This window comes from Leptosomus discolor, chromosome 15, assembly GCF_034619465.1.
Source record: "Leptosomus discolor isolate bLepDis1 chromosome 15, bLepDis1.hap2, whole genome shotgun sequence".
Taxonomy (NCBI): domain Eukaryota; kingdom Metazoa; phylum Chordata; class Aves; order Leptosomiformes; family Leptosomidae; genus Leptosomus; species Leptosomus discolor.
In genome coordinates this window covers 2036089-2255371 of record NC_141405.1, presented here as the reverse complement: position 1 = coordinate 2255371, position 219283 = coordinate 2036089, and the positions used below count along the sequence as shown (strand labels likewise).

Below are 219283 nucleotides of genomic sequence, written 5' to 3'. Positions count from 1 at the left end.
GTGTGTGTGTGGGGGGGGTGACAGGAGCCGGTGTGTGTGTAGGGAACCGGGGGGTATGAGGGGAGCCGGTGTGTGTGTGTGAGAGGAGCCGGTGTGCGCGGGGAGAGCCGGTGCGCGAGTGTGTGAGGGGCGGAGGCCGCTGACGAGAGGCAGCAGGTGCTGACGCCCCCCCCTTGCCCCTGGAGCCCGCCCCCCCCCCCTCCCCGCGGTGCGCCAGCTCCCCCCCGGCAGGGGGCGGCCCCGCGCCGGGCCTGCCCCGCCCCGCCCCGCCCCTCCCGCCCGCGGCCGGGGGCTCGCTCACCCCGCGGGCGGAGCAGCCGGCGCGGGCCCGGGTTCGGGATCCTCCTCCCGCTCCCTACGCGCCGCTCCGACGTCAGGCGCGGGAGCGGGAGGCAGCGCCCAGCGCCGCCGCTCCCAGAGACTCGGCGGCTGCCGGACGGGGCGGACGTCGGGGCGGTGACTCCCGGCGCGGCCCGGCTGCCGGCAGGGGGGTGGAGAGGAGGGCGCTATGGCCGACGTGTTCCCGGGCTCCGAGCCCGGCGCGGCCCCGGACGCGGCGCGGCGCTTCGCTCGCAAGGGAGCCCTGAGGCAGAAGAACGTGCACGAGGTGAAGGAGCACAAATTCATCGCGCGCTTCTTCAAGCAGCCCACCTTCTGCAGCCACTGCACCGACTTCATCTGGTGAGAGACCCCGGCAGCGCCTTCCCCCCCCCCCCCCCCCCAACACCTACCGGCGGCCCCTCACCGCCGCCCGGGCCCGCTCAGCTATAGGGGATTCCCCCCTCCGAGGGCGGCCCCCGCCGTCGTGCCCGGGCTCCGCTCAGCGGCCGCCCCTCCCCTCCCAGCCTCCGGTGCCGCCGTTCCCGCGGTGGGGGGGTGGGGGGCTCTCCCGGCCTATTCCCCCAGGGTAGGGCAGGTGAGCCCCGGTGGGGCAGAGCCGTGTCGCCTCGCTCTGTCGCATCCTCCTCCTCCAGGCGGGTTGTTTGCGGCCGCCGGTGCTCCGAAGGGCCCCTTGCCCGGGTTCGGGCGCACCCCGGTCTCGGGGCGAGGGAAGCCCCATAACTTGCTGGGGGGGGCAGCGCTGGCAAGTGCCGCAGAGATCAGCTGGGTCTGGGGGTATCGCTTGACAAATCATCCAGATTGTGTTTCTTTGCCTCTTGTCCCCCCCACCCCCGACCCGGGTTCTGCGTGGCTCGGCTGACTTCACCCGCGGAGCCCCCTTCTCCGCGCCCGCCTGCCCGCGGCGGAGGGGAGCTCAGCCAGCGCTACAGCTGCTGCGGGAGAACCGGAGGGTTTTCTGTTTCAGGCTGTGGGGGTTGCTGTGTGATACAACTTCTGCAGCCCTGCCTTTAACTTTGCGATCGGTGCCTGCTCGATTTCCTCCCGGTGCGGAGGGGAGGGCAGGGAGATGGGGAGCGCGCAGTGGCACTGCTGCTACGCGGGAGGGAAAGGCAGGGTTTTTTTAAGAGAGGGGAGGAAGGGAGGAAAACTTCCTACCAACACCCTTATTACTAAGCTGGTAGGGAAAAAATACACCTCTCGGTTCCTGCCATGCCCTCTTCTGGGCAGGATCGGGGCTCGCTGCAGGCCGAGCCGCTCTCCGCATCTGCCGGGTTCGGCGCTGCCCTGCGCCCTCCGCAGCCTCGCAGCGCCGGGGGGCGGGCGGCTGCTGCTGCCCTCGGCCAGGTGAGGCCGGAGGAGCGGGCGTGTACCCCTGCCTTGGGGGGGATGTTGTGTACGCTCAGCCGGCGTGCGACAGCAGCGACTTGGGCTTCCCCTCCTCTGCCCGAGATGTGGCTGAGCTCTAGCCTTGCTCTGCTGCTGAAGTTTTCGCTGCGGGTTTGATTGCTGAAAATGAGAGCTGGGGTTTGTGTTAGCCAAAGTTGGGAAAGGTCTAGAGAGGTCTGCACCCAGCTGGCTCTGTGTCTATGGCAGGTGTCTTCCTCTTTTCGTGTGTGTTTGTGTGTCTGGGCACAGACCTTTGCCTGCCTTCTTGAGTTTTCCTCGGTTTGCATGCTGAAGAAAAGACTGTAATTGCTCCAGAAACGATTGAAATATATTTGCAGCATAAGGAAGGGGAGGAAAGGAGTGAAAACTGAGATGGCAGACTGCAGAGGAAACAAGGAGAAACAAGTCAACTTTTTCAGTGTGGTTTTCTTTCTTTATTTGAATCATCTTTTCCTATTTGAAAAAAAAAAAAGTGAAGTTTGGTATTGTAAAAGCTAGAGACCTTCAGAAGCTGCTTCAAAGTTAATCTAAAACAGAATGAATTGGGAGGTGTGAAAAAAATGCTACAGGGTTATTGTCAGCCTGTGTTTGTGCAGATAAGTAGCAAAATTAAAACCCAAAGTGCAATACTGTCGTGAGATGACAGGATGGATTTGAAAGTGAAAGGGTATCCTGTAGCTGACAGGTGGCGAGAGTGGCTGTGCTCTTGTGTCTTGTCTTGCTAGTGATTCTAAGGAAGCTCTTAACGCTCATCAGATGAGCATCTGACAACTGGAAAACTTTTGTTTCAGTTCCTCATTCAAAAATGGGCAACTCTTGAATAAGCATCATACACCGTAAAAAGTGCTTCATCTATTTCCAAAATGACATGTGGCAATTAACGTGTTTTAAGGTATAAAGAATAGTTTTCATAGCTTTCAATGAGCTATGCAAATAGATTTTTTTTCTTAGATTACGTTCGACCAGGTAATTTTTACTGAAATAGCTTAGTGCCTCCTTATCTTCTTAAACAACTTCCACCTATCTGCTTTGTTTCTGAAGTGCTGATATATTTTAAAGACCTTTTACTTAAAATACTTTCTAAGTGATCAGGGAGGGGACTGCAGCTGATTAGTGTGCGAATTAGTCTCAAACACCGAGGAATGGCAATGCTTTTAGGGTAGATAATACAGGAATGTTCTTCACAAATAAGCCTGTTTAAAATGATGAAAAATTACCTCAAGTCTGGTTCATGTTCTTAATCCTGCTGTCAGCTCTTCTGCAGTTGCATCTGCACGCTTCCCGTGTGTGCCTTTTACCTTTGTGAGGACAAGAGGGAACAGCTGCAGAATGACAGTGTGGTGTAGGCAGTATGCTGCCAAGTAAACAAACAATTTTGTGTTTCTTCTGGTTTTCTTAGTTCAGGCCTACTTAGAACAATAACACGTAGGGACTTTTGTGTCGAAATTTACCAAAATGCTCAAAGCTATGCAATTTCAGTTTCCACCTGAAGTAACAGTGTACTAAAGGTTTTGTCTCTTCTCCAAAGAAAGAAATAAAAAAGTGGGAAAATGGTTGATAAAGAATTTTTTTAAAAAACCTTTCCACAGAGTTGATACTTAAACTTCATATTGTTAATTGCGTAGAGCCTACTGGCTTCTGCAGTTCGTGGCTTTTGTTCGTCTGGCTTTGAGTGTAAGCGGCTCCAGCTCTCCAGCTGAAAAACATTCTGCAAAAGGGAAAATGCAGAGAAATGTTGATAGGGAGGATACTCAAAACATTTATTTTTGTGGAAAGAGAACGTTGAATGTTTAAAGATAAACAAATAAATAAACCCAACAACAGTGCGATTGCCAGATATACAAGATATCTTGGAACTCTGGATACCAGGGGCAGCACCTGTGTGGCACTGCACCCACGTTTGTATTTGGATATGGCACTGCAGCATGGGTGGGTGGAGGAGTAGTCAGGATGAAACCGGTGGGGCTGCCTTCTTGTTTCTAGTGGAACAAGCACAACCTTTGACCTGCCTCCTTCCCAGACAACCAACAGCTCCAGCGGAGGTGCCTGGCAGCGTCGGTGTGCAATCCTAAAATCTGGATGAAAAACTAAGTCTGTTTTTTTTTATACACCTATGCTAGAACCTGGAGTATTTTACATTGCTGTTAAGTATACATGTGCCATTAAATGAGTTGAAATATTATGCTGTAATCACAGATGATGATAATTGTAGATCCAAAATAGCTTGTAAAATAATAATAATAATAAAAATTGTTGCCAGCAGCTGGAATTACAAAGCTGGTGAGAGCTATTGTTCTCTGCTTTGAAATGGGTGGGCTGATCTGTGTTGTATATTTTAAAATCTGTTGCTGTCCTAGCAAAATCTGAAGTAATTTAATAGGAAGCTGGGTTTATGTTGGTTTATATATCTAAATATATTTAGAAGAAATTATAACTAAACATACTAAGACAATTTTTTTTTTCTTTTTTATGCAGGGGGTTTGGGAAACAAGGATTTCAGTGCCAAGGTAAGCCACGAATGCTTTGTTGGCCAGTGCGCGTTGTTGCACTGATTTTGAAGGTAGACAAAACTTGCCTGCAGCAAGAGGGAGACAAGTGTGGAAAAACTAAGCAAGCGTCTCTGCCTGCTTAATTCTCAAGGAAGACAATTACTCAGTTAAATATCTGCTGGTGTTTATATCATATACATTGAACGATCAAGTAATTGTTCATACTGTAACAACACAAAAAGTTGTGGTTTTTTTAAAATCTGGTCACAGCAAATGTCATATAATCTGCATGTAGTGCAGCTTCTAACTTTTCATGAAAATAATCTGTGCAATTTAGCTTTTGCAGAGACCATTTTTCACATCACAAGCTCTCGTCTGTGTGGGCGTTTTGGAAAATGGATTCACTTTTTAGTCATATGGCTTCTTTTCATAACCCAAACTCCCTGGTTTTAATTTTCTTACACTGTATGTTTAGGAGGACCCTTGGTTTGAACTACATTTTAGGACAAGCAGCATTTTTCTGTCTTACGTAATATTTAATTACAAAAAAATCCACCCCTACAAAATCACTGATTTAATAAATTCTACTGACCTTGAGAAATTGAAAGCTGCTATAGTGGAAGATGACTATGTACGTGAAAGCCAGAGCATGGAATGCTGTATTCTGTATTTCTACCAAATTCTTATTGTTATTTAGCATTTAACTGTAAAGTAAACACAACTGACTATTATTTTTTTTCTATGTAATATGTTTACCTAATTAGGGTGAGGCTTTTTGTTGTCCCTTTCCCTTCCCCTACCTTCTTCCCTTTCATTTCACCTGCAGATGTACTGTGTGTACTCATTAGCTAGCCTTTTGGCTGCTGCTTTCATTACACCAAACGGTTCTATGATTTTTTAATGCTTTAGAGCATATTTGACTGTCCTGAATGTTGCTTTTACTTAGTAGTTAGTGAAATTATGGATTCTGTGGTATTTTTGTGAAAGTTGATGTTAGTCGATACTTCTTGAAATTAAAGAAACTCTGAGAAACTGAATGTAAAAGAATGATTCCTTTTAAAGATGTTGCAATAAGTGCTATTCTTTCTGCAAGTAGAAACTTGCAGACACACACATACATAGTGAAAACGTTGCATGCCTTATTCAGGTGAGCACGCAATTGTGATTTTTGCCATGAATCTTGTGTACAACTTCCTCTCTGTCCCAAGATGTTGATAATAAATAGGTGTTCTCCAGCTTTTTGCTACTCATTGCATCCAAGGCAGTGCTATAGACCAGTCTGTAGTCCTCAGTTGGTAATGAAATGGCATTTCCATTGGAAATAATGCAGAAGATAATTGGGGCTGTGTTTTAAATTATACAGTTATCTAAAGTTTTGCGGTTTGCACAATGTTGACTTTCTCCTGTCTTCCCATCAGGCAGCCAGTGGCTCAAATTGGATGTGATCCACTGATCTGCGCCACAGATCGGATTTGGCATGGCAGTTCATTCCAGAAACTGCAATTATTCTATGAAATTTGCATTAGTAATTCTTTAATTCAAGTCCTAACTTAGTGTTTATGCAGTATTAAACATTGCCACTAACACAGTATGTTCTTACGTACTTTTAAAACTTCCTTTAAAAAAGCGTCACAGAAATTGCAGTGTTAGTTTTGTTTTTAAGAGACGCACTCAAAGGATTTTTATTTTATGTTTAAATTTTAATTAAATTAAAACTGCTATATGGTAATCTTTTTTTTTTTTTGACCATTAATACCTTTTTTCATCAGGATTGCTTTGAGCCTTGGAGCGTGTTTTCAATCGTATGTAATCATTTTTGTTTTCTCATTTCAATTGTACATTTCTGCTGTAGTGTTCAGCATTACATAAGGACATTTAAATGAGTTCTTTGGAATCGAAGAGAAATATTTTCATTTATTTTGTTAAAAGCTTTGCAAAATTCTTTCTATTTTCTTCTTCCCCCACCCTCCCCCCCTTATTTTTGTGGGATTGCTGTGAATTTGCAGAAGATAATAAATTCAATTTTGATATGGCTTTTAATGCCCTTAGTGCGGCAGAGGTTCAGGGTGCCATAGCATTATTACCACGCAAATGCTTAGCAAGAGAGAGTCCACATGCCATGTAGGTTGTTGTAGTGCGTGTGTTCCAGCACGGCTGGCTGTTGTAGGTGCTAGCAAATAGATACTTGGAATGACTGCTGGGGTTTACAACTAGGAGTTGTGACACGTTATTTCATGGAGAGGCTGCTGAATTCTGCAGTATTGGAAATAAGTTTTTCAGAGAGGCTTCTGGGTCAAAAAGTAGCAGTGGAAAAAGTCCGGGCCTGTCTTTGGTAATGTGTGAATTTGAAAATGAACTTGAAAGAGTTCAGCTGGATTAACTTTCTCCTGAGGAATATATTTTTACAGCCTCCTGTTATTAGGAAGCGTTTTGCTGTTTGATATTTGTGTTTTAGTGTTGATTTATACAAACGTGAACTACTCCAAAATACTCTGCTTTGAAACAGGAGCTCTTGTTCTACTGTTTTGTTTTTTTCTTTTTTCTGTTGATTGTGGTAATGAAAACATGATGGTAAGATCGTTTAAGGGAGTTATGGCTTTGATTTGTTTTCTTACACTGTCAAGCAGGACAGCGGGCTGTCTGTAATGCTGAAAGCTTTTCTCTGACGCGCACCTGGAAATACTGCAGGAGGAATGTGAAAAACAGAATAATTTAAAACGTTTTTGAATCTGTCACAGTATGAGAATTCCTCTTTGAAGAAAGCAGGCTTTAAATTAAGCAAGCTTCATGATTCTTCTGATACTGACCATTATACTCTGTAACCTGTATTTGTTTCTTTCTGTTTGATTTGTAAGGAAAGTTTTTCTGGTGAACAGAGCACAACACATAGTGACTCACTAAGATGTGAAGAATGTACATTGAAGAATGTGTGTTTATGTATGTTTAGAGGTTGGTTTATGTTCAGCACTGAAAGCTCCCCTCCAGGTGAAAATGTTTTTAGTTACAGTAACAGAAATCAACTCATGTTCTTGATTAAGGGCCTGTTGTTGATTCTCTCCTCAATGGTCAAAATTTGTAGTTATTAACTGCAAGTTTTCCCTCTTTTACATGATTTCTCAAGGGTCTACTGAAGTGCAATGTTCTGCTGTAGTCAGCTTGGAAATACATTTGGCTTAAGGATAGCAACTAGCTAAGGAAGAGTTTCACATTTGTTTTCTAATTTACATAAGTAAAAATTAAAGAAATCAATTAAAGCAGCTAATCTGTGCAACTATTGCTCTTTGCACTTTTTCTTCCTGTCTTCCCTCAATTTATTTTCAGAATATTTTTTTTCTGAATGTGGTATTTTATCTTCAGTCGATGTGGTAAGCTGTTTGGAATAGCCTGTGTCATGCTAGGTACACTTCCTCACACGGCTGGGTCTGGGCTGGTTAGACATCTACAGTAACTCCTTCACTAAAAATGGAAATGGTTGGATTTTATTCTTTTTTTTACTGTCCTTGCAAATATCACAACATTGGCACATTAAGCCAGCACTTCATTTCCTCTGCATTGTTTATCTTTCGTCCACTGGTTGTTGACCTCTCTTCTACAATGAAAAGACCAAAGAACCCACTGATGCCGCCTCCTTTTTGAGTCATGTATTTTCATTAAAAATGTTATATTAAAGGTCTCTGTAGAGAGGTGGTTGAGAAACTAATTTTTAGTGCTATGTATGTGATCTGAAGCTGTGAACCAATTAAACCTCCGAACACCTGTGACCTGGTTGACAAGTACAGTTTTTGTTAATCCTCAGTTCTTCTATAACATGCTTATAGAGGAACCAGCACAATTAATTCTTTCTTGTGCCTGGATCAAGGCTTAGTTCTTGTGTTGCCATCGTGTTAGTTGTGCTTCCCCTACTAACAGTTTCTTACTCAGTTTATTGTCTTCATTTTCCTTTGTAACAAAAAAAACCCCAACTAATAAAGACAAATGTATTACATTTCTGTGTTGCTTCTCATAAAAAATATTTTCTGTCTTTCTTACTTGGAAATATTCTTGCCAAAGAGTGGGCAAAATACAAAGCAAGTTCCCCTCTGTGTGCCAGAATTGTATCTCTTTTATCATTATCATTTTTGTGGGAAGATAGGCTGTTATAGACCACTGAACAATGAGTGTGTTTTTCTTTGTGCTCTTTATATTACTTAATAGTCGTGTGCTATAGGCCTGAGATTGAAAAATTAATTCCATGGAAGTCACTCAGAGTCTGTGACTGTTGATGCTTTCTATGTAACTTAACCGTCAGCATGAAATCTTCTGAAAGGGAAACTTAGTATAGATATACCTAAAGCCATTGACTCATTATTGATTTTCATGCATATAACTTGGGGGTATCTGTTCAAAAATGGAACCCCCAGAGCAAAATCCGAACAGATACACCCCCCAACAACAACAACAACAAAGAACAAAAAAACCCACCTGGGAGCATGAATTGTATCTACTCACAGGCAGTTTCCATGATTCCTGTAGCCAGCTTTGTAGTTTCCATTGGCCTTTTGCCCTCAGCCTGATTTGCGGACTGTGTATCTGTGGATGCCTTCTCAAAGGACAGTAATTTTAGTGATCTGCGGATAATCTGACATGCAGATTATAAGCGTGCAGATAAGATGCTTGTGCATTTGACTTGTCAGCTTTTATTTATTTATTCTTCCTCTCCTTGGGCTGTCCCTTTCCTTCCCTTTGCAGTATGTCCCATATTATGAGGGAATGCAGTCCTGCTAATTGCCTGATACCAGTGTGAGTTGAGATTCTGTTTCTGTCCCCACTGCTGAACTCTGAGACATCTTTGAAAAATTACCAGGTTCCAGGATTTTACTGAGAGCCACCTGAGCATGCAGATGAAACTCCCGAGTCTTAAGGAGAGCAAATACATCAGTGTTGGTTCAGATTTGGAAATGTGTATGCCAGTCATCCCTGCTTTCCCAGTGCTTTGGTTTGCATTGCTGGGTGGTCTTGGAGCATGCAAAGTGGGTTTCCTTTGGGTGATGCCGAGCAGAGAGCTGCATTACAGCAGCACATTTAACGTCCTCCAGGTGCTAAAGGGTGTTTGGTTCGCGGATCACACTGCAGCTCATCCCACATAAAACCCCTGAGACGTGGGCTGTATGGCTGTCAAGTTCTTAGCACTGTTTTCCTCTACAAATCTGTTCCTGTTGGAGCATTACTTGACGCTGTAGACATATAGGTTATGCTTTCAGCAGTTGCCTTCTGTGCAGGGAAGGGGATGCGTTGTCTCTGAGCATCGTTGCTCTCCCTATAGGAAGGACAATAGGGCATCCTTGTCAGAAGAGGGAAGATACATGTGCACATGTTAGTGAGGATTCTCTGTTACTACAATCGTGTGCATCACAAAAAAATTCTATGTAGCAAATAGAGCGGGATGAGTCACCATCCCTGGAGGTGTGTAAAAGACATGTAGATGTGGTGCTTTAGTGGTGGACTAGGTTAACAGTTGGACTTGATGATCTTAAAGGTCTTTTCCAATGTAAAAAATTCTATGATTCTAGATGCATGATACACAATTCACTAAATATACGATTCACTCAACATAAAACATGACAGTAAAATAGAGAAATGTGCCATTGTACATCTGTCTTTCTAGAAAATGTCCTTGGTCATATTGTGCTCATCAAAACTGGAACATAATTAAATCTTATCTTGCAGCAAAAGTTTTTTTTTTTCTTGTATTACACTTCAAGGGCAAAACCATCTTCACCCTTCCCACACTTCTAACATGTTAAGTTTTGTTTTGTTTACTTGAATCAGTTAGATATCCCAGCAGTGTGTTCCAGTTAACAGAAACTGACTGTTCCAGTGCCCTGGATGTAATTCTGTGAAGCTCTTCAGCTTCTAATTAAACACGTGGGAGTGATAGCTCATTCCGAGTTGACAGATAAACCAGTTTGAGTCCTGGGCAAGATAAAGTTTGGCATATTCTTTATTTTCCCCTCTGCTTTGGTGTAATACTGCACATCAACTGCTGATACGCAGCCACATATGGTGTTAATTTTATTCAAGACTTTTGTGGATGTAAGTGACTTATGCCATGAGCGGAATTTAATGAACGTTGGAAAGAAAGTTGCAGGAAGATGAAGAAAACAGATTTCCATGTTGGGATGCATTGATAATTATTTCTTTTAAGGGTTTTTTTTTGTGAGTTGTTTCTCTTTAGGGTGAAAGGTAAAAATAAGATAGTTAATAAATACTTTGGGCTCGGTTCCTCCGCTTTTACATCTGCAGTAGAAAGCATGAAAGTCTAAGAGTGAGGGACTCTTGTGTATCATTAATAACAGGAACTGTCCTTTAAGTGTTTTTAAATTCCTGTTGATGCTGAACATTGTAATTCTAGCTGATTGCAGCAGTGCTGGTTGAAGGCTTGCAGAGGCTGGGCATGCTTGGGAGTTGGTTATCGGATGTTAATTTTTCAGTTGCAGCTATTTATGAATACTGTCTTCCATAAATGTTCTTCTAAGTCAGGCAACCAAACGATGTGTATGTATCTTTCTGTGGATTTCATTGTCATTTACTCTGATCTCTTAATTGTAATTTGATTTACATGAAGTTATTTTATTATCCTTTCTGCAATTATGTAACTTAGACTGTAAGGTACTGCAGACACACAGGCCTCTCTTTCAGAATATCTTGTAGTGACTTCATGTAGATTTTGCAATCTCATTACTGTCTTTATTAATTAAAATCTTTTCATCAAATGAGCTTTATTAGAAATCTGGAGTATGTCCTTATAAATGTAGAAGCTTACTGCAGTTATTATTTTTGCCTGTCCCCTATTGTTTACGAAATGTCTTTTTTAAAAATTATTTAGACTGAGACACACTTTTTGAACTAAAAATACAAGTTTGTCTAGAATCACCAAAAATAAGATTATTACTACTCTATTAATTTGATACTTATAAGTTTTTACAGTGAAAATGCAAAATTCTGATGAACATTTGTCTTTATATGATGGCCAGTCAAGATTTAGAAAAACATTTGCTCTTCATTTACAATCACATATATTGGTTTTGACACTGTCAGAAGTGCCCATGAACGGACAATGATCAACACAAATAGCTCGTATGGCACGTTCGAGGCTTTATTTGCTTTGTTTAATAATTGTCAAGTAGGATTTTTTCTTTTTGCGAAGAAAATAGCCCATGTTCAGAAAGAAAATTGTAATTTTTAACTAGTTGCAGCCATTGGCCTTTTCTTTTTCTTTAGCTTCAATCAAAGGAATAGTATAAAACTATTAATATTGTCTACGTTGCAGTCATTTGCATATAGATGAAGCTTGTTTGCACTTGCAAGTTGCAGTTCTGGAGCAAAATTTTGAAGATGGTGTTTCTGAAAATTAGTTAGGTTTTTTCCCTCCAAATGATCCTTAAAATGATAGCAAAACGAATATTGGTACCAATTTAATTAACCATTTAGAAATTTTAAATCTACAAGAATCAGATGTGTAGAAATTGGGATTCTGTGTGCTTGGGTTTCAAAGCCTCTAATAATGTATGAGTGTGTCTACTTAGTATATGTTAAAAAAAGATTAGTGACTCAAAAAGGTGGACCAGATACTGTCCTTCCTTATTTTACTATTAAATGTGGGAAAAGTACATGTTACAAGGTACAGACTGAAGACAGAAATTCTCCTTGTTAATTGTTGAACCTTATTCCCAATGTAACACTTTTTCCACAGCACAGATATTTCACTCTCCATTTTAATTTAAAACCAGTAGCATTTTTAACTTCCCTGGAGTGTGTGCTAAATGTGTTATTTTAGTTCCTCAGTAAACAAAACATTATTCATGTGCAAGGATGAGTTGGAAGAATAGTTTATCTTCTTTCAACTTCTAGTCTGTGCCAGGTTATTTTGTTCTTTACTCACCAGGACATCAGTCACAATCCACTTCAAAGTATTCTTGTCCTCAAGAAATTTGTCATATTAATATTAAAAAAAAAATAGATGACTCTTTCTGTGCTGGCAGGGTGCAGAAAGAAGCCTTGTCTTATGGAAAGCTATTGTGTGTGTTTGTGTCTTAGTGGGTTGATCTTGAAAGTTTTGTTACCGAAGATGGTATTGTTAGCAATAACGATATGCCTTCTTACTGTTTGCTCTGCAGATAAGCTGAAACAAACTTTTGGAAAGTGCAAACAATCACCCTCATAATGGCTTTTCCTTGCTAAAGTATGTGTCTGCAGTGCCATTCCTTCTGTTTCTGTGTCACACCGCACGCATTTCCGTGGCAGCTTCTGATTCTGCGGGCAAACGAGTGTTCCCTCGTGCCTGTTCTCTAATGCCTGTTCACCTGAGCTAGTTTTCCGGTGGTTGTACACCAGCTGTGAGCCAGAGAGAATTTTTGTGTATCTGAAGATGATGACATCCTGCTGGTTGAGGACAGGTTCTGGCCAGCTCGATTTTCTCCTATTGCAGTATTTTATGAAATAAGTGGATTTCAACCTAACAATTTCCTGAATTGGTTTGATTCAGAGGAATCATTAAAAAATAATCGTGTGACAATGAATATAGAAATAGACTAATGCAACAGAATTGATTATAAGGGTGTTGGGTTTTTTTCAAGTTTTTCCATCAGGTTAGTTGATTGGATTTGTGATGTGCCCTAAAATTAGTCAGATTTTTGGAAAGCTCTTACCTTGTTTGCTAACTTTTCCTTTAAGTGAATTAAATTTGAGAGCATTCCCAGTATGTCAGTTTTATGTCTTGCTTTCTTGTCATCAGCTTTTACAAATTACATCTGTTGGATATATTTTTGTAAAACAGAACTTCTCTTAATACAAGCAGATGCGAACGCAGTAGAAACCAGTAGGTACACTCCAGTGCATGGATTTTTTTCAGTTATTCTCTATGTGTATGGGCCCATTAAGACAAATATTGCAAGGTTACAGAAAGAAGGGAGAAAAACATGATTTTGTTTATGTTCTATTTCAAATATTTTGGTGCCTAGATATTACTCAGAATTCCTTTTCATGTTATTGGGAGATCCTCAGGTGTGAGCCTTTTAAAATCTAGTTGTGCAGCTTAGTAAAACTGGTTTTATTGTGGCGCCTCCACTGCATTGTATGTCCGTGACAAACACGCACAACTGTTTCAGCTGCCTGAAGATCCTGGGGAATAAAAGTGCATTTTTGTTAAATACAAAAACTTACTAAAATTCCATTCTTAACCCAGTATATCAGTGGGTGAAAATGTGTTGTTTTTTCATGGTAATTTATGTCTTTGTGTTGCTATTTCCTTGTCTAAATCTGACCTATATGTTGGCACAAATAGTATAGGTACTTTAGTGTTACCTATGGAGTAATATCCCTGATTTACCTCTGAAAAGGAGCATTAGAAAGCAACATAGTTGCTGAAGAGGCTTTTAAAGCGCAAGTGGTGGGTATGTTTTATACGTTTGTCCTAGAAGTGGTATTGTTTCCTATTAGATCATGCAGTTATTGTGCCAACTACACTGCACGCTATGGCATTAGGTGATTTGATGCTCTGGTGTCTGTATGCTGCTGCCAGTTATTTCACTGAGTAGTACTTTTAAGGGTTTTGTTCTGCCTTAGATGTCCAGGTGTGCCTGATAAATCTTACAGGCTGTAAAACTGCTGCCTACCCTTGTTGACATGTGTAGAAGTCAGCAAAGCTTATTTCTAAGATTTCTGCAAAACTGCAGTCTTGTGTCAGCTTCCTGATGCTGTATAATGAGGAACAGTTTAGTTGTCAAGTTGGTATAAAGTTGTGTTCATTTAATTAAGCTTGAGTTTCTTGAACACTGCAAAACCCAAATTATGTTGTATATTATTAAACCTGATACAAGGCCAGGTGTCACTTTCATTTTAGAATATAAATCCATTCTATCACAAACATTTAAGGCTTGTATTTTATTCATAATTTGGTACATGCTGCATCATCATTTTGTGGCAGCAAATGTTTTACATAGTTTCTGTGGGTTTGGTTACCTGACGACAAGTATCCTGAAGAAAAGATCTACTTTCAGGCTACTCCTGAAAGTCCATCAAGCAGGATATCCCTGGACTGCTTTAGCATCTGGGACAGATGTAACAGAGCCAATATGCCTGACTTTGACTTTTTGCTTCATATGCCTTGTCCTAGTCCAGGTTTGTTTTGTTTTTTTTTTTAGTAAATAGAATAGAAAATGTAATAAGAACGCTGTAAAATATTGGATAATAGAGCCATTTCTATGTTGGGAAGAGGGAGGACAAGCCTTTGTCACCATCACCTCTCTTTCCTGGTTTCTGTAGAAGGTCTTTGACTTCTGGTTCTTTTGTTTCCTGCCTGTGCCTTGAACTTCTCTCTGGGTCTGTGTCATTGTGCGTATTCACAATCACACGCTGCAACTACAGCTCCCGTTTTTAAACAACACAGTCACCATAATGGGAATACAAAGTCCCAAGGCTTTTTACTGCTACTATCATCTTAACTGCTTTTGAATCCTGATAACAGAACGATAAAGTGTGGGTGGATAGGTTAATGTAGCTGACAGTGACTGAGACTTCATGTTAGAAGGCAGTGAGTGAACAAATTCATTGAGGCAAGGCCTTGGATTTATGGTCACATCATAATTTTGGAGTATGGATTATTTAAGTAACTGTAGCTGAAGACTGATGAAGGGAATAAAAGACTTCATCATATATCATTAATGTATTAGAGAGGTCTAATTTGGTTTATGCAAGTTTTTATAACAAGCTTTCTGCAAAAAGCATTGATAAGTATGCTCAGTAAATTTTAATGAAGTCCTAAACACTGTCCGTGGAGCTTATTTTGTAATGTAAATCAATACATTAGAAAGAGTACTAATTGTAGAACTTACTGTAGATTTAATTTTTAATAAATCTTGCTCTTTTTTGGCTTTTATTCAACTTATGCAAATACTGACCTTTTAATTCTTACTGTTGCCTATGTTTTATTGAGCCTTGCTTTGAAGGGGCCGGGGAATGGGTGTGGTATCATCTTTAAGCTTTTGTTGTAATAATTAAAAGGGCAATGTCAGACGTATGGATCATTTGACATTTAACATGGCAAAATGAAAAGGAAATCAGTGATAAAATCGGTGGGTTAATTTTAGAACCATCAAATGTGAAGTGTAGAGAATGGAAACTAGGCTGGCCAGCAGGTAGCATCACTGATGTATTTCCAGAACTTCCAAACCACAGTTCCTATCCGTTCTGCAGTCACGGGTACTCTTTGTAAGAGTGTAGGATTGTGTTCATGTTGAGCTAATAAGTGTTCTTAATATTTTAAAGCCTGGATCTTGCAAGCTGCTTTGTATGAATGGATCAGTATCACACTCAATGAACGTCTGTCTGTTACATTGTTCTATATGGAACAACTGTTGGGATATGACCTTAATCTGTAGTTAATAGTATAGGCTTTAATACTTATTTTTATTTGCGGTGCAGAGATCCTCTGAGTAACTGAAGCCTCATATTATGCAGAACTCTGCATTAATATTTAGTAAAGCTCTTGTTCCGTGGGCAAATTATTTATCCCTGGGTTGAGGCTTAAAACTGGCGTAATTTGTTCTTCTGTGGTATCTTTCTGCAGTTAGAAATTCATCCTGACCTGATGGTGAGATGCAGGGTAACAGATGCAATCTTTGGATCAACCAGCTACAGCTTTTGTGTTAACCAGTCATCAGGAAATATCATGAAATTACTGGAGTACAAAACGCATCTGTTGGAAATATGTTTAAGTCTTTTGTGAAATAGGATGGGAAAAACGTTACTAGAATGGGGAGTGGCTGCAGAAACAGCTGTGCTAAACAACGAAGTGTGGACCATGTGAATGAGCTCTTTTCAGAAATCCAAGCAGACCTAGTTGGAGTTGGGTTCGTGTGGCTTCTCTCCAACTGCTTTATTTCCTGACTATCGCAGAAGTGAGTTCTGGAGTTTGTTCGGGTTTTCTGACAGTTTGAAATCTGCCTCTGTGCAAGTTGGTGGGCAGTAGCCTAAATGCCGATGTGGCTTTCCAAGAGTTAAAGCTTGCAGCTTTTAGTTGCCTCTAATTCCAGATTTGGTCTCAACTTCACTGGGTATGTTGCCTCCTTGTTTTTGAAGGAATGCTGTCTTAATTTCTGCATTCAAAAGGAAGGCATTAGGACTGTGAATCAACCCTTTAACATTTGCTTAGTCCTCAACTTTGATATTTTATTAATTTGATTTAATGGCATAATCCATGTTGCCATGAGGATGCTTTTCAAGGCCACATGTCCGCTCTTAGAAACTGATGTCCTGCTGTGTTTTATAACAGCATGTCCTAATTCTTGGGTTGCCTGTCATGGAGCCCTGAGGCAAGCACTCCCAGCCTTTTCCCTTCCTCACCACCTCACCCTCCCTCTGTGCAAGTGCCCCAAGCCTCGCTTACCTGTTCTTAAAAGCGTAGCGGCTGTTACAGTGCCAGGACTTTGCAGAGTGCTGTTGTGGCACTTGAAGTGGGAGCCCTGAAGGAAGATGAGTTCTGCATTGTTTGTTAACACAGGATAAAACATCTGGTTTATCTTAATGAATCTTTCAAAAATTTCAGACTGAAGTAGAAAAAAATCTTTTTGCTGATGCGTGTTTTGGACTTTGGTTTTAGAAGAGGTAGACTGTTAGTTACTATTTATGCAGACATTACATGTGTTAATAGTTCTAAAATTAGTCAGTGCTCATTTTAAAATATGAGTTGTGTTCAAGTCGAGTTGGGATGTGGAAACCTCTCGCTCTCTGTATCTTATTTGTTAAGTTATCTTGGGGGACCAGTTCACACAAAGGTTCTATTGAACAATTTAAAATGTCAGAGCTTGCTTGGCTTCGAAACAGCTATGTCCAAAATGGCTTTTGGGTTGCTGGGAAGCTCCAGGCTTTCTCCAGAAGAACGCACTAAACCAGTGTGTTTTTGAAAATTGCATCTGTATGTCCAGATTGGCTTTATGAAGAGCCGTTTGTGAAGATGGTGTTTTATTTTGGGGTTAAAAAAATCTGCCTGCTGTCTCCTGAGAAAATACCAAGATCTCTGATAACAAAACTTTTTATTTTTAGATTATTGATAAGTTTAAAAGGCAACAGTTTGTCAGAGATCCAGATGTTCTAGTTTTGCTTATTACCTATGCATATCCTCAGGCTTTCTTTTCACAGCTGGACTTGCAGATCATAACATGCTTATGGTACTCGGAACTAAAAATGCCTCTGGTTTTTCTAAATGTTGCCTTTAGACAGTAACACGCTGCGTTTCTGTCATTGATTTAAAGCTCTCCAAAACATGAAAAACGTAATTGCATTGAGTCTTGCCTGTGTGTTAGGCTAATATTGTCTCCACCTGTAAAACAGTGATAGTTAGCAGTGCTCGGGTTATACAGATTGTGTCAGGATCAAGAACATGAGATAATCACGTACGACAGGACTTTTTGGTTGGTTTTCAGCACTGTCGTACAGAGTCTTGTGCAAAGATGTATTTATGCTTTAGAAGAATCCTCGTGCTAAGGAATTTGAACGTTAAAGGATGAGTCGGTGTGAGAACAGAACAGTGCAGTTCAGGGCAGTGGTACAGTAGTCTGTGCAGTGTGCCTGGTCAGAGCTGCTCCTGTGTTTGCCCTTGCTCTTCCTTCTGCAGACTCAGGTGTGGGTTTTTTGGCTGGTGGGAAGTTGTGTTTTTTCAAGCAGAATATTATAGAGGAGGATATTGTCTAGGAGCAGGGTCAGTTAATTTGGGCTTTCAATGAGGAATTATTTTTGTAACTTACACCTGAAGAATGAATTAAGTTATGTTGCTCTTCCGTTTCATGTTCTGATGGGGAAGTATATTCGCTTCTAAACCTCTTTTGCCTTCTGTAGGACGCTACATGACTCAAGGGTTGTTTAAATGAGAACAGATGTTTCATGGATACCTTTCTCAATGGCTGCTTGCTCCCAAGTAATCTATCTGTTCCTGATATCACGCATTTAGCTGGCGTTAATTCAGGTCTGTGATGAGTTTCTGTAAACTGCAACAACCCTGCCTGTGCCAGACCCAAGCTTGGCACTGCTCCAGCATTGTCATTTTATCACTTGCTTGACAGGGGAGAATTTAAATTCTGATTTCATAGTTAAAAATTTACATATTTAGGTTGAAAAGTCACTGCACTGCTTCCTGTGTTTTAGTCTGTTGCAAGATTTAACTTAGGAAATCAGTGGGTCTGAGATTTTTTGCAAATGATTATGGATACTGGTAGTGTCTACTGCCCTGGCTTGTTAAATCACTGCAGCTGAAAGGTTGTGTATAAGGGCTGAAGAGGCGAATGTAAGTTAAGGTTAGAGTGTGATTTATACTACATTTATGAAATTTAGAATCCTCCTTCTAGACCATGGCACTGTTTTTGGGTCATGATTAACACGGTAAACTTTTACCCAGTGGTACTAGCAGAATCTTCTTATCATCGCTGGATTCTGTTTCTAGAGAAGAAATGTTTTAAAAGCTTGTTGCAGATGGTGTTTCATCTTTAAAGATAATAAAATTAAAATGTGCGACAAGGGTGTCTTCAGAAAGAAATGGGATGGTGGTGGGATACTGTCACAACCTTTGTGGAAAAGACAATGATGCAGTAAATCGATGTCTTGGCGGTTTTCATTCTGGTGGAAACTTGGTACAGCTGTGTCTTAAAGAGCCTGGAAAAACTATTTATAGTAACTAATTTCTGCAGATAGCAACAAATTCAGCATGCTATCACCATCTTTGGGATGTTTCCTTATTTGAAGCTGATGGAGTGAAACAGATGCATTAAAAATACAGCGTATAACATAGCTAGAAACCCTCTCAGTTCTAGAAGTATTTGCACTTACTGACATCAGTTCCTTCATCCTGGAACACCTTTTTCATCTTCAGCTCCTTCTTTGACCTCAAATTGAGTCAGATTCTTTCCAGTTTAGCAGCTGTCTAACTTCTGCTTGCATACCAGCCTGCTTTTCCTTGCAAGGCTGTGCTGGAGCCTGGAGCAGTGGGGCAGAAGAATTTAGCCTGAAATGCCTTGGCTTGCCCTACCCTGCCACTAGAGCCCAGGTAGTTCCAGCTTCTGGGGTGAAACTTGTGTGGGCTAATTCTCTTCTCTCCCATCCTGGAAGGAATTTGTGCCTGGCAAGAGTTTACCTGCCCTGAATTTATGCTGTCATGATAGTAACACGTGTGAAACTGTAGCAGAAGGAAATGAGAAACAAGAAGCAGACTAGAGAGAGCAGGAGGGGCCTTGGCAGAGGGCGAGTGCCATGAACAGCAGAGCTGGGAACCTGCCGGGGCATCCTCTCGCAGGATGGCAGGCAGTGGTTCCCGGAGCGTGCGGACAGCTGGGTTTACACGTTGGTGTGGTCTGCTGTGTTTCTAGAACGCTTTGAATGTCAAACTTTGACAAGGGCTGTATTCCAAGAAACTAAAACTTACACAGGGTGTTGTTTCGCGTGTATTTGAAAAACTTCGGTTTTATATTTCACTGCTTTTCACTATTCAGATTTTATTTGAAATGAAGTATTTCCTTCTAGTTTTTATTGTCTTTGGCAAGACCATTTTTTTTCAGTTACTCGTATTTTATTTTTAGCAATAAGTGAAAAGTAGTTTGTGCTGTTTCATTTCATTAAAGCCTTTTATGATAGTACTTGCATCAAAAATGCAATTAGTAAATGGCCGTATCTCCAGCTTCTATTGCTTTGTTTTGCCACTAGCAGTCATTTTGGCATACACCAAAAATATTTTAAAATGTATTCTGAAACAATTGTTTGATTCTTTAAATGTTAAGTGCAGTCATTTAATATTATAATTAGAAATCAATTTATAATGAAATTCCATGTGAGCTCCATCTTTTCCTTACTTTACCATCAGATCAATTTTCTTTTATTACTCTCAACGAACTGCACTCTGAACTACAACAGTCAGCTGGTCTGGGCTAAAAATAATGTAGGATCCCCTACGCTGTATATTGTGACATTACAGCCTTTTATTTACGGATACCTTGTAGGGAAGGATGACACTTTCGATGTGCCATGTAGGAAAACTCTGGCACTTTGTGGGGCATTTAGTGTACTGGAACATGGCGTAAGCTTAATGTGCTTGAACAGCGTTGTGTGTTGCATTGTTTATCAGCGCAAGGGATTCGGCTGTGTGAGTGCAGTTCAGTTGCTGTGCGTGCTAGATATCTCTGAAATGCTTTATCGTAACGGAAGACTAATATGCTATGAAAGAACTCCCAAATTTACGGATCCCTTCAAGCCCTACTGGTGAAATGCTGTTCTATTACTTCCTGTCTTGCAGTGGAGAGCCGAGGCTGGGAGAGGCACCCGTGTGTAAGCGCTGCATTTCCCCCGGGGACTGCAGCCTGCGGGGATGCAGCCTGACCCGCTCAGGTGGCGCAGGTATCGCCGCCGGCGTTCCACACGCTGTAGAACTGGCCCACGAAGCTGAGCAGCTGTCTGGCACCTTGCTCTGCCAGGGGGACCTTGAGCGTGCCTGGGGTGGGGCAGGCCTGGGTCAGAAAACATCGGTTCTTAGCGCGGCTCGTGGCGGTCTGAGCAGTGTTGCCCCCAGCCCTCAGCTGCCTTGCTTTTATTCCTTTAAGAATGAATAAAAATCTGAAAAATGAGCATTATCCCTACAATCTATTTTGTTTCTCTGCTTTAAATAAAACATTTGGGAACTTTACAGCCATGCCATTTTTAGCTTGTAAGGAGGATTTCTCACTTTTCCCCGCAGAGCACCTCTGCCAAGGGAAACATACTTCATCTTGTAAGTGGTAAGACTTCGAATATCTTGCATAGGAAGATTTGGAGCAAACCACTCCACCTCCCCCAGACATTAATTATTACTCTTCAGCAATAATTAACTAAGGACTATTGGTACTGCCAGCCTTGTCTTGGTACCAGATAAGCTCTCCTTGGGACTTGGAATGTTTGTTTCTGTGCAGATAGTTCTGAATGAGCGTTAGCTGTGTGTGTCATCTCGCGCTTCCTCCTCGTTAAAAGTTTCAGCAGTTATTTTACAGGATTACATGTTCCATTTATGAAATTGTAAAAGGAATTAAAAAGATGATTTAAAACACTTTGTTTCACTCCTGTTAACGCTCTGAGCTGTTGGTTGTTGGAAATCATTAAATATTTGACTGGACTATACGTTCTTTACAATATATTGTTTAAATACTGCTGGTTGATTTTTGATTTTTTTTTTTCCTCATGTAAATGTTTTCTTTTCTTTCATTTTTGTCAGTTATCTTGTCAGTAGATTACTTCAAGAATGTTATGTCAATTAAGATTTCTTGTCCCGAGTTTAATAGTGATGGTAACAAAAGCTGTACACTGAAACTTGCTTTGCGTTGAACATACATAGAATGTTTGGGGGGGGAAAAATGTACTTAGCAAAAAACAATCTCAAAAGAATCATTTTAAGAAACTGAAAGAAATGCAGTGCTTACACACTGGCATGAATGAAGCAAATTGGGTTTTATTTCTGTATTGTTACCACTTTGTTTGTGGAAGAGTTCCCAAGGTCTGTTCCTACTGTGATTTATTTTTCTGTTGTCTTAGTCATTTACATAAGCTTCAGTGCAAGGCAGTTAAATTAATAACTAAGTATTGTTGAATCTCACTTTGTCTTCAAAATGTGTCAGAAATTTGCTACAGAATACTCAGTTATACTAGATAATAATATAATAATAAATTCCACAGACAGTAAAAACTTCAGCTGTGGAATGCTGAAGATCTAGGGAATAAACTCACCACTTGTCTTTAAAGTTAAATTGGTTAAAATAAGTGCTGTCATCTCTCACCTTTTTTAATCTTTCAGAGTTTATTGTATTCGGATTATTGTGTAATTATAGCATTTAAGATTGAAATAATATTCATGTGAAATCATGATGTAATCAAACTTGAGTCACATTAGAAGAAACTTTTACATTTTTCCCCAAATATTGTTTTTTTAAATATTCTGAAATGTATCAATCTATTTCTTGATTCTTTGTTTTAATTTTAAATAACATCAAAGCCTTAGAAGTGTTTAGAAGTGAAGATTTTGTTCGTATTTGATTTTGGTGGTGAGCCACTGTTTCTGACCCTGTGGAACATCGATACATTATATTTATGTAATGTTTCAATATAGATGCATTTAAGTTTCTATATAAATTTATTTTTAATTATAACTGTAATTTCTACTTGTCTTCGATGCTTTTACTGGGTGGCCTAGAAGCGATACATTTCACAATTTAAATGTAGCAAAATTTTGAAATGAGTAATGCCAAAAATAGTGTTCTCCTGCTCGGCTGCCAGGTGCCGGGGAGGTGAGGTATGCCCCCCGATGCCAGCCGGTTGTAACATGTTTGGTGTACTTTGTTTTCAGCCTTCTCATTTTCCCACAAAATTAAGTGGTCTTTTAACTCCTATTTAAAAGAAAATGTTATTCTTGCTAAAAATAGCCGTGGTGCTCATCCCCTTGACTGCATTTTGTTGAGTATTAGGTATCTCTCCTGGCTGTTCTGTATGATGCTTATTTTTAGGGCCTCTATTAATATCTTTAAATATATGATGTAAGAAGACTAAGGCAGCATTAAATTGGAAAACTTAATTATTGTCTTTGTACTTTTCACTGTTAAAATGTAAGTGGAAATCCATACCAGTGTTTAATCCAGGAAGTTTTAAACAGAAGAAGATGAAGTGTCTGGAACTGAAGTATGTGACAGCGTTTTAGGTATTTACAAAGGCATGAACGTAACTGAGGGGGAGGTGCTGTGTTTGCCACCACTTCCATTATGTGTATGTTTTGCAGTATTCAGGAACTTATGTAGGAACCTACACAGTCAGAGTAATAGTTACTTCAGCCAACAAATGTTGATTAACTAAACACCCTAAATGGAAAGGTTTCCAGCCAAATACTCTATATAATGCTCTCTGTATATGCAGTATAAAAGGTTGTTGTAACTATGGTTATTCTGAGCTGTGTGTCTCCTTGACAGTGTTGCAAAACCTGAAGTCTCTTAGATGAGGTGCTCTAGATTTTCTTCCAGATATTGCCATCCTAAAAAAAAAATAAATAAAAAATTTTAAAAATGGAGAGCTTATTAGCCTCTAATTATTTTAAATGAAGGATCTGAAAGTTTTCTTCTTTCTTTTCAGCAACAATTTTACAATTATACATTACCTTTCTGATAATACTACCACTTGCTTTTTTCCCGTACTTGTTTACTGCCTCTGTTATTGTTGTGCTCTGTAACTGCTGGAATTGGTTGACAGATACTGAAGGTATTTTCTCGTTGCCTTCTTGAAGACTACTGCTGTACAGTCTGTTATTTCAGCACTGATATGCTTTTTATTTCGATCATGTACCTTTTTCTGTTTCACTTACAATGTTGCTAGTGACATTTTTATCTCAGAAGTACTTATATCACTTGGGACAGTGATCGTGTGTTTCCAAGGACAAATAAGCATATATTTGTTTTTAATAAGTTTAGGATTAAAATTGCAGGTCTTCTGGCTATTAGAAGACAGTTGTCCTGGAATAGCTTTCCAGAGATTAGCAGACCAAGAAACCAAGTGATTTTAATGTGACCTTCTGAAAAGAATTGTGTCATGGTTGCCAGTAGGAGCAAGGAGCTGGATTCAATTACCCTTGGAGGTTCTTTTCAGTCCTCTGTTCCTAATTAAGTAGGATTTTGCTATATTCAGCTAATAAGTTTTTATTGCGCTAGTAAGTGCTGTTAATATGAGATAGGATTTTCATTTCAATTAATTTTTTCTATTATTATACTGCTGTGTGAGTGAAAATATATAAAAAAATCATGATACGAAGATTCAGGCATGAGTAAAAAAGGCTCTAAGGTTTTTACCAGATTTTTTATGTTTTCCCTCCTTACAGGCTGTTGCTGTGTCAAAATCTGTTTTGAAGGGTTTTTTATATGATGCATTTCAGTAATCTTCTTGTAATCCTATGATAAACTGCTTAGTTTGATGGAGAATGTTAGACATTATTGGTAAAATAGTTGGCCCCTGTGAAATCAGTTTCATTTTGTAACATGCTTTCAAAGGATATACTCTTAGCAGCTGTGTATCTGTCCTTGCATTAACCTAATCAACCTCTTTTTGAGAAAGGAGGTATGTCCTGGATTAAATTCTTAAAATCAGGCCATTAGGAAATATATCAGACAATCTACATGATTTTAGAATGTTTACTCTTTTTTTTGGATGTTCTGTTTTGTGATAAACCTTTCTTATTTATGCCATTTTCTCTTTTCTTTCGTTGTTGTCTTGCTGTGTAGACTTTTTCTGGAACAATTGCACTGGTTATTAAGAGAATTTAAGTCTTTTAGGCAGGTAAAAGCTGCATATATTCATCTCCTTACTGATTTCTTTCAGGTCTTTGAAGCAAAATAAGTACCTTCCTTAATTTGTAGGACAATTTTGAGCATAAATGTGTGTCATGAGCTTGTAAAAATCATGTACAGAAGGTGTTGAAAGTCCATATTTGAACTTATTTTATATTCATTAGAATACAACATGCTCCTTAATTTCACTTTGATGTTTTCCTGCTGAATTTTTTTCAGTCCTTTCATTTCCTTGTGCCAAATAGACCTAAAATGAGTATGTCCCCTAGGTATAAAGAAGGGAGTGCTCTCATTGCTAAATGATAAATGTGGGGGGAGGGAGGAGAGTGTTGTCTAAAGACTCTCTTATTTGTGCAGGAAACACAGATAGGATTTTAAAATCTTATTTCCTCTGTAATTTGTTTCAAGGAAAGTGGATTGGTTTTCTTTTTTTGAGCTCTGCATTTACAGAGGTGCAGCACTTCCATCCGTGGGGTACATTAGAGAAGCACTAACAAAACTCTGTGCTGTTTTTAAAGTGCTCAGATTATGTGGTGTTTGAAAAATAATTGCCCTGTGTCTTCTGCACTGAAAGACAGGTCTCAGGAAGTGGTGGCTGCACTACCTTGACACAGACTGTTTTCCTAGACACGGTTTCTAAGTTGTATACTGTGTGCAGTTTCCTTCAGGCAAGCTGTTGTATTTTGCTTACCCACACTAAAGGTGACTGAAAATAATGCAAAATTTGGCAGTAATGTGTAGTAGAACTGCAGCATCACTTGTGTTGGGATGAAGATGCTCGGGTTGTCCATTGTACAAGTGGGTTTAAATGTTTCCAGTGTACTTAAGGTGTTTTAGAGAAATTCAACCTATTATGAGCATTTAACCCTAATTACAGTGTCAAGCCATTGCTTTCGGTAGCTGAGGTAGGTGGATTCCAAGGTTGACCTAATTTTAGGTTTGTAAGCCCAATGAGTGAAGTCCTAGAGAATCTCAAACTTTATGTAACCCTGATGTTTGGTTCTGTCTGTGGGACTCCTGAGAATATGTCTGGTGCTTTTTATAAGCAGCTTGCCTCTGTGTAATGGATAGCTGAGATAAATCTTGTTCTTAGAGCGAAGCCAGTATTGATGATGACACCAGTGTATGAACAGGAGCTCAACTAAAAATCCATTTTAATTTCAGGCTCCATTAGTGATAGAGAGAGAAATCATTATTTGTTAAACAGAAAATAAGAACTGATACATTTTGAACCATTTGTGTTTCAAACCTCAAAGTCAGTGTAATAGAATACAAACATGTTGATTGATCTTTTTTTTTTTTTTTTCATTATTTCTTTAACTGAAAAATGAAGTGGGAAAAATGAGTAGCCTGACTTTAAAATAAGAAAATGTACCGTAGATAAACACTGCAATCTGAGATAGGGGAGGTCAGGAGCGTGGATTCGTTTCATTGCTCGAGCTATGCACGTGGTTGCGCAACCATAGTTGCATTTGGAGCTTGAAAGAATTACTAATCATCCACTAGTCAGAAAAGTTTAAGTGATCCAAAACAGTTCTTACACGTTTTTAATTTTCTGCAAAAATTTATTCCTTGACTAATTGAAATGGAATATTCTTTAATTGTTTTAAGGTTGCATGGCCTATTTAAAATTAGCATTATGTGCAACCTTGGTGTAGATTTCTCTCCTGATGTTTGACTTTTCTCAGAAACATTAACATATCTTTGGACTCAGCAGGTTTTTTTTAATTACTGCCATACTTGCCTAATTTGAAAAGTATAGCGTCTACTTTTCAAGCTATTGAGATAAAAGGAAAGCATTTTATCTGGAGTAACTGTTTTTCATTGTTTGAAACGGATCTTAAATCACAGAATCCAAAACATTTGACTCCAAACACTTTTAGCCTAGGAAAAATACTTAAAACAGGAGGAGTATTAATGACATAAGTACATTTCAGTAAGGCAAGTTACCATCAAGGTGCATTGGATCCTGTAACTGATACCCAGTTTTCCATTATATATCACCTTTTTTTTACCTTTAGAGAAACCTTTTGTAGGACACTGTCCTATCACTCTAAATTAGCTCACTTCTTGTTGATTTCGAGAACATCTGGGTTTTGTTTTATTCAAATTGCACAGCTTTTCACGAGTTACTGAATTCCTGGTAGCGAACTCAAATCTGCAAGATACTGAACATACATGCCTGTGATCTAGCAAACTGATTTGGTGTGTGCCTAGCTGCAGGTTTGTGACAAGTCCCATTCTTATATGGAATTCCTTGTAGGCTGAGAATTAGGAACATGTGGAATTAATTGCATGCAGCCTTCACTGAGCTTTAGGAGATGTATTGCAGTGACTCCAAATAGTAGAAGTACCCAAGGTTTAAACTACCACTGCCAATAAAGTCATGGTGTGGTTGGGCTAGTCAGCCAAGTATTTATTCAGCCTCTCAAGTAGGTTTTAGAACTTAAACTGAATTACCCTGTTCTGCAGAAACGAATACACTACTACCCGAGCATGCTAGTTTAAAGGTGAATTTGTTATTGCTAAGTGAGCTGCAGTCATTTAAATATGTCCTAAGGTGTGTTTTGCTCAGGTTCCTTTGTAAGAGAGCTATCACTATCAATTACGATAGCATTTACACTCTTCATATGTATTAATTTTCCCTGGTGCAGTTTTTATAGCACAATTAAGACCTTTCTTTGAAGACATAGGCATGGGAAACTGGAAACAGGAGGATGCTCTCGTGTACTTTTTTTATTTGCAAGTGGTGTTTGCATTTGTTTTAAAAGAAAATAATTGCTGTCTTTTTTATGTGGTTCTGTTGTCAAGTGTATGGTACTTCCTCATATGGGTATATCAGGCAATGTTACTGTTTTGTGAATATTTTTATGGTTTGTTTTGCTTGAGTTACAACTGTATATATTTGCATGTCGTAATATCTCTTAAATCTAAATGTTGTGGTGAAGGTAAGGGGAAGCATGGACAAAAGCAAACAAGGAAATTATGTTGCTTGCAGCCTTTGAAAACTACATCAGGCCGTGCCGTGCTTGGCAGGAATGTCAGGAAGTGACATGTAGTGACACTTTTAACGTGTGGAAGTTCTAATGTGTTGAAATCTATGTGGAACAAGAATAAGTCCTTCAGTTGACTGTTGCCATACAGTTGATGTTGCAGTGTCATTGCCTTGTATGTCTATAGTTAAGTTTTTGTCAGTGTTTGTGAAAGAAATTACTTCTTTGAGTTGATCGAAACAGACTGGTCATGGTATAAGGATATTTTTACCTGTAAGTTTTGGCAGTTCTTCTAAGTGCTGAGTGTGTTACTGTTTATAGCAGCTTATGGGTTTATAGCAGCTTAAGCCTGTGGCTTATGGGTGACATGCTACCCTACTTTTTACTGATGACAGAAATTAAGAAGTTAAAACTGAGGCCCATCATGAGGACAAAATACAGCATTCTCGTGTAAGTTGATAAGTCTTGCTGCCCAAAAGCCAGGCAGGTTCCCTGCTAGTGGTCTCAGACCTTGCTGCTCGGAGGTCTGTCAACTTCTTGCTTAGTCCAGGTATCCAGGAAGATAATATACCACAGCATTTCTGTGATACTGTTTTAAAATCATCTGCAGCAAGATGAACTCTTCACTGTATCCGATCACTAATTTTTTCTGATTTTTAGACATTTTGTGACACTAACATTGGCAATGCTAATACACAGTGGTAATAAGTTTAATAGTCAGTACATAAGAAAAGGGAGATGGTGAATGCTCTAAGATTACAACTGAACTGTATTATTGTGCTACTACCATCTTCTCTAATAGATAAGCAAGTGGTACAGGCAACACTGTCAGCAGAAGCTCAAGATTAACCTTTTATCTAACTCTTCATATTCTTTGTGAATATCAGTCAACTGTAAAGTTACAGTAGGCGGTAATGAAAGTAGAACATGACATTTCTTTCCTTTCCCCAACTAATAATCTGACCTTTTGAATCACTCTGCTTTAATGCTGCGGAGTATTTTGAGAGTAAACTGCTTCCCCCCACCCCCACCTTTCCCTTTTCCATGAAGCTCTGATAGGGAACAGAAATGTAGCATAAATGGAGGTGGAAGGGACCTCTGGAAGTCTGCCCCCCCCAGCTCAAAGCAGGGCCAGCCTCAAACTTAGATCCGGCTTCCAAGTTTGGTGGTTTGCTCAGGGTCACGTCTGGCTGGTGTTGGAATATCCCCAAGGACAGAGATTTCTCAGCCTCTCTGGGCAACAGAGCATCGCTGTTCCAGTGTTTGACCACCTTTGTTGTGAAAATATTTTTCCTAATATCTGGTTGAATTTCCCTTGGGGCAACACGTGCATGCCTTAGGCTGTTTTACCTGCTTGGCTGCCAGGCGCTGGCCCGATCTAATCCTGCTACTTCTCCTTCAGTAAAACCAGGCTGCTGGTGGGGGTTACTGGTGGTGCCATGAGCTGAGCTGTAGAGGTTGGCTCTGGAAATGGTGCAGTGCTGCTGTTTCATTACATGGAAAAAGTTCACGTGTTTCAGTGCCATGCGTTGCCCGTGTCCTTGGGTGCTATGCAAAAACACAGGGCCTAGTCCTGAGGAAGTCGTTTGCATGAGGAGGTGTCCAGGGTGCAAGATTGGGATCTTTATTGCCTCTACAGACCCAGATACATAGTCAAGCAAATAATCAGTATTGTTTCCTGAATGATGTGCCTGGAAAAAAAAACAGCCAAGAAATAGGTATTAGCCCTAATCGTGTTTCTGGATCTACAGTAACAAATTTAAATTTCATTTGAATTCTTCATGTCCTTTCGTTTTGTTGGGGTGTTTTGTGGTGTTTTTTTTTTTTTTTTTAACCTGGTGATTTCATGTATTTTTTTTTCATTTAAAAGCACTATTTTTATTTTATTACTTTCTTTGTTGGGCTAAATGATTTTTTTTTTTTTTTGGTAACTCTCTGACTTTCTCGTTGTAGAAATCGGGAATGGTCTTGTCCATTAAACAGAGTTGTAGCTTGTTTGCTTGTAAACTCTTCTGGATTCTGCTGTGTCTTGTATCTCCCATGAGCTGTGACTTTCCTCTTACCTTAAATTGGGGTATGAGATCATATTCCGGGCTTCATGTCCCATGTGTTCCCCACCACCACCACCATCCTGGCTTCTGTTGCGTTATTAGTCTCAAGGAAAATTTGGAGTTGGTGGGGTTTTTTTGATGTTGGCCTTGTGATCGCATTTTACTGGGTTGCTGAGACAAACATGACATCCTTCAGTCACTTGTTTCTACTAGAAATTAGAAGTGCTATTTAAATGTATTTTTCGTAAGAAAGAAAGAATTTTCTAGGAGATAGCGTAAGCAAACTGTTAAAAATTGTCAGAATTTTTATAAAGCTGTCAAACTCCTGGTTTATCTTAAGAATTTCATTATCTGAAAATTTGAGGCAAAAGATTTCATAAATCTGTGGTCTTTCTGTATTATATTCCTGAAGAATTGTGTTGGTAGTGTTTCTTTTTACATTAGCTATCAGTGTTTCCTATGAAGTTGAACAAAGACTATTGTAACTGGTATATTAAGTTAGGCCGGAGTTGGATTGTTGTTTCATTAAATAGCCCGTCTGAGCTCTGTAAGCTGCTTTTGCAGCTGCACCCTTATTTCTCAAAACTGCTTTTTTGTATGCAGCATTTCTCATAGTGTATTATGAAAACATTCCCTCTTAGCTATTTACTCGTACGCTAAATTTCAGAGCACAAAAGTCTTTGCATTCACCATCGTAATTTCTTTCTTACAACACATGAGTTATAGAAGACAAAGGAGGTTGCTGCTCATAAGTTAGATAGATGACTCATGGCTTGGTATTTGGGCTCAAAATACTTAGTAGAGGTACTCTTTTTGTGGTGGATCCCTTAAAAATATAGGTTGATGATTAAAACTTTGTTCAGTCATCTTTTTTGCTCCAAGAAATGGCAGAATTTGCAGATGCAATTTGAGCACAAGATCAGATTTTTTTGTTTGTGTTTGTTTCTTGGAAATGTATCAAGATTTCAATAAATTCACTTGTTCTCTCCTCTGTCGGCTTTTAAATAGTTTGATTGCTACCGCTCATCTCTGACTTTCATATTGCACGTCAGTTGGGATTTTTGATGTACTAAATGATCAATACAGACTGCATTTGCAAAATTGTTTCTTTAATGAAATTAGAGGCACATCCCTTCCGTCTCTTAAACACATACTTGAAGCGATACGTTGAAGCTGAAGTTAGTAGAAATTTTAAGTGAGGAAACTGTTGTTCACATTTTCCAGGTAGGTGGTACTTAAGACAATTTACATTTTCTTTTGTTGTGATAGTTAAAAATCTATGATTAAAAGTTTTGTTTTAACTAAAAAGACCACAGAATCTTTCCTTAAGAGAAAGAAATTCCTCTCTCGTGTCTTCCCTAGCTCTTTAAAGTTTACTTGGCAAGGAATGCACGTATATTGCCTAAATTACCCTTAAGTACTGAGCTGACTGAAAATCAAGACAGTATGAAATGGCCATCCTCCTTGACTTACATGGTATGCAGTGCTTATATGTCGGTATCTGCAGCTAGAGTACTAGTGGTATTTTTAGTGCAGAGACATGGTCTTTCTCATTCACAGCTCTTTTTGTTGGTTTTTTTTGTTTGTTTGGGTTTGGTTTAGTTTGGTTTGGGGTTTTTTGGGGGGTTTTCTTTGGTTAATTCATTGTGAGTGAGCATCAATTTTTTGCCTTCGTGCATTGGGCAGGAATAATTCACTTTTGTGTCCAGAAGGGGTTTGTGAATTACGGTTCAGGAAATTTTGGCTTATTAATCCGCTTACCTATTAAATATTCATAAGGATGTAATTACAAATCTTTATTAATTTATTAATATTAATATTTAATTGAATTTCAGCATAATTAAACTAGCAATAATGCATTAGCTATCCTATGATCAATCTGCCAACACTTAAACTTGCTGCTGCTTCATCTCTCTCTTAGCACACTCAAACTGACCTTTGTAGGATTAATTGGTAGTGAAGAAATAGTTATCCTGTTCCGTAGCAGACTACTTCGCACATGTATGCATGTCTCCTCTCCTTCTGTTTTGCCCTTCCCATTTTATTACATATAAGCAGCTCTGGATGTAAAGGTTTAAAGAATACGTGGTGCTGTGGCTTCTGCTGTTTTCTGCAGTGATGATCTTCCAGTCCGCGATCAGGGCGGTAGCTCAGACAGCCTCCTTCTTTTGGTTTCATTTTTGGACATATCAAGCAGAGAAGAACAATATTCTTAAGGAGCAGAGTAGATGCTGTAATGATCTACGTTACAGAAATAATGACTACTGGAAGTGTGACTGCTGGAAATGCAGTTGAAGTTAGTATCAGAGTTAGGTGTATGAGAGGATCATAGTCTTTGACATCAAATATGTCAGTAGAATTTTGGCAAAGTTAGTTGTCTGCAGATTTGCCAGCCCATTTTTACTGTCTATGGATTGTGACCAAACTGCATTCTATAAATCACTAAAAGGTTATTTGTCATGGAGTACAAATACTTCTCAATATTAAAAATATGAATATTCTGAGACTATATTTTCTTGGTTCTTACTATATTGAGCTAAAAGCCTTGGCTGAACTATTTCTAGAAAATTCGCATTACTGATTTTCAGATGTGGACATGCTCGCTGTTCACTTACAGCTCTCTTTAATGACAAACACTACTTGGAAATGGCTTAATTGGATTGTCTGCTTAATAGCATTAGGATTGTGTTGCTGGTTTAGCTGAGCTCTAATGGTCCTTTGCTGGTTAAGAGCTCAGTAAAGCAGCAAAATGGAATGAGAAACTCCAGATATTAGAGAAGAGTCTTTGCTCTTCAGAATAGTGCTAATCTTAAAAGAAAAGGAGGTGGACGTTTGGAGAAAATGTGTGATATACTACCTGTATTGTTTGACCCATTTTAGTCGGAATGCTGTATTATTCCTTTCTGAGTGGTTCAACAACTGTACAGGTTTCCGTTTCTGATCCGCCCTGTGGCTTGGCATAGCGAGTAGTGCCAGCACCGAAAAGATTTTTTTTTTTGGGTTCTGTTTGCAGTCTTGGCTCTACAGCTATAGAAAGGGATTTCTGACAGTTACAAACCCCTGGGAAGCTGGCAAAGGAACTTCTTGTTGCTCTTTGATACTTTCAACAAGTAATTTCTAGAAATATAATTTGGTGTTCCAAGTGCTCTAAGTCCTCATGCCTTGAAAGAGGAATGAAAAGAAATAAACAAGATAGTGGAGTGTCGTAGTGGAGTGAAGGATTAAATGAAAGCTGTAGGCCATGGCATGTGGACATTTTTTTTATTGAGCAAAAGACTCCAGGTTGAGTTTGTGTGGGTGGTTGTTTTGTTTAATATTTCTTCCTGGCTTTCAAGAAGTTGTTGCAAATTCTTTGAGATGTCTGGTTTCCCATTAGCTCTGTGTACAGAGAAGACTTCACTGGTCATGTGCTTTAATATGATTAGAGAAGACTACACGGGTTGATAAAATACTCTTTTGTTAGAAGTAGATAATACACATTTAACAAAATTTCAAGAAGCAGATGGCTAATTAGGTAGTTTGGTGATGCTAAGCTGATCATATGTTCTAGCTCTAAATAAAAATGTAACAACTTCATTTGAATATTTTAAACAGACTTACATAATGTTTTCTAGTTAGTATTAAGTAAAGCGAGTACTGTTGGGATTGTCCATATTAATGTGAAAAGACAAAATTAGTATTCTGCTTCCAATTGAATTGGCTTTATCTGGCATTCACTGGGATTCTGTTTCTTGAGGCAGCACAAACTAAATGGGTATTGTGGCTATCGTTTCAATCTGTACAATTTTTTTAAAACCACATCCAAAATGATACTAGGTAAATATTAAAAATAACTAAATTTCCGTTTATGTTTAGTAACAGTTCTATTTGCAATTCTAAGGCATTACATCAATAGAATGACTGAATTTTGTGTAGTGTCTTTCTAGCTGTATCTCAAGTTATTTTCATGGTTAAATACAGGAAAAGAAAACTATGAATAAAAATACTTAGTTGCAAAATTAATTAGGGAGAGGAAAAAAGATTACACAAATGTTTGAAAGTAAAGTGAATATGAGAGAGTTCACTATGGAAATTTAGGACAGTTAGTTGTTTCCCAAAAGTGAGAGTGTTGGGAGAGGGAAAGATGAAGATAGCGTCATGTAAGAGATGTGTGTAAAAGGGAAGAAAGAAAATCCGGTTAGATAAATAGGGAAAAGGAGTTTTAAAAGTAATGAAGGGCAGCTTTGTAATTGGATCTGGGAGTGGAGAAGACATTCAACTGTTCATAAGCGTGCCCTTCTGAAGATTTTTTTTCCAGAAACTGATCATAATGTATTGTACCATGTATGACTGTTTTGATTAAATACTATTGTAACTGTTAAACAAGTGCAATCGAGAACACTTCCTACACAGTATCGTGTGCCACATACGTACTTCTTTATGGAGGCCAGAATTTGGAAACGGTCTTCTCGTCTATGTAGTGTGCAGAAATCAGCAGATTTTTCTCTTCACTTTCCCCTCCCTCCTTTTTCTGATTGTGCCTTTTCTTTGTAGTTTCAGACTTCGTAAGCTAAATGAAGGTGTTGATTTGCATTGTTTCCAGTCTGTACAAAGGCAAAAATGTGAAATACTTGGTGCTATCTTTGTGTTCTTTAGCTTGCTGCGGAGTTTTTAAAGGCTTTTTACAAGACAAATTAAAATTTAAACTTCTAAAATGACCTCAGAGCAAAACCAAGTTACTGTGTACTTGCAATCCAGTTAACTTGTCTGCTTCTCTGCAGAAGATTTTCTAAGTTCCAGTGTCAAAAGAACTGAATGCTGTTGGCAGACAAATTAGCACTGTATTAACATTTTATTTTATTTTAAGTGATCTATCTAGGCAGGGTCAAGAGTGTTATTTGCAATAACCTTTCAGCCTTGCTTTTTGGTGCCAGATGACTAAACATGGCTGTTGCTATTATGTACAGTATGGCATGGCTCTTCTGAATGATGGGAGAGGAGGAGGAGAAGGTATTTGCCTATCTCTTTTAATTGATTTCCTCTATCCTTCTCCAGCAAGCTGTCAAATTTGAATGTTTGCCCCAGTTTTCTTTGTCATCTGTAGATATAGTGGGTTGGTTGTTCAAAGCTGGCAGGAATCAGCAGATATTCTGCCAGTAAGGAGAATTCAGATGCGTTAAATGTCTTAGAATATTGGGGGAAGCAGTGAGATTCATGCAGTGAATTGCATTTATAGGGCTGTTGCCACCAAAGTACCTGAACACTAAAGAACATGTTTTCCCATATGGAACTTTTTACAGTTATTATTCTGGGTAAATTTTGAGCCATTGGTTCTGTAGCTCTTTCTACTTCAGTTTTAGTTCTCTAACACATTGACTTTGATTTTAGCTATCATCTAGGGATGACTGAAATAAATTCCCTTACCATTTAAAGAGACTCTTATATCCTAATTTTACATGAACTCAACACTGATATTTTTGCACAAAAGAACAGATTGGAGTTAGAGGAATAACGTGAGTCCATACAAAACACACAAGATTGGCTCAGTACTCGTTCCTATTTGCTCCTGCTACCTTGGAAACAAAGGATGGCATGACAACAAAAGCAATTCAGGAAGAAAGGTTAAACCTCAGAAACACTTGAAATGTATTCTTGGGGGGAATTTCAGAATAGAGTTTCAGGTTTCAGCATACCTAAGTTAAGAATTGTCTGTTTGTTTGAACCTCATCTTTTGTGGAAATCAAGACTGATAACTAAAAGGTAAAAAAATGTTATTTCAATGTAACCACACTTTATAAATGTTAAATTTTCAAGGACAAAAGAAAAAACGTCTTGGGTCTATCTGCAGCTAAAAATAGTCTTTGGTCTGAGCCATTCAGAAAGCCACACTTTTTTTTTTGAGAAATTTTTGGTCAAAAGTTTCCTAAAAACATGCCAAGAGTGTTTCTTGTACGTATGGAATTAAAGGTAGGGACGATAAAATGTTGGTTTTGTGTGTACAGCAGCGCTCTTACTCTGAGCGAAGTTGCTACAATTTCTTTTTTTGCCCCTGCAGTGCTCCGTAGCTCGCCAGGGTAGAGCAGTGAGTGTGTCACACGGCTTGTGCATCGTCTCATGAAAGGCTCAGGAAATTGTCTTGATCCTTCCCATCCTTCTTCTGTGTCCTGATGGGTCTTCCAACTGAAGCTGGGGTCAGCAGCTCCTGCCCCTGAACAACACTGTTAATGTTCTTCTAAGTGCGATTTTTTTTTTTTTTAATTACTGTTATTTTATTTTTTACTTGTACTTTCCTCTGTTTTGTTTTTCAGACTGTTCTGAAAAGTATCTATCTATTCTGCAGTCGTCTCTGTGTCTTGATTTCCCTGATAACCCAGTTTAGCCAGGATGAGGATATTAAAGGCAAATGTCAAAACACGTCAAAAATAGTATGCTTGAGCTCACATTCACAATGAGTTATCTGTAGAAGGGTAACAACATAATAATTTTCGGAACAATGTAATTTTAAACATTTCTTTTCATAAGAAGCTAACTTAGGTGTAAGTTCTCAAATTCATTAATACTATGTCTTGCTGTTCAGTTAGTTCATTCAAAGGCTATGCCAAAAAGAAAGAAAGAAGGTATTTATTTTTTGAATAAACACTTCTGGTGTAGTTTGATGGTCTCTTTATTCATGCTGAGGCAGCAGTGAGGTGAACAAATAGTGTTTGCTTCCCTTTTCAGTTCATCTTCAAGAAGGGCTTTTCTTATTTGGTTAGACTCTTTCACTTCAGTCACCTAGCAACTTCTGAGGGCCTTTGATTCGAACATTAATCTCTAAATGCAAAAGGACTAAGAAAACAAGGGTCCTCAGAAAAGCTAAACTGAGAAACAGAGTCTTGAAGTTTGCTGCTAGAACTCAGTACAAGCCATCAGAATTATACTTTAATGCTTAAATACGCATTTCCAATAAAGACAACACATTTTAAGATTTTTAAAGCCGTTTGCAAGTTACCGTGCTATTAAACATAGTTTGGGAAACATGCAGATTGTTATAATATTGTGTCTCTCTGTATATCCACGTTTTTCCTGAATTAAGATACTCTGACACCAAAATACGTGTTTAAACTTCTGAAGTCCAAGCTAGAAAAAGTTTCCAGCAAGAATTTAAATATTTGTACTGTCTTCTGCATTTTCAGAAACACTTGCATTAGTTTGATTCTAATTTTAACAACTCCATCTTTTTACTCAAACAAGCTTTTCTGCAACTGTCAGAAAGAAATTTGCCTTTTTCTTGGCACACAACAGTAAAGTACTATAATTCAGCAGGTAATAAAATGTATTACAAGCTAGGTTGAGACCTGCTAAAACTATATTTAGAAAAATATATGAAGAGGAAATACAGGACACAATGTCAGAAGTTAAAGGAAAAACCATAAGAACTATTATAGTACGTAGGGTCTGTCTTGGAACTGTCACATGCTGCATTCCACCAGTATTAGTTCATTTTAAAAATTAGACATGAGCACCACTTGGACAGTATTGTCAATAATTGTTTTTAAAAACCACAGTAAATGTGTCTATCCTGCCCGTTTTTCACCATATTTTAGAACACCTGAGTGTTACTTCTCTAAAGTATTATAATACTCATAATAGCAAAGGGCATTTGTTATCTTCTTAGTATAGATTTGAAACTTTGAATTGCTAAAGCAAATGAGACAAAATTTTATTTAACTTCTCCAGTTCCTATCAAGGCATTTCTCGTATAAGGGGCTTCCTGTGCAAGAAGCTTTTCTTTGTCTTTCATGGTTGTATCTGTCACAGCAACTTGGTGTATTGTACTGAACTAACGATGAAAGTGGCTGATACCGCTGGAATCTGTCTGCTCAACTCAGCAGAAACACCGATTGCTTCAAATGCTTCTTTGTTGTTTTAAAATTAAGCCCACATGCATAGTCGTCTGCACTGGAATAAACTACGTGGTTTTTTCTTCTACTGCCAATGCTACGAAACATTGCAGTTTGGAGAGGTGACAGCGGTTTCATTCCCTTACCTAACAAAATTCACTAAAGTTTTAGAAATGCCTTATTAACTTCCTCTGTACAGGGATGACTTTGTGGCCAGAAGCGAGAAAATGCTTAAAACGTCCTGCAGTAAAACTAGTAACGATGTCTCTGTTCCCTGTGAATCACTGAAATGTTTAATGTGTTAGTGAAAGGGGAGAAATCTCAAGAGTTGTTTCAACCTGTTCTCCCCAATACTGAACGATATCACACCATAAAAATCCTTCAGTTATTTTGGTCTTTTTGTAGGTCTTTCTTTTTTTATTGAAGTATTGAAGCATTCAGACATTTCATACTTGTGATGCAACTTCTTTAGAATGAGGTTTAGAACAAGTTGATTACTGGAAAAAATATGTTACCATGCTTATGATAATATGAAATGTTCATTTAGCAATCTGTAATGGAAATTGGAGACTAGTTCAAAGGGGATAACATTAGTCATTCATATAACCATATTTTACCAAAAAAAAATCTGTTGTTTTGCGTGCATTTCTTCACAGTGCTTACAATTATAACTGCTTTGTTAAAATGCTTTAAAATAAGTATTTTAGGTTATAATTTTGTTAGCCCTAAACAAAGAATCCCTTGAAAACTTCTTTACTGTGTGGCACCTAGAATCTGGCTGTAGCATTTGCTGCTTACAAACTTCCTGCCGCCTGACATTTAACTGAAGTGGATGAAAATTCTGCATCCAGATAGATCCGTGGTAGGATACAGCTGTCAGGAGAAGTCTTTATTAAATTCTATGGCGTGGCAAGATTTAGACTGGCACATTAAAACAATATGCATCAGCTCCTTCAGAAACCAGAAGAAAGTAGTCTTGTGTTTTAGTTACAGACTTTTGGTTGTTGATATTTTCCCTGGATCATTCTTAAGACTGAACTATTACAGCAGAAAATTAATTTCAGAGTTTATCTTAACGGTTTCAGTATTCAGTTTAGGAGGCCAGATGCTGCACAGCAGATAAGCAAATTACCCAAAGAATATAGATATAATCTTAGATATCACAGAATCATACAATGGTATGGGTTGGGAGGGACCTTTAAAGGTCATCTAGTCCAACCCCCCTGCGGTGAGCAGGGACATCTTTCACTAGATCAGGTTGCTCTGGCATAATCCTTTTGAAGATACGCTGATACGAAAGGAGCTGTGATCAGCCACACCGAGAAAGGATTTGCTGTGTTAGTATTGAATACATTTTTGAGAACATGGTAAGGGAAAAAATACAAACATGAAGAGCCAAAGGACTGTAGTCACCATATGTTTCCAGGAAATTACTTAAACTAGTGTGAAAGAGTATTATTCATTACGGGACTTGGGTGAAGGAAAATATACAACTGCATATTCTGCAGTAAAATTCTTTTTCAGGCTGTCAAAGGCCGTGAATGAAACATTCATACTTTCAAAGAACATGTTGTCCCTGAAGACAGTCATGTTTTGAGCAGAATAAAAATAGTAGTTGAAAGAGTGAAAAAGAGTATTAAGTGCATGGAGTAGAGGAACAAAGATTTTGTTTTACAAAGCATGGTTTATTTCAAGTTTTTATTATAACACAGCTTTGGGATATTGGGGTGGTTTTTTGCATTTTCTGTGTGCATGTGTGTGCTAGAATGGGCCCATAAAGTCCTAAAATGCCATCTGGCATCAAAGGTGTGAAGAATATTTTGGCAGCAAAGTTACTCTGCTCCCACAAAGAAAGCACAGAGGGGGAATAATTACTGCTGTGAATTTCTGCACCTTAAATTGAGGTGAGCCTGCCTATCCATCCTGGATGACACAGGTTACTTCTTCCCTGTTTTGCCCAGACGTTGGAGCGGTGAAGTCCTCGTGGTTTCTTTTAATTTGGAAACCTGGGAGACTTTTTAAAAGCAGTTTTCAATTACTGTTTCTGTTGGGCGTTACACAGAGAAGAGATTGGAATAAAAGAGGTTAACATTAAAAGCTGATGATCTCTTTTGTGTAAAAACCCTATTACTCAAACTGGAAATTCCATCGAGATAAGAGTATCCTGTAAGTGACCCATGATATACCGTGTATACTTTACCTCTTTATTACATTCTTGATACAAATGATACGTTAATAGTTTAAATGATTAAACCAAAATTTCATTAGCAGGAAGTAATCAGTGAAATGCATCCTCGCTTAAATCTGCTAAATCTACTAATACTTTTTGGCTTTTACTGCTCACTGACGCAGCAGTGTAAATTTGATGCAGCATGCACTCCAAAAGCTTCTTACGCTCTTTTAATCTTAAAATCATGAAATGATGCATCTACTCCATGCGTTGCTTCATTTGAGGGACAGGTACCTTGTGACAAATGAAGACCTATCGTGTGAACACAGGGTTTTTTTAAATTTTTTTTTTAATCTTGAGATTCAAATTCTTTATCAGTTATTCTAAAAATTGCATTGCTGATCTGTATCGCGGCTGGCTACATCTAGGCATTTCACGAGCCATACAAAGAGAAAATATGTTAGTTCTCCACTTTAAAAAGTGGTAATAGCAGAAGTTATACCACAACCTCTGACTCAGTTTTATTTTCATCTTGTCACTTCTATGCAAAGCATGCTGTGAGAGTACAGACTGGTTTGTAAACTTGGAACTTTATAGGTAATTTATAAAGTTGGACACATCTGAAAATTATTAAACTTTTCCATAACACGAAAATGTTAAATGCTGATAAACACATTCATTCAACTTCTTAGCTTACTCATTCTAACTCAGTGTATTGTAGAAGGTAGTAAGATTCATAGGTAGCAGCCACTGCCTTGTCTAGTAGCCAAGAGCAAAGTCCTGAAAACAAACAACATTTAAATGGACAGAGGTTTCCTGTGGATCCTGTTAAGCCTGATAAATGCTCCACATAATCTCAGAGAACATGGAGTATAACTGCTTTTCATTAAATTCAGTTATTTCAGTTAGAAAACTTAATGATGAAGGTTGCAGCCAGGAAAAGTTAGAGTGTATTTTCACTATCAGATAGAAAAGAGGCAATTAAGACATCTTCTAGGTCAGTGAATGAGTCTAGACACACTAATAGCCACTGGGGAATTTGCATCAATTCTTCCAGCTTGCATAATACATTCAGAAATTGGTCCAAAAAGGGAAGGAATGAACTGAAAATGATCAGAGTTAGTGTACTCTATTTATAGGGGGCTTTGGTTTGACTGTCCTTACACACATGCTGCTTGGTCTTAAATGAGGTTTTTGCTGCGTTTTCTGTGCATGGAGTGAGACACGAAAGTTGACATGATCAAATGCCTAAGCTCTCACTATGTAGAAGGAGGGCAGCAGTTAGACACCAGAATAAAGATAAAACAGATTTTAACCTGAAATCCCTAGGACAGAAATCTTCAGTAAGTATCCTACTAATGGAAAGCAGAAAGCACGAGGCAATGCATTCGTTCTCGTTTGGTCACACTAGCACAGGGGACTGTCATTATTTGATGCAGCGTGCTCAGACAAACGAGCCAGATGCATCACCTTCAGCCAAGCAGCAGTAGCTGGCTCTAAGCACAGTGCATATAGAGATTATCCTATTAATTTAAACCTTATTTTACTTTAGCCAACGTATAGGATGAGATTAATCCGTTCACATTTAAATGCCAACATTGTACATTTTAAACTGAGAGATGTCTTGAATCCCTTTGAAGCCTATGGAGAGAAATGGGCTCTCCTCAGATGTGATTAATCTTATCCTAAAGCATTTTTTTAAAAGAGGGGTATCCATCTCTTCTAATGTGGGGCCTTCCCACGTGATGCAGCCAATTTACATCAGGATGTGATAAAGCACTTCTTTTGAAAGAAGTGCCTGCTTCCCTCCATTGATTATAAAGCAATGAGCTCAAACAGATATGATCTCTGTAAATGTTTAAACATGTGGATGAGATAAATCCCACTGGTGTTCATTTATAAATCTGTAATAATTGGGAAACCCAAGACAATCCCCCTCTCCTGCTGTAACTTGATGAATCATAATGCTTCAGTCAGGAAGATGGGTAACAGTTTTGTGTACAAAGAAAAGTCAGCGGTAAACGAGGAGAGAAACAAAGTCATGTGTCGCTCAGCAAAAGTGAAGACCTGGACTGGTGTTTTAACAGTATGTCCATTAGCTTAACAGGTAGGAGAGCTCTGCTGACTTTGTGTTTGGAGGAAGCCAGGAGGGCATTAACACGAATGTAAGCACTACGCAAAGGAAGCTGTCACGTGCACATAAATGCTTTTTCCTCTTAAAGCTAAACAGACTTTATTGAAAATTCCTCACTAATAGAATGATAAACGTGTACAGCATTACTGGAAGCAGAATTTAAATGGACAAAGTATGCATGAGAGGGGAGTCATTCACTGAAAAGGCTGAGATCCTTTTGAGTATGCTGAGGTTTTAATAATTCTTGTGTCGAATCGAATAACTACCCAAAAGTAGGAATAATTTTCCACATTAGAAAGATAGCATGGGGTTTCATTTTTTTCTTCTTTTACCATAGGCCGTTTTTAAAACCATTTAACAAAGCCTCACATGTAAGATCCTGAAGTGAAGAGACAAACATAAAGCATGGCAAGCCGATCTGTGTTGTACAAAAGGTCCTGAAAACAAGCTAAAATATGCATCACTGTGAATCAGAACAGCATGTGCCAGCTACTGTCACAACACCACAAGTATAATGGAAGTTTATCAGTTTTGGTTGCATCTTACTCCAAAAAAAATGAGCTAGTTAATGCAAAACAGACTGCTAGAAAGTTAAACTCTTACTTTGGTTATTTTTTGTATTTCTATTTGGTTTACATTGAATGACGAATTTACCAATGACGAATTTACAAATTCTATCAAGTGTGAAGAGCCAGTATTTTGATCCACAGGTTTTTTTGAAGGCGTAGGTCTGGCCCTTTTCATTAAAAGCATTGCTTTCCTTTAGTAACAGTTCTAGTGAATTCACAGTACCTTATTTGTCACTAATCAATAGATATCAGTCTCCTTTTTTGCCTCTCGGTAAGGTTCGGTGATTCATTGCCTCTTTCGAAGGGAGCCAAACCACAGCAGGCAACGTCTTATTTCAGAAGACCGTTAGGTTTGTATTTAGCAAATCCGTTCATAGCCTCACTCGATGAATTTCGTGATGCAGCTGTGCGTAGCAGTACAGCTGACAGGTAATCCATCTCTCCTCTGAGGGTTTGGGGAATAGTAACTCTGTGATGCAGCATTTTAATATTGAGGGCAACTCTCACTCCTTGCAGTGATGGGTTTTCAGTTAGCAGTCATGTTCTCGTCTGCACGGACATAAACAGTTGAGCATGTGCCATGTTCTGAGGAAAGGCTTTTCTTACTGTACTCGACGTTACGAGTGTGTCTTGGGATGAAGGTTTGCTTGCTGCAACCTGTATAAGAACTTGGAAGTTGTTATAAACATCTTGCCAGTAAAATAGCGTATTCTTTTTGTCTTATTCATGACAGCAAAAGTGGGTTTATGGAAGAACTAAAGGAGAGCTGAATAACAGATTGAGCCAGAATTTCTTACTAATGTAATATATTCTTATTAGATTAAAGTATTAGGGGGAAAAAAAAAAAAGGCAGCTCAGATTTGCATATTCCTTTAATGGGTTATTTTGAGCTTCCATTGAAGCAGATACACTTTTAGCAGATTGACTTAAATGCCAATTGGGTAATAGAGCAAGAAGAAAAGCCATAATCTTTTTCTTTAGAGCAGAGAGTCATTTAAAGCTGAAATATGACTAATTACTGCAATTGAACTGGTGAAACCCCTTGCATTTGTTAATAGACTTACTGTGTTAATGTCTCTGTGAATGGATGTAAAATCCAAGCTAAAAAAAAAACCTTCTAAGACTTAAATATGATCTTTTGTTTTCCCTCATGAACAAATAAAAATGCATGAAATACCAGTTTACAGTATGTAGCAGCAGTTTAAAAGAAAAGTTTACAGTTGTTGTGGCTTTTCTACAAAAGCTTAAAGCAATCAAAATAGTAACTTTTAGTAAAATCTGTTTTACAGAAATATGAAAGCTCTGTGATAAGAATGAGATTCCATTATGCAACAGGGAAATTAACAATGAATTCCTGATTACAGTAATACCTGGTGTTACTAGTAGTAGTAATGTTAGCTGTTGCTTAGCAGAAGTATGTCTGAGAAGAAAATGTAAAAATCCCTCTTAATTCTGCAGTTGTTCTGTAAGGCAGTACAGAGAAGGGAACAAATATAAAGGCATTGAAATAAAGAAATTTGGGCTCTATCCTCAGCAGCTTCAATGCACATTGTCAACACTGCTCATTTTTAAAATAATAGAATGCATTTTTTCTGTTCCTTTTTTTGTTACTCAGCATCAATTTGTTCCAAATTGAGTCACTTTCATAAATCTGTTTATAACAAGTTTTATCCAGTCAGTGAGTTTCAGAACAAATACATGCATTTGCTTTTCAGTTGCAGAAATTCTCACCAATCGTATTGAAAGTAATTCAGGCAGCCTCTCTTATTTTTTTTTTTTTTCCTGGAATTTAACACTTAATATTTCAAAGCACAGTCTTTGGCTTTAGAGGGTAAATGATGTTAAAATAAAAGAGTGGCAGATAGCTGGGGAAATGGGATGAAACCCAAACCAGGAATTTTCCTGTCTGATCTCAGTTGTGAAGATGCTGGGCCTTTTTTGGTGAAGACTATGGTGCTGTTCCACAGCCCAGGTAAACTGCTCCAAGTTGGAAGTAGTCTGGAGCTGCAGTTCATGCAGTTGCCTGGCTAACTGTCTGCACATGATCCTTTGTCTGCACACTCCCCTTTGGGGAGTGGGGCAGGTACCAGAAACGTTTCTTTAAGCAGTGGTGCTGGTTTATGCCTGTGTGAAGCAGATACGAAACTACAGACTAATGTTACTTTCTTTAGTAGAGGGTTTGACAGGTTGAGGGTGTTTAGCTTGTTTTCTGCCCATCAAGCCCAGACAGCCTGTGTCACGGAAGAATTCTTGCTGCACTGAAACTGTAGACTTCAGTTTCTTGTAGGTTTGCCCTCCCAGTTTGGAGGGGTGTTTTTACCCAGACTAGTGGAGAGACTAATTTTCCAGCGAAATTTTCTACGGAAAGGGTCTAGCTGGAGTGTTTTGTGACCTCTTCACACTCTCCCTCTCTTCTGGCCATTTGCCTAAGACACAGTTTAGTCCCATTTTAACATTTTGCACTGAATCTGTGAATGACATATTTGCAAATTAATCATGACAGCTTTAAAGCAAAGTTAGTGCCACACTGAAAATTCATGTTGCATTCCGGTATTAATGGAATTTTGATTTCTTATATAGTAGTTTGTTGATGTATGATACTGCTCTGTGTGTGGGATGCTCTTTTTCAAACTTTGGAGCCTGAAATTAATTCTACATTTGTTATACCACTTCAGCACAACTCATGAAGAATTCATCTGTTCGCATGCCAGTTGGAACCTACTGGAATTTGTTATTTTCCATCCACTTCTGTAACAGTTTCACATTGTTTACAGAGAGAACATGCAGTTTGGTATAAATCACTTGCTTTCATACAGTTTTACTGCATTATTTTACTCAATTTGTGAAGGATTTAAGAACCCTGCAGTGTGGATCATTAAAAGGCATAAAATGACTGAAAATAAAAACTATTTTTGGCTGAAATAATGGAATATTCACAATCAGAAATATTAAACAGCATTTAAGAAGTGTGGGTGAGCTGTAATGAATGAGCTGCATTATATAAAAGGGCGTTATTCAGGCTATTGGTTATGAGGACTTAAATCCAAGTCTTGCAAGGGAAAAAGCTGCTTTCTTTATCTCGCTGCAAACTAGCTACGGAATGATCTTCGTTACTGAACTGAGGCCTAAGGAGAAACATTTCTCATGGAGCAACGTCCATAGTTGGCACTTAGACATTCAACTGGGAAGACTTGAGTGTCTGAATTATGCGACTCGGGAAGTAAGAGATGCATAAATGTAGACCTGTAAATGGGTACCAGACCCAGGCTGTGGGACAACAGTAGCGCTGGGGAATCTATTTAAGTGAGGTCACTTGCCACAGACTTTCTGGATTGTGTACTCTGCTCAATAAACCTTGAGGTTTTTTCGTCTGTTCTCAATTTTCACCATTTCCCGTCATCATTGCCTGGGCTTCATAGCACAGCAAAGAAGTCTTGTCCTGTTGAAGTGCATTAGTTTTGGTATCCTGTCTTTTCTCTGTGTGGGCTCGTGGAAACTACTCAACAGAAGCGTCTGCGCACGCTTCTGCGCCGTGGTTGTATTTTCTTGCATTTCTGGTTGTGCACTTGCATGCATGGGTGCGTGCAGCTCCGTTCTTGTACCAGTGTGGTTTGGAAACGTGGGACCTGATTGCAACCAACTGCCGTGCTGTGCTGCCCGGTAGAGCGCAGATCCGTGTTTCGTGCGTTATGTATGTAGTGACTGACTGCTCCCAGGTGTCCTTTTGGGGCTGGATGCCAGACTGAGTGTCTGGTTTGTGTTGGTTGGGTTCCCCCCTGCCCCCCGACTTACTGGAGTGCTAGAAGAGTGCTACAGATAAGCAGAGAGTCTAATAACACTTGGATTTCTGACCTATACTTAACTCTTCCTGGAGAAAAATAAAATGGTCCATTTTAACTTAGCCAGATGCCTAGCAGGGTGATTTCTACTATGCCTCTAGCAATAACTTTTTAGAATGGATAGATCCGCTAGTACTTTTATTAGTTTTGGAATAATACAGCATCCCAGGTATCCATAAGTGCATTGTGGAGGCTTTGTAAAAGACGAGTTTCTAATGATGTTAAATGCATATTATAAAAAGGCTGAATTGCTTTGTTGCACTGTGTGTAAGAAAGGGGACTGTTAAGTTAGTGAGGAAGAATAGTTGTTATTTATGTCAGAAAAACATTAAAATTCAAACGAAAGTGGTTTCAGTGGTTTCTTTTCAAGAAATACTCTTTTTTTTTTTTTTTTTTAACACACATGAAAACCAGAGAGACTTCTTATTTTACCTATTAGTAATCTGTGCTTTTAAAAACTGTTGACTGAAAACTCAAATTTTGGTTGCTGTTTTCCTTGCCAAGTTATAGATTTGATGCACAGTTACGGAATGCTTTAGTTTTTTCAATTGCCTTTATGATCTCTTCTGAAGCGCTAGTATGTCGTACAGTAAAACCTTGAATAAAAAAAGTCTGAAAGACAGTGATGACAGAAATTAGTTTGCTTCACTTTTGGACTGTAGACCCTTTGTGCGTGTTCCATGATGAGTAGGAATGAGTTGCAATCTCTACCTTTTGGGTTTTTTTTTTTATTTGAGTCCTGGCTTACTGAATTCCATCCCTTATAGCTGTCTGAAAATTCTTGGCCTGTTGTAAGCAATATTCTCAGGTGAATGTCAGCTAATGTATCACTGACATTCATGCCTCATTTTTTACTTAGGCTAATATATTGCTTTTAGTAAATATATGGTTTAGTAGTTTACCTTTCCATATCATGAGAATACTATTCATGCTGACATAAACTAAGAAATACTGTTTATATTGCTGCTTCAGTGAGCCAGGAAAAACTGCAGAAATATGTTGTGATCATACAGTGGAAAATGCTTGTGTGCTATTTTCTTAGTCAAGGTTCTATATGACTTAATAACAAGGTTAGGCATTATTCTTTCTAAGAGCTAGCTACTCAACTGTAGGCTAAATTTTGGGGACCATTTTGAGATAAAGATCAGATTCTAGCGATGTTTTCTATACTTGAAAAATATTTTGAAATCTAGACAACCATCTAGACATACGGAATAAATATTTTCAGTTCTTTCACTTGTTCAAGATGGATTGAGTTTTAACATTCATATAGGTTGTTATCGCATGATTGCTTTGTCTAGTGTAAATCTGACATAAATCTGGGCTACTGTGGTGGTCTTGTAGCTCTGTTTCTGTGCTGTGTGAACTTCCATGCTCCGTGTGTTGAGCTAGCTCAGGGAACTCGTCCAGCTAAAACCTAACCTTGCCAAAAAAATGGACTGCATAAATGTTAAGGCATAGAATAAAAACAAGCAGACAGGGCCACTGGTTTTGACAGCAATGTGCCATATGTCAAATTCAAGTGGTCACTTAACCGTGACTTAAGAAATCATCACTATGTCAGCTCTGCGTGCTGAGGTAGTGTTTCCCTGAGCGTGCAAACGTTTGAGCTGGCAAAGCACTAGGCATCAAGATGTGTAAGCTAAGAAGGGCTTTGCATGAAAGCCTAGTGCTGAATTAGGAGTCTGATGGGTACAATTAGTTCAGTTTTCCTGAATTTATGCTCAAAATGTACCTTTAACTTTAAAAATTACAGTGACTGTGTGGTGACAGGTTCCACTGACTGGTGCCATACCGGCTTCCTTGCTGCAAATCTCTCATTTGAACTTCTCCTTTGTTTTGAATTTTTTTTTTGTTTAAATGTTTTACTGCAAATGTAAATAATTCATTCATGATTAAATGACGTGTTTCCATAGTTTCATATTTTGTACTACCTACCACCTCTGAGCCCACAGGTATTTCCTGTAAATACCACTTTTGCTATTTGGAATGAATTATTGTAACTTACGTCATTCACTCTACCATATAATTTTGATAACTATCAAACCTGAAGAAATCACTCTACTTGTTATGAGTAAGTAATGTACCCTTCAAACGTACTGGGGGGAGCGGAGAGTCTTCCACCTACTGGCTGAGGGTGAATTTTCTTAATTCTGTAATTGGTTTCTCTATGTGTTTGTTGTCTTATGTGTTGTCCTACATTGGCATTAAATTTCTAACTGCAATGTGTCTAACACAGAGTTTTTGTCTTGTATGTTGTATTTCTTCCAGAGAACTTGCAGTTACTTTGGGATGAAACTATGTTTTCAGTGACTGATGAGAGTAGGAAAGTCACAGTGAAGTTTCTAGCAGATGACCCTTTAATAAGATGTACCTAATTGGATAAGACTTGCAACAAATACTGGGCATCTGTTCAGTAACACAAAAATAATGAAGAGAAACAGCAGCAGGAAAAATATTAAATTAACAAAACCTCTTCAATTTCTTGATATACTACTACTGAAACAGAACGGGTGGGTATGATTAAAAACCCCAGCCTGAACCCTTTGAGAAAAGTGTCTGAAGTAATTATCAGCTGGTTTTCTTAGTATCCTTCATGTCCAAAAGGAGCTGAACTTTCCCCTTTTTCCACTGTATCCTTTGAAAACATCAGCCATATTGTTTGAACCTTTTTATTTTAAAATGCTTTTTGCTATTTGAGCCACACTTTTGATAGGTCGAGAGAGGCAGAGAACAATTATTGCCATTAAAAAAAAAGTATCTGTGTATTCTTGGAATGGAACTTCTGGAGGCCTCAGGGCAGGACTGGCAAGTAGCTACTGGCTCTTGGGTCATGAAGTTGTAGTTGTTGAAAAACCTGGAGAGGAGAGACTCGTTCCCATCGGCCTACCTGAGCTGCTGGTGTGTGGCGCTTTCTTCCAGCGCATGGCCCATCCCCTATGTTTACCCTTTGCATCTTCTGGTGGGTCCCGGTGAAGGTATATTTCAAGGAATCTAGTAATAATCTGACAACTAGAAGGTTTTCAACTGTAAGAACTGTACACTGTAGAATTCTGTGTTACGGAGTTTCTTAGCTCGGTATGTAACTCAGCACAAAGGCCGTGCTGCTGTAGCTGCCCGCTGCTGCCCGTCCAGGTGGATGTGTCAGTGCCCATCAGTAACGTTCTTGTACCTTTAATACCTTCCATTATGTTAGTTGATTGGACCGTTATTTTCAAATGAGTTACAAATTAACAGGACTGTAACGTTTATGTATTAAAACCTTTTTTTTTTTTTGCATTCAGGAAAAGAAAGCTACCAAATTAGAGCTAATGCAGAATAAATTACCAGATCGGAATCTTAATAGTAGTTGCAATCCAGCACCAAATAGAAATGCCTGTATATAGTCTGACTAAACATACTTGGTATTGCACTGCAAATACAGTAGTACAATGAACGCTGACAATTTCATTATATCCAAATGATTTGGTTTGGCATCAGCAAGAGACTAAATAATGCCTTTCAAGGGGGTTTTTTGTGCCTTTGGGGCCCAAAATTTATATCTTTCATTTTTAACGCAGTCATTTTAGCACAGAATATACCATAGAACAGGCTACAGAATTGATTCATCATGCAAACAAGAAATGAGCTAATTGTTGCAGTTTAAAGCGCATTTAGATAGTAAGTTCAGCTTACAGAGGTAATAGTTGTCATTAAGCAATACAAGGTGAGGTTTTTGTGACAAGATTTAAGAAGTTTTATAATTATCTTTTGCTTAGACCTTCCGCATACTAAAAGAAACTAAAAACAGCAAAGTAAACTGGATTGAAGAGAAGAAAGTGTGTCTAGGCTGATGTTTCTGTGGATCAGTATCATGATTTTCTTCTTGCTTAAATTTCTATAGTTCTGCACCTTTCTATAGTTCTGCACCAGACATAAACATTAAATAGCACGTAAATGCTGTTATAACATTTATTTTGTGGGATTAGATGTTTTATCCGTTAAAATGAAGTGCTCTTCTTTCCTTTAAAAATGAGGTAAATATGCAGGGCATGAGTATTTTGCTTTAACACATCTGAAGCCTGATTGCACCATTCTGGAATCATGGTTTCATGATGGTTAACGTTGAAGGATTCTATCATCTTTTTAGTGACTTTCACATATGTAAGTAAGTGTAGAATTGTGTTGTTATCCTTGTTGTATTGGCAATTGTGAAGTAAGTCTGTTATCGGGATTGTTTCCAAACAAATATCACAGGAAGTTCTTTTCTTGTAGTTTAGTACTTGGGATATGGGTCTGTTCATACTTCAGACAGCTTGTTCGATGTCATCCTGGCCTCACTTCTTCCCATCCTGAAGAAAAATGAATACAGGCTTTTGGCAGTGGTGGAATTAGTTTGTGGATTGTGTTTACTGGCAAGTAAGGTTCATTAATTTTGTTAGTATGTTATAAGGCTTCTCAAACACGACACGAAAGCCTAGACTTAAATTCAAAATATACTAAAATACTTAATGTTCAGCTCTTGGCATTCAGCTCTGGCATTTCACTTGTTGTATTTGTGTCCATACAACTCATACTCAAAGAAGGAAATGTTTTGGTTTACAGCCACCAGTAGCGTGACATCATTAAATTATGAAGTAAAGTGTTGAGAAAAACAACCTATAACATTAGTACTAAAATATTCTGAAATATTTCTAAAAGCCTCACGGTAAAACCTTATAGCTGTTCTAGCGTGCTTTCTGTATTTCCTCAGTTTTCCATGCTTTGAGCTGCGAATGGATTCAGACGTTACTGTGAAGCGTGGCACAGGCTGTGTTAAATTGACCGTGTGGGAGATTTAACGTGAGATGAAAGATTAAGAAATCACATAAGTCTTTCAGACGTTTGTCTTCAGTGCATTAGGCATCTCATGACTGAACAATAAAGCTTTCAGCTTGGTTGGCAGCAAGGAGCAGCTCTGCTCACGGCAGCCTTCAGAGCCGGGGCTCCGTTGAGCTGGTCCTGGGCTCGGTGGATGGAGGCAGGACTGGAAGAATGTGGCGTGTTATGGTGACTGGATTTGTAAGAGCAAAGCCATTGTGATTGCTCCTAGTTTTAGAGGAGGTTACTCACCAAGGGCCTCGTTCTTTTTTCATGCTAGATGATGTAGCTGGAATTCAGTGAGACTGTCTTGTAGCATTGGTAGAGGCCGTTACCATGATTTTCCAAGAGCTCTGCTCTCTGATGATGTCCAGGATTCCACTTGTATTAAAAAACAAAATAAAATCCAGCAGCTGCATTTTGGATATCGGTTTCATCTTGTATCCCATCGTTTCATACAGTCTTAAGATATGTGCAGCCTGTGCTGCTTTGTACTGCTTGCTCTCTCGGCCCTTTATTTTTGCGTTAGGTAATGCATCAAACTGAGGGCAGCTGCTTTGTTTAAGACATCCCATTTCTGCAATTGGGGTCACTGCTGAATTAGTTGAAATATCTGAAGAACTAATGTTCAGTGTTCACAAGAAACGTTTGTGGGCTTTCATATTGTGTTAGTTCTTTAATTGAAAGAGCTGTACTCTTCCTTGCTGATGTGCTTGTACACAGCTACAAAGCAGATTATAGCAGACACCCAGAGTGTCTTTGTTGCTGGCATAGAACATATTAAGATCAAGAGATTTTTTAAACTAAAGTGAAATGTAGAAAGTCGGTGATTATGGGTCATCATTTTTCCTGTTACAAGTCCTTGAAATAGCTGTTCCAGCACCGTTTTTGATAGATGGCTTCTGCGTTATTATTCATTTATAAAATGGGACACCTCAAAGGAGAGAGATTAATAGGTTTGTGAAATTTTAGCAAGGACTTTACATAGAAACAGTGATCTCTGCCTTTTTTAAAAAGTACATAATTAACAAGTACGTTGAAACAGGGTTGAATACTTCATATTACATTAAATAGTATTTTGAGACTCTTCCTCAGTTTTGCAAACATTGCACTACAGTTTTAGGGGGAAAAAACAATACCATGTACCTTCTTTTACCCGTAATGGAAGGCAGAAATGACAAATCTGGTATGTATGTGTCTGCATATAGTATTCAGACAAATCTGAATGTATTACGTGAGGTATTTTACTAAATCCAAACTGTTTTTAAAATGCGTTACGTATATAGCTGCAGGTATATATTTATAGTTTTATCCCACAGTACTGCCAGGCCCGCTGAAGTTGTTTGGGTTAATGAAAAGGTATATGCCCTCTCGGCCAGACATACCAGCTCTATTTGCACACAGTTGCAGATCTTGCAAAGCCAGCTCACCGGCGACGTCCATCTGTTTTATACGTAGTGTAAAGGAGTTAATGACCTGAGTAGTTAAGACTGTCCAGACGATCTGTATAATCCTTTTACACAAATAAGATACTCTTGCGGTTAACCATTACTTTCTCTTAAAGTTTTAAAAATATGTAGTAGAGGTCTTGTTTCTGCCCTCTCCCTGACTTATTTAGCCTAATGGAACTTGGCAAAATTGAAGAAGAAAATCTGTGCTGCAAGGTCAGATGGATAAGCAAACCAATTACTGACTGGTAGACTTGGAGCCTAGAAGTAGGAATCAGCCCTAATTTATCAATATTGTTTTCATGTAGTCTCTATACTTTGACTCCAGTGTCGTTTTGTGATGCCATATTGAGACGGTAGCTTGAGTTTTGCAGAAACTTCAGTGAAAATAAAGATAATCCATGAAGCAAGCAATGTGTAGCACTGTGCAGATTAGTGCTGTAAAGGTGCTGTGTGACCTCATCGTGTTACAGAAGAGCTTTAAGAAGCTTAGTAACAGGTTAAGGTGACGGAGAGAGACGGTTGGGGTTTTTTATTAGCTATGTTACCCTGGAACAGACTGTATCTTGCTGGGCTGTAGGCTGTTTTAGTGAGAAAAGTGTAAATGCCAAGTGGAAAGATCGCATATAGCAGCTGTAAGTGTTAGCCTGGGTACTCTCTGGAGATAGCACTCTCTTCTAGATGGGGTGAAACGTTGGCAGAAAAACTAGCTGATGTGTTATAAATTATATATGTTGCAGAAGTTAGGGTAATGCAATTTTTAAAAATTCCCTGTGGATCCAGTATGCCAATAACATTCCAAGGTAGTGCTGCTTCTGACTTGTGTTTGTTTTATAATCCACAGCCTTGTTGATATTTAATATAAAAGGGATTTTCATTATTTTTCTTACAAGTTATAATATATTCAGAAAAGGAGAAAGAGAAATATTGCTAAATCCTATTTCTTAATTGTTACTTCTTGCTCTGGAAATATTCCCTGTTCCTGAGTTTAATCTATTCCTAGTAAATTTATTTAAACAATACAGCTTATTTAAATAACAAATGTAGTTAGTATTTAATGATTTGTCTATTTTGAAGTAGTACCCTATTTCCATTTAATGTAATTGCTGTATTTAATATTAGAATGAACCAATGCATGCCGTGTGACAAATTCATTCATTGCTTGGTGTCGTGCAGGAAACGCAAGTCAGCCAGTAATACGGGCCCCTTGGGGAAATTCTGTGACCTCACTGAAAATGCAAAGCATGTGGAACAGAAACATAAAAATTATACAGTGCTCCAAGCTACTGTAGAGGCCCTTGAAGTTCTCTAGTATACTCAGAGTAATGCAGAGAGTGATTTTGTGCTTAATATATTTCTGTTGTAACTCTTTAGTCCAATTCGGAACCAATTCTTGTTCAAAACCCAACGACAAAATCCAAAAGCAGAAACCCAACACAAATACCGAGCGTACACAGAGTTATTTCCCTGTTGCTGCCAATCAGACCTCTCCTGCCACTTGCATTGGAAGAATCAATACTTGAAGCCTAGAAACAAATTAGGTAGGCAAGGCTATGTATGCCTGTTGTTACTGGGCAATGAATGATGCCCTAACAGAGGAGCCACGGCTTCAAAGTTCGTGTAGATGGGAAGATAATGCACAATTTTTACCGTGGTCAAGATTTTATAAGCTTATCATTTGAGTTGACCATTGCAAAAATGACTCAAAGATTACTTGAAAAAAACCTCACTGATTTCTCTATAGACGACAACTGGCAGCTCGGACTCTTGGAAATGCATTCTCTCCACCCTTTAGGTTTGCAGCTTTTTTGTTTTACCGAAGAAATAAATACTGTGGTGTAGTAGGGATATTCATGTCTATTGGAAAGAAAAAACCCTGTTGTTTTTCTTCCAAAACTGGGACTATAAAAGTGATTTTTTTTAATTATTTTTTTTAATATCTCTTGGACTTTTCTAATAATTCTAAATTGTGAAGTATATGACTTTTGTCTTGATGTTTTTGCCCCTAGCTTATTGGAATGCTTGTAGTTGTGGGCTAAATGATGTGTGTGGGTGGCTGGGGCTCAACAATGGCTTTTCTCCTTTATAGATCATCTAATAAAGAATATGGCTTCTGTTATTTATTATTTTAATATTTCATTTGTCTCATCAGTCTGTGCCATATATGAAAGCAGCTAGTAACAGTATTTCTAGCAGAGAACTCTCACCCGACAGTGTATCATGATAGCCTTCGCACATCACATAATTTAGAAAACAGTTTGAAATTTACAGCAGTGCCTTGTAACTCTAAGTGACTGATGACAATATATATTATTAATAACATGTTTTTCTCAGTGTGGTTCAGCGACAGAAAAGTGTTGGATAGAATGGATTGCCTCCGTTCTGTATCATAAATCCCACAAATCGTGTAGTGCATCATCTGCTAGTTTGCTTTGAGAATGCATTGAGTGCTCCTTAGCACATTCTTCCTTGTTTTTGGGATACCCATGTAGCATTTTCTGCTCTCTGCAGCATTGCTGGGAGGATGGAGGGCGAGGGAGCAGCCCGATAGATGCAGCATGCCTGTGGAGAACTAGCAGTTAGTCTGGTTTTGCAACACAAGGCCTGTTTTGTTCTCTCCCTTTCGCCCTGGGCTGCTGGGAGAGTATTTGTCTCCAGCAACTCTAGAGCTGGAAAGGATGGAAGATCACAACCATTTTATATATACCACAGATCAAAATCACTCTGTCAAAACATGAAAATACGTCAATAATTTGCTTTTTAACTATCTGCCTCGAGATACCACTTGCTCTTGAGCTATCATGCATAATGTGTGCCAGCTCACTTCTACTTACACTCTTGTTAAAATGTAAAGCAACAAATTTCCTGGCAGTCTCTGCAAAGTAGTGTAATATAACTTCCATTACAAGAAGGTGGTGAACATAATGTGTCTTCTTAACAGCTGCAATAAGTGATGTGAAGCTATTAACATCTTTTCAAAACAATTAACAAGTGAGAGGTTATTTTTAATCTCTATTCCTAAAAAAAAAAGGCATGTTATTTTGAGCAGGTGACATTTTGTTTGCATTTATCTGAACTAAGTAAATTTTTATGTGAATTATTTAGCTCTCTATTGCTTTGTGAAACTAAGAAATCTTTAAAAACTTATGCTAAAATACACTCTAATTGCTGGATTTCAAAATGAAAATTTCGGTGTTAAATTTTATGTAAGGAAATGATGGCTGCTAACAAGGGATTTTAGTTCACCCTTATCCTTTTCCCTTTAAATTCATGATTCCGTGAGAGTTACCTATTCCGTTGTTTGGTTCTCATTTGAGTATTCTCAAAAGGTGAGATAATCTCTGATGGTTTTGGATAATTTACTGAGGAACCAAGTTCTTTGGAGTTAGGTAACCCGTTCCAAATACAGATGGGAAATAGAGGAAAAAGAATTGAGACTGTTCATGCTGAGGTGCACACAACAGTCTATTAGTAGACTGAACAGAAAGGTTTTTAAAAGTTCAGTAATCAACATTGATAATTGAAGCCTTAATAAGTGATTTTATTTTTTTTTTGAAATGTAGCTTAAAGTCCAAAAGGAAGATGCTGTTTGGTTTACTTACTTTGGCAGCTGAATTGGAGTTTCCATTGCAGTGTGATTAGCGTCATTTTCACAGAAGTTAGTAGCTACAGTTCATAACTGTAGAACGAGGCTGTAGCAAAGAACAGCACTGGTTTTCCTACCTATCCATCTTGACGCTTATGATATATCATTTTAAAAACAACGTCGACATTTTCCCTAGTTGAATGAATTCTTTAGCACACTGTGAGAGGCTGTCAAATCAGCGATAGGATGTGACTACGGTTTTTCATAAATAATGCCCAAAATAGAAGCCCAAATATGCAGAGTTTCTGTAACGTACACTCTTGTTGTATAAAGGCAGAGTTGGAGTGGCCAGTCAAAGATCCTAATTTGAAAGGCAAGCATTGGTAAAACAGCTCAGGTCTACAACCTTTCCAGAGATATTTCTCAGGTCTTTTGCATAGATTATTATATTGTATTTTGCAACTGTACGATCGCTGCATGCAAAAGAAATTAGTTAACTTTTTTGTTTACTAATGATGTAAAGACATTATTTTTTTGCATGTGATTTACTCCTGCGAACATAAATCGGGCTATTGTCTTCAAGAGTGGAAGGTTTGGAACCAAAAATAAAATTTGGTAGTGAAACACTTCTCAGCTGCAAGTAATATTAATAGTAATTGCCACATAGAGATCTTTCAGTTGGTAGAAACAAACCATCAAAATGATAATTGTAGGATTCATTGGGATTTAAATTAACAAACTAGACAAACCAAGTGGGCAGCATACATTGAGCCAGAACTCTGGCTCATGTGAAGTCAGCAGAGCTGATCTGAAATCAGTGGAGCAAAGCCCATTTTATTGCATTTGCCCAAAGAATAAACATATGCCATGTCAGAAATAGAACAGTTGGAAACAATTGCTGCATGGGATGATGATGAAAAATAACTGGAGAAAGATTCAAGGGTAATTAGACTTCTTTAAAGCCAGACGCTGACTTAAGGATTGAATGAGGCCAGCCTGGCATTGTGGAATCCTCATAGGCTGCAGTGACGTGAAGGTGCACTTGGTAACATCTTTCTCAGCTCTCTTCATTAGGTGAGAGAAATTCATGTACGTTTTAAATGGGAAGGAGAACTGTTAAAGATGCTTCATTAAATGAGCTGTTTAGAAAATTTGAGCTAATTTAATTTGGTTTCCACTAAAGTTGAGGAAATTCAGTGTGTGCAGTTGCCAATCAATTGAAATCTATTTTGTTCTTTAGAAATGTCTTTTGAAATAGTGTATTTTTATGTACTGGAAATGCAAAATTTAAAGTGTTCAGGGAATGTATTATCTGCAAAGAAATTGTGAGTTACTTTTGAATCGTTTCATTATAATCTTCCGACTCATTGCTTGGTGGTACGGTGTCTGTTTCAGCATTTTCACAAACTCAGATCTAGATTGTTCTGTTTTCTGGAAATGTGGACCAATTTTTAAATATCTGAACTAACCTTAACGTTAAGAAAGAGCCTATAGTGAGGGTTGAAAAGCTAAAATGCCTGCTTCTCAAAATAAGCACACTCAAGCAAATTTGTTTTTATGTGGTTTGAGGTGACATGTATGACATGACAACCTATAGCCTCGGTCTCATGACAATGAAATTAAAATAAACTTTCCGTATCTCATAGAGAAAAAGTTCTTTCAGATCATTCATAAATTTTAAATGGGAATCATATTGTAATCAGGAGCTAATTTTTTTTTCCCATTATCTCCTGCCAGTCTGAGATGAGAACACTTTGTTCTCTGCAACAGTCTTCACTCAGCTTTGTAGTAGTTAACTAGTAGTAGTTAACGAGGAAAGACGTTGGATTTTCGTAGACGCAATGCGGGTGAACAAATCCCATACCCAAGGACGAGTTTCATTCCAGCTTAACATTGCTGATTTATGCCTCACGCTCCTGCCTGAATGCCCGTTGGCAGGTCCTGTGACAGATAGGGGTTTAGATTTGGGAAGTGTCGCTTCGTAAAACTGTTCATCTCACACTATGTTTTAATGCTATGGGCTGTCTTAAACATTAAAAATTTACTATTGTGTAGTGTCTTTTGATTTTTACATATGCATGCTTATCTGCTCTTTAATTTTATTGTTTCTTTGATGTCTGCCTTTCTTGTGTCTTTATTTAACATGAGGCGCTGCTTTCTTACATTGACTTACAGGTGAAATACGTGGCTATATGTTTTGTTTCCTCTGTAATTACATTTGTTACAACAACAATAAAAAACCCAAACAAACAACAAACCCAACCCTATGCCACTCTAACTCTTGGTTTCCCTTTTCTTACTAGTTTGCTGTTTTGTGGTTCATAAGAGATGCCATGAGTTTGTTACCTTCTCTTGTCCTGGGGCTGACAAGGGACCTGACACTGATGTAAGTACATTGACATTTAGTATTTTGCTTTTACACATGCTTTGCTGTTGTTAGACCTAACTGTGAGAATGAATTACAAACAGTATCAATAGGTTCTTTATGATAGAAAATTGTAGTCCGAGTGATCTTTAACAGTTCTGAAGGACTTTAAGACCTATTTTTGATAAGAAAAGTAACAACGAGCATCTGACCAGGAGCAATATCCCTCAGAACACGACAACCCTGAGGTATTTACACAAGCATGAAGTCAGCATTTTATTTTTGTTTGTTTTATGTTGGATGTATTTAATACTAGCAATTCCCAGGAAAGGCTGAGGCTATTTCTGTGCTTTCGTTGTATCCATCTTATCTCAAGGTATATCTTCAGAGTTCACTCTGGTCCTTGCCTTGTCTGCAGATGAGGTTCTGTAGCTCCAATTATATGACAGTATAATCTTGAGCCAGCTGGTTTATCTGAGAGAGGTTTTTGAAGCAATTATATCCATGCTTTGAGCTAGTATGCCGGTCAGGATACACCCGTTCTGTCTGTCTCTGTCGGTACTTCTATATACACGTGGCATTTTTGGTCAACAGTTTTACTTTTAACACATCTGCTTACATGGTGAGACACATGTACAAGAATTTTGTGTCACCCTGCTGAAATAATAAACTAATCTTCTTCACATAAAAATAACATTTCTTTGAGTTTTATAAATTCTGCTTTACAGTGAAGTAATTTAACATCTGCTTATGAGAACAATACATTGCAAGTGTTCTTTGTCTGAACGGCTCTGTTTTGTTTCTTATAACATATTCATGCTCTAGATTGTAGGCTATTATCTCCTCTGATGAAATGCACCAGAAGATTTTTCTTGCTAGGTTTTAATGAGCTTCTTGTGAATTGTTTCAATATGCTAGCCGTGAGATCAGTGAACAATATATGAGCAGAAGCCACAAGGGGTTTTGCAAAATTTGAGATGTTAAGAAGTTTTCTCTTTTTTAAATTTAAATACAGGGAAATGTCAAAGAACTGAGAAGAATTTTAAAACAGATTATTTTTTAAATACTTCACATAATCTAAATTTAGGTATATAAGAAAAATGCTTAAGTTAGGAGTGTAGTTACCCTATTCAGTTTCTCCGGTTTAGCTGATAGAGACAGTCACGCCCAGAGAGCAAACCAGGTCTTAGGTGACCTCGATCATACCTGTGGTTGGTTTTTCTCTACCACCGGTTTCAGAGGGAGTTGAGCGGGAGTGAGATCTGACAGTCTTGTTGGCAGCAGGTTGAAGTTGGTGGCAGAAACACTGCTGTCCTCAACATGTCTCATCTCTTCCCAGCTTTCCCCCTGCCCCCTCCCCACTTATGGAGAGGTGACCCTCTTGTGAGTCTGCTCCTGAACAGTACCTTCCCCCAGAGATCACCTGGCTTCAATTACTGCAACGGAAGAAGCTTCACAGTACTTGAAATATCATTGCTAAAATCAACTGAATGATATTAAAAGTATAATTGAAGCCTTTCTTTTCAGCTTTCTATCTTTTTCTGTAGTCAGTTCTGGTAACTCATGAAATGCTCTGTTACTTCATTTGTATCTGTCTCTCCAGCCATCTTTTCCTTCCTATTCACTGCTTTGCACTTAGCTCCTCATCTCAAATGTTGTTCACCTTTCATCAGCTGCCCCTGCTGCAGTCCTGGTTACCTGTTGCCACTTGAGAGCCACGATGCCCCAAAAGAGCGTTGCTCCAACAGTGACGTTCAGAGTATCTAAGGGCCCTGCTATGTATGTATGGAGTCACCAGAAGTCAAGGACATCTATAGATCAAGTCAGGGAGTAAGATTCAAGAAGTCAGGAGTCAAGCACAGAGCTGTTACGTTGATTACCTGTGGAAAGAACGTGGATACTGCTGAAGGTTCATTAAACAAATCGAGTAGGACCAGGGCATAGGAATTGCCAGTGCAGCTGTGACGTGTTCCTTGGGAGTTTTGACAGTTATTCAGGGCTGTACGTGAAGCATCTCTTCCCACTTAGTGTAGAGTATAGCTTTCTTGAAGGAAGTCACTTAACGGAGCTGAGGTCAATTTTTATGACAGGAATCAAAGGAAGAGACTTTTGACAATAACATAGTAGTTAGAGCACTCGCTTGGAAGCCAACGCAGAGGCTTACAGGCATTCACAGAGCCTCTCTGTGTGATGCAGGAAGGAAACCAGTCCTCAGTCTGGCTCCTTAGTGCACTTTGTCAAAGGAGACTCTACTATTAAAACAATCACAAAGGCATGAACAAGAAACCGAAATTATTCTTCAATCCCTTCTTTTTCTGAAAGTTCTTGAATTCTTTAAGCTTGAAAGTGAAATGTGGAGATTGGCTCTATCTAGTGTAACAGTTAAAGCAGTCTTTTGGAATTTGGAAGTTGTGGATTTAAGTGCCTTGAGGTGCAGAAAGACTGAAATCCAGGTCTCCCCTGTCTGGGTGAGTGTTCTCATCACTGATCTGTCATGCAGAATGCAGGTGGCAGCACCTACTCTCTTCCCATCTCCTGTTTCTAAAAGAAAGTAGCCATAGCCGCTACTTTTTGTTGCGATCCAGATGATTTTAGGTATCGTTGACCCATTTGCATCCCACTGGACGGCATTTGGGTGATTCTCTGAATTCTGAGCGTCTTCGTACACCTTCTGTATTGTGTCCATGGGCAGTGCCCTGCGCTGTCTGCTGTGGGACCTGCTTTCCTAGAAAATCTTTCTCCAGTTTGTTAGGCAAAATTTGTATGTCAGGTGGGTGACATTACCACAGTGAGTAAAGGTCACCGTTACCAGATATGAACCAAGGTAGGTGGCGGTGCCAGATTCATCCTGACGCGTGTCTGTAGTGTTTTAGCAGCAGTCAGGCTGGGTGAAATACAGCTTCACTGATGTCAATGGAAAAATACCTGTTGAGCATCGAAGGGGCCAGAATTTCAGCAACAGGCTGAACAATTAAAGGATATCTGTTTAATCACTCCTTCTCTAAATATAGTTCATACCTACAAGCAATACGTTGCTAATTTGCTTTGGTTGGTCCTAAAGCACAAGTAGAATAAAACAATTAAATCTAGTTTTAACTTAGTGCTCAGATGTGATAGAAGATGCTAATGAAAGTTATTGTTGATTGACAGTTTGTGCTGATGCTCACGAGTAGGTCTTCTATAGCTATGATGAATGGTTTGACTCTTGAAAGTGTTCTTGATTGGTTTTTTTAGAAGATGAGTTCTTCAGGGTTTTTTTCGTAAAGTTCATAAATAAGAATACATATTTGTGTGTGAGACCATGTAATTTTATCGAGAATCTCTTCATGGTTGTAGAATCTGTTACGAGGCAGGTTGTTAATAGTCTTTAATATTGCTGACTGCATTTCGTGATTTGGTTTTTTGGCCTTGGTGATTAAATAAATCAGCCTAATGCCTTATTTTAGTATTTGGATTAGCAAATGATCATTTTCGGTATTTGCACAGAAGCAATATCTGAAAAACGCTTTGAAAATTAAAAGCAAACAGAAAATAAATGTTTTATTAAAATTGTGCTACAGTAGTGCGTCCTATTACACAAAGAGGATTGTAGAGTGTTATACTTTAATTTACTGAAATGCTTGGCTATGTCTACCCTCTTATGATTCAGTAACCCAGTCTTTTCCGTGTTAGTACAAGCTTTATTATGACATGTAGCGTGCTATAAAGCTTATCATAACATTTAGCAGATTTTTAAATATTAAGAAGTCCTTTTCTAAATTATTTCATGCAGCTGCACAATTACTTTGCATACTCAAATTCTCCCGTGTCTTTGCATGATGTAACCTTTCTATTAATTGTAAGAGTAATATTGTCATTAATAAAATGAAAATTTCCAGAACAATAATTATAAATTATAATAATTATATATTATAATATTTTTACATATTATAATAATCTAAAATGATCATGCGCTGTACTTTGAGCATAAATGAGGCAATCCTTACAAATAACCTCATTAGAATAATTATCAGTTAAATTTGTTTTATTTGATAAGGAGAATCCGAAGTCTAAGAGTCAGATAGGTGTCCCGCAATGGGTGACACTCCAGGTTGGAAGGCAGAACACTTCAGTGTACAAAACATTTCCCTCTCAGAAACCAAACTGCCTTTAACAGCCACGGGAGGCATTTCTTGCAGGTGAGTGTTCACAGCCGGCCCTGCTGAGGCCTGAGGTATCTAGGACACGGTGGAAGGACTTATTTATGGATTTGCCTGGAGGCGAGGTAGCACAGAGTTCACGCTACATGCCTCCAGGGATGTGGGGAGTTTGAGCAGTGGAGTTTATTAGTCCTCTCGGAAGACTCCAACAGGGAGACAACTCGTAATTTTTAGAAACTTCATTCTGATTTCTGTGAAAGTTAAATGTCTACATGTGGCTGAAAGGTGAGGTCAAAGTATATCTTTAAAAGAATCCTCTTTTGAAAGCAGGAATTGAACTACTTGAAAAATAAATCGTATATGGAGAGATTTCTATCACGTAGTTGTTTTCAAAGCTCTTTATAACATGTTTCGGCTGCAGCAATCCCCTGCAGGAAGGGGAGCTCCACTGACAGTGTCAGTAATTTCTCTTAATAAATTTAACAATTGCAACAAAAGTTATTTTTTAATTTTTCGGTATTTAAAATGCAGTCATTCAGGAAACAAAAGGGATTTCAGCTTTTCTTATTTCCTAGCCTTTGTTACGTGCCAAATTTCAATAAACTGAATTCTCAGCTATACAGAAGTCCTGTGATCTGTATCATGCTAAAAATAGTGGTGCATAAGTACTGTCTCCTCGTGTAACTTTTTTATTTGCTACAATAATCTATCGCTGTAAAAGGAGGAATAAATTATTTTTATTACTTTAAAATAGATGCCTCAATAAAGGTCAGTGTAAAAGAGACAAAAGCTTAAAATCACCCTCTTTTTGCTTTACTCAGACTAGCCGAAATGTGAGGTTGAAAGGTCTGTGTTTGTGCCAGAAGGAAAATAATACTTGTGAATTAAGTGGTCATCCTTCGCTAGTACTGAAATGATGGTGTCTGGGGAATGATATCCTGTTTCAAATGAAATAAGAATTCACACAATCAAAAAATTGTACGTTTCCTTAATACTTGGCAGGGTGTGAGCTCTGCAAAGCAAAATACCAACCCAGGAAGTTATTTTGCTGCTGTCTAATGGCTCTCTCTAGTTCGAATAGAAATTATTCATCTTCTCTTCATGGCCAACTCTTTTATGGTGGTGCTATTCAGTGCAATTTAACAGCTCCTGCTGCTATTGTACTCTAAAGTTACGTGAAGCAGCATCTCCAATTCAGATACTTGTTTTTGGAAGATTGCTCGGTGTTCATAAAAAGTATTTTAAGTCATTGATGAAATGTTTTAAAACTTGAGTAAATTAGTGTAAAAATGTAAGAGCGGCCTCAAAAATTGACTGCTGCTGTAATTAGCGTTGTTAAGATGTGTTTAATTATTAGGGAATAACAAGTCAAGTTTCTTTCAAAAAGGATACTTTAAAGTTGAGACTTAAACCTTGTTCCCTTTGTTAATGGAATATATAGTGACCAGAAAGTGTTTTCAAACTGCATGTGACTTATTAAAATGTTCCCAATTCCATGCCACATATAATTTTAAAATAAAATCACTACTAATTTAAAGTAACGTTTGACACTTTTTTTTTTTCAATACAAGTTTGTAAGACTTAGTATAGAGTGCACAAGGAGTCAGACGTCATTGTCTCTGGATCAGCACTGCTTTCCTTTCCGATTATGATAATATAAGATCTAAAGAAGGTTTATGAGCAAAAAATATAGAAATTTAGAAGTGAAAAAAGTCTAAATGAGAACAAGTCACTGTACTGTCAAGGAAGGTTAAATCTGACTTTGCTCCTCAGAATTGCAGTGAGTTCTTAGTAATTAAGCCCCTAGAAGAGAATGAATTGACAAGCTACAGATGTGGCCTTGCGCAAAATGAAACAGCAACACCATCCCATCCCGTTTCGCAGGGTAACTGACCTCATGGGTGTGGAAGGTGACATATGTGGAAAAGTTTTTCAAGTCAATAAACCTCTTGATATTGAAGTTATTTGGGAGCTGTATTATCTTAAGCACATTTGAAAAATAAGCCTATACATTTGAACAACCATGAGGTTCTGTGGGCTGCTGCAGCAGTTGAGTATTTTCATCAGTGGCTTGGATATTGCAATAATGTATAGCTACACAATTTGCTGTTGACAGTAGGGAGGGCTTACAAGAACTGTTGACAATATATCAGTTCAGATTTTTTTTTTTCATTTATTAAGATACAATTTAATAAAACAAATGAAAAAAAAATCACACATGAGAGGGGAAGGAAAAAAGTTAATCCGTGTGAACTGATTGTGAAGGCACCAGCGCAGAAGAAAATGAAGGAGGTCCTTTAGTGTCTTTACCAGGTCTTTTTAAACTCGGTACTGGCCAACAATGCACCTCTGATACAAAGGTGATGGATTTCCTGCAGGGATATGTTAGAAACTATTATTCCATTTTTTAGTGAGATGTTTTATGTAGAATTCTGCAGCTCTTCAGGAGAGAAATTTAGAAAAGAACTGAAATGTTCAAGGTCTTTAAGGCATGACCTTTGAGTGTTTTCCATGTCTGTAAAGTTGTAACCAGGTACCATATGGGCAGCTTGTGACAAGGGAGAATTAACTACGTAAGTGAAGCTTTTTAGGTGTAATCATGGGTAACTGGTGCAATGGGTTACTAAAAGAAGGAATTACGATCTTTGTTTTGGGGTCTACTTCTCTAAACACTGCTGTAGATATTATCTGTGCCCTCGTCAGACCTAGTGGAGAGGTGAGATGAGTCAAGTAAGACTCCATCATGCTTTTCACGATTTTAGAGTTGGGAGGAGAAAGGCTGACCCTCAAAAATTCATATGCTGAGGGACCAGTGGGAAATTATAATTTGTAAATGATAATTTACAGTATGACAGCAGTGGGCTTGGATTTGGCTTTAGGTTGGAGCAATGCTTATGTCCACGTTTATGGCAGTATTACACTGTTCAGTTCAACAGCTGTGGTTGTGATACAAATGATATGAAGGATCTTCTTCCTTGACTCACACCTCTATACAAGGCAGGAGTAAATTAATATGATTGGGCTGTCCTGGAGGGCTTAGTTGTCTTGACCAGCTTTCTTTTTCTGTTCAGTTCCAGGTAATGATGAAATGGTTTTGATTTTGGTTTTGGTTTTTTTTAATTCACCCCCCCCCCGCCCCCCGGCCTTTAATTATACTTCCAGACTGCACGTAGGAGGCTGGTTTCAGAGTGAAAGAAGATAGTTGCTTTACTGGTCTTGGGAATTAAAAAACAAAACACAAAAAAGAACACAAACCTCATGAAAAGCCAAGGCAGTAACTGGAAGCATAGTATTAAGACTTACTGTAGAAACAGTTAGAAAGGGATTTTAATCAGAAAGCTTTGCAGTCTTTTTCCGAGGATAATGACATACAACAGCAGGGCACATCTGATTTGCTTTTAACCATTTGGTTGTTTTTACAGTGAAAAGCAACTGTTATCTATGTTCGACATCGTAAGTGACCTGAGCAACAAACAAGCATCATTGATAAATATTATAGAATCATTTAGGTTGGAAAGGGCCTTTAAGATCGAGTCCAACTGTAAGCCACCCAGGTTTGGGTGGTTTTGTTGCTAATCTGAATTTTGGATTGTAGGCAATCTTCTCTTAGAAATATTTTCTTTTTCATTGAAAAACAAAATAAATCTTCTCACTTCATCACAAAAGGTACGTGAAGGCAGGAAGGTCTGACAAGATAGTTTACTGCTTGCCAGATTAGTAAAAACGCTCTCTTCAAAAAAATTCATACAGGCTTCTCTTTAAGTGATTCTTAAACAGCTCTGATACAATAAATTTATTGATTTTTCATTGTATCCTCTAAACAAAGAAAATATAAAGGCCCCTCTGTTTACAAGTTGAGATACCAACGCATGTGTTTTTTATGTGTATGTTTTCTAATTATGAAAATTGCTAATCACAATGACTTCGTTTACAATAGGCATTATTAGATGGGGACAGTAGGTAATATTCTTACTATAAAACAGTTACAATGCAAAAATACTTTTGTCAAAATATAATGTCCTTTACTATATTACTACTCCCCTTTCACAAAAAGTCAGTCCTATGTTATCAAAATAAACAAGATCGCAGTTAATGCAGTCAGTACTTTAAAACTAATTTTACAGGACAACAAGGATATTTTTATCACAAAAATAAGTTTTTTATTTCTTGTCATTACCCTGACTTCTGAGTCTCTGCAGACTGTCTGAAGTAGGTTTTGGAGAAATAAAGATTTTGACCTTAAAGCCCTAAACATCAACTGTAGGGAAAACTTGCTTATGTAACTTGTGTAATTTTTAATTTTTTTTTTAAATGGTACTGTACACAGCTATAAAGACTCATTATGAAATGTGAGTACTTGAGTTTATTGACAATGAAGTTTCAATTTGAACAGAATCTGTCCTGAGGTAAGACTCCTTTTAATGAAAGAGAGAGAAATTAAAGAAGGAAGTCTACCAGAAAGGGCTGTGTATATATCGAGTGTATATTCTGCTCATACCCAGCCAGCAACTGGAGGAGGTTCATGTATACGGTCGGGAGGACGTGCCTCCGTTTCCTCCGTTTCCTCCGTTAAGCGCTTTTAAACTGGGGACAGAGTCTTACGTCCCTTGACATTCCTCTCCCCTTACCGGATACTTCAGAATCCAAGAGCCCTTTTCCCCCCCTCTCAATAAACAAACTCCAGCCATATGTCACCTTCTCCACCTTATGTTCATCACCAGTTGGCAGGCACTGCCTGCGTGCGGGAATTCGCTGCTCACCTGTCTGCAGGAGGTGCCGCTGCTCGGTGCCCGGGCCCAGCTGCTTTACTGCGCAGCCGCTTCAGGGCTCCTTCAGGGACGGGTTTAATGGCTCTTAGCTGGCTGTACAAAGGAGTTCGTGGCACTGCTCACCTAAAAGGCTTCATTTAAGTAGTTGGAAGTAGCTTCACAGGTTACGTGAAAGCAGTTCATGTACTGGAACACGTTTGCATTTATCATCTACTGAGAAAACAATTGTGCCTTCTATTCCCAAATTACAGCACAGGCTCCTTTTATTGCAACTAAAATGGCTTTTAAGCTAGGGTGAATGATCCTCAAGAAAACCAGAATTAAATTACAAAGGAACAGGTTCATGAAAACTTTTATAACTCCTTATAATTCCCACCCCTTGCCTCTGCTCTGCAATGCAATCCCAGAATTGACTCCCTTAGTTTGTCCGTCTGCAGAAGATGCATGGGAAAACGCTTACTGCGGTATTGAGAAGAGCTGTGTGAATCCTTATCCACACCCCACTTACAGGAAAGGTGGGGTGGGTGACAAAGTGTGTGACTCCAAGGGCACATTTGCTTTGGTCTCCCATTGCGGCCCTTTCGTCTTTCAGTTTATGGAGTTTGCACCTGAGACACTGGGCATGTCGTCTAACCAGATTTTTGTTACAGTCTCTGAGCTTTGAAAGTTCATAGTTTTTGAAAGCTTTTTATTTATAAATAATATCTCTTTTTATTTTCCCAATCCAGAACAGTTCAAATGCTGAATAACTGTATCATAAAAATTTAGAATTTTTATTTTCTAGGCCTTTGCTGTGCAATATACAGTATAACATAGGTGATCCTTATAAGAGTTAATAGTTAAACACAGACAGTGCTGCTGAGAGAGTTAGGAAATTTATATAAATGATGAATCTAAAAATATCAGTGATGTTCATAAATTAGCACTGGAGAACAATTAGGCAGTGATATTATAAAAGGAGAACTCTCAGTGAAGTTATTCCCAATAGTAAAAAGTAAAATCTTGTTGACAGGGTTGCAATTTTAGGGGCAGTAACTGCAACTGATTAAGCAATCTGCTAATTTCACGTGCGAAAGTTTTTCTAATTCCCCAAATTGAAGCCGATGTTATTCCAACAGCCCTCATTTTCCAGTTGTTAAGAGTATATTTATTTGTGCAGTTTAAGTTGAATTTAATTATTTCCGTGTCATCTTATACTTGCCCTTTGTTGTGTCAGTCTTTAAACTGTCTGTAAATACGATGACGTGATATTGGGGTTTAGGGAGGAAGAATGCTTATGACTTACTAATAATCTATTTTTTTACATGAGATGTCATGTGTAACATGTACCGTAGACATTTCTATTGGGTTCCACCCCCACAAGCATGTGTTTTAAAAAAAAAAGTCTGATCATGGCACACTGAACTTAGTAGCTGGAAGGAATATACACAGTCGCAGACCACTGAGAAAACCTTGCAGAGTGCCAAACATTTTTAGCACTGTCTGTTTTTTGAGGTGGCAGTTCTTAACACCAAAATTAGATTAAATCTGTATTTGGAATAAAATGAGTGGGCTGATTTTGAAAAGCACTGTAGGTCCCATATGCTACAAATAATTCTAGAATGTGTCACCAGAGAGCATACCTATCTCTGGAAATTGTTGGTAGCTATTTCCTTGGGGTGCTGGGAGAAATTTGCTGATCGCTGCCGAGTTAAACTAGCATAGCCTCAGTTTCTTAATATAAATCACACAACTCCAGTAAACCACCTATGGGATTGGGGAAAAAAGAACAACTTGTACTTTGTAGGAGAGAGCAAGTTTCTTTTATCAAGGGGTTTTGACCCTGGAACAGAGAGATGAAAGAGAGAGGAAAAGCAGGGAGAGGAGGGGAGGCAGAGACCCATCCTGACTGGCAAGAGAGCAGCTGCCATCCTTTTCCGTTCGAGCTCTGTTTATCTAACTGGTCCTGGTAAAGCATTTGGGTAGCTTTGCATAAACAAGAACAGTTTAGTTTTATTCTTGCAAATGCTTTTGTTATTTTGTTTGTTTCCTCTTAATTTTTTCTCCTCGTACTGGAGTGATTCTCTGCAGAGATCCAGATAGTTCACAGATTTTTCTTCAGCCTTTGGAAAAGATTGGGTTTGCCTTGAAATACCCATAAGCCCAGGGAACATGTATTAGATAATACCATTGTCACAAAATACTTTCTCATTTTCGTAATTGGTTGGATTGTTATAACAAACAACCTAATGAAACTTAATACAAACAGATTTTGAACCAACTGTATATTACCCGTGCTGAAAAACAGATCCTGTTGCTTCCATTGAAGTAACATTATGCCAGTCGTGATTCCTTTCATAGTTTGATTTCCCTTATTCCCTTGCAAATAAATAAACTGTAGCATGGCCCATGTAATTAATGAAACTTAATCCTTGAAGTACCAGTGAACATAGGCTGAGCTCGTAAACTAAAAGCAAAAGCGTGTAATAAATTCTAGTAATGAGAACTTAATAGGTATAAGAATCAGAGATCGATATATTCTTTTTTTCTTTTTGTCCCCATGAGAAGGGTACCTGCTGAACTAAGGCTTGAAAGAAATCTCTGTGTTGGGAAAACCATTGTAATCTGTAACAAAGCTACCTTCAGGTCTGTTTCTATGGCAACAGGAGCATCAGACCAGCAAAGAATGGACCAGAAAGGAGATAAAAGCCTCTATAAAAATAGTTATAAAGAGAGTACACATAGCTTTGGCTACTTTTTTTTTTTTTTTTAAAAAAAAAAAGCAAAAGCAAAAAAAAAAAAAAGCCCAAAACCTGGAGTTCTTTGAAACCTGGTTTTTATAGTAGCTATTTAGGTTAGACGCTATTGGCACTGGAGGACTAGTAGAATAATAGCAAAAGATTAACTTCGTGGACATGAATTAAGAAGAGTTTCTAAAAAAAAAAAAAAATCATCTTGAATCTAAACTTCCCAGAAGCAATATTATTTTTAAAGTCATTTTTATGTAACCCTTCTTTAAAAAGCATTTTCTGAATCTTAGGATCTTCATTCTTTTTTTATAAAAGTTACAGTGAGATGGGAAATGATAGATCTTTGGTCTGCAAATAGTCTTTTCTCCTACCTGACTAATTGCTTCATTATCATTAAATTTTCTTTTCGGTGTATTAATTACAAGTGTGTGAATTGTAAATCACATACTGGCAGTCCACGTGGTCAATATTCTTTCTCTATTTGTCCTTGTGTTGCCAGAGGTTGGATAAATTTATGTGAAAAAAAGAATAAAAAAGGTTTTTCATCCGTCTTTCAAATGTGCAGCTGTGGTGATTCCAGTAGGAAAGGTGCCATCCCCAACGCTAATGAAAAAAGTGTGAAATTAGTGCAATATACATCTGAATTTGATGTTAGTACTCAGATACTTCTTGAAAATTAAATCTCCTGATCTCTATTTTTAACCAAGCCTACTTTCATAATGGATCTCTCATTGTTTCACAGTTTCAAAGAAAAAAAAAAAAATCTAGTTAAAAATGGGATGTGTGTTTACATTTTAGTTGTATTGTTTAGAAAAGAAGAAACCTATTGAAAATGCTCTAGCTCTAGGTTTTGTGCTTCAGCTGTTCCTTATACATGATTCTACAGGTGCTTTGCAATGCATTGCTGTTTAGAAGTCTGGCTTCAGGAGCTTTGAAAGCAAGCGAAAGAAGAGTCCAAGTAAATTAATGTGCACAAGTAACACGGAAAAACACTGCTGCCGTATTGCTGGAAGAATTTACAGTGTCATTTCTTTATAGAAATGTGGTACCACTTTTTTTTGTAGTTCTTGTTTCTGGCAATGTCTTTGTCAAGTGTAAAAAACCAAACCAAACCCCAAAAACATAAAAGGCAAAAAAGCCTGATCACATTATTTCATGTGGGCATTGCTAATACAGTCACTTGGAAAACAGCTAGCAGATGCAGTTGAATAGTCTGGTTTCTTGAAATGAAGAGCAAATCATGGTTGTTTGATTGAATAGGGACTTCAATGAGCATTAAGGGGTTACTTTTAGTGTGTTTGTGTAGAGATTTATAAAAATTCTGATATACCTTGTTCAAAAAGTAGGCTAAAAAGCAACATGACTGCAGCAATGAAGTTTGAGGGAGCTGGGAACAGTCATGAATAAGAATATATATAAAACTGATGTTATATAGGCCATACATATACATATGTAATGTTTATGAAGAAGATTCTTAGTTTCATTGTCACGGATTTTTTTCTAGAATAGTTTTCTAGAATATTTTTTCCTAGAATCACTTGAAATCTGGGTTTATCCTAAATTACTGTTTTCTTCCTGAGAAAACTCTTTGCGTTTAATAAAAGATAATTTGAGCCCTACAACATGCAGGCAACAGGAAGAAGACCTGCCTATCTCTTCTTATAACAAAATGAAATCCTTATTCAAAACCCACTTTTATTTTTCAAGGTCTACAACTAGTACCTACAGATTGACCTACTTAGGAGTAAATGAGTCACGTTTTATTGTTAAGTCTGAAGCCTAAAATCCCGTTCCTCAACACACATTAACGGCATTCCTTTTTTACTTTATTAAAAAGCTTTTTATTTCACTTACTTAAAACAAATAAGGATTTTAATAACCGGAGACTTTAATTTATGTGGTTGTTCTCAAAGTTTATTCATTTTGTCATGTTGACCTAGTTCCACCAAGTGAAATTCAGTTCTCAATCTTGAGATTTAATGAAGTCAACGCTCTGGTTTAATATTGGCAACTAGAATAAGAGTTGAACATACTCTGCTGCATACTACTGGCATCCTCTGCTGATACGCCGGCAGCTCCCAAATGGCTCTGGCCTCCAAAGGGTGCGAGAGGAAGGAAAATGCTTTTGGAGAAGCAGAAGCAAAAAAGATAGGGTGGTGAGAAAAACCAGTTGAAATGAAAGCAGTCCTGTAACTTTTAGGAGAAATATATAATCCCTTTGAGTTTTGTTTAACATCTGTTACTTGTATCTTCATGTGCCAAGAGCGTGATTGGACCATTCATAAAAAGAGAAAGAACTGTGCAATCAACAGACTTTGTTCAGTGTTCCTGCAAAAAGGGGATCTGCGATAAGTAATATGAAGGACTTCAGTCAAACGCGGATGGTTTTATATTTAACATGCTTAATTTAGAAACATGCCACACAGAGGTAAAATTAAGAGAAACAGAAATACACATCCATTTCTTTTATTTGCTGGAAGCGCATTATAGAATAGAGGGGCAGAAAACGTTCCATTCTACCCTTCCAGACTAATCCTTTGCTCTTCTGTCAGAAGGTACAGCTGTTTACTGATCTTACAAGCTCAAATCAAATCAGAGTGTTTCCTAGTGCTTTGTATTTGGCAACAGTGAAGCCCTCGGGTCAAATGAGGAGGCCGCTTCTGCACCAGAGCGTATACCTGAACTGCTCCAGGCACCCTATCGAGGAGGTATATGGTATATCTAAATTAAGTCACTTTAGTGACATAATAGTCCAGAAATGGCTACTATAATAAAAGTTTGTTTTCAAGTAGTTCTAAAATAAATGAGGAAAGAAGTGCCATTTTAATTTTTTTCACATTAGCTGTTGTTACACGGCATTTTGGTTTTTTTAATCTATCTGCTCCTGTCACAGTAGTCCATTCGCTCAGGTTCATTACTGCTTGTTTTGCCAATACTGTTGGGATACACGCCAAGAATTTGGGTTATTAGTCATTGCAATAAAAGACCAATGCCTCTTAATCAATACAGGCTTCCAAAAATTAAACATTTCCTGAAGTTGTGGTTCAAAATGATCGTGTTTGAAATCAAATTCCTTCTTAATAAGTAGAAGATTATTTTTTTGTCTTCTGAGAACGTCACACATGAAGATACCTTTAATGTGAGATTTTAATTTTTTTTTGATTAAGGCCTTTTGACAAGATCTGCCCTATTGTAAAGAGGATATGAAATTCCTCATCCATGCACACGCATCTGACATATACACACACAGATATGCTCATTACTGTTGGTGTTCCCCAGCAGAGTGAACAGGAGCTCAAGTAGGCAGTTGGTGCTTTTGAAAATTAGGCTAATAAATCATAAACACCTAATCTGGGAGTGTGTGAGTGTGGTATATGCTGCTTAAAATACTGCCATATAAGCTGTTTGCACTGACTTTTTCTTATGCAGTTACGTGCCTATTTGTGCATAAAAATTATCACCATATATCGTAAAATAGTTTTGGTACATATATGTTTAAAAAGCATTACAGTTACACTAATATCCAGATGGGGAAAAAAACCTCAGTACTGCAAGTAATATGGCTCAGCATATCAGTTTTAAGAAATCATTTGTTTTTCAAGGGAAAACTGTGTAAATGAGAGCTTTTCTGAATTGAATGGGCTAATAGTTGAGTTTGTAAAATGCACTGAATGCAAAATGCTGCTTTGGAAATCTTGGTGGTAAAGAAAAATACAGCCAAAGGTCTCGGAAGCAGTGGGTTTCTTGGCATTTCTAACATTAGTACAAAATTTGCATCTAAGTCAGTGGGAGTCTTTCCAGTGCTTAATGAACTGTGCTTGATTTACAAACTTGGTATTTAAACTGTTCTTTAACACGAAAATAAAGAGTATGTGGCATTGCAACTGTAACAAAACCGAAAAAGATGCCAAATACACTGTGCTACATGTATTCAGTTCAGAGCATCTTCAGCAAAATCCCAGGCAGAAATACATTTGACTTTGGTGGTGGCGGGAGGAACACGCGCTGCTGCTGTATTATTGATGTTGAATGGTGCCTAAAAAGTCAGATAAAAAATTTATAGTTCATTTAGTAGGAAATGGAATATGAAATGATACCATAGGTATATGGTGTACTCCTGCTGTCCTTCTGGTTTAGGAGACTCAAATAGCCCCGGCAAGGAGAAATTCTTCTGCAGGTGGATGTCTGGCAGAGCGATGTGTGACCGCTGTGGTCTCTGTGGGTGACTGCCTGCATGGGGTCGTGGTGACGAGCTGTGAATTTGCTGCAAAGTTTGTTCAAGTAAATGTACCCATAAGTGTCGTGTACTTTGCCTAAACTACGGTGTTGCCCAGTCACCCCCTTCTTTTCCTTACAGGCTTTGCAGCTTTTATATACATTTTATTGATTGTGGTTAAGAAGAAATGAAGGTGTAAATAAGGCCGGTGGCAGGAAACTGTTGGTTCCAAAAACTTTCTAGAGTAATAATACAAAAAAGTAGACTAGAAAAAAATGTTTTAACTGGATTTCTCCAATACTCCTGGCCTTATGCAAAATCATCCAAGTATTGCCATTTTAAAAGTCTGTTAATGCTATTCTAACTTAAAAAATAACAACTTAAAAGTGAAGTCTGTCAATAAAGGGAGAAAACGAATAGGTAGTAACCAAAAAAACAAACAAAAAAATTGAATTAAATCCTTGCTAATGATATTCCATAATTAGATCTCCTTAATGGATGGGTAGAATAATCTAGTTAATTGTAGCTATAGTTTGTGGTAGAGTACTATGCCTTATTGTATTATGTCTCTATAATGAAAGAACCGGCATTACTTTTGTAATAAATACATTTTTCTCAAAATGCTCTCTTTTCTCAATTTACTACACATTTGTAGATCGACTTGTGAAGTTTTTCCTTATTATTTCTAGTGGGACTGATCTTTTGACCCTTTGATGGAAACGGTGGTTTCATCAATGTTCCTAGTTACGCAGCGAGTTTTTTGGCCTTATGTATTTTCAAGTGTATGCTCCTGTTTAATGATTTATCCTTGACTGGCATGCCTTATGTTGAGACGTTCTTTATCTACAGCCTAATTAAACTAAATCATATACCATCTGTGTCTAGTTCAATTAAAATGAATTGGACAGATTGACCTCCTTAATACTCTTCAGAGCATGCTATTTGTCTGTACAGTCCCTTCAAGATAACTTGTCATCTCTTGAGACAGTACTTACTGTCTGCTTGAAAAAAAGAAAAAAATGCCAATTTGCATTACTAAAATGTAATAAAAATGTGTATCTTTCCACTTGTACCAGAAACTTAAAAACGGTAAACCCCTGTGAGGTTACATCAGGTGCAAGTAGGAGCACAACCACATTACGACACGTGTGCAGCTCCTGCTGGTAGTAACTTAGAGCTGGGATCCCACCGTGTGGTGATGGGTGCTTGGCGAGCGTGGGAGCAAGGGCGACAGCCTCACGGGTGGCAGAGTGCGAAGGTCTGGTAGCTAGCAGAGGAGGAGAGAGATGCTCCCCTCTCTCCTGCCCAGTCTGCAGAGAGCCCTGGGGCTGCCAGTAGCCAAGCTGGCCAGTCTGGAGCCCCTGGCTGGAGCGTGCAGACACCTCCGGGTTGTGTTGATCTCCCTAGGGCCTGTGAACTGAAACGACTCATCTAGCGTTACGGCAGGTTTTCAGGTGTACTTTAGGTTGTATTTCATCTTCACATTTGTGTGTGCTACCCCAAGATCATGTTCTGGTTTCAGCTTGGACCTGCCTGTTTTCACAGCTCCTTTTTCTCCTTGGCCTCCCGATTCATTACAGTCTCAATTTATCAGCTTCCTCGTGTCTCGTTCAAAGGTACTTTCAGTCTGGGATTCTGCGTGCTCATTTCTCTGAAAATGTAATAAAAGTTTCTAACAAGGTCTGTGGTGTACGATTTGTCGTCCTTGACTACTGAGCAGTCTTTGACACATTTCTTTAATTTGCGTTCTTTCTCAGCTTTTAGTCTTTTAGGACTTTGCTTTTGGTGTGGTTTTGGGTTGTTTTTTTCCTAACTAGTGTTCATTTTATTGTTCCATAGCTGTACTTGCCCTTCCCTGCTTTCCACAGAGCTTCTGCCCTGACTTTTCCTGTCCTTTGGTGTCACTATGGGAGCTGGCATTTTGGCAGGGTTTGCACTGTGTTAGTCGTGATGGCATCGTCATCTTCTGTGCTGCTAATGTTTTTCTGAAGTTTGTCTTTAGAGCGCTCTGGGGAGGTGAAGGTCTCTTGTACTGGGTGTGAAAGGACCAGTTATCTACAAACCGTAAGCAAAGGTGCTCTTGGTACAGTTGCATTTCACTTGGGTAACAGATGATCAGATCCAGTCCTTCATGTGTCGTGACCTGACAAATGTTCCATATTTACTGTGTGAGATGTGAAAAATCTAATAATTTTTGTATTTCCTGTGTAAGTTTTCAAATTAGCATTAATAGTGTTGAATTATTCTATTACATCTGTGCTTTCGGTAGCTGCTTAAATTTCAGGCCTATTTAAGAGATTTCTGGGCATCTCTTCATGAATAGATAGCAAAAGATAAAATCGATAAAACATGGGGACTGCTGATAAGTTTTTATGTCCTGCCCCCACTGGCGTTGACAGTTGTGTGTAATAGTTCTTTTCTATAATAAGGTAAACTATGATTTTTGATTCTGCTACTATTCTTAAAGGGATTTTTTACTTGACTGGCAGTTGACAGTGATGTTTTGCCTGAGTTCACTTCAGTGTTTGTTTGCTATCTTGGATTAATAAATTGTGCTTCTAACACAATTTAGCCTTCTATTACTTTCTTGAGCCCTAACTCTCCTCTCGTATTAAATGCCCAGTCAGGAACTCCTCTTTAATACAAAGCCACTGTTTTTGCCTTGTCTATATGTGCAGATGGTGTTTTGTTTCTTGCTGGAAGTAGCCTCTGCAGAAGATACTGCCAAAGTATCTTCATTAACAGACTGGCAGAACTTTTGAGCAATCAACCACCTTTCCTTCAGATGATAAAATCATTTTGCCTGGCTAAGCGTTTAGATTTTTTAGTGGCCTTCAGAGTTCCTTTGCAGCCTTCCTTGGTAGGGTGGGGTCTGGAGCATGCCACAGGTCTTGTCAATGAGAATGCATTTTTTGAGATTCTTCTAATTATAGTGTTAGAGTTCATTCAGGAGAGTGAATTTAAAAAAAAAAAATGAAAAGCCAGTGAAATATACAACCAGTTTTTATTCTTCAGATTAATTTGTTGTAAACAGCTGTCCCTCAGACCTGAAATGCTGTCTGTCTTAAGCAGTTCTTTAACAGCATGGTTGAAGCTAAAGCACCTTGTGAACTGAGCTTCTTTACTGTGTTGGGATTTCCTGTGGGATATTTCACTTTCCTGGCCTTGCACAAACCTGCTGCATCCGGAATATCCTCTGTGATTACATCCTGAGATGCTGTAACTGTACAATAGTATTCCACAATTTTCTTTAAAACATATTTAACAATATTTTAAAAGAAAATTACTTATTCTGCAGAAAAGAAAAATGTTTATTTGTTGTGATACAGAACAACAGGGAAGACAAACTAATTCTGGCTGGCTGTTTGGTTGATGCAGTGAAGGCTGATGGAGTTATCTGTCAAGTACTTTGAATTGAAATTTGAGGTTTAGCTACAAAATACATCATCCTGCAATAAAGAGGAAAATTTCATTTCATTGTCAATATGTAAGATGAAAATTTACTAAAGCTAGATGTTACTGTGAGTAAATTGAGTTTGAATTCATTAAGTACCCATAAACAATAATCAGGTCGGTAATGAAACAGTAGCGAACGCAAAAGCAGACTTTTAATATTAGCACAGATTTTGTTAAGCTCGTTGCATGCTTCTTACTGCTACCTGCTTGTTTTCCCATTTTTAGGCTGATTTTCTAAGGAAACTGCATATGGCTTGTCAGGACACTTAGTCCATCCGGCAGCTCAGACTTAATCCGTGTTACACCAATTAATTCATCGGATGGCATCCATCTCCTGACTGTTACCCATCAGATAGAAATTCAGCCCAATTTTGTGCTGAGGAATTCCTGGTGCTCTTCAGCCCTGTGCCTGCTGCACGCTGCAGCACAGCAAGGAGTGGGTGTTAGCAAGACGCTTGGCATTCTTCTGGCACCTCTCACAAACCTTCAAGGGACGCCCCAATCATCAGATCTCTCCGTGTCCCTGCCAGATAAGGACCTCTTAACAATGGTGTTTTACAAATCAGTAATTCGATGCAGAGAAAATGAGTCTTGCCTGGATCATACGGAATAGGACAGAATTCCCTTTCTCCTGACCTCAGATTTGTTCTAGGGTGTGCATGGCTGTAGCTCTCTCTGCCTTCTGTGAAAATAAATGCTTCTCATCCTCAGGGAGTGCTTATGAGGATGGGCTTTTTCCTTTTAGAGGAGCAGGAATGGAGATTGGGAGAATAAGTCTTCTAATCAAGAAGAAACTGAATCCCTTCCTTAGTGAGGGCTCCATTTGGTTATTTTAGTGCGATACTTCAGGCATTTTTTTTTAAGGCCACGTGAGAAGATTGTATCTTTGAAAAGATATTGCATATTTAAAATGAGTGTTCTAAGATGTTCTGAATTCTCAAGGGACAGATTAATAACTTTGAGCTAAAATATTTCAAAATAAGAAAGTTTTATTCCAATGAGTTTTGTGTCTACTTAAAATAACCCAGCTGTGAAACTGGAAGTATGTGGTACTAAGTGTTCTTTGTTCAGAGTTTAAAAATAATTCAAAACCCCAGAGATCTGGAAGCAGATGTCTATGCTTCAGGATTCGTAAGGCCCCAACAATGGGAATATCTCATTGTCAGCACACTGATTTCATATTCACGTGGCACCCATTTATTCACAGGGAAGTTTCTTTCTCCACTGCTTAAAGCGTAGCTTTTAGAGATGGGGGGGTTTGGCGGTGGATTTCTTTAGCTTTTTCTATGTGCTTGGGCTAATCACTGTTCCCGTCTGATTCAGCCTTCTCAGATATATGATAGACATCTCGACCTTTGGACCATAAGGTTATTTCCAAACGTTAAAAGCCCCGTGGCAATCATTTTGCGATGCCCCGTGCTGCGCTGGGAGCGCAGGGTGGCTGTCGGAAGCGGGGGCTGTCCCACCCCAGCGTGGGAGGTGCCGCCTGCTGGGGTTACACGAGGTCCAGGAACCATTCCCTTGCAGGCTGCCTGTGTGCTGGGCTCTGCTGCTGGCTCGGTACCGCTAGAACTGGTGACTGCCTCGTGTGCTGTTGGTCCTTGCCCACAGGTGCCTGATCCGAGCCCAGTCCGTTCACTGGATGTAGTGCCTCTACGCTACAGCGTGGAATGAAGAGTGCAGGAACCTGCTCTGCCCGTACCGCTCCTCATGGTGTTCATTAGCGTGACCTCCCCAATTTTCTTGCTTTAATTTTACTGTCTTTTTTCTGTTCTTTATTCCTTTGTCATATTTTTCCTCTGACAATTCTAATGCATTCGATGACTCCGTACGAGTATGCCCCTCTTTGAACTGAAGAGTTACGTTTTTAAATAGATATTGCCATTTTAACCTGCAGTTACAAAAATAAATTACCATTTTATTGGATTGACTGCTTATTCTAAACTGTTCATTTGATGATGCTGTGGGCATGATAGCTGAACCAGTAATGTTTCAACACAAGTACATGTTTAATCAGGGAGTATTATAGAAAGCTTTAGGGTAAAGACTTCACATGAAATGTTTCTTTTTCATTAACACTGAAGTAATTAATATTTTCCTGTAGTATTTTCCATTGTGCTTTTGTCATTGTTCATTTTTTAAACTGCAGTTTATGTAAAGACAGTTATAATTTTATACATTATTCTCTGGAGAGGAGGTTTTTAAACACGTAATCTTAGTTAAGAAACATTCAGTATTCATATTTCAGGCATTATTTCAGTCTGTATTCAACAATTCTTTATTTAACAGAGAAAGCTTTGATTTAAAAAGTACCTGCCTGATTCACGGTGTGTTTGATTAGACGGACGTGAGAATGTTACCCTGTTGTTTTTGATATAGTTACTCCGTACAGTCTTGAGGCAGGCTGAAAATAAATGATTATTTAATTGTGTTAAATTAATGCTACGTAATTTTTTTCAGGGAAAGACTTGAGTGAATCTCAAAGAAAAGCAGACAGTTAGGCAGAAAGCAGTCTTCCCTGATCTTCTGGTTCAGGTGTCTTTACTAGCCACACAAAGCTGTTGTGCACGTTGGATGACGAGGCTGGTGGACACCCCAGGGCAAAGCTGGCCGTCCCCTTCACTGAGGTTTTGTGGCTGGTGCAAGGGCAGGGTCACTGGTGGGCGGGTGCGGTATGGCGTGGAGGGGGGGCTCCCGCTGTCACCTGCAGGGGTGCAAGTTGCAACTTTATCCTGAGCACAGGTACAAAGGGGACCTGAGGATGTGTCCTTTTTACCTACTGTTTGTTTTGGGGGAAGAGCCTTTTTCTGGGACTCAGCACTACGTGTCCTAAAGGATGTTGGTAGAGCATATATCTCACTAAACATACAGTTTATGGGCTTTGTTTTATAGATTTGACTCTGTGCTTCCAGGGGCTGATAATTTTACAGAAGGTGAATTGCTTGTTCTCTGTACTGTAAAATCAAAGCTTTGCATACGTTACTGGCTCAGGAATAGCCAGACTTTCTAAATTCTTCCCAATTTAGGCCGTCAAATATGTTATATAGGGTCCTGATATTGTTTAAAATTAAAAAAAAAAAAAAGTCCTGCGATGTTATGTATTTACATGTTTTAGGAGACACTAGAACGTATCTGTACTGATGGTGAGTGTGGTTCTGAAACCTACTACTATTCATTGGTAGATTGAAAAGAAAGTGTAAGTGTTCAGGTCAATAAGAAAGTTGAACTGCATCTGGAGCAGGAGTCATACAAAGTGGTATATATGTTGACAGAGTAGCTGGTAGTAAAAGGAAAAACGATAGGCTAAATGGTTGGATAAAGTCACTCATCAGTTTTAAATCGGCACTTTATTAGCCTCTGTCACCATCCGTAGATCATGAGCACAGATGAATGTGATATGTCTGAAGCACTGGCCAGAAGATGGAGTGCAGTAGTGTAACCGTGTCATCTACAATATGGAAAAGCAAGTGCACAGCTGCTGGACTCTAAGTTAAGATCCTTCAATCATCCGCACTGCTTGAATTTTACTTTTGAAGCATTTGAGAATTGATCTTCTTGCAGTGATTTGTTGGGGGAGACTTCAGAGGGTTTTTTTGTTGTTATATAAAATGCAGTATAATACAAAAAGTAGGAAGGAGAGAAGAGAAAATCTGACTAATGACATCTGTATTTAGTCTGTGAAACGAGTGGCTCGGTGGTCTTAGTTACACAGATAAATGTCATGTTTGATCAAACTTGTTCTGATTCTTTCTCTTTCTCTTAGCTGTAGGTATTTACTAGTTTGTGGATAGACAGGACTGCCAGTTGCATAATGTAAAATCTCTGGACAACAGTTTGGTGCCTTCCAAATGAAATTGTTCTGTTACCGATTAAAAAAAAAAAGCAGCTGGGATACCTTTATTTTGCATTTTTTAAAATATGTTTTGGGAGTTATAGAAAAATCTTCAAAATGCCCCTGGCTGTGCCGGTGTAGCTGCTGCTTAGAGAATCTGACATGGCATGTCAAAAATCAGGTTTGCTGTGACCTTTGAAACTGCCCAGATGACTCTGTAAGAAAGTCTTCCACTGTGTCTGGCATTAGCTAATAAGTTAACTGGATTGTGCTGAACTAAGTTGTGCTGTTTTCTGTAGGACAATATATTTTGGAGTATCAGCTGGGTGACAGGCTCAAAATTTACTCACTTTAGAAAGACCTTTTTGACAAAAATGTTGTTACTGTGATAATAAAACATCTCTAAATGCTTTAATATAGCTTTACAAATAGATCATATAAGACAGGGATGAGAACGTGCCTCTGTATATGGAAATGGTCTGGTTGTTTCGTCTGCTGCTACATCATAAATAAAAATGCTGTATAAATGCAGCACAGAGCTGTGTTTATACTTTGTGTACTTAAACTTTTATTAAGCTGTGATAAAAGCTTTTCTTTTAATGTTGTATCGCCATTGGAGGGTAGCCTCATTTGTTGTGCCTGACATGAAATATGTAAAAAATAACAATAATAAAGCAAGACCTTGCTCTGTCATGCTTAAAGTAGCCGTGGGAGTTGAATGGAATGAGACTTGATAAATTAATGATGCTAAGTGCTGAAGGAAAATGGAGAAGTGATGAATGTAAGTAGAGAGGTGCCAACCTTTAATACTGTGATTGACGAGCCAGGCACATAGGTAATGGCAGGAACTGTGGGCAAGGATATAAAGCAATGAATGAATTTAAGCCAATTGGGTGAATTTGGGACTAACAGTAACAGTGGTTAATAGAGACCCATTTGTTTTAATCACATTTAAAAACATGTTTACTTTAGGGAAGATAGTAAGAATTTGTAAATATTTAACACATTATTATTGCTTTTTTTTATCTTGTAACCATGTGTTACGTTCTACTGCAAGTCTAATTTGAATTTTTCTAACTGATGCTTTATTATGAAACTATATTTTTGTTAGAACTTGAACTAATATTATTTCTGGTTTTCAATTAATTTTTTCTTAAATAATATATATTTATAGATTTCTGTGCCAGATTCAGTCAGTCATGATGAGCTCTGGGTTGGTTTTTTTTTGTGGTTTGGATTTTTTTCACCTTGCTCATAGTAACCTAGGGGCAGGTTGTTTAACGTGAAGTTGAAGCCTGTTGCAGTGCTGCTGCCTGTCGACTTGGGGGAGAGGCTTAAGGCACGGCAATAAAGTAATTGGCATAGATGCAGAAAAAGTCTCCCTGGTTTGGGAATTGAATTTGATTTTGCTTTGTTTGCATGTCAGAATAAGCCCACATTAGAGTGGGTCAGAGTCTTTTGCCTTGCCCCCCATGCATGCATGGTAGGTAGAATTGATGGCTGCTCTCGGCGACAGCAGGAATGATGAACTGTGCAGTAGTGGTTGCTGCTCGCGTTCCTGGGAGCAGAGAAGTTAGAAAGAACTCTTCATTTTTTGTGCCTCATCTCCTTTGCACCTTGTCTTTCTTATAATTTTCTTGTAATGAAAGGATGTTACAATTTTTTTGATAACTTCCTTGAATCAGAAGATCTCCAAAGAGTTGCTTTTCAGTGCTCCCCAAATGCTTAAATGGTTCATTCTCAGTAGCTTCAGGGTGGCAGTACAGCGAGACTCGAGTATCATTCATGGGGCAGAATAGCTGTTGATAGAATGTACTGGTCTGTGTCTGACAGTTGAACTGAGGTTTGCCCTTCTGTAGGTTATATCCCACACAATTTGTTCCTCTGGAATTAACCTGAAGGGTGGTAGATGCAAAGACAGCTACCGGTTTGGGCTTGAAATATATGCCAAATTACAAACACACCCACAAAGGCTGAGTCTGCTCTAGCAAACAACTGCTTTGTCATCATCCATTGCTACTGACTGTTACTACCACTATAGCTGGCCATAAATCTCATAAAAGGGCAATGTAAAGTGTGCTAACGAAAATCTAAGTGGAATTAGCACTCAGGCGTGATCTTGACTGAACATGAATGTTCAGAATGTGGGAAAGAGGTTAAGATGCTGATTATATCTGAAAAAAAAAGGTATTTTATTTTTGTACCGGATCCTGGTTTTTATTTGTAGAACTCCTCCATGAATTCAATGGATATGCCCTAAATCTGATGAGGACCGTAGCAGCCACATGAAGCTTAGTCCTACATCTTTACATGTTCTGTCACCTCCACTTCATGAAGTTTACAGATTTACTGCTTGTCTTTTATCAAGTGATACTTAATGTTCTTGGATCAGAGGGACTACAGGACGTTTTGCACCATGTTTGTAGCTCTGTTGTCCAAAGCATACAATCCACGTGCAGTGCATTGAATAATATGCAGAAAAATACTGTGTCTTCTTGATGCAGTACATCTTTATTTTTTTGAACAGATAAAGCATTTAATGTAACTCTGAAATTCATCAATTAATTTCTTTTTATCAAAAGTCAAAGGCCCAATGAAGAGCAATGTATGAAGCATATTTTTCTGGAGAATGACATTCTCAATGTAAACTCAACAGAAGCCTTTATGTTAGTATTAAGCAACCTCATGCTAATTGCATTATATTGCCATCTAATAAGGTAGATTGTGCACATTGTAAAAGCGTTATCTGAAACGATTTGTTTTCTTTTAAATGTGAAAGTTTGTCTGGAGGACATCTATTATTGTCTCCTTGGTTTTGTTTCATTTAATGGTGAAGAGAGGTTTTCTGTGATGAAGCAAGTTCCTTAAGGACTCCTTGGAGACATAATGTAATTTCTGGCTGCCAATTTATAAATACTTGCTTTGCATTTAAGTTTTTCTATGTTTTGCACTTGGGGTGTTCTATTATGGAAGGATTTTTCTCCCCGGTTTTTATATTTTACCGTCAGTTAAAAAAACACCTTGAATTTTCTCCAGCTTCTTCTTGATAGGCTATGAATGTCTAAATTGCTGCCAAGATGACCACTATAGAATGATAGATGTCACTCTTGCTGACCACATTAAGTTTTGTGTGATTTTACAGGCCCATCACTTGATAAGCGCTGGCAAAACTGGTTTTCAAGGGTTTTTATTCCCTTCCTTTGCTCCTCATGTCAGTCTTCTACATGTTTATCATATCAGATTATTCTTTCAGCAGGATTAATATTGTGCAATTCCATTTGTACCTGGGATTAATTTTAATAATTGTTTTTGGTGCAGCCTTACAAAGGCTTAGCTAGCAGCACTAGAAAAAGCCTATTTTAATCTGTATACTGGGATTACAGAGAAAGACCGCTTTCTTTTCTTCTTCTTTTTAAACATTACATTACTTGCAGGTGAAGAAAAGTGCACTTACTCTGCTGCCATACATGCAAGCAATTTTCATAAGATGCTTGCTTTGTAATCCCTGACTAAACGTCGCACTCTAACACCTTTTATGAATACAACTTTAGATCTTCCCAATTTTTTTGTTTCTTCTGTAGTAGTATCAGCCTGCAGAGCTCCTAGCTAAAGAGTGTATCTAAGTGGTACATGATGCGATGAGCAGACAAGTGTCCAACCTAACTTGCCTCGTGTTGACAAATTAATTACAATTGTAATCGTCGCAGGGACTCCCAGTATGTGTTTTTTCACTGAATTTTGTAAAACCAGGACAGAGCCAAAATACTGTAACTTTTTCTCCTTTGTTGAGAGAATTAAAAAAAGCTATTTATTTATTTTTCACCCTTCACTGTTTTGGCTGTTGCTGTTGGATATACATTTTCTGTGTAAAATGGAACTTGTAGTACTCAAGAGGATGAACTTTAACAGTGATGGATGGATGACTTGCATAGCAGCACTTAGGACACCGTGAATTTGCACTGGCTGGGAGCTTTCATGCCAAAGAGAAGGAGGAAAGAGAAATGTATGCAGAAGGGTCATACTTGACCTGTAAAGTCAAGAACTGTTATAACTGGTGTCATAGACTAGCTTGTTTGAAAGTTTGGCCTTGATTTGTTAGTTGATGTTACCAGTTACAAGGTGGACGTAATAGTCACAGAGGTTCACAGTGTCTCGTGTAGGTGCACGGTGCAATGCTTGCTTTCTACAGCTACGAAACCTTCATAGTCAGAGGCTTCACTAAGGAATGTTCTTACCCGCAAGTGATTTCTGAGAAATAAAAAGCAGGAGTCTAAACTCGTCTTCCCTTTGTTGGAAGTACTTTGCCAGCAAAACGCTTCTGTGCAGGCTTTCTTCCAAATAAAAAGCCTTCAGTGTAAGCTGAAACTTACACTGGGGAGCACTGGGAAGTTCCTTTGCCATCAACAGCCTTGTGAAAAACACTCTCATTAAAGAAGGAGAAGGAAAAATGCTTATTACTGAAACTCTTGTCCGTGGAATGCTCTCAGGACTCAAAATGTCTAGCTAGGAGATGATGTTGCCATGTTACTAAATGGTTTGGCGAGGCCTTTCTGTATTTCTTTTTTTTTCTTTTTTTTTTTTTGCTTTGAACAGTGCAGAGTTAATTGCCAGATATTAAATATTTATAGATTATATTATTATTCATTGCTAAATGCTATAAGGACTTTTTCTGATGCTGTAAAGCAGCTGAGACTCATTCAGCCTTAGGAGCAAAGCGGAGATGGCAGCCGTGAGGAAATCCTCCTTTCAGGGTTTCAAGCACTGGAGCTCGCCCTTCTTCTAATGTGATTACAACAGCCCTTATTGTGTTCAGATTTTTGATTAGCAAACCTCAAAAGAGTTGAATTCTGCCCAAGGGACAGAATATTTGTCAGTTCTTATTTTTAATCTAAGTGTGCTTTCAACTGTGGTCACAATGAAGCAGTTTTCACCCCCAGTAGCATCGTGTTTTGGTTTAGCGCTGCCAAGTGTTGGAGAACCAAGAGGCTGTGCTAAAAGCTTGTCATTCTTTCAGGGGTTTCTTGTGCATCGTTAACTTTTTCTTCAAGTTTCAGTATTGTTTTCTGAATTTTTAATCAGCTAATAAACAGCAGCTGCTACACTGCTGTGGACAAGTGTTATGGATCAGACAGCTTGGCTGTGATCTCTGCCATTGTAAGGTCAGGATCTGAATACAAAAACTATTGCCGGAGCTTTTTGCACATTCGGTCTTACCTGCCTATTTATAGATTTTTTTACTTTACTCGTAGTAGGGTTAGTGACTTTTTCAAAAGAGAAGATGCTGACTTTGCTATAGAAAAGATACCAAGTGCTCTATAAATACTAACGAGGCTAATGGCTCTATATTCCTTGGTCTGCAAAATTTAATGTGCTTGAATTACTTCTCTGAAGAAAAGTTATTTAGATGTATGGAAAAACATCTGTTCAAGGCACAAATAAATAGTGTTTCAATGGTTATACAATATAAAAGACCATTCAAGGGCGCTGTGCCTTAGTATCTACCATGATATGATTCTGGCTATGATTTCTTAAAAGCAGCGTTTTTCACATTGAGGTGTAGATTTTGAGATAAACATGTTTGAATCAAATCCTTCAATCGTTGATGGAATTTGTACGTGTAATCATTCTGCGGGTTTTTTGTCTCTGGAGAACAAAATTCTACCCATGTTGTGAAATATCTGACTAGTTTATAGGTACCAACTTCCATACTTCTGAAAAGGTACAGCTGAGATGAAGAGTAAAAATGAGATGGTATGTTTAAATTATGCATGTTTTACCCTCCTTCCTGCCTTTTTTTTTTTGTGGTTAACCAATGTATAAAATATCAGGAAAAAATGAATTATTCAGTGAATAACTTTGAAGACAATTTGCTGGGGTGTTTCAAATTCATGTCTGTAATAAAATTTCTCAGATGAGGAGCAGTAGGACACCTCACAAGTTCTTGTATGAGGAAGCTGCTGAGTCATGAAACTCTGATTTTGAACCAAAAACTTGTCACACTTTTCAAAAATCACTGTTTCTTATTTCCTGCATGATCAGCATGGTTTTGCCATTATATCAAACCAAACAGATGCTTAATTTTGTAATGGACAGGAGATTTTAAAAAATATATTTATTAGCTTGTATGTGATTTTTTTTTTTTTTTTAAATCTAGGTGTTAGAAAAAGGAATGTAAGATCTTTCTTTACAAATTACAGAAATACAAGTATACTGTTGGCCGTGCATTTAAATGAGCTGTTGAGCTGTGACATAAGGAACTGGATAGTGATGACAAATACAAAGTTCTGGCACTGTGGCATTTATCATGGCTGCAAGGCTTCTTTGCAATTCTGATTTTACTCCTATATGTGCGTTTCCACAGCTGTTGAGCTTCATCCCGACGTCTCTTCTGAAGTGATATTCCTGAAATCAAGTCCTCGATTGCCGTATTCTGTATGTGAAGTGGTTTTGGTGTTTGTGATTCGGGGGTCTGTGATGAGAGGGACATGTAGAGGTTAACATTTAAATTAAATACCTTGTAAACTCAGTAGAGAATACAGAAAGCTTTTCCAAAGGACTACGTTGAAGAGCATACGAGAGAGGAATCTTTAACTGTAAATATGCCGAAAGTTAATGGTGTGAACACCCTCCCTGATGACCAAAACAGCCCTCTTGAAACTATTTAGTATTAAAAGTAAGGACGAAGTATTTAGAGGAGAAACCTCTTAAAATGACACATGCCTGTCATCTCTAAAAAACCTTAGGTGGTTGTGATTGCTGCCTCTGTAGTCTGGTTTTCCTGAATGGTTCCTCTTATATCCCTTTCTCCAGGAAGGCAGAGTCCGCTCGTCTTTCAGGAAGACCGATGTACAGTTTTTTAAAACTCTGCTGTTGAAACATCAATGCAAGATTGCAGTGAACTTTGTCAAAAAAAAAAAAAAAAAAAAAAAAAAGCATGTGCCAGTACTTAACCTGAAGGAAAGGTAAAAGAGAGAAGCATAGCTCTAGGGTGTGTAATACCCTGGGACAGACAAACTTCTCTTTGGATTTCCTTTTCACTGTTCGGGAAACACCTTCCTGCAGTACATTTCCACAAACAAATCTGCACAGAAGTTAGTGGGGTTGGCTTTACATTTTGAACCATATGTTGATGTATATGGATATTACATCTTCCTGTTTGGTAGCAATACATCCAGACATATAAATGTCTTTCCTTGGAAGTACACTGAAGTGTACAGATGCTGCTGTGGGAGGTGGGAAGGAGACAAGGTGCTATGTAAACAAGTGGGTAAGGGTTTAGAGAGAACATGTAAAGTGTGCGTTTATAAATTGGTGGGTTCTTCTGGTAGCATTCACCATTTTAGAGGCAAAAATGGAGTTCTGCAATGTGAGAAGGAGTGGGAAATGTAAAGCAGTTATTATTCAGGGCCTCGCATATTGAAGTAGCTCAGAGGCAAGAACAGTAGCTTAGCAAGCTGCATTCATTAGCTACGTTCATAGTGCTGCTGCTGCTTCACTCGGATTTTTTGGCAAATCAACTCACTTTTATGTGCTCAAATCTATCAATAGTTGTAAAGACCTTCATTCAAGCCACATTAGATGGAAGTAACTGAGGGCAGGTTTGGCTTTACAAACAAAATCCTGAGTTTGTTTCATTTTTGCTGTTGTCAACAGTCAAGAAGTTTGGGGTCGCAAAGACGCTTTCTTAAATCTTAACATGCTAACAATGGCCTCGACTTATGGCTGTGGTAGCTGCTGGAAGGGTGTTAGGAGTCATTCCCATTTTTCCCTGTGTTCTTGGATAAATGTGAACCACTTTCCTATATGAATAGCTTTCAAGCTACAAGAGATGTCAGATTGTTTGACCTGGTACTGCTGCACTCAGGGTCATCGCTTTTACAGAGAAACCAGGGCATTTCAGGTGAGGTTAGTTTTCAGCCTTTTATCTTATTCCAACTTCTGTTTCAATGAATGAAAGAACAGTATGAGCTCCCGCTGAGGATAACGGGGTAAAAAAAGTAAGTCCTATCACCTCTGGCATGAGCAAGTTGGCCAATGATGAAATTTTTAAAAACTGATGAGAAGTTGTTGTACACAAATATATTAATGTAAAATAATTGTTGTGCACCAGATGTCCCACAGGGCAATGACAATGACCACATTACCTGCTGGCGATGTCACGTTAACGATGCACTGTACCTAGCCACATTTCAGCTCCATTGGAAAGCATAAAAACTACATTGTAACTTTTAATATTAAACAGATTGGCATATTGTACCTATCAAGAAATATCAGTACCCTTTTGTACAGGGGGAATTCATTTAAATTTACTTCTCTCTGTTAAACTATATATTGTAAAATGTGTTCAAGGTGTAAAGGATACTCTGTGTTGAAAAGTGTGTATGTTCAACAAACAAATTAAGTGACTAAATAATAATGTTTTTTAAGCAAGACATATACAGCTGTGCCTCTGTCTTCCTTTTGAATCCAGATCCCTGGATTCCATCTACATTGAAATGATTTATACACTGTAATGTTACCTTGAGTTGTATCTAAACAAAATCTAGCTCCATTTCTTCCTAGTCATGAATTAGTTTCTGACAGGATCTTTTGTTTATGCACTTTCTGGAATTATACTGCAGTTTCTTCATTAAAAAAGAATGAAGAAAAAATAGCCGGTAAACACCAAGTCCCTTCCGAATTTAATGTCTTTATAGTAATTAGAAAATTACAAATTCCTGTGAATACAGTCGTGCAGATCTTCTTTCTCCATTTGCCGACTCAATCAGTACTATTCTATACAAGAAGAACAAGAACAAAAGGCAGCAAAATCAGATGATTCAGTGACCACCTGTTTCTTTTAATTAAAAATAATAATTTACTATGAATTCCAGGAGGGGACTGAAAAATCTGCTTTAGAATCATGTCGTCAAGTTGTCCTCTTCTATACAGGTATAGAGGAGGAAATAGTTGATTGATGATTGTTGATGTTGATTAAAAACGATTTTTTTTCCTGTTTGTTTACTTTTCTAACTGTCTTCAGAGTAATACAAAGAAGTGGCCTTACTAACAGTGATGGGAAGAGATTTTTTTGTTATTTTTGCTGGGGTGTGATTTATTATCATGGAAGACTTTTCTTCTGCAGAACTTGAGAATCGGTCTTCATTTTTAAGTGTAATTCCAACCCTTGAACCCACAGAGCATTGGCTGTATTTTGAAGTTGCTGTACTGCAGCTGCTCTCAAATGCGCTTGCGCGGGTCTGCAAGCAGCACAGCAGTGTTTGCACAGCGCTCTGCTGAGTGTGTGCATAAGCTCTCCTCACCTCTATTATCTCTGAAATCCATCATGGAAAACACCTGCCTCTTCTCCGTTGCATCCTTGTTGTACAGTCTTTAAGACTAATTTACACAGGTTTTATTACCTGTAGTTTTGCTTAGTATTTGTTCTCTTATCCCACCACTACCTTTGTTACTGTCGAGTTGAATGCAATTCCGGTTATGCTCTTAACACCTACTGGTATGTTAAGGTGCGTGCGCGGTTTCCCATGCTGCAGCCCTCAGTGGAATGAATGCCTTCTCTGAGTTACTCCTTCGAGTCACTCCAAACAGTGAAACTCCAAATTCTGCCTGGAGAGAGGATTCCTGGGAAGAGTCAGTGTAGAAAGCACCCTTATGTCATTCCTCTCCTCCTCCATTGCAGGAAGGTGCTCTTCGTAGCTATATGTCAGCCTGTGGAAGATCGTTTTTGGGGTGCTTGGCAGATGGATTTGGACCTCTACAGAGTCTTGCAGCTGCCGAGGAGAACCCCATGAACCACTGCAGAACCCAGCTGATCTGCAGTTGGCCCTGCTTTGAGCCAGGGGTTGGGCTCGGTGGTCTTCAGAGGTCCCTGCCAGCATCAGCTCTTCTGTGATATTTTTGATTCTTCAGGCAGTAGAAGTCTGAAGTAGATGATCTCCAGAGGTCCCTTCCAACCCCTACCATTCTGTGAAGTCTTATCCTTTACTGTATTTTGCTGAAAGCCACAAAACTTTTCCACGCTGCAGCAGGGAAAGTATCAAACAAACTTCAAGCATTTGTACATTTTGTAACAAAAAGTGGTGTGATCTTGATCATTCCAAAGAGCCTCAGATTCTCTTTGCTTTCCCTTTCCCACGTACACAGCCTCATTCAGCTGGGGAAGAACAAAGCTGGTGACCAGTTAAACAATGACTTTTTGCTGTTTCTTGCATCTGGGCTCTGATCATAGAAACCATATTTTAAGCCCTAAAAGTTATTTCCAGTAGAAGCATCTGTCTCCTTGGCTCTTGCAGCTTCTCAAGGATGAAGCAACTTTCTCAAATAAGATGCTGTGCCAATCATCAATCGAGAATTTTGTTATCTCTATAGGAAAACAAAGATGTGGTACCTAATGGGGTCTTAGATACTGTAGTTGCTGTTTGGAAGGTGTTTAGAAAAGCTGGAGTCTGAAGACTTTCATAAATGATTCGGAAGTTTGCCTGAGGAGAGCGTGGGATGAATGTGGGATTTGGCTCCGTACAGAGGAAAGCATGCTATCTTCTTCTTAAATATGTTTTATTAACTTGGTATTCGCTTGGGGAAGTTGAAGCTGTTTTAAGTAAAATATATGCAGGACAAATTGCAATGGTTTCATTGATCTGTTAGAGCAGCGTTCCATAGGATCCATACTTTAAAGGCATTTGGAGGCGGACAAAGATGTAGCATTCAATGTTTCTACCACAGTGGGAAATGTTTAAAAGTTCTGTATTAATGTTAGGAAAACAGACCTGCCAGTCTTCCAGGGCTTTTCTATTGGTAAAGAGGAACAGTGATCTCTTATCTCTTACAACGATTTATCTATGGGTTTGGATATATTTAATACACTGTCTCCCATCTGTTTTCAATAGAAATTCAAACAGTACTGCAATTTATGCCACTGAGGGTCAGGAATTATTTTTTTATTTTGTCTAAGTGAGGTAATTTGGATGTTTTAAGCTTACTTTTCCTTTACGACTTTTAAACGAGTAAGTAGATATATTTGTGTTTGGTTGGGGATGAAGAACAATCCTGTGGTTCTGTCATGGACGTAGGAAATGGAAAACTGGATACATTTGCATTTATTTACACAAAATTGTTGTAGGTCGTGATACAACCTTAGGACCTTAGGGGTCATCTGCTGCAGAACTCCTTTAAGTTATTTTTGTAATGGAAAATAAAATTTTCTGTTTCTCCCAAAATATTTTTACACTGACATTTTTGCATTTTCTACTTCTTAATGATCACAAAAATAGCAGTTCAGATATAGAAAAAAGAACTTTCACCATTAAAAAAAAAATTAATCTTATATCCTACCTAACGCCTTATTAACGTATATGTGTTTGGTATTAATGACTGAAACCAGTCATTTTTGCCCCCATCTGGGTCACTAGTAGAGGCTCTGGCACTGACAGATCTGCTTGCAGTGTTATTTTAAATTCCTTCCAAAAATTTCACCAGTTCTAGCAGTGTCACCTAGAAGACGCCAAGTCAAAGACAATATGGGTATAGTTTTAGAGGTTTTGGTCTTCGATACGCTGTTCTGGTGACAAAGTTATTGATGCTATTGAGCCACATACTATGAAAGCACTTTGGAAGCAATAATATGATGCTGCTTATTATGTGAAAATCTCCACTGATGCAGCCTCGTGCGAGGTGTTTTTTGTATATTTTATATTTAAAAGCAATGCGATGATTTAGTGCCTGCAAAATTATAGTTGGTTCCGTGTTGCTATCAAGGGGAATAAAATTCTAATCGAAAGGGAGCTTTTAGAAAGAATTCAGAACTATAATGCTCATAAGCTGTTTTGTAATGTCTTAAAGCACAGTTTGACATGTGCTGCTGGTTAACTGTGTGCTTTCAATTATTGCACACCCCTGTCTTTGATCCAGAAAAATTACGGAATGATTTCTCGCAGGGGGGTGCTTTCTGTTGCTGTTCAATAAAGGAAATGGATTCATTTGTGCTAAACAAAGAAGAAAGGCGGGGATGGTGGCAATACTCTGCAGGGGGGCAAAATGCAGTTCAGTGGCAATGCATAGATTGAAAAATGTGTAGTTTTTGGTGAGCTGCCTCCGTGTTCTTCTGCTTCCCTCTGCTGGGGTGCGGCAGGATTCCTGCCCGGCTCCCAGCCAGGCTGCGGAGCAAATCTGAACCACCTTTAGCAGAGCCAGAGCTGGCTGGCTGGGCAAGGCGCTTCTGCAAACTCATTTATTTATTTTATAAAGGCTTCTGCTCCGTTTTTGGTTTTCTTTCAATAGGTCCACATAGTGCAATCTGTGTCCAACGCGGATCTCCTGGTCAGTGTGATCCTATGGCTGCCTGTCTCTGCATGAGCGTGTCTCAGCTTTGAGACTAATGAATAATATTTTGATTTTTTTCAGAGCTGTGTGGGGTGTAGATGCCCAGTTGCTGTTCATCTTTGTAGGGATGCTGCACCCATGTACGTCATTACAGGCTCTGAACCTCCAGTTTATTGCACTGCAGTCAAATTGCGAAGCACTGGCTAGATTTCTGCCAATTTACAGGTTTTTCAAAGACAAATATTTAAATGTCTGTGAAATTGATTGCCCAGTTTCCTTTCCCATTTAATTATACTATATTGCATTCAGTTGTACTTATAAAGATGGGGGACTGTCTTAATAATAGCAGAGAATTCGTTTTTTAGCATGAAAATAACATGAATTTCAATAGAGCATATCGTTCATCACGGCTTAACAAGTGCTGTCCCATTGCTTTCCCATTGCCACTTTCCCCCTTCATAATTTTGATGGATTTTGGAAACAGGAGTGGGTTTTCCCTTTAGAATTTCACAATTAATCTATGCCAAGTTTAGTGCAAAGTTCAGTTCTCTTGCAAATAGCAGCCATTATTTGGCAGTTCATCTGTCATATCCTGGCTTGGCTCCCTGTGTTTACTATGAAATATGACTGCGAGCTATGCTTCAGGAATTATTGAAAGTTTACATTGATTAAAAAGGGGATATTTGGAGAAAAATTACGGGAGCTTACCTCTTAGTCAGTAGTTTACCTCTAGCTGAAAAATATTAAAGACGATGCTATTTCCTCAATACTGCGTGTAAGTCACTTAATGAATTGGGAAGTATTAAACTGCATTAACAACTAAGAAGTTAATTGCTGTTGATAATGTAAGTAATTAGTACTGGCAATGTAGTAGTTATTACTAATACAGGTACTTATAATCAAATTGTAAACTACAGATTCAAGGGTAGTTCTCAGTGCATGAGAAGCCCATGTTAATACAGGGAATAAGATAAAAAGGGTTTAACATCCATGATGGGTGTATAGAGATCTCTTGGCTTTCTCTTATGTTCTCAGACTTGCTGAGAAATAACAATGTTTTGTACACTTTAGTTTACCAAAAATAAAAAACACGCATAGGATTGAAACAGAAAATAGGATTAAACTGATGAAGAGTGCATGCTCTTATTTGTTAGCCTTTATATTTTTTAAGTTCTTCTATTTAGTTCTATTAAAAGGATTTTAAGAGAGAGATTTCCTGCCTGCAAAGTTTCCATTTCACAAGTAGTTCGGTGCTGTTTTCCTTTGTCCTCTTTCTTCACGCTCTGCTTGGAATAAGGGACTCCGTGTGTGCATATAGAATCATAACTAATAATAGTCAGAGCATACTTACTGCTCTTAAAAAAAATTAATTCGTACTGAATTGTTCATTTTACACATCATACAGTAGGCATTTTCACACAACAAGAGAAAACTAACATTTATTATAGAAAGCAAACGATGATTCAAATTATATACATTGAGTCGTGCAGGGCCAGGTTCAAAGCTTGATCCAACTTCATTTATTCATTCATGTGACTGGATTTATTCCATTGTTTTATAAGAATACTTTTGCTGGTATTTTGTAGTTGCACACAGTTATGCACAGGAATACGTGAGCCTTTGCTGCTGTCATGCTGCTTTGTAGTGAGCAGTATAGTTGTCCTTACATGTCACAACATTTTTAAGCCATGCACACACTCCTGCTTAACTTAATTATCACATGCATTCCATTGATTGGAATGGAATTATTTGGTAGTGTTTGTTCTGTAATTTCGGTATAATACACAGTTTCAATGTATTTAGGAGACATTCACTATAATGATTTCCCATAGTTCTTTCCCCTCTATATCATTACTTTATACTCATAAATACCACTTCTGTCAGACGTTAAACACAACTTTAAAAATCTGTTTATTCAGTGTCATTCTTAGGAGCTGTGGGTTTTGTCCTTCGCAGCAACAGATGTGCTTGCCAAACTAACATTTAAGTGTGTATATTTATGGAGCAACAAGTCCTCTTACGTCTTCTAAACAAAGCAATTTAAGGAAGGCTTAGTTTTGAAAATGTGTTTTAAATTGTTTGGAAGGCATATAGTCCGAGTCAATCCGTCAGATAACCCTTTAGTAAAGCAATGTTCCCATGACCCCACACCGCAAGACCCATTGGCTATATCTTTAATAAATAACGAAACAGATGTTCTCAGGAGCACTGAATGTCATTCCATTTAGATTAGCTGTGTTTACAAAATAAATATGGTTGTTAGCAGTTTGCATTTCGTATCTCGGGCTGTATAACAAACAGAACTATTGAAATAGTCTCAATTTGAATTTTAGTATAAAGTCTTTAGTGGATATCCTGGATACGATACAATTTCTATCTGTGCAGTGAAAACCAGTGGTTGTAAATTCTTCATAAAACTCAGAATCAGTCCCCAAAAAAGTTCACACAAAGAATGCTTACCAAAACAACAAAAAAAACCTTCACAAAGCGTAATATGGCAAAATATATTACGTTTTGAAGGCAAGATTTTGCCTTCTCAAAGTCATATTGTTTTGATAATTACTGTTAGAAGTTCCCAAATTTCTTAAATTTCTTGAGAAAGCACTTATACCAGAGGATTCTTTTATTTTTGAAGAAAGAGTTAGCAGGTTTTCCATTTTGTATAACATGCAGTGCTTTGCTTTTGATTTTTTGGAAGACTTTTATTGGCAGATGCAAGTTGAAAAGTGAGTTTATTTTTTAAGACAATTGAGTAATTCTTATCTAATGTAGTATAAAGGCATAGTAATATAAAATGCAAACAGAAGAAAAACGTTTTGATGTCTCATTTTGCAGCTGTGTTTTCATTGAGGGTATTTTAATGCATGAAAGACCTGGCATTTCGTGATTTCCATGGTCTTTCTGTAAAGAATGTTAGCAAGAATTGATTTCAAACTCCAGTGTATTTTTTTAATGAAGGAGAATTAGTGCTCTTCCCAACTTCTGATCAAGACTTGTGCGGTGATAATTTTGACTAAAATACAGCCGGGGCTGGAACTGGTCATAAAGGATATCAAAATATCGATGATGTGCACGGAAGTGTAGAGCTATCAGGCTGTTTGTTTTGGCAATGCCCATCTCCAAGTGCTGGGAACAGGCTGTGCAAGTCTGGTGGATGTGAAGGTCTGAGGCTATGTATACGTGGAATGAGCCTGACATGGGTGAACATACTGAAGGTGTGATTTTTCTCCTTTTATTTAAATACTCTTGGTTTTCCAAAGGGGACCTGTACCCCTAGAGAAACAGCAAATGTATTTGGATGTGTCATACATGTAAGTGATTTGGATGTATTCCCTTTCACTGGTCCTAAATTAGAAACCATTTCCAAGCTGCTGCTGGCCTTAAAATGTCCTTGCTGTAAGTTTCTCTGCTCGAAAATCAGGTGGGAATAGTAGTCTCTCTAAAATATTTGCTCCATGCCAAGTTAGAATGTGTTCACTTTCATTTGCAATAATATAGATTATAAATTGGCAACATTTCGATGATCCCATCTGTAAGATCCTGACTTTACGGTCATTTGACTGTATTTCATGTTAGCCCCCTAACAGTTACTTCCTTCCTCTCCTGCTGTATTTTATGTCATCATTTCAGAACGGTGATGATAACGGACTGTAAACAAGGAGACAGCACACGGCACTTTAGCCACAGGGTGAATGCCGTCCTTGTACTTTATGTAGATGTACAGTCAGTAAATGGGAGTTTTGCTCTAGATGAATCACAGAAACAAGCCTGTGTTCTCGGAGCTGACTTACTCTTTCTTACAACACCAAAGTAAGGGAAAATTAGGAACTGATTTACCTGCACCGAGGTAGGCACTGCCATAAGGGTTGTCAATAAGCTATGTGCTGGAATATATTTTTCTGTAGCATTAGTTGCAGAGCTGGAAAGCTTTTGGTTTTAAAGTACTAGATTAAAGGGGTGTCAATCTGATTTTTTATGACTTGAGAATCTCTTTCTGTTTGTTCCTTCAGGATCCCAGAAGCAAGCACAAATTTAAGATCCACACATATGGGAGTCCGACCTTTTGTGACCATTGTGGGTCGCTGCTTTATGGGCTTCTGCACCAAGGGATGAAATGTGACAGTAAGTGAAGTTTTTCTGTGTTACCAAAAGGGTATTTTAGAAAGTAAGTGGAAACACTGGGTAACAGCTTCTTTTCTGTGGAAAATACCATTTCAAATGTCAGCTATTTATAGTGCTGTTATATTTCAAGTGGGTATTTCAGTACTATAATATTATACTAATGAAAATCACCTCTGTTGCCGAGAACATGGTGTGTTCCATTTGATGTGGCTGAAGAGCCTTTGCCATGGCAGTTTTGAGAAAGCCTCTTTTGGGACTGGTCAGGTGAATGCGCTGTTGAAGACAGAAACTTCAGTTCAGTTGGTAGCCAAGGTCCAGTATTTTCCTTGTATTTCATTTGCCTTGGAAGTCTCCTGCTAGAAAAATCTCCTAATCAATTTAAACCTAATTCCCTTCATTGCTAATGCTGGCACCAGTGCTCTGTTTTCTTAGTCATATTCCCAGCAAGCCTTTATTCCATTTCAACTTTTTTTTTCCTTGCACTTCATTAATGATATCTTTAGGTTTCTGGAGTAGATTATTTTATTCTCTGTTTCATTCACTGTCTGCAAAATATGTTGTAAGATGGAAACTAGCCATGTCGTTCAGTTGGAAAACAAGCAGCTGTAATCTGAAAGTCTTGCCCACAGTTAAGCTTTGTAATCTTAACTTTCATTTTGCTCAGTGTTTGCACTGTAATCGTATTATTAGCTTCTTATAGCTGTCTGAACCATTTTTATATCCACAGCCTGTGACATGAATGTTCATAAGCAATGCGTAATAAATGTCCCAAGCCTCTGTGGCATGGATCACACAGAGAAAAGAGGAAGGATTTATCTGAAAGCTGAAGTCACTGGTGACAAACTGGAAGTAACAGGTAAACAACTAATTTTGAATTTTGCAGGTTTTATAAATGTATAATATACACTGTGGGTTTATGTACCTTCATCAAATCTTTATGTATTAAAGCCAGTGACAGAGTATTTCCCTTCAGAAGTGTGAGGATTTCATTCAACATGTCCTTGAATCAAGAAACTGTATGAACTGGTGTTCATAAAAGTAAATAGAAAAATGAAAGCTGTAGTAATAGCTTTAAAAACTCAGGAAAATTAATTTAAAAGTCACTGTAATGTCAGTTTTTCATGTAGAAAGCAGCCCAGTAGGATAGCTAGCTATTCAGGAAGTTACCCATCATCTTCAGAACACAAGAAATACTCTAAACTTTCATCAGCTGAGGACTTGTTTCCTGCATTCCAGAGTATTTCATAAACAAAGGCAACTTGGTTTCAATCCCAAATGTCACTCCTGGTGAGTTATAAAATGAAAAATAAATTACTGCAATCTGTAAGATTAAGATTACTAAAATGGGGAGGAGGGAGAGAAAGGAAGGAAAGAGAGTGGCAGTTCATTTCCTTGGAAGTGTTTCTCCCAGGATTTATGAGTAAGCTTTGCTTGTGTGCGCACCCACACACCTCCACTGACCCATTCCGAGTCTGAAGTTGCAGAAAAAATTCTGGGAAAGGTATTTTGCAAGCTGAAGGACTGTTTTGTCCCCCTAAATAGACAATGTAATAGGCTGTTTAACTCCAACTGAACTTCCTCGTGCTGTATCAGAGCGCGGAGTTTATCGCTCAGGATCTGCATGAGAATGTGTATTTACAGCATGTTACGTTTGTTCTGTATGTGCTTTCTGTCTTGGCTGGGGTCAACTAATAATTAGTGTATCCCATATCTGAAGTGTAAAGTTGGTAGTGAACTTTATTGTTGATTTTTTCCTCCTATTGGACACAAATATGCAGAAGATGTTCTTTGCCAATCAGAGTGCAGTGTATTCACTCAAAGGGAGAGCGCAGGACAGGAATTAGGATGGACAGAAGTGAAATAAGGGAAGGAATGACAGAAAATTTTGTTCATGGCTCTTTTATAGTTAGAGGCACGTCTGTAAAACAAACTAAATTCTAAAAGAAAGTCCCAAATTTTTATGGCTCAAAACTTTAAGGAAATTTCAAATATGTGCTGTAGTATCTAGAAGCAAAATAAGTGTGATATAGCGTAGGAAACGCATAAACCACCAATTGTCAAAAGCTTTTACCTCAGGAGAATGGGTTGGTTAGTGTGTCAACACAGGTGTCCAACACTGCTTCTTCAGTGAAGACAACTTAAAGACAACAAGTCTTAGTACACCACATTAGATGTACACTGATACAGCTTAAAAGCTGGTACGGCAAGAAGGTGAATTTGGTGTCTACACTATGAAACAAGAACAGGGTACAATGCTTTTATCGTTGCCTGTTTGGTGGTGTAAAATGGAACTGAATTTGAGGGCAAAGTTGCAGCAGGACACAGGAGGAGTTCCCTTAGACCATCTCAACTTCTGCCTTTGTTTCTGGATGCAGTTGTTGGCAACCTGTGGCTGTGGAGTGTTGCGTATTGCTTCAGCGTTGCTCAGTTGAAAGGCTAAAGCCTGTTACATGGCAAAAGGAGGATGTTCCTTCTACCTCTGCACTTCTTCTTTGGAGAATGAGTTCGATAGAGACCATACCCCTTGTAGTCAACGTAAAGGAAATCTGACCATCACACTGAAGTTTCACAGCTTATAGAACTAGCAGACTCCCCTCCTGGCGCTGTATTCATTCATGGCTTTGTTCTCTCTAAATCCGAATACCTCCATATTCTCCTGTCAAACCTGGTAAAATGCATTGAAAAGGAGAAGTATGATAAAATTCAGTTAGAAAGGATCAGAACGGATCCCAAGTGATACTTAATTGTAGCTTAACTTTTCAAATATCTTCCTGTCGACGTAGGAGGGTAAATTTGTCCAAGGTACTGTCATTAAGAGAAAGGTGGTTTCACTTAGTGAGGCATTTCAGAGATGGTGATGCAGGTTCTAAAAGTAATGTACCATGAGAAGGAACTGATTTGAAAATCATCCAAGTCACAAAATTTAATATTTGCATTATTCTAGGCCGCTTTGCAGGAAAGTTCTTAAATCAAACAACTCACAAATAACAGGTACTGATTTTGTCATGATTCAGCAGGTTTGTAATCCTTTTGGGGACAAAAATGTTTATCACAAGTCTTTGTGGTACCAAGGCACTCTGAAACGATTATACAAATAACCATTCTTTTAGTTCACAGTGTTGTTTGAAAAGCTCTTGTCTGAGATACGAATATGGTAAAATCATTACGGATACTTCATAGGTTTTCTTCATAAACTCTTTTTACTGTGAGTGTACTTGGCAAATGCTGTTACTTTTGTGTTTGTAAACAAAACATTTACATCCCACAATTACGTAGGTTTTTGGACAATACAAAAAATGTTTACGGTAACCTTGTTGTGTATTTAACAATCACAGTGCTGTTAAATTGGTTTGGTTGAGGCTTGTCAGCATTTCCAAGCTTTCAAAAAATTTCTTTAAATAAAAATGCCGGTTCCCTTGAAAGTAAGCTGTCTTTTTTTTTTTTTTTTTTTTAAATAAAAAATACTATACGGACTAAGCCCAGACTGCGTGAAGTTTCAGATAACTTTTGTGCATGTTTAACTGAGAAGGAAATCAGCAATTGTCAGCTCATGGACCATATTGCCATGCAAGAATTTCTGACTCCTTTTCTCCCAGTATGGCATTGCTTCTGAAATATTTATTGACAAAAGCTGTGTTAGAATATACAGATCTCAGAGCTGCCACGCACAATAGCACTGCCTGTAGCTTCGGGAAAGGAGGTGAATTAAATGTCCAGGAGGTTTAGGAACAGCAGGGAAAATAATGATTGGCTGTTTAGTTTGAGCCTTGACGTGAATCTTTTTCAAAGGAATTATTCTGTAGGTGTTGAACTCCTTCAGCTGAATGCCTTCATATCTCTGCTCTGCGTCCTGTTTTGGTTGTTAATTAGTTCCTACTGATTCTTTCATAGCCAGCCCTGATTGCATGCAAAACATTTGTGCTGCTAAATGCAGACGTTGCACTCTGGTTGGCGTCTTGCAAATACCTTCGATGGGCAACTCAGCCATCCCGGTTCAGGGAGGATGCAGCACGCTTCATGACCGCTGCCAGAGGTGGTCATTTGGGGGACGCTGTTTAGTATGTGGCAATTTGTCTTTGCTTCCATGAAATTGCTTTGGGGGTTTTGTGGTGGCTTTTGTTTCCAAAAAAGCCACAGTAAGTGCTCGCTTACTAAGTGTTTTCCCGAGAAAATAATGTAAATATTACAGGGAGGGGTTCCCAGTGAATTCTAGGAAAGGGGCAAGGCAGAGCACTGCCAGATGGAGTTGGCCAGTGGTTCAGTCAGATTAGCTAAAACATCAAAGTACTTTGGCAGGTTTTGAGTTGAACTAATGGTGGAAATGATTCAGTCCTATATGTAAACATACTTAATTCTGGTTTACTAGGTGGAATCTTCAATCTGGGTGCTTAAAAGTAGACATGCAGTCTTTTCTGTGTGACTGCTAGAGACTCTGCAACACTTTTTCACGAATAAGTAGGAATTTTGTATTGATGTACTCCACAAAAACCCTTGCCATCTTCCCAGAGCTAGTCAATATCCCACATTCAGTGCTCATTTGTGTTGCAGTTCTTAAATATCAATGCTTTATTTTGTAGCTACTAGCTTGAGAGTTGCGTTGCATGTTAATAATTTCTTGCACTTGCAGTAAATCATCTTGGCAGTTTTCTTTTTACAGCAACTGTCTTGAATTGCTTTTTTTCTGCAGTCACTGAATTTATGACCCTTTCATTGGTTAGACTGGCTTGGGGATTTTGCTTTTAGGCAGAGTTAAGCAGTTTTTGCTATTCTTAATCTGTGCTTTTTGCACTGAATTTTCTTCCTCCTGATGTGCGTTAAAAGTTTTGTCACTCTTACGTTTACTTATTGACCCGTCTTATCATTTGGAGCTCTTCTGAGTTGAGTTTGTAGGTGGTTGAATCACAGGTTCGATTTTTTATTTTTATTTTTGAATTATTTTTATAGTGAGTGAACAATAACCTTTGTAAGAAAATAACCCCATCTGCTGCACTGACATATAAAAAGCTGCCACATTTTTGGGATCCTAAACTGTGGCCCGTCAGTTGCTGAGAGTAGGATGTGACAGTAGCTGACAATAAGGGACTGCCCTCCCGGCACAGGCACCAATTTAGAGGCAGGGTGTTAGTGACTCGCTGTCAGCTAATGCACCCTACTGTTATAGAAACGTTACTAAAATATATATATACACAGCCCTGAGTTTTCAGGGGTTTTAAACTCTATTTTTCTTAGCTGAAAGAATAGAGAAAAATGTGTTTTACTCTTCACTGAGGCTTCTATTATTTAAAAGAGGAGGAAAGCTGGCAGTGATCTCTGCAGAGGTTGGGAGCACATAGCAGGCTCTCCAACAATAATCTCCCTAGGAGTTCTGTGCTCCCCACCGTGCGTTTTTCGAATTATTTATGAATGTATGAATGCTGAGCCACCCTCTGGCACTGCATATTAATGTCTTGCACGCTGCTTGCTGTGGACAGCTGGGTTAAGAGTCTTTGCCCAAACAAGCTTGAGAGACAAACTGGAGAATTTTGGCACATTTCTAGATTCTCGTAAAAATTATTTCCTTAAAGGACCCCACCACACACACACTCTAACAGTCTTTTTTATGACTGTCTATGTCAGTATTAGTGTCTGTCTTTGTTAGCATTAATTTAATTATATTCTGCAACTGAATTTAAAAGGGAACAAATATGAATATTTTGTCTGTTTGACCAGCTTTTAGTACCAAATAAAGTGATCCCAAATAATTACTTCCATGTGGGAGGCATTTTTAATATCTCAAAGAATGTGAATCACATGTTTTATTTCACTGATACCGTCTCTCTTTTCTGGCACTCCCAGAATCTGCAGGGTTGCTGTGTTCTCTGCAGAAAGAGCTGTGCCTTTAACAAATGCCAGCCCTGATAGCAGCTGAATGCTCCCCATTTCATTCATCACATTGACTTTGCCATGAAGAAATAGGCAGTGCATAGTATTCAAAAGAAACATTAGTTTTTCATAAATGGCCATCTGCATGCGTGTAAAAAAATGTAACTAAAATTCTATATATTTGTGTAAGAATATAAACAGATAACAATTAGAAATTTCATAGTCTGCATTCCTTTTCAGACGATTTGATACATCTTGTGTTAAGACCCAGGTTTCATTAAGTAGCTGTCCTAACAGGAGTACATATATTTTTATTATGATAATTTTTATAAAGGTAATTTTATTTTAGAAGTAAAATACAGTTGCTTCTATGAGATTTCCAGTTGAAATTGAAACCAGAGGATCTATTGCAGGCACAAGTGCTTACTAAATAGCATTAAAGATGATGGTACCTTTTTTGTTAGTAGGAAAGAATATCTTTATAAATACAGAGAAATAAAGTATCATGTAACATTGGTTCGTTTTTTGTGTTGTTCTAGGAAGGAAATTAATCATCTATTTCTTGTGTGTAAATCACCTGTGAAGTGCAGGCGTTCCCATAGTCTACATGCATTACGTTGGCATCCTTCAGGATTCAGGAAATGGGGTGTAATGAGTAGGCACTGGTCTCAGGAGGAATACTAAACGAAATTTTAGCTGGGCAGGGGAGTAGTTATGGAATAGAGAGAAGTTTCATATCTGAAAGCCCTTTTAGTGATGAAAACTGTATAGCAATTGGAAGTTGTCTGAAAAGCAAGATTTGTTTTGGAGCCAGTTGTACATGTGAGTCACAACCAGCTCCAGAAAGCAAGCATTCAGTTATAGCTGTGATAAAATCTTGTAATAAATCTTTAATGAAACCTGGGTAGCTTTGGATTTTGCATACAGAGGGTACAAGTACACAAATTGGAAGAAAGGCTATTTTCAGTAATGGGTAAATCTTTTAAACGGTGATTAAGGGGAGTGCGGTAAGCTACTGGGGAGCAAGTTCCTTGGCTGGGAATACAAGGTCCTCTGTCACTCATCTAAGGCATCTGTAAACTGGGCAGATCGCCGGAATCTATAGCAGATTCTTTTTCAGGAAGTAATGAGAATTATGGAATAATTTACTAATGCTTTATTGTGGGAAGACAGAAACTTTACGATGGATTGGAGCTAACAGCAGTCTCCCTTTTCTTTCATTTTGATAGATAGCTTGCCAGATGAGACCATTAGAGACCTGAAGTGTCTTCTAAAAGCAGCTATTCGCATGTGGCAGAGAGATTTCTGCTCATCTAAGTTGCCTGTAGGGAGTAGAAGATTGGCAAGAAATGGTTGCTGTGATTAGTAAACTGTTTCATTATCAACATTTGTGAATTCAGGAAAAAGGTAGCTGTGACTCACTTGAAAAGGAACTGAGTAAACTCACGCTGCTAATAAATCAGCTTTGTTATAGCGACAGAAACATTTATTTACTCATTCCCATGACTAAATTTATTTGCTGGTATTACAAGAAGTTGTGAATCCATAACTGCATATGGCTGGCAACTTTTGACCTATGCAATCTCATGGAAAAAGTTCCAGTTCTGTCATCCGCTCTCCAAATTCCTCAAAATTCTGCCTGAATTTCTTCTCTTTACATAAAATGTCAGTTGTTCTCTGCCAGCCCACTCTGTCTTATTTAGATATTTATTTAAAGTATGAATACCTAAGAACCAGCACTGTGTTCACTAATGTCTTTATGCTATTCCTGGAAAAGTGGGCGTCCCAGTTTTAGGCATGGCTTCTGGATGGATACTGCTGGATTAAAAGTGGCACATAATAGAACAGCCGTAGCACAGTCATCGAATGGTCTATATTTGCTGCTGAATAAACGTTTATGATCTCTTCCTCATTAACGATGGGAAGGAAAACGGCACATTTTTCCCCTGAGGCAAGTTGACAACTATTTCTGTTTTTTAAAAGGAAAACCTGGGCAAGGTTGGATTTGTTCAAAACTTCAATATATACTTCACTGTCTTTTCATCTGTGTCCTTTCTCAGTCCCTGTTAAGAGTCTAATCTGGACAAAATGTTAGGAGATTTGACTTGTACCAGCTGCTTTGCTCAGTTCAGAGGTCATCGTCATGCTTAATAGTTATGACAGAAAACTTGCAGGTAGTATTTTAGGTTTCTGTCCAAGTCATGCTTCAAGTAATGCTGAACTGTATCTCACTTGAACCATCTATAAATTAGAGTAACGTCTCTGTCACAGTGTTGAGATTGATTAACTAATGATTATAAAGCAGTATGAGATTGCTTGCTGTCGTAACAACTATAGCAGGATTCAGCCACAGTAAGTTGATTTATTTTCTGGGAGTTATTTTTCATTTAACTTTTTCTGTTTCAGCCACGCACAAGAGATGGTGCCTTTGGTGGGGAAGGGAAATCACTGCTTCTTGTCAATCCTCTTAGAGAAACCTGACCTATCCTTTAAAAACAGGGTGCCCTTAAAGAGTTGGACCACTTAGATGCTAATTCTTTATAAGCACTATTTAGCACAAGTATCATCATACTGTTTCCTCAAGAAAAGAAGTGCTAAGTCAGTTGAAAAAGGATGTCTGAGGGTACTTATTATGCAGACAAAAGTACGAATGGGCCAGATATCTTTAAAACAAGGAGTGAGATAATGACTTCTTGGGCAGCCTGTGTTTAGTATATGTTGCATCTTTTCTTCCATCTTTAAGCTTCTTTTTTTCTTGTATTTAGGGGGCTTTTTTCTCTTTCTGTGCTTGCAGTAAAAGAAAGTAGTCTTACACTGCTGGCAGTGTTGTTTTCTAGGCTCAGCAGCATGTATCAAGGCTAATCAGTGATGACTTTCTCCAGGGAGCTCTCTGTGGCTGAGCCTCGGAGAATGGCTCTGCATCTACCCAGCCAATTTCTCAAAAATCTGCTTGGTTTAACACTAAGCATCTCCAGGTAAAATTTAAACATAAAGGATCAGTCTGAAGGTGCCATGTTAAAATTAAGCAATAGTGTTCAAGGAATTTTAATGAAAAACTTACTAGTGTATGTTTCTGGGAAGCTGTAGAACATGTAGAGTTCTGTTCCTCACTTATGCTAAACCACAGTATAGAAATAAAAATCAAAAAGTGGATTTTGAAGTAGTAGTTCATGTGCCAGACTTGGTAGTGCAGTCACAAGTGCCAATGCACAAGAAGACAAAAAACCCCCAACAAAATGAAACCAAATACACGATGAGAGAGCGAGCAATTCACATTGAAGGCTGTCACTTCTTCCTTCACTCACTTTATGGTTCTCAGTCCCTTTGGGATTGTAAATATTTAACTAAAATAAGTTATTTAATCTTGATGTTATTCCTCAGAAGTATTTGAAGATCACTTTCGGTGTGCTAAACTTTGATATTGGGTGGGACGGGACTTTTTTTCACGGGTTGAAAACAGAAGTGGCTTTCCAGCGGACCGCTGGGTGCAGAGACCCTCAAAGAGCAAAGTCAGGGTAAATGAGGTGGAGACACTCTCTCTGGACTGAAAGGTATCATTTCCCCAATTTCAAAGCCCTGTCAGCTTTATACAGGGATTGTGGAAAACTGCAGATTAAATCCTCTGCAAGAAAGAGGCTTGTTTCTGATCTGTTCTTTTAAAACACAGTGTATTTCTTCTGGTACAATTATTTGAGTAATATAGTTAGTGAATAGAATTATATTTTATTTTAAAACTTTAGCCCATAAGCATTTTCTGTCTCTCATTTTAAAAACACAAATTTAAGAAACATAACTTAATCGGTATCAGCTGTTGGTTCGAGTTAATGTCATTCCTTTCCAGCCATGATCTAATTTCAATAATTCATTTACATCAGGGTATCTGTTCTGCATGAGAGTTATCTTGACAAATAAACTAGTGTGTTACAAGTAAGTAGGTTGCATTCCTGTACTCTACCTTCTTTCTACAGCTATTTTGTATATAAGGTACCAGTTATATCTGGTGTTTCTCTCTTCCAACTTGTTCTACCACACCTAATACTCTCTCATTAAACAAACAGAGCAGGTCAAACGGTTTGAAATTATGTGTTTTCTGTGTCTCCCTTGGTATATAGGAAATGGAACAGAACTGCTGCATGAGTCTGTAAATGTCCTTCAGTTCTATGTTATAATGGGGGTGTTGTCAACACCGCAATCTTGCATTTCACTGTCCTGAAGTAAAGCACAGTAATATCTGCCCTGCGCTTTGCATTCACTGCCCATCTTTTGCAGTCTTACAGAAGCAGTAGCACACAGTTGTCAATCCGCCACAGCCCTGCCTTTATTTCCTGTCAGAGGACATTTCGAAGAGCTGTACTTCAGCTGGTTTACAAGTCATTTGGCTTGCCCAAAATCTGTCCTCTTATTCTACAGAGATGAGAGTAAACAACACATATTTTTTGTTCACAGTATGAAGATGCCATTTAAATCTGGAGGAAGAGGAGGAGAGTGCCTTGAGCAAACAGTAACTGTCTGTTGCTGAAGATCCTGACAAGTTTTGGGGTTTTTTGTATTAGTTCTGATTGAGTTCTTGAGTGATTCTAACGTTCAGGTTTTTTGTGGGAAATGTTTTCCATCAAGAAATATTAGGTGACTTAAGGGTTGATCTTTCCTAAATTTCCTTTCAGATTTCTTCAGTTAGATAGATTAATTAAAAAAGCCCTTCAGATGCTGACACTGCGAAAGCAGTAGCTGAGAGCACTGTCAATCTGGGGTAATATCTCTACTGAGTCACTCTTAAGTGCTGGCCTTCCTTCATACCCTAGTGACTAAGTCACCTTCAAAGATTTGTGCGATTTTCCTTCCAGGAACAAATCTAATCTTAAACTATGAATCTCACAAAGGAATTCTCAAATGAAAGCTGTTCTCTGTCCAAAACAAGCTCAGAGGATTACTGCTCCCAGGAGGTTTTGAGATGCCCAGATATCAGCTCTGGATTCCTCATCCCAGCTCAATCACTGCCCTTCATCGCAGCACAACCAGTTTGGGTGGGATGGAGTTTCACAGCGGGAGGAAAATTCACCTGTTCTAGGTTCAGCAGAAGCTGATGGCTGAATGCTCTTAACCCAGAATAAAACCTTACATGTCTTATACATGTTACACAGGCATTATGCTGGTCCTCTCAAGAGGGAGGGAAGTGCTGTCTTTGCTTATCCATTACAATACTACACTCCCCTGCAGTGACTCCTGAACTCCTTAACGAACCCCCACTGCTGCAGTAACTCCAGCCAGACTGAAACCCGAAAGCTGGCGAGTCCCCGACAAATGCCTCCATAACCCACCCTTGCCTGCCTTGTTCCACGTAGGGATGTGGCCTTGCGGGGAACGGCACCCCGTGCAGATTGCGGGCTATTCTTGTCTCTCTCTCTGGGGGGACTGGTAGCAACATGAGATATATTAACTCACTTTATGCCTTCCTTTGACATTGCAAAAATAGAAGCTGCATTTACATTTTTGTGAAGCTGAAGTTAAACTTGTCTTCTCTGTGCTTTTACTTTGGTTGCTGTCATGACATAATGCTTACAGCAGTTCCATCTGACAGCTAATGAACCAGGCACCTGAGGGAGGTTTAGAGTTAGATACCTTCCAATGAGGCATTATATCAAATAACCTGTCTTATGAAATCGGTTGTCATCTGGCTATCTCCCTTCTAGAGTTTGGCTGATAGCCGTGTAGGTGTATAACCGAAGACTGATGAGGAAATAAAAACACAAAGAGTTGCTGCCTGCTTAAAAACTTCTAGTGAGGGATTAGGACATTTAATCATTCCATTGCAGGAAAAGAGCTGCCTGGAAGCTGCATGTCGTTTCTGAATTGCTCTTCTCTCCTGTAATATCTCTCTACCATTCTTACAAATATATTGCTAAGTGCAACCTCAGTTTACAGCAAGTAGTTTCTTCCGTGCCAGGTCTGACAAGTGGGTTTCACACCTTATTTGCTTCATTTTTCAGCGTGTTTCAAAAACTCTGGTTTGACATGTTACTGCTTTCTTAATGGTGATTTGTAATCCTATACAAATTAGTTGTGTTTTATATTGACAGTGCGAGAAGCAAAAAACCTAATTCCCATGGATCCAAACGGACTTTCAGATCCTTATGTTAAACTGAAGCTCATCCCAGATCCAAAGAATGAAAGTAAACAAAAAACAAAAACCATCCGTTCTACTCTGAATCCAGACTGGAATGAGTCATTCACATTGTAAGTTTAACACCTTTTCATGTAGTATCTTTGTATGTATTGAGTCATTTAGTTCAGCATTGCATTGCAAACCCTTCTATTTCTCTCCTTTTCAGTAAATTAAAACCTACAGACAAAGATCGACGGTTATCCGTAGAAGTCTGGGACTGGGATCGAACAACAAGAAATGATTTCATGGGATCTCTTTCATTTGGGGTGTCAGAGCTTATGAAAATGCCAGCCAGTGGATGGTAAGAGTTTCTGAAAAGAGAGGAGGAGAGAATATATCGCAAAAAGTTTGACACCAGTATTTCTCTTCAAAATAATCTACCTTTTTTGGAGGTTTTCACTGCATCTCTGGCTATGAATTCACTGAAAATGCAACTAAACCTAGGAAACATAGGCTCTATATAACAAAGGAGGATAATAAAAGGAATGCTTTTCTTTTGTGGTGTTCATGAAAATTCTGCTGGAGCCAGGAGCTGCTGCAAACTCAATTCTGTGTACATAGTCTTGTGATATGAATTTTATTTTTATCTCAAATATGTTATATTCATTACTAAGTGTATCATGTTATATATAGCTCTGCAGATTCAAAGTACATGGGAACTGATTTTATGAAATGCCATCTTATTACCTACCAAACTAGAGGCTGAACTCATCACATCTTCTCAAAAGTACACTTCATCGAAGGCAATTGTTTAGGGCTATAGAAACACTGGAGACAAAGGTTCTTCAGGGTTGATGTCTCCCATCATATCACAGGATAGGTGGGAAGAACTTCCTTGTCTATTAAACTGCTTTGGCAGATAGTTTGGGATTAAAGGTCTAATTTTAGGGTAAATGTATTCTGTTTCTGGGTTTAGATCTTTGAAAGCAGGTCTTTACATACCTGTGACATTGATACAAACCACACACAAACAACTAAATCAGATTTTAAATCTAACAGGAATAAAACTCTTTTTTTTTTTTTTTTCCCCCTCAAATGTTCCACAGGTACAAGCTGCTGAATCAAGAAGAAGGTGAATATTATAATGTTCCAATTCCAGATGCTGATGAAGATGGAAATGCAGAGCTCCGGCAGAAGTTTGAGGTGAGGGTTAAACACAAGTGGGCGCAACTATGTATTGCATACATTTTTCACTTTATTAAAAAAAAAAGAGCCCATTAAAAGATGTATATGAGAGTGCTACGATTTCTGTTGCCTGTGACAGCAGTATGTGCCTTTGGGTTTCTTGAAGATTGGACCGAATGGTTTCATTCAGTAGTGGTATCATTTTTCTGACAGTTCAGGCTCTGTGCTATGACACTTGTAAGTTGGTATTTTAAAATATTTTCTGTCAAGTATATGTGATCATTTCAATGTCTTTTAATACTTGCTGCAAAATCTGCCAGCTGTAATCGCTAGTATCTACATTATTCGACAAAGGAAATTCTCAGAAACAACAGTATTTTAACGCTTAGAATGTTTCACAGTAACTGTGTTTTATTTTTAAAAGAAAATATTTACAATATTAATTACTGATTACTTGGAGCCTCAAAATCTTTTTAGAAGGTTGTAATCTGAATTTCTGATATCTATAATGTGAGTATGGAAGTTTTTAAGGATAAGAGGTATTGCTGGTTATGTGCAGAAAAGAAACTCTGCAGAAAAGCAGTACTTTACACATTCTTCCCGCCTTCTGTGGTGCAGACTGGAGTCGTTGGTAGTCACAAGCATGGTCTCACTGTGCCGTGCAAGGGAGTTGTTTCTTAATGAACAGACTTAGGCAGCAACACTGCCTCTTTGACAACTACAGCTGATATTACAGCAAAATACTTGCTGGCCGTTAAACCCAGCAACAGGAAGGGTATGCTTTGGGAGGGAGGTGTTTTGCTAATGGCTGTGCTGGATTCGGCTCATCTGACTTGACTGCTCTTTCCAGCTGAATTTGAAATAGTCCAATCCACAGTATTGTTTTCTTTTTTCTGGTTGAACATTTACAACTTTAATCTAGCTGTTTATCCAAAAATTACTTAATGTACCTATTGTGCATAAACAAACACTTATGCCTGTTCCTTTCAACCTGAAATGGCAATTTTTTATGTTCACCATTAGGCAGAATTCTACATTGTTATTATAAAAGATGGGTTAACCCAAGAAAGTGAGGAAAAACGGCACATGTTCAACTTTCAAGAAAGAAAAATAAAAGGTGCATCAATTTCTTCTGAACACATTTGGATCAGCTACCATACTTTTGTCTGCAGCATGAACTATGATTTTTGTTATACATTTGAGAAGTATTTGAATCTCCATTCCATTTTCCTTTCTTTACAATTGTGATCTGACCAGTGTGATTTTACTTTGCTGCACTAGGTCATTTTCTATCCAAGATCATATTTACTTCTTATCCTCCCTAGAAAGAATAGCTTCAAAAGAAAATCTTTTCACCCCTTACATGCCTCTGTGCAATATACAGAGTCTGGAATTGGGTGGATGTGTGTATGTTGGTGATACAGGTACAGAAATCTGCTTGATTTTTCTCAGAACAGAGGCAGCACGAAGACAAGTCACTAAGATTGTCTATTTAAAATGTCAGTTATTATATGCAGTATGTTTGCATATTGAATTTACAATCTTCATGGGTTTTTTCTTGAGCCCACTGTAAGTATATTGGTTGCAGAATGAACAGTCGGGGTTTATCTGTGTCCTGCAATGAAGTGGAGTAGAAATCCTGAGAGGCTGCATCGTGTAGAGCCACTGGACTGGGGCCCAGAAACAGCAGCTTCAAATAGGGTCAGCTCTGCCTCAGAAATAATTAGTCTGTCTTACAGTCTAATTAGTTCAGCTTCAGCACTATGTATTTGAGGCTTTCCCTGTTCTGGAGGTAGCCTGGTCGGTGCTATTTTAGTGGTCTGAATTAATCAAGGGAAGGGAATAGGTTTTCAGTGAACACAGTGTCTCCAGGAACGTCGTTTATGGAGCTGCATAATGAACAGTTTTAAAACTTAGTGATCATACACACGAATATTGGTAGCCCAACAAAATGTGTAATTGTAGCTAGACCAAGGCTAGTATAAGGCAGTATTACATAGTGGAAGGATTTCTTACTCTTTCTCAGAGTTTACCACTGTGAGAAGGAACAGAGGGAAAGCAGCTCTTAATATTGGTACTTGGTTTCAAGGGGAATTACTGTGATGGGTTATAAGAATTAACAGCACAGATGTCTGAATGGTGGTATTTAACTTATTAGCTATTCTGGTATGGCATATAAGTGGTGCTGACTCTGATCATCTTTTACATTATTTTTCTTATGATTTATATCTTGGCTTCCATAGGCATTTTATTTTAGGTACCCTCTACTAAGGAACAAGTAGATAGCACTGAGAAATATGCTGCTATTTGTGATTTAATGACATCATCTAAATAAATATTTCCACTGTTCTGAAATCAACTTTGAAACCTTACAGGAAGAAGGTTGCAGATCTTGTCTGCCATTTTTCTAGGGGGTGTATTTGTCAGGAAGAATATAGATAGACCGAGAGGTCGTACCAGGCTATCTTCTCGTTTATCAGTTTATAGAAAAGAGTAACTTCAGAGTGCTTGCTAATCAAGTCTACGTTTGTGGTGCTTGGTCTACTTTTTGGTATATGACAGTGGGATTGATATCCAAGCTACGCTGCTTTAGTTTTGAGTACAAAATTACAACAATTTCTACAAAAGTATTGCATTACTAATGTCAAATACTTAAAATGAGTAATGGTGGTCTTCAGAGTAAAGACCTATATACGAACAAAATCTATGCAAGAATAGAGAAACTTGAGGATGAGAATTTCATTGCTTAATATTAAGAAAGAATACGAATACTTTCAGGTTATAAAAGATCGGAGAACCTGTAGATATGAAATTTCCAAAACCAGTTTCTGGTCTTAAAAAAAAAAAAGTCTAAGACATTCTTAAAACTGACTTTGCCCTTTTGACTAAAGTTTAGAACTGTCCTTAGTAGAATCTCCAAGAGCCCTTAGGAGCTACCTCCCGTTTAAATCAAGGAGAATTTTTAAAATATCTGCCTGCGTCTACAGCTCGACAGACATCTTTAAGATTTGGCCTCAAGCTCTCATTGATTTCAGACTGCTTACACAATCCTATCACATCCTTCTACCTCCACTTTAACAACCCAAACTTCTTATTTAAATGTGGTTATTAGTCATGCAAATACCACTGGTATGCTGCTTTACTTACTGGACCTTCCGGCACAGATTCTTTAAGTCGTTTATTCAATGTAAATCTACCATAAAATAGCTATGCGAGATTATAAATAAGTAAAAAAATAATAGATTCAAACATTCAAATTACATTTGTAGTTGAATAATAAAAACTGTTTGTCATGAGAAAAAGTCTCCTTGTGGCCCATTCTGCCAGATCTAAACCAGTTGAACAGTTAACACCTGACCTGTGCCCAGTAGTTACAGATCCTGTCCAACAAATGAGACCAAATTTGGAAGAGAGAGAAGAGTTGAGGAGGAGGGTGGTTTCGTTAATGGAGTCACGCAGTGACCTCACTAAGTATTTATAGATTTTATTGCAAGGAGTTTTCTTTTTATATACTATGTATTATCTATATGCAGGTATATTATGCATAGGTGCAGTGCAGTATTTTCTATACAAGTTTTAATCAATCTGTCTGTTTTCTGGATCTGACCTATCACTAAAACTTACGAATCAGTTATCTGTTCATTTAGCAGTGTGATCCAATCTGCCTTCAGTGATTTATAGATGATACATCATTATTAATATTTAAAGATAAAAATATACTCCTGTAGGAAGTGGAGGCAGGATAAAATCTGTCACTGTTTTTCATTTGGTATTAACCTTTGGTTGTGAATTTTCTCTCCAGATTGGCATAATTTGTGGCCGTCTCAAAATGAAACTCCGTTCTCAACAGGCATATTCAGAATAATTGTAGCTGCTCCATAATTGTCCGTGCTGAGGTTACCATGGGAACTCCCAACAGTCCCAGGTGGCTCCATGGACCCAAACTAGCAAGTCTTTTAACTGCAGTATCTACTATTTGCAATATACTTATTTTCCTGTTACAGTATTTTGCCAGTCAAAGAAAAAAGCAGAATATTGAATTAATGCAACCTTACTGTATTTTTCATACCTGGTTATGATTTGAGCAGTAATGTGGTTTTGCCTTTTAGGGCACTGGGAAAAGAAATGTGTGAATTCTGAAACTCCTGTTGTAGAAAGTTATTTCAGTTTTGTCTGTAATTTGTTTTCTGTAATTTGCTGCTTAGTAAAGCACTTCTTGATACTTGACTGTCACCTTAGAACAATAACAGAATACTAGTTTAAAAGTAGGCTGGTTAATTGTTCTGTCCATCCCCTTCTTTCCACATCACCGTCACAGAAAATGTTATTAAAAATAAAGCAGCTGTTATGGTTCATATCAATGACTTTTTTAATTAAAAATATCAGAGTTGCTATAACCCTTACGAAGTACAAGGTATATTAAGTGGTGGGAGCAAATCTGGGTCACTACAGACTGCTTTGGTAAGGGAAGTGATCCGAGCAAGTTGTTACAAAGGAATAGGTTACTGCTCATATAATCTTCATTTTCAGGCATCTGTGGGAAAGATATGTAACAGTCCTCCTGGTATATACTCTTAAGATGTCAGACACTTTCTTTTCTTTTAATTATTTCCTTTAGTGTAGCTCTCTGTGTGGGTTTCAGTAGAACAAAATTGTTCCCTTAGTTTTTGAGAGAGAGCTCAGACTGCTGTCCCCGCTGTGGGGATCCATGGGGGACCATTCTGGTGGACCTTGGGAGGAGCTTCCTTGGGGACATCTGTCCCATCTAGCGCTGTGGCCTCTAGCTTCGAGTGATGTTTGTGTGGAGATTTCAGCTGAGAGACATCTGTGGCTTTTCATGGCTGCTAGTTTTGTGCCATTCCATTTACTTAAATGAATAACAGTAGAATCACTCCACAATAAGATGATGTTATTCTGCCAAGGACTTTTTCTGCAGAATAGCTACCAGTCAGTGTTAGTAAAAGCAGGTACCATTTTCAGCTGTTAGTCGACGTATTGGGCCAGATCCATAAACCTGTGTGCAGCAGGAAGGCCAGGCAGGGTACGCAGGGAAAGTGGCCATACTGGCTGCATGCTGTGTGTCCAGTCTTCTCTTTCTGGGGTTGATCCAGGTACCAGATAAACCATCCAGGAGCTCTAATTTGTCATTGTCCGGTGCCTGATGGGCTCTTTTTGCTGCCAAGAAGTGACATGACCTGGCTTTGCGATGTTTCCCAAGGACTGGGGCTGGTGGGGCTGGACCCCCGGTGCTGTGGCTTTGGCTGTTCTCAGGTTATTGTTACATGAGTGACGTGTTCAGCTGCTCTGTGCCAGTGGAGTCCCTGATGAAGGCGGTACAGAAGCTAGACCTGTAGCTTCCTTCTGCAGACTAAACAGGTCGAAACATAAGGAGAGAGTGAACAGAGTTCAGGACAGGGTAGATCTTGTATCTGAATGTTGGAAGTGCATAGTCAGTGCTGACGTTTGGGTGACAGCTCAGTGCTTCTAAGCATAACTATTATGATGATCCTAAAGAAAATGTCTTTTTAAATGCCTTACCATTTTTAAATATAAGAACAGGGACAATGTGGTGCTTGGCCATCAGGCTTGGTTATAAATACCTAGAACCTCTCCAGTGACGCAGGAGCTGTAGATATTTCTGCTTCTGGTGTGCTACTAAACTCCTCCAGTACGCAGGACAGCGTTTAGTTTGACCAAACGCGTGTGTTAATCCTTGTGCAGAGGCGAATTTATGAACCCCTCTCAGTCTGTATATATCTCTTGCATACAGAGCTACCGTTAATTTACACCATCAGGCCTCTCTTTGTGGCAGTACAGCTGGTGTTAGATGGTATTAGAAAATGTCCACGGATTTCAAGGCACAGTTAAAGCTTTCTGATGAGTTTCGACGTTGTACAGTCAAATGCCAAAGAAACCTCTTTCATTTATTTATCGTTCCCTTTCTGAACGTCAGGACATCATTTCAGTTTGTTTCACTGCAGGTACTGCATTTCTTAGATCTTTAACAGTCCCTTTAGTTTTCAGGGTTTTTAAAGCAGTTCCCGGCTGCTTTATTAGAAAGGAGGAGGACAGTACTTTCTGCATTAATCGGGCGTTTCTCTGATAGTCACAACAGTTTCAGGTCAAAAGGCCATTTTCTTTCTTTCCTTTAATCAATGTCCAGGACATCGTAGAGCAGTTTTAATTCTGAGCTGAAGGCTGGGTAAATATGCTTCAGTTGCATAGCCAGGACCTTAGCAGAAGACTGCAGGGACAGTTTCGTTAGCTTCTTAAGAACCCAATGAGTTTTCTAATTAAATACGATATTTTCACTTAAAAAAACCTGTAGAGGAGCTTGTGATTTTGTTACTGTTTGAGTCAAGTTCTTCTAGTGTCTGTGTAAAGTCCTGTAAGGGCTGTGAGGGAGACAATTCTTTCAAGTCTTTGAAGGGTGGCTATGTTTTTGCCCCAGAGCTGTTACACTGCAGTTACTTTACTCTCTTTTTTTTTTTTTTTAAATAAATAAAAGGTACGATCTCTCCTATATCTGTATCTAACCAGTATGAGTTCCCATTTTGAAGCAATAATTGTAACTTCAGGCAGTTCAGCAAAGGTGACATGGAAAAGAGAAATAATGTTGCTGACACTTCAAATTGTAAAGGAAAAGATTAAATTTTCTTTTCAGGAGCCAGACGCTAAGCTACACTGAAATCATGACCAGCCGAAATATCACTGGCACATTAAGCCACACTCGTTATGTATATAGAGATATAAAAAGAAGAGCTGCTTTTTTTGGCCGTGGCGCCTATTCCTATTTTTAAATTGTGCATATTTAATCATTAGATAATAGTTCGCAGCATTATAGAGATGCTGTTAGATGTCTCCATCTGTTCTATACTATAGCTTGGCATGGGGAATTCCCATATGCAGTTATCTGGAGGTTTCCCATCCACACACCATATCTGAAACTAGAGAACTTGAAATTTCTTAACCAGATGACGTGCATCCCTGGTCTCAGTTTGTATCAGCTTGTGATTTCTGTAAGGCTTTTCTCAGTCTGTGTGTGGTGATTTAAGGTGAGGAAGGTACGTAGAAAATTATATTGATAGCAGGGATTTCTTTATCCCTTGTATAAAGGTTAAATATGGGTCTCAAAACACAGGAAAAATAACTAATCAAAACCAACTGTTGTGCTGTCACCCCTCTGCAGTGCTCATAAGCCGTGAAGAGCCCAGACTGTGCACATGTGTACATACATTGAGCTTTATGCACTGCAGGGGTTTAACGACATGAGGAATGTTTCCTGCATGAGGCGTAGGTGTGTACAAGGCTGAGGTTAACACTGAAGAGCACTTGTGTGAAGACCTGCGCTCCCCTGTGCTACATGTGCTGTGCTCCTCACCAGCGGGGTGATTAGCACCACGATTTCTTTTTCGTGATTTTTCTGTGCGTAACAGATGTGTCCATTTCTGTATTCTCGCTGCTGTGGCTTTATTTGTTTACTTCTGCTACTAATTGTTGTTGCTTTGCTTTGCCAGCCCTTTACTAACGAAGCAGTGTTTCTCCCTTTCCTGTCTCTTCCAGGACTGTCATGTAAATATCCACTTCTTCAAGGTAGTTTTCTCCTTGGTGTTCTCCTACCTCTTTCTCTTCACACAACCCTCTTTACCAATGTTTGAAGTTTATTAAATTCAGTTTCATTCTCACGATGTTTTAAGGATGCACTTGTTTTTTCCCCTGTTTAAGCTTTTCTAATGGATTAAAAAAATCAATATATGAACCTTCCATAATTTGTCACAAAGTGCTTCCAGATTTACTTACAAAAAAGTAATCAATAGAACCTCAGCAGATGCAGCGTGCCTTTCCTTTGCAAGGAATTAGTTAAATCAATGCCGCCTTCTCATGGAAAATGGAAAATGGTGCATCTTTAATTTGAAAGACACTCATGGAACTTTAAATAAATTCCTCATAAATAATGGTCATGTTCACTGCATATTTAAATAGATAAATTTACATAATACAGCATGCATGTTTTATGATATAATATACTACATATATCGCTATATGTTAGTTGGAGTATACTATATCATGAGAGATATTACCCATATGCACAGATGCTCTGGTACCTGAAATACCAAATCACCTGTTTACTTCCCATTTGACTTCTTTCACTAGTCACCACGTCACTGGATTGTTGCCATAAAAGATACATATCAGCATTGAGAACATACCTGTGTGGACCTTTTATTTGCATGTATCTCTAACAAATTATCTTGCTTTATTAGGGCAAAGGTTACAGACACAAATCACAGTTTCAGTTTTGTACATTGATTAAGTTACAATTTAAATTAAAATTTGAAGCTCCTGTGCTGTAAACTGTTTTAAGAAACTATCTAAGCTTATTGAAGCCATTACCATCTTCGAATCTTATTTTTACAATTTTAGTTGACCTAAAGCCATTTACATGTTATAGCTCAAAGCTTAAAATACTTAATTTAAAAATCAAATTTTATTTTTGAAGAGTGCTTTATATTATTAATGCATGATTTTACCCAATGTTTTAATACCAAACGAGAAAAGCAAAGAATAAGATCATTTGTCACTGCCAAATATTTCCTAATCCAGTAATAATTTGTCATGCAATCAGTAACTTATTTTTTCTTAACCTTGATTCTTTATCTGGTATCTTTATCTCAGAAAAGCCTGTACAGAAGAGGACTACCCTTCCGCAATCCTTTACACTTCTTATTTGAAAATAAAATCACATGTTGGTTTCATTAATGAAACTTGTTCAGTGCAGGGAAGTTGCAAGTTTCTCTGTTTAAACGTATTCTAAGCCAGAGCAAAAGCTACCCTGAAAAAATGCATCTGGGATAACTACAAAGTTATGTCTAACATCGTGTTGTCACTTCATTGTAAAATCCAGACCTTGAAGGGCGCTGATATAAACTGACAAAGGTCCTTGGTCCATTCGTGTTTCCATCCTAGGAGTGCACCTAAAAAAAGAGCCGAACAGTTCCCTACAGCTGCTGCTTCGCAGGCAAAATTCGTGCTTAGTCCTTCTGAATTATAAACATGAATTCCAACAAAGAAAAGTTGTCGCTCTCTGTTCTGATGTGAAGAGGAGGCTCAAGAATTCCATTCTTTTCGTGGGGAAAAGAACGCTCCCTTGTTTATTGTCTGTCTTTTCTCTCTCTAAGTTATTACAAATCCCCGTTCTGCTTGCTGCTGACAGTGACTTAGCATCGTTAACCTGAGCTCAGAGCGTCACTGCATGCTGCATTCTGCAAGCTAATCAGCACTGACGTTAGCATGTCTTTGGAAATAATTTTGTAAGTAATCAGTTTATGTGGGACTGCTGGGGAGGTTGTGTTCCCAAGTTTACAAGACTGGAATTGTAAGGAAACAGCAGGAGCAGATGAAGAAGGAAGGCTGTGTTCCTGAGGATAACGTAACACTTCTGAGCTAGAAGCCAGTAAAATGTACACAAACGATTTTATAATATCATAGAAAATTGGAGAAAGCTGTGAGCAAGGTCAAACAGCATAAATACCTGTTTATGAAATGATCAGATACTGGGAAGGATCACACAGCTTTGCTGCTTCTGTTCTGCCAGCAAAGTGTATGTTTAAATAGACTATTTTCACAACATCATGCAGAAAACACCTTCATCTTGGTGTGCGTGTGTTTGTGTGCATGAAATAATTTCATAGAGTGTTAAGACTTGGATGCAGAATCCCCAGGTTTTAAAACCAGTCCTAGTCTGCAGCATGGCTGTGGTATCTGATTGCAGGGATTTCTGCTAAGATCAGGTAGAACTGAAGTCCTTAAAGATTGTTTTAGAACAGAATTTTATTATTTTTTGTCCATATTGAAATAAGTTTTATGCTTAAAAGCAAATTCTGCACTCTAGGGTTTTTTTATTATTGAAAATTAGCAGTAATCTGCATAATTAAAAAACGAAGGAGCATATATAAAAGCAATTCTTTTTTCAACACTTGGGGATTTGCTGTTCTATCATCTTATTGGGTTTTTTATTGCCAGTACCACAGGGTAGTTCTGCAAGAATTCTTGAATATTATTCCTAGGCAGCCTCTTTAATTACATTTCATCTAGTTAGACACTGCACTGTTGCAGGGGATAGCGTGTTTGGCAATAAAGGCAGAAAACAAAGTAGACTCAGGTGGTCACAGCGTTATTAAACAGATTAAACATGTTGACAGTGCCAAATGGGTAACTGGAAACTCTTCCCTCTCTGGATTTCACTGCTCACAGCCAGACATACGTTGTCCAGGGCCATATTGCCTGAAACTCGTGTTCTTAGGATAGATACATCCCTTCTCAAACAAGTATCTTTCACAGTCATTTGACTTCATTGTCTACATTTTCTAGGGGATATAGTTACCTTCATCTTGTGCCTGCCCAATCTGGGAATTTTTTAGAAATCATGTATTCAAATACTTCAAACACTTTTAACTTCCATACAGCAACACAAAAAAGTGAAAAAAAGAAAAAACTCATAAAAAATTACATAGGGATTATGATTATAAACCCCCCAAGATAAGCAGCTCTGTGAGCTGCTGTATGGTATAGCAAACTGTTGTATTGTCCTTTAGGATTCTCTTCTTGCCTTTATACTAAGTAAACATCCGGTTAACTCAATGTTGAGCTTGAGAAAATGATTTCTTCTCGGGGTGAGAAACCACAAGGGGTCAGTACAGAACACAGGATGGCTCCCAAGGCAGAAAGCTGTCTCTAGCGAAAGTCCTGAAAGAAATGAAATGATGGAAATTGTTTGTATGTATATATTTAGAGAGCTACAAACCTGTTAAATTAGACTTCTATCTTGATGAAATTCAGTATAACGTTTTTTGTACAGCCCTTTATTCAAGATTTTTAACTGGCACTGAAAATTTTTCCTCTAATCAAAATATTTAACGATTTGCAGCTGTAAAGGCGAGTACTGCCTGCGCTCACCTTTATATTGCTCAGTTCACCTCGGCCTTCGGGTGCTTCGTGAATTCTGTAATTACCTGCCTTTCTGCCTCCGTCGTGCTTGGCGTTCTATGCTGGGTGAGAGAAACGGACTTCCGTGGAACTCTCTGAGTCGCTAAGCAGAGCTATCTCATGGATTTTGTGAACCTGCGGTGTGTTGGAAGAGGCATGGGTTCCAAACACACAGCTCGTGCTAGGGTTACACAAAATAACTCAATTTTACTAATCATTCAGAATTTTTTGTGAGATACGTGGCTTTCTTGTCTGTTGTTCGTAACCCAAATTAATTTATAGACATTCTGATATCATCCTTCCTATGTGATGAGCAAAGCAATACAGCTCGTGGGTGGGCTTCAGGAGTGGGTTTCCTGTGTTCTTGGACATGCTTTCTGCAAAAAGGCTTTTTTCATCCTTTTTGCATATGGCATAAATATTTTTTTCAGGCAAATCCTTCAAATAAATTTACTCTTACTAACCAAAGGGCGAAATATGACTCAAGTTTATCGGGAGGAGGAGAGGAAATGAGGGGAAAAGTAAACTAAAGATGTAAAATAGTCCATATTGAACTCCCAGGTAGAGTTCTGTCACCCTCTCCTTTTATATTTTTATGAAACACCCTGTTTGCCTTTGTGCTTTTTCCTAGCAATGGGAATGATAAGAATTTTTTTTTAATAACTATTTTAGCTATTGAAGTAAAAATGCATTTTCATTTTTATATATTGCATTTTTTACTAATTATGTTGTGGTTCACCACAGTGGCATTGCCATTGTGAAAATAAATGTAAGAGTGCAGATAAATGGCTTTCCGCTTATTTGAATATATTCAGTGTTCTCCTTGCTGCAAAGAACGTTTGTTAGAATGTAATTTCACCCAGGAATATGTGGATGAAAAACTCATGAATCCTTGACAAAGTCCGTGGCACAGTGCATCTCCCTGCTCCAGGTGTGTCTTGCTGTATTGCAATGCCTTGTGCAGGCATCTTCAGTGTGCGGCAGGCTAACCCAAGCGTGCTCCTTTCTGTATGGGTGAATATGTGCGTATACATTCATTAGTGCAATACATGTCTGTAATTTAGTTCATTAATTATTTGCTCTTGGAAGGAACGAATAAGAATCAGTGACAGTGCACAGTAAAGTAGGGAAAAGCCATGTGTTGCCACCTTCTTCATAAGCATTTGTTAAGCCAAGGAAAGAAGCACAAGGTCCAGACTGTGTCTTTGGTTGTTTCACAGGAAATTTCATGCAAATGCATCTTCCCAGATTGCTCAGCACGTGTTTTGTAGGGAAACAGGTAAAATGGCTAAGGAAGCTCCTTCCCTCTGTTGACTTGCGTCAGCAAGGACATGAGCTCAGGCTGGACCGAGATGTGACGCTCGTGCCCTCCCCTCCTCTGGTTAGAGCTGCTGGGCTGCGAAATCATCCAGAGCTTAGGCTCTAACTTTCTCTGTTCTGTGTTGTTTCCATGGCTACAAAACTCTCCACTAATGAATTATAAGCTTGCATGAGGTTATGGTATTAAGCTCAAAACTCAGTCTGGTGAAGTATTAGGTCTTGCTGGGGCTTAGAAATGGACTCTTCTCATTTTGAATTCTCAACATCCTGATAATTAAGTTGTATAAACTGGGAAATTGATAGTCCTTCATAGCATCTATAATTACATGGAATTGGAAATGCAGTAATGTAAGAAACAAGCTGTCACCATGATGGAGAACATTTCAGTGAATGGGAGGTTTTTTCCTCCAGATTTTGACTTGAAATTTATTGGATTTATTTACTTGATTAAAAGCTTGCTAATAGCTCAACCTGTTGATCAAAATCCCCACTGAGCTTTCACAACTGGAAACCTGAGTAAGGCTTTTTGTTCTTCCTTGAGACTTGGATAAATTATTTCAGTTTCTTCTTTTTACATCCTTCGTATGAGTTTTGCCAGTTCTGTCAGTGACCTCTTCTGTGGTTTGTCTGAGACCTGAGCTGCTCTGATGCTTCTTGTGTAGAGTCCAGTGAGCGACAGACGTAACTGAGCATTAATTTCACACTTGCAGCCAAAGCCTCCTGGGCTGTAACAGTGAAACTGGAACGTTACTATTCAGACTGTTCCTTTCCTTGCCTCTCACCACCCATTTTGCCATTTCTCTAAGTGATGTGTGGAGTGTTACCTGCAGCTCTGCTGTGGCTTTGGGTTAATTTAAGAATTAGGAACAGAAACATTGGGAACAAGGCAGGCTAGTGTGAGATGGCTTGTTCTATCACGTGCTGATATCTGAAGAGCATGTTGGGGTCTAGCAGAGAACTGGTGAGAACTTGCGCAGTGTGAGAAGCAGGGATTTTGTTAGAATTTTGTAGAGGGGTTGAATCGTGGCAGGAGGACATTTCTGCTCAGTGGAGCTCAAGAAGGTCTTGGGACCCAAGATAAAGCCTGCTCAGTCACTCCTTAGACTGCTGACCCTCATGCTATCAAAATCGTGATTTTTTGCGATGGAGACTGTAGCCAGCGCTGCTCTCTGTCGCATCATTCGTTTGCTCTTTACGGCTGAATGCGACTGCGTGGGCAAAGCAGTCGGGGCTAGGTGGGATCTGCTGGAGAGGAGGGGAGAGGATGCTGTGTGCAATGCGAAGCAGAGCTGCGAGTCCCGAGGAGGCTCAGCTACCGGGAACAAAGCTCCCGGTTTCTTTTCCCGGTAGGTGTCAGTGGCGCCAACAAGTAACGGATGAAACATGGCGATAAGCGGGCGTTTCCCAACAGACTGTGTATGTACCTCCACGCATGTGAAGGGAATTCAGCATTGTTGTTAAATATTTTTTCGTTTATCACTTTCTCCTCTTGAAAATTTGTTACCAGTAGATCTCCCCGCTGGGCATCTGCCAACTTGCTAAGAGTGAGTTGCCTTGACAACCGAGAAATACATCCGCTAGTGAAGTGCACGTCACAAGGCCTTTTGTTGGCTTGAATATTTTTTCATGGGAAATGACGTGGGTTTTTCCCTTCTGAAGCTGTTCTTGGAGGGTGGTGGGGTGTGGCTGCAAGTTTGGGCAGTGTTGGAACCCAGTGTTCGCTTTCCATGTGGGAACAAAGCCACTCGTACTGAGCTGAATGCTGCAAACAGCAGCGGAAGAGAATTAATGAAGGTGAGCGATACAAGGTGTTAAAGCACTAACATCATGACGTGTAGATCATTGCCCTAAAGAGGCTGAGGGCAGGAATATGAATTGTGTAGATATTTTTTTTTAATTCTGCACAAATTTTATTTATTTATTGGCTAATGGGAAAAATGACCGATTCAGTCTTTTTTGCTCTGTAATTCTTATGTTCTGAACTATAGATAATAACCGGAGGGCAAAAGAGCCGATATTCAGATTTATTGTTTTGTCCTATTAGATTACCTTCACAGTAAAAAAAATCAGAATGAAAGTTTTGAAAAGCCTGAAAAAAGAATATTTACTGCAATTGAAAATTGAGTGCAATAGTGGATTACAATTCCCTAAATCAATTCTTCTTCTTCTTCACTTCACATTCCTTGTTAGGGTTTGGAGAAGACTTTTTTTTTTCCCCATACCTAGTTAAAAGACCAGTTATTACACTTAGATGAAAAATAACTTGAATACATTTTTACTGCAAAACCAGAGATATCTTGTCCCAAAAGCATATACCGAATTCCAAGAGACTCTTCAGCGTAACACATTGTACTTGTGTAACACTCCATGAAAAAGCGTGTTTGGGCTGAACGTATAAAGTATGTCTCACCTGTGGTTTCAGGGTAAAAGAACTGGCCGAGATAAGGTGCGTCCAAACCAGAGGAAGTAAGATGATGTGCATGTCTTGTTTTCTTTTAAGATTAACTCTTCTGCTACCAGTGCAGACTAATTTATCTTTAACATACTGTTTTCCTGGTTTGTTTGCTGCAAGCTGGCTTCTTTGTAACAATACTGTGTTTTTATCAAAGATATTAAGCCAAGCAGTCTGAATATAAATTGAAAATTAATCCAGGGCCTGGAATGCCATCTTCAACTTCAGCAAGTTTTAATATCCATAAAAAACCAAAGGTGGATTGAAGTAAGATTCTGCTATTTTCAACTTTAGTCATGGTAGAAAGAGGCAAAATATCATTGCTTTTTTCCAATAAACTTGTATGAATCATACAAATTTATGTCCTTTCTGTAGTTGCAAAACTGTTTTTGCTCTGGGAATACATTTCTTGGGCTGTTTATAAGGCCAGAGCTTGAAGAGAAAGTGATGGCTCTTCTTGAAGAGAAAATGATGGGTCTGTGCAAGATCCAGAAAGATCTGGACATCGTTTAACAGTGTCAGCTTGAGGGAACAAGACATCTGTCTGTGGTATTGCATTTGGGTGCCTTGGCCTGTGTATGTGTCCCAGGTCCAATGCCCTGCTCTTTGGTTTTGTGTGTGTAAGGCTCTACATCACAAATTGCTCTCCTTATACACCGTTTATCTATCCGAGAGAGCCGTGGGGCTCTTTATTCTGCTGTGGTTAGCCCTGTTGTTGAACAGCATTCCCAGGAGCTCTGGAAATCACTTCTATCCAATATCTGTCCTATTTTTAGTGCTTCAGTTGGCCTTAAGAGAGCATAAGCCTCAAATAGGTTCTCTTCCCTTCTAATGAACAATAAAGCTATTCATCATGGGCAATCCTGGATGCAGAGATGACTGTGTGCTTTTACATTTCATTTGTGCAAATTAAAATGTAATCTTTTCTCTAGAATGTTTATTTTTATCATGCTTCTCTCCTTGACTGTATTTTAACAGTAGTTTTAGTTTTTAGTTCCCTCTCTGAAGTACCTGAAATATGTGAAAAAACAATGTCCCATATGTTGAGGTATTCAAAAAGCTGAGGAAAAATGTTTTTCTAGCAAATTATCTGTTCAGCAAGATATTTCCCATGTGGGTCATAGCAAGAAATTAACCTTGCTGTGTGTGAAGAAAGTTCACAAGTCATCACATGGTATAGAACATCTTTAAACAACTCCGGTGGGCACAGCCAACTACATATTCAACCAGAGGGTGAGATGAAAGCCCACTCAGATGCCATGACATCTGGGTGGATAAGGTTTTCTCCACATGCACACTGAGCCCAGCACGTTTCGAATGTTTTCTCCAAATCTTCACTTAATCTTGTAAGCAAGTGCTTCTTTCCCTGTATCTTCACCCATTGCTTGCATTCGTTCACTTTGTAGATTTTCTGTAGTTTATTGTAAAGCAGTTTTGATGCTTGAAGACATTTTCCTAATCCTTTAGTCATTAGTTGAATTTCTGAAACACTGTTGTCTTGCCCCATATTCTAGATAAAGTTCTGTAGTAAAAGGGCAAGGCTAAAGGCTTTCCTTAAATCCATCAACATTAATTATTAGTGATGAGTTGTGACATTTCTGCTGAGCGAAGAAACTTCCATGAATATTATAAGAGATGTTTTAGTTTAGGTTTGTATTTCAGGATGAATTGAATAACATGGAATATACACAGCAGCTGATTATTGAAGGCAGGTAGTTAAGTATTAGATCTCTATGTCATAAAGATGTCTTGCTGTCCCATAAAAGACTTGATGGGCACAGGTAGCATCTGTAATGGCTTGACCATATTTATCTAACTTTATTTCCATGTCCACAGCCTAATTTTTTTCTAGTAGCTCTGAAGTTTTTTTTAAATAGTACTAAGAAAAAGACAAAACTATATGCCTGAGGCAAAGTCATAATTGAAACACGTTGCAGACTATTTTGGAAAGCTCTTAACGGATCATCTGTGAAATGATTTGTTTTGGATTACTATTGTTTCCTTTTTTATTTTCCCCTCCCAGTACATGTTTGCCAGCGTTGAAATTTCCACTATGTTTTCACTAGGACTTTAAGCCAAGAAGCAGTAAAAGGAATTCACATGCTAAATGTGAAAAACCTTTTCAGCATGCTTATGAACAAATGGTCAGTGGCCTAACTGAGGAGAAATATGACCTTTGTTAAGGTTACGATGATTTAATAAGGTCATTAGGCCATTGCACTTTGGGCCCGTGCGCTTTCATTGAGTCAGCCCGGTCGTCCTCCAGCATTTCGTGGACGCCGTGTTCCTGTGTTTTCTTACGTGCGGTTTGCAACAGGGTTCTCTCTTTCCACATGCTCGTGGGCTGGTGTACGGAGATAGCTAAGCACTAGTGATGTGATAACCAGGGTTGTCAGCTTCCCGTCAGCATGGCTCACTCACAGCTGCGTGCGGTCCGACCAGCTCCTGCCTGCCTTAGCCGTCTACCTGGAGCAGATGGCACAGAAGCCCGCCTGACCGAACAGGAGGTACCCGATGTTCTCCTTAAAAATCTACCATGTGCAAAAAGAAATTATCACACTGAGAGTGACATCCAATTAAAAACGATTTAAAAATGGTAAAGGAGCATGTCTCTAGCTCGGGGAATGTAAGCGTTTCCTTGCAAGGGTGCAGAGAGGCCTTGGCTTGGTTCTCTATTATTTTAAGATGCCGCCTTCGGTCCGTGACAGTTTCATCTCACATGTGTTTGATCTGGGCGAGCGCGGAGCTTTCAGCTCTGGGAGCCTGCTGATGAATCTGCCACTCTCTTCTTTTGGAAAAAGTGCTGTTCTCCCCCCAAACCGGGGATTGCAGCAGCGCAGGAAGCGCTCCCTGCCTGAACGGCAGGTTTGGACCCGAAGAAACAAACTGTCTTGGAACAAAATTTCATGATATGTTTTCAAACAGGCTTCCAACAACCTACCCAGTGGGTTTAAAATATAAGAAATAAAACTAGTGTTTTCTATTCAGTGCCTGATTTCAATCTCCCTTACTTGGTGAAAAGGCAGATATTGAAATTGCTTCTTGTATCACAAGAGCAGGATCTTTTATCTGAGACCCCATATGCGAGAGCATCACAAAGACATGGCCAGCAAAGCTGCTCCTTTAAACCATGTCTTAATCTTGTACAAATAGAGAATATTAGGATTTTTCTTTTTTTACTTGTTTTTCTTATGGCTCAGTCTTGTATTGTGGCCTTGAATGGAGCTTTGTCCCGACATTACAGATGCTGGATTTGTCCTAGCAGCAGGATCTGCTGAGGGGCCATCCTTTGCAGAATCAGGAACTTAGGCTGACACCTGGGACTGGCTCTTCCTAAACGTTTGCACAGCACGTGATCCTGATTAGCATCTCTTTCATACAAGCGAGTAAGAATAGTGGTGGAAGATATTCCGCATTTTAAGCAGTATTACAATTTAAAAAAAAAAAAAAAAAAAGACATCAAAACTGCCAAAATTCAGATCCCTGTGGCAGGCTGGAAGGCTTTCTGCATTTGTAAGGTTGCAGGAAGGGTCATCCACTCTGAATGTGCTTTTCAAGTGACGTGTCGTTCATCAGAGGACTACTTGACATTACTGCCTGCAGTAGTAGAGTGCTGGAGTCTATGAATCGAGTCATCCCTTTCGATCTTATGGTTTTAAACTTGTATGGGGAGGGGAAAGTTTGTATCTTCCAGTGAGGCTGCCAAAGGTATATGCCAGGCCAGGCTTTTAAGGTGATTTATTGTGTGACTTTGAATAAACTTGTAATTTCTATAATTTTCTTTATCTGTAAAACAGTGATAATACTGCCTTTTTGCGGTGCAGTGAGAGAAGTAGTTATCCTTAAATGTCAAGCATATGTCAAAGGCGCAAAGTAAATAAACCATATTAGAGGTTATTTACCAGACCGACACACTAGATAGACGGGGGGGGAAAGCACTTACATCCCAAAGTATTATTAAACCTTCTTGGCTTTGCTTCTGCTGGTGTATGGGATTATTTTGAGAAAAAGAGGGATATTATGTTGTAGCCTGCACTCTGTTTCGGTGAGTCTTACTTTTTTCTCGCCTGTTAACTTTGAGAATTGAAATGCAACTTACTTGAGCAATTACATGGTGTCTCATATGAAAGACTGAGACGGTTGCAACCTTCTGCAAACCAGACTGTCTTGCCAAGGCAGAGCCTTTGTATGTAATATTTCCCTTCTTCCCTTTTCCAGATCAACACTTGAATATCAAAGTTGATTGTATTGCTAGTTTGAAAGTGGCCATGTTCATCTGCACTAATTCTCATGCGCTGTGGGTTTTTTTTTTAATATAGGTTATTTTTCTTAATGCATGTCAAAGATTTCCTAACTCTTGCTATGCAGTGACTTTAAGAATTACATTTTAAAAGAGAATGTATTGAAGAGACTGGTTATGCCCTAAAATACCCTATATAGATTATAGCATGGTATTTTTGAAAAGCATTTTTTGTATTTCAATACAAAAACACCGGATAAGCCTGCTTTGGCATGAAAACGTGGTTTGTTTTTTCTTTGGCTTTGGTTTTTGCTTTGATTTTGCTCTCTTAACCAGATAAGTATATCTGCTTTTATCTGGTTATACATGAACACGATTTTCCGCTCTTAATTCACTCAATAATGTCAAAAGTGTTGTTGGAATGAGTCTTTGAAGTGGTGTCTGTGCGAATTTTGTTATGCAGCCTTTCTCCTGGGAATGCCACCTCAGATATGGTCATCTCCAATTCTAACCTTCACCCAGTGATTCATTCTGCCAAGAAAACAGACTGCTCTTCTTACTTTCATGTTTTTGTGTGTGTATGTGTGCGTATGTTCTTCAGAAAGCCAAACTTGGGCCAGCTGGTAACAAAGTCATTACTCCAACAGAAGACAAGAACTCAAGCGTGCCATCCAACAATCTGGACAGGGTGAAGCTGACAGATTTCAATTTTCTCATGGTTCTTGGAAAGGGGAGCTTTGGGAAGGTAGGAATTCTTGATAACTATTCCACTCGTGTTCTTGTTTCTTTTTTTTTTTTTTTTTCCTTTCCTCGTGGAAGAATGAATGAGTAATTTTCTAAGAAGCAAAATCCAGAGTCAAGAGGATGTGCATTTTTGGATGAGGATTTCTTAACATGGAGTAGGGTGATTCCCTAAGGACTAGCAGGCTTCAGTCATGATTGGCAGTTTTCTTGAAAAAATGAAAATAAATTAAAAAACCTCAAACCGTTGGGCTTGATGTAAGAAACAGTTGCTGACTTTTAGATGCTCACTTCTTGGCAGTTTCAAGGAAATTAAGTATACTTTTCTGGCTTTGCTACCTAGGTCACTCTGACTGTTCTGTAAGTCATAAACATTGGTAAGGCTGAATATTGGGGAAAAAAACAGGAATTGTACATATGTAGTTGAAATCTGTTCGTCAAAAGAAAGGACTGCTGTTTTTCTGTCTGTTTGAGCAACTGCTTATGTGATAAAGTCCCCTTTACTCGAGAAGTCCCCTGGGACTTAACATTTTATCAGCCCTTTGGCAATGTGCCTCCGATTAACCAGAGGGTTTTGGCACTGGCTTTGTCTGAAATGACTGGTACAGCTCATTGCAGTGGGTGAGTAATGATGATATTTTTGGAGTTTTGATCAACTTAGTTTATACCAATAAAAGGAAAAGCTGGATTGCCATCTATACAAATCTTCGAGCGTATGAGTCACCTTCTCTCCTTGGCAGGTAGGAAGATACTCACCCTGTTGTTTCTCTTTCTGCAGGTGATGCTGGCAGACAGGAAGGGGACAGAGGAGCTCTATGCAATCAAAATATTGAAAAAAGATGTGGTGATTCAGGATGATGATGTTGAATGTACAATGGTTGAAAAACGAGTCCTGGCATTGCAAGATAAACCACCATTCCTGACACAGCTTCACTCTTGTTTCCAAACAGTTGTACGTGAGCTCTGTCTTTCCTGCCACCCTGAAGTTTTCCATACTGTATGATCATGGATTTTATCAGTTCAGTAACATTTATTGTCATCCAACGTATGTAAAATAGCTTCTGCACATAGAAAATGGTGAACAGATACCGCGTGTAATTACCCTTTTAATTTTAAATATAAAACCTGGGTTTAAAGATTTTTCTTCGTACAGTAATTTCAAGCAGACCAGTGTGACAATTCATAAATTTAATAATGTGTGCTTTGCTAAGTGAGAGCCTTAAGCCCAGATTCCCAGAGGTTCCTAAATACTTTTAAGGATCTGAGGACAGTACTTGAAAAGTCTTAATGGCTGTTACTGTATTGTGAGGTGATTAGTCTTGAATCGACGTTGATGGAGTTAATTTAGTTTTCTGGCACAGAAAGCACTGGGGTTTTTTTCTTCCTTCCTTATAAATATAGGAAGTGGACATTTCCCCATCACACTGCAAAACATCTCCCAGCGACAGACTGCAGGATGGATCTGAAGGTCCAGCAGCGCCGTACTGGTCTGTTGGGCGACAGGGAGGGCTGCATGGCAGACAGTTGGCGCTCAGTGTGCTTTTGGATTTTGGAGTGGGCATGGATACACCCTGACACTAGTGAACTGGCTCCAAATGTTCCAAGCTGGGGGGAGGTCTTTAGTCACAAGAAATCACGGCTCTTCTTGTCTCACCTTGTGACAATGGCACGGAGCTAGTGTCCCAGGGCTGGGTTGTCACGTAACGGGGTGATGAAAGGACACAGGTTGCTTTTCCACTCCACTATTCCCTATCTTTTACCTCTTACATTGTTGATGGTTTTTTGTCTAAAAACAAACGAACAAACAACAGGCAGTTACTCTGAAGTAATAACATTGCAATATTCCACAAACAAGCCACATCATCCCGTCACCATTTCATAGCATAACGGTCTGTGTTGTTAGAGGCATTTTCAAACTCGGTTTAATATCTGCAAGTCTCTGAGCAGAAAATGGCCTGAATGCAACAGATTTGCAGACATAATTAATCGCAATAAAACATGAATCTGGGAACTATTGCGCTTGGTAATTCTTGCTTTCTGAAATATTTTTCCTGCCTCTACTTAGAATGTGAAGGTTGTTGTAATAAGATGAGAGAGTCTTTAGTGAGAAATAGAGTTTTATCTCCCTCTGATTCTTTATCTGTATATATCTTCATTAGTAACCAAAAAACTTAGTGTCATCAGTAAATGAAAAACCACTTTGTTTTATCTTTCTTTTGAGCAACTACGTTTTAAATGTAAAATCTTAAAAGTACAAACGTCTAGTGTTCTGGCTGAGGGGAATGAAGGAAAAAAGCTGGGGATTTTAGTGTATATTTTTTGGTTTATCATGTACAAGAGCAATGGAGCTACATAAAGGCCTGGATAAATCATTAACACCTTTGCCTAATTTACTTCATGTTTTCCAAAGTGTTGAGTAGTTTGCACTTGGTGCTATGAAATATTCTGGAGGATTAAGAAACCCACCTGGACATGTTCCTGTGTGACCTGCTGTAGGTGGTCCTGAGCTGGCAGGGGGGTTGGACTACGTGATCTTTCGAGGTCCCTTCCATCCCCTGACATTCTGTGATTCTGTGATTAGTATTAGCTACAAAAATGAGAAACTGTGTATGAGGGAAAAGGCGTAAACTGTGTGACCACAGGAAAAAAATGGTAATTTTTGGTTAGTGCTTTTAGATGCAGGCTTCTATTGCCAAGGATTTTACGATAAAGCAACTCATACAAAAATCTAAATTTTATAAATCTGATCTGGCCAATTAAACATTTTGCCCACGGCTTGTCCGTTGGACACAGCTTAGGAAATCACAGTTTTTAAATGTACGTTAATGTCCTGAAATCTTAGTTTCTAGATGGTTGGAGACTTCCAGTCAATGCTGAAGGAGGGGGATTGAACTAGAGCATCTTAGTCATGAGCCTCTTTCCCATCAGAATGTTGAATCGGAACTTTTCTACAAATACTTCACTATAATGACTCTGTCCAAAATATCTAAAGGAAAATCAGATGAACCAATAATATGTCTTCCATAACTGGGAGGAAGACTATCAATGCATCTGTATGCTTTCTGGATCATGTTAAAACTGCAGGTAGCAAGCTTGCCATCATCTTGTCCGCCAGAATTGTTCATGTTAGGAGGTCAGAATCATCCACCCTAAATCAGAGATGTTTGTAGAGCGTAAGCAATGTATTCTTACTGAAGTTGCTGGGAAGAGCTCGCTTTTAGTCCTCTGAAAAGTGGGGGACAGACCTACTGTTTTAAGTCTTACTGTCTGAATGTCACGGGGTGGGAAAATACGACTTAAGTGCACTCAAATATATTATGGTCGTGTTTGTGATCCCTGGGTATGTCCTTTAAAAGTTCTCACTGTGCAAGAAAAAAATCTTCCTCCAAAATACCTCATTGCCATCTTCCTGTAGCTGAAATATGTATAATAATTAGTACAGAAGTTAATTTAGTGTCACTTGTAAAGGTTCCAGATGCTTTTGTAAATGCTACAATTACTTTTCTTCTCACTTCTTTTTAATTATTAAAAAAAAATCTTTTAATACCTCCCATCTTCCAAATAGAAACTTATTAGGATTAGAAATGGCCTCAAAGCAAGAATTTTCAGTCGTCTTTACATTTTTTTTTACATTTATTTTTAAAGACACAGATTTTTCAGCCGGAGCTAATTGTGTGAGCAATTATGGGAACCATTGTAGACAAATAATATATAAAAGTGTGTCACTAAAATTGGCAAATCGAGACAGATATCATCAGTCATATACTCTTGCCGGTTTTACAGAACGCTCCGCTTCCATTTCCTGGTCTATCAATTTTGCCAGAATGTACAACCAGTCCTAATAACCTTAAAAGCTTTATAATAACATATTAGTGACTTTTTTTTTGCTGATCAATGCATATCTAGTATTTTCTCTAATGTATTTATGTGCATATTTAATACTTTATTCTAGGACCGTCTGTATTTTGTTATGGAGTATGTGAACGGTGGTGATCTCATGTATCACATTCAGCAAGTAGGAAAATTTAAGGAGCCACAAGCAGTGTGAGTGTTCATGTTTATGTATTTAAATCATGTCTTCATCTTAATTTTGCATTGTAAGAGTGTTAAGTTTCTTCTTCCCAGGTGCAGTCTGAAGTCTGGGCGGTTTTGATATTGTGTTTTTTAAGGACCAAAAGCTGAAGTTTATGTTAAAAATGTTCTTTGCACATGTAGACCAAAGGTAGCTGTGCCTTTTTATTCAAAAATACAGCACAAACAAAGGCATGCAATGCCTGCTTTGGAAGTGAGAAGAATTTAAACAAGCCAACAGGAAATTAAAGATGTTACTTGGTATTCTGGTGTTGGTTTTAAAAGTGAATATAAAACAAGAGTGAGTGGAACATTTCAGTCTGAATTAATGTTATAAGGGAAGGCAATGCAAATAGACTCAGCATTGCAATATGAATTATAGTTTATATAAGATAAATTCAATGTATGGCTTACAAGAATTTCTGTGATCCTACCTTTTTATAGAAGTTTTATTTGTAAGGAGTTAAAAAATGATTAGAAGTTGTTTATATCCATGATCCCTTTTAGGTAATTGTACATCTGGCATATCAGTGAGCAACTGATAATGATCTGTAGCATATTAAAATGTGAATAGATCCATCAGTACCGTTTTAGTAATGCTTATAACATCTCATCATCATTTATTAGTGTTTCATAAATCATTTACCAATGAAACTTTAAAATCAAGCGTGACCAACTGTTTTAAGAATTCAGATAAAATAATTTCTTGTTTTGATTTGGGGCTTGTTTAAATGAGAGGCCTTCTAAATATAAGTATTTGAGATCTAGAACAAAATTTCAACAACTTGCTGCATAAAAACTAGATGGTGTCAGATCATCCCTGACTCCCAGCTAATGTAACTTGCCAACACCCATTGAAAACTATGGTGCTTTATGACAGCTTGCGCCTGTGGAGCGTCTTCCAGCAGACACGTTCACAAACACCTCTGATCAAGTGTTTCAGAGCTGAGCTTTCCTTTCCCTTATGCTAAAAATTAATCTTATTTTTAAATAATCTTCTTGCATATAATTTGCACAGTTCCACAGCAACTGGCTTCAAACATCCATCAGTATTATATATCTTTTAACTACATTCAGCAATTATATTTGATATGGTAGTCATTTTAATTAGCTTTATGTAATTAATCCATTAACAGCCTGTATAAAGGAATACTATTTCTGCAAATTATTTCGTGCCATATGAATAGCAAAGTAAATTGAGCTGCACCCTGAATTCAACATTGATATGTGATTAGAGGTTATGACCTTTGCAGGCAGAGTTGGATCAGTGCAGTAAAATGCTGTGCTCCAGCTGCACCATTGTTTTGTGGTCTAGGGAGACATTTTCAGGTTTTTTCTAAATTCTATGTTATTTTATCATCAAATACTTGAAATGTGTCTGTTAAAGTCAAATTGAAGTAAGGTGTCTTTTATGTCATCTGCCTGTCTCATATGTATTTTTGTACTTTAATATATATACACACACGCACACTATATATTATATACTTTATATGCTGTTATACTATAATTCTTTACCATGATGCGTTTCCAGAATATTTTGTCAGAAGGAAATCCTAAGGCAATAAGAAATCTGTTGGGTTTTTTTCCCATACAGGTTCTATGCAGCTGAGATCTCAATTGGGTTATTCTTTCTCCATAACAGAGGGATTATTTATAGGTGAGTGTAGTCTGACGTAAGTAATTTCTGAACTGTTTTTAAAATTCCGAAAATATCGGTTTCTTTAATGTTTCAGTGCATTTTTAAAATGTTTTCTACAAAGCAGTCGCTGCAGTGGTCTTTTCATTGTGTTGGTGCTGGTGTGCTGGAAACCAAAGCCACTGCTTTCCTGAGCTTTTTGACCTCTGGGCTCTGCCCAGCTCAACTGAAAACTCTTGAAAATACAATGTGTTATCGTCTGCATTCCTGTGTGATGTTTAACAGTGTGACACACTCAGAAGTCTCAGTGTGAGCGTGCTCGTTGTCATATACAGCTCTCCCTTCATTAATTGTCCAGCTTCAGGGCTTGCGGTCGTTCTTGTGTATCTGCAGTGAGGTGCCCAGCTCCATGCAGGCTGTAGGCTGCCGTGCATGTGCACCTCTGTCCCCTCCACCCCCCAAACAGCTCCACGTATTCCTCTCCTAGACTCAGTAGATACGTTGGCCCTAGTTGATCCTAAACATTAACATTAAATTACTGTGATTCTTCATAGAGATCTGAAATTAGATAATGTGATGTTGGATTCAGAAGGACACATTAAAATTGCTGATTTTGGAATGTGCAAAGAACATATGTTAGATGGAGTCACAACCAGGACCTTCTGTGGCACTCCAGACTACATTGCACCGGAGGTAAATATTTACCATTTCAAGAACCTTTTGGTCTCTAAAATGAAAACTGTCACTACACACATCTCACACCACCAAGTTTTGATAGCTGTAACTCTGGATACTCTGTGGATGGTACCATTTATACTTCTGCAGTATGCTGAATATATATATTGTATTTAATATTATATTGTATATATTATATTGAATATATATAATATATATTGAATAACTGTGAATTAATGCAATATTATCAATAAGACTTCACTGTTTTAAAAAGTATCTAGTTGACTGAAAACCTAACTTTCTGTGAGATCAGTGCTTCAGGTTTTGTTCATCCTAGTATGCAAAAGACTAAAAAAGCTGCATCACCAGCTTGTGATTTTTAAATTTGTGGCCTGGAAATGTTACTATACTAAACTTTGTACTTCAGTTTGTGAAGTCATAGGGAGTTCATGGATATTGTTGAGGTTGCTGATGAGGTCAGCAAACATTTTACTGGGAGCAAACCTAGCTTCTTTAATGTATTTCTCAATAAATTCACACAGCTGACAAAATAGATATATTTAAAGGATTGATAGGCATTTTTAGATCACAAACCAATCACTGATTTTTGGGAAGGGACTCATGAGGTCTTGAAGCTTTTCGCTCACCTCCCTGCAAAACTACTTTAGTCTTTTCCAGGCCATGTCTTACAAATGGTACATGGGTGTCATGAGTGACAGCTCTTGATCTCAGGAAAGTTCCAGTCACTGAAAGTCTGAACAAAGCTATAAGATCAGGGCTTGAATGGAGTTGACATAATAAATCCATAATTTGCCTTGAGTTTTCTGTGACTTGGTGATACCTGTGTGCTGCATTCAAGCCACTGAAAGTCACGTTCAAATGCAAACCTAACTGCAGTGGGTCTAAAATGAAAATCTGATCATGAGAAGCGCAGTTCTACTTTAAAGCACTGTGATAAATATGAGCTTAGGGCTAAGATATGGTTTGTATTTCAATAGTTGAGGTATAAAACATTAAAAACAAGCACATGTGGTGATTTGGAAATGATTCAAATATACGAATATTAAAATCTGGTATTTGTGCATACTGCGCTTTCAAGAGTCTTGATTTGTTTGGCTGCAAATGCAGTGCGAGAGGCTGTATCCTGATCCAAGATACTCGGTGTTTCACTGAGTGCTGGGCAAGAGGCAGCTCTGGCTGGAACATTTCTGGCTGTAATTGAATGTTTGTTGGAATATGGGAGATTTATACATGGACAAGTAAATTAATGTCTAAGGTGAATTTTGTCATCTCTGTGAAATTGGAATGAAAAATAGTTTGTTTTCTTCCAGTTGCTAATTTTCGGAGTGGAATACTGTGTATTATAAAACCTTGGTTTTTCACAAATTGCTGTTGCTTGCAGCAGGATATCAGAACAACCAGATCACCATTTCATTTTCCTCTGTCAAAACATAAATTAAGCCAATATTACAAATTAAAAAGTGTCCATTCTGTGGTAATAGCCTTGTGCCAGTTAATACCAAAGAATGTGTTGTCAGTGCCAAAATGCTCAATATGGGTCAGTGCTGGAATGATTTGTTTTACTTTGTTTGGAAATGTCATATAAAGAAATAAATGTTTTACCAAAACATTCAATAACTGGGAGGAAATTAGTCTTTCTATTATCTTGCAAACAGTTGGGGTTTTTTGGGGTTTTTTTAGCTGGCTGATTTTCTTTCATTTCTGAAGACGTTCTTGTAACTGATAAATTGCTAACTAGGTCTGTGGTAAACTTCAAAGTGAGGTTCATGTTTTGCTTGCAGGAGCATTTCGGCATGTTTCCATTCCATGGGCTAAAATTTAGAAATTTATAATAGGTTGTAATAAGGATGCATTTGCACGGTACCATTCCCTGCTGGGTGGAGATAAATGAGCTAAATCTAAATAGACTGTTGAGGGTATCCAGGGTAGAATCTGAGTCCTCTTAAACACAGAGAATTGGCTCTTTTCATCAGTATCTGGGAAAATACGTTGTGACTCTGGTGGGGTCTGAAGGAGCCCACAGTGCCTCTACATGAGCTACCTCAGACATAGCTCAAAAGTGACACAGCTGGAAGGACCACACAGGGACAGCTCAGCTGGCTTCACACGTACAATCTCCGGACAGAACAGGGGAGTGTGGTGCTGCGTTCAGCAAAGTGGACTTGCCCACTTTGGTGTACTGTAAAATAACGCTTTCTTTTTCGGTGATGGGGAAAGTTAGCGTTGGTTATTGTTATTACGTAGGTGTATAATGCACTGGAATGACTATTCATTTTCTTATCCGATGTGATTTGAGAAATGTGCAGAGGTTAAAGTGGTAGGTTTGACCACTTCTGTCAGGCAGAAAATGGGTATCTAGTAAAGAATGTTTATTGATGTGCTAAATCTAAGTATTTATGGTCAGAGTGGCAAAATAGTTATGAAATCAGTTAATATTTTGTGTTTCCTTGACCAGTCAAGAGAGACAGGAGAAAGATGTCAAGAGGATGAGCAGAGAGGGATTATGCCAGCACAGCCCACTGCCTGTGGTGCAGTACTGAACGCCACCACCAGCAGCTAGAGCACTGATTTGGAATTTCAGAAGAATTTAAATTAGAAACTCCGTTTCCCTTCTCCATCTCGTAGCCTCAAAACCTTAAGTTCTAACCTTGCATTTGCTAGGATTGTGGGAGGCTAATAGGTATTACAAAGGTTTGTAAAGTGTACTTATGACTGTTCCTTGTGCTAGTAATATTTATTTCTTTTAATAACCGAGTTTTAACTTTTCTAGTAGGCGTAAGATACGTTCACAAAAGACTTTCTGTCTTGCTGCTGGGATATAATCCTTGCATCCCAACTGGCTACCAGCTGCAAGCTGCAATGATCTAAACATTCCTACAAATTGCTTGTATTAATCTCTGTGTCCTGCTCTTAACTGTGCCTTCCTTGGAGGCAAAAAGGGGGAAAAGAAAAAAAAGGCAATTGACATCCCTCTGCCAATTTGGCTTGATGAGAGAAATTCCTCCTGAGCTGCTGCTGAGGTCTCAAACCCACGGAACCTGAAAAGGCAGAGCTCTTAAAATACAGTAATAGATAGGTAAAATGGGACAGTTGAAATGCAAAAGGAGGTGAAAAAGGCAATCATTTAAATTAGTGATGGAGAAGGAGGGGAAGGGAAGGGTCTTGTCAACTTTCCGCTCCTCCCTGGCCAGTAGAAAGCAGAGGTCATAGCTGAAGGAGTGTACAGGTCTTCATTTCTAGGCTCATGAACTCCCTCACTGCTCTGCAAGTCTGCTCTGCACACCGTGGTGAGACAGGAGGTCATGTTAATATACCCCAATTTGTTCTAAAAGATATCAAAATTTGTACATGCAGATAGGATTATTTTGGCAGCTGCTGCAAGGCAGCCAGTAATGGCTTTGAGTGCAGCAGCTGGTGGGTAATACATGATGATTTCTGGATGAGGAGGAGGGAACTACTGAAAATACGACGTTTCGAACTTGCTGACTTTGTACCAATGCATGTTTGACTGTATATTGAAAACTCATCTGCTTCCACCCACATGTAATTCCTTCCTTGCAGTGAGTGTTCTTTCCTCTCGTTTACATTTTCCAATTAATGCTTTGAATAGCTCCCAATATTATGAGTGTAACCGCCGGGTTCCGTGCAGTCATGCAGGTTGGTGAATGAACACGGCAGATCGCTTGTCTGTGTTTCACTTGTGTCATATCCTTACCAGCAATAAGCTGGTGATTCAAGTTGCGTGTATTTAGTTAGGATTAGAGGAAAAAAACTTCTGGTGTACAGCAGCAGATGTTGACAGTACCACCTTTTCCTACTTTGCAGTAGTTTCAGTGAAAAAAATGTTTTCACTGCATTTGCAGTGAGACTTTTCTGCAGTGGGGCCTTCCCAGTCCCAGTGAAACTTGATGTCCGTATTTATTTCTCAAATCCCACTCTCATCATGAGACTGGTTCAGGCAAGGGAGGTGTGTGCCAGCTCAGAGGGGACACTGGTCTATTAGTCAGATGCTTCCGCTGATGTTGACATGTGGCATCAAATAGGACAAAAATTCTAGTGACTCTCACCATATGTTAGGTTAAATGTAGGAGCTTTTTCTATGTTAATTCTGTCTCGATGGTTCTGCTTGATATTCTCTCACAAAGGCAGATTTAATTGGGGCAGGTTACATTTGCTGATGAGAATGCTATTTAGAGAATGACCCAGTCTTGACTCACCTCTTGCTGGATAAACAAACAGCGTGACTGGGTCCGTGCTCTGTTACATCCTTCGTTCTATGGCATTGCATTGCCAAATTTAAAAGATTTCCTCTCCTCCATAATCCCATCGAACTCTTTCACAATAGAAAGAGAAGTAGACTGTGGCCCCCTGGACAGACCTGACTGCCAGGCTGAGAACCGTGGCAGGGTAGCAGCATTTTCTTTCTCACTGCTATGGATCCATCTTTTTCTCATTTGCTAATTGAAATAAACTGTTTGTACCAAAACCACTTACATGAAGCTCACTTATTGTACAAAATGTTCTGTCCTTATAAATTAATGACCTGAAAAATACTCCTTTTTTTTTTTTTTTTTTAAATAAAACACTCTTTTCCAGAAGGCAAGGAGAGATTGTCAGAGAAGGGTTGAGGGTGAAATATTTTATCATTTTCTACAGATAAAAGCCAGTAATTTTTCTGGATAAAATTTTGAAAGTGTTTGGTCTTTCAGGAAGCAACATTGATTCCAGCAGGCCTCTGGGAACTTACTGGTGGTAGAAGTTAAAGGGAGAGTAACCAAGTATGTCAACCACTATAATATGAAATGCATGTCCCAAATATATGTTTTTAAAGCCCATATTACTGCTAAAAGACAACTAATAAAGATTGCCTTTAGGTAGGACCTTCCAGCTGAGAATCTTGTAATTACCTCTGGTTGTCTAATGTATTTCAAAGTGCAATTGATTTTAAAATCCTTTGCTTAGAAACATTGCAGTGATTTTTCATTCATGTGCTGCTGTTATCCCAGGGAACAACATATCTATATTCGCACAAAGACTATGATTTTATTTAGTAGCCAGGCAGTCCTGCTTTGTTGAACTGGTGACTCACTGTTTTCCTGAGAAACTACAGAACTTGCCAGTTCAACTTCTCTTTCAGACAACGATAACAATCTAGGATATGTGATGTGTACTTGTCTTAGCAATTTGTTTCACAAAGAATAGAAACACATGGAAGCAGGAATGCAAGCCTGTCCGGAGCAAGGGCTGCCTCAATTCTCTGCTTATTCTAGTGGAGCCATGGCTTTGGGGTCGGAGGCTCTGATACTGCCTTCCCCATGTGGATGGGCAGTGGCTGGGACATCCTGCATCCCTTCACAGTTATTTAGAAAGAGATCTGAGAGAACATCTGCACCTCGAGACTCCTCCCTAGCATGCCCAAATGCATCTCTTAAATAAATGAACACTGATCTCTGAAAAGGCCTCGACTGAAGAAAATGACGCGCGAGGGAACCTGTGCTGTTGGCACTTGCAGCCTTTCGTTGTGTCAGGACTCAATTTGTGCTTCTGTGTGAGTCAGATGTGAACCGAGAGGATGCAAAATACTTGACATTTCCATTAGGCTGAACAGCAGAAACACCTTTCTTTTTGATGTAGCTGGTATCTAGGTTCATACTGAGTATCTGAATCACGCAGCTTGGGAAAATGTAGCTTGAGTTTTTTCAGGGTTTTACTCTTTTCTTAAATTTTGATTCCTTTTACAGCAGAACAAAAATATAAATATTGAAAGGAAAATAAAGGCTTAATTATTGATAATTGCTAAGTTAAATGAGTCTTGCGATTTCAAGCTTTGACACAAATGGATGCATAACATTTTTGCCTTGTCTCCTACGTTGTGCGGCTGTGCTTCCTCCTTTGCCTTCAAATGCACATCCCAAGGTCTCCTAAGGGCCGCGTTTCCCAAGATATCAGAGTACCAAAAGGCGTGGGCAGGTTTAGACTAACATTTGCAAAACAATCCAACGCCCACTGAAACCAATGAGTAGCTAGAGTGAGGATTACAGGATTGGCTTTCTGGGCTTTTTCAAGGAAGTATGTTCACTATCTAATGTGTCACAAGACTGGGTGTTAGTTAACGTAGGGTTTTTTTCTTTGTTTTTTTTTTTTGTGATTATACAGATTATTGCTTACCAGCCCTATGGGAAGTCTGTGGATTGGTGGGCGTACGGAGTGCTGCTCTATGAGATGTTAGCTGGCCAGGTAAGAGGTACCCTCCCGTGCTCACTAACCTCCTCCTGCCTCTCCTGCTCTGTTTCAAGGCTCCTTAAAGGAGCCCTAGAGGATAATGTCATGCTGATATTATCTCTTGTACTCTTGACTGACTCAACTGAGAATGTATTTAGGCTTTAAGCTCTTTGTATTGCACCCACATAATGAAGTACTGCCTTTGAATACGGATTCTTTGTACTGCAATAATGTATAAATAGCCATCTTCAAAATTGAATGGGAGACACTTGAGCAGGAAAATGCAATGTGAAATGGAAGAAATATCGTTTAGTAGTTTGAAACCACAGGGAAACATAATAAGAGTGTATATGCTCCGCATTGCAGTTAAGTCACAATGCAGTTTTTGTATTGTGTGTCCTAGGGGTAAAGTATGGGTCTCCACTTGAAATATGGTAAGTTACAGTCCCCTTATTCTGCACAGTTAATGAGACGCTGCTGTCTGAGTCACTCAAGTAGAAAAGCAACACTGTACTGCAGTAAATGGCAGATAACTACCAATTTTAAGGAATTCTGTTAGTCTTGAGTTGGAAAAGATTTCTGCAATTGACCTTCAATAAGCGTTAGCTAAAGGTATGCATTTCCTAAGCTTAAACCATACATTTTCAACAAATGCCTTTAGTAGTTTCTCTACTAAATTCCAGTTGACATTTGAAAAGTTTTTAAAGTGTAGCAATTGCAGTTGTTAACATTTACAGTCTGCACTACAAATATTAGGCATCTGAATGCTGTTGAGAAAATGAGATTTACCGTTATCTGAGTCTTGCACAGTGCCCAGATCCTGGGGGGACACCCATCGGCACTTTCCTCATCACCTATACTTAAAATTAAAAAGGCAGCCCTTTCTTCTGATAGTCTTCTCTTCACAGAAGCAGAGTTTACAGCCATGTCTTATAAAACAAAGTGGAGTTTAACTGGAATTAAGTGAGGAATGGATATACCTTAGCACAAAGTAATTAAAAGTTACAGTCTCCAAACTTCACCCTTTAAAGCATATTGGCTGCCTGGTGCAAGTAGCTTTAAAAACTGATTAAAGATGATCACAAAGATAATCCTGCATGCGTTTCATTAACCTGGCTGCCATGCTGGGAGCAGAAATGGACTTTTCTCCTCGATTTCTACCTGAGATGGATAAACACTAAACTCCTGGGTCAGAAGATACCCAGGCTGCAGATGCCTGGGATTTTGGTGTGTATTCCTGGGCAAGGACCACTGCTGTATACTGATCTCTTCGGGCATCTATGACTGACTGGAGGCAGGTTGCTGGGTTGGATGCACCTTTGCCCTGGCCCAGTGTGGCCATAGTATTGTCATGCCATTTCCTAAAACGTGGAGAATTTTAAAAAATACACAAACCCCAGTAAGTAACTTACCTGTGATTTGTTTTCAACAGCCTCCATTTGATGGAGAAGATGAGGATGAACTTTTCCAGTCCATAATGGAGCATAATGTTTCCTATCCAAAATCACTGTCCAAAGAAGCTGTCTCCATCTGCAAGGGGGTGAGATAGATGCTTCTTTATAATTAAGTTCCTTTTTGGAAATCCTTCTGAATAACTAAATTTGTCTGGGTTTGGTATGGCGCTGTAGTATTTTTAAGTGCGACTTCTGTCAGGCAGTGCTAAGCTATATTGTCATGAAGTGCTCATCGCTTGGTGTCACTGCTAAGTGTTCAGCTCTTCCCGCTGTGCCTGCTTGTTTTATGGTAAGAACAAATGTCACAATCAGTAGCTGCCAAATCCAAAGTGGAATTTATCAACAGGATGATGGTGTGAAACGTCTCCACCCACCTTGCCTCTCAACCCTCAGCAGCACAACCCCGGTTTTGCAGGGTGAGGAGATTTCTCAGCTTAGATGGATACCAGATGCTCCAGTGAGTCCTCAGCCCAGTATGCTTAATGACAGCAGCAGAGCAGGAGAGTTAATAAGGATCATTATTAAATGTAGGTAAAGATAAGCTTATGTGAAAATCTGTAGCGTAAATGCAAGGAAACTGTGGGGAAATCCTGACCCTGTGGTAACCTCTGTGGCCTAAAATTTATGTTAGATTCTAAGTCAGTTTATTTTTTTAATTTTTTTTTTTTTGAGGAAAAGAATAGATTTTACTTCAGGGGATTAGCTCAGGAACAAAGAATTCATTTGACTTTCCTTTGACTCCATGTGATTCCCTAGAGTACTGTCAGTCTGTGGCTTTTCCAAGCCACCATCTATAAAAGCATTATTTGATGTCTTTCTTACACTGATAAAATTATCAGTGTAAGTAGTAGCGTCAGGTAATTTGGTATTTTCTTTCTTCCTTTCCTTTGTAATCGTTTATGAAGTATTGTACATGAGCTGGATGTTAATTCCGTAAGCAAAAATCATCAAGGAAGAGAAAAGCTGTTTAGAACAACAAGATAAAAGGAAAGAGCACTTTAATTTTGGAGCCTATTCCAGTGTAGATGTGCTGGCCAACAAAAACTAAACATGGTGTGTTTTTGTAAAGTACATGCAGATTGATGCCTTGTTGTGAAAATCCTGTATTCAAACAGCACAATTTGAACTTGACCTAATAATCCTGTTTTCAGCTCTCCTGCCTGCTGCCCTTCTGCTGGGGGCTTATGCAAAGGGAGGTCAGAAAGCTCAAATTCCATTGCACCACTCGGTTTAAGGTCAAGTCTCTGGATACTAACGTGTTCATCATCTGTATTAAACTAACAATCCCAAATTTCAGTGAGCATTATATCTGAGCTAAGAAGTCAATATGAGAAAGCTGCTGAACCTTGTAGTCAGCAGTAGCTCAGCCGTCCCAGGACTGTGCACATTGGGCAAGAGGAACGTGCCTGCTGTGCTCTTGAAATTGAATTGTCTGCTTGACATCTATTCCACTGATTCAGAGTTCGTTGGGCTGGTAAATGCAATAACTTCAGAAAGAATTAAAACTGCTAGAACCGTTTTTCACATTTGCTTACATCACCTGCTGTTAAAGCAAGGGGTTTAGAAAAGGTAACGAAAATGGGAAAGTTCAGCTTGAAGCAGGATGCAATTCCTAGCCGACTTCCCAAAGTCTGCTTACAGTTGCTTTTATTTTAGGTTCAGAATTGGAATCTGATCAACTCAACATTTGCAGGGAGACTAAAGCGGTGCAGCTGAGGTTTTAAAAAGATGTGTTGAGGTATCACATCCAGCATTATATTAATTATATTTAAGTTGTAAAAGAGCTTTAAAAAGTCCCCCCAGTACGGGAACTGAGACGTGAAGGCTGCATTGCCCAATTCCTAATGTACATATTAATTGAAAAGATTTTGAGGAGGTTATTAATTAGGGAACATATTACTGTTTCCAGGCATGTAATTATGGTGGTTTGGGGTAGTTTTTTTCCCCAAGTCTGCTTAATCTGTGCGACTGGGTATAGTATTGACCAAGATGTCATTAAGGATGCAAGGGAGGAAACGCAGATTAGATATTGTCAGCTGGGTGCCAAGAAATTGTAGGCTCTGTAATGAGATGTCTTGAACAAGCCCAGAAAAATGAATGGAGGGGGTGTTGTACTTTGTACAGCTTTAGTGTATTGGAATTTATGAAGTTTAATTGATTGTTGAGGCAAGGCAGAAGCTGTTTTGGAGATTTATAAGACTGAACTGAAAGACCAAAGGCAAAATTCAGGAGCGAGTTGTGAACTAATAGGATGGCACGTTGCCCTGAGCACCAGCTGCCCACCCATAACTCCAGCAGCAATCTCTGCCGAATGGGAAAGAGTTCTCAAGTGCAACCCTCAGTTTTGCTGCTGATGTGCTGTCTCCAGTAATCAAACAAGAAAACTAATCTTCAAAAAATGAATTTTAGCTTTTCAAAACAATTTTATTAGCAACTTGCATCTTCAGGAGAGGACCAAGAGCATCGCAATCTGGGGAAAGTCTGTCTCGCTTTCATTCCAGCGTTAAATTTAATCATTTGGTGGTTTCTTCCTCATAGCTAATGACTAAACATCCTGCAAAACGCCTTGGCTGTGGCCTTGAAGGTGAAAGAGACATCAGGGAACATGCTTTCTTCAGGAGAATTGACTGGGAAAAACTGGAAAACAGAGAGATTCAGCCACCTTTCAAACCTAAAGTGGTGAGTGAGATGCCAAGTACTTCCCTCGCTAAATGTGTCTGCAGTCATGCTTTCCCGTGGGGTGAGATTAATGTTGGCTTGATGGTGCTGCAAATCTAGGACACTTCTAAAATAAGGCAATTTGATTATGGCAGACCAGTCTGTAAATCTGCGAACGTTTTGGCAGCCCGTAGCACAACCCAGTGTACTTGGTTCACTGCAAAAAAGTCTCTCAGTGGTTTGAGTCTTGACTTGGACAGTCATGCACTGCAGGAGAAGTTGAAAACAGGGGAAATTGGCATATTCACATGGGCCAGTTGAGATGTGTAATAAATGAAGTTCCCGACCGTCTCCTCTGAGCAGCATCTGAAGTCAATGATTGAAGGCACCGGAATTACCGGGGTGAATTTCCTCCGTGGTGGGCTGCACAGCACAAGGAGTTTGTATTCCCCTCCCTCGAGTGACAGAACCCACATCTGCCAAGTTTGCAAGAATAATCCCTGATTTATTACTGGTTTACACACATGTATCTGTAGGAATATTTCAGAAATCCAAACAAGTGAAAGATGTCCTTACTGTGAGAACTGTTTGCGTAATAGAATTTGAATAACTGTTGATAGAGAATTTCTTTCAGCATGTACTGTGCTTTACTGACAGGCAAAGAAAAGTATTTGCACACAAGAGTACACGCTTTCAGGAACAGCTGTAAATTGTTATGTCTTAACATTGAATCTTTTGTCCCTGACACTTTTTATGTTTCAGCTGGCTGTAGCACTGCAGGTGTAGGACCGTTGGTCTGTACACTGATTTATTTACCAATACAGACACGCTTAGTGTTGTATCACGAACTAATGAACAGAGGGAGGCCACTACCCGGTGGCAGAATATATTCCTCTCTTTTTGCATGCAAATGACTTTTTCACATCACCAGGAGGAGAGTTGCATGCTGAGTGTTTTGTGTTAGGGGAAAAACCCTTTTCATATGGGGTGGATTTTGCACGCAAGGAAGGGTGTGAATAAGTAAATACCACACGTGGTGCTGCCAGCCCTGCCCGGCCAGTCCCCAGAGCTGTCTGTCCCAAGGGCAGCTGCACCTCCTTAAAGCGTGTTTTATGGAAGATTTTCGTTACGTGCTTCTTGAGTCAAACGTAAAGCTGGTCATAAAGCAAATCTGCCTTCACATCTGTAGGTTTTATTAGCTCAGTGAGTGCTTAGACTCCCCTTGAAGTTAAAAGTAACACTAGCATGAAGGGACTAAAAGCTTGAAGTATGGTCTGGTTCCATCATAGCACGTGTCGTGGCAGATCCTGGCTGCTGTTTAGAGCAGCTGTGCTCTGTCTCCGTGATTATCATGACCTGTTTTGTTGATACAGGCTGCGATTAAAATACACCAAGGTGTAGTCACATGGAGCCTAACTTTCCCAGACAAAAGTAATTTAAAATCCAAGTCTGATATCTACATACCCTATGTACAACTCATTTATTGTGGTTGCTGATTCTATTTGTATTGATTCTAGAAAGCAAAAATCACATGACCCTTAACCTGTTGGAAGATATGGATGTATTTATAGGCTTGCTTTGGGCTGGCTTTTTTTCAGAAAACTTTTGTAGGTGCATCTTTTCTAGGAATCACGTTGCTGCAGGAATAATCCTGCTACTTTTGCATGGTTCTCACTCAAACATGGAGCTGCAGATTTTGGGTCAGCAGTTGGTTGGTTTAAATAATGTGTTCCCTGCCAGACTGTCATTTCACAGGATATAGGCATAGACCGCGTGTTTGGCAAGAAGGACATTTTACTCCTATTTGTAAGTTCAGGCGTTCCAGGAGTCCTGTATTTTCAGTTCTGCTTTAATACTGCATTAAGGCTCACAACAGCAATGCTGCTTTTTAATGTGAAGAGAAATACGGAATTGAAGATGCAAATTTGTTGATAAATAATTATATTCACACCCAAAAAAATTGCAAATTTCACATTAATTATTTCTTAGCCTCTACTAGTGCAAGCAATAGCGATAGACCTAATGGAGTCGGGGACTTTGGTTTCCATACACAGCTTGTTTGAACACCTTCCACTTGCTGAAAAAAGAAAAAGAAAAAAAAAAAGAAAAAGAAAAAAAGAAGAAAGAGCATAATTTTGAGGAAGGATGATGCATATCTATAGAACATCTTTTCAGCAAAACGTCTTCCCTTTATAAATAGCCCTTTTGTTGCTGCTCTGAGTTGACTGTACTGCCTCTAAATAAATTTGACTGTTAATTTGGGGATACGTCAACTTTCATTCCAATGACGCAGAGTTTTCCCCTTGTCAAAGTTCAGCTCTGTCCATTCTTGTTCTCCAGAGATTCTGTACCAAAACGCATTGGCTTCAGTGGGCACCAGGGTATTCGGTGAGTGCAGAACCCCGGGTGAGAAAAGCAGGCTGCCGTTAGCCTTTAACCCGTTGGAGTGTTCCTCTGCTTGTGTTCTTCCACGACTGAACAAGTGTCCTTCTGTGAGCACTGTGGTCCAGTACCTCAGCATGCGCTTCTCATCTGAAATACAAACCAACTTATGCCCGAGGCAGCAAAAGTTCTTTGCGGCTCAGATCAGACGGCGTGTCCCAGTCCAGGACATGCCAGGTGCTTTGCAAGAAGATTAGAAACTGTGACTGAGCTGTTTCAAGATAGCCAAACACCTCGCCCTCCAGTTCCCCTCACGGGCCCCTCTTCTGTTGGTTTCTCCTATAAATGCACAGCTTTATCCATACTGCATTAGTTCAGAAAGATCAATGTTTAATATTGGTCTGTTGTACCTGCCATATTCTACCCTTTCCAAGTTATCCTCTAAGTCTGAAGATAATAGTGTAACGTTATCCTCTAAATCCACATGTAGATCTACTGTAGGGAGGGATAGAGAGGAGAGGGTCAGGGACAACGGGGAGAAATGTTCAGTGCCTTTATCATACAACCACGCTTTGTTCAAAGATCTGTTACAGTAAATAGCTTTGAGATAAGGAGATTTAGCAGTGCTCTTTAGAACTCTCCACAATATTCAATGCCCAGTTTTCCTCAAACATGCATTTTTTCTTGCACCCAAGCTAATTTTGTTCTGGTTCCACCTCCATCCTTTTTAACTTGCCTCTAATCATACTTCCCTGCCTTTCAAGTGTTTTCTGCATTACTCAGAATTATTGTTTCTGCAAACCTGATTTCTTTTGTTTTCTGTTCTGAATGAGCTGTGTTCGGCGTGTAGCTATATATAACCCCCCTTCTCGGCTGGGCTTCGTGAGATGACATGTCTCGTCTCTTAGACAAAAAAAGGAGGAAACCTGTGATAACATGTTCCATAATGAGGACCTGTTCTGGGGACGCGCTCCTTGCCCGGCTCCCTCCTGCCAGCCCCAGGACTGGAGCTCTGCTGTCATTTAGGAATTTACAAGAGTTTGTAGGCTGTACAATGAAGAATTAAAGGATATAAATTAATTACATTAAGCTTTCTGCAGATCATGAGGGAAACAGACTAACATGAAAATTTAGGTTTGCCTCATAAAGGTTTTAAGAAGAATGAAATGACTTGACAGATAAAGTATCTCTTGCCGATACATGTCCATGAAAATATTTTCTTCTTCCTTTTTTTTATCCCAGTAATTCTGAATATTTAAGTCTCTTTACGTAGTTACCTCATGCTGATGGATGGAAACTTTTCTGACTCAGCTTTTCATCAAAACTGATCTATTAAAACTTCTCTGTTTGCCTGGGGTTTTTTGTTGAAGTATCTGAAAAGAAAATTTTCTCTTAACTACTCATAAGAAATAGAGGAAGGCCTTGCATGTATCCTGCCAAATCTGCAAAAAGCTGGAACTGCCAATGTATTGCTGATTTTTTCAGCCTCTTTTCTGTTTTTCTTTTTTTTTCTTGCAGTGTGGCAAAGGTGCCGAAAACTTCGATAAATTCTTTACACGAGGACAGCCGGTGTTAACGCCTCCAGATCAGCTGGTCATTGCTAACATAGACCAAACAGATTTTGAAGGGTTCTCTTACGTCAACCCCCAGTTCATACACCCCCTTTTACAAAATGTAGCATGAAACAGCAGAACAGGAACAAATCCCGCAGTGGGGAACGGTCCTTAACCCTACAATTTTTAGGCTTTTGCCTTGTCGATTCCATTTGGGCCTGGAAATTGTAGGGTTAGAAAACACGAGATGGGGGAAAGCCACTTATTCAGGATTTTGGCTTTGCAACAGTGATGTTGTGTTAATGGGAGGTAAATTACTGTACGGTGCCCACTTAATCTTCTAGAAGTCACCACTGACTTGTCTAAACTTACCCATTGGTTGGTACGTTACGTATTTTTGTAACTTCCCGCTGTCCTTTTGCTCCCTTTTCCACTCTGCGGTGTTAGAAATAATCTAACACACGGTCTGAAAAAAAAAACCCACCTTAAATATTTAGTCCTTGGTTGCGGATGCTGGGAGACAGGAGCACTCGGCCCTGAGGGAGCGCTCCTCCCCGCTCTGCCCGGTGACTTCGGGGAGATCAGCAGCACAAGAGACTGAAACAGCGGCGGCACCGGGGAGGAGAGGCATTGCAAAAACATGGTGGAAAGTAGTTGTTTCAAAAATGTGACAGAAGCAAGTTGGGAGGGGGTGGGAGGGAGGGAGGGACAAAATCAAATTAGACCCTGAGGCTTCGTGATCCTGTAAGCAGCACCGAGTTGAAACACTCTTCAGTGGTGGCCAGATCTCTAGGATCTTTGCCAAGTAGCGCGTGATAAACTCAAGGGTGAAATTTTGTCTTTAATAATAATAATAGTAATAATTTTAATAATATTTTTGTGAATTTTAATCTCCATGAGATTATTCTGTGATCCAGGGTGCCATTGTTTGTTCAGTTAATTTACGCCACTCCTTGAGTTTACTGTTAACCGGTTCGAATAGCAAAATTTTACTAAGAAATTTGTTAACCTGGAATGTAAACCAAAACTGTAATCCCTTAAATCTTATTTACATGTGTTTATTTATAGTCTGCAGTATAGGGCGGTAAATCAAAGAAAGCATTATGTATACTTAATTAACAAAAAAATGCGGCCCCAAGTGACTTCCTGATTTCTCCAGAATAACTCATGAAAATCAAGTGAGATTTAGTCTTAAAATAATCAGTTTTAATTCAGAAAACTTTGGGCTGTGGAATAATCAAGCCTGAAAGAAGAAGCACCTAAAACTTGTTTTATTGATAGAATGGAATTTAATACATTTTACTTATGCTTCATGCAATGAATTTTGCATGTTTAGTAATAACTCTTAATAATAAGGGTTAATAATAATCAGATCTATATTATTGACATAATCGTATCAAGCATAAAGAGTATTATAAAAATTTTATAAAACAAATTGTGCTTTATTTGTGAAGTTCTTGTTCTCAATGACATCATTTAGGTTTAGCTAAATGTTTTATTGCTGTTGGGTTTAGTTTTTACTTTAGGTTTTGGATATTGTTAATGGCTTAGGGTATGATCTCTTTTTTTAAATGTAGATCTACTTTTAAACAGTAATTGCTACCTGCAGGTTTTCTACGAGGTTCAATTAGGCTTTCATTTCACGTCTGCTTATTACTTACAGAGAAGGAAATAGACTTTATTTGCAATGATGAACACTGTAATTAATGCAATCTTCTCCTCTCCTATCACTTAGATAAAAAATTTTGATATTTCCTCTTAACAACTTACCAGGAGATATTAATTCAAATATCAGAAAATATTTTTTGTGCATATTTTGGTTTTGTTACAGCATGTAAAGTAGTAGTCAGTGCATTTTCCTTTTTTTTTCCCTTCTGCCTTTTTACTGTTAGCAGCCATAGGCACTTTTTGTCTGTCAGATGTGCATGACGATGCCAGAAGCATGATGTCTCTGTTGCTGCATGCAGACTGATTACAATTTTTCCAGCATGTAAACATATTCAAAAAGTAAGATATTTGCCATAAAAGACTTAAATTTATACTAGAATATGTAACAAGGAGGGGGGGGGGGGAGGGAGGGGAATCTGCTTCCTAATCGTCTTTAACGACAATAAAACATGGAACCTGTGCCAAAGATTCTGTTAGAAAGAGCCAGTCCTGCAGATCGGTAGCCAAGCGGGTGGGTTTGACCGACGGGGTGACCCGTAGTGGAGCGGGACCGTTAGCGAGTGAAACGCGGTTGGATGCGGACAGCAGCTGGGCCGGGCTGCTGCACCCGTGGTGCCCTCAGAAGCCATATTTTTGGTGCCTAGGACACGCGATTTGCCACGCTCCAGAGGTTTGACTTTTTTCCCAGCCGTGGTCCTTCTACAGCCCCAGCTCTGAGCAAGGAGCATCTCCCCGGGTAAGAGCGAGCAGGCTTTGACGAGTGAACCGAACCGCTCTGAGGCACGGGAAAACACACCGCTAACGAGGGGCATTGGCCAACTAACAAGAACTCGGGTTGTTGCCTAAATAAACAGGACTCAAAATTTTAAAAACATTGTAGGACTAAAATTTTTAAACCGTTGTGTGTCAAATATGTTATCGGCCAAGTCTGGGAGTTCATTTTCTTCTTTGTATGTTATGTACTTTAAGCTTTATGGTGAATACCGTAAAGCATGTGGACTAGTGCAGCATTCATGACTATTTATGTTTTTCTGAATATTATTAGCCTGCTGTAGTTTAGGAAAATCTGAGTATCATGCTGTAGAAGAGAATAGATTCAATAGATTACTGAGGCTTAGGTTTTGTATAAAGGAGGGGCTCTCAAGCAAGTCAGTCTGCCGAGAGGCGGCATTACACGTGTTTTAAGAATGTGAAGTGAAAAAGAGACTTGTGAAAAAGGAAAATACAGGGAGAAATACCAGCGCACAGGTTCTGGAAGTAAGAAAAGCCGTACGGGGGCAGAACTGACCCAAGCCAGAAACAGGCAGGAGATCGCACGGGCAGACGTTCCCAAGCAGTTCCGGTTTTCCTGACGAAGTAGGAATTGTACAGGGAGGTCCCATTGCGGGCGGTTGTGGCTGGCACGGCTGTGGTGGTCGGCGCTGTTCACACCAGAACATGGCATTAAAGAGCTGGTCCAACATCTGAATGGAGATGCTCATTTTCTGCCTGCTTCTCATAACCAGTTTCTTAGGCACTTGCGTTTTCTCCCCAGTTTTTCTGATGTAGAAGCAGAAATTCCTCTTTAACGTCATTACCTCAAGTCCCCGGGCTTGCCACATCTCGTGTCGTCTTCTGTAGGTGTCTGTAACGCTTACGAAAAGGTACTGTGAACTCCTGGATCCTGCAGGAACAAGACAGGGTTGTATAAAGCAGGGATTGAATATTTGTGTTCCTCCTTGCTGCTCTGCCTAATGCACTCGCACGTGAACCCTCACACTTGGACCAGCCCTTTAATGAGAACTCCAGGTGGCTTGCTTATCATCCAGCAACTTACAATGGCAAGTAAAACTTTAAGTATCGAGCAAGCATTTTCATATCTTTTTAAATACAAATTTTTGTAATATTTTTCGCAAGATTTGATTTTCTAGAGAGCACGTATCAACAGAGGGAGAGGCATTAGAACTGCTTCTCTTTTGTGTTCAATAGCAACCATCATCTGACCACCCACGTTATCGCAAAGATTTCTAAAACCCAGATCGAGAATTATAGTGCACTGAGGCTGGGGTGGCAGTTTTGGGAGCTGAGTTTCCATCCCACTTGTGCTCGAGTCCCGAGGGGCTCCAGAGCAGCCCTGTGGCTGCTGGAGGAGGCACGGGTCTGCCACGTAAAACTTCCGAGCTGTTTTCAGGGATTAAATGGGATTAACTGGCTCCTAGGCAAATTTCTTCATTATTCAGGCATCTGGGTGTTTTCACCCACCTTTGAGTCACTTTCGTGGGTTTCCAGGAGAGCCACTTCGCCCGCTGGCCAGTCTCAGTGCTCTTAGCAAGGATTGCACATATGTGAGAAAGAGAGAGCACGTTCCCATAATAAAATACTTCCCCTTAATCCAGTTTAGGGGAGAAATGCAATTTAGTTCTCTGGTCCTTCATTCTTTTCAGAAATACAATTGAATTTCCTTTTACAATCTGAAGATCTTCTGGAAATCAGCTGTTAGTTTAAAAGAAACTCATCATATCTAAATGCTCTTGGCCTTTGAAATCCATCCTGTCTTTTGAGATGAATTCAAATGAATAATGCTGGGCCTCTCTGAAATTAATAAGGTCAAGAGAGAACAGAACTTGTCTTCTAGCCGGAAAGATGACATGTCCAAGGGCTGGCGTGGAGTGGTACCACTTGCAGCGTCTGTTTTCTCAGCTGGTGCATCCGGGTGCAATCCCAGTTAAATGCCGTAGGAGGCACATGCAGTGAGGGGGGAGATCCTCCTTGTTAAGCAAAACACATTGTTGGAAATAATAATAATATTAAAAGCTTTGATATAAGTAGAAAGCATATTTACGGTATTGAGTTTACAGTGGGCTTTTGGACCTGCCACGAAACTTCTGGACACGTTTCATGTGCTTTTCCGTTCCTTTAGTCGTTAGCATAAATTACCATATCTAGGTTTTGTCTCGTTGCAAACATGAGTGTGGGCTCTAGGTGTGCGTTACCTCGGCGCACTCTTCGTTAGGAGGGCACTGAGCTGCCAAGGAGGAAAGAAGTAGAGAGGCTACAGCGCTTTTTTCCTCAGCTCCACACTCTTAGACGGGATCTGAACTAGTTCAGTTGAAGAATTCAATAGGAATTGGCTCCATAAACGTGTATGATTTCCTACCAACCTGTGACTGTGCCAGTAATGATTAGTAATTAAGTAGCCTTATAATAAATAATCATCATGCACTACAGCCCTCCTGTTCCTAGGAAAACCGAGAGAGAGAGAGGGCAGGTTATTAACCTCTCTGCCTCAGTTACCTCATCTGTAAAATGGGGGTAATAATACTTACTTACCTCACAGGGAGGTGTGAGGACTTCTTAGGTAATGTTTCTAATACACTTTTAACCTGGAAAGAGTTGTGTAAGTATTATTATAGATTTTGCTATTAAACCAGCTAGTTTGATTCACATGGTATTGCTGGATATACCATGCTATTTCTACTTTTTTATAGAATTTTAGTAGTTCTACTGAAGTGGTTTGAAGAGAAATAAAATCAGATCTGATACGTTTCTTACAGAATCTGGAGTCCAGCTTTTGTTAACTGGAGTCAGGGTGTGGCGGGGAGTGATGCCTGCTGATTGTGTAGGTCAGCTGCACTTACCTCTTTTCCAATTCCTGCGATTTCTATGTGCAATTTAAAAATTCCATGTAAATGGAAGTCTTAGCAGAACTGATTGTTGGAGTGTGAGATTCCCTATGGGTAAATAAAGTCAGCACAGCTGTTTTCTAGTAATGTTTATACTGACTCCTCTTGAAGGAGAAGTGATGTTCTTTGTGCAGCTGGTCCATCCATGACAGGTTTATTCCGTTGATGTGTTAACGTGTTCCTGTGTCGTGTGTTTTCATGCTTTTCTTTTCCTTGTGTGTGACACCATAGTTCAAATTTAAAATAAAACCGCCCTAGAAGCGATGGGTTTTCTTCCACTGATGTCAGTCAACCAAAAAAAAAAAAATTTTAAAAAAATCAGCAGTCTATTACTGATGTTAAACAGGGACGTGCAGGAAGAGTAGCAGCAGCACTGATAACCAGCCCCAGCCTGCTCCCGTGGAAGCTCATTTCTCACCACGGGATGCGTTGGGACGTCTACAGCTAATGTCACGTTCGTTTTACGGTCGTGAGTTGGCGACAGGAACGTTGTAAGAGAAAACAAAATTCCGTTTCTGATCTGTATAAACCTTTTGCTGAGAACAATTTGAGTTGTGTTATTTTCCTTCTGTTTGAACCCTGAGGGGCGATACTGCCCGTGGCTCCATCCTTCGAGGCTCGGGTGCTCCCGTCTCGGCCTTCCGAGGCGTCCGCTGGGACCGCTGCACCCTTAGAGCTCTGTGCTTGGTGCTTCACCAGCGCCCAGGCTGTGGTACCCTCGTCTGGCAGCGCTCGGCCCATGAGCCCCAGTTCAGCCGAAACAGGAGGGGTGTGCTCGCGCCCCTGGCCGTCCAGCGGAGCGCGGACGTTGGGGGTTCACCTGTGGGCAGCGCAGCCTCACGTCCCGTGAAGTCCGTCGGGTTTGCACACCGGGTGCCTGGCTGACTTGGAGCAGGGAAAAAAACGTTCTTGCCGTGACGATACAAATTTAGGCTGTGGCTCCTTCCCCGCAAAGCCTTTCGTTTGTTCTCTCGTGTGCTGTTAAAATGAACACAAGAAAAAGAATTTCAACAAAATAAAGCTCATTGCCTCTTTTAAAAATGTGCATTTCCCAACACGTGGTGGTTTTGCACGACAAGACAGAGCACACCTGAAACTTCTCAAATGATTGCGTGTTACTTTAATGTTGTCTTTTTTGTAAACAAGGAGTAATCCTACCTTGAAGTCATTCATATTTTTAGTATTGTTTTAAGGCCCAAATTTTGTATTTATAAAGAGGAGAACATTATTTATTTTCTTACCATTTATCTGCAAGATGCTACCAGAAAATTTGGAGAGGTCATTCACTTTTCAAAAAAAATTAAAACAAAATCATTGGAAGTGTAGTGGGCAAGACTGATGTATAAATTACAGCATCTTTTTTTTTCTTAATTCGCAGTATCTTCAATCTTTGTTTGCATGAAATGCTTTTGTTAAATATTAATTGTAGTTTCAAAGCAAGTGTGTATGAATAAAAATACTGATCATTACCTGTGTGAGAGTTTGGTCTGCCTGTGTGAAATTTCATTTCCAAGTTGACTCCGCAAAGCCCAGAGGCTGCAGAGGTTACGGCGTGATCAGCCGTGGAGCTCACCCAGGTCCAGATCTCGATTCTCCGTTCATACGCAGGGATTTTTTAATTCCTGTTAATAAATCAAAAGAAAAAGGGGCTTAACTGGGGAAAAGATAATGTCTGTAAGAGGATTTCTGCATGCTGAGAGGTGAGCAGGCGGCTCTTTGAGCTGGCAGGTCCCTGGCTAATGGGCTCACTGGGCTTGGAGTCTCTGAGCCACTTCAGGTGGGGGTGCTGGGGGGGGAAATGGCCCCAGGAGCAAAGCGAGGTCTCAGGTTGGAGGGTCTGATTCAAAGCCTGGTGTGAGACTTGGTGGTGGAGGGATGTGCCCTCCTCCTTAGCAAGTAGACCCCAAGAAAGCTCAAACTTCACTTTTTCACATCCGTGTGTGCGTGAGCCCCGCGTGGTTCATTCCACCCTCCATCACAGCTTCTGGGAAGAGGGTTTGGTTTGTGGTGATCGATGACGCGCAGGAGCCCACCTTTGCCATGAAATACTTGTTCCAGCGCTCCTGGAGGAGAGGACACAACCTCCCAGTCCCGCCAGCCATCCTCGCCTCGAGTCCAGGCACTTGCCTCGTTTAGGCTGATGTTTTATTTTCAGAATTTGAAAGCAATGTACAAATATTGTGACAACTTGACAGACAACTTCTTTTTCTGCTCGCTCTCAAATGTATTGAATATTATGCTAATTCAGTAATTGGGTTAGTTTAATTTGCAGAAAAGCCAGGCTGAGTTTGCCCAAAGGAATGGTTGAAATTCTTTTTTTTTTTTTTTTTTTTTTTTTTTTTTGAGGAGGCAGCGTTTCCAGGCTGCTACATGCTGCTCAGCCTTCATCGAATGTAACAGGCATCTGAGGAGCTGGTGCTTTTGGAGCAAACTGGCTGCAAGTGGTCCTGCTCCTCTGCTGCCCCAGCTGGGGGTGGAGATGAACTCTGGGGTGAAATGGAGGGAATTTTTACAAACTGTGCATTTTTGTTTGACTTTTTCTAAGCAGGCAAGGTTAGGCTGGTGGCCCTTGGGAAAATTAAGAGTTAAAGGCTTCTGCAGGAGAGGCTGAGTCTCTCTGTGCCAGTTGCATCCCATACATGAGAGTATCTCCATCCAGAACGCTTCCAGCACCCAGTGCTCAATAAATCACAGCAACTATGTGTGGCCGCCACCCACAGCTGAAGGCACGTCCTCCCTCTCCCAGCCCCAACTTCTCTTTAGAAATTTGGGTGTTTGACTTAGAAATCTCAGAATATTTTTACAGACCTGGTACGTGAGTTGCAAATATAACTATCTCCTCTGGGAGCTTCTAGGGTAGCGAAAATGATGACTGCATTAATTACCACAAGGTAATTATAATCCCACCTGCTTCAGCAAAGGCAACCTTCACTGCTTGGCAGAAAAAAAAAACCCTGAGGAAGGCCCGTGGAGCCCTGGTAAAGCAAAGACAAATCAACGAGGGGCCCAAATCAGGAAAGCTCTTGCCACATGTGGATGGGTTGTCCTCAAAGGGATGTTTTCCCCAACTTCATCTGTCACTTGTCACCTTCCCAAAGTGATGCCAAGCCCAAAGAAATGGGGATCTGACTGGGAGAACAGTCAGGGGCAAGTCTGGACCCACAGTTGCCTCCAAGTGTTTCTTTTTTGCTTTTGTTTCCTCGTTTTCCCAAAGGAGCGTGAAGTGAGGCGGATCTCATGGGAAATGAGTCAACGCTGTCTGCTTCTCAAAGGATTTGCCACATTCGCTGCCAGGGTGATGGTGTCAGACACCAGCTGCCACTTCCAGTGTTCATTACTGGTCCCTGAGTCAGCGCCCGATATCCCACCTCAGGAGATGTTGTTGCACAATCTGATGAAGCGGGGGAAAAAATTCCAAAACCAATTTAAAGCATAATACCCAAGTGAGAAAGAAAAAGAAAACCAAAAACCAATGCAATGGAAGTTTGCTTAGAAGTGTTTTTAGATCTTATTCTCACCCAGGCTGGAAAAATCACCCATCTCTGCCACAGCAGAGCCCCTGATTCACATACTGGGAATGAATTTCCCTTTCCTCGGAGGGCTCTGACCCCTCCCCACAGCACAAGGGCTCAGCTGGGAGCAAAAATTCAGCTGCTCCCCAAAGGCAGTGGCAGCGTGGTCATTCGCCGGGCTGGTGATGGGGCTTTTAATGTCAGGTAAAGTACTCGGCCCATGCGGCTGGATGCTGCAGCCGATGCGGTGGAGGGCCTGACTGCGCCTCTCAGGAGCGCAGGATGCACATGCTGTAGTTACTGGTGAGTGCTGGGGTTACTGCAAATTCCCCGTTAAGACTGTTTTTGAAAGGAGCTGGGTTTTGGAAGGCTGTGTACACATACTGGTGTTTCCTGCATTAGTTTAACGAAAACTACTTCACCGCTGCCACCCTGCAGCGAGACAGAGCCAGAGCTACCCGGAGGGGTTTGCAAGGCTCCTCGTTCCTACAAGACCGATGGCTTTGTCCTCGTTCGTGTTAGGGTTTTCCCACCCCTGCCATCCTGCTTGTACGAGCTCCAGGTGTACGTGTGTGTTACAGAGCTGCCCCCAGACCCGGGTGAGCGGGGATGCTCGGGGGATCAGGACACTCAGACCTTCCAGCTGCTGGGTTTGCCCAGTACAGTCCGGTTTTCAGGGACTGGCCTTGTAGCAAACCTGTGCTTATTCCCCGCTTGCCACTCACGAGCAGCTCCAGGAAGCACAGGCACCTGGGCAGCCGGGACACAAAGCAGTTGTTTCTCAGGTTGCAAACGAAGGTTTGGTGCACATCTGTGCTATTTGGCTTTCAGCTTTGAGGACTTGATCCATCACTCCTTATCTCACTCCTCTGTTCAGAGCACTTTATACAACTCAGTGCCCATAACAGGGAGACTTCTATATAAAACACTTTGCAAAAATCCATATAAAATTCCATTAAATCTTCAACATTTTCAGTGAAACCTCCAGAAACACTCCTCTTTTAACAGGATTCATTTGCTTATCCTACAAGAATAACCATGTCTGAGATACTGACTAGATGAGATTTCAGGAAAAATCCATCAGAAATGGTTATAAAAGCAAGCAGCAATGAGTGCAAGGGCAGAAGGAGGGAAAGAGCACAGGCCAGCAATGAGAGCATCCCATCAGGAACTGATGTTCCTGGTCCTTTTGGGATAAGCCATTTAGCATTCTTGTGTCTGATTGACCCTAACATCATTAAAAGGTTGGTAATGAATTTCAGTGCTATATAAATCACATGGAAAACTATTACCCTTAATACAAGCGTTACGAGGCTTTAATAATTAATGTCATCTCAGCTGCTTTCCAAAACATGACCTTTTAAATCTGATTGCTGTGGCCAGAGCCATCCCTCATCCTGCAAGCAGCCTGTTTTCCAGCCAGCCTGGGTGGCTCCGAAGGGGCCGTGCTGGGGAGCCTGGATGGGTCCTGGTCCCAGAGACCAGCCACGAAAGGGGCTGTACTGCCGGTACCTCCGCTCCTTTTGCAGGGGTTCACAGAGAACACCAGTAGGGAGCAAACTTACCGCCAGCATCTCCTGTAGCTTGCCCCGTTGAAGAGCACTGCCCGCTCGCGCGGTGAAGCGGTGGGACGTGGGCACTTCGGGCTCTTTCCAACCTCCTTCCCTCCAGCGCCGGGACGCACGAGCCGGGCAGGCTGGGGCAGGGGTGCTGCTGGCCCCGGGGCCACCTCGGGGGCTAAAGGATGCAACTGGCCAAGCTGCCGGTGTGAAACTCCTCAACGGGCACATCCTCGGCTTCTGTTAGCTCAATCTAGACCCGTATGAGTACAGAGGGTGTTTTATTTTAAATAGAGCACATCATAACTTCCGTTCACACGTGCACCTTTGTTATCCCGTGAGTCAGAGCCTCTCGGGGAGGCTGGCTGCGAAAGGCTCTGCACTTCTTTTTTTTTTGAGCTTTCGCACAGCATGTGGGTGCGGAGATAAAAATAATGTTGCACCTCTCCTTGTGCTTCCTCCCGAGCAGCGGCTCCAGGCAGAGGGATGTGCAGGAGAAACAGCAAAGAGAGCTTCAGCTCCAACGGCCCACGGGAGTTAATTCCTTTAATTCAGTCGTGGCGCAAGCAGGGTGTGAAACCCCCCCCTCCCCGGAGAGCAGGGAGTGGCTGGTGTTCTTTGTGCCATGAGTTTTCCCTCTTTCCCTACTTTCGGTGTTTGAAAGCTATAAAAATAATAACGTTGCTGCTGACATAAGGAGCAGACGTTGTACGAGTGTGTGCTGACTCCTGCCACATTGCAGGACCTGGATGGAGTAGCACATCCCAAGGCTCCATCCCACCAGCACAGGAACTGGGGATGCTGGGGATGCCCACCCCAGGCTTCTGATGCCAGCTGTGCTACCCAATGCCGAATCTGTCCTGGAAACACCCTCTCATGGAAAGTAAAAAATCACAAAACTCAGCAAGTGGTTCCCAACCTTTGGAAGCTGCACAGGGGTGGCAGTGGGACAGCAGCGGGTTCCCCCAGGCGCTGTACCGGGGCTGCTGCTCATCCCTGCCATGCTCCAGCTTCTCCCCAAGCCTCCCCCTGGCCGTGCTGCCCACGAAACGACAAAAAATAGCAAGCGCCGAGGCAGCTGGCATGGAGCATCCGTCACCTCCCACACAAGCCACAGCAGCTCCAGCATTGTCGCCAGTTCGTTGCATCTACCTGTTCTCTCTCCTCTTTCCTCGGGCAAACGCTACAATTCCTGGCTGCTGCAGACGTTCCCTTGCCGTGCCCCAAACGCTTCTCACAGCCTGCTGTACAATCCCTCGGTACTTGCTGTCCGACGCCAGACCAGAGCCATGCGTGGGCTCAAGGGGCTGCTGCCCACAGCACGGCTCGTCCCAGGCTTTGCCGGGCAGATTTGCTGTCTGAAAAATTCAGCATAGAGCAAATTAGAGGGAGTAGGAGGGGAGGCAAACCTGAGGTTTCCTCTGTTCGTGGCCCAGCTTGACAGAAACGGGCCTATATAATGTCCTCGGTGCCTTCAAGGTGACTTCTGCTGGAAGGGAAAAGAGCAGGGAAAAGGCTCCCTGCAGATGTCACCTGCAGGAATTAAACACTTGTAGCTGAAGGGAGGTGGCTCCTCAGCACCCAGCTGCACTGCTGGCAGCCCAGGGACAGCTGCTGTGATGAATTGCTTCTGGTCTGGGCCATTAATGAAGCTTAAACCCCTCCTCACTAATAACATTTGTCTTGGGTGCATCCTAAACGCTGCCTGCTTGGGATTTGAACAGCGGTATGAAAGGCTGCTCCACCAGCACGAGGGCTGGCAGAGCTGCTCCAGCTGGGTCGAGCTGCAGCCCGGCAAAGACTGGCACAGCTGCGTAGCGTCCTGGGATGGGCAAGTTCCCACTCAGCTTCACTCGCCCCACATGTGGCTGCGGTGCAGGATCCTCCCTCTTGGGGAGGAGAAAGCTCAGCAGGAAAGAGGGAAAAGTGGGGAGGTCAAGAGGATGCTGCTCTGGAAATGCTGAGGTGGCACCAGAGGGTGTTACAGCAAAGAAAAAAACAACCCCAAACCAGTTGTTGCAGGATTTGGCAAAGTCCTGCCCCAAGTTTTGGAGGATGTGGAGAAGACGCAAGGTGTTAACGGTCCTGCCTGGGACAACCATGCTGAGCTCCTGGCCAGGAGGAGGAGTTTCCACTTCATCTTCACTGCCTTTTGCCATTAGCAGGGAGAGAGGTGTTTTGGGGAAGGAATTCTGGATAGCTGCTAATGAGGTAGGAGAGCTTAGCTGTGCTTCTGGGGTTTTGGGAGGCATCGCTGGTGCCCCTCCTGCAGCTTGGCCCCAGCATGCCGGTGGGAAATGCTCCTGCTGGGAGTGCTGGCATCAGGCACATGCTTCACCATGGCAGAAGTCGCTATATGAGACAAGCAGCAATGGAAAATCCATCCGAGTGTTTTAGCCTAAGTACATTTGCATAGCGGCAAAGGGGGGCAGGGGAAGAGACTGAAGCCCAAAATGTGTATTTCTAATTGATTATATGCATGACTGCTGGGGGCCTCTTACACTGTAATGGTTAATTATGTCACTGGCTGGATGCACTGCAGCCTTTATTCGGGTTGTATTCAAATAATCCTGCACAGTGCCCAGGCGGCTAATACAGCAGATTGCCTGTCTGGAGAAAAATGAAGGTCTGCTTTGTTTGGGGTTTTTTTTAAACAATCTAGAGAAAAGAAAAATGATGACCTGCCAATTACTGCGTTAAAATAATGTACCCTGACAAAACATGATGAACATCCAGGTCTAACCTGCCTCTTGTAGCTTTTTGACTTTATTGGTAATTCTCTGACTATTAGCTCCATCCCAGGGAAGCCTCCTCCTCCCCAGGGCTGCTTGAGGCCAGCGGTGCTGGGTGGCATCACCTCTTTGACCTCCTTTTTCCGGTGCAGAATCCATTCTGCCGACCAAAACCCTGCTTTCTCCTTCCTGTCCATTCCCAGATGGATTTGCTTCCTTCAATTCTTCCTCAAATGTGAATGAGAGGTACTAAATACCTTTGGGGGTTGTTTTGAGAGCTCCAGCTGCAAGGAAAGATGCATCTTCGCAGTGCCAGCCAGTTCTTCCTTAGGGGGCCGAGAGATGAGCCCAGGAGTACATGCTGAACTCACTACAATTTAGGTATCACTGTAATTTTGTGCGAAAGAACATATGCAGAGGTGCAGTTCCTCAATAACAAATAACTAGTATGCTCTGGCCGCCAGCTGAGGTCCTACTGGGAGGCAGGTTTCCACCAGCCTGGATCTCACAGGGGCTTCACTGTATTAGGCTCCACCATGTTCTGGTTGGAGAAATCACAACTTCCACATCTGCATCAGCTTCTATTATTTCTATAAATCAAAACAGAGCTCAACAAGCCAGAGCACATGGCTCCATTGACTTCAAACAAACCATCCAACCAACACCTCTTCCACATCTCATCTCTCACTTTATTTTGAATTATTCTATTTAAGATAGTCATGTTTTGCTAACTGAGGATGCCTCAGACACAGATGCGGCATGTTTTAGCCAGAGCACTGGGAATCGGTGACCCAGTACTTATTAGAGACTGAATTTATTAGACTTGTAATTAATAAACTGCTGTTGTTGTTTTCCTGCTGGGAGACCTCAGCAGTGCCTTCCCTGGGTGCCACCCTGCTGTCCTGCACTGCTGCTGTCACTGCCCGGCTCCCTGCTGCGGGCACCCAGCTGGAGGAGCGACTCTCCCACGTGCAAAGCCCTTGCACAGAATAAGCTCTCGCTGCAGAAATTGCCATGTGAATCTGAGCTTCAGCCGCCATGATGGTGGCCGTGAGCTGCCCTCGGCCCTGCTGCCCGGGCTGGCAGCTCACGTAGCAGGAGTCACGCGCGCGGTGTGTCACCCTTTTCTTGTCCTTCCCATTGTTTCCAAGGAACCGTCCCATTGCTGGACGCCTTGATGGATCTGCGTCCTCATTCTTGGCTCTGCCGCTAATTTTCTATGTGTTTTGGCTGAATCATTCAGTCTGGCGTTGGTTTCCAGAGCCTGCAGCATCTGCCCCTCTGTCCCTCTCTCCTTTAGCCCTGGCTTTCTCCCTGCCCTGGTCCCAGCCCTGCCAAGCTGGCTTTCTCCAGCACCCTGGCTTGCTGCCCTCCAGTCCTCCCCATTGTCTGCTGTGTCCTTAGCTGTGGATTTGTTTGACACTGGTGGCTGGAGTCAGTTTTCCCTTCTCCAGCTCCCAAATAAGTTGCGTCCTGGGGAGCGCAGCCCACCCAGCGCTGCCATCCCGACCAGTCCCACCCCAGAGGGGCCGTGTTTTTCCAGGTGGGGGCTGCAGAGAGGCTGGGGGGGTGTATGGAAGGGAGGATGCACAGAGGGGCAGGGGCAATGCTGGCTCCCACCCCTGCCCCGGGGTTGAACAAGAGCCACCAGCCACAGCTGAGGGACTGGGGAACAGGTGGAGGGAAGCAGGGAGAAGGGAAAGGAGGGGACCAGAGGAAAACGGGGGGGGGGGGGAATAGAGGGAAAGTGGGAATAAAGGGAAAGCGTGAAAGGGGCGGGAGGCATGGGGAAAGGAGGGGTGGAGGGAAGTGAGGGGGGGAGGGAGGGAGGGAGGAAGGAGGGGTGGATGGAGAAAAAGGGAGGGAGGGAAGGGGGAGGGAAGAAGGGGAGGATGGAGAAAGGGAAGGAGGGATGAAGGGAGGGAGGGAAAGGGGGTATGGAGGGAGGGAGAGGTGGGCTGTCCCCGCCGGCGCCATGTGATGCCCTCTCCTCCCCGGGCTCTCCCGGCCCTCCCCGGCGCGGAGCATCCCCGAGGCCGCCGGTCGCGTCCCGCCGCCGGAGCAGCGCCCGCGGGGCCGGTGAGCGGCGGGGAGCGGGCGGGGGGAGGCTGGAGCCCCTTCCCGCAGCCGGGCTGGGCTGGTTTGCCCCCGGGGAGGGGAACACGGTCCTGGAAGTGGCTTCGTGGGGCGGGGGCGCGTCCCGAATTTGGTGTAAACCCCTGGAAGTTTAAAGCCCGAGCGGGGGCGGGGGGCGGTCTAGGAGGGTCCGCCGGGGTGCGGGGCGGGAGGGGGGAGGGTAGAGCTTTCCGTGTTTTCCATGTCCCCCTTGGAGGCAGAGCCGGCCGTGCCCTCGGTAGCCCTCACCCACCCTCCGGCGCGGGCGGTGCGGGGGGCACCGGGGGGCACCGCCCCGGCAGCAGCCGCGGGGGCTCCCGGAGGTACCGGGGCTCGGAGCCGCGTCCGCAGCGTGGCCCCGGCTGCCCAGCGCCTGGCAGGAACGGCTGGACCCGGGGAACGGTGCCGGGGTCGCGCAGCCGAAGGGGGTTTGCGGTCCCCGCCCGGTGGCACCGTGTCTGCCCCAGCGGCACCGGAGCCGGGGTCTGCCGGAGCCCCGGCTGAAAGCTGGAGCTGTTTAGCACATGGGGAGCCGGTAAATCCCGGCTCCTCATCCCAGAGCTTTTTCTCCACCGGATTGCTCAGAGAGGCAGAGGCCATCTCTTGGGCATCGTGAGCATCCCTGTCTTCGCCGGTGACTTTTAAACGCTGAGCTGAGGAAAGAGAGAGAGGTTTTCGCCAGGGGGATGTCAAACCTGCTGGAAGGCAGGGGCTGCCAGTGTTTTTCAGCGTAGTAAACGCTTTGGAGAGGGGAGTGTGAATTCAAGTGAGGCTATCTGAGAAAAACCTGACCTGGTTGTTAAGTGAAGTAAAGTAGAGAGGGGGGGGAAAAAAAAAAAGCTGGGTCCTGTGTTACCATATGAACAGGAGAATGGGGCCATGGAGCCTGTCTTCACCTCTCCACACGCTACTTATTCCTGCCCTGTGAAAGGTGGTGGAACGTGAAATGTGGTATTTCAGCCACCACAGCGGCGAGCAGGGCGGGTTTCTGACACAACATTGGGCTGTTGGTTAAATGCTTCGCTTTTTATAAAACTTCATCGGCTCCCGACACGTGGTGGTTTTCGCAGCTTTTAGGGCTGGGTCTTCCAGGCACGAAGCAGCAGGAGGCTCCTCAGTGATGGCCGGAGAGTGGGTCTGACCTGCACTGCCACCACCGCTGTCCCCACCAAGTCCCTCAGACCCCCCGAACCCTCGCGGGGCAGAAGGCAACGAAGAGGAGGCCTCTCCGGAGCTGGTAGGTGGCCAGCATGGTGCAGGTGAGCCTTCGGGAAGGGCGACGAGGGCGTTGCAGTCACTGAAAGGGGCACTACTTCAGCAAGAATGCTGAAAAGGAGTATTTCAGCTGAGCTTTGTGCAGTAGCAGTAGGTGCTGGCGGCGTGACCTGGGCAGCAGCTTTGCTGGAGGAGCATTTCCATGTTTCCGTCGTTGCTGCCCTTTGGTTTCACTAGTGCCGTGCGTTTGGGCTCCCTTCAGAGGCTCATCTGCTCCTTTTTTTAGGGACACTGTGCCAGTCTGTTGCATTGTGACCCATGTAAAAAGCCAAAGGGCAGGACACTGGCTCTCAGCGCCCATCCCGCTGCCATCACACCTTCCCCTTGCGTGCCCTGCGCCTGCTCCACATGGCATCCAGGGGACAGAAAGGCTTCTCTGTGGTTATTTCTCCACTCCCTTGCTGCATGATTGTAGCTGTTGAATATATTCATTGAGCTGAATGAATCCCCACCCGGCAGCATCCGTACCGCAGCACTTGCAGCTTCAGCTTCATTTATGGCGAGGGAAGGGAATATAAAATACGGAAGGGAAATAATGCACAAACCCTCAGAGGCTTCGATGGTGTCGGCGAGCTGTGCGCTGCGCAAGTGTACAGCTGGAGCGAGAGCTGGAGCTTTTCATAAGTCAGCTGGGAAGATTTAAAGCCCTGGTTTTAAGGTGGCATTTTTAAAATAACTAGGTGATGGAGTCTAGGACAAAAGTTTTCTGGGAGCCTTAATCTCACTGAAATTAGAGGGGGGGGTGGGTTCTAGGTGAGCTCTAGAAAGAGGATTTGGAATCAAAGCCACACCAATTTTATTGCTGTACAGCCACAAACTTCTGACATTTATAGTAAGATATTTACTGGGGAAATGGAATTTGTCAAAGAACCACACTGATGCACCATCAGGCTCAGGAAATGGGCTGTTACAGAGGAGGGGGGTTTGTGTGGTCCCTTTGGAAGACAAGTCTTGCGGCTTTTCCTTTATGATGAGGGAGGTATCATTGCTCATCAGTGAAAAATCTCGTTAGAGCAGAGCTCAGGGCTGCACTGAGGGGGGATTATTGGAGCAGCACAGCAGATGGCATCCACTGACCCAAGACAACCTGCCGATAATTCGTTTTCCCACTCAGTGCAGGTCCAGTGCTGCTGAGTGACGTCCCTGTCCGTAGGGAGCAGAGGCTCAGGTCTGCCAGGGCAGGACCTCACTCACCCTCGAAGCCATGCGAGCGGGCAGCCCCATGGCCCTGCCTTCTTCTCGGGAGACATTAAACACTTGATTACAACGCATGTCCCTTTTCCCTGCAGCAGCTCTGGCTCAGAACATCTCCGCTTGCGCAGAGCGGTGTGCTGCGCTCTGTTTGGTAGAGGTGGCCGGAGTGTGGGATGGCAGTGGGGTCCCAGACAGGCATCTGTGTCCCCCCACCCTCCCCAGTTGGCAGGACAGTGGGGACAGCAGGGCTGTGAGCATGGTGGGTAGAAACCTCCCCTTTTGCAGCAGTCAGAAAGTGAGGTTTATATGGGAGGACAGTCTCTGTGTGGCTGTTGTGGTTTAATCCCAGCCAGCAACTAAGCATCCCACTGCTGCTCGCTCACCACCCCCTCAGTGGGTTGGGGAGAGAATTGGGGGGGAAAAAAAAGTAAAACTCATGGATTGAGAAAAAGACAGTTTAATAGGACAGAAGAGGAAGAAAATAATAATAAAATAGTAATCATGATGATAACAAATAATAATAAAAGAATTAGAATGTACAAAACAAGTGATGCACAGTGCAGTTGCTCGCCAATTGCCAGTTGATGCCCTGGCCAGCTTTCCCCACAGTTTATATACTGGTCATAGGGTACAGGATATCCCTTTGGCCAGTTTGGGTCAGCTGTCCTGGCTGTGTCCCCTCCCAACTTCTTGTGCCCCTCCAGCCTTCTCACTGGCAGGGCATGAGAAGCTGAAAAGTCCTTGGCTTAGTATAAATTCTATTTAGTGACAACTTAAAACATCAGTGTGTTATCAATGCTATTCTGCTACTAAATGCAAAACATAGCACTATACAAGCTACTAGGAAGAAAAATGACTCTATTCCAAACCAGGACAATGGGTTTGGTTATTAAAAATTCAGCAACAGAGGTTGATACCATAAAATCAAGCCTAGGTGAGACTTGTGCAGGCATGTGATGGATTAGAAGGAGTTGAAGCTTCACCCAGTAGAGAATTAGTAAAACTGGGGGGTGGGGAGGAGAAGCCCAGAAACAGCAACCATTGCTTAGACACACACAGATAGGAAGAGTTTTCCAGTCCTCCCTTTCCCAGGACAAAGTCACTCCCTGGGTGCCATGGCCCAAGTAAAAGCTGAGCCCTCTGTAAGGATTAGTGCTTCAGGAACTGAGACACGACACTTGACAGGAGAAAGACTTTTTAACTATTTGGGAAATACTTAACCAAGGTGATGCTCGACACCACAGACTGTGCTGGAGCCAGGTGAGAGGCGCTGATATGGGGGCCCACAGGAGGTGCTGGCTCAAGGCGAGTTGGGAAATCCTGGAGCATCCTCCATCAGTTCTCGTGGAGCGACAGACCGTGATCGTCCTGCTCATCTCCCAGCTAAAAGTGTGACTCGAAGCCAGTTACCTGGGAGCCCTTCCCAGGACTGTGGCAGGGTCTGGATGAAGCTGCAGCAGGACTGGTGGCTGCTCTGCCTTCACCTCCTGCCACCATGCCTTCTACCCAAGTGAGGGTGGATGCCATCACTTCACAGGAATAGAAGGCTCTGTCTTTGGCATCGCCAAAATACCTGACCCAAGCTGGGGCTCTGCTTTCTTTTCTTGCCATCCCCAGCTTCCCTCCTGTCAGATTTCCACTGGTTCCTGCTGCCACGGCAGCTCAGCGGTGGTGGCTCTTGCAAGGATGGTCAAGGCTGCACCAACTTGATATTCAGTAGAAAATGGTCCTTTCTTGGATGCTGTTGGGAGACTCTGGAAGCTGCAGACAGCCAGGAGCAACACAGCAAACCCAGCCTAGAAAACTGTGTGATTTGGAAAGCTGTGTTAAATCCTTCCAGTGCTGGAGCTTCTGCTTGGGAAGCAGCCCATCTCTCCTGAAGCACAGAAAAGGTGAGCTACAGGCAGGAAAGAAATTGGGACAAAACTGCCCTTTTCTATACAATGACTTGAAGGAGGGTGGGGATGGCTGAAGAAGAAAGCGATGTCAGTGTCACGTGTGTCAACTGTTTTACAGTTCTCGCTGTAAAATATCTTACAGACCACATTGAGAAGAAAACATCAGGTCATTATATAGGTGGTAGGAGAGATACTGCTGGGTGGGTGCCACAGGGACAAGAGCATGACGATATAAGGGGACGGTGTGTATAGGGGAGGGGTGTAGGTAAAGACCAGCTACACACAGCCAGACCAAGTTTCACCTGACAATGGGTGCTGGCCTGGGGGAAGGTTGGAGAAAGAGCGAGACCAAGTCTGTTCCCTTTCAGTTCCCACAGACTTTGCCCGGACACGGCTGCGCTTCCCCATGCTGAGCAGGGCAGGCAGCCGCTGTCCTCCTGAGGCCAGCTGGGCTTGGTACCGAGCTGTGCTCCTCCGACCAGGTCACGCTGCCTGTGCCTCGTCTCGGGCTGCTCCATGTCCTGAGTGGTTTTTCCTGCCCTGTCTGCTGGAACATTTACCATTAAATCCTGGAATTGACAATGAATCTTGCTAAAATCTGGGTGGTAGTTTAATATCTCAAATGATGTGTAAATGCTTATTATGTACTTTAATATTCCTGACTGCTAAACCCAACAAGATACACAAAGCAAAGACCTTTCCTAAGTGAAGATGAGACTAAACTGCTGCAGCTGCTCAGTGTCAGACCTGGAGAATTTGTGCATGAAGACACCACCACCGGCATCTGACAGGCTGTCCCCCAAACTGCTTAAGGAAAGCCCGACGGAGCAGCCATGGTGTTTGGTAACGGGGTTTAATGGCAGCCACAAATGGCACTTGGGTTTTTAAGGCGTTTGCCTGAGGTGTGGATGATACAGCCCTTCTCTGCTTTCTTTATTCCATCATTTTGGTACTCAGAGGCTTTGTGGGGAAGCTGGTTTCAAAGTGGGGAAGGGGGAACGCAATCTCCTGGATAACAAGGTGCCTGCTTCGTGCTAGCAATCGTGTTTAATCATGCCGAGGGGACAGAGGTCTCGGCAGCCGCGGCTGGGGCGTGCAGCCTGCCCAACATGCCGCTTGTCTGCAGCCTTCGACATTCAGAGACACCAACGGCACTCGAGGGATTTCTTGCTTTCTCTCATTTATCACACTGGAAGTGCTCATAAAAACACTCCACCTGCCAGCGCTGGTGAGAAGAGCTGCGGCGGTGGGGGAAGAGCTGCAGTGGGCTGCCCTGCCTCCACGGCACAGGTACCCGGGGCTCACCTCTCCCCGACACCGACACGGGGGAGGCGGAAGGGTTTTAATTAGCTCTTGATGCTATTTTTTTACCTCCCAGCACTGCTTAATTTAGCTCAAGCTGTCATACACTGATCGTTGAGAGGAAAAGAAGGAAACGGGGGCGTTGGCCCCTCTCTGCTGAGCAGCCTGGCGGGAGCAGCCACATCTCCTGAAACCTGGGCTGGTAGCTGGAGCTTTTCTTAGACCTTCTGTAGCAGCAGAAGTTTATTGCCCAGAGAAATTTCATGCGCTGGCATTCATAATATATGTCTCCTGCAGGGCTTAGGCTGCATTTGTGGGTTCTGTTCATACCCGCTTCGGTTTAAAACAACATCAATATCTTATGGAAAAGGTGCCTGAGGTCTTCAGTCATGCTGCGACCTGCCTTGCTGCTGGAAGGACACAGAGACCTTGAAAAGCCATCACTGTGCTAGGAAGAGGCTTATTCTCCTCTTTTTAATATACAAGACCATTGCAGGACTTTGTGCCATCCTAAATGACACATGGAAGTGAAGAAGAACCAACCAACAAAGATTTAATGTTCCCCTAGACCAGACCAGCCTTGGTGCCGGTGTGAAGTAGATGTGTGAAGTGGCTCTCCTCCAGCCATCGCATATGCAGTGAGATTACATTGCCTTCGCTTATCCCTGCTGCTGAGTCTGCTCAGGCTCCCTCTGCGCCAGCCCAGATGAGCCAGAAGAGGGTCACTGGATCGCCGGGTTACTGGAGTTTATGTATTTAGGATATAGATTACAACCTGTAACGTACAGCACGCGGAGATTAATGGCAAGCGCCGCTCCGCACGGCACACAGCAACAAGATTGCTGCAGCTCTTGTAGCAAAGTCCCCAGCTGGTTTGCTTTGCAGCACTAGATATTCCCCCTTTTGTTCTGCTTTTGTAGCTCTTTGTAGGGTATTGAAACCGCCTGTCCCTGACTGCGAGCACTCTGACACACTGCAAGTAGGTGAATATTGTGTGTCAGCTTTGCTGTGCAGAGGGTGAGGGGGTGATGGGAAAGGCTCTGCAAAGGAAAGGCCCCAGCTATTGTTAGTGATGTAACTATAAATGTAGATATATATATATAGTTTAGACCTGGAGAGCTGGACTTGTGTGCATGGGCAATATTGCAAGCTCAGAGCTTTAGCTCCTATTTCCCTCTCAAGAAATGCACTTTGTCTAACACTTTTCTACAAAACCACAGGGTAGGAGCTGCCGGCACGTGGATGCAGAGACCTGCCTGCCATCCGCCTGTCCCTTTGTCCCAGTCTCACCCACCCCTCGTGTGAGTTGGTTGGAGGCGGCGAGCCAAGGCTGAGCCCTCTCCTACGGCCCAGGAGCTCTCCCCTGCCTGCTGCCAAAGCCACCCTGCTCCCAGCTCCTCCCAGAGCCATCCAGCAGCCGAAGCATCCATTGAGGACCATCCTTGCTGTGACACCTGCCTTGCAGTTGGTCTGCCAGAACCTGAGCTTCCCACCTTCGCAGCCAACGTTGCAGATTTTCCGCTTGCCAAAGCATCGCTTCAGCTGGGGTTAGAAGAGGTAAGAGCCTTAAACACCAAGGGGAGCGGAAGCACGCGGGCGGGCTGTGCTGTGTAAGAGGTTTGGGGCGGGATATCTGTGGATCCAGAAAGACCATGTGAATGAGCACTGGCTGTACGCACGTGGGCTGTGCCAGCAGCGTGTGAGCTGGGACCCGGGGGGGGGGGGCTGTTCGGTCAATGATTTTGCTTGTTGAAAGTTGCCAGCATCATCCAAAGCCATTAGTGTGAATGAGCTGGAGTGGAGCCATCAGCCCGGCGAGCGTGGCTGCGCAGGCACGGCAGAGGCGGCCAGTTTGGGAAAGTGTCTGGTTAGAGGGCTGGGATGGGGAAATAAGTTTCAGTGGCGACTCCTTTGACCTTGAGAATATTGTTTGATCTCACTGTACATGGTGCTGGAGCAGAGGGTGGTGTCAGTTTATCAGTACAGACATCCTTGCAAACCTGACCCAGGCAAAAAGGGCAGGTTTTGAGCAGTGCACAGCAAAAATGCTGGCAAGTGGTAAAGAAGGAGAGGGAACAGCAGCCATGGGGCAGCCTCAGAGGTTCACTAAGCAGGCTATGGGTTCAACAGAAAAAGATGGTAATTTCTATACAGCATTTCCTTCATTCTTACACTGCCATGAAAGGATTTTTGATTAAGCTTAAAAAAATAACTTGGAGAAGTAACAAAGCTTGGGAATTGCTAGGGGAAAGGGGAATTTATCAGAAAATTTATGGAAGTCAAGTTAAGAGAAAAATCCCAGGTAATCCCACTCATAAAATCAGTGGTGAGCGTTACGGTGTGTGCCAGTCACACATCATTTCTTCCAATTATTTTTCAGGTGTTTCTTGTGTCTGATGACGAGCAAAAAATTAATAGGTTTATGATTGCTGTGGCTCAATCTACATTTAAATAACTCATAACCAGCTTTGTCTGTCTTTATTTATTTTTTAAAAACCGTCTCTGGACAGCCTGTGAGCCCAGTGCGCTCGATTGATGCAACGCTGCTGTTCCTGTCCGGCTGTAATGGCAGTGCTGCGTGCAGGGCTGGCCGGGCAGCGCTGCTCTAGCAGCCGAGGGGAAGCTTTCAAGTCCAGTATTGATCCTTTTGAAGTTTATGGCTGCTTGTAGTCGCGGTTACTAGTGCTTGTTCAAACTGCCAGGAGATGGACTGTTTCATTTCTTAATATCAGGCTAAAGCTCCTCCACATCAAGAAGATTTATTTCTGTACTTAATTTTTCCGATATATAATTTCTCTCTCAGAAATCGAGCTGACATTTCTACGTGACGCTAATGCAGCTCTGTAAAGCTGCCATATGTATTTCTGTCTTCTCAAGTACCACTTGAGGTGGCAGGTACCAGCAGCCCAGGACAGGGCTCCTGGGAACCCGACGGACCAGCTCCCACCCAGATCCCTTTCAGCCAGTTCCCTCTCAGCCTGACAGCCCAGGAGACATTGCTTTTCTCTGCAGCCATCCTTCAGCTCCTCCAGCTCCTACGTAGAAGCAGAGCAGATTTGTGTTTCTCTCCTGCCTGCAGTACACCTTTTCCAAGCTTCAGGAGGGACTGTTTCTTCCCAAGTGGTAATGCCAAAACCAAAACTGTCTTTCCCAATCGCCCAGTTTTCCAGGTCAAGTTTGTGGAGCTGCTTCTCCTGCATCCCCAGATGGAGCAGTGGGCACTGCCCACACCTTCTCCTCCTCTTCATCTCCTCTGCTGAGCTGCATACGCCTGGCTGTGGCTCAAGTCACCTCACCATGTGCTCCTCACGCTGGTAAAGCCCTCCCTGCACACCGACAGAGCATCAGCTCGAGTCAGCTGGACGCAGGCTGTATCCTATGCACGCTGGTTTTAGGACCGAAGCATTTGCACCCTTTGGGTGCTCCACAAGCTCAGTGGGAACTGCTATGCCATTTTGCATTTGCCACATCTAGACCACTGTGGTTATTAATGATCAAATTAGGCTTTTCTGGATTTGCCCACGAGGGAGCCAAGGTGGCGTTGTGCTGTCTGAAGGAGGGTGACGATGCGGTGGTGGCCTCGGCCAGCCCCCCGGCACGGTCCTGCCTGCCCGAGCGCGGCCAGCTCTGAAAAGTTTAATTCTGAAGGAGCTGCTCTCCTTGACCTATTTATTTTTGCCCACATTCATGGCCTGCGTTGTGTCCTGAGGAAGAGATCGTGCTGCTTGAAGGCCCTTTATTTTTAGCCAGCCCAATTTTCTTCTTGCAGCTCAGTGGAAGCTGGTCCTTTCAGTTCAACTCCATCACAGCTCACGCTCTCCTGTGTTCGCTGGCTCTTACCCAGGTCCCTGATGTTCTTTGTACATCGATCGCTCACTCAGTGGGTTTCCTCCCCCCCGCCCTTCCAGCAGGCTTCGTTCCTTCTCTTTTATGTTCTGCTCAGCCTCTCCCACTGCTCCACGTACATGGCTTAACCTCTGTTTTCCCTCTGCCCTTGGCTTGCAGCGGGGACCAGGTTTTCACAACTGCAGAGGCAGGTTGCCAGGCTCGTCCTGCATCCCAGCACCTTTCCACAACCAAAGCCTTCCCTCCTGTTTGCTCCAATAACCTTGGCAGTTCTTTCCCTCCTCACAAATGTTAGGAAATTGGAAAAGATGCTCTAGCCACATAAAAATCAATACCTGCCTCCTTGGCCTGGCTTGGCCCTGCTCTTTCTACCTTTATGCAGGGCAGGAGGGAGTGTTGTTTTCCGCTGAACTCAGAGCAGTGATTTATTGATACGACCCGTCCTGTCTGGGCAGTTGACCAGTGATATATTTCTTTTTCTCGGACCATCCATGTAGCCCAGAGCAGTGGTTTGTGCTCGGCATTAGGTCACGGAGGGCTGGACTCAGAAATCTGGACCAGGATAATATTTTCTTTTTGTGACCATGGAGCAATAGGTAACGTCAACTCACTCCTAGATCTGGGCAAACTGCGTTAGGAACAATGCCAATATTAATTTCGTTTTACGAAGGGGTCAGTCCCAGTGAGGGCCATGTGCAATTCCCATCAGAAGCTATGGCTCCAAGACAAAAAGAAATTAGTTATTAGGACTGCAGATTACATTGCAGACTGCTTTTGTTATTCCCTGGACTACTACCAGAAGGCACAGTGCGATTGAAGGAGCAGGAACAGTTATAAGGTCCTATTTCTTGGAAATCTTTGGGGCTCTATTAATTTAATTTTAAATACAGCTACTGTTGGAAACCAAACAGCATCACCTTTTCAGCTGTAGGACACATAACACAGTTGGTAAAGGTTACTGGGGACAAAATCCTTGCTGAAAACCAAGCCAACTCCTGTTTGTGTCCTTGAAAAGTCTTTCTCTTGGGAGCCCTACTAATTCTCGAGGCGCTGGACATGAGGGAAGGTTTGTTCTGAGCAGCTGCTCTGCACCATCCCTGCCTCCCGTCCCCCACCTCATTTGGCTTGATTTTATGTGCCAGCAAGGCAGTAATACGGTTCACTCTCTAATGCATCCATGATTACATGGAAATTGAAGTGTGAGAGAGAAAAGAAATGAGGCAATTGAGAGGTGTGACTCTGACACCCAACCCCTCTCCCAGCTGCTAGTGTCACCCCAATGACCAATATAAATGATGCCAAATAGACATATTTTCCAGTGCCTGGTGTTGATGGACAGCAAATCACAGGAAAGGCTTAGCTATTTCCCTCTGAATGGCTCTATTTGGACCTTCACATACTCCTTACTTTGATTTTTGGCTCCTTATTAACGAAAAAAGTGCAGGGAGGATGGTTGTTGGTACTACATGAGCCAAGAATAAATTCCAGCTCCTTTTACCATTTTGGCATGAAAATGCTAAGAGGGATGAGACACCCTGTAGTAAACGCTGTTCATTTTGAGACAGCAGCTAGAAAATATGGCTCTGAGCGTGTCAGGGAGAAGAACAGATGAGCCAGAGGATCTGTGCTTTGCCTGGCCATGTTGCTGGATCAAGTGGAATCTATAAAGAGATGGGAAATGGTATATTCCCTGGGAAATGGCATATTGTCATCCAGAGAAGGGGTAAAGTGATGTCCTAAAGTCTACAGCTCTGTGCCGGTCTCTTCCCTTGACAGTAAGGTTGTCCTCAAGGTGTGGGACTACCTTTGCAGGACGTGCTTCTCTGCCCTGTAGCTACCAGTTTCTTCTTTAGCTGCTGCCTCCTAATTCCTCAGGAAAAAAAATCTGAGCATCTCGTCTGTGCATCTTGCTCCTCACACCTCTAGCAGGCAGGTGTCCCTCTGGGGAACATGTCCTGCTTTTCTTGAGCTGAGGGAAATGTTAAATAAGAACATTTAAAATGAGGCTCGTTAGCAAAGACAAAGGTGGAAAGCTTGCAGTAGCATGAGCTGGAGCACTTGCCTGGGCTCTCTGTAAGCGACAGCACTCTCCTTCCCGTAGGTCGGTACCTTCTGGGAAATGGCTCAGTGTGAACGTAGGAAGAGCCAAATCCTTAATTTCATATGGAAGAGAATTGTCAGAGCTGTTGCAGTGCTTGAGGGTGCAAGTACATCTGCTTCCTACCAAGATGTACTTGTCTGCTTTGGACTCAGGGTAGGATGCGATAATAAAAGTCTTTCTCTCTCCCTTTCTCTCTTTTGCTCAAGAATTTACAACTCTTCCAGCAGCATTCCCTGTTTTTCTCTTCTTACTGCCCAGAGCAGTGAGCTAGAGGTGCAGACAGGCCTTGGGTGTCGCATCTGCTCGGTAAATGCAGTTAGTTATTTGGACTCCACAGTAACTACAAGTCTCCTTCACATCGGTCTTGTATGGAACTTGCTGCAAGATCAGCCCAGGACCGGGCTGTCAGGGAGCTTGGTGTTGTGCATTTGTGCTATAGGTGTGCCAGAAATGGGCACTGCAAGAGCACAGAGCTCCCCGAGAGAGCCCGGCTCACAGGCAGATCAGCAGCAAGAAATTACTATCAGCATCATCTTCTCGTATTGATCATGAGGGAACTGTGGCAGAACACTATCTTTGGAGGCTTTCGAGTGTAAAAGTGCAAGCTGTGGGGACTTTCAGCATCTCTGAGAGTCGCTGCAAGAAAGTAAGTGTTAATATGTTTACATCCGAGGTGCAGGACCTGTCAGAGCAGCGAGCCGTCACCTCCCGGGCCAGGCAGGAGCTGCGTCTCCTGATTTAATCACTAAATCCCACCACCTTCACCACAGTGATAACAGCAACAAGACTTCTCTTCCAAAGAGCCCATTCACCAACACATGCCAGGACAGCAAGCACCAGCTGTGAGTGCAGCATGATGGAGCTATTCCCGCGTAGGTTCAGAAGCTGACCCCTGGGGAGACGTACGCCGTACGTGCCCCAGCTCTATTGCTTATCCGTCCTTATTTTTGAGAGTAGGTGTTTCAAATGAAATGTGTATTTAGGAGGACTCTGCCCTCCTTCCCAGGCAATGGGATGCAGTGGGGGAACGCTGTGCTCTGCCCCAGCCTCTCCCATTTGTTGGCCCTTGGAAATTCATGCGGCGTGAATGAGGCTTGTGCAATTTTAAAGGGAGCCCAAGGGAGATGCATCCTGCTGCTGCTGTGTTAAATTCGGTAGCTTTTGTTGTCTAGCTGGATTTATAATTTCTTTTCCTTATTGTTTGTGGTGCTGAAAAACAGCAAATTGTGCCTTGGAAAATATAGATGATGCGGCACTTATCTGTGATTCATATTGCCTTTATAAAAGCAGTCGATAGGGCTGTCTGCCTCGTTCCCGCGCCCCAGAAGACCATCTCTCGTGCATCTCTTTTCCTTCTTGCTCTTATTCCTCTAATCTTTCATTTCTGTGGCTTTTTTTCCTTCCGTAGTAATTGCACTTTTTCTCTGCTGCACCAAGAACTCTGGTTTCTGGTGACATTTTGTCAGTCTGCAGCGCACCGTGAGAACTGCTAAACTCCACAAATTAGCAGAAATAAAATAAAAACGAAGATTCCATCCATAAGCAACACAGGGCTGAGGGAAGTTTTTTCACTTCTTCCTTTAACGTTTGCCCGGGGCCTGGCTGCAGCTCTTGGGGCCCATTTCCCTGCCTCCCCCTGAAGCACAAGCTGAGTTTGGTCCAGTTCAGTCTGTGCGTTCAGCTGATACCGGCACTGGCAGCTCTGATGCAGCAAGCACAACAAAAAGCAACAAAAGGCAAGCTATTGTGTCACACTGCTCTGCTTCGAGGCATTTGATGATGTCATTCAGCATGCATAAAGTAGCATGGTTTTTGCAAAATCAGGATCTGGATCCCCCAATGGGTGAATCTACCCTGGAAGAGGAAAAATGGCAATACTGGGGGGAGTGGGGCGGTGACCAGAGCTGCTTGAGTGGGGGTTTTGGTTCAGCAGCTGAAAGTATCTTTGTTGATCCATTAACGTGGTGTCATGGAGCCTCAACGGGCTCCTGTGCTGAGGAGATATGGCTCACGCTGCTGCCCTTAGACAAGGCTCTGAGGATGGTCGATGCTGCGGTTCAGCTCCATCCTCGGGGAGACGAATGCCGGGTTTGGCTGGAGCAGCAGGAATTCACCTGCAGCAAATAGAACAGGAGCCGATGAAGCCGCTCCCGGCCAGCCCATCCTGCACCACTCCCACCCTGGCTCCAGCACCCGCAGTTCGGCACATCCACAAGCCCTGGGCCAGCGTGGGCCAGGCCGTCAGGTGGGATTTGATTCAAACTCTCCATCTGTCAGGGCCCGCTGTGATTGTTTTAATGGCTTATTTCAGCTCGACCTATATAAGCAACTAAGGGCGGAGGGCAAAGCTTTGACACAACCATTCCCCCAAAAAGCAGTAGATGCTCCGTGCCTGACGGCTGCGTCCCCTCTCCCAGCAGCCATCCCCACCGCCGCCTCGGCCCCCCCATGCTGTTGGGAATGAGCGCCTGTGGCAGGAAGGCGCTGACCCTGCTCAGCAGCGTGTTCGCCGTCTGCGGCCTCGGCCTCCTGGGCATCTCCGTCAGCACCGACTACTGGCTCTACCTGGAGGAGGGCATCGTCCAGCCCCAAAACCAGACGGCGGAAATCAAACTGTCACTGCACTCGGGGCTCTGGAGGGTCTGCTTTCTGGCAGGTATGGCCTCCCTCCCAAAAATGTCCCCTGCTAAGGTGGTGTTTGCTGCTTGTCAGCAGCGTATCACAGGAAAGGGTTGGGGAAAATAGGGTTTCTGGAGGCTCTGCCCATCTTTGCTTCCAAATTTAGGCACAACCTGAGTTTTGCCATCACCCCGCACCTAGTTTTAATAATCAGATGGATAAATGTGCCTTTGCATGCAGGCTTTGGGGGAGTTTGCTGCTGCCGTGCCAGACCCCGCTGCCCCCCGTCCCACTCTGTCCCAGCACTGCAGCCACGGTGCCTTAGGCAGCAGCTCAAAACTTTCCTTTTTGTCCCTGCAACATTTAGATTCAGGTCAGCTGGACTGTTCCCTCCATCTGCGCCAAGTTTGATGAAGCAACTTGGCTGCAGGGATGGAGTTGAATAAAACCCAAGGGAATGGGAATCTCAAAGTGACCGATCTGAAATGTCACGAAGTTTCAACTGCTGCTTCAAAAAAGTCAGGGGAATGAGGAGCTCTGATACCGCCCGTGGGGTGACCTTAAACCCTCTGGCTTCAGGGTTCACCGTTTTGTGTACAAGGGAATCGTTTTGCACAAGGGCGATGGTAGTTAAAGAGATGCCGTTCTTCATCCCCAAACACTCACACCCAAGATGGAAGCAGCACCAAAAAGCAAGATTGTTTTTATGTATGCACTGAAATTAATTTTAAAGCCACTCTCTCCCCCACCAAAAATGAACAAACAAACATACTGCAGGTGTGACTCGGTCTGTGTTTGCTGCAGGGGAAGAGCGTGGCCGGTGCTTCACTATCGAATACGTCATGCCCATGAGCATCCAGCTGACGTCTGAATCCACAGTCAATGTCCTGAGTAAGTGGTTCAGTGAGGTCTTATTCTTTGCATCCTGCAAAGCACCAAAGGGTCACTAAGGATACCCCCAAGATATCCCCTGTGTCCTTGTCAAAGACGCTCCTAGTTCCTTGACAGTGTTACCATGCAAGGATGCAACTACATTTTTTCCTATATGTGGATTACCCACTACGCTCCTAAGCCTTTGGGGACATCCCTTTCTAATGCTTGTGATGCTCACAGAGGCTCTAAGCTGTACAATTTCCCATCACTGGCTATTCAGCACTGGTGTTTATAGAAGTGTTTGCTTTGTAGTCTCCTCTCTGTAATTTGCAGCTGTATTTAATCTGTAGCAGTCAATTTTACACATTACATAGTGGGATGAATTAAGGATGGAGTGTCACAGCTCTCATGATGAATTCTGCAGCCACTTCTGATTTAATAAATAGAAGCGTTCAGCAAACAGTTTTGCAGCAAAGCTAAAGAAAAATGCAGGGTCCGATGTTTTTTTCCTATGTAACACTTCCCAGAAACCCTCATAAATGAAAACATGATCAGATGTTTCCACAGCCAGACAGCCACCTCTTCACTTAGCTCATTAGCAAAGAGGGGAACCCTGCCAGGGGCTGGAGAGCAGTGCAGGGGCACCCACATTAACCAGGAGTGAGGAAGGATGCACGGTCAGAGAACAGCAGGACTGGAGCCCTCCCACTCAGCCAAGCCCATTTTTCATGCTGTGTGGGGAGGATTGACTTGTTCTTGATTTCCTCTGCTCCTCTGCCCCCAGAGATGATCCGCTCTGCCACCCCCTTCCCTCTGGTCAGCCTCTTCTTCATGTTCATCGGCTTCATTCTGAGCAACATCGGCCACATTCGGCCTCACAGGACCATCCTTGCCTTTGTCTCAGGGATATTCTTCATCCTGTCGGGTGAGTTTTGATAGATAGCATTTTCTCCTGAAAATCCTTGAGCATGGGGCACGTTTGCTTTTGTAGTTGCTGGTGCTCTCCTAACGCGCTGTGGTGGCTCCTTGTTGGAGTCATCACCCATGGGAGCTCCCAGCTTAGCCCTGCAGCCTGCCTGGGCTTTGCAGGCTGGAAAATCACCCAGCGCAAGACTCGTTTGTCACGATGGCGAGGAATGCAGGGGAAAGCATCCACCGCCCGTGCAGGAGCAGCTGCTGGGGGAGAGGATGCCTCTCATGGCATGTCAGTCGCGGGAGAGATCTGAAACTTCAAACTGCTCAGCCAGGATGTTTCTGCATGAGACAAGTGAATGTTTTATTCATGGCGTTGTGCTAGTGTTAAACAAATAGCTGTGACAGCCAAGCTTTGAAGCCAGCTCCTACCCGGTGCACACGGACTTGCTTAAGCAGGTAATGGTTTGACTGAAATGAGAGGAGTGCCCTGGGTTAGCTCAGCAGGAAAGCAGCCTCTTGCCCTAGTTATTTCAAGCACACTTCCACAGTTTTACACTTTCACCCATAAGTCAGGTCTTAAAGGAAGGCGCTGCTTCATCAGCTCCATCCCTGAAGTGTTTCCTGCTGCCCTTCTCTTTGGTTTTTCCCCAGGTCTGTCCCTGGTGGTGGGGCTGGTCCTCTACATCTCCAGCATTAACGACGAGATGCTGAACAGGACCAAGGACTCGGAAACATTCTTCAATTACAAATATGGGTGGTCGTTTGCCTTCTCTGCCATCTCATTCCTTCTCACGGAGGTACCCAGCAGCTCTCAAGTCTCTGTAAAAAGCGTATCCTGTTCTCGGGGCGGGGGGGAGTGGGCATTGAGGCTGTGAGCAAAAAGAGGACTCGGGGTTTAAGGGTAGGCTATGAGGACAGATGGGTAATATATAGTATGGTGGGAGACATACAGTGGGGATAGACCCCAAGCCTGGAGTGCTGACGGGGCATTTCATCACTATTCGATGCCAAGCATGACGTGCAGAGGAGGAGGAGATGCAGTTGTGCCACGTTCTATACTACACGGATCCAAGGCACAGGGTGGTAAAGTAATTGCCCTCAGAAGCCCTTGTGCATTGTCAGCAGAGCAAAAAAAAAAGTTATTTATATTTTTGTTGTGTTTTGGTGGTGGTGGAGAAAGCAACCGTTGGCAGGGTGAGCATCAGGCCGTGTCTCTCTCCCCTGCAGAGCGCTGGGGTGATGTCTGTTTACCTGTTCATGAAGCGATACACAGCCGAGGACATCTACCGACCTCACCCCGGCTTCTACCGTCCCCGTCTGAGCAACTGCTCCGACTACTCGGGGCAGTTCTTGCACCCGGACGCGTGGGCGCGGGGACGCAGCCCTTCGGATATCTCCAGCGAGGCGTCGCTGCAGATGAACAGTAACTACCCGGCTCTGCTCAAGTGCCCCGACTACGACCAGATGTCCTCATCCCCGTGCTGAGCCCCGCCGCCCCTGCGCCCACTCCCACCCAAGCGCCGATGGTCGCCGTGTCCTGACTCTGTTTGTCATTTACTTTTTAGGCCACTCTTTCAGGCCAATTCTCTATTTATAGGAGCATAAATATAACCGGAGAGATTGGTTATATAACCAATAATTTAACCTAGAGAATTGGGATATTTTCCTTTCTGTGGGTGTTTTCTTTTTTTTTTTTTTTCAATTCTTCCCTGCATAACTAAAAATCTCTCCAAAGTCCTCTTCTTTCAGCTCATCCCGCTGAGCAAACAGCAGTTCTGCCTGGGGGATAAATCCAGGGCTGGACTTGAGAGCAGAAAAAAGAAAATAGAGTAGAACTAAGGAAAAAAAAAAAAAAAAAGTGTATTTTTTGGTTTAGGTAGGCTGCAAAAGTTTGTGCATTTGACTGTATCATTTAATTATAGATTTACTGGCATAAGTGCCAGCAGGCATAAAAGATTTGTGTAAGTTTCCAAGAAATAGCCATCATTAGAAAAACATAAATTTTGTCTTGATTCAATATTTACTGATGGATATCTCTCATTGCTGGATATCACTTTTAACCAGGCTCTAGGGGGAAATAGCCATCTTTCTCAGCTATACCTCATCGGGCTTAGACACAAGCAGGTTGTTGTTTCTCTATGGCCACTTGCAAGCTCTTGCTTAAGTGTCCCATGCCCAACTGGAGGCATTGCAGCCCTGGGGTGTCCGGGCTGTTGGTGTGGCTCAGGCACCCACGTTTCCTCTGCCATCCAGTAGACTGGAGGTTTGAAGACTGGCTGGGAGAATTTCGAGTGGAAAACTACCTAAAAACCTTCCCATAGGAAATATTAGATGCAGGATTTCGGGAGAAATTATGGCCAGAAGAGCAAATTATTCCAGTGAAAGGCAAGATCCCAAGCTGGTGTAAAGTGATGTAGCTGAAATTAATAGCACTGGTCCACTGTAGCAAAGTAGTTGGCTTATATTTCATTTTAGCAAGAAAATGGTATTTTTAGCTGCTTTTTTGTGTGTATGAGCCTTATTTTGAGGTTTTCAGGTTTAAAAATTTATATAATGCTTTGGCATTTTGGTCTTAGGCAGCTGCCAGGGTGAGAGCATCACTTTGCTTGGAAACAGAGGGCAGGGAATGAAAAGGCTGTGCTCCCTTGTGCGCTCCTGTGCAAGCCATGAGCTTGTCTCCTCGAAGGAGAAAGAGCTTTGTCCAAACTTTATTTCTGTTCTTGTTATTTAAAACCTTTCAGAAAATTTCCTTTCTGTAAAACAAAACCCTCCAGGGATTCTTGGTATATTTGAGCTCATTTTGTCTTACTGTAATTGAAACATACAGAATATACGCCCTTTTAACCTCATTTGTAGCATACCGTGTAATGAATGTTGTACCTCTTTGTTATCCTTTCTTTTTAATTTTATTTTTTCTTTATTATTATTTATAAACTACTCCAAAGTAGGGTCCAAGTCCTGGTGCAGCATCACTGTTTGCATCAACTCTGGTGCCCATCCCATGGCACCTCACTGAAGCACATATATCCAGACAACTCTTGAACAGGATTTTTCCTCTTCAGTCTCTTCAGATAAGTAAGTAACATATATCTAGTCTAGCTGACTCATAATTTGCTAAGTTTTAAAACCAGGGCATCTTTTTGTAGACACAGTTGTATTTACCCTCAGTTTTTGTATTACCCTCAAGCGTCTGTTTTCTCATTTTAAACCCCAGTTTGTAAGTGCTATGTGACAGGTTCGCTGCCGGGAAGGTTCAAGCATTAAAGTACAAGCCAGTCCCACCATCCAGCAGTAAATCTTGCTGGTCCTCATCTGTTCACCCCAGCCAGATAAACCATCAGTTTTCTGCTGGAATCTCTGTGTTTGGTGTGAATTAGGCTCCAAGAAAGCACCGGAGTTCACGGCGATGATCTTGCATTTGCAAAGCCCTATCTAGTTTTCTGAGCTTGATGTTAGTGGTTTCTGGGGGCTCAGAGACAGTTGCCTTTGCATCTTCCCCTTGATGGACCCTTTATATTCTCAGCCCTTCTCGGAAGGGAGACCTTCAGGATCACCAAAACCACTGATGCTCGGAGGCCTGAGGGCTGTCCCACACGGCTACATCCCCCCACACCAGGGAGTTGTTTAGTGTGGTTAATCCTTTACAGCATCATGAGACAACCCCGTCCCTGAGTGGAATTTTCCTTTGTACTGATTAAATACAGAATTATTCATTTTATAAATTAAAATGTCTGCCTACATAAGCAGAAGATGTGAAAAAAACTTCATGCCTTCCTCAAGGCCCCAGAAGATTTAGCAGAGTCTAGGGGCAAATTAGAAAAGTAATTACTTTAATTCATTGGAGAGGTTGTCATCATGTGGCTGCATTTGTGAGCCCAGGAGTTCGCACGTCCACCCAGTGAGACAGGTCGTTCGTACGTGCAGGACTGCCAAAAGAAACCTGTCAAAGTAAGTGTTTGCTGTTGGTCCAGTAAATACTGGTTTGAGGCAGGAAAATGAGGTGCTTGGTAAAGCGTGGGCAACCGTGGTTGTGCTGCCAGGTGGTGTTGCTATCACACCAACAGTGCCCAGCATGGCAGCAGCTCTCGGCAAGGCAAGGATGGCTGTGGGCCTCTGCATGCAAGTATCACACCTTCACTGACTGTGGAGAAACTTCTCCTGAAAGGAGGTTATGGTGAGGTGGGGGGTCAGTCTCTTCTCCCAAGTAACAAGTGACAGGACAAGAGGAAAAGGCCTCAAGTTGCACCAGGGGAGGCTTAGACTGGACATTAGGAACAATTTCTTTACTGAAAGAGTAGTCAAACATTGAAACAGGCTGCCCAGGGAAGTCCTGGAGTCACCGTCTCCAGGAGGTGTTCAAATAAACGTGTAGATGTGGCACTTCAAGACATGGTTTGGTGGGCATGGTGGTATTAGGTCAACAGTTGGACTTGATGATCTCAGAGATCTATTCCAAGCTTATAATTATGATTCCATGATATGATTGATTCTCCAGAGCCTCTGAGGCACAGAGACATGAGCTTGGCATGGGCTAGGTGATGGGGTGAGCTGCAGAGCCCAGTCACCCTGTGAGGTCCTTCTCCTCCAAGCATCACCCTGTGGCTGATGTTCTTCACAGCAATAAATGCTCAGTAAATAAATGTAGTACCCCCTTAGGACCCCTACTGATCATTTAAACACCTCTCCTACTCCTCTGTCATGGTTTCACCCCACCTTAATCTCTGTTACGCCACATCCTTCACTCCCTGAATAACACCCCTCGGTTGCCTCTATTGATCTGTCTCCCACCCCTATTTCAGTGCCAGGCTCGTGCTGTGTCCTTTCTGTGTCTGTCACTTGGATTACAATAAATGAAAAGTGGAGTTTGAGGATAAACTAAATTTTAGTTCAAGCTAAACTAAAACTAAAACCATTAAATTGGAGATTTAACCCCTACGAGACTGAAGCCATGAAACTTGCCACCTGTGTTGCCGATGGGATGAGTCAAGCGGCTCACGGGCCTGTAGGAAGGTAATTGCTCATTTGATGCTTCGCAGCAAACTGTTTGCACTTAGAAGCCAAAATAATCTCTTGTTTTGCATGGATGACTAATTGGTGTCAGACCATTTGTGCGTGTGGCTGTGTCTGCTTGAACTATAGCGTCAGAGCAAATTACTGGGGTTAAGGGTTAAATAAAAATGTGACGCTGCCTGATCCACGCTGCTCCCTAGTGCTGCTCGGGACTGCATCAGGCTGAGGCTTTTTCTGTCCCTGCCATGGGCCTCCCACATGGCACATAGATCTATCCCGCATCCTGGGTGCCATATGGAGTTCACAGCACCGGGAGGGATGGATGGTAACTGAAGAAACCGCATGTGGGAGGTGAGCAAGACCCCAGCCCGCACAGCTCAGGGGAAGCTGGTTGGGAAGCTGGGCGTTGAGAGACCTTCTTGGGAACTCCAGCGAGCCACCCTCCCCCTGTGTGTTTGGGATTTTTAAGATCAAATCCCTTTTCTGTAAGCCCAGGGAGGCATTTTGTGTGGCCTCTATCTCCTGAGACATGGAAAATCCTCTCTGCAAGCATCTCCCCTCCCACCCCCAGGACATGCTCTCCTCGTTGCACCCTTACACTATGTCATTTGCATGGCCCCAGGTGTGATGGGGACCCAGTGGGAGTAGGCTCCATTTGCCCATTAGTTAGGAGTGTCCTGAAAACCCGTATGGAATCACGAGGTATGGATGCAAGAGGTTCATTAGAGACCAATCACAAGCAGTAGTTAAGTAGTCAGGAATAACAAGGCTGTGCTCGATCATATTCTTCCCTTAGCTGCTGCTAGAGCAGCTTGTGGCTCCAGAGGCCTTTCTTGCACACTGGAAAAAAATATCATTATATATATATATAAATCAACATATAGGTACAGCTGAAATGCCCTCCAGTGCTGCTCCGCTTGCACCTGGGTTGCTAGTGGACACAAGCAGCCACTGGGAAGATTAAGGTCAGGCAAGAGGCCCTGCTGGGCAGTAACCCCTTCCCAGCAGGGATGCAGACCAAGAGCACTGCTGAGATGTTTCAGCTGCTGGTGAAGCTGCTGCTGTGGTGAGGTGAGGTTTGGGCAGGTATTTTGGGGCAGCTTGGTCGTGCTCTTATTCAGGAGGATGGCATGGAGCTGTTGTTCAAGTGAGCAGGGGAAGAGCAAATCCCTACAGCTGGGGAAGCTCCAGACGAAACTTGCTGTTGCCTGCTCTGGACATGTGACTGAAGACCTGTGCCCTTTCACCAGCTTCCAGCAGACAGGACCCAAAGGCGTTTGATTAGGGTGGGTTTCAGCCACGTATCAGCGTGGCAGGGTAAAGAGCTGGCTCAGACACGGTGCACGCAGTTTGGGGGTTTCTAGTACACAGTGCTCTGCTCGCAAGGCCTTGTGTTGCATTATTAATACTATTTGTCAGGGTTGTATATTCATTTTCCCAAATGCTAGTTAGCCCCACAGGCTCTTCAAGGTGTGTTAAGAAATTAAATAGCCTTATTCCTCCCTGCTGATAGCTTGTTAGCTGTGCAGAACTGGCATGCTCGTGGCGGGGATGCTGTGTGAACAGGCTAAATAGTCACCCAAGTAAACACTCCTCTACTAATGAGAAGTAGCTGAGAGATATTTATTTTCTTCTACCTTCTTTCCTTATGAGATTTGTTTATTTACTTCTGATTGTTTTCCCACCACAACAGATTGACATCCAAACCTAACTAGAAATATCAGCATTTTCCCTGCTTGCATTTCTCATCCAGTTTTAGAGCCTCCCGGTGGGGTCTCCTTCACCCCGCTCCAGCATCCCTCACTGCACAGGCTGGGTTGCTCCTCCAGCTCTCTCTCCCCGAGAACCACATCAGCTCCTTAACTTTTCCTTCTGCAAGTTGGCTGTACCACTGCTGTCCTGTACACATTAAAGCTGTGAGTTCTGGGGCGGGGAGCAAGGTGTCCCCAGCGCCTCGGCTGCTCTGTGGGTTCCACTCCTCATGCCCTGCCATGGCCGTGGAGCTCAGCTGACCTTTTCTCCGTGCACCTCAGGGTTTCTGTCTATTGCTGTTGTGTGGATAGCAAACTGCAACCTGTTCCCATGGATACAGTAGACTATAGAAAGGGAAGAGCTGCCTCTTTGCTTTATCTTCATGTAAGGCTTTATATACTTCAGATTTTGGATTGTGGTGACCTCAGCGGACAGTGGCTCCAATGGGTAGGCGACGGCTGCAGCGATTACCCTGTGTATCTTTAATTGCAAACCAGCCCCCTAGCCCTCAAAAGGAAAGGAGAGGTGGCTCTGGGCAGCGTGGGACTGCCCATCGCCTGGCCCTCCCCGCAGCTGCAAAGTACGTGCCCGGGTCACATTGATTTTGGTGACAGGCACTGCAGTGCTGAGTATTGTGCCCCCATGCCCCACAGGTGATGCATGGAAGGGCCTTTAACCAGTCGGTCATGCTGGTTTGTGCCACAAATGATTCCAGTGAAAACAGAGATGGATGAAGAGGAGATGGTGCTGTCAGCATTGCTGTCCTGTAGCCTGGTGCCCACATCCTTCTTGTTTTCACAACACTTCATCTTTGAGGCTTTGGTCAATTCAGTCTTCTGGTAAACTTTGTAGGGGAAAGATTTTTTTTATTATTTTTTTTTGCAACACAGGAAAGCGGTATTTCAGCCAAAAGATTAGCCCCACTCCATTGTGTTGCCAGACTCGTATCCCAAGGGCTGAATTTGAGGAATACATTGGCTCTCACTGGATGTTTTCAAGCCCTGAGCAGTTTGTACCATGGTGTTCTGCAGGATCTGTGCAGCATTCTTAATCAAACCATCTCAGAAATCCCTAAGCCTCACCCCTCTCTCCATTTCCAGTGGAAGCAGAAGTATTCACACACAAATTGTGATTAATATGCCTTGAAACTATGCAGCACCAGCATTCAAGGTTATTCCCCGACAAGCCATCATTTTTGTCATCGGCTCCAGATAAATGTTCTGGCTGCGATGAGATGCAGCTGCTTTTCATTTTTAATGTTAGGGCAGTGTGAATTCATTTTTCTGAGGCAAACCATGTGTGACTGGGGTGCAGGGAAGGTGTTTGATGACTTGGGCCCTTTCAGGTTTGCAGCTGCTTAAACTGAGGCTGATGGAGCTCAGGCTGCTCAAAGGGCCGCATGAGCCAGCATGTTTGGGTCTTGTTTGAATTGCTTATTTTGGAGCAAAGCCCCTATTACCCCAGCTAGTCCCAACTGCCATCAAGCACCTGTAAATCTGCATGTGGACAAATCCCCAGACCTGAGATTCAGATCTCTGTTGCTAATCAACAAAGTGCATAGGCACATGTTGAAATCCCTTGGACTCCAGCAGGATCCACCTCAGAGCCAAAATTCAGCCCAAGCAAAGCTCTGCTGAACAAGAGCTGTCTTTGTGGGCACGTTTAAAAGCACCTGGCAGCAGGCTTCTGTGATAGCAGAGCTGGAAGGCACAGAAGAGGAGACAGTAAAGAGGCACGACCATGAATTTCTATTTTCCCACAGTGATAAGATCTTTAATGAGGTGCATGTTCACAAAAATGTAACCCTGAGGTTCTCGCATCTGCCTGGCATCTTGACACACGCCAGCTTCCTGCTGCAATTTCAGGGGGAAAATCTGCTAAGAAAGCTGAAAGGTGTTATTTAATTAATAACAGCTAATTTGAGTAAGTACCAAGATGTCACACCTTCTCTGGAGGTGAGCTTGGTGGTTTTGCCTCCGTGGGGAAATGGGAGGTTTCAGAAGCCAGGGGACACGATCAGTGTCACGCACACGAGCAAGGAGCAGCAGTGTATTGAGTCGCAGCATGCTGTCATGCCAGTACAGGTCAGATCCTGCTCATTTCTTTATATTTAATAAGTAAATCTGTGGTATTTAGGTTTAGCATAACTAAGTGCTGTGTGGGCCTTAATGCTGGTTTAATCTGTCTCCAGCTCAGCTCATCAAAGGCTGCTGAAGTGAGGGGCTAAGTGTGGCATTCCATGGCACTTGCAGAGGCTGCATAGTGCCCGGCCAACATCTTACATTGAAATAATACAGCTTTTAAAGCTGCCTTGCTTCAATACTAGACAAGTTCACACATCTGAGTGAAAGCTCTTATTTACCCTTGGAAAGCAAATAGTGTTTTATTTTAACAGGAATTACAGGGTCTCTTTCTTGAGAGAGCATCCCCAGTTCTTGCTGGGTTTAACAAACTTTGGAATGACCAATGTTTGTCCAGGACAATAGGATTATATATTATTTAGCATTATTATTCATAATTTAGATAAACAGAGAAGGTCTCTGTAGCAGTGCAGAACATGTACATATAAAATCCCCGTCAAATTATTTATTTCCATATAAATTATGTACTGTCAAAACTGCTCTACTGATCTGAAGGTTAAAGGCTTCATCACAGAAATGTAGCAGCTCCCCATCATTTCAATCAGAATGTGATTATTTACAGGAAAAAAAGCATCCTGGTGGGTGTGGATTTCCTACTGATCTTCCTCAGCAGCTCTGTCTGACTTAGAAAAGCTGAAATAAATGAAATAAAAATACAAATGTACGTTTGTTTTATCTCCCCGTAAAAAGTAGGTCATATCCCCAACTGAGCTGTATTTTATTCATGTAAATACATTTTTACAATTAAAAATGCAACGAAAACTACATTCACATCAACAGAGCTGAGCCTGGTGAAACCGGGCTAGGGCCGAAGCCTGGGCTTCCTCAGGGCACAGCCCCGCTGCCGGACGGGCAGGTCCCTCACTCCTCTGCCAGGGGTACAGGGCCCCAAACCACCAGTTTAGGAACAGGAAAGCTGAGCGAAGCAGGAGAGGAGTGAAAGCACTTAAAGCTCTCCAGATTGAGCTTCATATAGGAGTAATTATGGCTGCTATTTTAAGGCGTTGTTTAATAACGTTAAACTGATGACAGCCTGAGATTATAACACTGCCACCTCCACAATCCTGGGGGCTTTTTCTTTCCCCCCGCCCCCCATCAGCTCTGGTATATTTGCATTTCTCCAAGCCTGTGTTACCAATTATCATTCTCAAGAGGCTCTTGAGCAAGCTGGGAATTGCTTTGCACAAGGGGAGAAGACGAGGCGTTGAAGTACCACAGCCATTAGCCCCTCTCACGATATGGACCTAGAACATGTGTACAAGGAGCAACATCCACATTTTCGTTTGGCCCAGTAAAATATTTTGGGGCAAATCAGAGCTGTTTACAAAGGGGCTGAGAGGTCACCCTGCAGGTACCACCCCGTGCAGTGACCCATGGCTTGCGTGGGGCTACAGCCCGTGGGAAAACACACCTTTGCAGTAAACCATGGTTTGGCTGCCTCAGTTTCCCTGTTTATAAAACAGAAACTGTGTTATTGATTGGCATATTGGTACCTTGGGAAGTTTGGATGAAATGTGTTGCCATTAGTATGCACACAGATAATTAATAATGTTTTTTTTCTGGAGTTTTAATATTTTGTTTGCACTGCATGGTAATTAGCACTGAGCTCCTCTTGGCAGGATGCTCCCTCCCCGGTGCGGGGCTGTGTCCTACCACTGCAACAGAAATTGGAGCTGCATATAGAAACTGCCATTAAGAGAGACGTCAGGGCTGTCCTGGGGACCTGCACAGCCAGAAAAATGAGGAGCCTGAAACAGAGACATGAGTCAAAAATGAGCTAGAAGGAATGGGGCTTTCTACCACATTTTCCTGATTTTCTGTTTCTTCATTTGTAATAAGAGCAAAAAAAACCAGGGTCCAGCCAGCCTTTGTTTGAGAAAGAAAGTGAGAAGATGATGCCCTGAAGCTCCTGAAGAGAGGTGTGCAAGGAGGGTTTCACAGCACCAAACCCAGACCGAGCCACACCAAGGCTGGGCTTTGGCCATCACCTCCTCTGCAGACGTCTGTGGGTCCTTAATGGGAGGGGGAAGAAACTCTATTTCCTCTCTTTGACCGAGTCTGTCCTTGTTCCAGGTGATGCCATTGAGCTTTTGTGTGCTGCAGTTTGGTTTGTTTCATTATTTCTCTTTGTTGTTGCTGGGGATAGAGTTGTCCTTTCCATGCACAACACCCTATTCCAGCCAGTGAGGGACAGCTGTCTTTCCTGCTCCATGCTGGAGCTGTATGGGAAACAACAGGTTGGGAAGATTAAAATGCTGTTTAAAGTAGGATGAAAATAGATCTGTCAACCTGTCCCATTTGCTCGAGGGTCTTCAGGTTTTGTTTGGTTGTTTGGTTGGGTTTTTTAAGATGTCAGGGAAGATGCTTGAAAATAAATTAGGTTTCATTTAGCTCAGAGTAACAATTAAAACTTGGAATGGTCAGGGCTTGTTTAGGCAAATCAATTAAAAGATTGGCACAGAAACGATGTGCACCTTTGTCATTCACTGTCCTAGTCAGTCTGGGAAACCTTTAGATGGGGATGTTCAAAGGTGAGACCACTAATATATATATATATATATATATACACACCTGTAACTGTCCTTTATGACGTTCTGGCTGGTCTCTAACCTGTGATATTGGGGTCTTCTCCCTGAGGAGGTTTTCTCCATCACCAGCTCTTCCAGTCTATCTCATTCAAAGCAATTTCATTCTGCGTCTCCAAATTCATCCACAGGAGTTTGAATGAGTAGGCACATCTCTCCACCCACTGGTAGACTTGAAGGCATCTGCATGTCCCACCCCAGGGGTGATGCCTTTCTATCAGTGAGGTAACCCATGGGAAGCGTGCAAGGGTAATTCCAGTGAAGTACAGGGTATTGAGAAACCCTTGTGAAGTACGGTCCCTATTTCATATTCCCTCATTGATGGAGTTAATGTTTTTCGTGATTTACAATGACATTGAGACAAAACACCAGCTATTTAAAACATCAAAGTGAAGCTTGGGAGACCACGGGTCACAGTGCAGAAGACATTTGACACAAGAGGACCCTTCAGTCCAGCAGCCAAAGACACTGCTGGGCCAGAGGAGGCTGGAATGGGACAAAATCCAACCAAACATTACAACTGTTAAAGAGAAGCTCCTTGTCTTGGCTTCAGCCCTGCTTCAGTGATGGTATTAAGGCTCTTGGGCTGCTCACCATGTCCTGGGCACACAGTGAGGCTCAGCAGCAGGCTTGCGAAGAGCCGTGGCTTCTGCGGCATCCCAGCTGCAGCGCTCATCATATCAAATATTCATGATCCAAATGGATGCAGAGAGCTCCCCCAGCCCGCAGCCCACCTCACTGGCAGGCTGCACTCCTGACAGCCAGCATCAGATCTGTACCAGCTGCGAGTGCTGGTCACAGGGACTTGAGGAACCCTCACTAACAAGGCTGAGGGAAGCCCCATGCATTGAAATATTGAAGAGTAGCCAGGACAGTTCCCTGGTAACTACACCGAGGAGACCAGTCCTGTACTGGTGGCTCTGTGTGCACTCGCATCCACGGTTGCAAGAAGCAGCCTCCCGAAAGCAGCTCAGCAGTTCCAAATGGCGATGGGCAAGGCTCGTTGAACAATTTGCGGTGCAGGTATCTGACAGGGCTGTGTGACAGCACCTGGCACTACTAAACCACCGCTGGGCCCTCCCTCCCCTAACACCCCAAAGGATTTCTTGCTGCAGAGAAGTTCTGTGCAGGGAGCTGCAGAGAAAGCTGGGATAAAATCCACTTCTCCTCCAGTTTCTTCTCCTGCTGGCCCCTGCCCGATGTGTCTCACTGCCCATGGGCTCGCCAGTGGCTGGGTTCCATGGACAAAACAGGGTCTCAGCATGAGCCCTGTGCTCCCTGCCCAGCTTATGCTGGTTTTCAGCACTGAAAATTCATGACCTTATTTTTCCGCCTTGCAAACTGCACCAGGATGCCAAGTGCTCCAACTGAGAGGTGCTGGCACCGCTGGGATGAGCAGGGCAAGGCTCGTCACCAGGCAGCAGCCTGACGGGGCCCTTCTGCCTGGCACGGCTGTGAAAAACACCTCTGCCAGCTCCAGCGCTTGCGCCTGGCCCAGGCAGGGATTGATCATTAAATATCAGCCACAAGAGAATCCCCATCCGTTCTCCCTTCATGAAAGACGTAACAGGTTGTAAAGTTCCTCATTCATTCCAGAGACAGAAAAGCTGAAACCCAGAAGATTTGAAGTGTAGGTTTATGAAAGTTTTTAAGTTAAGTAGAAGGGAATTTTTTAAGTTAAAAGATCAGTATGTGAAGCAGTTTCCACCCTGAACTACTCATCATTGGGATGCTGAAACGCTGTGTTACAGAGCGGCTTTTTAACTCTTCCCTCCCCCCCTTAGGAGAAAATGGCTCTTTAGGGGGCTGGGGCTGGGGCTGGGGGGTCCCGCTCCCTGCAGCAGCCCCGCAGCCCCCGCTGCTGGGTTCGCAGCACCCTCTCCTGCTCCTACAGCGAAACAGCAGCCCGGGCAGGCGGGGAGTAGATCCCAGAAATTGCTTTTCCCATCTCCAGTGATCTGTAAAGGCTCCTCAGTGACACTGAGCCCCGTTGTTAGTTTCTGGGAACACAGGCTGCTGAAAAAACCCGCTGAAACTCCTTCTGGAGAGGCAGCGGTGCTGCTGTCCTCTAGAAACCATGCTTCTCCTGTACAAAGTACTTTTTCCAAATAACAAAAGCAGAGCTCAGAGTCCTCACTCCGATGTAGCTTCCACAGACAGTCAGGCTTTTGCCAGAGCAAAAATATTTTTTAAAAACCCCAAAGACTGGAGTAGGCTCAGCTAAAAAATACGTAGTTATAAAATACTGTTTCAGAGCACTGAGGAATTAGCCCATGTAACATCAGGGAAATCTGCTGCCACAGTGACACGAGTGTGTGCCTGGAGCAATTAACGCAGGCAAAGAAGTGTAAAGTCACTTGGCCGGTGACAAAAAAGTGTTGCTCTGGGACCAAGCAGTGACCGAAGAGGAGGTAAGTGACACCATCACCATCTCCTTGCAGTGCATCCGCTTTGGTCCTGCACTGCCACAGTCCCGCTGCAATCTCTCGCAGAGGCTCCTGCTCTGATCTAAATCTGCTGAATCGGTAGAAAACCTGGGGCTGCTGGAGGGATGTGAAAGATTCTGTTAGGGAAACTAACACTTTCACAAGCAGCGAAACAACCACCAGAGCCTGGTTTCGCACTGACCTGTGACTTGCAGTGGATTCTCTGATGGCTGGTGCAGGTGAATTCTTGAAGCAATCCTTCCTCCAGGAGGGGTATTTAGCACCTTCATCTTCTTTCATCCAGCTATTTGCAGTGACTTTGTGGCACTCCGGTATTATTCCAGCTCGTATAGTACATCAAAGTGAAACAGCTCAAAGTTCAAAAGGTGTAGAAAGAGACTGACATGTCAACAACAGTCATGCAAAGTTACGGACACATAAACACGCACAGAGCCAGCATGGCAGACTGACCACACAAAGCACCTTTTCTTCGGAAGGAAGCGTTAAAAAAAAAAAACCCTGAAAATTTTATGAATTCTTAGCAGACAGGGAAAGTGCTGTGAGCAGGAATACAATATGAAAGAGCTTTAGGGCAGAATGAAGGACCTCTGAAGTGCCACTCAAGTGGTACCATGACAGGGGAAATGGAGCACCTTGGAGCAGATAAAGCCAAACGAAGTGTGGGCTTGGAAAAATGAAGCAGAAAGCGCAGAAGCAAAGGAGCCACTTAAATCAGCATGGAGGAGCAAGAGAGAGGGGGGCCAGCACCTAACCCTGTGCTGGTGGTAGCTGAAGAGAGGAATCAGGAACTTTCTGGTAAAAACATAGCAGCAAATATCGAGGTAAAACTTTTCCTGCAAGCCTTAGAATCCCCTGCATGGTCTTCCCATCCCTCCTGCCTCACACACGGTGGAGGGCATCTTGGAGCTGAATAATTGATTTTGTTCTGTGTTTTCCACTCCTCGGTGGCTCTGAGCATCAGGTCTGGCAGGGAACCCTGAACGACATGCTGACTGCAGGTGTCAGCCTCCAGTTGCCAGATGCTGTCACATGCGATTACTGAAGACTTCAGTGTACCCAGACTTCCTGCTCTGTAAAAATGCTGCTTTTACGGCATTCAAGAAAAAGGTATCACACTCCTGCCTTTGCTTAGACATTGGGGATACTCAGTGGTTACACTGTTGGATATGGGAAAGCAGAAGGGGAGCAAATGCCCCAAAGGAGGAAGAGCCTGCCACGGGGAATATCCTGCCCTTCTCTGGGTCCATAGCTCCAGGACAGGAACTTTATCATGTAATAATGGAGCAGTTTTTATTCTGGCAAAAGAGATGTGTCAATAAACACCTCTTTGGTGCGATTTGTGGCAGCTGAACTTTGATTTGCATGGCCTCTGCAACTACCTCGGGGATACAGTTACACACAACACATGGATTTTTGCTGACAAGAATTGAATGCCTCAGTGAGGACAGAATTGACCCCTCAGTAAATACTGCCCTGATAAAAGCTGCCTTGCATCAGCCAGGCTGCAACACTGGGCAGCTAAAGGTGGGTTGCTCCTGCTTAAACGTGGATGGCCTGAGACAGGGGGATAAGGGAAACAACCTGACCAAGTTACCTGACAACGGCTGGAGGAGGAGAGATGGGGCAGAAAATGTCTGTCATGTACAACGACAGATGAGTGTATCCTCCTGCATCCCACAGCGGCTGGCTGAGGACTGGAGCGTGGCAGGAGGAGATAGTGCAAAAAATTCCTTATAAAGAAGGATGTGCCAACACCAAGAATCCCCTTGAGTTTTCCTGTTATTGTTTTGAAAAGAAAACAAATGAAAATGTTTTTTATTATTAAAAGAGCCTGTCTCAGGAAGCTGAAGACCTCCTCAATATCTGCTTGCATTATTAAAGGGAATGAATCATTAAACGCACCTCGAGATGGAGTCATAGGTATCAGGATAAATCAATCCCTGGGAAAAAGAAGCACCAGCTGAGGGTCTTATTTGCAACTCCTCTTCAGAGCAATTTCGAGGTACACAGGCCCCTGCTACAGGAGGACACCTGGTGCCCTTCATACTCATAACCCCCACGCAGCGCTTAGCAGCACACAGATCGTGGGCTATGGGGAAAGCTGCTGCTTTCTGTACAGAAGCCATGGTCCATGGAGGAGCCCAGGGCTGGGTTTGGGAGAAACATAGCACTCTCTCTTTGTGACGGTGATAAAGGAAAAGAACAAGCATCAGCTCTCAGCAATAAGATACATTAGCATGACAGATGGCTTGCAGAAAAGGAAAAACTATCTCGGGTTTTCAGATTTGTGCTGACTGCGCCACAGCAAGGAACTATTCCAATTAGCATTTGTACAGAGTAATTGAGGAGCATTGAGAGTATCAACCCAATTTACCACCATTGTTGAGCAGTCATTGTTCTTGATTATTTTTCTCAATTATCCCTTCAGTCCCAAGTCCGGGGACAGAGAAAATACCACTTTGGGTTTTGCCTTCCTGTGCTGTATCCACTCTGCCCGCTCCCTTCCCGGGAGGGCACGCGGCGCGTGCCGAGCAGCTTTCCGAGCTGCAGCTCGCATCCCATCGGCGAAGGTAACGCAGTTTTCCTGGGCACCCGAGGTTATTCCTGCCTGGTTAAGCAAGTCCATCACAAAGCAAACATTGTGATTCATCAATATGGCTAAAGGCAACCGAGTTTTTAGCCATACGGCCACGTGCAGCTGTCATTTTGCATTGCCGTAACGCAAAACCAGCCCCGGCTTTCTCTGGAAGGAAATTCCTATCACCATCAAACGTACCTGGGGGAAATGCCTCTCAGCATGTGTGCTGGAAGCCACGGCCCTGGCACCCATCATTTATCTGTCTCCTTCTGTTTGTAAATTAGCCTTGAAATGCAAGTGCTTTTTCTGCTTACCGTGGTTATGTGCTGTGGCTGCAGCCCAGGCTCCGGCGCAGGGCACATGGGAGCCAGAAATCATCCCCTGACTCCAAAAACTCCTCTTACTGCTCCCTACCTACCAGACCTGCCCAAAGAAAAATGGGAAAAATACTCTTCCATGGAAGTTATACCCTTTCAGGAACAGAAGGTGGCAGACGAGTTTGCTTTGAGTGCCTGGTAGAAGTAGCTGTGATATTACTCGAAAGTTTAAAAGCATTTAATTTCTCACAGCAGGGCGTGGTGGCCGTGCCCACAGCCGGAGCCCCAGGCAGCAGCCCCACAGCGAGTGATCGGCTCTCTTGGGTTGACGGGTGCTTGGCCCAGGGTCTGTGCGGCAATGCTGGAAGTACAGCACCTTTCCCAGGGATATTCTAACCTTGGAAACAGGCCTGCGTTTGTTAAAGGCTGTGCATTTCTATTGTAATAAAAAAAAAAAAAAAAAAAAAAAAAAAAAAGATATTCACTATTTGCTAGCTCTTAGTGTTTAAGCTACAGCCACAGCAAAGAACTGGGTAAATCAGGACATAATACACCTTTCCATTTAAGACATTTTTCTCAGTGAATGCTTTTTTTGTAAGGTGCTTGTGTAGACAGCACCTAATGCACATCTGAGAATAGGGTGATGGAACTAATCCTGACACGATCCATGCAAGAGGCAGTGCTCCAGTGCAGCTAGAAGGAAACTGCCTTTATCTTTTATTTTTTTACTACGCAGGACAGAAATTTTTCCCTAGGGAAGACACCACTTCCCTAGGACTGGCTTTGCCCCATGGACAGCCGCAGGCTCTGCTCAGGGCTGGAGCAGCAGTGGGTCTCATTAGTGAGAAAGGGCAAAGCAAAGGCAGCAGACGCGGGTGCTCAGCCTGCTGCGCCCTCCCAGCCCCGATCAAAGCTCTCAGCTCTCCGCGCTGAGGACTGGCAGCCTCACCTCGCGTGGTCCCCGGTTGTTGCTGCTGGCCTGCCGTGGGCAGCCAGGTTTGCTTTCAGGCTCCAGAGGGTTTTGGGCCCTTTAATTTGTGCTGAGGAGGTGGGAAGCAGTGGGGCTATAAGAGGTCTGCAGTGGCCAGCAAGGCTCCTGTGAAGGGCTTCTGCTCTGGGCAGGCAGAGCTGCAGCAGTCCTGCCTTGCTGGGTGGAGGAGGGCAGTAGCTCAGGTAAGAGCACTCCTCTCTGCGCCAGCATTGCTGCTTTTCAACTGAAGCTTATCTCATCTTATTCTGAAACCTGTTTTTTCTCAGGAGCTTCTGCAGGCACCAGCGGAGGTCTCTTGCTATGCCCAGTGGTGCTGGAGAAGCCGCTGGGGCTGCAGTTTGAGCCTCCACAAGTGAGCTGCTCGCCTAGGGGAGAAAAAAATAAATAAATAAATAAATAAACTGGGGTAGTTTTCCCTGTGTCGTGGGTTCTCAGGTGCTGCAAGGTCCAGGCTTGTTTGGGCAGCTGAGGACCTCCTTGTGCTGGACTGATTTGTGGGCCCAATGGGAAGGAAGAGGGCTTGTTGATGAGAAGGGCTTAAGTGAAATGAAAGCTGCTATCTTTTAGCTTTAAAAGCCATATTTTTATGTTCCTGTCTTCACAAAAAAAAAAAAAAAAATCTCCTTATACGTATGAACAGACTGTGTATGGATGAAAATGAGAGATGTTGCCCCCTGAATGGGAGCAGGGTGGGGGAGATGGGCCAGAGAAAATAATTATGGTCCTGGTGAGGAATATTTTGATTAAAAATACTAATGAGTTTCCCCAGCTCTCAACCAGAGAATACTGTAATCAGGTGGTAAATTCCTGAGTGGACAAACCACACTGCTAATTCCTCTCTCCATCTTGCACTGCAGCAAAGCTTGTGTTAGAGTTGGGATTTTTCAGTTCTCACCTAATCATCAGGCTGCAGCTTGACATTGCTCATCACCCATTAATAGTATCTTTAACAAGAAAAGATGGTAAAAAATTGATGTCCCAAGAAACTAATTCACTAGCTTCAGAAAAGTCTCTGAACTTTACACAAGGAGGGAGCTGCTTCTTCACCTCTGCTTTGTGACAGGGGTAAGCTGTCAGTCATTCACTAAAAAAAAATCATATCTGGGGGCAAATCCAATTTTCAGGAAGGTTTGGCTCCATCTCCCAGAACAGGGAATTTCATGCTTCCAGGTGATGATGGAAAACTCTGGTTGTGCTTCCTCTCCATATCAGGATAGGTATCTTTTCCTTTTTTTTATTTATGGCTTTGTCTAAATTCAGATGAAAGCCTTGAGCCTAACATAGAGCTGAATCCTTTGAGATCCCCAGTGGAGGTTTTTGCCCAAAACCCTTATTTCTCCAATGCTTCGTTTTAATAACACACATTGACGTTACGTACAAATACAGGTAAGTAGCAAGCCTTCCCTGCCCAAGTTAGGCTAATTAGTGGCAGCTCAAAACGTTCATTTGAAGTTAACTTTCCTACCCTGTATTTTTGGTAAATTGGTAGGCCATGCTCCATCTGGAGACAAACAGGACAGCAGTAAAGGTGTGTCTGTTACTCTGTTCCCTGCTAATATGCAGTTTATAAGGAGCACCTTTAGCTGGGGATTGTTTTCAACTGAGTGCGTGGGTACTGGCAAAATGAGCTGTATTGCATTAATGTTCTCTTAAAGATTCAAAAATGTTATGCAACAAAAATTGCCAATTCACACCACTTTTTTAATAGACTTTCTAATGTATACTTTAAAAAAAAATTTAAAAGCCTGGATTGCAGAGTTTTCTTCTCGAACTGTCTAGGCTTGCTATCAGGAGCAGCTTCAAAGCCATTTTTCTTTTCATATGCTTGTCTGGTGTGTCTAACTGAGCATGATTACTTTTTCCTAAATGAATAGATAATTTTTCCTTATAAATAAGTAGAACACCAGGATTTTTTCTTTGACACTATTGGGCTGAATCTCAGGATGGCTTAGTGTAGCATGTGTTCATTATTTAATGAAATTTGTTTTATGGTGTTTTTTCCTTCTACCTGGATTTGTTTCCAAGTAATATATTTTTGTGATAGTGCATTCAAACACACTTGAAATATTAATGAGGCAAGTAATGGCTCATTTCAATTGAAGTTTGCCATAATACGCAAGTATTCCTTCACAGGTCTCTGTTTTAGTAATGATGACGATGGAAACATCTAATTTTCTCCCCAGCCAAGTATTCTGGTTGGGTTTTGGTGTGTGACAGTCATCAGCTATGGAGTGGCTGAACTCATTACAACAACTCCTGGGAAAAGGACTCTTGCTGGTGCGTGAGTTCTTGACGCAAAACTGCTTTTCAGGCCATACACTCACTTTTCATCGAATTTCCAAGTCCCTCATTAAATAGGTTAGCTGCTAGAAAAACCAGGCTGACTCCTAAGACGGTGAAATGCTTTTATGGCCATAATGACTTCTGTTACAAAGCTTGAGGTTTTGCCACCCCGACTTAGGCAGTTCTCTGAGCTTTTCCCGTGACCAGCAGGGAGCTGGGGGTTGGATGGAAGATGAGACTTTGACTTGACTTGCCAAAGGGGTGCTGGTGGGATGTGCCAACCTCCCTATCTCACCATGCATTGCCTAGTCCAGCTGCTGCCAGCTTGACGTTATTAGTAGAAGGCCCCTGAGATGAAGTTGCCTTTAGAGAACTTGCCTGAGGGTTCAAGATGGAAAAACTGGAGCACAAAAGCTGCCTGTGGTGTTCAGCATCACTGTTGGGATGGTTCCTCACTGCAGTGGCCAGCTCAGAAATGAGGGCAAGTGCCTGAAAGGAAAATGAATGTACTATAGAGAGCTCAGTCTCCTGGTTTTACAAGTGGTTGTGGCAGGACCTTTGCTAATGTCATGGCTTTCCTGGAGTCTCAAACCTCTCAAATCTGCCTTTCAGGAAATGCAGCCTTCCTTTATGACCCCAGAGGAGAAAATAGGTTTTGAAGATGTTAAGAGGCTCAGCAGCTTCAGAGTGAATCTGTGAGAGCTTTGCATCACCTACAAACCCATTTTCCTTAGATCGCTGACTTCTTTCAGGACTGTCAGGCTCTTTTGTGCTTAAGCTTTATTCAGACCTTGCAATGAGAGATCCTTGTGTCTGAATGTGCTGCTGTGAACTTGGAGCAAAAGCTGTTTGTGCTGGGCTGGGCTGGCAATGTGTACACAAGCCCTTTCCTGCAGCCCTGCCTGTGGGTTTGGTCTGGCAAGGGCTACAGTGAGGTGTGTCCCGGCCAACACTGGGTTATCCATTGGCACAAGCGAATAAGAAGTAAATGACATCGACTGTAAGCTGTCAATAAAGACACCAACAGCCTGAGCTGTTTGGACTGCTTGAATTATACATCAGGCCAGAGTAATTCTGTATGTTTTGTGAAGGCAGCAACCCCTCTGGGATCCAGGTGTGTGGCTGGGGGAGCGCTGCTCTTCTATACGTAACACCCAGTCCCTTCTGCTGCTCTCTGTGCAGGGATGGGAAAAAGGCAAAATGTGGATATCCCTGCTCCATCAGGGAAATTGGCTCTGAAAGTAAACAGCTACCCCAGGAAGGCAAGAATATGTCCAAATCCTGGAAACAGAAATCATTCTGCAGCAAGTGCTTATCTGTGAGCCCTGTTGGGGAGAGCCAGGCGCCTCTTCTAACTCCCAGCTCTGCTGCTGTTCTGTGATGAAAACATGAGCTTGAAGAAGGTATCTAGAGAGGCACGATTATGGGAGAAGCCCTGGAGCTGAGGGGTCTGCAGGAGGACTTGCAAACCTCATACCCTTACACCAGAGATCAGCAGCCATCCTTTCTTCTTCCCAGAGCCACCAGTCTCTGGGTCAAGTGAGCGGCCATATTCCTTGGTTCTATTCTCTTTTCTGTTTTCCATTTGTCACTGCAGGCTGACTGTTATGGAAATTATCGTGGTCCTGTTAGTACTGTGGATGCATGGTACATGCATCGCTGGGTTTGCATAATTACGACAGGGATGAGCTGGTGAGTCACCAGTGTGTTTGAGCTGGTAGGTTGGCTCCAAAATTGTTGTCACTTCTTAAGCTGCCATATAAGAGAGGATCTGAATGTACTCACAGCAGAGATGCATACACTGCACCTCCTTTCTCAGCATACCCTACACATGGACGTGGTTGAGGGATGTTTCTATATTTTCTTATACAAAGCCAGCTTTGTCTGTCTGCTGGTGGGCATGGGTCTTATTCTGGTCTCGTTTACGCTGCTGTCATCTGGAAGTAACCCCTCTGAAGCCAGAATATAAAACGAAGCTCTTTTTGCCACGTTTACATATTCTACTCCTTACAGCATAATTTGTCCTAGTTTTTTTAAGTACTGAATGCCTTCCTAGGAATTTCATTATAGAGCGCAAGTTTTGTCAAGCACATTCTGCTAGTTTTGCTGGAGGTTGCTAAGCATAGTCTATTTTTTCTGAATCCTTTGTACTGGTAAGTATATTTGCCTATGCCACACACACACACAAAAATACAGCATGCAAGAAAATTCATCTTTGTGTCACATTCCTGGACAAAAAGACAGGTTGTTCTTGTAGGGGAAGGGCTTTCTGTACCAGGAAAACTATCTCCAGTGGCTCTTTGGGATGCAAATATAGACAAGCTGAGGGTGATTTGGAGGGTCTCGGACTTCTTGCCCAATGGCACAGCAGTCAGTGCTGATAATTGATTTCAACCCATCTGCAAGAAGAGCACCTGCTGTGCAATATGGCTGTGCTAGGCTTATTTCTCCCTGCATAGCTGGAGTAAAATCTCCATTGTTGACCACAACACTGGGGGCATATTTGCTAAAATCTGAATCACATCCTAGTGCAATGTTAGCAGTTCTGTTGCAGTATGTTTTAAATACATTGCCTTGACACTTATGCATTTTTGTGGATTTTAATGGGCTTCTTTCTTTCTAAGCAAACTTAAATCCATTACTAAATAATGCATTTGGCCTCCAACCTGACTTGTGCTAATTACCCACTTGCTGAATAGGTTTTAAATCTTGTTTGGGAACACTATAGAGTTTATTGTCTTATTAAAAGTACCTAATGTGAGCTTTTCTTCTTTTTTTTTAAGACTGCAATTGGTCTCTAGTGAAACCCAACAGATAACACAATAATTTTTCACTAAACTAATTATCAGAGCAGAAGATGCTAATGTGTTTTGCCAACTGTGTCTTGTGTCTCCTCGGTTAACATGCAGCATGGTCATGGCAGTTCAGCAAGACTTCACATCTCTGGAAGCAGAAAATGGAGGGTGAATTAAGCTGGCCCCTTGCTCACTCTTTTGCAGCCATGTTAACTTAACACGTTCAAGTTGTACTGCCTCTGCAGTACAAATGGTTTTTCTTCCACAGAGGACTTGCAAGGAATTAATTTACCCAGATTCCTAAGAGTATTGGCTTCCTGGGTTTCCTGCTTGCGAAGGTCCCAAGTACCCAGTCTTCAAAAATTATGCTTCTTCAGCTGTGTTGGAAATTGAGGTACCGAAAGTCAACAACCACTTTTGAAAATATTAATGAAATGTTTCTTCAAACATTGAAATAGGTGTCTGTGCACAAATACATGTGATGCTGGTCACACGTGGGCTGGTGCTGACATGCATTACCAGGAATGACTTCTCATTTTCAATTAACTGCAGTATGCAACAAGGGTGGGCTTTAAAAAGTGGCAAAACAAATTCAGAGTCGGCAGAAATCCTGCCCCTAGATGTGCAAAGCCTGCAAAAAGCCCTGGGTACTGAGAAAAATGTCCTTTTCTTGGAAGAAGAGAAAAATTAAGAGTGAAAGAAGAAAAGCGAGGTTTCACCTTGAGCAAATGCAGTGTGTACTTCTCCAGCTCTCCTCAGAGCAGGCTACACTTGAAAACAGAATTGCAGCTTTAAGGACTGGGATTTGCCTGTCTGATTGCTGTTACTCCCTAAAACAAATAAACAAAACACAATTATCTTTGAATGTTACCCAGGCTAATGTGTAGAACTGGCACTGGGGAGTAAAAAGAGTAGAGGACACCAGGCTGAAATCATTAATTGATAATGGAGTTTGTGTATTTGTCAACAAGACACTCAGCTTGGAGAGCTGAACAAAAAGAAAGCAAGCTGCAGCAAAACAAATGCATACCCAGCCTTGTCACTGATATTTATTTAACAGCCTGTCACAAGCAGAAAATGTGGATCAAAGGTAGGAAAGGCAAGGAAGGAGCAGTTTCAGTCCAAGGCATCTGTTCTGCATTGCATCAGGGTTCACTTCTGGATCAGGGTATGTTCTGCCACATCGTGTTACATCAAGCGAGTTGTGAAATGATGGAGCCTAATGCAGAGTGAGTGTTGGGAATGGGAAGTAAAACAACAACCCGTTGTTTTCTTATTCATTACTCACCATGGGTTTGGGGGTTATTCAGGAACAGAGATGCTGTTTTAAGTGAGGCAGGGAGTTAAGATTGCCAGACTGTGCTTGGTAAGAGAGCTCTGCAAATTGCTTATGGGATTCGATGTTGTCCCATCCTGCCTCCAGAACAAAGCATGCTGGTAGGGGTTTTGGGTTTTCCCTTTTTAATAGTTGGAAAAGCCTTTACAAAAGAACCCTTCACTGTAAATTTTTTTTTTTAAAAAAAGTAACTCTCTTTCTTCTTTCTACATTCTTTTTCTTCATCTCAGACCATTTTATTGGGCTGCACCTTCCCCTTACTCAGCTACAAACATTGGTCCTGACCCCTTAGTGTGAACACACAGGCTAAGGCTCATTGATTTTTGGAGGTCAGGTTGTGGCGTAACATTTCTCTGCTGGGGATGCTGCTGGAGAGACGGACATTTCCCCTTTGGCTGCCTGAGCAGAGGTGACTGCTGGCCCCAAAGGACCAGCAGAGGTAACTGCCCTCAGAGGCGTTTTATGCCAAGCAATCGGAACATGAAGCTCAACTGGATGAGATGAGATGGAGAAAGATGGTGGTGGGAACACTGAAGGTGCAAAACCAGACAAAATGCCAGTTGAAAAATAATCATTGTTCAACTATCAAAGAACAAAGCCAACTTGGAATTCAACTCATAATCTTCATGTCTCTACATCAGAAAATAATTTGGGAGGTGAATTGAATTAAATTATTGGAGCTCCTTTCAAAAACTTTAACGGCAAATGCTCCTCTTCCTTCCTAGCCAACCCCAGTTCCAAGATAGTGAACGATCAGTTAGGGAAATTCCATAAAATAACAGAAACAATTGATTTATGATATTTCTTATTGTACTCTGTCAAACAAAACCACGTTGTGTACTGAGCAGCTTCTGTGCCTTGTTCCTTAAATTTAGCTCCTCTGCATCCACCAAAGATGACTGTGCAGGTCTGTCTGGCAGCAGCGAGCTGGCTTGGTGACTTTCCACGTCCATTTGCGGCGCTGGTGGAAGCACTGGCCACCTTAGCTGCTGAAGCTGTGGTTCCTCCAGCTGCAGAAGGTGCACCTCCTGGCCATGCTCACGTGCAGGAGACGTCACCTCTCAGGGTAATGGGTATTGACGAACTTGCTTAGCAACCACGTGCCAACTGGCACTGGTCTCTGGGGACGCACAGCCTCCCCATCCTTGGCCAAAAAGGCCAGCCCTGTGGCAGAGTGACGCTGGGGGACAGGAGGCCCATGAGGATAGGCTTGTGTCAGGACTTTCATGGCTACTGCTGCACAGTGGTGGCAGTGCGGGCTGCCTGGGTGTGATGCAGCGGTGCCGGGTTTTATGTTTGAACCCTGCTCACCCTCTGGCTAAGTCTAGACTGGCAGCTCTAATACCCAGCTGTTGGCTAACAAGAGCCAACATCTGTGGCTTCAAAAATGTTTCTCATGTTTCATTAAACTGCTGGCTTTGAATAGGAGTTGCAGCAGGAGTATAAACCACATGCTGACAGTGCCCCTGGAGACTCAGGCTGGGGATAATCACATCCTTTTTATACTGCTAATAATTAACTATTAAAACAATTTGCTAATGGATGCGGTGGCTTCTTTAAATGATGAATTGATATGGTTTAGTACAGCTATGAGATATGGGCTTGATGCAAATACTACTACTGAGTGCAAAGCCAGCCTGCATTATAGCCTGTTGAGGTCAGAATCTATTAGCCACAACTCCTCTTAGCCTAAATTCTCTTCATCTATGAAATAAGTTTTTCCTAGAGAAATTATTCTGAAACCTTCAAAAACAGAGCTGTATGTGCTCTATCATATGGCAATGTATGGTCTCATTCACTAAGTGGAGGAGAGGGCTGTTTATGTAAATAGCCAAATATATAGTAGTATTACCAAGCACAGCAAGTTTATCAGGTATTTTGCTTAAAAGTGCATTGACTTTGTTTTCATGAATAGATGAAATTATGTTTCCCGGCATGAATTGGATGGGTCTAATCAGAGTAATGGCTGTTGAATGGGTGTAACATCTACTAATTGAATATGGAAACTGGTTTTACCTGATTTTTTTTATTTTAATATGTTTCCAGTATTTACACAACATAACTGTCACAAGAAGTTTAATTAGATATCTGAGATCTCCCAGATCTTGTCAAATTAATTTCTGAACTCTTGACATTTCTACAACAATACTGTCCTAATTCTTCTTGTAGCATCTTCTTAAGAAGACTCTAATAACTAACAGTCATGTCTGACAAAATAAAGATAAGCTGTTATTTCTCTCGAAGAGATGACAGTTCCATTTTTCAAAAGAGAAGGAATGGTTGCTCATAGTTTTACTTCCTGCAGCAGCAAAATTTTCAGGCGTGGGACTGGCAAAACAAAGAGTTACTTGCTGTAGGTAAAGGGTTTTTTCTTTGCATCTAACCATTGCGCTTGGATGGAAAGGTCAGGTGTGTCAGAGATGGTTAAGGCTTTGAAGAAGACAGATGTGTGTATGCAGAAAGAACATAAAGGGGATTGGAATAGCTTAAAGGAATAAGCAGAATTGGAAAGATCTGGGCTTTAAACTTCGTTCTGCTATTGAAGTCATTGTAAACGCTCTCCCCCACTGAGGAAAAAATGACTTGGGGAAAAAAAGGCAGAAAAAATGAAATATTAAATATATTTTTCTGGCTATCTCAACTGCTGGAATTACAACAGTGCAAATTACTCCAAGCTTTTAGCAACTGAGTAGAATCTGCTTCACCTTTCTTTCCTCACCAGCCCTGGGTTGGGATTGTGGGAACAAGTTCTGGCCGTGCTACAGAAGTGGGGAAATAAAAAGGTACCCTGCAGGCTACAAGCCCAGAGAAGGCGGGAGCGCGTGTGTGTGCAGCCTGGACCTGGCTGGTCTCTTATTCTCAGCCAGGCAGATTTCTATGCAATAATTGAGCTGGTTTTTGCTTAGATGTGTAGCAACCAAAACCTCCTATCTTTAGCCTCGTGCCCATCTGAAGATGGAGGGAGCCCTCGTGGTCCCCACCACCTGTCCCCATACCCTGTGGCAACTGCTGCCCCACCCAGCACCGGGATGCTCTTGCAGGGTGGCAGAAGCCTGTGCAGCCCCAGCCCTCTGTGCACGAGGTATTTTCACCGCGTTTAAAAATATCATCTTGGGAGGGTGGTGTTGGACCGCTTGCTCCAGCCCCTTATCAAAACCCACGAGGTCTGTATGGTATTTGCTACCTTTAAGACCCTCTAATAACGTGGGCATTGCCCAGCGCTCTCCAGCATCTCATGGCGCCACAGCTGCCATCTGGGAAACCCACGCACCCTCTCCCACCTGCACGAGGCTGCAAACGTGCGAAGAGCTGTAAATAAAACAGTATGGTCTGTCTAAACAAGAAGAAAATCCCCGACATATAATTAGTTTATCGCAAATGGGAATGGCTTCTGGCACTTTCTTTCGTAAGGCTGCAGTCTGGGGTGTCTGTGGGTGTCTTGCATCAGCCAATACTCATTAAATAATCCTTTCCGCCCATGCTGCCCCATTTGGTTTGTCTGCCTCAATGATGTTCCATGAGGGACTGATTTTGGAGATTGAAAAGCTTCTGCATCTTCTCATTACCCCTGCAATGTCCCCTCTGAGAGGGGATTTGAATTTCTGGTCCCTCACATGTAATCTTAGGCGTGCCATGTTTGCCACTTCTATTTATTTTCCATTTTAACACTTGTAAGACTGAAATGCTCCTTTTTATAGAGGCATTACAGTTATGGGTAAAAAGTCAACATCTGCCAGCTTTTTCAGTAGAGATGCTGTGGGGTTTTTTTTCCTTGCTACCTAGAAACCGTTGTATTAATAGAGATCTTATTGGAACGCTTTCCTGTGAAAAATGTAAAAAATCCAGTAAAAAAAAGGCAAAAACATTTTTACTAGAACCATTCATCTAAATAATGCAAAAAAAAATGTACCTGAGGGAGGATGAGGTGGGGAAGGATCAGATGTTCATGTTTTGGATTTCCAAGTTGCATGTACAAATTTCAAGAAAAGCAGGTACTTTCTGCCAAAACCCAAAAATCTCAGTTGAAAGTGTGGTGTTCTCTCAAAAAAAGAAAAAAAATCAACAGGACAGTTTTAATGAGCCTAATCTTGAAGTTTGACAGTATATGTTGACCTTGTAATGGGTCTTTGTTACTAGAAAAGTGATTATTTACAATTGTAATAGCTGTTGTTGTTTTTCATTCTACTAAGTCAATGGTACTAGGATCACTCACATGACCATTGTTGCATGGAGCTCAGTGGAAAGCTAATTCCTTTCAGGTTTTTTGAAACCCCATCCTCATTATTTAGCAGTTTCCTCATAGATAGATTAAAAAAAAAAAAATCCGTTTGCATCAACCTGTGTGTGATGAACCTAAAACAGTTATCTAGAGATTTATCTGTTGAATTTCCTAGGCATATATTTACCGGATATTTCACAAAATAGCACATTACCTATTTGTTAATTGAATTGAACATTTATTCAATTGAGTCTGACATGAGAGGAAAATTTTTCCTCCCTTAGCAAAGCTAAAAGCACATGGAAAACCTGTAGGTGGGTTCCAGCCCTTCTTCGTATAGATCACTCAGAAAATAGTGTCTTTTTAATAGCAGTGGCAGTAACCATCTAATAACCTGAATTAGGAAGGCTCTAGCAATTGGCAAACGTTCTCTTTTTCTCTGTGTTAAATATTTTGTCAAGGCTTTTCACAACTCTGACTGCTGCAATTTCTCATCTTTCTCCACAAGCCGCTTTACTTTTGAGCCGATGAGGCTTGCGCTCTGTTGGGCAAAACCTCCAGTTCCCCGAATGCTCTTTAACAGCCTCAGAGAGCAGTGGCGTGCCCGTGCAGCACTGACCCGGTACCGTGAGCTTTGGTGGGTACAGCCTGGCATTGCCCTTACACATGCCTGAGGAGGGGAAACTAAAGCAGGAGCTCAAGGGCTGGAAGCACATGGTTTTGCCCGTTCCACCATGGGGATGGGTCTCTGCTGCTCCTCAGATAACCCCTAGCTACCGCTGTGCTTCCCAAACTGATGACAAGTCGTCAGCCACTGGCATAAGGGAAGCATTTGGCTGGGGACCTCCCAGCCTCAGCACAGCCCATCCGCCATAGCAGGGATGCTGGTGGCACCAGTGCTGCCCACCCTGGCATGAGGACCACTGAAGGACTGCGAAGTCCTGCCAGCCTATCCAGAATCTTGCTAATCTCTTCTGTGTTCTTCTAATCATCCTTCTGAGAAGAGTTTCCTGGTGGGTGAACAGAGAAGGTCATGTAGGTTTGTGATCTTATTCTTTCAAGGTGTTTCTCACATTTTTTGGCAATTTCAAGTACAAGGGGTTTGAGGTTTTTCTTTTGCATTGCTTTTGATTTGGTTCATATTTGCAGTAGACTGGCTGCTCTAGCAAAATCCCTCTTACAAAATTTCCTTCATTTACAGTTCACTGCTAAATGCCTATTGTAGAGCTATCTGCCCACCCCCCCAAAAAAAAAAAAAATCCACAGCACCATTGGAGAAGCATTTAAACATAACGGGCAGGTGTTACCAGCTAGATGTACTTAGTGTTGAGTGTCGAAACTTCAGCTTAAACTGTACCAAGTCCAAACAATTCTATACGTGGCATTAATAGGATGTAAAGTGTTACTGGTCTTACCAGCTTTTCCTCCAGAGCTCTATGTTACATTGGAGTCACCACTGGGTCTCTTTGGAAAAAGAAGGGGAGGAGAGGAAACCCTTTGGACCTTATGCTGATTAAAGATACTGTCTTTATCCTAAAGAAAGAGTTTATGGTTCAGCCATGGAGCAGGTGTCTGCTGAATAAGTAAGTGTGCTGTGACCTGGCCTTGAGCAGGCAGGCAGCATTTGAGGTGTGAAGAGAGAATAAAATCAATAAATACACCACTTACCATTTGCTCAGCCCAAACAAAATGCTTCATTGAGACATCGGTGTAGCTCTAAAAAGTCATAGCACAAATTATGGTTCCACTGCAACGTCTATGGCCAGATCTTATGGCATTCTGTGGCCATAGTCACAGCTCATTTAAAACACTATGTCAAAGTGTTTTGTTATTATTGCTACTGCTTTTCTTCCTCTCTTTCTCACTGCTGCTATCACATAATAGTCCGTGGAAAGGGGCTTCTGCCACTCCATGTACAGTTGCTAAACGAGGAAGAGGTGCATGAACTCTTCCAGCATTTATTGCACCTCCACCAGCTCGTGAATTGGGAGTGGCTTTAAAGTTCTGCTCTTCTTCTTGGCAAAACTTCCCCTTGGGTTCCTTTGTTTCTTGCCTGTCATCTCCCCTCACTTGCTGGTCTCTCTATCAAAAAAAACTGTTGGATTGAAGGTGAAGAAGAGCCATGAAATGATAAATCCTTGACAGAGACAAGCGTAAAGCCTCTCAGTTTAGATAATCTCAGTCCAGGGGATTTAGGAGTCTCACGATAAAGCTTTGATTATCTGGTTCAATATCCACCTCCCAAGCCTGAGTCTATGGAAAAACAGCTCTTTGGACCCATAAGTGCTACAAACATCTGATCAAGAGCACAGTTTTGGTAGCTTGTGCTCAGCACCAGAGACTGCAGTTCCAGCTGTCGCAGCAGACTGATCTAAAAGGATTTCCTTGTCTCTTGTGCAGAAAAAAAAAAGAATTGGAGCACAGGGGAGATCAGATAAACCTCTTTCTTTTGGACGCTTGTTCTATCACTGACCTCTCAGAAGTAATGGCTAGCTTTAACTTTACCTTCCAATTTCCTTTCTTAGTAGACTGAGTTCATAGAACTTTTCCAAGGGAGCTGCAAGGGTGTGCTCCCGAAAGACCATCTCTCTGGTGAATAATCGGCTGAAATTCTAATGAGAAAATACTTTCACTGGGCAACAGCCTTCCTACTCGAATGCTGCATTATCAGCTCAAAATTATTCAGACAGATCTGAGGAATTTACTTTAGGCAGCTTAGGAGATAAATTCAGTGCAGCAAGTTATCGTGATTGATTTAAGTATTTAAGACTTATCCTGAAAACCTGTTTCGCTCAATCCGCCTCCTAGCACGTTTCCATCGAAGCCCTTCTTCTCAGGTTCAAATGCAATCTGAGCACAGCAAGCAATTTCCCTTTTGCTGGCCAGGGGTAATTCTCCTCCGTCCTCTGGGTGCGCGGGTGATGCAGGGTTTCAGAGGCAATAACCTCCCCGGCAGATTGCCTCATTTTATACTTCGTGTCACTCCAGTGAGCCTCGCCGTGCCGCCCTGCTACTGCACCTTCTCCCTTAGGTCTGAGAAGGAACATTTGTTTCAAAGAGGAATTTTTTTTTTTTTTTTAAAAAAAAAAGGACATTAAAGAGACTAATGTTCATTTGTTTATGGAGTGAGTAGGAATTGATGCTCAGGAGTCCTGGCAATGATCACCAGGATGCACACACGCACGCATGGGCTTGGAGAAAGCTCTCAGAAGTGCGATGATCACAGTGACATCCAACTCCCTATTTCATCTTTTAATTTGTCTGAAGTTCATAGAGGGTTGTGTGGAGTAGCTACGTGTGTGTGTGTGTTTGTATAGCAAAAATAGCCTGTTGCTGGGCTGTTTACAGGTGCATAAATATTTCTTAGAACTGACTGATAAAGGGTGGAAGGAGAAAACCTCACAGGCATTTTTTTCCCCTGCCCTCCCATGGTACCGTATTCCCAAGGAGAATTTGTATTTCCCTCTAGACGCTGCCCTGAGAACGCATGCAGCTCACTCCAGTAGTGCCTTGTCAGCACATCCACTTCTCCATCAAAAGATAATGAGTTTTTCCACGGCACTTCTAGCAGGTCTCTTGTGCTAGAAACTTCCCGTAGTGTCTCATCAGGATGCTGCCTCTCTAAATCCTTTGAAACATGACGTGAAATCATGGCTCTAGTCCTGTTAACCCCTTGTTCTTTCTCCCGCTCCCTTTTTAACACTTCAAACTCACGAGTAACCCCCCCTCACAATTTTAACTCACCCTCTGGATGATCTTTAATGTGGCATTTACCACGGCAATGAATTTCCCAGCTCTTAGGACAGGGACAAGAGGTAGGGCTTGAGAGGTGAAATTGCGTGACAGGTAACGGGCACAGTGAACTTTAGATCTGTGAGATGTGTGCAATATTAGTTCATTCTGTAGCTGAATGTGAACGCTATTGATATTTAATATCTTACCAGGAGGCATGAGTATTTGAAGGACAAGCATTCATAATTTGCTTTGACATTTGACATGATTAAGCAAGTAAAGGAATAATATTCCGTTTCTCCATTGTCAAAAAGATAATGAGTTTCATGACTATTGGTATTATGGGAAAAATACAGCCTATGTAGTGCAAAATGTGTGAGAGCTGCTATATATTCTTCTACAAATTGTGTATATCGTGTTCCTTTGATGGCCCTATTCAAACACAGCATGCCTATCCTTTTTCATTTTCTGGTTTGCTGTGCAAGTCTCCAGCAAAAGAGATTTTTTTTTTAAATTAAAAAAATGTTTTCTTCAAATTATTTATAGAAAGAGCAGTGCTGTCATCAAGTCTGTCTCATCATATCATTCTTGGGTATCAGTTTCTAGGCTCAGATGACAAACCATAGCAGCTACTTTTCCAATAGCAGCATCTGGCTTCCTGGCAAACTCGAAATGCAGTTATCTGGAAAGCTTCAGAGTTGCTTCTGAGCACATTTTATTTATTAGAAAGCAGTTGTGTTGCTCTGCTTCCCATGACTAAGCCAAAGAATATTTAATATATTAAAAGGAATAACAGAATCGAGGCCAAGTTGCTGTCCCTCAAGTGGCAAGAGAATGACAATATTTTTCCTTTAAGATGACCATTTCTTCAGCTCTGAAGGACAACCTGAAACTATTCGTGCTGACTTCAGATGATCTTTTATAGGACTAAAAAAGAAATTCAGCCTTACAGCTCCTCAAACAAAATTCAAGTTCACCTTTTCCTAGACTCTCTGAAATGTGATGGTGACTTCTCTGCCAACCTGCCCTTGCTGGAAGAAGCAGACCATCCGCACACAGTGGGTTCCTCAGCAGTGAAAGACGCTATGTCCTTGCAGTATGTGATGAATGATAATAGAAGGAATAGGTGGGTCGGTGGGTCAGGATTATTTTTTTTCCTAATATCAGCATCAAATTAGATAGGAAAGCTATCAAGACCCATAGGAGATTACAATAGTCAGTTATATAGATGTCTTTATAGCTTCAGGACATTCCTAGATGCTAAAATTCATTCTCACATGCATAGAGCTAAAAGCTGAGAAAGGACAAGAGAGGATGAAATAATCTGTTTCAGGCTTTGATGACTGTTAGACTGTATCTACATCAAAAGCTCTGTTTAATTGAAGTGATAATTTTCATTATGAGAAAGAACTCTCTTGAGTTTTTCTTGAGCAATTTCCAGAAGTTTCTTTTAGTGACGTTCTAGTGCTATTTTTCTAGATGATAGACTAAAAAAAAAAAGCATAATCTATTACAGTCAGTGTGTTTGACACTTCGCAGCAGAAGTAGTAATGCTAAATGGTAACATCTTGCAGCTTTCTTCTGATACCAGTGGTGTCTCTGGGACAGGGTTTTATTAGTGACAGCTCTCACTGAATTCAGTTAAAGCCAAAGTTTCATCTCCAAAGCGACTGTTATTCAGTTCAGAAATAAAATGATCATGCATGGGATTTCGTTTAAAGCTTTGAACATCAACATCAAGGAATCAAAACAATTCTATTTCAAGTTTCTGTTTCTCCAGTGTAAAAAATATTTCTGTGTTTGGGCACTCGCCCTTGCACGGAGTTGTCGGGGGCAGAGGGCTGAATTACAGGGAGAAGCTGTGGGGCTTTCTCTTCTGATCGTCGTGAGCTTCTGTCTCTGGTCTGAGCTTGGAACAATTGGGTCTTAATTCTGATTGAGGACGGAGGATGCTACTGCAGTGCAAAACACCCTGCCAAGGCTGCTTTTCTGCTCCATTCAATGGCAGTATTACAAAGCTGTAGCATAAGCAAAGTCTGCAAATCAAAGGTTACACGATGGGCAACCTTTACTACATATAGTGGGTCAGATAGCTTTCGCATTTAAGAAAAGACTACATGCTTTTTTGCTACTGAAGAGCGTAAGCACTTTTGCCTTCCTTCCGCCACGAATGGAGATTATTCAATGGTTGGATTTAATGAATTCAAAATCCTTAGAAAATCACTAGAGCCAGACATCAATGTAAAATACTCCACCAGCTTTCAGTAGTGGAATATAATATTAGCTCTCCCACAATCTACTTCATGCATTTCAAAAGAATAGAGAACATTTTTAAACTAAAGAAGATAGCTTGGGCAGAAAATGATTGTCTGCCTTGGATGCTTCTCTGTAACTCTTTAGGAGCCTGAGTTGTTTCTCACAGGGCGGTAGAAACAGAGACAGACATTTTCTTTGCAAAAATGTGGGGGGAGGAAGAGGAGCAAGAGATTTTATTTCAAAAATATGTTAAATGCAGGGGGAGGAAGAGGAGCAAGAGATTTCATTAACAAATTCCGTTAATGTAGTGTTACCGTACACAATCAATAGGTCTACATAGGAGGGTTGCCGCAGGGTTGGTGGCTCTGAGCCCGTGGAAAACCTGCAGTTGTGTCCCCTTTCTGCTGGCAGAGGCTGCTGAGAACCCCCCAGACCCACTGCTGTTCATCCCTTCTCTTGATGCCCATCTGGACTGGGAGCAGTTGAGGAGGATAATTCTGTGCCGAGCGGGAGCCCTGCTCTGGTTACAGCCCACCCAGCCCTTCCCCTGATCCTTGCTGTGGAGATCCAGCTGTAAGCAGCTCTCTTGGCAATACAGTAATACAAATAAATAATATTAATTAAGGCTCGATCGGTTTAAAAAGCTATGGAAATAGCTTCTCTCCTGCTGTTTCAGTATCTCATTTTCCCACTCTGTCCAAACCCCCAAAGCCCAGAGGTGCAAACATATATTTTAAATGAGAAGTTTGTTGAACCTCATTAAACTTAAATGCTCTATCCAGTTTTTTTGAACAAGGCTTCACTCTGCTTTTGAGTTCACCTGACTTCATTTTCCCGTGCCTAATGGAGACATTCATTTAGAAGGTGATTTTTGCAAAGGCACTGATAGACCTACCAGCTACAACAGAAAAGAAAAGCACAATTTAGATGCTTAAACCAAGCACCTAACTTCGGAGCTCTTCTATGCTTACAGGCTTCATGTCTGAGCAATTTGGCGAGGTCTGTGTGAAACAAAGACCAGGTTTTAATTTGTGTTTGCTTTTTTTCTTTTGCTTTTTTACAAAAAGGATGAGCAGCTGAACAGCATCTCTGCGTTGGTATGCCGAGCAGTGGAGTCACACAAGCACCTGCAGCCATCCACGCACTGCTCGGGAAGAGCGCTGTATTTCTCGAGGTTTGTAGCTCTTGTCCTCCCACTCCCTAATTCATATACATAAAACTGGTGCGCTGCCACGTTCCCTCCACACAAATGCATTAGCTGATCAGGAAGGCTTCCCATTCATCTGGCTTGTCATTCCAGTGAGGTGGAGGCAGGACTGACTTGTCAACTCGCCGTGATGAGAGTCAGGGGTGGAAGGCAGGATAACATGATAAAAAACGGTGTAGATATTTCTCCCCTTGGTTTTCCAAAGGAAAATATTTTCAGGTGCTGGATTCTCTCCATCCCCTTCCAAACAGGAGGAACCCAGCAACCCAAATCCTTGCCTACAGCCTCCTTGCATAACTCATCGCAGAGCGAGGCTGCGGGAGGAAACCATGGCTAAACCCCCACGTTTCCTCTGCTCTGCCTCCCCGACGATGTGGGCCCCCTCCTCGGGTTCGCAGCACCTTGTCCCCACTGCCTTTGGCACCGTTTCTACGGCGATTTCCAGGGCAGCCGGTGCAGCAGCAGGCAGGTGTGCGTAACCCACCCGAGAGCCAGCAGGGAAGGTGCGGAGCTTTGCACCCCTTCGATGGGCAACACCCTCCTGCTCTCCGAGCAAATTCTGGCCGGGCTCTGGCGTGTGCAGGGTCGAGAGCCGGACACCCACCCGCTCCCACCTTCGTCCCCCGCGAACTTGCCGCTTCAGAGGCGGCACCGCGCTCCCGCCGCCGGCGGAGCCCACCGGGAGCCAACGAACAAAGCGATGCCCGAGCCCCGCCGGGGGCTGCGGGCCGGGGGGAGGCTGCGGGGCGAGGGGCTGCGGGGCGAGGGGCTGCGGGCCGGGCGGA

The 219283-nt window shown here is 41.4% G+C and overlaps 2 protein-coding genes across 5 annotated transcripts; both read left to right on the top strand.

The window, feature by feature from the left end:
• Positions 1-508: 508 nt before the first annotated feature.
• On the top strand, positions 509-151708 carry PRKCA (protein kinase C alpha). 4 transcript variants are annotated; one of them, XM_086473811.1, is made up of 19 exons: positions 509-681; positions 4204-4235; positions 58375-58457; positions 97906-98017; positions 98745-98873; positions 109957-110113; positions 110209-110343; positions 111089-111185; positions 118731-118760; positions 125896-125919; positions 130767-130910; positions 131685-131858; positions 134859-134950; positions 136572-136634; positions 137168-137306; positions 143466-143546; positions 144964-145071; positions 147524-147664; positions 151544-151708. In XM_086473811.1, the coding sequence occupies exons 1-19, from the start codon at positions 509-511 to the stop codon at positions 151706-151708; spliced, it is 2079 nt and encodes a 692-aa protein (XP_086329937.1). The 4 variants fall into 4 exon arrangements, with proteins under 4 accessions (XP_086329937.1, XP_086329939.1, XP_086329938.1 ...); XM_086473813.1 differs by lacking the exon at positions 118731-118760; XM_086473812.1 differs by lacking the exon at positions 125896-125919.
• Positions 151709-180890: 29182 nt separating this feature from the next.
• CACNG5 (calcium voltage-gated channel auxiliary subunit gamma 5) lies at positions 180891-184334 on the top strand. Its single transcript, XM_086473742.1, has 5 exons — positions 180891-181098; positions 181866-181952; positions 182719-182859; positions 183501-183646; positions 184077-184334. The coding sequence occupies exons 1-5, from the start codon at positions 180891-180893 to the stop codon at positions 184332-184334; spliced, it is 840 nt and encodes a 279-aa protein (XP_086329868.1).
• Positions 184335-219283: the final 34949 nt, after the last annotated feature.

Coding starts and splice junctions, on each gene's coding strand:
- CACNG5 (XM_086473742.1), top strand. CDS start 180,891: ATGCTGTTGGGAATGAGCGCCTGTGGCAGGAAGGCGCTGACCCTGCTC. Junction 182,860..183,500: donor GATATTCTTCATCCTGTCGG/GTGAGTTTTGAT, acceptor GTTTTTCCCCAG/GTCTGTCCCTGGTGGTGGGG. Junction 183,647..184,076: donor TCTCATTCCTTCTCACGGAG/GTACCCAGCAGC, acceptor TCTCCCCTGCAG/AGCGCTGGGGTGATGTCTGT.
- PRKCA (XM_086473811.1), top strand. CDS start 509: ATGGCCGACGTGTTCCCGGGCTCCGAGCCCGGCGCGGCCCCGGACGCG. Junction 125,920..130,766: donor AAAGAACTGGCCGAGATAAG/GTGCGTCCAAAC, acceptor TATGTTCTTCAG/AAAGCCAAACTTGGGCCAGC. Junction 143,547..144,963: donor ATGAGATGTTAGCTGGCCAG/GTAAGAGGTACC, acceptor TGTTTTCAACAG/CCTCCATTTGATGGAGAAGA.